Source organism: Equus przewalskii, chromosome 17 (assembly GCF_037783145.1).
Source record: "Equus przewalskii isolate Varuska chromosome 17, EquPr2, whole genome shotgun sequence".
NCBI classification, from domain to species: Eukaryota; Metazoa; Chordata; class Mammalia; order Perissodactyla; family Equidae; genus Equus; species Equus przewalskii.
In genome coordinates this window covers 3,618,968-3,904,969 of record NC_091847.1, presented here as the reverse complement: position 1 = coordinate 3,904,969, position 286,002 = coordinate 3,618,968, and the positions used below count along the sequence as shown (strand labels likewise).

At 49.9% G+C, this 286,002-nt stretch overlaps 4 protein-coding genes and 3 long non-coding RNA genes across 59 annotated transcripts in view; all 7 read right to left on the bottom strand.

Moving 5' to 3' along the window:
- The window catches only part of LOC103544270 (serine/threonine-protein kinase MARK2-like), a 1,793-nt gene extending 1,768 nt beyond the window's left edge, over positions 1-25 (bottom strand). Inside the window, exon 1 of the mRNA XM_070581625.1 lies at positions 1-25. This exon is cut by the window's left edge and continues 1,768 nt beyond it. The gene's annotated coding sequence lies outside the window, so the exon portion shown is untranslated.
- A 67,655-nt stretch (positions 26-67,680) lies between these two features.
- LOC139076734 (uncharacterized) lies at positions 67,681-70,401 on the bottom strand. Its single transcript, XR_011528632.1, has 2 exons — positions 69,905-70,401; positions 67,681-69,513 (listed from the first exon to the last, which is right to left on the bottom strand). It is a non-coding gene; the product is annotated as an uncharacterized lncRNA (long non-coding RNA).
- Positions 70,402-76,304: 5,903 nt separating this feature from the next.
- LOC139076732 (uncharacterized) lies at positions 76,305-78,833 on the bottom strand. Its single transcript, XR_011528629.1, has 2 exons — positions 78,484-78,833; positions 76,305-77,667 (listed from the first exon to the last, which is right to left on the bottom strand). It is a non-coding gene; the product is annotated as an uncharacterized lncRNA (long non-coding RNA).
- A 2,373-nt stretch (positions 78,834-81,206) lies between these two features.
- On the bottom strand, positions 81,207-189,233 carry BIN1 (bridging integrator 1). Of its 50 annotated transcripts, none has more exons than XM_070580965.1 (20): positions 188,915-189,214; positions 109,975-110,055; positions 103,391-103,445; positions 103,066-103,160; positions 102,500-102,595; positions 101,296-101,403; positions 100,411-100,503; positions 96,487-96,572; positions 96,209-96,284; positions 95,413-95,495; positions 93,989-94,033; positions 92,137-92,284; positions 90,576-90,704; positions 87,289-87,396; positions 86,785-86,808; positions 85,651-85,758; positions 84,648-84,737; positions 84,308-84,418; positions 83,928-84,029; positions 81,207-81,762 (listed from the first exon to the last, which is right to left on the bottom strand). In XM_070580965.1, the coding sequence occupies exons 1-20, from the start codon at positions 189,197-189,199 to the stop codon at positions 81,655-81,657; spliced, it is 2,031 nt and encodes a 676-aa protein (XP_070437066.1). In that variant the 5' UTR covers positions 189,200-189,214; the 3' UTR covers positions 81,207-81,654. The 50 variants fall into 50 exon arrangements, with proteins under 50 accessions (XP_070437066.1, XP_070437094.1, XP_070437072.1 ...); XM_070580993.1 differs by lacking the exon at positions 188,915-189,214 and adding an exon at positions 138,351-138,739 and having other exon boundaries at positions 93,980-94,033; XM_070580971.1 differs by lacking the exon at positions 188,915-189,214 and adding an exon at positions 138,351-138,668.
- Positions 189,234-189,913: 680 nt separating this feature from the next.
- On the bottom strand, positions 189,914-196,255 carry LOC139076733 (uncharacterized). The gene is made up of 3 exons (XR_011528630.1): positions 195,567-196,255; positions 192,808-193,527; positions 189,914-191,729 (listed from the first exon to the last, which is right to left on the bottom strand). It is a non-coding gene; the product is annotated as an uncharacterized lncRNA (long non-coding RNA).
- A 12,745-nt stretch (positions 196,256-209,000) lies between these two features.
- On the bottom strand, positions 209,001-230,687 carry CYP27C1 (cytochrome P450 family 27 subfamily C member 1). 3 transcript variants are annotated; one of them, XM_070579599.1, is made up of 9 exons: positions 230,415-230,687; positions 223,996-224,186; positions 222,609-222,808; positions 221,329-221,538; positions 220,157-220,320; positions 217,116-217,282; positions 215,859-215,937; positions 215,218-215,421; positions 209,001-211,023 (listed from the first exon to the last, which is right to left on the bottom strand). In XM_070579599.1, exons 1-9 carry the CDS (start codon positions 230,670-230,672, stop codon positions 210,907-210,909), a joined length of 1,590 nt encoding a protein of 529 aa, XP_070435700.1. In that variant the 5' UTR covers positions 230,673-230,687; the 3' UTR covers positions 209,001-210,906. The 3 variants fall into 3 exon arrangements, with proteins under 3 accessions (XP_070435700.1, XP_070435701.1, XP_070435699.1); XM_070579600.1 differs by having other exon boundaries at positions 223,996-224,132; XM_070579598.1 differs by having other exon boundaries at positions 223,996-224,113; positions 230,415-230,627.
- Positions 230,688-252,356: 21,669 nt separating this feature from the next.
- On the bottom strand, positions 252,357-285,682 carry ERCC3 (ERCC excision repair 3, TFIIH core complex helicase subunit). Of its 2 annotated transcripts, XR_011528332.1 has the most exons (16): positions 285,551-285,680; positions 284,995-285,200; positions 284,090-284,326; positions 282,353-282,402; positions 281,787-281,922; positions 281,442-281,606; positions 280,768-280,972; positions 278,695-279,009; positions 273,868-274,052; positions 269,814-270,016; positions 264,737-264,833; positions 263,486-263,603; positions 262,142-262,344; positions 258,227-258,345; positions 256,156-256,308; positions 252,357-254,583 (listed from the first exon to the last, which is right to left on the bottom strand). XR_011528332.1 is itself a non-coding variant. In XM_070579595.1 (15 exons), the coding sequence occupies exons 1-15, from the start codon at positions 285,576-285,578 to the stop codon at positions 254,452-254,454; spliced, it is 2,349 nt and encodes a 782-aa protein (XP_070435696.1). In that variant the 5' UTR covers positions 285,579-285,682; the 3' UTR covers positions 252,357-254,451. The 2 variants fall into 2 exon arrangements, 1 of the variants encoding a protein (XP_070435696.1); XM_070579595.1 differs by lacking the exon at positions 262,142-262,344 and having other exon boundaries at positions 285,551-285,682.
- Between the last annotated feature and the right edge of the window lie 320 nt (positions 285,683-286,002).

Below are 286,002 nucleotides of genomic sequence, written 5' to 3'. Positions count from 1 at the left end.
ATATAATGTAAAAATATAATATAAAAATAAATCAATAATAAAAAAATTAAAAATTTAAAAGGGGGAAAAATAAAAGGAGAACAAAACCCAAAAAAATAAAAAAAGGAAAACAAAGAAAAGTAACAAAACAAAAAGAAAAGAACAAAAAAGCAGCAAACTGAAAAAAAATGAACAAAATCAGGGGGCAAAAAAAAAAAAACGGAGAAAACAAACTAACTGTGGCAGATTCCTCAGGTCACCAGAGCAGCTTCCTGGGTAAGTACCAAAGCCCTAGGCCGGGCAGAGGCTTATACAGGCTTTTGGGAAATTCCATCACAGGGGCTCCTTATGAGGTCAGAGCAGGAAAGGGACCAGGCATGGCTGGGGCTAAACTACAGCGGTTGGCTCACTTTTTGCTCTCAAGACCCCTTTACTCTGAAAAACAGGGACCCCAAAGAGAGTTTCATTAATGTGGGAGATTAGAGAGTGATATTTACTTTATTCGAAATTAAAATCTGTAGGATTTTTCAGTGGCCTTTGCATCTATAATTCAAAAATCTCTAATAACTCTTGGCTGTTAAGACCTCAAAATAGCTACACTTAAAACGCACAACTCCTGGGGCTGGCCCCGTGGCCGAGTGGTTCAGTGCGCGCGCTCCGCTGCAGGCGGCCCAGTGTTTCGTTGGTTCCAATCCTGGGCGCGGACATGGCACTGCTCATCAAACCACGCTGAGGCAGCGTCCCACATGCCACAACTAGAAGGACCCACAACGAAGAATATACAACTACGTACCGGGGGGCTTTGGGGAGAAAAAGGAAAAAATAAAATCTTTAAAAAAAAAAATTAAAATCTTTTGTACGTCAAAGGACACTACCAACAGAGAGAAATGCAACCCACAGAATTGGAGAAAATATTTGCAAATCATATATCAGATAAGGGATTATGATCCAGAATCTATAAAGAACTCCTAGATCTCAACATCAAAAAAACAAACCCAATTCAAAAATGGGCAAAGGACTTGCATAGATATTTCTTCAGAGAATATATACAAATAGTCAACAAGCACGTGAAAAGATGCTCAACATTACTAGTTCTTATGGAAATGAAAATCAAAGCCATAATGGGTTCCACTTCACACCCACTAGGATGGCACTTATCAGAAAAGCGGAAAATAACAGGTGTTGGTGACGCTGGGAGAAGTTGGAACCCTTGCTCCCTGCTGGTGGGAATGTATAATAGTGTAGCTTCTGTGAACAGTTTCTTCCTCAAAAACTTAAAAGTATGATCTAACAATTTAACTTCTAGGAATGGACCCAAAAGAATTGAAAGCAGGCCCTCAAACCGATACTTGTAAACCAATGTTCATAGCAGATTATTCATCATAGGTAAAAAGTGGAAACAATCCAAGTGTTCATCAGATGATGAATGGGTTAACAAAAAAGTGGTATATACATACAATGGGATAGTATTGAGCCATACAAGGAATGAAGTTCTGATACGTGTTACAGCATGGATGAACCTTGAAAACATTTTGCTAAACTAACTAAACCAGACACAAAATGACAAATATTGTATGATTCCCCTTATATGAAGTACCTAGAATAGGGAAATTCATAGAAACAGAAGCAGCATTGAGGTCACCAGGGGACTGCGGGAGGGAGCAACACAGAGTGAGTATTTAATGGGTACAGAGCTTCTGTTTGGAATGATGGAGAAGTTCTGGAAATGGTTAGTGGTGATGGCTGTGCAATATTGTGAATGTACGTAATGCGACTGAGTTATACACTTAAACATGGCTAAAAAGGTAAATATTATATTATGTATATTTTACCACGATTTAAAAAAAAACCCATGTCCACAAATTTTTATATTTGTCCTTTCAAGTGATGGAGCCTAAAACCCTTTCCTTGAATGTACTCACGTCTAACATATAGAATAAAGCAGAAGTGATGATTTACAACTTAAGAGACTAGGTCCTAAAAGGCACTATAGGTTCTTTGCTCTCTCACTTGAACTGCTCCCTCTGGGGGCAGTTAGATGCCACGTCATAAGGGTGTTCCAGCAGCCTGTGGAGAGGACTATCTGAGGCAGAGGTCTCCTGCCAACTGCCATGGGAGCGAGCCATGTGGGAACAGGTCCTCCATCTCCAGTCAGGGCGTCAGATCACTGCAGCCCCTGCCAACATCCCATTGCCATTTAAGGAGGGATCCTGACCCATAAACACCCAGCTAAGCCTCTCCTGAATTCCTAATCTACTGAAACAGTGAAAAAAGTTGTTTGTTATTTTAAGCCTCTAAGTCTGGGGATAATTTGGTTTTTGGCAATAGATAATTTTACTCAATACGTAAGCTTATAGTTCATTTTCACTTAGTGTAATCGCTGATGGGTTTGCATTTAATTCTACCATCTTGCTTTTGGTTCCTATTTGTTCCCTCTGTTCTTTGGTACTTTGTTTCTGTGTTCCACTTTCCCTGCCCTTTTTTGGATTTATCAAGTAGTTTTATATATTCCATTTTATCTACTCTATTGGCTTTTAGCTGTAACTCTGAAATTTTAAGTGGTTCCTTTGAGGATTATAATAGGCATCCTCAAATTATAGCAGTCTAGCTTGAATTAATATTATAGCATTCATATAAAATATAAGAACTTTACAACAGCATAATTCCAGTTAGCCCCCATTCTGCCCCTGGTGCTTTTGTTGTAATATATTTTCCTTCTACATATAGTATTAATCCCATCATATATTTTTATTTTGTTTTAAATAGTCAATAGTCCTTTAAGAAAAAGACAAAACATCCTTTTATATTTACTCACATATTACAATTTCCAGTGCTCTTTCTCCATTCTTGTTAATCTGACCTTATATCTGGGATCCTTTATATTTACTCAGAAACACTTTCTTCAGCATTCTTTGTAGCTTAATTCCAATGGCTACAAATTGTCTCAGTTTATATTTGTCTTAAAAAGCCCTTTTTTCCCCTTTGTTTTTGGAGGATATTTTCACTGGATGTAGAATTCTTCACTTCCAGTTTCTTATTTTATTTCAACATTTTAAAGATGTCCTTCTTTGTCTTCTGTTTCCATTGCTCTTCATGAGAAGTCAGCCTTCATTATTCTTGTTTTCCCCTTAATGTCATATTACACACACACACTGCAACTGCTTTTAAGATTTTCTCTTTCTCTTTGGTTTTCAACAGTTTGACTATGATGCATGTAGGCATTTTTCCTGCTTGATATCTGCTGAGCTTCTGCCATCTGCAATTGATGTCTTTCATCAATTTTGGAAATTTTCAGCCTTTATCTCTTCAAATATTTTTTCTCTCTCCTCTACTTCTGAGACTTCAGTAGCTCACATGTTAGACTATTTGACATTGATCAGTCTTAGGGACTTTGGGGTAGGTTGTTTCGTTTTGTTTTTTACTTTCCTTTTCCCTCTTACTCATCACTTTGTTTAATTTCTACCGACTTGTCTTTTAATTCACGGATCTCTTCTTCAACCACATCCAGTATAGTGTTGTCAACCCAACAGGCTTTTAATTTCAAGGAGGACATTTTTGTAGAATTTCTACTTTTAAAATTTCTTTTAAGTTTCTATTCCTTTGATGAAACTTCCTGTCTGTTTACACATTTTGTTGACCTTTTCTATAAATTCTTTAAATAATTTATAATAGTTATTTAATATTCTTGTCTGCTAATTCCAACCTCTAGATCATTTCTGAGTTTACTTCTATTAACTTCATTCTCATCATTGTAGGTTGTATTTTTCTACTTCTTTGCATGTTTGGGGTTTTTTTTTAATTATATGCTGGACATTTTCAATAAAACTCTGTAGAGATTCTGGGTTATATAATCTACCTCTAAATAATGCTATGTTTTGTTCTGTTGGGCAGTAAATTCCTGGCAAGAAGAGTATATTTCAGATTTATTCTTAATCTTAGAGTATTTCCTCCAGAAATGTAGACTTTTCACCTTAGCTCTCACCATTCTGAGATTTACATTAAATGTCTAGTATGTTCAGCAAGGTCGCTCTGCCTGGGCCAGAACTCCAGTGTCTCCCCACCACTTTGCAACCTCAAAAAACTCTGCTTGGGTCTAATTCCATGTTCTGATTATGTTGCTATGTAACAAATTACCCCCAAACTTAACAATTTATTTTTTTTCCACTTTTTCTCCCCAAATCCCCCAGGACATAGTTGCATATTTTAGTTGTGGGCCCCTCTAGTTGTGGCCAAACTTAGCAATTTAAAAAAACATTTTCTTATGCTCTTCAATTCTGTTGGTTAGGAATTCATGCACAGAAGAGTAAAATTGATTTGTCTCTGTTCCACATTGTCACAGGCCTCAGCTGGGAAGGTTCAAAAGCTAAGTCTACCTTGACAACTTGGGCTGGAATCTCCTGACCTATCTGGTGCCTGGCTTTAGATGACCTGAAGTCCACAACTACTGACCAGAGTGTCTGTCTAGATGTAGCGTCTCCATACAGCTTGGGATAGCCAGAATGCTTACATAGCTGCTCATGGCTCCAAGCACAAGAATTCTAAAGAACAAGATGGAAGCTGAACAGTCTTTTGTTGCCCAGCCTCAAAAGTCACACATCATTTCCCTGTTCTTTACTGTCTGAAGCAATCACAGCCCATCCAGACTCAAGGGGAGAAAAACAGCCTCCATCTTTTGATAGGAGCATGCCAAAGTCACATTTTAGAAGAGCATGTGGGATAGGAGATACTGTTGTGACCATATTTACAAAATACAATCTGCCACAGTCCCCCAGCAGCTGTTATTGGCTTCTCAGAGTCTTTCATCACACATGAGAGAATTGGGATTTGGCAAAGTTCCTAGGGGATTTTAGCAGCTTCCTCTGTGTGGTTCGCTCCTCTCTGGTGCCCTACCCATCAAATTCCAGCCACTTAGCAGCCTCAAATTCCAGTCTCTGTTTCCTCTGCTCAGTAAGACTTCTACCTTCTACCTGAGCTCTATTTTCCTATCCTGTGGCTTGAAAATTGCCCCCAGAGTGAAAGCCAGGGTAAATGCAGAGCTTATCTCCCGTGCTTCTCTCTAGACTCACAGTCCAGCACTGTCCTCTGTTCAATGTCTGAAAATAGTCATTTCAAATATTTTACTCCATTTTATAGTTGCTTGCTATGAGATGGTGGGACAGACAAACTCGAAAATGGCTCCCAGTTACCTCTGACTCTTGGTGTTCACATCCTTGTGAACTCCCTTCCCTTGCGTATGGGGAGGATCTAGGCATGTAGAATATGTCAAAGATGATGGGATTTACACAGTCATGTGTAGATGATAAATGATCATGTTATACATGACTGTAGACCTTGTTTCACTGCAGTCTTTCTCTTTCACTTGCTGGCTTTGAGAAGTAAGCTGCCATGTTATAAGCTGGCTATGGAGAGAGCCATGTGGCAGGGAACTGGCCATGGTCTTTGGCCAACAGCCAATGTGAAACTGGGCCCTTAGTTCAACAGTCTGCAAATGAACTAATGAGACCCCATCCATGCCAAACACTTTGACTGTAGCCTTGTACATGACCTGACAGGAAAACAAAAAACGTGCATCCACTCCTGGATGTCATCTGTGGGCGGAGGTGTGAATGTTCTGATAGTTACAACCTCTGAGTGTGTACAGTTGGGGTACTGGGGCCAAGGCCATGCCTATGACATCTCAGAGAAAGGTGTCTGGCTGCCCTCCCTCCAGCCTGAGAAGGGCAGCTGGTCTGAAGAGGATGTGTGTCCTGAGGCCCATCCACTCCAGAATCAGGCCCGTCTACACCCTGGTCCCCCTGCCTTTTGCACTGGGTCTCTGATTTGCAGAGTCTTCTATCCTTCCTCTGGTTTCCCATAGCTGTTCCTTCTGTGCACCCCATCCAAGATCGACGCAATAATGCCACCACCTGTTTACAGGTAATCTGAGCTCCCCACGGGCTGGGGCTGCATCTTAATCATATATGCAGAACAGAGCCAGACACACAGTAGAAACTCAGGTGTTGAAAACAGTAATGAATTCATGAATGGATGGATTCATGGATTCATGGAAGGATGGACAGGTGCGTAAAAGGATAAATAACTTTTATCTCCCAGTTCCCAGGTCCTATCCCCACTGCCTAGAAGTTCCTTCAATTTGTTCCCAGCATCCTCTCTCTGACTCCTGGCTCCTGGCAAGACACCCATCTTCCTCCACTGCCCGGTAGGACTCAGAGTTGCTCATAGTTTCAGGTTCCCCCTTCTGACTGCAGGAGCTTCTTGCCAGCTGGAGCTGCCCCAGGCAGGACACACTGCCAGCTTGACTCCCTTCCTTCTTGAATCCTCCCAGAGAGCCAGCTTCCTGCTCACCTCCACGCCCTCCATAAGTGACGTCAGAGTCATCCTTGTCCTACTACTCCGAAGATTCCTGAGCTGCAAACCAAGCATGCCTTGGCTTCCCAGGGAGCACAGTGCAGTGGCAGAGGCACAAGCTTTCCAAAGGGGAACGGCCTTGGGTTCAGAGCCTACCTCTCTGCCTCTCTAGCAGGATGAATCCTGCAAGTCACTAACAGGATTTCAGTTTCCTCATCTACAACTTTACCCGTCTCACAGGGTTATTTTGAGGATTAGAGGAGGTGAACGTAGAGTATGTGAGCCGGTACATAGTAAGCTTTCAATTAACATGTTTCCTTCCCTGGCAAAAATAACCCTTCTCTAGCAGACCACTGGACCACTGAATAAGAGCCCCCTAGATTCCTCTACCCTACTTGCCTCAGCCACTCCATCAGCCTGCTCTCCGCCCCGAGACTCTCTATGGGGTTTTAAAGGTGTGTTAAGGTCTTGCGAAACAAGTGGTAGCTCTTACTATAATATATGGCTCCATTTGACAAGGGGAGACTGAGGCCCAGAGACATTGAGCACCAAAGTGGATCAAAGATGGCTGTGAAATCCTTGTCACTCTGTTTTCCCTCTCCTTGAATCTGGACTGGCCCTGGGACTCCTTAATCAGTAGAAGTTGGTGGCAATAATACTCTGCTTGCCTGGGAAATGGACGGGAAGTGAAAACTTCCATTTCTTCCCTCTTGGAACATTCCCTTTAAGGATGCTCCCTCTGGGAACACAGCCACCTTGGAGTGGCCACATATGGGCACTACCCACAGTTGCCAGCCCCAGTAGTGCTCCAAGTCGACAGCTGTCACCAACTACCAGCCATGCAGATGTGCCATCATGGATGTCCCAGCCAGTTGGGCCCTCAGACAGTAGTAGCCCCCACCAACACCATGTGAGGCAGAAGAACTCACAGAGTTGCAAGATGATAAAGTGGCCTTTTTAAGCCACTGGGTGTTGGGGTGGTTTGTTACAAATATGCAGCTGAATGAGTGCATTGATGACAAGGGTCACACACAGCTCATGTCTGGGCCTCCGGGGCCTGTCCCAGCTGCGTAGGGAGTAGTCAGGTCTTTGTTGGGGCAGACACACCTCTCTCCCCTACACTGTGCCAGAAGTGCTTTGATGCATTGCCCTCCATAGGCTGCAGAGCCGAACGTGGGGCTCTGTCTCCCCCTTGCTGAGCAGAGCAGGCACTGCAGAGGGCTCCCTGCCGGGTCTGCATCCCTGGCCACCATCGGCCCTCCCTGGCGCTGGGCGGGCAGCCAGCCCCAGAGGCCTCCCCCTGCCAGGAAGGCTTGGCTGTGAGGCAGGGCCTGCAGTGTACTAGCCCCAGCTGCCAGGGCCACTATCAGAGCAGCCAGCCCCTTGCGCTCCTTGGGGCTGCCAAGGGGATTTGAGTGAAGAGTAGGAGGCATTTTCCTAAGAATCAGGAGCTTCCAAGGGGGACATGGAGTGCAGGGCGGGCAGTGGAGGGCAACTCGCCGTCTAAAAGCCTGCCAGGCAGGGCCAGAGGACATCAAGAGGTCGTTCCCTCATCGGGATGAGACATCACAGGGCCGGATGGGGACAGTGGGGAAGAAGGAGTGGGGATCAGGAGGCTGAGGCGGGTCAGCCAGCCCCGTCCCCTCTACCCACAGGGCATGCCACCCCAAGTGTAAATTCTGGATTTTTTATTGGGGTAAAATACACAAAACATAAAATTTACCACTTTAACCATTTTTAAATAGTACATTTCAGGGGTATCAAGCACAGTCGTAAGGTTGTGTAACCATCACACCCACCATCTCCATAACTCTTCTCACCCTCCACGACTGGAGCTCTGCTCCCCTTTCCCCTCCCCCAGGCCCTGGTGACCACCCTTCTCCTTTCTGTCTCGACGAGTTTGATGACTCCAGGCACCTCATAGAGGTGGAATCATACAGTATTTGTCCTTTTGTGACTGGCTTATCTCACTTAACATAATGTCTTCAAAGTCTGTCCGTGTTGTGCATGTGTCAGAATTTCCCTCCTTTTCAAGGCTGCTGCATAGACCACATTCTGTTTTTCTAGTCATCCATCCGTGGACGCTTGGGCTGCTGCCAGCTTTTGGCCATTGCAGACAATGCTGGGATGAGCAGGGCGCACACAGACCCGAGGCTCTGCTCGCCTTTCTTCCTGGATGCTTTTAAAAGTACTCATTTTCCCTCCATTGACTGTAAAATTTGGAGATGTAATTATTCCCGCCTGCCTACCTGGCTGAGGCGAGATTAAGAGGCCTCTCCCAACCTCTGGCCCTGACCTGTCAGGTCTGCTCCAACACCCCCTCTGTCCTACTGAAAAAAGCTGGATGCTAGGGAGGGACAAGGACATGTCCATGGTCACACAACACTCCACAATGGAGGCTAGCCCGGCTCCCAGGCAGCCTGTCCTGCGGTGGGTTCCAGGGCCCCTCCACAGCCCTGTCTCATGGCCCAGAAGTGAGAGGGAGAGAGAGTTGAGGAGGAAATGCAGGAGACGGTGGAGAGGAGGACCCAGCAATTCCCGTGCCCAGCAGGGAACGCAGCAAGAGAGCAAGAAGTCCTCTTCCTGCTGGAAAGAGCACCATGACGAGTGAGAGGGCCAGCCTGGGGGCATGGTGGTTAAGTTCAGCACGCTCTGCTTCAGTGGCCTGCGTCCAGTTCCTGGGTGCGAACCTACACTGTGGCCAAGCTGTGGTGGCAGCTCACATAAAAAGAGAGGAAGATTGACAGCAGATGTTAGCTCAGGGTGAATCTTCCTCAGCAAAATTGAAAGAGAAAAACTGAAACTGGGGACAGCAACCCAGTCATCAAGAAAAGGGTCTATTATTCCTGAATGGGAGGGTGCTGCTCTGTCTCCACGGAGAGCAAAGGGCGAAGGAAGGAGTGTTGCCCGAAGAGAGTGGAGGCGGGCCAAGAGGCGTCTAGGAGAGAGTCCTGGTCTACCCCTGACTTGCGAGAGCAGCTGCATCGGCCCTGCTCTGGTTTGGCGCCTCCACCTGCACACGAGGACAGTGCCCCGGGTCACTCCTAAGTGAGCGCTTCTCTTCTTCTCTAAACCCCATGGTCCCAGTGAGTGTGTGAAGACACTCCTGCTGCTGGGGTTGGAAGAGGGCAGGGCCTGCTGGGTCATCAGCACATCTTTAGGGAGCGAACAGGTAAGGCGTGATTTTAAAAGCCTGCAAGTTTTAGAATCTGCTCCCCAGCCTCTCCAGCCATGGCAGCTGGCTCTTCTCAGCCCCAGCCCGCCTTCCAGAAGCCCGCCGATGGCTGGGCTAAGGGCCCATCCTGGGCCCCAGGCCCCTTTCACATGCATTTCTCCACCTCAACCCCTCCCTTCAGCCTCCACCTCGCACACGGCTCTGTCTGCTTTAAAGGAGCTTTTTGGGTGGTCTGCCCAGTACCCCACTTTCACCAGCTAGAACTCTGGGGAGAACAAGGAGAGAGGGCATCCCAGGACCTCCCTCTGGGGAGCAGGAGCCACTGCAAGCGGAGGTGATCAGAAACCAGACAGCTTCCCCACGCCTGCTCCTCTGTCTGCTTTCTCCCAGCTCCTCGCTTTATGCTGAATGGCCAGTGGGGGGAGCATCCGCACTTGGTCGAGGGTTCTGGCACCATGGCTGTGTTAATTTAATTCCGGTGAGGAGCCCCTGGGAGCCAGGGTCCTGTGTTTGCGTGGCTCTGCAGGACCTCTGGACGCCTGCTGGGCCCACCGAGTGAGGGCAGTGGCTCCAGACAGTCCTGAAGGAGGCTGAGGGTGGGAAGACTGGCACCGCTCAGGGGAGAGGCGACAGGGAGGCTCACACGGAGAGGAGGGGATGTGGCAGCAGTGTGCCGCATCTGACTGAAATGTAATTAGAGCGTAATGTGAGCTGGAATGAGCGAGGACTCCTAATTGATAAATGCGTTTCTGCTCCCTCACGGCTCCCAGCCCAATGCCATCACAGGGGCTGTTCACACTCTGGCACCGCCGAGCAGGCCAGGCTCCCCGACCCACGCTGCAGGGCAGCCGGGCAGCTTCCGTGGGGACGTCACTCTCCGGGGAAGGCCTTAGCCGAGACTCCCCGAGGTTCCTCTGCTCCTCATCGCTGGGGTCACATCGGGTACCAGAAGCAGGAGGAAGAGCCCACGTGGGGAGTCCTCCACATGTGGTCTCTCCATTGACCCTCCCAGATGGTTTCATGTTTTCATATCCATTTTATAGGTGAGAAAACAGGCTCAGAAGCTGAACAACTCTGCGCTGTCACCAGCCAGTCACTAGAGGAGCTGGGGTTGCACGCAGGAACATCTGCCTTCAAAGCAGGGCTTCTTTCCACGGCTCTAATGCCGCCCGCACTGCATCCTCCACAAGACACACTTCTCAGGAAAGAGCGAGGGCACCGTCTGCAATAAAACAGCTTCCCGACCATGGCAGATTCATCCAGAAGACACCCGACCTTGCAGAGCGATGCAAGGCTTTCTCCCTGGAATGAGAATTTTGAAAGGACAAACACGGGGCGGGGCATCGTTACTGGGCGCCTCTCCGGTTCTTCCACTGCCGTCTGCGCCCATCAGGCCTCTCTTCGCTTCTCCACTATCCCTCCAATATATCTGGGGATTTGGGAGGGGTTTTGTTGGTTGCTTCATTTAGATAGAGCAGGTTTCTGTGGCTCACAACCACAGAACTTTAACACACATCTAAAGAGTTCTGAGAGGTGTATAGACAGGGGCGTCGGGCATTCTACTCCATCCAATTGCTTACAGCTTATCGTTCCTCGTTCCCAGTGCTCACCCACTCCAGTTGGCCAGTCCGTCTCTGCTCAAACTGAGCTCACACAAGCCTGTGCCCAGGCCATTCTTCTGCATACAGGACTCCCCCCGCCCTCAAACTCCACTTTTCCTCCAACCAAAGAAATTCTACCCATTCTCCGAGATTCATCTCAACTACGTCAACATACTCTGAACAACTATATTCCAACAATCCAAAATAATAATCAAGCCCAATGTACCTTGCTTTGTATTGCCATTTACTTGGTTCATAAGGCCTTTGATCACTGAAACCTCGTACTGTCCTGGCCCGTACAACAGAGATGGTCAAGCACAGACTGAGGACAGAGCAGACGCACTGAACTGCTTGTGAGGGTGGCCTGGCAGAGACTGGTACCGCTTCATCAAAAACCCTGTTACCTTTTGCAGCTACACTGCTCGTCCCAGACCCCCTCGTGGTCAGGCATGGACACGTGACTGTGTGCTAGCCAATGGGATATGAGCAGAAATGATGTGCACACTTCCAGCCCAAGGCTTTAAGAAGTGGGTGTGCCCACCCACACCCCCCTTCCCCTTTCTTCGGCTACATGCAGACGACAATGAGGCCCTAAGTTCTGAAGCATCGTGCAGAGGAAGTCTCCTGCCAACGAAGAACACCTGCTTTGGACAACTCCATAAACGAGAAATAAACTTCTATTGTACTTGAGCCATCCTACGTTTTGTGGTCTGTTAGGGCAGCTAGTACTCCCTACCGGCCACAGATGATGATCACCATGATGCTGGAGAAGGTAATGGTGGCTGCAGTGGTGATGATTGTGAAGATGGCTGGCAACTGTGGGGATGGCAACAATGGTGGCAGTGATGGCGACAGTGACAGTTTCAATGATTATAATGATGTGGCTGGTACTGTTAACGACTGTGACAGAATTATAGCAATAGTAACTTAATAGGCTGCTGATGAAGACTTCCCCTGTTACCACAGAACTAGGACTCAAAGCTGAAGGAAAAGAGTCATGAACTTCTCCCTATTTAAACAGGTCACCAATATTTGGGCAGCAGGCACTCCCTCAGAGACCGGCAAGAGTAGGCAGACCCAGGCCTGCCTTGATCAACTACCCCCCACTTCCACCCCCACCCACCTACATCTGTGTAAATGACTGGGGAGGAGGGGAAAGGAGTCCCGTTGCTGAGGATGCAGTGTGTGTGGTGCTAGGCTCCTCCCTCCCTAGCCTTGCCCCACCACAAAGCCAAGATTCGGGTGTGCGGGAGGAGATCACCAAGATGCCTACAATGAGGAAGGACCTGCATGTCCTTATCCCATTGAACATCAGCCCCTGGATCAGGCCCGCGCATGACAAAGGTCTGTGGTTTCCACCTGGGCTGGGTGAACTGAGCTGGACCGCTCCACCAGTGCCCTCCCCACAGGGCAGACATCCAGAGGCGGGAGGCAGGGGATGTTCTGCTGGTGATGGGAGCTGTGGGGGCACGAGTCAGTCCTCACCCAGACCTGCCATGCTGGGGCCCTGAGAGATGCAAAGGGTCTGCGGGGCCCTGCAAAGAGCCCACATCCCTCAGCGTGCGACGCGCAAATCCGTGAGAGAGCCAGATGCGGGCATCCGCCAAACAGAGCGTACCCGTGCCTGTTCCTGGGCAGTGAAGGCCATCCCAGAGGGGCTGCAACAGCAGCAGTCTACATTAAAAAGGAAAAAAAAGAAGTGTGTGCCTCTTCACTCCTTCCTCCTCACTGTCGACATGGGAGTAGCAGGGACTTGAAGAGGAGAAGGCGGGGTCTCCTGATCAGACTCCAGCTCCCCCTCCACTTCAAGAAGGCAGGCCCCTGCCCGGGGGCAGTTGGGAGAGAGGAGGGCATGATACTTTACTTGCATGACAGTGGGATGCTAACTCTGGTGGGCTTGTGCCAACAGAAAGGACAAGATCCCGGGGTAAAGAAAAAAAGGAAACTTGCAAGATATGCTTACAGGCCGGGAAGGGGAGAGTCCACAGAGGACAGATAAGGCTTTTGTTGGGGGAAATATAGCCTTTTTATACTGCTACCCCACCAACTGGAGTCGCCAATGGACTGGTCACGTGAAGAATGGGAACAGAGGTGATTCATCACTTTTTTCATGAAAGGTTTACCAAATGGCCACTCACTTCCAGGCCACGTGCTGATGGCGATAATGTTGGCAGTGACCACCACGGTGAAAGTGATAATAGTTCGTGAGGGTCTCACTTAGACGCCTAGGGCAGTCTGAGTTCCCTCGGCCCCTGCTGGACCCTGGGCCTTCTCCCCATGTAGTCACGAATATTTGTCAGGATACTGGTGCACACACTCTAATAGAGACCCAATTTAATAAAGATTAAGCAGGATGGACGTTTATTGCTCAGTCATAGAAACATCCAGGTAGCTGACCTTGGCCAGGAAGGCAGCCCCAGCTCATCAGTCTCTGTCTACCCACTGCTCTGCCGTCTTCATCAGCTGGCTTCTATCTCCAGCGCAGCTCCCGCCCTCGGGTCCACGTCCAGCTAGTCAGAAGGAAGAAAAAGAAGGAGAGGCCACACACCTTCATTTAGAGGGCATGACCCAGAAGCTGCAGGTGTCATTTCCACTCACATTCCACTGTGTCACATGCTACACCCACTAGCAGGGATGCTGGACTGGCATCCATTACTATGTCAAAGGAAGAGAAGGTTATTGGGGAACAGCTAGCAGCCTCTGCCACACAAGGGTGGCTCCATTAGCCAAACAGACCTTTTAAAAAATATAAATTGGATCCTATCACCCCTCAAATTAAAATCTTTCTAGTCCCTTAAAATAAAATCCAGTTGCCCGCCACGGCCCACGAGGCCCTGTGAGATCTGGCGTGTGCCCTCGCTCACACCTCAGCTTGTGCCTCACCCCTTATTCATGATGCTCCGCCCGCATGGCCAGATTCTGGGAGACTCCTGGAACATCCAAGCGCCGTGCCATGTTGGAGCCCTTGGGTTTTCTGTTCTCTCTGCCGAGAACGCTCTCCTCTCTGCTCCGCTCAGGCCGCTCTTCCTCCTCATGCAGGCCCAGGTCAAAGGGAAGCTCTCGGATGGCCTTCCCCGGCCACCGTATGTAAGGCAGACCCCCGCCTGCCCACCAAGTACTCTCCAGTGTGTCTCTTTAACTGCTTCCTTCAGGGGTCTCATCACCCTCTGTAGTATCTCGCTTCTTTCTTTGTTTTCTTATTTACTGCACTTCTCCTCACTGGAATGTAAGCTCCCTGAGGACAGGAGCCCTGTCTGGTGTGTTCATGGCAGAGTCCCTGAACCCAGCATGTGTAGTGACACAATAAATATTTGTTAAATACCACTGAGGTTCCGATACCTCCTCCTTCCTCTCCAACAGTAACTTTGTCAATCCATATTCCCCATCATGCCTGAAAAGTAGGCAATTTGGCCCCAAGAAGACCCCTGAATCCATCTTCCCACCAGCCACTTGGTGGAGAATGTCTGGCTGACTCCTAATTCTTACCCCATGAAGGCACCACACAGAACAAGAGAGAGAAAAATGGCACGCGGTTCCTGATATTAAGGCCTGGAAATCACGTTGCTAATAAACACGGCCCTGTGAATGTGTTGGGCTCTTCCCCCGAGTGAAAAAGTGAGGGGGTAAAGCAGGGGGCTCCGTGTGAAGAGGAGCAGGAGCGTCACCCCCTGAGGCTAGTGGTTTGGGCAGATGAGTAAATGTGAAAATAAAGGCCTAAGGCGAGGAAGTGGGCGAGCCAGCCGCAGCTGCCGAAAGCACTCAGAGTGGCTGTCAGAAGAGTGAGCTGTTTTCTCAGCCCCAGCTTCACTCACTGCATGAACGAGGACAAATGGTGCCACCTCCCGCAGCAGAAATCTCTCCATCTGTTTTCTATGAGGGTTGGACTGTCATCTGTAAGGTCCCTTTCAGTTCCGATGGTCCGTAGGGAGGAAAGGCTTTCTCCCTCCCTCTTCAAGCCCAGCAAGCCACTGCGCTGAATGGCTTCTGCTCCAGGCCCCTCCTTTCCCCACGACTCTGTGGTTCTTTCCTAATCAAACTCCTGTTTGGTGCATCTCGGAGCATCGAACACGGCAAAGGAGGCTGGAGAAGGTCCCACTGCTGATCCAGCGAGCTGGTGTCTGTGAAGCAGCCAAGAGTGGCTTCTTCCCTTCTTTGGATCCTCTGCCACAGGAAGGCAAACATCTGGTGCTCTGTTCCCTGAGCTGCACACCAGCAAAGGAGACAGGAATCACTTGCTCAACAGGCAAGAAATTCCTAACACATGTGGAGACCTTTGATATCAAGATCCCTTATTCATGCCCAGGGAACACTGTGAGAGCATCCTTTCTGACTTGGGGGAAAGAAAACTCCAAACTACTTGTCGGGGTTCCCCATCAAGGTCTATCCACAGAATAAAAAGGGAAATCCCACCAAGAGTTGAGAACCAGAAGGACAATAGAAAAAACGATGAGCGGATATTAAGCGTCTATTTCAAATCCATCCCTGGATTAGACGCTGTGCGTGACGATGTCCAGGATGGAGTGACAGCTTTAAAATAATATCTTTACATCTCCCAACCTCTAGGAAATCACAGGATAATGCAGACTGAGAGGAGGTCTATGAGGGTGATGTGGAGGTAATTTTCTTTCAGAAATGGACTTTGAAAAATGAATAAATTTCTAGAAAAACAATACAGACATAAGGAGTAGAAAATCTGAAGAATCCTATAATGATTAAAAAACCTAAAACTTTAAATTAAACAAAAATATTTCCACAAAGCTCCAAGCCAAATGGCTACCCCAGAAAACTGTAACAAACCCTTAAAGAAGAAACAAAGCCATTGTTATACATAAACTTCCACAGATATAAAAATGGGAAACACTGCCCTAGTCATTTCACTGGACAAATTCATCCTTAAATAGAGTGCAAAAATACTTTTAAAAAGGAGCAAAATAAATCCAATGATATATAGAAATGGTAATATGTCATGAAATGCAAGGCTAGTTTAACACTCCAAAATCAATTGACGTAATTCATCATATTAACGGAATAAAGGAGAAAAACCATATGAGCATTTCAAGAGATACCAAAAAAGATGCGCGTGATAAATTTTAAGATCCGTTTCTAATAAAACTCTCAGTAAAGTGAAAATGAAGGGAAATGTCCTAAATCTGATGAAGAACAAAATTAACATCACACTTAACAGTGTCAGAACGAACACTTTACCCCTAGGGTCAGGAAGAACACAAGAACAGCGTTCTTACCGCCTCTACCCAACACTGAGCGGGAGGCCAAGCAAAGAAAAAGAGGTAAAAGGCATCAAGACTGGAAAGGAAAAAGTAAAACTCTCTTTGTTCACAAATGGCATGAGTATATGTGTTGACATACAAAAGTAAAAAATTAATAGTTAAATTTTGCAGGAAAGCAGGATACGAGGTCAATCAATATATGAAAATTGATTGTATTTCTATACACTAGTAATAGACACTTAGAAATTTAAGAGATAACGCCATTTATGTTAGCATCAAAAAATATCAAGTACTGAGGAGGTGATCCCACACCATGCTGGCCCTAGCCTGGGCCTGCTCGTGAAGGCCACTGAGCACATTTATCCTAGTTTCCTACTGCAGCACGACAAGTTACCCACACACAACACCAATTCATCACGTAGTTCTGGAGGTCAGAACTTTGCACCACGCAGCTGGATTCTCTGCTTAGGGTCCCACAAGGCTAAGGTCAAGCTGTTGGCCGGGCTAGGTTCTCATCTGGAGGCACTGGAAAAAGATCCACTTCTGACCCCATTTTGTTGTTGGCAGAATTCAGTTCCTTGCAATTGTAGGACTAAAGTCCCTGCTTCTTTGGCTGTCAGTCAGGAGCTCCTCGAGATATCCTGCAGTCCTTGTCACAGCGCCACAGTGACTAGCCAGAGAACATGTCTACTTTTAAAGGGCTGACGTGACTAGGTTAGACTCACCCAGATAATCTGCCAATCTAAGGTCAGATGTGCCATACAAAGTAACCTAGTCACAGGAGTAAACGTCATCATCTTCACAGTCCTCGGGGTTGTGCGCAGCTCGAGGGTGATCTCGGGGAACATTTTAGATCCTTCCCAACACACTCCGCCCTCTGGCCCCTAAATATTCACATCCCTCCCAAATGCAAAAACAAATTCACCTCCTCCCAAGGGTGACAGCATTCTCAGCCCATTACAGCATCCAATCAAAGGCTAAAAATCTATAAATCTCATTAGTTCAAAAGTCCAAATCTCATCATATAAAATATCTACTCAGGGGTAAATGAGACTCCCGGGTGTAACCCTTTAGCAGCGCTCTTGGGCACACTTCTGCTCATCTGGGAAATTAGAGAGTTATCTGCCCCAGCACTCCCGTCATACAAGCGTGGGACAGCTATAGGGTGAGAGTTAGAAGCATTCTGGTTCAACTAAGGGGGAAATGGAAGGTAAAATAGTCACCAGTTGAAAGCAGTTTTGAAATCCACCAGGCAAACACCAGCAGGAGGTCCTCCATTGGCCTCAGGGCCTGCGAGTCAGCCTCTGGGGCTCTGGGCCCCACCTCTGAGTCATCCTTCCTCTCCCACCTTTGAAAGGGAACACATGTTTCCAGCATGCATTGTGTCCATTAGACAAAAGCCACATTCACAGATCATTTCAAGATAATCCCTCCCCTTTCGTGGACTTCCTCTGAGATGGCTAAGGAGCAAACCTTCTGAGCATTCTAGAAGCCCTCTGGTTTGACTGAGAAGACCCATGAGGAGCTCCCTTGATCCTGGAGATTGCCTGTGGCTGAATGTTCTGACCTTCTTTATCTTGTCAAGATTTCAGCAACGGGCTGGCCAATCACATACGCGGCCCTTTCTCTAAGGCACACTTCCGGCAGTCACTTATGACTTTTAATGTCTTTTGCCACGTAGAGAAGGGGAGAATTTTCAAAATCATCCAGTCCCAGTTCCTCTTTGTCCAACAGTTCTTCCCTCAACTTACCTCTCTCCTCTCTCATTTCACTAAAAGCAGAAGGAAGATGCCAGGAAGTACCTCGAGCACTGTGCTTTGAAATCTCCTTAGCCATCTACGCACGTCCACCCCTTAGGGTTTTGCTCCCGCATAACCCCAGACACGATTTTGTTAAGATTTCCTAACGAGGATGCTCCTTCCTCCCATTTCCAGTAACGTTCCTTACTTAATTCTGAGCCCTCACCAAGAGTGTTCTCAAATTCCAGATTTCTATTAACCGGCTGTTCACCGCTAATTTAGGTTTTCTCTCAGGCAATTTAGGATTTCTCTATAATGCTCCCTACTTCCTTCTGAGGCCTCACCAGCCGCATCTTTAATGTCCATATTTCTACTACCAGTCTGTTCAAGGCAATTAAGGGGGTTTTCTTCCATATTATTCCCAAAAATTCTTTCAGCTTCTGTCAATTGCCCAATTCCAAAGAAACGCCAACATTTTTATTTAAATTTTTTGACATCAGTGAATGTTCACATGTAAGAAATAATACAAAGAGATCCCATGTGCCATTTACCCAGAGTCCCCCAATGGTTATATCTTACAAAGTATCACAACTGGATAGCGACATTGATACAGTCAAGATGCAAAACAGTCCAAAATGATCCTCATGCCACCATTTTATGCCCACACCCAGCTCCCTCTTCCCTGATCCCTGGCAACTACTAATCTGTTCTCAATTTCTGTCATGTCGTCATTTTGGGAATGTTATACAAATAGAATGACACAGTAGCTAACATGTTGAGATGGACTATTTTTCACTTGGCATCACTCCCTAGGGGTTCCTCCGAGTTGCTGCCGGCATCAGTGGTTCATTCCTCCAGTTGCAGAGTAGAATTCCACGGGGTGCAGGCACCACAGTTTGTTTAACCACTGCAGGACATGGGTTTTTGCCATTTGGGGGCTATTAAAGCTGCTATGTACAGTTTTTGTGTGAATATTTTTCATTTCTCTGAGATAAATACTTGAGTGTGATGCTAGGCGCTATGGTAGTTAAGTGTTTAGTTTTTTAAGACACTGCCAAATGATTTTTCAAAGAGGCCGTACCATTCTACATTCCCATACACAACATAAGAGCGATCCAGTCTCTCTGCTTCCTTGCCAGCGTTTAGTGTCATCATTATTTTTCACTTTAGCCATTCTGAAAGGTGTGTGATGATACCTCATTGCACTGTAATTGGCCCTGACTAATGCGTGGACATCTTTCCATATGCTTGTCTGCCATCTGTACATCTGATTGGTGAGGAGTCTGTTGTGATAGTTGTCCATTTTCTAATTAGATTGTCTGCTGCACAGTTTTGAAAGTCCATTATATATTCTAAATACTAGTCCTTTGTCAAATATGTCGTTTGCAAATATCTCCTCTTTGCACTTTCATCTTTTTTTCTTTTCTTTTTCTTTTTTTTTTTTTTTTTTGAGGAAGATTAGCCCTGAGCTAACTGCTGCCAATCCTCCTCTTTGCTGAGGAAGCCTGGCCCTGAGCTAACATCCGTGCCCATCTTCCTCTACTTTCTATGTGGGACGCCTACCACAGCATGGCGTGCCAAGTGGTGCCATGTCCGCACCCGGGATCCGAACCGGTGAACCCCGGGCCGCTGAAGCAGAACGTGTGAACTTAACCGCTGCACCACCAGGCCGGACCCTGCACTTTCATCTTAACAGGATCTTTCATAGAGCAAATCTTTTAATTTTGATAGAGTCCAATGTACCAATTTTTCATTTTTGGTGTTTTTGGTGTTAAGTCTAAGAACTCTTTGTCTAGCCTCAGATTTAAAAAATGTTTTCTCCTATGCTGTCATTGAAAAGTTTTCTAATTTTACATCTCCATTTAAATCTATGATCCATTCTGAGTTAATTTTTGTACAAACCGTCAGATTTAGGTTGAGGTTTTCTTTGTTTTGTTTTGTTTCTTGCCTGTCTATATCAAATTTCTCCAGCACCATTTGTTGAAAAGGCTGTTATCCCTCTATTGAATTGCTTTTGCACCTTTGTCAAAAATGAGTTGAAGATACTTTTGCATGTCTATGTTTGGGTCCTCTAACATGTTCCACTGACCAATGCGTCTGTCCCTCCGCCAGCACCACACAGTCTTGATTACCATAGCCGGATGGGAAGTTCAATATTGGGCGGCGTGATTCCTCCCACTCTGTACTTCCTTGTTAAGATTGTTTTAGATGGGGTCGGCCCCAGGGCGCAGCGGTTATATTCGCACGTTCTGCTTCGGCAGCCCGGGGTTCACCGATTCGGATCCTGGGTGCAGACATGGCACCGCTTGTCAAGCCATGCTGTGGCAGGCGTCCCACATAAAATAGAGGAAGATGGGCACGGATGTTAGCTCAGGGCCAGTCTTCCTCAGCAAAAAGAGGAGGATTGGCAGCAGTTAGTTCAGGGCTAATCTTCCTAAAAAAAAAAAAAAGGATTATTTTAGCTATTCTAGTTCTTTTACCTTTCCATATAAACTTTAAAATAAACTTGATCATGTCTACAAAAAAAACGTGTTGGAGTTTTGATAGAAATTGCACTAAACCTGTCTATCAAGTGGGGAGAGTTGATATCTTTACTACGTTGACTCTTCTAACCCATGAACAGGGTGAATCTGTCCATTTATTTAGATCTTTTTTGATTATTTTCATCAGGATTTTGTAACTTTCAGCGCACATGTCCTATACATATTTAAAGTTTACACCTAAAATTTTCACTTTCTTTGGATTGGCTGTAAGTGACATAGTGCTTTTAATCTCAGCTTCCATATTGTTGGGATATAGCAGTGCAATTGGTGTTTGTGTGCTGATGTTGGATCCTGCAACCTTATTCAGCTCACTTGTTAGTTCTAGGAGGTTTGATTTTTTTCTATATTCCTTGGGATTTTCTACATAAATAATCACGTCATCTGTAAATCTAGTCAGTTTTATTTCTTCCTTTGCAATCCGCATGTCTTTTATCTCTTTCCCTTGCCTGGTGGCTAGGACTTCCAGCGCTGGATTGAGTAAGAGTGGTGAGAGCTCACCTCCTTGCCTTGCTCCCGATCTTAGAGGGGAAGAATTCAGTCTAAGTCTGATGTCAGCCATAGAGTTTTTGCAGAAGCTCGTTATCAAGTCGAGCTAGCTCCCCTCTATTTCTGACTTGCTGAGACTTTTTACTACGAATGGGAGTCGGACTTTGTTAAATGCTTTTTCTGAATCTTAGTGTGTTAATACAGTAGATTACAGTGACTTTAGAATGTCTAACTAACCTTGCCCACCTGAAAGAAATCCCACTCGGTCATGGTGTATGGTAATTGTTATATGTTGTCAGATTTGGTTTGCTAACATTTTTGAGCATTTTTTGCATCTAATTCATGGAAGATATTGGTCTGTAGTTTTTTGAATCTTTTGTTGTTACCATTGAAGTGTTTTTGTCTGATTTGGTATTAGGATTGTTAAAAACAAGAAAACAGGCCCAAAATGGCTCACTTCAGCTAAGACCACGTCACTAAGCAGAGACTGAACTTCATTACACTTTCGGCCTCTCCTGGATGTGGACCCTTAAACCAGTCAGTCAGGAGCCACCGGCTCAGTGCTAGTGAGGGCATCTGCTCGACGGACCCCGTCAGCCCCTAAAGGAAAGTGACCTGGCTACAGCAATCCACTCTTCGCTGGTGTAACTTTGTGCCCCCTTCCTTGTGGCTGGACAAGTCTTCTGGGGCTCCTTTCTATCTGCTGGACGGGATGCTGCCCAACTCATGAATTGTAAATAAAGCCAATGAGTTCTTTAAGATGTACTCGGTTGAATGTGCTTTTTAACAGCATAATACCAGCCTCGTAAAATGAGTTAGGAACTGTTTCCTCTTTTCTAGTTTCTAGAAGAGACTGTAAAACCGGTGTTTATTTTTCTTTAAATGTTTGGTAGAATTTTCCAGTGAAACCATGGAGACCTAAGGATTTCTTTTGGGAATAGCTTTTTAATTACAAATTCAATTTCATTACATTGTTTCATCTTGATTGAGTTGTGGTAGTTTGCAGTTTTTGAGGAATTGGTCCTTTTGGTCTAAATTGTTGAATTTATGAGTGTAAAGATAGTCACAGTATTTTCCTTATTATCCCATTTTTAGCTACAGGCTCTGTACTTATATTCCATTTCACTCTTATATTGATGATTCGTGTCTTCACTTTTTTAATCTTTCTCAGTCTTGCTAGACATTTATCAATTTTATTAATATTTTTCAAAAAACCAGCTTTTTTGTTTCATTGATTTTGTTCTATTGGCTTCCTGGGTTTTTTCTGCTCTTATGTTTATTATTTCCCTCCTCTGTTTACTTGACATTTATTTTGCTCTTCATTTTCTAGTTTCTTCTTCTTTAATTTTTTTCTTTTTTTTTTTTTTTTTCAGCTGAGGGAGATTGGCCCTGAGCTAACATCTGTGCCTATCTTCCTCTATTTTATATGTGGGATGCCACCACAGCCTGGCTGACAAATGGAGTAAGTCTGTGCCCAGGATCCAAATCTGCTGACCCAAGCCACTGAAAGAGCATGCCGAACTTAACCACTACACCATAGGGCCAGCCCCTCTAGTTTCTTTAGGTAGACATTTAAATTATGATTTTAAACTGTTCCTCTTTTCTTATGTAAGCATTTAGTGTAGTAAACTGTAAATTTTCCTCTCAGATTTGCCTTAGCTCTGTCCCACATATTTCAATATCTTACATTTTCATTTAAATTTAGCTTTTTGTATTTTTTATATTTCTTTGAGACTTATTCTTTGACTCATATATTATTTATACGAGTGATTTTAATTTCAAAGTGTTTAGAGATTTTTCTGTTGTATTTCTATTTTGATTCCATTACAGTCAGAAAAACACACTCCATGTGATTCCAATTCTTCTAAACTTGAGGTTACTTTGTGGCCCAGAATATGGTCTATCCTGATATCTGCTCCCTGGATGCCGAAAAAGTGTTTATTCTGCTGCTTTCTGGAGCGTTCTGGAGATGTCTGTTAGGTCTAGCTGGTTTCTGGGTTAAGTCCCTAATTCCTCTGGGTCTGTACTCTGTCATCTCTGCTCTACTCCTGAGCCCATCCAGAGAGTTCTTTATTTTGGTTATTATATTTTTCCATCTTCCAATTTCCATTTGATTATTTTTTTATAACTTCTTTCTCTTTGCTGGTATTTTCTACTGTTTCATTTGTTTCCAGAGAATTCATGATTCTTTCTTGAAGCATTTTGATGATGACTGCTCTAAAATCCACGTCAGATAAACCAACACCTGATTCATCTCAGTGTTGCCCTCTGTTGATTGTTTATTCTCATTCCTGTTGGGGTGTCGTCGTTTCTTAGTATGATGAGTGATTTTCAATTGCAATCTGGACATTTTGGAAATTATATCATGAAACTCTGGCTCTTATTTCATCTTCCCTTTTTGAGCAGGCCGTCTTCCTGTTGAGATGTAAAGGGCCAGTGGCTGCGTATTTGCAGCTTCCCACTGGGCTCACTGACAGCACTCCTGCAGAAGCAGGGCAGTGATTGGCACCGTCTCCATGCAGGTGGGCGGGCTGGCAGCTTGGCTCCTCCCTCAACCTCCACTGACACCTTCCAGGTAAAAAGGAGGCAGCAAGTGGTACAGCCTCATTGCTTCTAAGTGGGGTTGTACGATCAGCTCCGGGCTGGGCCCTGCGGCGCCTGGAAGGGGCAGGAGAGGCTGACTCATACTGCCTGTCTGCTGCAGGGTGGAATCCCAAGATCAGGGGAGCTGGCTGGTGCCTGGAGGGGAGGGGGAGCTGAGTACCAACAAGCCCGCTTCCATCACCTCATTCCACTTCCTTGATGCCAGAAGAGAATGGAGGCTCGCCCTGCTCCCACTGCCTCGTTAAGTTTTGTAGGGAGGAAAATGTTCTTCCCCTACTGTCGTAGGCTCAGTGGCTGGGGTCCCTGAATCAAACTAATAAAGACAAATTAACAGGAGAAAAAATCGTTTATTTATGCATGTAATGTGCATACATGCAGGAGAACTCGGTGATGAATATCTCAAATGGGCGGTTAGCATTCGGGGCTTATATGCCATCTTAACAAAGGATAATAAATTTTGTAGAGAAGTGACAAGACAAACAAAAAGGGTTTGGGGTTCCCAGGAGCAGTAAATTGGAAAGGTGAAAATATGGGGGAAACTAATGGAAGATGAGGATTATCTTAGTAAGGGTTGTTTATGCAGACCCAACTCGGTGCCGACTTTCTGTTTCTAGTGATAATGGCTGTTTTCCTCGTCCGTCCCGGTGTAGGCGAGAGGAGGAGGAACACGTTCACAAAGGGAAATTTACGCCCTCTTTTAGGCAGAAAAGAGGAAGGTGGAGAGCTTTTCCTGTGTCTGCTGTTTCTCATTGCCTTCAGATCAAAGTAACCCTTATGTCAAAGTGCCCTATTGGGGGTGGCGTGTTCTGATCCCCCCCAGTTTCACTGCTGCTGGTGGGGGGGGAGGTTCACCCATGGCTGGGCCGTCTTGGCACGCCCCTGGCAGGGGGACTGAAGTGCCACCTGCTTCCACACTGCTCAGGAGGACCCCTGCCCAGCCACACTGAAAGTGTGCTGCCGTTTTCAGCACTGTGTGGCTGGAGTAGGAAGGATGTTGCCGGAAGGTTTCCTGTTGTTAGGCAGCCCTGTGCCTGGGCCTTTGGCTGGGAGGGAACAGGCTTTTCTTGGAGCCTTTCAGTCTGTGTCTGCTGGTGGGTCACGGTCAGAGGGTCTACAGTGCGCTGTGGGGGAGATGTGAGAAGCCACAGGACACCAGGGAGCTCACTGCCGTGTCCTTCCCCGCGTCCTGAGCCCCTCGGCAGTCTGCCTCCTTTGCGCCTGTCAGAGACTTCCCATGGCTGGTTGCTGTGTTACCTCCCAGGTCTTCTTGGTGTATGAAGAAGAACCAGGGAGGAACAGCATTGCTCCCGGTCACCAGAACTGGCCGTTACCACCCATACCCACATTCTAGGGGTTTGTCGCAACAGCACCACACTTTCATACCAAAATTTGTATTAGTTTTCTGTTGCTACATAACAATTACCACAAACTTAGTGGCTTAAAACAACACTGCCTCACGGTTTCTCTGGGTCAGAAGTGCAGGCACGACACGACTAGATTCTCTGCTCAGGGTCTCACCGGGCACGCAGGCCTCATCTGGGTTCAGGGTCCTCTGTCAAGCTCGCTGGTTCTTGGCACGATTCATTTCCTGGCTGCTGCAGGACCAAGGTCCCCGTTCTCTTGCTGGCTGGGGGCCAGGGACCACTCTCAGCTCCTAGAGGCTGCTCTCAGGTCCTCACCACACGTCGCCTTCCACGTCGTCAACAGACCGCCTCCCGCAGGTTGATACTTCTCATGCTTTACATCTCCTTAACTTATCCTTCTTCAGCCAGCCAGAGAAAACCTCCCGCTTTAAGGGCTCATGTGATGGGTCAGGCCCGCCTGGATAACGCGTCTGTCTTTAGGTCAGCTGTGCCACACGGCAGCCTAGTCACAAGAGTGAAATCCGTCGTCCTCTCACTGCAGGGATGACGTGGAGCCGCACACCAGGGGGCAGGAAATCCCGGGGAACGTCCCAGGGGATCCTGCCCCCACAGCATCTCTCCCCAGCTCCCTGTTCACTGACATCACACTGTCAGCTTGAAATCAACCATGGCGGGAGTATTTACACCACAGAAATTAGCAACTGGTGTCAATCAGGGCTCCCCTCCCTCACCCCTGAGAGCAGGTTTACCAGCACACTGATGAATAAATTGAACACACGATGTGCGAGACCTCTACCACTGAAAACTGTCAAGCATTCTGAGGAAAAATAAAGATGATCTAGGGCCGGCCCATGGCCAAGTGGTTAAGTTCACGCACTCCGCGTCAGCAAATTCGCAGGTTCAGATCCTGGGCACGGACATGGCACCACTCATTAGACCACGGTGAGGTGGCGTCCCTCGTGGCAGAGCCAGAAGGGCCCACAACTAGAATACACAACTATGTACTGGGGACTTCTGGGAGAAGAAGAAGAAGAAGAAAAGGAAGATTGGCAACGCACGTTGGGTCAGGTGCCAATCTTTAAAAATGAAATAAAACAAAGAGGATCTAAATAAACGGAGGAGCTGTGCCTTGTCCATGGGTTGAGAGACTTGGTGTTGTGACAATACCAGTTCCCCACAAATGATCCGTAGGTGAAATCCAATCTCAAGCAAAATCTCACTGTGTGTGTGTAAATTATTATGTGGTTCTAAAATTAACGTGAAGGGGCCGGCCTAGTGGTATAGTGGTTAAGTTCATGTGCTGTGCTCTGCTTTGGCTGCCCAAGGTTCACGGGTATGGATCCAGGGCACAGACATACTACCGTTCATGAAAACCACGCTGTGGCAGTGTCGCACATACAAAATAGAGGAAGACTGGAACAGATCTTAGCTCAGTGACAATCTTCCTCAAGCAAAAGGAGGAAGACCAGCAATAGATGTTAGCTCAGGGCCAATCTTCCTCACCAAAAAAAAAAAAAACAAACAAACAAAGGAAAAAATACAGTTAATATGGAAATGCAAAGATGTAGAGTAGCCACGACATTCTGAAGTGGAAGAACAAAGTGAACAGACCGCCAGATTTCAAGGCTCACTCTAAAACCACAGTAATAAGGGCAGTGTAGCCTGGCATAGGATAGAGACATAGACCAATGGAACAGAATTTTTTAAATCCCAGAAAAAGACCCCCACATATATTGTCATTTCATTTACGACAGATGCAGCACTGTGATTCAGGGGGGAAGGAGGATTTTTTCAATAAATGATACTGGATAATTAGATATCCATATGGGAAAAAATAAACCTTAACCTTCCCCCCTACAAAAATGAATCTGTGATGGATCACAGACCTAAATGTGAAAGGTGAAACACCAAATCTTCTAGAGAAAGATATAGGAGAATAGCTTTATAAAGTTAGAGTAGGCAAAGATTTCTTAAACGGAACACATTGAAAAATGAAAATAAAATTAGAATTTATTAAGACTAAGAGCTTCTGTTCACCCAAAGACATCATGAAAACAGTAAGAATATGACCATGGACCGGAAGACATTTGCGTTACATAATCCAGCACAGGACTTGGATCTACAGGATTAAAGAACTCCTACAAGTTGGTTATTTCTTAAGACAGTCAATCCCATAGAAAAATACGAAAAGCCTACAGTCTTTTCTTTATAAAAGAGAAAATCCAAATGGCCATGTATATGAAAAGGTGGTCAACATCATTACTCCCATTAACCAATTTAGGGAGGAAAAATATAAATTAAAACCATCACAGGATACCACTATATTCCTAGAAAAACTAACAGGGACTGACAGTACCAAATACCGGCAAGGGGATAAACTCTCATACTTTGCTGGTGGGAATGTAATTAAGACAACTTTTACTCTATGACCCAGCAATTCCACTCTTGGGTCTGTTCACCAATAGTAATATAAAAGAATCTTGATAGTGACTTTATTCATAAATGGGAGACAACTCAATTACCCATCAGCAGTAGCCTGGGTATACATTTTACGGCATATTCATACAAAGGAATACGACATAGCAAGGAACAAAAATGAGCTATAGCCACACACAAGTGAATCACTCCCATATAATAATGAGTGAAAGCAAGCACAAAAGATTATATACAATATGATTCCGTTTGTATGAAATTTAAGAAGAGGCAAACTAATCCTTCTACATATATCAAAGGCATTTTGGGGATAATTAGGGCAATGTGAATAAGTACTGATATCTGATGGTATTAGATGTTTGTTAGTCTTCTTAGGTGTGAAGATGGTATTATCTTTCATCTGAAATAATTAAGAGTAAAGTGTCATGGTATTTGCAACCTATTTTTAAATAGTTCTTGTGAGTGTGTGCAAAGCAAAAACTAAGATCATCTACTATTTTTATCAGAAAAAAATAAAGCTATTTCCATTTTGGAAAAAATAGGAAAGAACTACAGATTTCTCATAAAAAAACAATATAAACACTTCAGTTTGGAATAAATTTCTAATCAGGGCATAAAGGGAAAGATTGACATATTTGAGTATATTAAAATTAAGAACTTCTTTCATCAAAAGATATTGTTAAGAGAGAGAAAAAATAAGCCACAGAATAGGAGAAGATATTCATGGGAAGATATTCACTTTACAATAATTCATTAGGCTGCAATTTATATATTTTATGTGCTTCTCTATACGTTTTTGTATTCCACAAAAGCAAATAAAAAGGCTAAAAAAGATATTGGGCTGTAGAGGACCAGGCGGATTCGACTCAGCCAGCGGTGGCTCCCAGGAGGTTTTTATTATGCTTGTTAAATGGGTCATTTAGCTGCAAGGAGGAATCCCATTGTTGCCTACGGAAGTGTTAAAAACAAACAACAAACAATAAAACTGACAAGCAATCTTCTCCAAAGTGCTGGGGAAGAAGAGCCGGAGGCTGGGAAGAGGTGGGGCCCCACTTGGGGGGCACCCCCCCCATCCCGCCCGGAAAATGTGACACATGATGAAGCTAATTAATTTTCCCTGATTGGCATGAAAGTTAATTTGCCCAGAATTATTCATGCTGGAGAGTTCCAATTATTCATCTCCAGCAAAATGCAAATTGAATTTTGTGCAAAGAGAACAAGGAGGAGGCCAGAGGGAAATGGTGGGGTGTGGTGGGCAGGCTTGGGTTGAGGGAGAAGCGGGGAGCCAGGTGGCTGGGGCCAGCCTGCCTTCTCCCTGAAGTCTTCTCCCCTGGGAAGACACACTGAGATAGAGAAGCACATTGGAAGTGCCCACTATGAGGCAGCTCCATTCATCGTGTCCTGATGCTGACTCCAGAGAGAATACTGATGCCAGGGAGATCCCAGAGACGCTCGCCCAGCCAGTGCTAGTGCTGGCGACAGTTGCATAACAAAATAAAATGTGCTCTATAGGCATCCTTGCCTGTGATGGGTGTTCAATAAATGTTTGATGATTCACTGCTGCGTTATGCACCTTCTGGCAGACCGCTAAAAAAGTCCCTCTGTATGAACAATAAAATTCATTGAGGTATGCAAGAAATATTTGTTACACAGCTACTCTGGGCCCAGCCTGTGCTGGGTGCCAGGGATGCAGCGTTTACTCCCTCAGGGAGCCCACTCTCTGGTGCTGAGACCACAGTAGACCATTAGAGCGGCTGGAGACATTCTTAAGGAGGAAAGATGTGCAAGACCTCTACCACTGACAAACACAAAGCGTTGCTGAGTGAAAACAATGAAGACCTAAACAGGCGGACATGCGAAGGACCCGGATCAATCAGGGAGGTCTTTAAAAAAAAAAAAGATCAATCTCCTCTACTGGCTATCAAAACATTATAAAAATTATGATGTATTGTCAGAGTTCTCCACAGAGAATCAACAAGATGTGTACGTGCAGAGAGAGATTTATTTTAAGGAATTGGTTCATACAATAGTGGAGGCTTGGTAAGTCAAAATCTGCAGGGTAGGTGAGCAGGGTGGAAACCCAGGGGAGAGTTGCAGTTTGAATCCAAAGATAGTCTCCTGGCAGAACTCCTTCTTGCTTAGGAAAGGCCAGTCTTTGTTCTATTAAGGCCTTCAACTGATTGGATAAGACCCACCCACATTGTGGAGGGCAATCTGCTTTACTCAAAGTCCGCCAATTTAAATATTAATCTCATCCAAAAACACCTTCACAAAAACATCTAGAAGAATGTTTGAGCAAATGTCCAGGCACCATTCTCCAGTCAAGTTGACACATAAAATTAACAGTCACAGAGGGCAAGAAAGCAGAATCTTGACACAAGGATAGACAGATAGGCCAATGGGACATATTAGAAATTCCAGAAACAAACTCATAAATAAACAAACACTTGATTTATGATAAATGTGATACTGCAGAGCGCTGGAGAAAGGCCAGCTTTGCATCAGATGGTGCTAGGACAACTGGATTTACAGATGAAAAAGAATAAACTTGGATCCTTCCCTCCCCGCTCTCAAAAATCAATACCAGGAAGATTGTGAAAAGAAAAATGACAAATATTTGAGCAGACAATCTAGGAGAATATCTTCCGTGACTTCAAGGGAGAGAGAGATTTCTTAAACAGGACACAGGAGGCACTAAACATAGTAGAAACGATTAGTAAGCTTAACTACATTAAAATTAAGAAATTTGGTTTCTAAAAAGACTCTATGAGTAGTGTGAAAAGCAAGCCACTCAGTGAAAAAAGGTGAAGAGTGACAAAAAGCCTCCTCCCAGAATATGTAAAGAATTACCCGAAATCAATAAGAAAAAGGCAAAGAACCAAGTCGAAAAATGGGCAAAAGACTGGAACACACACCAGATGAAAAAAGAACATCCAAACGGCCAACAAACATACAAACTCAGTTCATCCTCACTGGTAATCAGGGAAATGCAAATTAAGACCACAGGGAATAATGCCACACACCTGCCTGACTGGCAAAAGTTTAAAAGTCTGACAATATCAATATCAGTGAGGACATGGAGCAACAGGCCTTTTGTACATTGCTGGTTGAGTGTGAAACGGTGCAGCCACACTGGGAACAGTGTTGGTAATACCCAGTAAATGTGACCCCGCAATTGTACTCCTAGACATAGACCCTACAGAAATACTTGCTTATGTGCACTAGAATACATTTTGGAAAATGCCAAAATAGCCAAAGTGGCCACAACACAAATGTCCATCAGTGGTAGAAATGATAAAGAAACTGAGGTATATTCATGCAAGAGAATACTATACAGCAATGAAAATAAATGAATCATAGATATACAGATACACAACATAGATTAATCTTCAAAACATAATATTCAGCAAAAAGAAATCAAACACAACAGAATACCACTGTGTAATTCCATTGTATAAAGTTGAAAAATAGCAAAATTAAATTATATGTTTAGGAATGCATAGCTAGGCAGTAAAACAAACACAAAAAATCGATAAAAGGAATGCCGTGGAAGCTGAGAGTGTGGGTACTGCTGAGGGGAGGAAGGGAGGATGACTGGGGAGGGTCAGGCAAGGGCTGCTGGGAGTGGCGGTACCCTATTTTTTTGCTTGGGGCAATTACACAAGTGTTTGCCACAGGTAGTTAAGCTATATGTTTGTGTTTTACATACTTTTTTGTATGTTTACTATAATTAACAGTAAAAAATGTTAAAACATTTCAACTTTTATATTGTGCCATAAAAAACAAAACATTCAATGGATGAGTTAAATAGCATATTATACACAACTAAAGAGAGAATTGGTAAACTGGAAGAGAGATTTGAAAAAATAACTCAGAACACAGCACTGAAAGACAAAGAAATGTGAAAATATGAAAGAGAGGGTAAGATCAAGATCAGAGTAAAAATAACTTATTTACATCTAATCAGGTTTCTAGAATAAGATAGTAGAGTTTCAAGAAAAGATATTCAAAAAGACAATGGCTTACAATTTTCTAGAATTGATGAAAGATACACATCTTCAGATTCCAAGGTCCAATAAATCCCAACAGAATAAATGAAAAGAAATCCAAATGCAGGCATTTTGTAGTGAGAGTGCAGGTAGCTAGAGACAGAGAGAAGATCTTAAAATCAGTCAAGAAGAGGAGAAAGATCGGTTACAAAGAAACAAGAGTGAGATCAGTTAGTTTCTCAGGAAGAACAAAGGAAATCAGAAAGACTGTGGAATAACATCCTCATGATGTTAAGAACAAAGTGATTGTCCACACAGAACTTTATACTCAGTGCGTTAGTTTCCTAGCGCTGCCATAACAAATTAGCACAAACTGGATGGCTGACAGGAACAGGAGTTTACTCCTTCACAGTTCTGGGGGGCCAAAGCCAAGGTGTCGACAAGACCGTGCTCCCTCTCAAGGCTCTAAGGTCGAGTCCTTGCTGCCTCTTCTTAGTTTCTGGTGGTTGCCAACAATCCTTGGCATTCCTTGGCTTGCAGCTGCGTCACTCCAGTCTCTGCCTCCAGCATCATATGGCCTTCCTCCCCGTGTCCCTGTGTCCCTGTGTCCGAATGTCCCTCTTCTTATAAGGATACCCTCGCTGGATTAGGAACCATCTTAACCCAATACCACCTCATCTTAGCTTGATCACATCTGCAAAGGCCCTATTTCCAATGAGGCCACATTCACAGGGACCAGGGATTAGATCTTCAGGGGCCACAAATCAACCCACATCACCCAAAAAAACTATCTTTCAAGACTGAGAGAGAAATTCAGAAATTTTCAGACCAAAAACTGAGAAAGTTTGCCCTCACAGAAATAAATCTGAAGCATATGCTTCATACAGGAGTAAAATGATTACAGATATAATATGGGAGATAAAGAATAGTGAGCAAATAAATTTTTAAAATGTGGATAAATTCAGAGGCTGGCCTGGTGGTGCAGCAGTTAAGTTCGCACATTCTGCTTCAACAGCCTGGGGTTCACCAGTTTGGATCCCTGGTGCGGACCTACACACTGCTTATCAAGCCATGCTGTGGCAGGCATGCCACACGTAAAGTAGAGGAAGATGGGCACGAATGTTAGCTCAGGGCCAGTCTTCCGCAGCAAAAAGAGGAAGATTGGCAGCAGATGTTAGCTCAGGGCTAAAGTTCCTCAAAAAAAAAATGTGGGCAAATTTAAACAATCAACTTATAAAGCAACAACAATAATGTCTTATTTACATCTATTCAGGAGAAAAGAAAATGTACATCTACAAAACAAAACAAAAACTTGAATAAAAATGTACATGGCAGTATTATTCATAATAACCAAAAAGTGGAAACAACTCAAAAGTGCATCAATGGATGAATGGATAAATGAAATGCAGCATATCCGTACAATGGAATATTATTCAGCAATAAAAAGGAATGAAGTACTGACACATGCTGTGACGTGGATGAACTTTGGAAACTTAAGTTAAGTGAAAGAAAGCAGTCACAAAAGATGGCACATTGTATGACCCCATCTGTAGGAAATGTCCAGAATAGGCAAATCCATAGAGGCAGGAAGTAGATTAGTGGTTGCCTGGGGCAGGGGGAGGGGAAGAATGAGGAGTGACCTCTGTGGGCATGGGGTTTCTTTGGGAGGTGATGAAATGTAAAATCAGATTATGGTAATGGTGTACAACTGTGTAAATATACTAAAAAACATGGAATTACACATTTTAAATGAGTGAACTTTACAGTATGTAAATTATATCTCGATAAAACTTCTTTTAAAAAGTGAGAGAGAGAAAAATATTGAAAAACAATAGCATATAGCTGCTAGACCTTCAGCCGTCGCATAATTGTCCCAACAGGAAGATGAAGGCAAGGAAAGAATGAGCTCGGCCGTACTTTAAAGAGGCTTCCCAAAAGGACTTGCTTTTGTACCTCATTACCCAGAACTTACCTGAGCTGTCACACAGTGAGCAAGGAAGGCCAAGAAACATGGTTTATAACTGTACACCTTACGCCCCAAATTTATGTGGAGCTCAGTTACAGCAGAGCAGGAGCAGAATGGATGGGGAAAGGCGAGCAGCACAGCTTCCACATCCTCTACCTTTGTCTGGTGAGATCTCATGCCCGAACCCTTGAAACAACGCGACAGACAGCCCCGAGGGGGACTACCTTTAATCTGCTTCAACCCGTGTGCTCGTCCTGTCAGAGAGAACTGAATCCGAGCTGCGTGAGGACTCTGGGGCCTACGTGCACTTTCTGCTAAGGCTGCCACTCAGAACCACTTCTGTTTGCACCTTTCACCCTTGCGGCCCTTGGGACCTGCAGGAACTCGGCCAGCGGACACTCAGCCCATGGCAGAGAGGCATTCTCTGTCCCCCACAGGCCCTGCACGTGTGCTGCAGACTGCCTGTCTCTAGCCTGAGTTTATCCTTTTTCTGGACATTACTACAGCAGGAGTAAAAGCATCACACGCCAACAAGCTAAATTGTTGCTGCTGTTTCACCAACACAGCACGTGGCTCACATCCTGAGGTTCTCAAGGACCTGGGGGCTCCCGTGTTCCCTGCTGCAGAGTGAGGGCTGTCGGCTCTCCACCCGCGGTAGCTCTCCACCCACAGTGTCTCTCTGCCTGCGGTGTCTGTGTGCTAAGCGTGGAAGCTAGACTCCTCCACTCTCAGGTTCTGCTCCTTACAGCACCTTGCCTCCAAATTCAGTGAAGAATAGATGTGGAAGGTCATTTCAAAAAATTCCACCATAAGATATAATAATCCTTACTTACCAACATAGCTTTAACTATATAAAGCAAAAATTGGTAGAATTACAAGGATCAATGAAGAGCCACAATCATGATGGGAGGTTGTAACAGGCATTACTCAAAAGCAAGCTGACGGGGGCAGGGGGAGCAAAGATGTAGAATAATTGAAAAATGCAATAAACAATTTTGATTTAATGGATACACTCATATAAATCCTTTACCCAAAAACTAGAGAATGCATATTCTTTTCAAAATCTTATCATTGAAGACACCAGTAAAATAGATAAAGCCTTGACAAGAAGGACTAACGGAAAAAAGGAGTATGTCCAGAATAAGTGACACTGATTGGGAAAGGGGGAGGCACATAACCACAAACACAGCAGAGATCATTTTAAATCATTAAAGATTACTAATAACTTTATGTGAAAATATTTGAAACTTAGGTAGAAAAAATATAGTTACCAGAAAAATATAAATTACCAAACCTGGTTCAAGAAGAAAATTAAAAACCTGAATGGGCTTTTAGCTATTACAGACATTGAATTGGTATTTAAAATTCTATCTACAAAATAGACTTAGTTTAGACAGTTTTCCTAGTGAGTTCTGCTATACTCATTTCATAAGACTAGTAAACCTTGAATACAAGACAGGGAAAGAACAGATAAAATAGGAAAATTATAGCCAATCTTACTTTTGAATGTGAATACAAAAATGCAAAAAATAAACAAATCCAGGAAGAAATATCATAAACATTCAAATTCAGACATATATAGACCATGTGTATATACGCTAAAAGAGAAAAACAGCAAAATAATATCAGTAAATGAAGAAAAATCATTTTATAAAATTCAATACTCATTTATGACTTAAGAAAAAAAATCTTAGAAAATTAGAAATGAACCCGCATTAACGTGGCAAAAAGCACATCTCAAAAGCCTGCAGCGGCAAGTGTTAATAGCACAACAGCAGGTGCAACCCCTGGGAGCCAGGGACAGGACAAAGATGCCTGCTGTCAGCTCCCTGTGCGCAAGGCTATCACCACTGCCATTTACCATCATCCTGGAGCAACTGGACATCAAAATTACATCAGGAAAATAAGTGTAAGGATGAGAAAGGAAGTTTCACAAAGTCACTATTTGCAGATGATGATTTAGAGATGTCTTAAAGAGATCTACAGGAAAAATAGTGGATCAACTGAGAGCACTCAGCAGGTTGTTGGAGTATTCCTATCCAACAGCAACAACCAATTAGAAAATTAAATTCTAAAAAAGACATCCTGAAGGAGTGACATCAGCGTCATGGTGGAGTGAGCTTGCCTGGGACACTCTCCCCTCCAACATACAACAAAAAGGAGCAACCATATTCCAATAGAAAATATCCTAATAGCACAGAAATCCTCAGAGAGTCACAGCACCCAAACGACGGAGGCTGGAGCACCCCTCGGACGAGCTGGGACGGGGTGAGAGAGAACTTCGCTCCCTCCCCTAAAGACTGGGATCGTTGCAGCAGGAGGCTCTGTGAGAGAAGGAGTCGGGGAGGGGCCGCATGGCCACAGGATCACCCAGGACTCCCTAGGGCCCTTGCAGCCTAGAGGAAAGCCCTCTAATGGGGCAAAAGATTTCACGTGGGGTGACCTCATCAAGCTGAGACCCCAGGAGACCAGATAGCAAGAGCTGATCAGGAAATCCAGGTCTGCACACAACAGAAAGCACACCCCCCAACTCATCGCCGCTGTGCCACGCCATCTCGGCTGAAGGCAGAGGGCTCAGAATACCGGGCTCTCAACCCCCATCTAGTGGCGATAGGCTGTAACTGCAACCAAATAATATCACAATGGGGAACACTCATACTTCCAGCATCAGGCAATTCATCAAAATGCCAGACCAGAGGGAAAACAATAAACACCCAGAATTATGCTCTGAGGGCTCAGAAGTAAGTAAACTAAACAACAATGAATTCAGAATAACTATTGTCAAAAAACTCAATGAAGTAAAACAATATAGAGAAACAATTCAATGAGTTCAGGAGCTACTTCACGAAAGAGATTGAAGAAGAATCAATCAGAAATACTAGAGGTGAAAGACACAATGGAAGAGATAAAACAAAATGCGGATTCCCTGAATGCTCATGTGGACACCATAGAGGAGCGAATCAGCATAATCACAGATAGACATGTTGAAATGCTCCAGACAGAGGAGGAGAGAGAGCTGAGACTAAGAAGAAATGAAGAAGGTCTCTGAGAAATATCTGACTCAGTGAGGAAATGCAGCATAAGAATTATAGATATCCAAGAAGGTGAAGAGAAGGAGAATGGAGCAGAAAGTGTGCTCAAAGAAATAATAGCAGAGAACTTCCCAAATCTAGGGAACGAAAGAGAAATGTGTGTGGAAGAAGCTTTTGGATCTCCTAGATTTGTCAATGTAAAAAGACCTACTGCAAGGCATATAGTAGTAAAACTGGAAAAAATGAATGACAAAGAAAGAATACTCAGGGCAGCAAGGCAGAAGAAAATAACCTACAAAGGAACCCCTATCAGACTTTCAGCAGATTTCTCTGCAGAAACCTTACAAGCTAGGAGAGAATGGAATGACATATTCACAACTTTAAAAGATAAAAATCTTCAGACAAGAATACTCTATCCAGCAAAAATATGCTTCAGATATGAGGAAGAAATTAAATCTCTCCCAGAGTAACAAAAGCTAAGGAACTTCGTAGCCATGAGACACCCCCCGACACACACACATAAGAAATCCTCGAGAAGTTCCTCATACCTGAAAAAAGGAAAAAAGGGAGAAAAAGGGTCACAAAACACAGAGTAAGGAGACAGATAGAATCAGAATAGGATAGCAAATATACAACTGTAGCGTTAGGATAAAGGGAAGGAAAACACCAACAACAAAGACGATCTTGTCACTTTAACCACAAACTCAGAACACAAGTTGGAATAAGATATGAGAATAAAAACTCAGGAGGGGAGGAGGAAAGGGACTGAGTTGGTTTAGACTAAGGAAATAAGAGGCCATCAGAAAATGGACTATGTTATGCAGGAGATTCTGAATACAAACTTCAGGGTAGCCACTAAACTTAAAAGCAAAACAGAGACACAAATAATAAATAAGGAAAAAACTAAGAAACCCAGCATAAGAAACTGCGGTAATCAATAGGTAGACACACAGGACGAGAAACAAAGGAAATGCAGGAAAACCAGAAAACGAGTAACAGAATGACAGCATTAAGCCCTCATACATCAATAAGCACCCTCAATGTAAACAGAGCTCTCCAATAAAAAGACACAGAGTGGCGAGATGGATCAAAGAACAAGATCCAGCAATGTTGCCTCCAGGAAACACACCTCAGCTCCAAGAACAAACACAGGCTCAGAGTGAAGGGGTGGAAGATGATACTCCAAGCTAATGGCAAACAAAAGAAAGCAGGTGTTGCAATACTTATATCAGACAAAGTAGACTTCAAGATAAGGCAGGTAAAGAGAGACATAGAGGGCCAATATATAATGATCAAAGGGACACTCCATCAAGGAGAAATAATTCTTATAAATATCTATGCACCCAACACAGGAGCACCAAAGTTCATAAAGCAACTATTAACAAACCTAAAAGAAGATATCAAAATAACACAATAATAATAGGGGACCTCAACACCCCACTCACATCAATGGACAGATCATTCAGACAGAAAATCAACAAGGAAACAGTGGAATTAAATGAAAAGCTAAAACAGTTGGACTTAATAGACATATATAGAACACTCCATCCACAAACAGCAGAATACACATTCTTCTCAAGCACGCATGGAACATTCTCAAGGATGGACCATATGTTGCGAAACAAGGCAAGCCTCTATAAATTTTAAAAAATTGAAATAATAACAAGCATCTTCTCCAATCATATTGCTATAAAGCTAGAAATTAATCACAAGAAAAAAGCTGAGAAAGGGACAAGGATGCAGAGATTAAACAATATGCTATTGAACAAGCCATGGATCATTGAAGAAATTAAAGAAGAAATCAAAAAATATCTGGAGACAAATGAAAACAATAACATGCCATACCAATTCATATGGGATACAGCAAAAGCCATATTAAGAGGTAAATTCATCACAATATAGGCACACCTTAACAAACAAGAAAAATCCCAAATAAGCAATCTCAAACTACACCTAACTGAATTAGAGAAAGAAGAACAAACAAAGCCCAAAGTCAGCAGAAGGAGAGAAATAATAAAAATCAGAGCAGAAATAAATGCTCTTGAAACAAAAAAGGCAGTAGAAAGGATCAATGAAACAAAGAGCTGGTTCTTTGAGAAGATAAAATTCACAAACCCCTAGCCAGACTTACAAAGAAAAAAAGAGAGAAAGTTCAGATAAACAAAATCAGAAATGAAAGAGGAGAAATAACAACAGACTCCACAGAAATGCAATGGATTATAAGAGAATACTGCGAAAAACTATATGCCAACAAAATGGATAAGCTACAGGAAATGGATAAATTCTTGGACTCCTACAATCTCCCTAAGCTGAATCAAGAAGAAGCAGACAATCTAAACAGACCAATCACAAGGAAAGAGAATGAAACAGCTATCAAAAGCATCCCAAAGAATAAAACCCCAGGACCTGACAGCTTTCCTGGAGAATTTTACCAAACTTTCAGAGAGGATTTAATACCTATCCTTTTCAAGCTATTCCAAAAAATTAGGGAGGACGGAACACTTCCTAACACATTCTACGAGGCCAACATCACTCTGATACCAAAGCCTGACAAGGACAGCATGGACAAGGAAAACTACAGGCCAATATCGCTGATGAACATAGATGCAACAATTCTCAACAAAATTTTGGCAACCTGAATTCAGTAATACATCAAAAGGATCATACATCATGATCAAGTGGGATTCATACCAGGGACAGGGGTATGGTTCAACATCCTCAAATCAATCAACGTGATACACCACATCAACAAATTGAGGAATAAAAACCACATGATCATCTCAATAGATGCAGAGAAAGTATTTGACAAGATCCAACAGCCATTTATGACAAAAACTCTTAACAAAATGGGGATAGAAGGAAATTACCTCAACATAATAAAGGCCATATATGACAACCCACAGTCAACATCACACTCAGTGGGCAAAAACTGAGTGCCATCCCACTGAGGACAGGAATGAGACAAGGATGCCCTCTATCACCATTCTTATTCAACAGAGTACTGGAGGATTTGGCCAGAGCAATTAGGCAAGAGAAAGGAATGAAAGGAATCCAAATAGGGAGGGAAGAAGTGAAACTCTCACTGTTTGCAGATGACATGATCTTATATACAGAAAGCCCCAAAGAATCCATTGGAAAACTATTAGAAGTAATCAACAACTACAGCAAAGTTGTAGGGTATAAAATCAACTTACATAAATCAATAGCATTTCTATACTCTAATAACGGGCTAACAGAAAAAGAACTCAAGAATACAATACCGTTGAGGGCTGGCCCCGTGGCTGAGTGGTTAAGTTAGCACACTCTGCTTCGGCAGCCCAGGGTTTCGCAGGTTCAGATCCTGGGCACGGACATGGCACCACTCATTAGGCCACGTTGAGGAGGCGTCCCACATGCCACAACTAGAAGGACCCACAACTAAGATATACAACTATGTACAGGGGGAATTTGGGGAGATAAAGCAGAAAAAGAAAAAGAATACAATACCATTCACAATTGCAACAAAAAGAATAAAATACCTTGGGGTGAATTTAACTAAGGAAGTGAAAGACGTATACAATGAAAACTATAGGACTTTCCTGAAAGAAATGGATGACGACATAAAGAGATGGAAAGACATTCCATGCACATGGATTCGAAGAATAAACATAGTTAAAATGTCCATACTACCTAAAGCAATCTACAGATTCAATGCAATCCCAATCAGAATCCCAATGACATTCTTTACAGAAATAGTACGAAGAATCCTAAAATTCATTTGGGGCAACAAAAAGACCCCAAATTGCTAAAGCAATCCTGAGAAAAAAGAACAAAGCTGGAGGCATCACAATCCCTGACCTCAAAACATACTACAAAGCTACAGTAATCAAAACAGCATGGTACTGGTACAAAAACAGGTGCACAGATCAATGGAACAGAATTGAAAGCCCAGAAATAAAACCACACATCTATCGACAGCTAATCTTCAACAAAGGAGCTGAGGGCATACAATAGAGAAAAGAAAGTCTTTTCAACAAATGGTGCTGGGAAAACTGGAAAGCCTCATGTAAAAGAATAAAAATTGACCATTCTTTTTCACCATTCACCAAAATAAACTCAAAATGGATCAAAGACCTAAAGGTAAGACCTGAAACCATAAAGCTTCTAGAAGAAAATATAGGCAGTACACCCTTTCACATCAGTATTACAAGGATCTTTTCAGACACCATTTCTTCTCAGACAAGGGAAACAATAGAAAGAATAAACAAGTGGGACTTTATCAGACGAAAGAGCCTCTTAAAAACAAGGGAAAGCAGGATTGAAACAAAAAAACAACCCACTAATTGGGAAAAAATATTTTCAAGTCATATATCCGACAAAGGGTTAATATCCATAATATATAAAGAACTCACACAACTCAACAACAAAAAAATTAAACAACCCTATCAAAAAATGGGCAGGGGACACGAACAGACATTTCTCCAAAGAAGATATATGGATGGCCAATAGGCACATGAAAAGATGTTCATCATCGCTGATCATCAGGGAAATGCAAATTATACCCACTAGAATGGCAAAAATAACCAAAACAAAAAGTGACAAATGTTGGAGAGGTTGTGGAGAAAAAGGAACCCTTGTACACTGCTGGTGAGAATGCAAACTGGTGCAGCCACTATGGAAAACAGTATGGAGATTTCTCAAAAAATTGAAAATAGAAATACCATATGACCCAGCCATCCCACTACTGAGTATCTATCCAAAGAACTTGAAATCAGCAATTCCAAAAGTTCTGTGCACCCCAATGTTCATTGCAGCATTATTTACAATAGCCAAGATGTGGAAGCAACCTAAGTGCCCATCAACTGATGATTGGATAAAGAAGATGTGGTATATATATATATATATATATATATATATATATATATATATATATACACAATGGAATACTACTCAGCCATAAAAAAGGATACAGTCGTCCCATTCACAACAACATGGATGGACCTTGAGGGAATTGTGTTAAGTGAAATAAGCCAGATAGAGAAAGACAAACTCTGTATGACTCCACTCATAGGTGGAAGTTAAACATGTAGACAAAGAGAACAGATTAGTGGCTACCAGGAGAAATGGGGGGGGGGGTGGGATTGGGCACAAAGGGTGAAGTGGTGCACCTACAACACGACTGACAAATAATAACGTACAACTGAAATTTCACGAGGTTGTAAACTATCATAACCTCAATAAAAAGTTTAAAAAAATAAAATTAAAAAATTAAAAAGACAGACTGACCTTAGCAACAAAACAGTCAGGTACCTGAGAGTGACTCTAACAAAATATGTGCAAGGCCTTTAGAGGTGAAAATTTCAAAAACTTTATTAAAAGAAAAAGAAGGCTTAAATAAATGGAGAGAGAGAGCACTTTCATGTAGGGGAAGGCTCAGTATCAAAATGATGGCATTCTCCTCTAAATTAATCTATCAGTTCACTGCAGTTTCAGCTAAAATCCCAAATGATTACAGATGCAAAATATTATGCCATTTATTTAACTACCCTGCTCTCCCCCGTTGCTTTTCCATTTGCAAGCTGTGGGCTCCTGGTCTGATTTCTTTCCCTCCTCTTGTGCTAACTAAAGGAGTTCTAGTCTTTAGTCTCGGAATGACAGGATCTTATAAAATGTTGGCAAAAGAAATCTCACCAAGAGGGAAATTTTGCCTTTCCCAACAGGTGCATAAAGTAACATTATGTATCCTTACTTTTTTATTTTTGATAAAGTCATCTTGAAAGATGCCTGGATTTCAGAAATTATCACTATGGCCAAAATAACTTTTAACTCCTAAAAATGTGATTCTTATCCCTTTTCTTCCTTAATAATTTATTTGTCCTGGTAAAAATGTTTAAATTGACATCCTTGATTCCAAAAGATAAGTATTTGGGCTTTTATTTTTAATTAAGACAGAAGATGAGTATTTCTACTTTCCTCTTCTCTTGCTTTCATAAAACTTTAAAAAAATAAAATCTCTAAGTCTGTGGAATTTCTCATCTGCACAAAAAGAGTGAACATTTCACCTCATTTAAATTAGTAGTGATGGAATTTGATAAACTAATTGTAAAATTCTTTTGGAAAAGTAAAGGAAAAGCATAGCAAACCAAGTTTAAATAAGGACAAGGGAGTGGTCTGTGCCTTTCATACATGAAGACTTCATAAGCCACACAAATTGTGACAACACGGTATTGTGCAGCGTGACAGGCTGGAAACACACAGGCTGTCTCTGCTCAGATGCTCCCTTCCCTGACTGCCCCTCTGAATGATGCCTCCCTTCCACACCTCTCCACCCCCCAGTCCTGCTTTAATTTCTTCATGACATCTCATCACCTTACTTATCAAATACTTACTTGTTCATACAGGTTTCTTGTATCTTTCCTATTGAATATAAGGAGTATTACCAGAGATAAAGGATTTTCCTAGTAATAAAAGAGCCAATTCATCAGGAAAACATAACAATGTTAAATGCGTCTGCCCTTAATTACAGGGAAAATTAAGAAATACATGAAATTAAGAAAATACATGAAGCAAAAACTGACAGAATAAATGGAGAAATAGACAAATCTACAATCATAGTTGTAGATTTTCATGACTTTCTCCATAATTGATGGAACTTTAGACAAAATATCAATAAGCATATAGAAATGTAAACAATAAATCAACCCCCTTAACACAGGGCTTCTCAACCTCAGCACCACTGACATTTTGAGCCAGATAATTCTTTGTTGTGAGGGGCTGCCCTGTACATGGTGGCACATTTAGAAACATCTAAACCCATCTCTACCCATTACCAGTAGCACCCTTCCTCCAGGTGTACACCAAAAACATCTCCAGATGTCACCAAACGTCCCCTGGTTGAGAATTGCTGGCTCATCTAACGGACATTTATAGAGCACAGGAACCAAGGCACTGCATTTTCAAGCATACATGGAGCTTCCACCAAAATGGACCACACATCTCAAGAGATATCGAAAGACTGAAATTATGCAAGAATGCTCTCTGGTCAAAATGGAATTAAGTTAGAAATCAGTAAAAATATCAGAAAAATACCTAAGTAAACAGAGTGATAAAAACAAAATATCAATATTTAAAGAACACAGCTTATGCGCTCATCTTAGAAAAGAAAAAAAGGTTTAAAATCAGTGACCTAAGATTCCACTTTAAAAACTAGGAAAAGAAGTGCAAATTAATCCCAAAATACATGTACAAAAGAAAATAATAAATGTAAAAGAGAAATCAGTAGAAACAGAAGGCAAACAACCAACAGAGAAAATAAAACTAAAAGCTGGTTCTTTGAAAAGATGAAGCCAATCAGTAAGCGCCTAACTAGACTATGAAGACAAGGAGGGGGGAAAACACACAGCACCCACAGCCACAACGGGAGAGAGGACACCACTACAGATGCTACAGACACGGGAAGGAGAACACAGAAATGCTATGGGAAACTCCCTGACAACAAACTGACAAGCTAGATTTGACGTCAAATTCCTGGAAAGATGCAAATCACCATAACTAACCAGGAAGAAATAGAAAATCTGAACAGACATTTCTGTTTTCAAAAATGTTTTGTAATTTAAAACCTTCCGCAAAAGAAAACTCCAGGTCTGGACAGCCTCCCTGGTGAATTCTATCAAATCTTACACAAACACTTTCAGGAAAGAGAGAAGGAAATACTTTCCAACTCATTCCATAAAGCCAGTATCACCCGCCAATGTATTTCAAGGACCATGAGCAGGAGGAGTTTATCTCAGGAATATAAATTTAGGGCTAACATTAAAAAATAACTCACCATGTTAACACAATAAAGGAGAAAAAAATCATATAATTATATCAATTGATACATAAAAAACATTTGGCAAAATACAACATCCATTCATGTTTCTTTTAAAAAAAATTAAGGATATCAACCTGATAAAAGGCATCTACAAAAAACCTACAATTAATATCATACTTGATGGTACAACACTGAATGCTTCCCTTCTAAGATCAAGAGCAAGGCAAGTATGTCCACTTCCCATTTCACTTCAGCATAATAATGGGGATCCCGCCCAGAGCAAGAGGGGGAAAAAATAAATAAAAAGCCATGAAGATTGGAAAGAAGTAAAACTGTCTTTTTTCACAGAAGACATAATTGTTTACATAGAAAATCTTAAAGAATCTACCAAAAACAGTAAGAACTAGTAACTAAACTTAAATTTGTAGGATACAAGATCAACAGGAAAAAACTCTTTTCTTCCTTGTCCCAGAGGATTCAATCTCTTTTTTAATTTTTATTACAGCTTTATTAAGGTATAATTGACATATAATAAACCGTACATGTTTAAGTCATACAACTTGGTAAGTTTTGATACATGTATACACCTGTGAAACCAAAACCAAATCAGGATAATAAACATGTCCATCAGCTCCAAAAGTTTCCTGGTTCCCCTTTGTAACCCTCTCCCTCGCACATCTCCGGACAACACTGGCCTGCATTCTGTCACTACAGATGTTTGCATCCTCAAATCTAACATCAATGGACTCACGTGTGTAGTATGTACCTGTTTGTCTGACTCCTTTCACATGGTGTAATTCTTTTGAGATTCACATGTTATAGCATGTATCAATAGTTTGCTCCTTTTTATTGCCAAGTAGTATTCCATTGTATGGATATACCACAGGTTATCCGTTCACCTGTTGTGGACTTTTGAGTGGTTTCCAGTTTGAGGCTTTTACAAATAAAGCTGCTAAGAACAAGTCTTTGAATCAACATATGCAATTTTATTTCTATACATGAGCAGCAAGTATAGTATAAAGAACTAAGCCTTCAAACTAACTGGAAGGCTCAGCCGTCTCTAGCTTTCTCGCCTGGAGGGTCCAGATGACTCTGCACGGCGTCATTTGGCGTGGGAACAGCTGTCAAGCAATGGTTATCATTGCCTCGTTGCATCCCCTATGTCTCTGTTTCCGAAACCAAACATCATTACACATTTACTGAGAATATTTTCTGACTCATGGGTGCATGATATGAAGTTCCAGGTTAATCATACTTTGTTTTACAATTTCAAGAAAAAAGGCGAGAGAGGAGGAGGGAGAGGGATACGGGGAATAAATGATGTAACGCTGGATATTGCCTCTTACCGAAAGCTGAGACTTGCAGACGTGTGGTTCCAGAGAGCCTAAGGCACAGCCTCAGATGCGTGAGTAGCAAGTCTCAGCTTATTCTTCTGATGGCCGTAAGCTTATTTGTTTTTCTTTTTTTTAACTGTGGTAAAATACACATAACACAAAATTTAGCAAACTATTTTTAAACGTACAATTCAGTAGCATTAAGTACATTCATATTGCTGTGCAACTGTCACCACCATCCACTCCAAGAACTCCTTACATCTTGCAAAACTGCAACTCTATGCCTCTTAAACAATAGCTCCTCCTTCCACCCGCCCCCGCCCCACCCCCTCCCGTCCCCCCCCCCCCCACCCCCCAGCCCCTGGCAGCTGCCATTCTACCTTCCGTCTCCATGATGCTGACTACTCTAGGGACCTTATACAAGTGGAATCGTACAGTACTCATCTTTTTGTCACTGGCTTATTTCCCTTAGCATAACGTCCTCAAGGTTCATCCATGTTGTGGCGTACATTAAAATTTCCTTCATTTTTAAGGCTTCGTAATACTCCATTGTATGCACGTAGCATGTTTCGTTTATCCGTTCATCTGTCAGTGGACACTTGGGTTGCTTCCATCTTTTGGCTATTGCAATAATGCTGCTACGAACATGGGAGTACAAAAGTCTCTTTGAGACTCTGCTTTCAGTTCTTTTAGTGGAACTGCTAAATCATATGGCAGTTCTGTTTTTGATTTTTTGAGGAACACTGCCACAGCAGCTGTGCCATTTTATGTTCCCACCAACAGTGCGCCAGGGTTCCAATTTCTCCGCATTCTTGCCAGCACTGGTCCTTTTCTGTTGCGTGTTTTCTCTTTTGCAGTAGTCATCCTAGTGGGTGTGGGATTGTATCTCATTGTGCCTTTGATTTGTACTTCTCTACTGATGCATGATGTTGAGCTGCTTTTCATGTGCTTATTGGCCATTTGTGTGTCTTCCTTGGCAAAACGTCTATTTAAGTCCTTTACTCATTTTTTAATTGGGTTGTTTGTTTTTTGTTGTTGAGTTGTAGGAGTTCTCTATATATTCTGAATATTAATCCCTTCTTAGATACATAATTTGCAAGTATTTTCGGCCATTCTGTGGTTGCCTTTTTACTCTGTTGATAGTGTCCTTTGATACACAAATGTTTTTAATTTTGATGAAGTCCAATTTGTCTATTTTTTTGTTTTGTTACCCGTGCCTTTGGCGTTATATCAAAGAAATCATTGCCAAATTTAATGACATGAAGATTTTGCCCTATGTTTTTCTCAGCTTTATAGTTTTAGCTCTTACATTTAGGTCTTTGATTCATCTTGAGGTCATTTTTATGAGTGGTATAAGGGACCAAGTTCATTCTTTTGCATGTAGATGTCCAGTTTTCCTAGCATCATTTATTGGAAAGACTGTCCTTTCACCGTTGAAGGGTCTTTGCATCCTTGTCAAAAATTATTTGATCATATGTGAGGGTTTATTTCTGGGCTTTCTATTCTGTTCCGTTGGGCTATATCCTTGTCTTTTCTGCCAGTACCTCACGGTTTTGATTATTGTAGCTTTGTGGTGAGTTCTGAAATCAGGAAGTATGAGTCCTCCAACTTTGTTCCTCTTTTTCAAGATTGTTCTGGCTGTTCATGTTCTCTTGAGCTTCCACATGGATTTTTTTTTTTTTTTAAGAGGGAATCTGAATTTTTTTTTTTTAAGATTTTTTTATTTTTTCCTTTTTCTCCCCAAAGCCCCCCGGTACATAGTTGTGTATTCTTCGTTGTGGGTTCTTCTAGTTGTGGCACGTGGGATGCTGCCTCAGCGTGGTCTGATGAGCAGTGCCATGTCCGCTCCCAGGATTCGAACTAACGAAACACTGGGCCGCCTGCTGCAGAGTGCGCAAACTTAACCACTCGGCCACGGGGCCAGCCCCCCACATGGATTTTAAGATGCATTTTTCTATTTCTGCAAAAAACATAATTGAGATTTTCGTAGGAATCACACTGAATCTGTAGATTGCTTTGGATAGTATAGCCATCTTAGCAATATTAGGTCTTCTAATTCATGAACATAGGATGTCTTTCCATTTATTTACGTCTCTTTAAATTTCTTTCAGCAATATTTTGCGGTTTCCATTGTACAAGTCTTTTACCTCCTTGGTTAAGTTAATTTCCAAATATTTTGTTCTTTCTAATGCTTTTGTAGATGGAATTGTTTTCTTAATTTCCTTTTAGAATTGTTCATTGTTAGTGTATAGAAATACAACTGATTTTTGCACATTGATTTTGTATCCTGCTACCTTGTTAAATTTATTTATTAGTTCTAATAGTTTTTTGTAGAATCTTTAGAGTTTTCCACCATAAGATCATAACATCTGGAAACAGAAATAATTTTACTTCTTCCTTTCCAATTCAGATGCCTTTTATTTCTTTTTCTTGCCTGATTGCTCTGGCTAGAACCTCCAGTAATATATTGAACAGAAGTGGTGAAAGTGGGTGGCCTTGCCTTGTTCCTGATCTTAGAAAAGTTTTCAGTCTTTCACCATTAATTATGATGTTAGCTGTGGGCTTTTCATATATGACTTTTATTATGTCGAGATAGTTTATTTCTATTCCTAGTTTGTTGAGTACTTTTATCAGGAAAGGCTCTTGGATTTTGTCAAGTGCTTTTTCTGCCTCAGTTGAGGTGATCACGTGCTTTTCTTTCCTTCGTTGTGTTAATGTGGTGTATTACATTGATCAAGTTAATATGTTGAAATTGCATTCCAGGCCTAAATCCCATTTGATCATGGTATACAATCCTTTTAATATGCTGCTGAATTCACTTTGCTAGTATTTCGTTGAGGATGTTTTTATCAATGTTCACAGGGATATTGGTCTGTAGTTTTCTTTTCTTGTAGCATCTTTGTCAGATTTGCTATCAGGGCAATGCTGGCCTCAGAATGAGTTAGGAAGTATTTCCTCCTTTTCAATTTGTTGGTAAAGTTTGAGAAGGACTGGCATTAGTTCTCTTTAAATTTGGTAGAATTCATCAGTAAAGCCATCAGGTCAAGGGCATTTCTTTGTTAGGAGGTTTTTGATTACGATCCTATATCTTTACTAGTTTTAGGTCTATTCAGATATTCTGCTTCTTCCTGATTCAGTCTTGGTAGGTACTATGTTTCTAGGAATTTGTCCAGTTTATCTAGGTTATCCAATATTGGGCATACAACTGTTCATAGTAGTCTCTTATAATACTTTTCATTTCTATAGAATCGGCAGTAATGATCCCACTTTCATTTCTGATTTTAGTAAGTTGAGTCCTCTCTCTTTCTTCTTAGTCTTATAAGCTTATTTTTAAAGTGTGGGTTTGCTTAAAACGAGCTCCCTCAGAGGGTGAGTGAGTAAGTGGGTAACTGAGTGAATGCATCATATAAATCCCCTCTGAATATCCCACTGCCCCCCACCCACCATGTACGGACACTGAAAACAGAAAAACAAGGCTCAGAGAAGAATAAAATCTTGAAAGTCAGTTTTCCGTAGAGACTCATTCAGAATATTGCACACCAACCTCCTGAACCCGGTCCATGCTCAGTCTTAGCCTTTTCTTTCCAGCTCTTTGAAAAGTCGTCCCCAGTCCTGAGCCAGTTTCTCCTGGCTGGAGGAAAAGCAAGCACCTCCCGTTTAGCACAGACTGGCCAGCTGCCTTGGGCCCACATCCCCGCCCTCCCTGCAGTGGGGCTCGTTCCTGCCTCGGCACAGCCAGGGTCCTCTTCTCCTGCCCTGGTGCAGCCTCACGCTGCAACCCCTCCTCTCCTCCAGGCGCAGGCCTCTGTGTCCCAGGCTGGGGCATTGCTTCAGGGAGTGACTGATCCAGTGAAGTTATCCAGGCTAAGACCTTAATGACCACAGCAGCTTAATGGTCTGCCGCTCATAAAACACGTGAATTTTAATTCAGTCTGAATGCATTAAGCCAAAGGAGGAAATAACCTAGTTTCATGTGCCGTGGCAGGTCGGTGGAAGGAGACGTTTGGGATGTGCGAAAGACCGTCTTAGTAATGGCCCTGGTATTGAGCAACAGCTGAGAAACTGGAAGCCCTGGAGAATCCTTGGAACATCAGCTGCCACAAGGCTCAGGGCTGGAAAGTGGGAGAGAAGAGGGATGGCAGAGGCAAGCTTTGGAGCAGCCGAGGACGTATCACAAAATATTTCCAAAATGCCTCGTCCGTCCTTTCGCCCTCCCTCCAAGGATTTCAAAAGAGAGTCTCAACACATAGCATGCTGGGTACGTTGGCCCCAACTGGGAGTCACTGAAATCAGTTTTGACTTGTCTGATGACCAACCTGCCCAGTTTGCCTGGGACCTTCTTAATTTTAGCACTGAAAGTCTCATTTCCCAGGAAACCTCTGAGTTCCAGGCACAGTGGGATGGGTGGTCACCCTGGATCTGAGAGAGACCTTTGGGATCCCACTGAACCCACCCTGCCTTCCCAGAGGTCCGCCTGTCTCCCCCCAGCTCCCATCCTCTGAGGTGGCACTCCAGTGCTGGCTTTTGCATGGCTGATAAGACCAATTATACCAAATATATGGCCTGACACAAGCTAGGCCAATCAGAGTTTGAGTCCCAGAAACTGAGGTTGGAATTCAGAGAGAGCAACAACACCAATGGCAAGAAGATTTGTTAAGGTGATTCGAGTACTTACCATGTGCCAGGTTCTGTTCTAAACGCTCTGCTCATGATACCTTATTTAATCCTCACACTAACCCCGTGAGGTAAGTGCTACTGTTATCATTTTGTTGCAGGAATTAGGTGGCACACCCAAGGTGGTGCAGCTAGTAAATGGTAGGCCTGGGGTTGAAATCCAGGCAGTGCATTTCCAGGATTTTCTCACTCAAATATTTAGTCTACCCAGCTTGCCCCCTCTCCTTGGTTTCTACTAGGAAATGAGTCAAGACCCAGCTGAGCAGCCATGTTTTTCCATGGTCTGGAGGAGCAGAGAAGGCCAGTGGCAGGGAGGGGGGTGGGGGAATGTGGGGGTGGTGAGAGACAGAGAGGAGGGGTCCCGTGACCCCAGGGCTGGGAGCCCCTCGCACCTGACCACATCCAGGTTTGGTTCCAGCACACCTCGGCTTGGGCGCCTCCCACCCCAGGGCTCTGTGAGACACCTCTGAACCCCTACGTTTGTGTAGAAGCTGGTGGGGCTAGGTTTCTGGTTCCACCAACCAAGCAGTCCAGTCTACGAAGACTAAGAGGTGATAAGGGATGGTGGTCAAGAGCAGCTGAGAATAACACTTGCTGAGCACAATCCTGGCTCCCCACTGCCTAAGAGAATGTCCCTGGACAAGTTCTGTGATGGCTCGGAGCTTCGGTTTGCCTCTCTGTAAAGCATGAGCACAATTCCTCCTTCATACTCGTCCCCGGGAAGACTAAATGAGATGAACTCTGCAGAAGAGAGATCTGTCTCTCTGTGAGCCACCTAGCAGGGTCTCCTTCTCCCCCGGGAATGGGGCGCGGTCCCTCTCTACCCGGCACAGGGGATGGCAGGGAGAGCCAAGGGCTTCTGGACAGCAGGCTCTGAACCTCTGAATGGGGGACTCAGCTGGGCTTGGTCCTCACCTCTGCCTGACATCCCTGAGGGAGAGCAGATGCCCCAGGGGCGGGGCGGGCCCAGAGTGATCTAATTTGAAGCCTGCAGGACTGGAAAAACTGAATCCTTTGACCCAAGTGGCAGTGAGTGCTGGCAGAGGACTGGAGGAAGGCTTATTAGCAGGAGGCAAAGCCAGGCAAAGACTAACTGTGCCTCCGCCCCTCCACGTATGCCACTGAGAGCACTTCCAGCCCCACCACAGGAACAGCTGTGATCACCAGGAAGTTCTCCCTCGGAGCCAGCAGTAGGGTTGAGGGGACACACACAGGCACACACACACCCCCACGCACGACCTGGAGGCCACGATGAAAGTTGAAGCCTTTAAAGTTAGATCCAGGGCAGTGGTTCTCAAAGTGTGTCCCTGGACCGGCAGCATCAGCAGCGCCTGGAAATGTATTAGGAAAGCAAATTCTCAGCTTCCCACCCCAGATCTGCTGGATCCAAAGCCTTGGAAGGGCCCAGTACTCTGCTGTAATAAGCCTTTCACATGATTCTGGTGCAGACTCAAGTTTGAAGAGCACAGATCTGAAAATAATGGAAAGAAAACAATGGCTTGTCACGAGGAGGCAGAAACTCCCAGACTCAAAGATTATAATCAGACAAGATCTCTGACCATGAGACCAGCCTGAAGCAAACACAAGAGGCCAAGCCTGGCTGACCACACTGTGATCGCCCCAGCCCTACGCAATACCCAGACCAGTAGGAAGTGGGCAGTGCTGCAGCCTGCAGACAGAGCTCCCCAGAGCCCGGATCAGGGGCCTCACAGGGGGTCCCGAGTCTCGCAGGGGGCCTGCGGGGGCTGCTCCGCGGGTTGGCCCTGGAACAGTCCCCAGTCCTGTGCGAGCTGTAGGCCCATGACAGCCATGAGCACATTCCCGTGCTCCCCTTCTCCAACACGCAGAGTTTCTTTCTTAACAGCTATCCTGTTCCCACTCCACCACTGCACATGGGGTGTGCCGGGCCGAGTGGCAAGTTTTTCAGCCATAGGAGGCTTCACTGGAAGGCATTCCACCTGGACTGAGTGGAGTAGTGTCCAGACACTGAGGTCCTGGAGCAGCATGCCGGGGTGATGACATTTCAGCATCGTCTCCCTTGGGGAGTTTCCTGTGGGTGTGAGCAGGTATGGGGGATGTTAGCAGCCAGGAGAATAGACCCCGGTGGACACTGACAGCTGCCTCCTCTGTATCCCTTTTACCCTTCTTGACTTTCATTCAACTATCCACCATTCCCGACCCCATGATTCAAGGGAAGCCAGCCTGCTCCCTGGTTCCAGGCGCTGGGCCCAACTTGTGCAAAGGTTGTCCAAACACCCTCTGCAGGAACCGGCTGGGAACGTGGTCCCAGCCAAACACAGCCTCCGGCCCACAGAACAGACGCACAGCCCAGCTCTAGGGCAGGGGCAGCTAGAGTCTTCTGGGCAAAAGATTTCTTACTGTTAAGAAAGGGCCACTGGAATTCTTTCTCTTTCTTACATCAAAATTTTCCCTCTCTTCTGGCTTAATCTCATCACAAAGAAACATACTCTCATTCTTCTCACCTTAAAAAAATACTCTCTTGTTCCTTTTCCCCTGCTAGTTACCCCCATTTCTCTGCTCCCTTTGCAACAAAACTCTTAGAATCGCCCATACTCACTGTCTCCAATCTCTCTCCTCCTGTCGTCTCTTAAACCCGCTGCCGGACTCCCGGCCCCACCACTGCACTCACGCTACCTCTGTCAGGCTCACGACACCTGATGTGGCTGAACCTGATCTCAGTCCTGCTCCCCGTCCACCGGACAGCCCTGGACACAGCAGTAACCAGCTCCTTCATGTCCCTCTTCACTAGCTCCCAGAACATCACGCCCTCCTGGCTGTCCTCCTACCCCACGGCTGCTCCATCTCCCTCTCTGCTGCTGAGCCCTCTTCCCTGACTTCTCCTGTTGGGGTTCTGGGGCTCAGTGCCCACTGCTCTCCTCTTCCTGCACTTCCTGTTAGTCTCATTCAGGCTCATGGCTCCAAGGACCACTCATTTGCCCACAACTCTGGAATTTAGACCTCCGCCCCAGACCTCTCCTCTGCGCTCCAGGACCCCTGCACGCCGGCCTGTCCGCATCTCCACAGGATGCCCCATGGGCACATCATCCCTAACAGGTCCAACGTGAGCGCTCCCCCAAGAACACTGCTCTGTGTGGTGGCGATGACAGCTCCATCCTCCTGGTTGCCAGACCAAAAACCTGGAGTCAGCCCTACTGCTGTCTTCCTCCCCCTCCAGAAAATTCTACTGGCATTGGCTTCAAAACCTGTCTAAAGCCTGACCACTCCCACCACCCCCACTGCTATCACCCTAGTCAAAGCCTAGATGACTGTGGTAGCCTCTAACTGGTCCCCCTGCTGTTCCAGCAGCCAGAGGGAGCTTTTCAAAATGCATGTCAGATCATGTCACTCCTCTGCTCAAAGCTCTGCAGCGACCCCACTTTACTCAGTAAAAGCTGAAGTCCTTACAGAGGCCACCACCTGGCCCCATCACCCCAACCAGCGTCTCCTCCTGTCTCCCCTCTCCAGCCTCCAGTGCAGCCACACTGGCACCCTTGCTGCTCCTGGGACCCCCAGGCACGTGTTCACCTTCGGGTCTCTGCACCAGCTGCTCTCCTGGTCTGAACACTTCCTCCAGGAAACGTCTCCATACGGCCGACCCTGATTAGCGTATTGAATCCCAGACCCTGTCATCCCCTTCACCCTCTTTGTTCCTGTGACTCCCTAACACTCCCATCGTAGACCGATTGCCCGTGGGTACCTGCGTCTACCTCCCCTGCCAGAAAATGAGCTTCATGAACAAGGCCCCTCCACCTGCTCGCCCACTGACTTTACTCCAGCGCCTACAACGGCACAGTGCATGCAGCAGGCACCCAGTAAATCTTTGTTGGATGAATGAATGAATGAGATGGTTTCCCTTCCTCTGGACAATAGATAGAGGCACAGACGCAAAGGCCAAAATGTGCCCCAGCCTGAGGGCTGCTCCCATGCGTAGGAGAAGGCAGGGAAGACTGGCCAGGATGGGTGCCAGCCGAGGCACTGAGACACCCCGCCGGTCAGTTCCCGGTGCTGGCTGAGCTGCTGGAGCCGGGATTTTGCTGCTGGCAGCTAACACGCCTTCCGTGGGGGGCATTTGACAGTCGTTTGCCAAGACTTCAAGCAATCGCTCCACATGGTATGGAATGAAAGTAGTGACTGACAGCCGGCGGGTCGGGGTCAGGGCTGCTGGGTTTCAGATTTGCCACCCCATCAGCCTGTGAAACCCCCAAAGACTTGCTTTTCCTTCTGCTGACTTCTGTTGGCCACACTGCGGGCTCCCACGCAGGATTTATTCTAATATCATCTGATGTCAACAACGGCCCTCATTAGCATGCACCTCAATTAACGATTCAACAGGCAGCTGGAAATAAACCCCACGCTTGCTGGCCACTCAGGAAGTGTCAGCCATCAGAGGACACAGAGTCAGATCCTCAGTTCCAGCTCCTCATGTCCTCGTGGATGACCTGGGCTGAGCCCCAGGCTTCTCTGAACCTCAGTTTCTCCACTGTGAAATGGGCAGAACTGAGATGATGATGTCTGCGCATTGTTAGCCCCTGGTCTCAGCATGGTGGTGCCCAGGGACCTCGGGACAGTTTTGCTGTCATTCTACTACTCTACAGACTCTGGGCCTTATACCACCTGTGCTACCAGTCTAACCTCCCCGCCAGCCTTTAGGCCACTGACGTGGCCCTTTCTGCCATCCACACTGGTCGTCTACGTGTCCCTCTGCTTGACCAGGGCCAGGCGCCTCCCAGAATGCTCACCCCCTACTTTCTTCCTACCCAAACACCAACCATCTTTCTCTTTCCAGGGTTCTCCTGGTTCCTCTGGGAAGCCCTCTCTGATCACCAGCTCAGCTTAGGCTCTCCTTTCTCTTGGTCTCTACAGGTTTTGGGTCTATCTCCCGTCTTTAGACCACTGTGCAAACGGTGTAGAGTAAAACTTCCACTAGGCTCCTCAGACTGCTGACCAGTCTCGTGCCTGCAGCTTGCAGAAGTCTGCCTGTGAGGCAAAGCAGTGATGTGATGAGAACATAGACTGCATAACTGTGTGACTTTGGGCAAGTTACTCAACATCTCTGAGCCTTAGCTTGGTTGTCAGGAAAAATGGGAATAATAGCATGTGTTTATGGGGACACTATGAGGATTAAAGGTGAGAACATATATAAAGTACTCAGCACAGTTTCTCGACCCCAATAGGCACTTAATAAATGGAAACCAACATTGTAGTCACCATTGGAAGGGGCTTCTTTCCTGTCTGTCACAGAACCTACACTCCAAGTGTTTTCACTAGACTGTGCTAACCGATGCTTTAAATTAATCATAAAATATTCCAGTATCTACAAAACTGCCTCTCTCTGTGATGGTTCTAACTGTGCAGAGACGTCAAAGAGGGGACGTGAGCACTGCCACCACCTCCTCCCACCATGACACTGTTCTCTACTGAGCCTGCGTCTAGCTTCGTTCTTGGCACAGTTCTCAGAGCAGACACTGCTACAAATCAGAGTTGGCAAATGGTGTGTAGTAAAGAATGTGGCTGGTCTTTGTCCTCGGTTCCCGGGAGGGAACCGCCAAGTCCTTGGGATTTCCTGAGTGGAGGAGTGTCTTGGTTATTCACAGTGGACGCAGATAGTCTGTGCCAACGAGGTGAGTCATGCTGGGCCCTGACACAGTTTCTGGAAGGAGCTGGCCACACCAGAAAGACCAACCATGTGATTGGAGGGTTGGGGCTTTGAGTCACATGATATCAGCCCAGCCTCTGACGTTTGGGAAGGGGAGAGGCTGGAGATCGAGTTCAACCACAAGGCCATGATCAATCAATCATGACTATTAATGAAAGTCCAATAAAAACTCTGGACATGGAGGCTGGGAGAGCTTCCTGGCTGGCGAACACACTGAGATGCCAGGAGGGTGAGCATCGGCACATTTGGGGCCCTCCCAGACCTTGCCCTGTGCATCTCTTCATTTGGTGATTTGTATCCTTTATAATAAAACCACAATGATAAGTATAGTAATTTCCTGAGTTCTGTGAGTCACTCTAGTGCATTCTTGATCCTCAGGTGGTTGTGGGAACCCCTGATTTGTAGCCACTTGGTCAGAAGTACAGGTGGGCTGGACCCCAGGAGCTTGGAGTTGGTGTCTAAAGCAAGGGGAGTCTTGTGGAGGATGGTGCCCTGCCTGGGAAGTCCGTGCTGACTCAGTGGTTCGTGTCAGGATGGCGCGGCAGCAGAAGAGAACAAAGGTGAGGCTTTTATCTCATCAGTCAAACGCAGATACTGCGGGCCGGGTATGGGCCCAGCTGTGGGCCAGACCAGGCACCTACAGTGGAGGCAACAAGAAGACGAGGGACAGTCCTGTGGTCCCACCCACAGGTGCTCAGGAACAAAATCAACCCAGGGTCAGCATGCAAAGCAGGAGCCGGGGCCTAGCCGGGCTGGGGATATCCAAGACCTGGAGAGAGAGCAGGAGCTGCTGCGTCTGTCCACCTTTGCCCAACTCCCTAATGCTCTTGTGGGCCACCCCCGACCTGCGGGGGCTGGAGCAGCAAGGATTCCAGCTCCTGATCTTCTGGTGGACAATCCTTGCAAGTGACCCCATTGTCCACAGTGGCAACCTCGAAACCCCACCTGATATTGGCCTGTCTCCTTCCCTGCCTCAGTCTGCCCTGTTCCCTCTCTCCTGCTTCCCTTTGGGCTCAGCTCCCAAACAAGCTCCCTGCACGCGAGTGCTCCTTAGAGTCTCTTTCTAGGAGAGCAGAACTGCGGCTGAGGCCGGGCTCCCCCGTGCTGTGCTCCATAGTGCAGCTGGGGTGGTCGCAGCCTCCCCCGCCTGCAGGGAGGGAAAATGGCGGTGTGGCCCTCCCCGGGACAAGAAGGTCCTGGGCGGGGCAGGGGAGTGGGGGCTCCAGGGCCAAAGGGGAGTTCTGATGACAGACACACAGGGCAGAGTGTTAGAGTGGGCCAGAAACACAGCGGGAGCCACTTCAGTCCCTCCCAACACAAAGGCAGAGCTGGACAAGAGGACCCCAAGGGCCCGGCCACAGGGAAGGGCACGGGGAGTTCAGGCCCCACTGGGACCCAGGGCAAGCTGCTGTGTCCCCAGGCTGGAGTCCTAATGACCTCACGATCTGGGGCCCTTGCCAGGCCCACCTGCAGAGCAGCTCCCAGCCTATGGCAGGGCCGCTTCCCTGCCTGTGCAGACCACAGCATCCAAGGGTGCTTTCAAGGGGCGAGGGTGGGCGCCCACCCTGCTCAGCGTCAGCCAGGGAGAAGCGGAGGTTTCCACAGCCGTCCACTTGGGGCGCCCCGTTCTAACTCACAGAACAACCCGCCTGCGCCAGCAGAGGCTCTGACTCCCGTCACCCCAGAGAGCTCGGAGGGAAAGACCCCCCAGGAGAAGAGACCCTGGAGAGCAAGGCTTGCGGGAGGAAGCACACCACCATCGGCTTCACTCTCGGGGCCCTCTCCAGAATCCACCGCCAGCCCCTCACCTGGGGAAAGGTCCAGCAGAGACTTTAGGGGGTGAGGGAGAGTATGTGGGAGGACCGCTCTCTATCCCCCCAAAAGGGGGCTGTGGAGCGGATGTCTCCCCAGACCCTGCTTCCCTGGCTGGCTTGTGGGCTCCTGATGGGCCAGCGTGTCTTGTGCTCTGTATGCTGGGCCCTCCAGGGGGCTGGGCACAGAGCAGGTGCTGCTGAATGGATGACAGCCCAATGCCTCAAGACCCTCGCTCTCCACTTCCACAGCGAAAGCCGCCTTCCTTCACAAACACTCTGCAGTGTGTCCTCTTACGTGGCCCGAGCCAGTGCTGGGCCCTCCCACGCCTGCATTGCACCTGTTCATGCCCCGCCCCCGGAGGATGCCCGCCTCCAGCCCCCTCCCACTATCCATCCTTAAAGGACAGGCCCTCTCACCCCACCCCGCCCAGCAGGAATTCTCCCCTGGCTTCCGTCTCCCTCTGCGTTTTGCGGCACGCAGTGAAAGGTCCGCTTTGTGGCATGCAGACTTTCAGCTCTAGATGCCCCTGTGGCAGAGTCAACGCAAAAACAAAAAAAAAGTCCATGATAAACAAAATACCAAATTTCCATTAAAGACGGGATCAATATTACTGATTTTTCTTTTTGCCTCAGGCTCCAATATGACTTGGCACTAATCCTGTCTTTATTTAAAATTTTGATATTTTATTTATCACGGAAATTTTGCCTTCTTTTTTTAAAAGATTGCATTAAAATAATATATATATGGATTACTGAGTTCTTTGGCGACCTTCTAAATTTTGCGCCAAAGGCGACTCCCTCACTCCCTAGTCTCCGGTCCCAGGTGTGCCCCAAGACGACCGTACTGGACCTTCTAAAGGAGGGTGGCTCCCAGCCAGCCTGCTCCCTGCTGAGCGTTACTTCACAGGAGGGATGAAAAGCAACCTGAGCCAACAGTCATGGAGACAGCCTTGGGCGAGGCGATGAGACCAGAGAGGAAGAGAGAGGAGAGAGAAAGAGACATGCAGAAAGAGAGAAGTGGAGACGACAAAACATTAATGAGAAGAGAAGGGCTCAGGGTCCCAGCCAGTGATTGCAGGAGTTTATGCAGATGACTCCCCGCCCGCGGATGCAGCCCTGGGCCCTGATTTGAAGGCTTTCCCTTCAAAGAGCTAATATTTGTAATGTACCAGTCACACACCAAAGAGGGTAATTCAGTAGCTTCTAAATACAAATCTACGGTTTACTTGAATTCTCTAATGAGTTGATATAATCTCCTCAGGGACCTAAAGTACAAATCAATTTACAAACGCATTTCTCACCCCCTGCGGTGCCCCACCACCTGCACTGCTGAGATTATCTGTGACAGAAGGCCGCCCCCGTAGAGGAAGACGGCCCTCCACACGCAGGGTGACCAGGCGTCGCAGTCTGCTCAGCATAGTCCCAGTTTGCACCCGTCGTCCCCCTGTAATTATGAATAGCACGCCCTGTCACTCTCAAAACTGGCCCAGTTGGGACCAGTAACGTGCGTGGTCACCTGGTCACTACATGATGGCTGCATGAGTTCTCTGAGCCTCACAGCACTCCTCTGGGGAGGCAGAACAGCTGGAATTATCTCTACAGATGAAGAAGCCCAGGGTCAGGAAGGTTTGGATCCTACCCAAGGCCACAGAACTACTAAACGGAGGAGACAGGATTGGAAGATTGATCTACGTGCCGTGTAACTACTACTGGCTTCGAGGAACAACTTACAGCCGACAGACTTCAGAACCAGGTCAGAACCCGCACAGATGCCAAGCCACAAATACACCCTAAGGCACCGATGATGCGTAGGGCTCCTGGGCTTTGCAAACCAGACAAAGGAGGCCACTGGCAGCTAAACGAGCCAGTTTAGTTTGTCAAAACCCAGTATTCCCATAATGGCAGCCCCTCCTATTTTCCAAGCGGTAGATTTGTGCTATTCAACCAGGACAAACTCTCCCCTCTCCCGAGTCTCTGTTCCACAAGGCTGGTGCTAAGTAACCCCCTCTGGGCCAAGCCCATTTTCCTCGGGGGAGCTAGAGTCAGAGCAGAGAAGGGGACAAGATGAGGCAGGAGTGATGGGCAAGGGTCAGACCACGTCAGGCCTTGAAGGCCCTGTTAAGGGCTGTGGTTTTCAGTTGCAAGAGCAATGGACAGCTACTGAAGAGCTGTAAGCAGGGGGCAATGGCAGGCGATCCAGGGAACCGAAACCCTACAAGAGTATACAGCCTGGCAATGGAGGCGAAACTGATCAGACTTGCTTCGGATTGGCTCTGGGAGGGAAGAGGAGGAGGAGGAAGTGGGTTAAAATGACTCCCAGCTTCTGGGCGGAAAGCTTTCATCAAAGAGGAGCAGGTTTGGGGGCCTCGAGCCGTGTATTCTATCCTGTGTGGTGGGCCAGAGCTGAGGGGCTTTCAGAAATCCGTGGTAGCAGCCAGGTAAGCAGCTGGGTATTTACGCAAAGCTCTGGGGAGAGGTCTGGCTAGAGATTAAAGAACGGCAAGTCACCTGCATATACACGGTAATTGCACCTCATAGCAGCTCCCAGGGCGTGGGTTCACTCAAGGCCATGGCCACCAGCAGGGTTCGGAGTGAGGCCAGAGTCTGGATCATTCCTTTGCCGAAAAGACAGCTGGCCAAAGGAACTATAAGATTGCTTGGAAGCTAGAGTATTTGCACACCAAAACAACGTCTTCCAACACTCCATCCCTTCTGTCTCCTCAGACCATTTAATCTTTCTGGGCTATAGTGACCGCGGCCACCTTGGCCGCCCCCGAGCCGTCCAGACCCCCAGGCCTAGATCCTCTCTTCTTGGAAACTCTTCAGTGGGCTTGTTTCCAAAGTGCTCCCCGTGAGCCCAGGAGGTGGAGGAAGCGCTGGAGGCTGGGCACCCCAGCCCCTCTCTGTGGGGAGCCGCCTTCCTCCAGGGGTTCTCAGGCCCAGCAGGCTGCTCGGAGGTCGGAGGTCGGCTGCATCAGCCCACTGAATCCCCACCACCTCCTGGGAGACCAGGGTCATCCCCAGTGGACAGACAGGAGGTCAAGGCACGCTGCCCAGTGACACAGCTGGCAGGAGAAGGCTCGCACTGGAACCGGCACCTCCGAGACAAGATGGCACGAGTCAGTCACGGGGGACGTGGCCCAGCGTGGCCAGTCGGCAGCGAGTCAGAAGTGCACACATTTAGACCTTCGGCTCTGGCTTCACTTTCAAAAGGAATTTTTCCGCTTTCGTTTTCAAAGGGAATGTTTGAGAATTCTTGTTTGTAAAGGTTTTCAACCTTTACTTCACCCGGGTTGTCACCCAAACATATCAGTGCCAAAAAAAAGTTCACGGACAGTGAATCTGCTGGAAGCAGAAACTAAAATTCATAGGAAATAGTATGGAGAAAAGCTTGTATTTAGGCTTTGTTTTGAAAAATAAAAATAAAGATTATAAAAATAATATGATTTCATCTTATCTTAAATAAAACCTGGCTTATTAGTATAATGACTCCTTACTTCTGTGGATTTTTTTTTACCTTTTATTATGAAAAATTTCCATCAGAACAGTAAAGAGAATGGTATAACGAAACTCCATTATCTATTACCTAGATTTAACAATTGCTGACAATCTTTATATTTACTTTTACAGATATTGTGACATTTCAATGTGAATCTTTTCAAAAATGACATTTACTTACACAGACACAAAATTATCATCACACTTAAGAAAATCGATAAAAATTTCCTAATATCATCTAATACGCAGGCCACATTTAAATTTCCCCCTAATTATCCCAAAAAAATTTCTTATGGTTGGTTTGTTCAAAGATCCAGTCTAGAACCACTCGTGGCATGCAGCTGCTGTGACGTCTGGGTATCTTTTAATTATATATTGCACTGTCCAAAACGGTAGACATGCGCCACATGCGGCTATCTGAACTAATCAAAAATAAATAAATGATAAAAAATGAAATAATACTAAATGCAGCTCCTCACTCTCACTAGCCACACTTCCAGCGTCTAACAGTCACACCTGTGATGGAACATTTCCATCATCACAGAAGACACTACTGCACTGGGCTGATCTAGAACATGCCCTTGTTCTAGGTACCCTGGCTGTCATCTTTTTATATATGACGCCGGCCTGTGGAAGAGATCTGGCCAGCTGTTCTGTGGAATGCCCTCGCTTCTGGATTCGTCTGCTTGTTTCTCAGAGCGTCGTTTAACTTGTTGCCCTACCCTCTGTTTGCCTATCAACTCCGCCCTAGAGCTAAAGCTTGAGTGAATGCGGTTCTCGGAAGGCGCAGCGAAAGCACCCTGTTGATTGGGGCGGAGGAGTGATTCTTCCTGCCGAGCGTGTGCTGACAGTACCGTGGTGGGACCAGGCGCCCACCTTACACTGCATCTGTCCAGTACAGTCACACAGCATCCCGGCCTCACGGCTTGGACACTCAAACTGTTCTGTTCTAACGCACACAGGATTTCGCCAAAGGCACATTCAACTGCTTCACAAAATTTTGCACCTTCTGCAAGACCCTAATCTGGCTCCACAGTGTATTTGTGCTGATCCAGCCACCACTGAAGGGCTGGGCAGCGGGAGACCTGACAGCCAGCAGGCAGCAGAGGGAGGGCCTGAGTCAGACTAGGGTCCCACGCACGAGCCCGCGGTGAGCGTTCTCACCTGACGGCCACATCAGCTGCCTCATACACGCTCACAGCTGTGGCCTCTCAGACTTTTTTAAATACCTCCTTTAAGGAACTCTGATAAACAAAACTCAAAACTTTTAAGATAAACCATGGGGGATTTTTTATTACTTATTTGAATTCTTCACTTTAAAAAATTGTGAAAATGCATTGAAAGGTAGAAATCATAAGAGAAAAGTCATCACAAAGGTCTAAACCAGTACAGGAGACTGATGAAATAAAGTATGTTTCAGCCACACAACAGAGTACCAAGCAGCTAAAATTAGGAATGAGGAATATCTCTACATACTGATACGGAGAAGAAATAAATAAGCAAAAGAAGCAAGCAGAATATTTATAATATGGTACATTTTATGTGAGAAAATGAGAGACAGAAAATAGATGAAGATGATGATAGAAAGAGAGATACCTTGATAATTTACTTATAGTATCATAAGAAACAATGGAAGGATAAACCAAAAACCTTCTTTTAAATAGTTATCTATTGGGAGAAAAAACAAGATTATGGAAGCAAGACTTCTACAGATGTAACTTGCTAATCAGTTTTTATTTTGGACTTTAAATATTTTACATAATTTTTTAAAATTTAGTCCCAAAAGAAAAACAAACAGTCCCTTAAAATTTGAAAGTAAACCGAAATGAATGAGCTAACTGCGTAGAAAGCGTGTGTCAAGACTCAAAGTGGCTTTAAACACAGCATCTTGACTCCACATCCCAAGCAGGAGATATTCCACGGGTAATAAAAAAGGAAAGAAACCGTAAACTGCATTCAGGAGTCATGTTATTAGTATTGATATTTTTATTAAATGATTATGATGCCAGCATTAGACACCACAATTTTCAGCATAAAAATGATATAGTATAAAATCAAGGAAGTTAAGTAAAAAACCTGTAACCTTAAAAATGAATTGGAAATAGCAGTATGAACTCCTACTATATTTTTCTCTTAAACAATAGTCTCCTAGTTCTGTCCACTGAAAGGGCCTGGGAGCAATGACACCCAGTAACAATGAGACACTTAGAGGACCACTTACCAGGGAAGTTGGCTAAGTCCAGGTCTAGGGTCAAAATGTACAAGAGACTGGGTCATCTTCCCGTACCAGAAAGCAAGGGAGCCATCGAGATTGATGAGGTCACGTCAACGTGACATACGACAGCACAGGGCCCCCCGCAGCGGCTGTTCAGTAATGGAAGGGTCAACGGATGGTTGCAAGTCTCATCTGGGAGAGCGGTGGGGACTACAGGGTGAGGGCAGAGAGGGAGGACCCCAGCGCCCACAGGGCCCGCCAAGGTGGGTACAGCGTGAGGGCGGGCTTCAAACCCAGCCTAGGGGGGAGAGCCTCGTGTGCAGAGAACAGAAGAGTGAGCACGCAAGAACCTGCGTGTCTCAGGGGCCCCACCATCCGCAGGCTCCGGAGCAGGAGTGAGTACCCAGCCGGCGTGGACGGTGCTTGGCCGCCAGACTCAGCCTGCACGAGGCACCAAGAGCAGGTGTGGTTCAGGAACTACCGGCCAAGCGCTCTGGAGAGGCGCTGCCAGGCCGGGAGCCGGGAGCCTGGGGCCGCGTCGGGCACACTGCCCGAGCCCCTGCCTCTGCAGACCCGTACCCCAATGATCCCCGGCTTCTGCAGCCCTCTCCACCACCCCCACCCGCGGGTCCAGCCCCTTGGGAATCTTCCCAGCAGCCGAACCCACCGCCTCCTGCCCGGGCCTGGGCTCAGCCCCTCCGCCAGGGACCTGCCAGACCCTGCGTCATTGCGTCACCTCGCAGGGGTCTTCCCACCCAAGACTGCCTAGGGGGCCCTCCCTCTCCCCGACGGCCTCTGGGTTCTAAGCGGAAGCTGGCTTTGCACAGAAGTACCCCCCGACCAGGCCGTTTCCGCCTTGCTGGGGGTCTCCCTGCGCCGCCCTGCAGTCCCTGCGAGCTGCTGCGCGGCGCCCGAAGCCGGCGTGGCCTCCCCCGCGGGTGGTCCTTCGCAGCGCCCAGCCCGCCATCGCCCGCTCGGCCCGTGGGGGGCGTTTGCTTGTTCTCGAATCACGTGGGTCCCCCGCGAGCGCCCTGGTTGGCGCCTGGGACCCGGTGGCCCTGCGCCCAGGGGTGTGCGCGGGCGGAGACGCAGGGGCTCGGCCGGAGCTTCCTGAAGAGCTCGGCGGCTTCCCCCCGCGTGGGCGCGGCTTTCGGTGGGCGCCCTGGGACAGCGTCCTCGCTGACGTTCGGGGCCGTGAGACTTTCTGCCTCTGAGCGGCTGCTGACTGTGGCATCCCTGTGGTCTTACTGTTCATCTCCCCGGAGACAGTGAAGTTGAATAGTTCTCACGTGTTGATAGGATATTAGACATCCTCTTGGGAACTGTCTGTTCACCTTGATACCGAACCTGAACTGAGTTCGCTCACCCCTTGTGCAGGAAGTCAATCTCTGACACCCGGGTGTGATGGAAGAAAGGAATTTTATTTTTGCACGGCGCTGAGCAAGGAAAGAGGGCAGCTAACGCTGAAATCCCAAACTCCCCGAAAAGCTAAAAGGAAGGGTTTTTATTTGGGGTTTTAAGTAGGGGAGGGGGAGCATATGGCTTTGCTGGTGCGAGCTTTCTCACCAGCCTGTCTGCGGCCTTGAGACACTTGCAGAGAGGAGGGAGCCCTTGACCTTGCTGGTCAGCAGCTTCCTCACCAGCCTGTATCTCTTTGCAGGGAGGAGATGATCCAGGTGCTTGTCCTTGACGGTGTCTGTCTCCATGGAGGATAGTGGATTCTGGAGCCAGGAAGCCAGAGAGTAAGCTGGAAATAAGTGTTTGGGTTTTAACCCCATATATGCTGGGTTTAATGTGGGGAAACTGATATCAGGGTCGATATCAACCTTTTTGCCCATTTTTCCTGATTTATTTGAATTGATTCTTATGTCGTCTTGGTAATCAATGTGTTGTAAATATTTTACTCATTTCTGTTGTTTTTTCATTAGTGGAATTTTTTATTTCTTGATTTTCGTGTTATCTATTTCAGTGCTTTCAAACTACCTGTGGTTATGGATCAGTTTTTTGTGGGTTTGCCTTTCTTTTCTGTCAGTGGCAAACCAATATGTTCTAAAATAAATTGGATTATTAATAAAAATTTTTAAGTGACATTCACAATCTAAGCCCCATTTTTTAGTTACTAGATTTAACAGATATAAAGTATACTGTCAGATTTACATAAACGTTTCTAAAAGCTGGCTTCCAGTGTGTCCACTCGCCCAGTCACCAACTGGAGCCGGAGTTTACAGATGCCTCACTCTGAGGTTTTCCTCCTACCACTTGAAAGCAGCTGAGTTTTTCTTGTTTTTCTCCTCTAGTCTCAAGGCTTTTTAAGAAATGTTTCAGTATCGCAAGGTCATGAAGATATTCTCTTTTATTTTCTACTATCTTTATAGTTTTACCTCCCATGTTTAGATCTTTACTACATCTAGAATAGATTGTGTATTGTGCAAGGTAGGGATTTCATTTCCATTTTTTTCTCATGGATTTCCACTTGTCATTTATTGAGAAGCTTGTGATTCACGTTGTCGTATCGAAAGTCCATTAATGTGTGGGTCTGTATCTACAGCCTACATTTTGGTCCGTGGTCTATCTGTCTATCATGCATCATGACATGCTGCCTTATTAACACGACTTTGGAACAGGTCTTGGAATGTGGTGGCTGAAGTCCTCCTCCCTTGTTCTTTTTAAGCATATTTGTTTGGTTTGCATCTCCATACAAATTTTTGAATGAATTTGATAAGTTCTACCGAGAAGCTTGTTGTAATTTTAATTAGAATTGCATTAAATCTATAAATGTATTTGGAGAAAATGACACATTTAACACTACTAGGTCTTCCAATCCATGAACACGGTTTATCTCTCCATTCATTTAGGTCTTTTGAATCTTTCCACATTAAAAAAAAAGAAAAAAAGACACAGGAGTCAATTTGAAGGGGCTTGCACTGGCTTAAGATGGGACCATTTGAGCACCAAACAGTGAAGTGAAACATGACAAATTATAAAAGTCCATGAGTTCATAGAAACACTCTTAAAAACTCTTTGGTCACCATTAGAATTTGTTAGGACGTCAACTCATTACTCTGAAAATTTACAAATTGATAAATAATGGGACAAATCAAGCATTCATTCTGTCTATCTCTTACAAACTATATTGCAGAGGAACCAAAGAATCCATGAGGTGAAATTCCGATGAACTTTCTAACAGGAGAATCCAGTTGACCCCACCTGAGCTTACTGACCTATCCTGTCACAACTCAAAGTAGAAGAGAGACAATGAGCCTCCCCACTGGGCCACGATGAAAAGCACAGCACCATCTACAAAGGGTTCTTGCCTTTAAAAGTAAACCTGAATCCAATCAAGTCTCTGAATCCAACCACTAGCTTTTAAGAAATACAGAAGACAAAGGAAGAAGTTAAAGAAGGCCTCTGGGCAGCAATCAGCCACATCTAGGATACAGGACATCCTAGAGATGCAGTGAACAAACTAGTTTCTCCAAGAAATCAATGGCATTTTTAATAAGAATAAAGAATAAAGCAAAAAGAACCAAGGATATTTACGATATACCCAAACGCAATGTGTGGGTCTTGTTTGGATCCTGATTCAGACAAATGAACTCTAAAAGACCTTGTTAAGAATTTGATCAGGCTAAGGGACTTTGGGATTTGATAACTCGTGTATTAAAGAATGACCCTGCAAATGTTACTCTATCATAAAAATGTAACCACTCTAATTGAATTTAGAAGCAATATTAAAATTATTCTTTTGGTGATGCTTCCTAGATGTATTAAATAAAATATTTAAAGTAGCAATTGATTAAACTGCAAAAAATAAAGAATTTGATCGTGAACTGTATATTAGATGATATTTATTAAGGAACAGTGGTTTAATTTTGATCGGTGTGATAATGCATGGTGTTAGTGTTTTTAAAATGCCCTTGTTAACTAGAGATGCATAATGTAGTATTTATAGGCAAAATTACATACTGTCTGATTTGTTTTAAAGGACTCCAGTTTTTAAAAAAATAATATGAGAGAAGGGATAGCTCAAATAGAGATGGCAAAACCTTGATAATTATTGGTTGGGGGATGGGTACATAAGAATTCTTCATTATATTATCCTCTTATGTGTATGCTTAAAATTTCCCAATTAAATGTCTCTTATTGTTTTGAAGTTAAAAACAAATAAATCCAAAAGTCAGATAAGGAGCTAGGACAAATATTTGCAATTTATATAATAGTCAAAAGGTTAATATATGGTCTAGATAAGCTGTTCTTACAAAATGTTAAAAGTGAGCACTCTAATAAAAAAAATGAGTTAAAGACTTGAAAAGGCAATTTACTATATTACAAATGGCTAATAAGCTTACAAAAATTAGAGAAAGTCACTAATTATTAAAGGAATCAAATTAAAAGAGTGATGAAATATTGTCTTGAAATATTTTTTACGTCATTGGAATGTGATGAGAAGTAGACACATCTGTACCACTGCTGGCCGGATTATAAATTGTAAAAACTTTCTGGCAGATAATTTGACAACATGTATCAAAGACCCTTAAAAACGTGTGCCTGGGCTCCTTGGAGAAGTTGCTGTTTCTAGGACTGGGGCAGGAGATACTCAAGACGAGACTGGAGTACTTGTAGCGCCAGACAGTGAAGGGGTGTCAGACAAAAATTCCTCACAATGATGGGGTTACGTCAAAGGGACCCAGGAGTCAAGTGAAAGAGCTCTCAGTGACCAAAGTTGCAACAATTTGAGCCAGCAAATAACGCAGCATTGGATGATAACCCAGCCTGTGAAATCAATAGCCATGAGTCCCTTCTGATAGAGACGAACAACTGAATGAATAAATAATAACATAAATGGGGGAGAACAGACAAATCTCGTGTACATTCCAAATAATTTGTGTAACGCTTCTCCCTCAAAGAGGAGGCGCCTAACTCCCCGTCCCTTAGGTATGGGTTGTGCAAAGTGACTTCATTCCGAAGACCATGAAAAGAAGGGGAAAAGAGTAACTTTACAGTGGAGAAACCTAACAAACCTCAGCCAGGTGACGCGGAGGTCAACATCAACTGTGACAAGTCATACTGAGAGTGTGCACCCCTGCTATGAGGTCATGAAAAGGGCATGTCACCTCTGTGGTCTTCAACCCAAAACACATAACCCCAGTCTAATCATGAGAAAAAACATCAGACAAATCCCAACTGAGGGGCATTCTACAAAATAGCTGACCCCTCAAAACTCAGAAACAGGGAGGTCTGAGAAACCATGCCCGCCAAGAGGAGCCTGGGGAGACACAATGACTAACGTCCCGTGGGATCCAGCGGAGATCTGAATAAAGCATGGGCTTCAGTTAAACATCCTGTTTCAGTGTGGGTTTGTTAATTGTAACAAACGTATCACACTAATGTAGGAGGTTAATAATAGAGGAAATTGGGTGCGGTGGATGCCAATGCTCTGTACTATCTTCACAACTTTTCTGTAAATCCCTGTGTTCTAAAATTAAAAGTTTATTTTTAAAAATGAATGCCCTTTGACCCAGAAATTCCATTTTGGGAAGTGTATTCTGAGGAAATCGATAAGGATGTAAACAGAGAAGAAGTCATAGACGTGAAGGTTGTAACAGTAGAACCTGGAAATAGGGTGAGAGCCCAACGACAGGAGAGGTCGGTGAGCGACAGTCGGTCCACACAGCGTACGGACAGTCACCAGCCGGCGGAAGGCTGCTCCAGATACGCATGGAGCTGAGGTCTCCATACTTAATTGTAATTACAAAATAATAGATAGTGCTATTATATTTGAAAGTATAGTAAAATATAGGTAAATAGAAAGACCTCAAAGTACATACACAAAGAATTAACTGAGGCTGTGTTGCTTTGGGGCGTTTTCTGATTTTTCTTTAATGAGCAGGCTGAAATGCCCAGGAAGCAGCTGGTCTGGCCAAACTAGTAGGTTCGCAGCTCACGTCCACTCTCACCAGTCAGTGCCGGAGCTTGTCACCATCTGTGCTGTTTTGGCTGTTAAAAACTTTTGAAATCACTTCTGTAATAGAATAATAATATATTCATTTGTTAAGCCTTATAGTATGCAATTCTGTGCAAACTCTTCTCACACATTCGAGATAAAATTTTATTTGTGAATGTTCTGTGCAAGTTTCCAAAAAAGCCAGGGGAATAGAGGGACCCCTGTGCAACCCTGGAGGAAGCCAGCCAGCCCAGTCCTGGGTGATGTTGCCCTCCCCTCTCACCCCCTCCTCGGCCCCACCCTCCCCGGCACTTTCAGTCTCTCTCCTGGAGGAAAGTAGTCAACTCAGAGGGGCAGGGCCTAAGCCAAGCGTGGACAACGCCCTGAGCCACAGCTCCTTCCCGCCTGAAAAACTCGTTAAGCACCTGGTGACCCCGAGTCACTGGGCTTGGCCAGCAGTTGCTGTTACCTGGCCTTCCCTCTGTGACAGGCGTGCTTCCTGCATCCTTCAGTCAGGAACACCTTCGGCTGTCCTTAGTCGGGCGACCTGGCAAGCAACCTGGTGGAGACAGGAATTAACTTGTGGAGGGCTAATGGTGATGAAGGTATTTCTGTCCGTAGCGATGGAAATGAGTTTTATCCAACGGAGAATAGAAATCTCTGTAATCAATTATTTGAACTGGCTCTCTTGTTAATTCGTAGTTAGATAAAATCTTTGACGTGTGTTCATTTTATATTTGTATGAGAGTCATGACTTTACTTCAGTGAAAATTATCCGTAAGCAGCTTCCGATGTCCCCCGGGACACCCGGGGCTTCGCTGGTCAGAGCCCGTACTGAGCGCTGGAGACGGGCACTTCCCGGCTGAGCTCGGCCGGCCGTTGCCTCCCGCTCCCTGAGTGAGCCCCAGCCAGCAATGGGACTCCAACTTCACTCGCTGTGTCTCTAGTTCTAGTTTTCTAATCGTTACTGAACTTGTGTTTGTGACTTTATTTCTGGCTCATGCGTGACTGATAAGTTATTCTCCATTCTTGGCAACAGGGGTTGGCAAGTTGGTTTTGTGGTCTGGCCATTTGGTGATCTCTATTACGGAAGGGATGATAGGGATCTAGTCCCTCTTGGGTGAGAGACAACAGAAAATCCAGCTTGTTAGTCTTTTTATGTTTGTCTGTTTTGAGCTCAAGAATTTAATGCCCCCCTGGGAAGAAAAACAGCTCTTTGGGATCTGGGATTAGTAAATTTTGTGTTTTCTTTTGGCCTGTGGCTGAAGTGTGGACCTGAAGCGAAAATCTCTCTGTGCGTCTGTGTGTCCATGTGTCTGTGAGTTTATGGCTGAGAAAGGCCTTGACATCTTGGTGAGTGAGTGTAAAATATGCTAGATTAATATGGCTCTTAAATTAAGGGAGCTCAGTTATGATTAGTTTAGAGAAAAAAATTAAGCATTTATATAAATCTAATATTCCTAACTCATAATACTTTCAATGTGTTAGGCTTTAGGGAAATATCCTTCATAAAGAAACTGCTAGCTTAGAAACTTTTTATAAATTCAAATTCATATAAATAAGGTAAATCAAATTAGCTTACTATTTTTGATTTTAAAAAAACAGGTAGGTTTTTTATCATCGTTAAGCATAATGCAAAGAAACATTTTTTGTTTGATTTCTCCTGAAGAGAATAGTTAATCTGAGCTTCCTAAATAGTTCACTGATCAAAAAGCTAACATTACTCTTAGAGGTTACAAACTGTAAATTGATGTTACTCTAAATTGAAGCATTATTCACACAAACTTATCATATGTTTCGTGGTGTATCAGATTAAGTAAATTTCCAAGATCTTCAGATAACTTAAAACCTTAAACTGGTATTGAACAGAGCTAACTAGTGATAATCATTGGCTGCTTACTTAGGTAATTTCTAAGTAAGATATAAAACTAAAACATGATTACTGAGCATGACTTTATATACTTTTGCTTCCTATTTTTCTATGTTACAGAAAGACTGTATATTTGGGTCACGTTAGGACACGTATTGGTGTTTCCACTCTAAGAAGGAGCAGAGGGATGCGTGTGGATGTCTGAGCCCCCACCCCCCATCCCCTCCAACCCCCCACCCCGCTTGAGTCTGCTGGGCGGCCGGCAGGCTTGCCTGGGATCATTCTCAACCTTCCACCCATCTGCCCAGTTTTTTCTGTGACATAGAAGTTGGTTACTTTGGGTAAAAGTTATCATTAATATGGGTGGTTAATGTTATGCACGAAGCAGCAACAAAGAAATACAAGTGTGTATGTGCTTCGGTTTTGTGAGGCCGTAAAGAGCAGTTTTGTTCCCGAAGGTGAAAGGTCACCCTGAAGGACAAAACTGAAAAGTGAATTTCGTTTGCCTTGGCTTGTAATACCTGAGTCTGAAAGGAAACCATGAAATACGTTAACGTTTTGGCCCAGTTCACTCCCCGTTGATGGACTTGCCGCCTCAGTTTACTGATTAGAGCCTTGGGCTCCAGCGTGAGAGGTGGTTCCTCACCCAGGGTTCAGTCTGCCTGGACAGCAGAGCCTGTGTCTTACCATAAAAATTGCTGTGCTTTATGTTGACTTTATGTCCTTGATTATTGAAAAACAAAACACACACAAAACCTCACTCGTGAAAGAGATGCGCTTCCTCAAAATCATATCACCTCGCTGTTCGCTTTACAACCTTTCGTTATTACTAGACGGGTGAGCAAGACTTGTTTCTCGGCGGCCGGGCCACACTCCTGATCAGGGCCCTGATCTGCTGCGGCCAATCTCCGGATTCCCCCCTGCCCCCACTCCCCCGAGGTCAGATCCTAAATATAGAAAGGGTGAAGTAAAACCTTCAGATGTCTTCACCTAGAACATTCTTTGAAACTTCCCAGAGGCCCTGGAAGCTCACAGTGGTTTGCTCTTCCACCTTATGAAACAAGGGGGACACTAGGAGTAACGACGTTTGTTTAAAGGGTCCCCAGAGCTGCCTGGGAAGAGGTGTCACACCAAAGAGACCCTCAGCTGCCCAGGGTTATTTTGTGTTGGTAAACGTCCTCGATATAAATACTCCAGAAGCTGCCGGCTTTATGGGAAGGCCTGAGGCCGGTCAGCGTCCTCACCGTCCACGGCATCTTTTACCCTCAGGGAGACACTGACCAAGCTGTGGTGTAGTTATTTCCCAACAGAGACGCCTGCCCGCTCCAGCTTTGTATCACTGTTGCTGCAATAAATGAACCACAGTGTTGTCGTCTGCAAGTCACTTAGATGACTCTTCTGTTTGTCTGGAAGCTCCGCTCTCAGCTACAGGCCAGACCCTGGGTCCTGCATAGAAGGGCAGCCTGAGGACACTGACACTCCAGTGACTCCCCTCCTGGGGACAGACTGCTGAGCTGAGCTCGCCTGGACTGCTGTCCGCCCACGCCCGCGGCTGGATCAGGATTTCTAGGACTCAGATCAGAGCAGGAGCTTCTTGAAAGCGGGCAGTGAATGAGAATGGATTGCTCAGGACTGAATGAGGCCATTTTATTGTTGTTATTTCTTGGAATATTGTTGATGTTGCTTTAGCCTTCTTTCGTTTATAGATCTGTGAGGAAACCATTTCTCTTCCTTCTTAGCCTACAGTTTAATTGGTTTTGCTTTTGTAAATTGAAAGGAAACAATTACATTTCAGAAATGACTAAAGTCCCTGGGTACCCCATCCCCATGTCCCTCCCTCCTCAGAGGTAGCTATTAATCTGAATTTTATATGTATTATTCCCATGCATTTCTAAACACTTTGTTATATGTAGACATCCATTAGTGATAGATGGCATAGTTTTGCAAGCTTTTAATCTTCATAAAATTGGAATCTATGGCGGCTCTCCTCTGAGCGCCCTTGTCCGGGGGGAGGGTGGTGGATGTCGTTTCTGAGGTTTGTCCGTATTGATGTGTGTAGCTCTTGCGCGTTCATTTTCCCCTCTGCGTGTTCACCCGGTGACCACACTACCCATTTCCTGTCGGTGGACGCTTGCACTGTTACCATTGCTCGTTTGTATGAGCAGAGCTGCACTAAACATTTTGTACAGGTCTCATGACCTACTTATCAAGTAGAAGAACCTCACATGGAAACGGCACTGTTTTTAGCTGCTAAACAGTTCACAGCTGGCATAAAAAGAAACATTTTTATCTGATTCTCATTGACCCCCCCCCCCCCGCCAGAATTCAGAAACTTGCTTAGTTCCCTCAACCTTTCACGGAAATGTAGTTATTGTTATAGGTTCAATGAGAAACTGCCCTCCTTTTCGCTGGGCTGTAATTGGACTGTGCATTTGGGATGCGATACTCGGGGATGATACTCAGTTAATCTGGTATGATGAGCCACTGTATCTGGAGAATCAATGCCACGAGGCCCTCCCGGGAAGGCGGGCCGGTCCCAGCCCCACAGGTGGGAGGAAAGGGAGCTTCCGCAGGCCAGGAGCATTCCCCAGCCTGCGGGACTCGGAGAAGAGAGGAAGCCAGCCAGTCATCTGATGGTGACAGCTCCTTGGGCTCTGCTTCCTAGCTAATAATAGAGGCTTTTAAAAATCCGGTCTGACGCTCATGAAAACATCCAGACAGAAGCTCATTCCAGGCCCTGGCAGTTGCTCAATGCTGCACAGCTCTCTAGATTTGAAAGCAAACTCAAGGAGGTCTGCAAATTAATGAGTATTCTTACTGCACCCATGTAAATAATCAGGCCAAACCTAATGAGACTTTTTGTTTTGTGATAAAGAATAATTTTTGGAGATTATTATGATCCTGGGAGAGCAAGAAGAATGTTTTAAAAAATTGTGAGAAACTTTAAATGGGGGAAAAAATTACTGTGTCCCTTCCGTGGCATTCCGGCCATCAGCTAGTGGAACCCGGGGACTGTGGGACTCGGTGGGGCGCCTGCCTTTGACTGTCGGGCTGGGCTGTCTCGCCGTTCTGTGCAGACCGAGGTAGCTGGCGCAGGGTGGCGGGACTGCGTGTGAGTCCTGCTCAAGGCAGGCCGTGAATCCTGTCCAGGAGCGACTAGAAACTCCAAACCTCCGGTTCTCGTTTAAACTGCCTGAATGAAGCATCTTACTGGTTCCTCATTAATTCGTTACATAAAATGTGTTGCTTTTCTATTTGTATGAGACATATGTATATACATATGTATGATTTTACCATTTTAAAAATATTCTGTAATTCTTCTTAATTCACCCAACAACCCTGTCACTTGTGTTGTCACCATTTGACAGGAAAACAAAGTGAGGCCCAAGCAGCCTGGCACCATAAAGGCTGGATGCGCATCGCCAGAGCCCAGCTCTTAACCACCCCAACGCCTGCTTCCAGGGCCTGAAGACACCCCAGACGTGTGCCTGAGCCATCGCCCTGTGCCCTCGAACCTTCTGAAGTCACCGTTTCCTCTGCTCCTGAGTGAAATGGCTCAGGGTCCCTTCCTGCGAAGTTTGAAAATCTCAGCTCGGCCCCACCATCTCCCAGGACCTTTGCCGGCAGAGGCTGGGGGAGAGGGCGTTTTCCGTGCGCTCTCTCTGTCCTCCTGTCCCAGGAAATCCCTCTGCCCTACAGCCACTCTCCGCTCCGCCCTGGGTCCGCTCCTACGGTGCCCCTTCTCCCTGATTTCCTCAAAGCCACACTGACACACTGAAGGGTCAGAATTAACGGTGGTGGGATTTTCAGCCCAGCACAGAATTAGAAACGAACCCGGAACTAGTCCTGGGCGTCCTCCAGACTCCTCGGGTGTTTGCTGCCTGGTGTCCTCGCCGGCGGTCCTCCACCAGGCCTGGCTCACTGCCTCCTCAGGCCCGTCTCCCTCCAGCCTCTTCTCCTTCTCTCCACCCTTCCCCTTTGGGGGTCCTCACAGCCACCACCCTCCTCCCCCACGCAGAGGCACAATTCCCTTATCATGCGGAACAACCCCTCTCTTTGGCTTCTCCCCTCCAGGCCACGTGAGGGAGGAGGAAGAGGCAGCCTTCAGAACCAAACATGATTTTGAGGTATTTTGTTCCCCACAAATGACCATTGGACTCGGAGGAATGCTTGCTTCCGTTCCGACTTCAAACTGTAGGCAACTTTTCAAATAGAAGTCGTTTTCTTCCTATTACACAAAAATCAAATTCCCCACAGAAGATGATAATCTGTCAGCGTGGAAGGCATCCAAACCACGCTGCCACCACCTGCAGATGCTGCCCAGAGGGGAAGTTCTGGAATGTGCTGAGCAACTCTAGCCTCTTGTTAGATTAAAGACACACACACGACACACGATTCTAAAAGATGAATCTTCACTCGGATGAACGCTGGCGGAAAAACTATGGACACACATCCTGCAAGGTAACCCCTGCCTCGGGATCTCAAAACCTTCGTGTGAACAAAAGAAAGATTGGCAGGTTGCCGGACAACAGGGGGCATCAAACTGGCACACCAACAGTCGGGCAGAGACCGTCTGCATGAGCCTGAGTCCACGGGGGCACCTCGGGGCTCTGCCCACGGTCAGCTCTGCGCAGCTCAGCAATTTGATTACAACCGATCGCATCATCGGCCTCCTCACTCAAATGTGCGGAGGCTGGGTTCCAGCCTCTAGGTGGCTGCTGGAGGTCCTGCAGAGGGCTCTGAGCAGGGTCAGGACGTATTCTGCTGTCCCTTCACCTGTCCACCACCCTGGGTACCATGTCAGAACACGGGCTGACACGGAATGAGACAGCCGTCGGCCGTGGCAGACTCGGAGCATACAGAGCTGACCAGGCTCAGCCGTTGGGTCAGATCTGACCAGGTGAAATGTGGCCAGGAGAAACGCCAGTCTGCCCTTGAGTTTTTAAAAACCACAGTCCAAAAGAGACAAAACCAGAAACAGGTTACTGGGGCGGGGTGATGGGATTATGACTCATTTATTCCAGTTTTTAGTAAGCAATGCCCTGTGGCTTCTGCAACAAGCAGCAGTGGCCACGTGGCAGGGACCGAGCAGAGTATGATCGAGCACGGCACTCTCTGAGCACCGGAGCCTAGGCCTCAACCAGGAGCCAGGGGACATGGAGGGCTCACTCAGGGGGATCAGAGGAGCGGGCCAGCTCCATTCCCTACGAGCCGTGCCACAAGTGCCATGACAGACTGATGGACGGATGAGGGTGAGCTCAGAGGAGGCGGCAGGAGAGTGAAAGGCGCATCTGTGAGGGGCACTCAGCCTCAGCCTGGCAGAGAAGGTGGGACGGCGGGCAGAGGCCACACCCTCAGCCGTGCTACTGGGACAGTAAATCCAAGGCAGGGAGTGGAGGAAGACGGGGCAGAGAGATGGTCGGCGTCTGGGTAAGGGACTTGGTCTTGTGTGGGAAATGGAGCCTACTGGAGGGTTTAAAGATGGGAAGGATGTGGTCAGAAATGAGTTTCTGAAAACTGGTCCTGGCAGCCATGGTGCCCTCCAGGGATGGACAGAGGGAGACGCCACAGAGGCAGTGAGACCCAGCAGGACACTAGCGCCATTCCTGCAGGAGGAGGTGGCAAGGCCTGAACATGGAGGGGGATGGGGAGAAACAATTTAGAACTCTTTAAGAGGCCAGAGGACTAGATGACAGACAGAGGAGCATGGAGCACTCAGGAACGCTTCAAGTAACAGAAACCCCCACAAATGTGATGGGGTGATTTCACACACAAAAAAAGATCAGGAGACAGCAGTCAGGTTGAAATGAACGTGGCTCTGTAATGCCATCCCTCCACCTTTCCCCTGCACCATCCTCAGTGAGTGGCTCTTTGTCCTTAAGCATGTGGCCTCGGGGTCACAAGATGGCTGCTGCACCTCCAGCCCTCATTCCAAGGCAGGGAAGAAGGCAAGGGCCTTTCTCTTAAGAAGGCTTTGACTTTTCATTTGGGAAGGGATGCAGCACCCATAGCTGCAAGGAAGGCTGAGCGACTTCAGTGGAGTTCATTTGTACCCAGAACAAAATCAGAATTCAGTTAGGGAGGAGGAGCAGATGAGTATTGGCTGGGCACTTAGCAGCATCTAGGGGGCGCACCCGGTTTGACAAGCCAGTTTGGAGGCACATAAAGTTTGAGGTGCCCATGGGCATCTGGGGAAGCTGGGCAGTTAGATGAAGTTAGCTTCAGGGGCACCTGAAGCGTGGGTGAGGACGGTCACCTGAAGCCATAGACTCAGGATCACCAGCTCATAATGAAAGATGACCTTCCGGAAGTTTCTGAGTCCATTCCACGAGTCTGCTCTAGAAACTGCACGTCCTCTAGACCTACCAAAACAAGAACGGGGCATGGTGTCAGGCTTCCAGAAGAGAGAAATCCCATTGCCTCAGCTCTGGGACGGTTTCTGTGGGTGAACCTTGGCCCCCGTGAGCTGATGCGCTCCTCGGGGGACAGCTGTGCCTCCCTCCTGGTCCCCTGGCAGTGCACACAGGGCAGGACTAAACACACGAGGTCGACAGACCGAGCGGCAGGACCTCTGCTCACGCTGGGTTCCAGGCCCTTCCTTTAGCAAGGCTCGCCGTCCATCTTTGCCACTGTGGTTGACATAGCTGCTGGCATGGAGATGCGCCCCTTGTGCCTTCTCCCACCAGCACTCAGGACCCTCATCTGTGATCAGGGCTGTCAGGAAGGTGGCCTCCTTGCTCATTGTTAATCATCCATTTAGTTAGACCGACAAGGGCCTTCCCTCAGTGACTGGCCCTTCTGCACAACCAGAGCCAGGCCGGGACTGTCCCTGGCAGCAGCCTGCCCACGTCCTCCCACGGGCCCAGAGTGGCCCCTCCTGGGGAGCCCAGGGACCCAAGAGCAGGCCAGGCAAGGCTGTCTAGACCATCCCTCCCCTTCTCTCTGCCTCCCTGACCGAAGGCAGCTTCTGAAGAAGGGGGATCTTCTCAAACGAAGGCGTTTTGCAGCTCCTCAGCCGTCATGCCTGCAAAACCCCTTCCTCCTCCTTTTGCTGTTGGTGGTCAGGCCACCCCACCCCCGCCTCCCTGGCCCCTCCTCCTTCCTCAGCCACAAGCTCTCCACAGGTGCCCTCATGTCCCCTGGCCCCAGTCTCCACCTCGATGCCCCTTGGCCCCTACCTCTCTCTCCCAAGCCCCAGGCTCCCCAGCGAGAGCTTGAATCCCACAGGCCTCTCCAACTCAGCCGGCCTCGCACCCAGACCTGCCCACTGCTCCCCTTGCATCTCTCTGCCTGAGACAGGCGTCCCCTGCACCAGCTCCTGGGGACCCGGTGAACTCCGAAGGCTCCACGGAGACTCCTCCTCCCACGGGGACCTGGGTGGAAGCTCCTGTTCGTCTCCAGAACCTTGAACACAACACCATGACAGCCCCTGCTGGGGTCCTGACAGTTCTTGTCTGCTTTCCCCCAAACTGTGAGCACATCAGGGGCAGGAACCACTTTTTTTTCCCTTCTTCCCCCCAAAGTCCCCCAGCACATAGTTGTATACTCTACTTATAGGTACTTCTGCTTGTGCTATGTGGGACGCCGCCTCAGCATGGCCTGATGAGCGGTGCCATGTCCGCGCCCAGGATCCAAACCGGCGAAACCCTGGGCCACAGAAGCAGAGTGTGCGTTCTTAACCACTCGACCACGGGGCAGCCCCAGGAACCACATTCTAAGCTTCTCTGTAATCTCAGTGCCTATGTGGGAAATGGTGAGTGAGGGAAGGAATGAATGAGCAAGTGAATGAATGTTCAGGACACTGGATCCACAGAGATGCAGGTGCATCCCCAGCCACACGAGCCTCCAGCTGGCTAAGGAAGCTCACACTGCTACACCGCCTCCAGCACTGGGGCGGGTTCTGGGCACGGAGGCGCGGGGCGGGTCAGAGCATCAGATGAATGCTCCTCCTGGAACACGGAGCAGCAATCCACACGGGTCTCCTTCCCCGGTCACGCACTGACCCACCTGAGGTGGACTCTCTGGATGGAGTGAGGAAAGTAAGGGTCTCCCAAGTGTCACACACTCACTCTCACGACACACTCACAACACACACACACCCCTACTTGTAGTCTCCATCCAGTCATGTTCCCTGGTCTCATGGCTCTTTCTGGAAGCCATGGTGGAGTGCACGTTCTGGAGTGCACTGGTCTGAGCTCCTAGAATCCATCCCCCCTTAACCTTGGAAGCCATACTCCAATTTTTGGTTAGGTGTCCACCCTCCCTCACCCAGGCTGGCCCCACCTCCAGCTCTAGGCCTTGTAAGTGCAGGGCCAATCCAGAGGTCAGCCCAGCTCAGGCTTCAGGCCAGCTGCTAACCCACCTGGGCAGGGGCTGCACCCGCCTCCCTACCCCAGAAGCTGTCTCTGCAGGGCCAGCTCCCTCCCACCAGCTACAAGGAGCTCCCTGCAGGCCCCACCACTATGAGACAGAGCAGGGCTTGTCCTGACAAATCACCCAGCCGCAAGAGGAAGGACCCCCTTGAGGATGAGGGGGTAAAGCTCAAAGCCACCATCTGATACACCTTTGAATCTCATATTGTGATGACCCTAAGGCAAATGCTTTCTCCTGCAGAATGTGTCTAAATTTTTCATTCTGAAATAAAAGTGAAGACACTGCTGTTGGCACCGTGGCTGCATCCCCCACATATCCAGCCCAGGGTTTCGCCAGTTCGGATCCTAGGCGCAGACATGGCACTGCTCATCAGGCCATGCTGAGGCGGCGTCCCACATAGCACAAGCAGAAGTACCTCTAAGTAGAGGATACAACTATGTACTGGGTTCAGAAGCAAAGTGGAGCTAGCCAGGTCTGGGCTTCAAGCCTGGCTCCACCAGCAATTAATTAGCTGACGTCCTTGGACAAGAGAATTAACCTGTCAGTGTGGAAGGAAGGAATGAAAAGCTAAAGCCTTCAAAGCAGGAGTAACCAGAAATGAGCTCCCATGCCCCACTTTGCTCATAGAAATTATGGTTGACACAGCCAATACTGTGGAGAGGGGAGGGCCACAGCAGTGACGATCTTGCCACCTGAAACAAAGTCCAAGGGTTTTACCCCAAAATAAAGCTAAGCTTCTGACATGCATCCCCTTCACCTGATTTATGTCGAGAAATCCCTTCCACGTGGAATTCCAGCTGGTCCCCAGGCCCATGAGCACAACTCCAGCGGCTTCTGGGAGAGCCCCAGGCCACTGCTACGTGTGCCACACGCTGCTCAGAGCAGCCCACGTCGCTGAGGAGCTGAAGAACCGGGGCTGTGCACCGTGGGGGCCTTGACCTTGGAAAGGACACAGGCAGCGAGAAGGAGGAGAAGCTGGGTGGGCGGAGCTTGCCCTTCATGGCCCAGCAGGCTCAGGGCTCCCCTAGGAGCCTGGGGCCAACCGCCCAGGTTCAGAAACCAGTCCCACACTCACCAGCAAGCCACCAAACCTCCTTGGGCCTCAGTGTCTTCCTCTGTGGAGTGGCGTCCTAGCACCTGAGCCCGGCGCCCTCCTATGTATTAAATCATGTCACTTTGGGTGGCACCCAGTGGACACAGAGCTGGCTCTTCAAGCCGGTCTTCCCTTTCCATCATCCGGCCCCATTACCTGCATCCTAACCAACCACCAGTAGAAACACCAGAGGACAGGGCCTGAAGCCAGTGGTCAGGTCTGGGCCCAGGCGAACCTAAGAGGTGGTGGTGGTCATGCAGCTGGCAGAGGGACTGCCAAGAATCGAGCCTCTTGCCCAGCAGCACCTGCCTGGGGCGAGGACCTGGGGGCGGACTGGCTCGGAAGAAAAGCCACAGATAATCACAGTTCCATCGCACCGGAGACAGAAACGGAGGGAGAAAAAATAAATGCACACGTTTTCTGAGCGTTGACAGCTTTTGTTTCATTTTGGTTTGAACACTAAGATTTATTTCAAACGGCACACAGACGGGCTGCGGAGCGGGGTGTCTGGGCCCCGAGGTCTCTGGAGAGACGGGACCCCACCCGCAGCAGCTGCCGGGGGGGGGGAAAAGAGGACCCTCGCCAGGCAGCACGCGGAGCCCCGGGCGGCGCGCATGCGCGGCGAGCCCGGCGGGCGGGGCGGGCGCCGGGAACTCAACTAGGGGACACAGCAGCTTCAGGAACACTGGTGACGCCACCGGACTTGCCGAAACCAGGCTCTTTGGAAAACAACCTAACCCTCGGGAGCACACCTCTTGGCTTAGGTCTCTCCTCTGGATTTCCCTTTGCTTTTCAAAAGTTTAAAAACAAAAACGGAAAAAAACACACATTTTTCGGGAAAAGTGTTCTTCACACGCCCAGAGGGCTGCAGCGGCCGCCGCCCTCACTGGACTCGCTCGGTGAAGTTCTCGGGGAAGACGCCCCGGCACTGCTCCAGCTCCTTGTGCTGGTTCCAGTCGCTCTCCTTCACGCCCATGAGCCAGCCTTCATCCTGCGGGGAAGGTCATCCAGGTCGCACAGGGATGGGGGAAGAGGCACGTGGACTCTACAGGTGTTCATCTCGCTTGGGACACCCTGGGAGAACGTCCTCTCCATCTGCCGGTTCATTCCCTCTAACCTGTCAGCCCGCCTTGAAGCATGCCTCGAAGCACGCCTCCTCCAGGCAGCCCTCCCTGCCACTCCCGCGGGACCCAAATGACCGACTCCAGGAACCATGCCGCCCCTCAGCGGGCAACTACGGCTGTCACTGGGGAAATCTCGCCCCTCTAGGAAGGTAGTCTGACTGCTGCACTGGGCTCATGTGTCTCAGCAGCTCCCTCAGTCCCAGGCCAAGGAGCCTCCCACCGTCCGGTGCCTACAGAGGACACGTGCCCGAGGAGCACATCAGCTGTCCTTCCAGTCTTCGACACACTATTCCAGGACATTCTGCTGAGCACTGACCAGTGAAAGGCTTCTAGAGTGGCCTGAAGCCGCCCCACCCTGCCCTCCAACCTGAACTTGGCCTTTGCTCCATACTGACCCCCCATAGGAGTCACCTACCCCAGCCATCACAACCTCTCCGGCCAGACCCTGACCCCCAGGCCTGCAGTGACCCTACACCCTGCCATGGCTGAGGCCATCGCTGCCCCTACAGCTGGGCCATGCCTGGGACCCCCTGGGTCTTTGTTATTTCACTCGTGTCATCACCTGCCTTATCACAGACCCTATGGATGTCCCATCTGAGCCACTGCCTCCCACCCCAGATGACCCCCACTGTGGGCCAGGGGCCAGGATTCTGCCTTTTTTATTTTTAAACATTGGCCCTGAACTAACATCTGTTGCCAATCTTTTTTTCTTCCTCTTCTCCCCAAAGCCTCCCAGTACATAATTGGATATTCTAGTTGTGGGTCCTTCTGGCTCTGGCATGTGGGACACTGCCTCAGCATGGCTTGATGAGTGGTGCTAGATCTGGGCCCAGGATCCAAACTGGGAAAACCCTGGGCTGCCAAAGCAGAGCACCCAAACTTAGCCACTCGGCCACGGGGCCAGCCCCTGCGATTCTGCTTCTGAAAATCCCACCCAGCCCGGGGCTGGCCCACCGAGAAGATCAGTGGGGACCTAGAGGTTTAGGCAAATTGGCCGATTCAGCAGCAGGGCCAGGAAAGCCTGTTACTCAAACCTCCCAGCCCACTGTGGCCTCAGGAAGTACCTGGGGTCCTCAAGTCCCAGCCTAAGACCCCCATCCCAGGTTGGCCCCCTCCCAGACCCAGACTCAGCCACGCCAACAGTCAAACCACAGGGGTGTGCTGATGGGTAAGTGGGCCCTCTGAAAGCAGAAAGAGCCCAGCCAGGACCCCAGGCACTGTGGGTGTCACCTGGGCATCAGCATGGGCACCCTGACCACACTGACACTCCACAAAGGCTCACTCGACACCCACAGTGAGGCTCCTGCTGAGGGGTGGCAGCTACCTGCATAAAGCAGCTGTGCAAACCCAGGAGGGCCCTTCTGCCTCGCTTGGCACCAGCCCCAGGCCCAGCAGGAGGCCCTCTGAGGACATTAACCAACGAGGAGAAGCTACAGCAGGAAGAAAAGGGTCTGGAAGGCATCTGGGGTGAGTAACAGCTGGAAACACAGCTAGGGGCGTTCAGGGTCCTGCCAGAGGCCACACGCTGTCCCTGTGGGTCCTCTGTGCACAGGGGCAGGGTCAGCCTGGAGGGCGAGGCTTGCAGGGCCAGTGTGAGCTCAACGTGAGCGGCGGAGCAGGCCCCTTGGCGGAGGGTTCATGAGGGGCAGCCAGGGATCCTGTCCTGGGAGGGAGGCTGGGGGCGGCAGGGAAAGGAGAAGGGGAGAAAGAAACGTTGATGAAAGAAAGCAGACAACGCTGGAGGAAAGGAGGGAGAGGGAAGCAGTGCAGACAGAGTTCTAGGAAGAAAGAAAATGAGAGACTGAGAGGGAGACAGGCAGGAGAGCCCAACAGAAGGCGAAATGTGGCAGGGGAGACAGGCCAAAGGGGCAGGAGAGATGGGAGGGGCCAGGCAAGAGAAAGAGGAGCACAGAGGGAGGGAGGGAGGGAGGCGGGAAGGGGCAGGCAGACCCTGGTCCCTGCCGTGGGGCTCTGCTGCCCCCTGCTGGCCACTCACCACCACAGCAGGCCCAGCCCCAAGCCAGGGCCTCACCTGCTCCTCGGGGTTCTGGAAGGGGATCACCAGCACCACATCACCAGCCTTGAGCTGCAGCTCGTCTGTGTCAGTGGCCGTGTAGTCATGCTGGGCCTGCACCTGCAGAGGTTGGGGAGAGTTTGACACCCTTCCCTCAAAGGCCCCGGGTCCCACCTGCGGGCCTTGTGGCTCTGGGGTGATGCACCGACATGGTGACCAGGAGCCTGTGACAGCAGCAGGACTAGGGCTCAGATGCCACCTGGCCAACTGGGTAGCAGGGGTAGTAGGGGCAGGCCAACTTGGGGCCAAGACCTGGCCTCTGGGGTTCAGGGTCCCCATCTGAGGCACCAGGGGACGGTGGCAGACAGCAGCTGTGGGGTCTGCTGGCCTGGGCTCACCTTGAACATGAACCCCGGGGGCAGGTCCACACGCCCAGCCGCACTGCCGCCCTCCACGGTACCGTTCACAGCTGCAGAGAAGGTTTCCACCACGACAGCAGGCAGAGAGCTCTGGGGAGGAAGCACAGGTCAGCGTGGGGCGGTGGGCCCAGGGGGTGGCAGGGCCCCGGGGGCAGGGAAAGGGGTGTCTGTGCTGGTTCCTCGACAGGAACCACGACCTGGACCAGCAAAGAGCAAGGAGTGCAGGCGAGAATCAGGGCTGGGAGCCGCGGGCGGGAGGACGGATGGACGGACAGACAGCAGGGAGGAAAAGACAGGGCCTCGGTCCCTGTCGTCTTACGGAGGCTGCTTCACTTGCTGCCGTCTCCCGGGGCTCCTGGGCTCCAGCTGCAGGTTGAGTCCCACCCGCCACCTCCGAGGCCTCCGATGGCTGCAACATAAATGCCAGCATGGGTCAGACAGAAGACGCGCGCCACGACCGGGACAGAGGAAGGGGCCACGGAGGGCGGCACCCTGAGTAGCAAGAGCTGGCCAGTGCCTCCACACAGGTCAGGGAGCCCCTGGAGGAAAGGCAGGTCCCGGGCTGGGGACGCAGCTGCAGAGGGTGCTGGCAGGCACGAGATTGCAGAGTGACCTGCCGCTGAGAAGCCCAACACAGGCCCCTGGGTGCCTCCCGGCCCTCGCTCACAGGCCATGCCCTCTACGCCCAAGACCTGGCCAAGCCTCAGCTTCCTCCCACCCGACCAGCCGGGCCCGCCCCTCACAGGTTGGCAGGGGTCTGCTGAGTCAGCACGTGCCCGTCCCAGCCAGAACACAACTCAGGACAGGCCAGAGCAGCCTTTGCCCAGCCCTGGACGCCTGCTCCCCAAGGAGGGAGCAGCACAGCGCCAGGCACGATGGTGGGGCACAGGCAAGGCAGAGTGGACGCTGCCGGCCTCAGTCAGGCTGACCTCAGCCAGCACCAAAACTCGGCCACCTCCGAGCTCCGAGAGCAGGCCCTCAGCCTTCCTAGCCCCCATTTCCTCATCTGTAAAAGGGGGAAATGTGTCTGTTAGGGTGAAGATTAAAGGAGAAAATTCTGGAAAGTAGGTGCTCTAAACGCTCTTCCCTCCCACAGCAGGGGCTGGGGTGGGGCTGGCAGGTGGGAAAGGGGCTGATCTGACCCCAGCCACCCCTAGCATGAGCGACAAGCCCCATCCTAGGCCCTCCTGGCTCACGGACCTGGCCTCACCCCCAGGCCCATAGTGCCCTTGTCCATCCTGTGCCCCCTCCTCTGGGCTCACCCTTCATGCTACACCCTCAGAAACCAGGGACAAACGAGGGGCAGGCAGGTGGGCACTTACTTGGGCAGGCCCCAGCTCGGCCGTCTGGCTGGGCCAGGCCACAGCAAAGGTGCCCTCGGCAGCACTGGGCTCCCTGGAAGGCAGGCCGCCCGCTGGACTCTCTGTGGGCTAGTGATGGGCCGGGGAGAGCAGGGCGGGGGCGGAGGCGGGGAGAAGGTGTTGACAGGGGCACGAGACAAGAGAAGACTGTCATGAGCCACCCAGCGTTGACAAAGGGGAGTGAGGGGTGCCTGTGGCACACAGCCTGGCCGAGCCCAGGAGGGGCAGACGCAGACCCCTGAAGAGACGCCCACTCCCATCTCCTCACTCCTACCACTGCCAAGGGGATGGACAGGCGCAAATGTGCCACCCGCAGCTCAGCACAGCGACGTCCATTCGGCAAATGGCTCTGCTTGCTCACCCCAGGCTTTCTCTGGCCTCCTCCAGAGAGAAACTCTATTGTGGAGCTTTCTCCTCCGAGCTCCCAGGATCTTGGGCTGCTGACACCTGCACACCAGTGCCCCCACTCCTGCAGGAGCTGTGTCACCAGTCATTGGGCAAGTCCCATGCCCTCCCTGAGCCACTCTGTCAAGCCACCAGGTGACGCCGACACGTGCCGGGCAGGCCCTGCTCACAGAAGGGCCCCTGACCTCACCCTGCCTCTCCTGCCCGTCACGTCATCCCTCCATCCCTCCTCTGTCCCACCAGCTCCAGATGCCACTGCCCTGCGGGGCCCCTGATGACAGAAGGCTCCTCCAGGGCAAGGCCCCTCCCCTCTGCGGCCCTCCTAACCCACAGGCCTCGGCCCAGCAGGAGGCACCTTCTCCAGCCTGGATGGCAGCTGGTCACTGTCTAGGGCCACTCACAGGCCCTGACAACTGGCCCAACCATGGAGGTCCCTCTTCTCAGGCTAAACCAAGGAGCCCCTTTCCATGGAGCCTGGCTGAGGGCTCTGTGTCTCCACGGGGGCACGAAGCAGCCGATCAGCTGGAGACGGGGCAGCTGCACCAGCTCCCTGTGCGTGTGAGCACGGGCCCGAGCATGTGTGTGCGTGCACCTGTGAACCGTCAAGGTGCAGGACGAGGCGTGGCGGGCCCAGCACACACAGGAGAGCAGCTCCCCCCCGGGGGTGGCCACAGAGCACACACGGCTTACCTCCCAGAGGTCCCAGGGAATTGGCTGAGCGCAGCAGAGGGGAGAAGGACAGAGTTAGCACAGAGGTTAGAGACGGCAGTGGGCAAGCATTCCCCAGGGCCACCACCCCACGCCCGCCCCAGGGCCCTGGAGCCCGGCAGACACGGAGCTGGGCTCTGAGGTCTGCGAGGGCCAAGTCCTGGACACGTCTCAGGGGGCTGAGACCCCAGGCAGAGGAGCACCCAAGCACGGGGTGCTGCCAGGAGAGGGGCAGGCGCTGAGACAGACCGCCAGCTGCCAGGCAAGTGTTCAGCTGGCCCCGCCTCAGGGTCCTCTCACTGGCCTGGGTCTGCTCTCTCGCCTTCCCATGGTCAGGCAGGACTGGAGGAGGTGACAAGAGCCATGGGCCAGGGTATGAGTGGGAGGACAGCCTGGTGACCCCAGGACTCCCAAAGGCCTAGACCTACAGAGGCCCACGTGGCCAGCGGGCAGACATGAGCCCAGGACTGGTGGGCTCAGACCAACCTGACCAGAGGGCGTGGGCGCCTTCACGGGACTCGCCACAGGCGGGAGGGGGTCAAAGTCCAGGTCCAGCAGACTGGCCTGCTCCGAGAAGGGGCCCGGGGCCTCAAACTTGGCGGCAGCAGCAGAGGAGGAAGGCAGTTAGTGACAGGTAGGGACCGTCGACACAGGCACACACAGCGGGCACTTGCACTCAGGGACACGTCCAGCCCTCACACGAAGGGGTGCTGCCCACGCCACACACCCTGGCACAAGCCTGCACCACACAGGACGAGGCCTGGAGCCCACCTCAGACATCGGCCACAACTGCCGCCCGACCAGAGCCAAGCCCCCAATCCCCCCGTCTCGTTCTGCAGGCAGACTCAGGCTGCCCTGTGCCTGCGCTTCCTCTCGGCTCCCTGGGCCCACAGCAGCCCCACCTCATCCCTCCCCCAGATGTAGCACAGCTACAGCCGGCTGGACAAGACAACCTGTGGTCCCCCCGACCTGGAGGGCCTCTAGGACAGGCACAGGCCTCCCCTCACTGCCCCATACGAACAGGTCACCCTATGGTGACAGCTACCCACCAGTCAGCTCCAGGGAGCGAGGCCAGGGCTGAGGCAGCACACGTTGCCTAGGGGCCCAATCTTAAACGTGGGGGTCCCCAGCACCTGGGGTACCCATGTTCAAACTGCAGATCCTGCCCCCACCAGCACAGAGTCCCACTCAGTGGGTCTGAGTGCAGGCCAGGAATGTGCACGCAGCAGGTATGGCCCCAGGAGGCTGGGAGGGGGCCCCGTTCACGTTGTGAGAAACCAGCCCCACCGTAAGCCATGCCAGACAATTGTGGGAAAAAAGGGTCTTTCCCAGAGCCGCTCACAAGGCTGTCAGGCTGGGTCCACAGGGGACATGCTGCCCTCACAGGAGGAGGGCCTTGCTCAACTGCTGCAGCCTTCATGTTGGACGCAGCTTTCCCTTTGGAGGCCATGGAGGACTTTGCCCAGGTCCTAGAGGACAGAGCTGGCTTGGCCCCGGGGCCTCCTCCCCACCCTCCTGCAGCACTGGCAGGCACAACCCCACAAGCCCAGGCGACCCCAGCTTCCGGGCACCCAGCGCTGACAGCAAGCACCCTCCAGCCTGCCTCCACCAGAGCCTCCATAAAGAAGGACCCGAGAGCTGAGAGCGTGGGGAGGAGCTCCCCAGAGAGGCCTTCATAGCTGAGCTGCAGCCTACGGGGAGAGACCAGACCTTCGCCCTGAGAAGGCTTGGTGCCAGCCATCCCGCAGCTCGAGGCAAGGCCTCCATGCCGGCCAAGTGCACTCACTTTCCAGACAGGGGACCCCAGGCCCTGAGCCCCTGCCCCAGGCTCACCCCCAGCTCTGACTTTCCTTTACTTTGAGCCCTGTCCCATGAGCCTGGGGGAGGGAGGTCACTGCTCAATCCCCACAGCCGTGCCGTCTCAAAATCACTGAGTGCTCAGGACACCATGAGTGCACGGCCTCCAGGTGCCCTCCCCCCAGGTGGTGGGCAGCACTTCTCTCCTCCAGGTAGCCCCACCATTCGCCCCTTCTCAGAAGTCACCCAAGTCCAGACAGCCGCCCGTCATGCTCCAAGTGGACAGGGTCACCAGGCCAAAAGACAGGCTGTATCATCCCTGCCCCTCCTCCCAGGCCAGCCTCCCCACCCTGCAGGACAGGGACTGTCCTTCGGCACAGGACACAGGCTACTCACCACGACCTAGCAGAGCAGTGGTGTTAGCACAGCATCATGGCAGGGGACCAGCCCACCCCGGCCCCAGGCAGCAGCACCCACAGGGCACACTCCCGCCCTCGCCAGGCAGAGACCCAGTTCCCTGAACAAGTGGAGGAGGCAGCAGGGGAAGCATGCAGTGAGCATGGAGGGGCACACCCAGTGCGCGCGGTCTGGCTGAGGTCAGGCCCGCAGGTTCCTCCCCCGTTAACTGGGGACAACCGCCTCTGAGAGGATGGCTGAAAACCCAACCAGGTCGTGTAGGTAAGTGGCTGACACCGTTCCCTGCTCAGCGTTCACTCGCTCTTGGTCACCCCATCTCCCTCGTGTGCAACCTCACCAGCCAGCAAGCATCCCAGTAGCAAGCTGCCCTGGAGGTCCCTCTCCCCGCTCCCCCCACCCCGGCTCCAGGAGCACCTCGGCCAGCCTCGGCCACCTTCTACAGAGAGGGGCTCCTGCACCTCCAGCCCTGGGCCAGGGCTTCCCCGCTCTGCCCACCTAGCGCCTGTATTCAAAGTTCCTAGTTCTAACCTGAAGTCCTCCCTGGGGGCTTGAAGCCCCTCGCCCCTAGGCCCCTTAGCAGAGACCACTGTCCTCAGTTCCCAGCTACCTCTCCATCCACACTCACCCCTCTCGCCCGGCCCCTCACCTCCAGGCCTCAGGGCTTGTGCAAAGGAGCCTGTGGGAGGCAGAGCCCAGAGACCAGGCAGTGCTCCAACACCGGCCCACGTGGGATTAGCCTGGGAGCAGCCAGTCACAAGAGGCGAGACCCCACATGGAAAGGGCCCTGGCTGTGAGGCCTGGACACCAGGCTCCGAATGTCTAGCACACTGTGGCCCCTGCAAGCTGAGCAGACAGTGTGCAGCCCACTCCAGTGCTCCCATGGTCACCTTCCCTGCTTGGCCCTCCTTCTGTCCATCTGTAACAGGCATTACATGCCTTCTTAGGGCATTTACAAGCAGCAGCTCTGCTCTGCAGCCCAGCCACCACCCCACATCCAAGGGCTGCCAGGAGCTCTGGGAACTAAAGTCTAGGTGCCTTGGCCAGACCTTCCAGGACCTTCCCAGCTGCCCCTGCTGCCTGCTCTCACTGCCTCCCACAGCGGCACCCTCCCAGCACACAGAACTCCCAGAAGTCCCTAAGCCCTTCTCTCACCCCTCCTGGGCTACGTACAAGCTGCTGTCTCTGGCTAAAGCACTGTGTCTGCTCGTAGCCGCCTGCTCCAGGAAGCCTTCCCTGACTGGCCCAGGTCCTCCGTGTTCACTGCCCCTTTCGACCAGAACATCAATGGAACCGCGAGGCCATTGCGGAGCTGTCTGTCTCCACTAGAACGGTTCACCTGTGTGCCTGCGTCGGGCCACAGTACATGCTCAGAGATGGATGAGGAATGATGGAGGAAGGGATGGATGGATGAGCGAGAGGGAGGCTCAGGGTCAATCTCTCCAGCCAGCTTCTTGGCTCTTGAGGCAGAGGCCCAGGGCGTGGGATGAAGAGGGAAGGCCATGCACGCCTGAGAGAGCAAGAGGAGGGAAGAGAGCTGGGCCGCGGCGGCCGCGGCTGACCTGGGAGGGGGTGGTCACGCTGATCTCAGGGACAAACGTGTCGTCAAACAGGCTGAGGATCTGTTCCTGCTTGACCTCCTTGGACGGGGTGTGTTTGGGAGGCGGAGGGACTGGTGGGCCTTTCCGGAGCTGTGGGTCGGCAGCGGGTGAGGGGGCCGTGTGGGGAGGCACAGCAGAGCGTCGGGGATGGGGACAGACAGACAGAGACAAAGCCACAGTTAGTCACACCCAGGCCACAGCCCCACCCAGGCAACCGAGAAAGACAGAGCAGGAAGAGTCACTGCTCCCCAAGATACAGACGCCAGGACCCCACGGCCACCCTGGGGGAGAGTGAGGCAGGGCATCCAGGAACGCTGTGCAGAGAGGAGAAAGGAGGGGGAGGGGAGAAAGGAGGGGGAGGAGAGATGATGGGAGGGGAAGAAGAGAGAAAAGAAAAAGAGAGCAGTAGAGAAGAGGGAGAAAGCAGGGAGCAGCCGCCCAGGCCACCCAGGGCCGCTGTCGGAGGGTCTGGGCTCCTGCCCACCCAGGTGAGAAGCTGGAGAGAGAAACGTGGTGGAGAAACAGCCCGGGTGCCCGGCCCACCCTCCAGCCCTACTTTCCTGAGCCCAGACCCCTCTCTTCACCTCCTGCAGGAGGCCCCCGTCAGCCTCTGCTGTCACATGTGGAGGCCGTCACATGTCAGGGCCGGCATGGAGCCAGCAGAGACCCAGGAAGAGGGTCACACGTCTGCCCGTGTGGGGGGACCTCAGGCATGTCACGCAACCCCCCGAGCGTGGGTTTCCTCACTTGTCAGCTGGAGCGATGGCAGCACCTGCCTCAGGGGGCTGTGAGGATTCAGTGAATGAAAACACGGACAGCGCGGGCACAGTGGCCAGCCCAGATAAGCGCTATTCAAGTGTGGGCTCTCATCACGGCTCTTAACATCATCATCCTAATCAGCGTGGGCCGGGTGATGGCCTAAAACCAACAGAGCCACTGCCAGCAGCAGACGCTGGGGAGAGACTAACAGGGCTGACAGGCCAACAGAGGCCACCCCCCTCCCTCCCTTTCCAGCTCCTGGGGATGCTGTGGAAACCTGGAGAAAGCTGGGGGCACAGGGCCTGGCTTCTCCAGGAGGGGCAGTCCAGAAGCACAGAGCCTGCGCCCCCTTGTTCACCTCACAGTCTCCTCACTGAGCCCTTTCCCTTGCTGCCCCTTTAAAGATCCTGCAGGGCCCCATGCAAGGGAGACGGCCAGGAGGAGAGAAAGGCAGTCACCTCCGCAGACTCTAGATGCTGGGAGCTCAGGGCCCAGAGCCTGTGTCTCAGGAGGGAAGGAACATGGAGACAGCAAAGTACCCCACAGGCCAGGGAGAGAGGGAAGGGAGGGCACTGCGCTGGGGGAGGAGGACGCACAGTCACAGATGCCCCGGAAGGAGGCCAAGGCCACCAAGATGAGCCTGGGCCGGGCAAGGCATGAGTGAGACCAGGGTCCAGACCCAGGCAGAGGACAGCGGACTGGGAAGCAAAGCAGGAGGAAGAGACGGAGGACGAGGAGACAGGCCCTGGGACGGGGTGCCTACCTGAGACGGGGACTTAGGGAGGGCGGCCCCGGGTGTGGCCACACTGGCTGGCTCGGGCTCGTGGTTGACTCTGATCTCGGGGGTGGCGGCAGGGGAGCCATCTGGCGGAGGTGAAGGGCTCTTGTTCCCTTTGGCAGGGGCATTGTCGCTGTGGAGGCAAGACAGGACAGGGAGCCTGATGGAGGAAGGCCACAGTGTAGGAGAGGGAATGTGTAAATACACAGGTGTGCGTGTGACGCACTGTGCACGTGCAGATGCCCCACGATCCATGTGTGAAAATGTGTGTGCACATGTGTATGAGCTTGTGTCCATGTAGATCAATGTGGGAGACTGCGGGTGGACGTGTGTCCACAGATTCACTGTGAGAATGGGATGTCCACGTATGCATGAGTGTGGGTCCTTGTGCATCCACGTGTGAACAGCACGTCGGTGTGCATGAGGATGGGTTGAAATGAAAGGAGGTAGGCAGGAGACCACAGGTGGTCGCAGCAGGGGCCTGCCCTGGAGAAAGGGCTGGTCTGCGGTGCCCAGGGGAGCGGCCCCCTGAGGCCAGCCCAGCGCCCACAGACCTCTTGGGGCCCCACCCTCCCCTCACTCAGAGGCCGAGCTCCAGAGCGGGAGAAAGCCAAACCTCCTAGAGGCAGAGAGTCTCCTCCCAGACATCACACAACAGCCCTGTGCCCAGGGCGGGCCCCAAGGCTCAGCCAGACCACAAAGGCCTCTGGGGGGGGCGTCCCCCACCTCACAGCCCTGCCCCGGGGCTGCCACCCCCATCCAGACCAGGCCTCACTGTCTCACCAGTGCTCTCACAGGCCCTGCAGGGAAGGGTGTGAGGGAGGGCGCCAGCCACCGTGGGGGTGGTCGCCAGACGAGAGTCTGGCGGCCTCCAGGCCAGACGGTTCAGGACCAAAAACAAGGGCGAATGTGTGCATAACCCGCCCCGTGGGTACAACGGGAGCAGAAAATAAAAACCTGTATTTGTACCTGCACCAAGAAACACTAGGTCAGGCACTGGCTGAGACTAGCTGCTAGCCACAGGCGGCTGCTCAAATTTATACCTAAATTAAATGAAATTAAAAATTCAGCTCCTCAGGCACACTGGCGAAATCTCAAGTCACCTTGACAGTCACCTGAGGTGAGCGGCTACTGTGGTGGACAGGGCAGGTCTGGAAGGAAAGGAAGGGAACCAGTGACCATGTCACCTGGGGTGAGGGGGGGGGGGTCACACGATGGAACAGACGTGTGAGCGATATCCATAGTACCTTCTTGTCTTTATTGAATTTATGTTTTCTGGGAATGTACTTGCCTTGCGTCACTTAACAACAGGAATATGTTCAGAGAAACGTGTCGGTGGGCGATCTCGTGCCACAGAGCACGCTTGCACACACCTAGACGGCACAGCCCACTGCACACCTAGACTGTGCGGCACTAATGCTACGGGGCCTCATCACACGTGCGGGCCATCACTGACTGCCACGTCGTTATGCAGCGTGTGACTGTACACACGAACCTAGTACACACACACGTAAGTTTACAAACCGCCCGTGCTGCAGCCTCTTTCCCTGAGCCTCCCCAGGCCCCTGCTGGCTACATTCTCCACCTGTTAATGCCCCTGGGGCGCAGCCCGGCAGACTCAGTGCTGCAGAGGACGTGCTGCCCTGCGCTCGGCTGTCCGGCCGCCCCCATGCCCCCAACAGGCCCTCTACCCCCAACACGCACACGGCACAGCAGCCCGGCCGTAGCTGGCCCTCGGGAAGGCGGGGTTAGTGCGCCCTTGGAGAGGGCTAGGCGCATGCAGGGGCCGGCGGGCCGGGCTGGCCGGGCCGCACAATGCCGCACTCACTGCTGGTACCTGTTCTTCTTTCTGCGCAGCCGGGAGAACAGTTTAGTTTTCTTTCTGTGGGACGGACGGGACGTGGAGGCCTTCATTTGGGGGAAATGCCAGATTCGGGGCTGGCCTGTCCCCTTCCCTCATCAGCAACCCCTCTGCTCAGAGGACAGCAAACGGCCACAACCTCTGCCACCACCCGAGGCCACGAGAGGGCCTGACCCCGGGCGCGGGCCGCCTCCTCCCCAGGGCCTGCTGGCCTCGCCACTGCCAGGTGCCCTGGAGCGCTGCCGGCCAACAGAGCACACGAGCCAGCGAGCTGGAGGAGGGCGCTCAGGGGCTCAGAGGACCAGGAAGGAGTGGGTGGCTGGCCAGTGGGGGCTCCCGGGAGAGGAGGTGACTGGGCCACAAAATGGGCCACTATGCTTTCAGGGGGTCACGAGGTTCCACATCCCCACCTCTGCCCTCAGACCAGCCACTGTCCAGCAGGAAGGAGCCTGGCCCACGTGCAGGCCCAGGATGGCCACCACTCACCGCCCTCCTCACCCATCCTGGACGCCCCTTCTGTCCCCTCCAGGCCAGGCAGCTGCAGCGCAGGGGGGCCGGTCCTCCTGGGACCTGGGACCCCGTCCTAGTCTCTAGGCCACCCTCTCCCCAAACCCTGCGCTGTCACCTGCAGGGCCCCTCTCTAGACCACGTTTTATTTTCAGGGGCGAAGAAGAGCAATAACATTCACTGAATACCTTCGCAGCCCTAGGTAGTGCCCCAGCTGCCCCAGCAAGCAGACAATCACCCCCTCTCATAGACAGGAAAGCGAGCTCCCCGGTGCTCCACGCTGAGCGACGCCCGGCCGGCCACAGAGGAAACGAAATCTGGACTCGCTCTTGTTTCCCCTGAGCCACAGCCAGGGGGCAAGGCACTTGCCCTCCTCGCTCACAGGCTCCCCTCAGGAAACAGGGATCTCCTGGCAGGGGGAGGGCCCCCACCCCACCCCGAGGCCAGAGCCAGAACAGGAACGAGGACAGCTTTGCGGTGTGCAGAATGCCGCCTTCCAGGGACTGGGACCTCCCGGGAGCAGGAGAGGGAAAAAGTGGCACTACCCCTCTGCTCTAAGAAGATGGCTCACTTCCCAGAAGGCTCCACGTCCGTCAATCATTTAGTCCCCACCCCCCCACCTCCAAGCTGAGCAGGCGCCCTGACTGCTCCTGCCCCACAGATGAGGAAGCCAGGACGGTGATCTGCAGACTGACCTCTTCATGGGACACCCCGGAGCTGTAGGGGGTGCCCTCCGCAAGTCCCCTGAGCACAGGGAGGCAAGCCAGAAAGGCGAATCCCAGAGGGACGCAAGAACAAGCCTCGTCTGACCTTGCATGAGTCAGCGAGCACCAGGCGCCAGCCCCCACCACACCTCCCCACGCCCATGCCGCAGGGCAGTGGGCGCCACATACCTGGGCTGGGCCTTGACGGTGAAAGTGTTGCTGCCGTGCTGTTTCTCCAGGCTGACCAGCACGTCGTTGAGGTTCTGGTTGAGCTGCAGAGGGGACAGCAAGCAGGTGGGGGTGGTCTGGAATCCGCCACCATCACTTCATCCCTCTGGACCCTAGAGACAGAGCCAGACCCACCCACTGCCCAGAGGGAGGGAGCTGCCAACACGGGGTTTCTCCAACTCGGCTTTACAGTATAACCGTTAAATTAAAATGAAAATAACACGACAGAGGAGTGTAGGCTAATCAGATCCTTGTTACACCAGATTCTGACAGATAAAGCAGACTTGTTTCAATATGTTAAGCAACATGGGAGAAAAATTAAAAATTGAGAAAATTCTAGGAATCTATTATTTGCCTACAAATTGGGAAACCACCGTCATTCTCTGACACGGAGCTCCCTTGGTCAGGGTAGCCTGAGAACACGTTTACTGTCACAGGGGGGCTGGCTCTGTCCAGGCAAGGAGAATAGGTCTGGGAGCAGGGCGCAGGCCGGGGCTGCACCCATGGGCCCCCCCTCCCGCCCCTGCTCACAGTCTCCCCAGCACACCCAGCCCCTCCCAGTGGCCCAGACTCTCTGCTTCTTGAGGGTGGGAGCTAGGCGGCTCCTCCCAGAACCCAGAGGGGGCGCTGTGTTCACTAGTATGTGCCAAAGCCCAGCAGGAAGAGGGAGCTCAGCCTGCCACTCCATGCCTCTGAGCCTGGCCCATCAGGGGGGAGCACGGCGGAGGCCCTGAGGCCCACGGTGACCAGGGCATACCTTACTCATCTCCTTGTGGAAGTTTTCCTCCAGGCCCGCAATGCTCTGAAACGTGTTGACATAGAAACCTACACGGCTGCAGGAGCGGGGGGAAAAGGGCAAAGTGAGCACACAGGTCAGGGTGGACAGCCCAGGAGAGCCACACACGCTGATACACCTCCACTACCACCAGAGACACAAACCCTGAGGGCACGGGGCACCCAGGACAGACACACGTGACACAGCCACGCAGCCTCGAGGGGAGGCCGAGGCTCAGCCCTGCCACCTCTGGCCCTCACCTGTTCCACAGGGATGGCAGCTCCTCCTGCAGATCCACATTCATCTCCTCAAACACCTTCTGGGCTTTGATGAGCTCCTCCTCGGCCTGAGGGGCAGGACAGGTCATCCCCCTCTGCTGAGCCTCTGTCCCAGCCAGCCCAGGCCCACCCCCAAGACCTGTGCCACCCAACCTCCCTCTCTGGGACCAGGACTCTTGGCAAGATGGAGGCTGAACTGGATGTGGACGCCCAGGGAAGAGCCCTCAAACAGCCCCTCAGGCCCTTGCAGCCAGGCCAGTGGGGGCTGTTCCAAGAAGGGGAGAGCAGAGCAGCCATGGCAAGAGGGAGACCCCCCCATCTGGCCCAAGTAGGCCACAGGGGAGGCAAGGGATGAACAGGGCACAACAAGAAGGCAAGAGACAAGGGGCCTGGGGGGCTGGGGCACAGTAGGGGCACAGAGGCAGACCCAGAGCCAGTCAGGTGGGGGCCCTGCCCGCTCCCCCGGGAACCCCTCTCCAGCTAAGAGTCAGCCTGCTGCCTAGCTCTCCGGGCCTTGCTGTCCCCTCCTGAGGATTCCTTTCCCCTTTCTCAAGGCGGCTCCTACTCAGCCTCAGCCACCAACCTGCATTTCACCTCCCTGGGAGAGGCTTTCCTTCCCCCCCTCACCTCCCCCCACCCCTCTCTCCTCTGTGACCTGTCCCCACCCAGGCAGAGGGCAGGGCCAGGGAGGAGGGAGCTGGGCTGCTGGGCAAGGTGCCTGTGCCCTCCCTGAAGGCCTTCCCCAGGGCAGGCCCTGTGCCCTCCAGGCCTGCTCGCACCCACCAGGTGGTGGCGCTAAGGCCCCATCACAGAGCAGAAGGACAGAGGGAGCAGCAGGCACCCCCCTCTCTGAAGGTGGAGGGAGGGCCAAGGGGAGGCTAGGGTGAGTCACAGGCCCCTCCAGAGAAGGGGCTAGCTCCTTCTGGACAGCGCTGCTGGAAACAGTGACTCAGGGGGGTGACTTGGATTCAGGGTCTGAGTCACAGCCCTGGAACGTGGCAGCTCCGCCCAGGAGAACACTTCCCCCCAGCAGCCTCACGTTCTCAGGCCTTCTGGCAAAGGCAGCCAACCGGCCTGACAGCCAGACTCTCACAAAGCCAGGATTTCTGCAAGCCCACCCAGCTGTCCCATCCCGCTTCAGGCACCAGATCAGCCCAAGTCAGCCCCTCCCCTGCTGGGCAACGACCCCCCCCACCTCCCCCGCCCCACCCCCGGGCTGAGCTGTGGTGACTTGGGGGTGCAACTAGAGGAGAGAGGGGCCACCATCGCTCCTGACTATACAATTACCTTCAGGTTGTTGGAACCTGCTAGAGTGGGCATGAGCTCCTTGCCTAACTTTTTAAAATCTAATTTAACAATTAAAGGTAGAATAGGAAAACAAAAATGTCTCTAAACATGCATGCCTTAGGCCACTCCTGGAATAGCCCAGATCTGGTGTGACCTCTGAGCCATGGCCAGGCCATCCCTGCCCTACTCCTCTGAGCACCCCAGTGCCTGAGCGGGGGCTGCTCACAATGGCTTGTAGAACCCACAAAATGAGCGACCCCACAGGACCAGCCTCAAGCGCCTCGCACTCTTATACACGCCTCCCACTCCACTGCAGAGTCTGGCTCAAATCCCGTGTCCCCCCACTCCACCTTGACCACCCCAGCTCCTATACCCGCAGAGACCACCTCTCCGTGAGCATTCAGCTGCCACCCCGCCACCCTGGTCCCAGCTCCCCAAATGAACAATCATGACAGTGAGAGTGTTGACGGCACAGCTGCTCACTGCTGTGCGCCAAGCCCTGTTCACACGTCCCAGCAACAGCAATGCTGCAAAAAACAGAGCAGCTCCGTGTTAGAGTTCCTGGAAGTCAGGGCTGGAGTCTTTTATTCCCTTTGGGTCACAGTCCTCCTCTTCCAGCTCTTTCAGAAGCACGTGGCCGGGGGGGAAGAGCTGTCCACTGCGGGGAGCATTTGCAGCCCCAGTGGCTCTGCTGCATGCTTCTGGCACAGAGCGCAGACCCAGAATGACCTGCTCCTCAGGCAGCAGGGCCCCAGGGGCCTGCAGGCAGGTTTTGGGAGACTGGAGCAAGTGTGGAAAGCAGCTCAGAACTAGCCCAGGGGACACCTGGAGCTGGTCAGCCCTAGAGAGCACAGCCTCACAAGGCTGCACTGTCTCCCCAAAGGTAAGTCAGCCAGCAGGGCCCCAAGTGGCCCAGCTCATAGCCAGCCAGCTGCCCACAGGAACTCTGAAGGCTCCCCAGCTTCCAGCAGGCATGTGGCAGGTGGGGGCAGAAGGAAGTCACGCTCAAATAAAAATTGGATCCAAGTGGGAAAGCCAACTCGGCTGAAAGGCCAAACATCTGCAGCCTGACGTCCGAAGACGAGGTTGTAAGCCTTGGCCTCCCTGCCCTCCCCGGGACGGGGGCCTCCAGCAGGATACCCCGGGCCCAAAAGCAACTGCAGAGACCACCCTAGGCCACACAGTCTCCCAGGGGCTTCTCCCACCCAACAAAAATGTTCACCTGGCCTCCTGCCAAACCCATTTCAGAAAAATTATGCAGAAACCCTGGCTGTGGGTCAGCAACCCCATTCGCCCTCCAGCCAGAAGTCCTGAGCTCTGCAGGCAGGACAGGCCCACTCCAGCCCTCGCTCCTCTTCCACCTCCTGCAGCAGAGGAGGATGTGCACCTATCGACGGCTAGGCCACCTTCCCCAGACCCTGAAGATCCAGGGCCACCTGACCTCAGGGTGAGGCTGTCAACAGTTCAGTGCCTCCAAAGTCAGCCCACAGCTTTGGCCTAAAAGAAATCAGGCAGCAGGTCAGGTAAGAAATTGGGCCATGAGCCCTGCTGAGCCCAGAGCTCTCCACATCACTGGCATTCAACATATGTGGGTTGAAGATGATGAAATCAGGAGGTGGTCCAGAGAAAACGCGGCAGCTGCCCAGAGGGAAACCCAACCTCCTGGGTCGGGCGTCTGTCACTCCCTCCCACCCTGGGATCATGAAGGGGCGCTAGAGTCATGTCAGTTTCACTGCCGAGAAATCCACAAGGCTGTCTCTCCCAGGCACTGTATCCAGCAGTCCCTGGTCACACCCTGCTCACCCAGGACCTGGCCCATGCTAAGGGCAGGGGCTGAGAAGAGTGAAGGATGGCCAGGGTAGCAGGATCATTCAGGAGTTTTGTACAAAGAGCCTCCTGTGGAAGCCTTCCAGGACCACTGTGGTTTGGACTCTTTGCCCTCCATGAAACTCACAAAGAGCCGACCCTCTAGGCCCCAGGTGTCAGCATCCCAGCCAGACTGAAAGGCCTCCCAGTGTCCACTCCAGGGGCCCACAAGTCCCAGGGATCCCCATGAGTCTGGCCAGCTGTGGCAGGAGCACCCACATGGAGCCCCAAGCCAGGGAGCTAGGATAATAACGAATGACCCAGGGCTTGAGTCAAGCAAGCCCAAGCTCAGCCACTAGGCGGCTCTGGGAGCCGGGGCAGGACATTGTGCTTCTGTGGGCAACTTTGTCTCCTCAGTAAATTCAGGATAGCCTCACAGTTCTTATGAGGGCTGAAGGACAAGCACGCCAGGACAGGAGCCTTAGTGACATCATGTCCCTCCTGGTAGGAGCCTCACAGAGGATAAGCGGCTCCGAGGCTTTCCTGAGTTCCTGGAGGCTAGGATTTCAGTGTCTCAGGACTACAGAGACCCAGGTCAACCAGTGCCCCAGCCTCTCTCTGCCTCATACATTTGACCTCAGGTCTCCCAGCAGACGCATCTGAAACAGCCCTGCCTCCCAACCCGGGAAAGGGGCTGAGCCCTCCCCCACCCAGGGGCAGTGCAGGGCAGCTGGGCAGACAGGCGCCCAGCGCCAAGGACAGGACAAGAGACCAGAAGGCGCCAGCACGTGCAAGGTTAGAAGCCAGTGTCACCTGATTTCGGAGCAGGTTAGTTTGAGCTACGAGATGAGCCTGCAGTTTGCCTTGGCACCACTGGGGGGCGGCTTTCTCAAGCAGCGAGACAGGCTGGGGGTGGGGAGGGGAGGTCAAGGCAAAGGAGAGTGGAGAAACAGGAGGGAGACGGGAGAGAGAAACAGAGACACAGATATTAAACACCAAGTCCAAACATCCCAAACGCAGAGACAGACAGGCTGGCCACCCCCCAGGGGCCGGCCCCCGACAGCAGGGAAAAGCCCTCTGAGGCTGACAGAATGAAGGGGAGCCCCAAGCGCGGGCGGAGACGGGGGTTGAACTCCAACTGCAAAGCAAAACGTGAGAATTGTTAGCAGGGGCAGAGGGCTGGGCAAGCGCGGTCGGCCGCTGGCATGTGGAGAGTGTGGCCAGCCCTAGCCCCAGCCCCAGCCCCAGCCCCTGGCTTGTTCCAGCTGAGACAGGGTCACATCAGATCCCGTGACGGAATTCCACTCGGAGTACGCCAGGCCGGGCGGGCCTGGTCCCAGTGTAACCCAAGCCAGGTCTGCTCTCATCCTGGAAAGTGGCCAAGTGGCCTCAGGGCGGCCAGAGGGGCCAGGGGCCAGGGGCCAGGGCAGGCACCACAGGATGGGCCAGAAGTGGGCCCTCACCAGGCGTCCTCCCACTTCCCCGCCCAGGGCCAGCACCCCCGCCTCCCCAGCTCTGCGGCCTGGGACTAGTCACGGCTGCACAGCCCTCACAAGGGGGCTGACTGCTGCGGCCAGGGGAGCGGTGAGAACCAAGGCTGCAGAGGGGTGCGGGGAGCGCAGCGCAGAGGGACGGCTCCTCCTGGGCTCCCCGCTGCGCCTCCCAGAAGACTCCCCCTGCCCGCCCACCAGCCCTCACCTTGGCGATTTTGGCTTCATCCTTCTTTTTGGCGGTTTGGAGGGACTCGAAGTGGTGCCGGGCACTGTCGTAGTCCACCAGCTTCCGCCCTCGCTTGGCGATGCGTGACTGGGGGACAGATGGAGGAGGAGGGGTTGAACAGGGCCTGGCACTCATGCTGAGGAGCTGACCCAGGCTGGGCCCAGAGAAACCGGGTCGTGGGCGCAGGGCCCTGGATGCAGCCGGAGGGCCCAGGGCAGGAGACCCCAGGCTCACCGAGTACATCTAAAGCATGCTTGAGACACGGGTGCTCAAACGCTTCTGGTGGCAACGAGCTCACCCCTTCAAGGCAGTCCATGTCCTCTGTGTCCTTTCTCATAGAGAGGTCACACCGATTCCTTGCAATATTAACCCATTTGTCAGCATCCACCAGCCGGTACTGTGTGGGCTGAGCCACTTTCCTGGCCTGGCCCTCAGCTCCTTAAAGACGCCTCCTGGGCCCCAGGCTTATCTTCTCCAGGGCCACCACTGCCAGCCTCCCTTCTGTACTTCCAACAAGGCACCTTCGGGAGCCTGAGGCACCTGCAGTGGGTAGCCAAGGGGGCCAGCATGGAGCACCACCCCCTCCCCAGGGGACAGGTCCAGCACAACGGTCAACACCTGGGCTCGACACCTCTGCTTCCAGGGCCAAAACACTCGGGGTCCCACTCGCCTCAGTGGAGACCCTGGCACAGTGACAGTTTTAGCACATACTAGGCCCAGCAGAGGCAGCTGGCTTTTTGAACATACGCAATCATACAAATACCCCAGAGAGGAGGTGACACACACAACTGCACACACCCCTTCCAAGCACACACAGCCTGACACAGGCACACTCAGGCACACACGCCCAGGCCTGGATCCCTGTAATACACCATATCCAATCCTACAGTCTCTCCTCAGTGGCACAGCCACACACACACACACCAGGGGTCTCACTGTAGCCCAGAGTCCCAAAGGTACAGGCTCCCAGCTCGGAAAGGCCCAGGTCTGGGGAGGCAGGGGGCTGGGGGGCTGCACAGAGAAGCAGCCCTTGAGGGACGGACTTCCAGGTGAGGTGATGCCTGCCTCAGGGCGGAGTCCCCCAGCGCTGCGCCAGCCCCACACCCGTTCCTCTCTCCCTCTCCAGTTCCTTAGCCTGGCCGCCGGCCCAGAGCCGGGCAGATCTACAGACAGCACCTCTCACCTTGATGTCAGGGAACTGGCCCAGGTACGTGTCCATGGTGAGCAGCGCCTGGTCCACCAGCTTCTGGTGGAAATCCATCCAGAGCAGGTCGTTGTTCTGAGGGAGGAAGAGCGCGTGAGTGCAGCACGGGGGCTCGGCCACCCGGCTCCCAGCTCTCCCTCCCAGGGCCGGGGGCAGCCAAGCCCCATCCCTTCACAGCTCAGTGTCTTCTCAGAACCTCAGTTTCCTCATCATTGAAATGGGGGGTAATGACTCCTGCCCTGTGGCCTTTCACGGCATGACTGTGAGGATCAGATAAGCCCAGGGCTGGTGGGGTCAGGGAAGGAGGCCGACTGAGTCATGAGACACAACACAGAGATAAGGAATGGCCACAATGCATTACCTCACGACAACCCACCTCAGTGTGAGGGCGTCAGAGGAAAAACATGACCCTCAGAGACGGCACATGTGAGTGCCCCAACAGGAAAGGCTTGTCCAAGAGGGTGAGACAGAGCGGGACAGGCCAGCAGCAGCTAAGGCCAGAAGGGCCCTGTGGGCAGGGCCAAGACCACCTGCCCGGCACTCACCTCGGCGATCTTATTCGCGTCGTCCCTGCCAGGCCAGTCGGGCTCATACACCTCCTGCAGACACTCGTTCAGCTTCTTAGAGGCCTCATGCATGGCTGTGGGCCAAAAGGGTCACTCTGCAGCCAGGGCCACTATGGGCCAGGGACGCAAGGGGACCTTTGTCCCAAGGCCAGGAGGTATGTGGGCCTCCACAGACAACCCTTGTCCCCTCACCACAGACCCTGCCACCCCTTCCCAGTTCTGCACCCATCAGCTCCACAGGGGGAAGTCCCCTCACTGTGTCCCATAACGCCCAGCCCACCCAGGAGCCCCACCTGCCCCTTACCTTTGACCGAGGCCAGGTAGGTCCGCAAATCCTTCTGCAGTCGAGTGCCCTCGGTCTACAAAGAGAAAGATGGGAACAAAGTGAGGCCCTCAGGGCCATGCGCCTGACCCTGTCTCCTGCACTCTCACGTGGACAAACGCAGGCTGCTCCTCACAACGCCACGGACCAGCTGTCCTCATCAGGGCATTGAGAGGACAGGAAAAGACAGATGTGCGAAAGTCCCCGGGCGGGGCCTGGCACAGCACGACTCGGAGCACAGCACTCTCCCCTCTGGTCAGAAACACGCACCAAGCACCCACTGCCTTCTTGGCACCACGCCTGCCTCTGGAGCCCGGGGCCCTAAGGGACATTAATACTGAGTTTGTCAGCACCTGCCCCTTCAGGGCACTATTCTCAGCCCTATAAGGAAGGCAGGAAGACAGAGACCCCTCCGCCCTAGACAAGACACAGGTACACGGCCGAGTGACACACGACAGCACACAGGAAAGACAAGACGGGCATGGACAGGCCTGCCTCAGATGACCACGGGCCAGGTGACCAACCAGCACAGGAACAGAGCCGGGAGGTGCAGCAACCACCGGACACCTCGTTCCAAACGCTTTAGGTGGCGCCTGAGACCAGCAGGCTCCACAGCATCGCGCCAGGCAAGCAGGGCCCGGGGTGAGCCTTCACGGGGTCAGCAGGGCTGTGATGGACAGAGGACGGCCCCACAGGGACTGGAGACCTCGGGAAGCGGGGCAGAGAAGAGTGGGAACCTCTCAGGACACGCCAGGCTGAGAGGAGGATGAGGATGGAGACGGAAAGGTTGAGAAGGGAGAGCAGGCCAGCTAGTGAGGCCCCCTGAGCCGGGAGGGCAGCCCCCCGGGCTTCCTGAGACAGCAGGAGGAGCAGAGACTGTGGAACCGTGGGCGACGCCTCAGTCCCCTCTGGGCCATCAACACCATAGAAGGAGCGGGAGAGCTGAGCTCCAGGTGGGAGGGGGGCGATCAGGCTGAGGCCAGCAGGTGAAGCTCAAGACCACCCCGTGAGACACCAAAGCTTCCAGAAGCCATGTGAAAATGGCAGAAAGCACACACAGGCTTTGGGGCCATGAAGACCCAGCTCTGTTCCTTACTAGACGTGTAGCTGTAAAAAGTGACTGAGCCTCTCTCAGCCTTGTCTCTTCATCTGTCAACTGGGGAGAATGATCCACACCTGGCAGACCATAAGCAAATGTGCTTGCAGTGCCCGCACGGCGCCTATCACACCTAGGTGCTGGGGGAACAGCTTCAGTGAGCCGGACCAGATCCCAAGCCTTGAAGGACAGCCTCAGAAGATGGGCTGGACCTGAGAATAATGATGCGGAGCAGAGGGGTGACACGAGGAGAGCAGGGCCTCTGGGGGCCATGGGCAGCAGTGGCCAAGGCTAGCCTCTGCCGGGGAAGGGCACCCTCCTGGCCTCTCCCTGACCTGAGGCCTTCCACACTTCCCCACCCCTTTGTTTTGGATTCCCTCACCCTGGTGGAGGGTTAGATAGACACACACCCAGTGGCTGGCCAGGGTTCCAGGGGACCAGCACCCCACAGAGCACCGGCCCAGAGCTCCTACGGAAGACGGAAGGTGGTCTCCACCCCACAGGTCAACACTCCTGCCGAGAGCAAGCAGGGCCGCGGCCCCCTCCCCAAGCTCCCCCAGGCACCCCTAAAGCCGAGCAGGCCCTCCCTCAGAGCCAGGCCTGCCCCTCCCCTGGCATCCTCAGAGCATCGAGCGACAGCTGCACCCTGATGCTGGCACTTTCCAGGCACCGTCCTCTCGACACCTCTGTCCCACCTGACAAACGAGGCAACTGAGAGGTGCAGTGACTCACCTGGGTTGCAGAGGGACTGGTGGAGTCGGGGACTCTCCGGGGCTGGGCCCTGGGCCCCGTCTGCTGCAGGGTCCCAAGGGGGCCCCAAGAACACCTGTTTCCTCCGATGCACACCTCTCGAGACGGCGAGAGTGCATGTGGGGGTTCAGGTGCCCAGAAGATGTCGCACAAGTTCAAAAGAAGGAGTGGAGAGGAGAACAGCAAACCCTCCCCCATACTCCTTCTACCCCAGAACAGAGTATACGCAATTCTTAGGAACACCAGAGTTGGAGGCCCGCTGACACAGCCTAAGAAAGAAGAGAAAGGCCAGTCCCCGAGCGCACCGCCCTGGACCCCCGTCAGGGCTCGGAGTGGACGCTGCGAGACGGGGAATAAGGAAGGCCCATCCCACTCACTCTCGCTGCCGCCTCTCTAGTCCCAACAGTTCTACGCTCTGGGGCAAGGGTGAGGACTAAAGTGTATTCATGATGTAATGCCACTGCATTCCTCTGCTGTCCCAGGATACTCCAGACCCAGCTTCTCTTCCTGCCAGGCCTCCACCATCTCGCCCCTCTCCCCACCATGCCCAGCACCTGTCTACACGGCACCCTGCAGAAGGGGTCACCCGTGGGGTGGGCTGCTGCGCTCGCCTGGGCCTCAGGCCGTACCAGGGCCCCTTGTGCTTCCCAAACAAGGCCGCGCTGTGAGCGGGCACGCTGGGCACAGATGTGAAGGGGCCGCCCAGAGCTCTGCCTCCCGTGGGCCAACTGCAGCTGGCCCCCAGGCCGTGTTCCCCAGCCAGTCCCCAGGGTGGGACACAGCTCTCCCCGGCCCAGGGTCCCCGGCCAGCTGCCTCCTGCAGGGCAGCACCCAGACCAGCCAGCACAGAGAGTGTGTGTTCGCTTCCAAACGGGCTCCCGCAGCCCCCAAACACAGTGTCTCAGAAACAACTCTCCGGAGGCTCCTGGCTTGAACACGCTCCTCACAGAGAAGCTGGGGGAAGGATAAGGGCCACTGCCCCTCGGCCTGCTCTCCTGGCTCTGCACTCAGGGGTCTGCAAGGGCATCACAGCCCAGACCAACACCTACTGCAGCTCCGTGGGGATGGCTCAGCCAGCACCCCACGTCCCTGCTGCACGGCCATCCAAAGGGTGTCCCTTGCCTCCCCTGCCATCAGCCCCCACCGGTGCCCGAGCCCCCATCTTCCCAGTGGGCCTAGGGGACAGGGACGTCCCCTCCTGCATGGACGCCCTCTGACCCCAGCTGACTCTTGTCCCTCTGCAGTCAATGCCAGAGGATCTCACTCAATAGCCAGGGATGCCCACGTTGAGCTGAGCCGTGGGTGGGCCCTGGGGGCAAGAAGGAACCAGACCTGCCCCACCTCAGTGACAGACATGCAAACAGCAGTGATGAGCCCTGGGGTGCAAGCTACAGGTGGCCCCCAGGAGGAAAGCATGGCCCACTTGGAGGACGCAGGCTGGCTTCCAGGAGGGCCTGAGCTGGGTGTGCAGGACTTGAGGGCACAGGGCAAGTGGGCCATCCAGGGTTTCTCAGTGCAGGGGCAGAGGGCAGGGGAGCTGTGGCTAGTGCTGCATGGGCCCAGGGTCCATGTGGCATGGGTCCCTGTAAAAGCAGGTAACAGCAAGGTAACCTATCCCTGTCCGAGGACCCACTCCCATAGGAAGGGGGTAGGAAATTCGCTTCCTTGATGACCAAACCCCCTGCCCTCCTTGGCCCTAAATGGTGCTGGGCTCACTCGCTTGGTGTTCACAGAACAAGAGCAGGAGGGCGCTCAGCTTCCAGCTTCTCCAGCTCAATCTTCACCCACCTCTCCCAGGATCCCCCAGGCCCTGCAGGTGGGCTGAGGCCAAGCCCATGGCAGCTTCCCAAATTAACCCCCTTAAGAGAAGTGAATCCTGACACCTACCCCCAGACGCCAGTCACCCCCTATATCAGTCAAATCCAGAGCTGCCTTAACCCCCAAGGGAGGGTCACCCCAAGCCTTGAATGTGACCTCAAATTCGCCCCCTCCTGCTACCACCCTTGGCCCCTGAAAAGCCAGCCTCTCCACCCAACCTGAGGGCACACAGAGCCCCAGCTCAAGTGACCACTCCATGTCCACAGCCAGGGAGCCACCACTGACTACCTTTAGCCCTGGTCTCACCACCCGCTGCCTCTACCCAAGGACCAGTGAGTGACTCCTTGCCTGGAGCCAGGGACCCGGAGGGGGTGACTCAGGGACGAAGGGAAGAGCATCACTCTGGCCAGCTCTGGGGCCAGGCCACAGGGACCCTCAGCTCCCAGACCTGTGCTTCCCTCACCTTCCACCCAACAGCTTAGCCTGCTCTGGGGAGCCCCTGCCACTCCCAGCCCGGCGCTGCAGCTCAGGGGCTGCCCTAAGATTTCTTCCCAGCCCAGCCAGTTGCCCTCAGGACAGGGACGCAGCTCCAGAGAAGGACCTGAGAGTGGACAGATCAGGATTTAAATTCCCAAGGCCCCCACCCCAGCTGTATGGCCTTGGAAGAGTTGCTGAACCTCTCCAAGCCTCAAGTGCCTCATCTGTAAAATGAGAATATGAGCATGCCCTGAAGGATCAAGGCTCGTGTCTATAAAACCCACAGCAGCACCTGGTCCACAGGAGGTACTCAAGTAGCAGTGTTCCCTAAAAGGCTTTCAGAGCACCCCACAACCTGAGGAAGCTGGCAGAAGAGGGCAGGTGCTCCAGCAGCCTCCAGGAGACAGAATCAAAAGCAAAGACTTCAGGCTTCTTATTCAAGCCCTCATTTTGCAGGTGAGAAAACAGAGCCCCAGGAGGCAGGGGCTCACTCAGGGCCACAGAGGAAGTAGACATCTCTGTCACGAGGTCCACTTGGGCCTTGAAATGCCTCCCACTACTGCCCTAGGGGACAAGCAGCCACAGGGACTCCCATCCCTGCCACGGGGAGCCTCGTGGCTGAGCTCCTCTGAAAGGTGAAGGTGCACTTGGCCCTGGGGCTTTTTCCAGAATGCTACCTGACTCTTTCCCAGCATGCTCCCTGCCTCTCTCCCACCATGCTGCCCAGTCCTCTCCCAAGATGATCCCAGGCCCTCTCCCAGTTGATCCCCAGCCCGCTCCTAGCACGCTCCCTAGGCCTCTCCCAGGATGCTCCCAGGCCCTCTCCCAGCATGCTCCCAGGCCTCCACCCAGGATGCAACCAGGCCCTCTCCCAGCATGCTCCCAGGCCTCCACCCAGGATGCAACCAGGCCCTCTCCCAGCATGCTCCCCAGCGCTTTCCCAGATTGCTCCCTGGCCCTCTCCCAAGATGCTCCCAGGCCCTCTCCCAGCATGCTCCCCAGCGCTCTCCCAGGATACTCCCTGTCCCTCTCGCTGGATGCTTCCAAGCTCTCTCCCAGGATGCTCCCAGGCCCTCTCCCAGCATGCTCCCCGGCCCTCTCCCAGCATGCTCCCCGGCCCTCTCCCAGCATGCTCCCCGGCCCTCTCCCAGCATGCTGCCCAGTCCTCTCCCAGCATGCTCCCCGGCCCTCTCCCAGCATGCTCCCAGCCCTGGCTGGTGGGCTGCCAGAGTTCACCAACGGAGGCCCCCTCCCCCAGGCTCCATTCCAGCTGCAGGGGCCTTGGAAGGCACCATCAGTGCTTTCTGAGGCCTCAGACATGGACAGGGAGCGGGGTGAGGCCTGGTTCCTCCCAGCCCCCAGCCCGGGCCCACCTGGCCTAGAGGAGCTTAGACGCTGACCTCACTCCCCACGCCCATGCTCATGCTCATTCCTCGTGGCCTCTTCCAGCCTCCATCCCCATCTGTCACTCACTGGGGCTGGCCGGCAGAAGCCACAGAGCCACGGCCCCACTCTCCCTCTCTTCCTGCTACCTTAGGCCTCCCTAGGGAGCAGAGAATCGCCAGGGTCATCTCACGTCCCCCTACCACTGTCCTCAGATACAGCCACAGAAGTGTCTTATTGTAGACTCAGCTGATCTCCATGGGGGAAGGTTTCAGGGATAATCCATCAGGGTATTCAGAGCCCTTCGGTCAGGAAGTCCTCCCTTGGATCTAACCACTGCCCCCAGGCTGCCAAGGTGATCAAGCCCCTTCTGTCACAGATCCCTGGCCTATAGAAGGACTTGGTAAGGATGCCTTTAAAGTCCCTTGCAGTCTTGGGAACCAGACAAGTATGAGTCTGAATCTACTTCCAAAGCTGGATGGCCTTGGGAAAATTACCCAATTTCTCTGAGCCCCAAGTGCTTCACCTACAAAAGAGGAACGATGACACTGGTCGCCTTATGGGGTTGTTGGGAGGCATCCACAAACAGTCTACAAACGGCCGGCCCGGGACCTGCCACACAGCCAGGCACAGTCACTGCACAGCAGGGGCCCAAATCAAATCTGTCTGGCCCAGCCTCCCCAATAAGCCCTGCCATGCCACTCTCACAGGAAGCTTCTACAGCTCCCAGTTGCCTTGATATTCAAGTTTTTCCAGAGCATGGCCACGATCTATTGCCTTCTCCCACCCAACCCCCATACCCCACTCTCCCTTTCTGTCTTACCAAGGACCTAAAGTACACCTGGCCCCTCTTCTTTCCCAGGGTCCACGCCCTGTGCCAGTGCTCTCTCCTCCAGGAAGTCTTTCGTGACCTCGCCAGCCCACACTGATTCCCCTTCTCCAAGCTCCCTTACTCCACAAATTCGGCTCCTGACATTTTCCACCTGGCAGCCATAGTTGCATTTTCGCAAGCTCCCTAAGGCCAAGGGCCACCCACACTCACCAGCTGCTTGTTGAAATTCTGGACACACTGTTCAAACTGCTCATCCTTTGTCTCATCTGCCTTCCCCAGTTTCTGGAGGACCTGCCAAGGCAGAGGGAGAAGAGAAGAGTGTTACTCAGAGAAAAAGAGTGGCCAAACCAAGAGGGCCCAGTCTCCGATACCACAGACCCCTCCCCACCCAGCCAGGGTCTCGGAGCCACGGCCAACAGCACTGGGGACGGTCAGGAGGTCTCGCAGCTGCTGTGACCCCCCAGGGCAGGACTGAGCGCATGGAGTCCTGAGACCTCTCCACCCTCTCTCCAGGGCTCGCCCCTCGGCCAAGAGGAGGACCTAGGACAAGCCTGCCGTCACCACCGGAACCAGGAGGAGGGGGATTCCAAGACAGCACGAGGGGCGGGCACCTCCTTGCTGATCTCACACTGCACCTGGGCTCTCCGCCCCTACCCCGGCTGCTGGAAAGTGAGCTGAGCATGAGACGGGCCAGGTGGGAGACACAGGACTCCACTTCCCGAGCCCAAGGCTCACGAACAGCATGGGGAGGAAAAGCCGCCCCTGAGCTGGGAGGCGACACCCCACGACAAGGAGGGCAGCGAGGGCGCTGGGGCCCGGCTCTCCTATCACTAGGAGTGAGCGCCCCATCTGACTAGATTTTCAGATGGGACCTGCTCCAGCCTCCTGCTCTCTCCTCCTCCACCCAGCAGGCCATGCTGGGCCACTCCTGGCACTCACACTCACACTGACACACACACGCATTCACACACACACAGCCTCACGGCCACATGTCCTACTCCCAACTGGAAATCTCCCTTCTGGTGACTCACAACTGTCCCTTTTCAGCTGTGTCAGGGGAGAGGAGGTGGAGAGTAGAGGCAGGGAGATGGTGGTAAATGCAAGGAAGGGGATCCATGGCCAAGAGAGGGGGAAAGACCTAGAAAAAGAGGAAGCTGGACCAGGAGCGTGAGAGGAAGCCCTCACCAGGAGGGCTGGCCCACCAGACTCTCCCAGATCCCCCTCTCTCAGATCCTGCCAGGTCCAGCCCCAGAGCTCTCTCTGTTAAGAGAAAGAGAGAGAAAGAGAGATAGAGGGAGGGAGGGAGAGAGGGGAGGTAAAATACACAAAGAGGGGTGAGGGCCATGGGAGAGAGAGCAGGGAAAAAGAAAGACGAGAGATGGGGGCACAGAAAGGGGATGCTGAGGCAGAGATGGGGGTGGTTTTGCAGGGAGAGAGGGAGGCAGTTCCCCTCCACAGCCCCGGGCAGGCACCTCCACGGGAAGCAGAAAGGACAACATTGAAATGATCAGCAGAGGCAGCAGCCAAAACCCAACGAGAATGAGAAGGAAAACAGGTGGCAGTGGGTGGGGCTGGCAGGTGGAGGGAAAAGGAGGGCCCAGGGCAAGGACGAGCAGCAGGTGGGGCTGGGCCCAACAGGACCAGGGGAGCCTGTGAGCAAGCGGGCCAGGCCGGCAGCAGTCCGAGGCCAGCAGGTCATCACCAGCACTCCCTTCATCTATGTCCTCCTTTCAAAGTCCCTGAAGTGGGCCACATTGCCTGGAACACAGCTTTGCCTGCCCAGGACCCAGGCCAGGGTCCTGGACTGAGGGCTGCCCAGTCCCAGAGCAGAGCCTGGACCCTTGCCACCCGTGACTGGCCCTGGGCTGGCCTGTGCTGCCCTGTGGCACTTTCTCCCGCAGTCCCAGGAGCCACGGTGAGGCCAGTCAGCTCTCAGGCCCTCTCTCTCATTGTGTAGTACATTTGGCCCTTTCTCACCAAGCGCCTGCTCTGTGCCCAGCCCTGGGTGTCTCTCTTGGGGGCAGCAGAGATCAAGCAGACCTGGGTCCAGGCCTGAGAGAGAGGGAAGTACATGGGACTGTGGGAGCCCAGGGTGGAGATCCTATCCAGCCTGAGCAGTCAGGGAAGGCTTCCTGGGGGAAGTGGCAGCTCGGACGGAGGCGAGGGCTTACAGCAAAGGTAAGGAGACCAGACAGATGAAGTACATTACCAGGGAATTTTGAATTGCTCAAAGTGACTGGAGGTCACAGAAGATGGTGACAGAGGGTGTGAGTGGTGGGGGGGGGAGGCGCTGGGGGTGCTGGGGAGTGGCCCACCAACACCTTTGTGCTACAACAGTCAGGACAGTCTACCAGGCAAGTGCAGCTGGATGCCAAGGGCTGACACCGGGGGGAGAGGAGAAAAGCAAAACAAAACTGCCATGAGCAAGAAAGCCGGTCCTCCCACAATCCGCAGGCCCCCATTCTCCAGGCAGCCATACCCAGTGGGTCCTGCGGGAACAGGACAAAGCCTCACAGGGCCTGGCCCGCTCAGCGCAGAGCTGGGGTGGGTACCTCACCCCCAGCAGATGCCCGTCCCATGGCCCACCACTTGCAAAGAGAGAAATGGGCCACCAGGTGAGAAAGAGCCTCCAGAAGCCATCAAGGGCCACCAGAATGAGCCAGAGGCTCCAGGGAGCAGGGGCAGGGCCGGCTAGCCCGCAAGGCAGGAGGCCTGGGGAGGCGGCCCTGGCCAGCCCCCCAACTCCTTCTCCCTGAGGAGATGCGCTCAGTCAGCAATGTGCTCAGCCCCGGCCTGCCATCAGGCTCCCGAGGGCTCCAAGGCCCCAGGTGTGCAGACAGACACACAGCCGCCCACTCCCCGGACACAGCTGCGAGCCCCACCCACACAGCTGAAGCCTGCAGGGAGATGTGAAGGCCCTGAGAAAGGCCACCACCGTGAGACTGGGCCAGGCCACGAGAAGGCCCCTGGGAGAAGGCACAGTCTCTCTCAGAGCCTCAAGTGCCTGTCTGAAGACAGAGACACGAGCACTGCCCTCAGGCTCAGCCTCTGAAACAGGCCTCTGCCCCTGGCTGTGGCACATACACAAGCAACAGCCATCCCGAAAAGGCCTCAGAGCAGCCTTCCCACAACCAGGCGCAGGGCCTGACACCAACCCACCCTCAGGCCAGGCCCAGACTGACCGCATCCCGAGATGCCAGACAGATGTCACGTGCACACACACTGTACACATGTACACGTGGGCAGGCACGCACTCACAGCAAACTCCTATTCACCTGTCAAAACCTTGCTCAGGCAGCACCTCTTCCGTGAAGCTGCCCCTGCCCTCTCTCTCCCCTACACCACTCCGTACCACTTAGGGCCTGGGACCTACTCTCCTCATTGCTAGACAATGTGCCGGAGTGTTCGCCTCTGGCCCTGCCCCAGTCACATGAACAGCCTGAGGTTGGGGAAGTGTCCAGCCCTCTCTGTGTCCCCAGCTCCTGCAAGGGCTGGGCACAGGGGGGACACACAACAAATTCTTGGCAGCGGCTGGCTAATCTGAGCTGTGGATCTGGAGGGCAGAGTTGTGACCTTGAACAAAACACCCCATCTCGCAGCCTCAGTCTCCTCCTATGTAACATGGGAGGGTCACGTATGGAAAGTACTCCCCTGACACACGGACAGTCCCCAAGAGGCGGCCGTCAGAATTAGGACCAGATCTGGCCTTCGTGTTCATCTGAGGTCTGCTTCTGGGTAATCTGGGCGGGCTCCAGCGGGTCCCGGCCCTGCAGAGGCTGTGTGGAGGGGATGACCAGCACGGAGGCTGGGCAAGGCTCCCGGCTCCGTGTGACCTCAGGCTGATGCCTCCCCTCCTCTCCACACTTCAGTCCCCACCTCTGACATGGCAGTAATCACCGTGACACCACGTGGCCAGGGCTCAGGAAAACGCCAGGTCAGTGCATGCCGGCCCGGGCCAGGTTTCACCTGGCTGCACGCACTGCCCCAGTCTATAGAGGGGAGGGGGACGCGCAGCCTGAGGCCTTGACCTCAGGGAGCCCCCAGTGTGGCTACTGGAGGGAAAAACAAGTGGGCACCACCAGCCCCAGAAAAGGGCCAGGACAAAATTCAGTCCACCAAAATCCCACAGCCTGGATGGCCACCCACTTCCTACTTCCCACCCTCCATAGCTGGGCCTCCTGCCACGCCCCGGCGCTGGGGAGAGGCCTTTCTGACTGGCCACTGGGGCCAGACTACAACCACCCTCCCTGCCACTGAGAAGCTGCTCAGCCATGCCAGGACCTGTCCCCGTCCCGCGGGGAGGCCCCGAGGCTGATCTCTCCAGCCCCCACCAGCGCCTCCATCCAGCCTGCACGCCCACACTCAGAGCCCCCTGCTTGCTGAGCCGGAAGCTGTGGCCATGGCCGCGGGCACGCAGGGGCTCCCCCACCCAGCACACGGTTAGTGGAGCGTCCCCGTGCCAAGCTCACAGACAGGCCTCGGGGGCAGCAGGGGCCTCCGGGGGTCCAGGTGGGCCCGGCCCCCAGGGCTCAGGGGACTGGGGATGACTGAGCTGGGTTTTGAAGGATGAGCAGGAGTTAGGTGAGCAGGAGGGCCCAGAGCAGCGTCAGGACTCCCACTCTCTTGGTCTCTCTCATGCGGCAGGGGGTCCCCCCCCCCCCCGACCCTCCTGGGTCACCCTTATCACAAAGCTTTCTGGATGCTGCGATGGAGGACAGGTGCACCTCGGGGTTAGCCCAGGGGGAGGGAGTGGGGATGAGTGCAGCAGCCCTTGTGCCAGCAGTCCAGGAAGGCCTCTCAGCACCACCCCGTCTCCTGTCACCACATCCTCGGTTCAGCCAGATAAGAGTGGAGCTAAAGTGTCTCAAGAGGGACAATCCAGGGCAGGGCAGAGAGGAGCTGGTGGCACCATGAACCTCCTTCTGACAACATTCACAGTTCAGCCTCACTGAGCCAGGCAGCGAAGGCTGGCAGCCCCTCCCTGGGGCCCCCTGGGGCTCAGCAGGAGCTTCCTGTGGCAGGGGAGGGGCGTGCCCCTTCCCCAGTGCTCAGCTGTGGCCTTTCTCACAGCCCAGGGCATCCTCAGAGGCCAGGAATGGCCTACTCCCCACTGAACAGGCGGGTGTCCTGCCAAGCCCTCTCCTGGCCTCTGACTAGCCAGCAAACAGCCCCGGGGACAGCAAGCCCACGATGCCAAGTGCCACGCTGCACGGCCACCAAGCCCAGAGGGACAGGAAGACCCTCCAGGGCCAGTCTTGTTTGAACAAGGAGCAGTGTATCACTCACTGCCCATGGAGCACAGCACTTTACAGACACCAAGCACTCCCTCACAGGTAAGTGTCTTCACCTCCCTGTGACAATGGCTGGTGACCACAGATAACTCAGGAAAGAGCCTGAGGTCTCACAGTCAGGAGTGAGCACAGAGCTGCTCTGCTGCTCCTGGGCTCCAACACTGGAAAAGGGGCTCCCACAGACCCCGCCCTGCCCAAGCCACTCGAGCCCAGCCGACAGTGCAGATGAGCATGTCTGCAGGCGCTCGCCGGCTGGGCTGACCCTGGGCACCCTGCTCGGACCGCTGGGCCCTGAGCTCCAGGTGATCTCTCCTGGAGGCTCTGACCCCACCCTCCTCCCAGAGAGGGGTCGGGCCCTCTGCATTGGTGGGACACATCCCCACATATGAATGGCATGGCAAAGCACAGAAATAAGTACTTTCTAGAACCCAAGGCTGAGGAGAGGAGCCAAGTCCAGGGTCCCTGGAGGGAAGCCCAACAGAGGCAAGGCCCGCAAGCCCTGGTCGCCAGGCTCTGGGCCAGGCAGGAAAGCTGGGGGCTCCTCCAGCGGCCGGGGCACCCCTAGTCACGGCTGCTGCAGGAGGCATCTCACACGGCCAGCAGAGATGAGGACCCACCCACCCCTCACCCAGAGCATCTCCAGAACCCCAACCCACACACACACACTCACACTCACACACACTGGCAAGGGCCTCATCCAACTCCCCCCAAGGAACCCACCATCCAGCTGCTGAGACGCCCTCGGACCTGAACCTTTCTCATCACCTCCTCCCGGCAGCCGCCTGGCCGCGCCTCAGTCAGGGCTGGTCACAGAGTGAGCCGCGCCAGGGCAGCTGGGCGTCACCACCCCACTTCTTCCTCCCGGCAGAGCTTGTGGTCAGGGGACCACAGCGACAGGATGCACATTCTCACACCCTCACAGAGGCCCCAGGCAGGCAGGGGCAGGCAGACAGACAGACAGATGGACAAGCAGCTGGAAGGCCAGGTTTTCCCACTGATCACTCAGCACACAGCTGGGCCCTGTTCTGAGGGAGACACCCCAAGAGGGAAAAGTGACGAGGGGACACCGGAATCAGGCCAAAGGCCCCCTGGTGACCGGAGCTGCCCCTCCACCAGGCAGACATGCCGGGAGGGGATATTCTGCCCAGCCTGCCCAGGAGCCATGCAAGAGAGAAAGCAGGGAGGGGACAGGCGAGCCCCCCAAGCCCACCACTCACCACCCCCCACCGGCACAGGCCCCCTCCCAGCTTCTTGTATTGAAATATAAACCTCAAAGCATGTTGAAAACGAGTACAACAAACTGCCACACGCCCTCCCCAGAGCTCACCACTCATTCCCCCTCGGCCACACTTGTCTTATCTCTCTCTTCACGAACAGTCTGGTTCGTTCGCCTGTGGCTTTGCTGAACCACCGGAAAGTAAGCAGCAGACATCATGACCCTTTACCCCAAAACACTTCGCCCCAAGGCGCTTCGGCACATTTCCTAAGAGTCAGGGTGGTCTCCTAGGTCCCCGCCGGACCGCCCGCCTGGGCTGTGCTCAGTACTTAATACTGTTATTTACTACACAGTCCATGTCCACATATCCCCACCTGTCCCCCAAAATGTCCCTCACGTCTGGGTTATTTGTTTGTTTTTCTATCTGGGATCCAAACACGGTTCACACATGGCTTGTGGTTGTCACGTCTCTTGTCTCCTCTAATCCAGAATATTTCCCCCAACAGCTACTGATTGCTAGTTTACATATTTTTTTCTCTTTCAAGTCACTGACATTTTTAAGAGTACAAACCAGTCACTTGAAATGCTCCCCACTCTAGATTCGTCTGATTATTTCCTTGCGGTTAAGTTTAGGCTTGACAAATAGAAACGGCAATAGGATATACTGGAGTCTATGAGGGAGCCATTTGGTGTAAACCTGACTCGGCCTGACTCCGTTTTTCCAATAGGGCCTGAGGTGGCCGTTGAGCGTGCATTGTATATCTGCTTTACGCATGTGCTGTGTCCCACAGACAAGAACAAAGGCCCTTAAGATAAAGGTGCAACTTCCTCCCCACTGGCATTCCCTTAAGGGTAAGCATCTCTCCCTACGCAAGGAACTGATTGCTACGCTCGTCTGTGACCACCCAGCTCGAGACAAGAGACCTGCCACCTGCTGTGTCCACTGAGATGGCAGACCTACTACCTGTTGTGTCCATCAATCGCTGTGCCGACAGAGCAGTCTCGTGAGTATTGTAAAGCGGACATTTCAATCCTATGTGAAACGTCCTCTCTGGAGGTATATAACCACTCTGTGCACCCACTTCTTTGGTGCCTTTTGTTCCTTCGGGAAAAAAGGCCCCGGGCCATGGTCCTCACATTTGGCCCAGAATAAACTCACCCGAATTTTCATTTATAGATTGGTTATGGATTATTTTTGTCGACAGGTTAAACATTGTTCGGGCAAGAATCTTACAGAAGTAATGCTGTGTCCTTCCAACCGCATTGCAGTGGATGTCCCCTGCTCCGTATGCTGAGCTGGGCCACTCGGTCAAGCGGTGTTTGCCAGATCTCTGCTGTAAAGGTAACTTTTGGTAATTAATTAGTCATCTGAGGGGCGATTCACTGTCACCGTGTGAATGTCCCAGGCCAACAACTTTCCGCCCAGTGCCTTTACCGTCAATTAACACTTTGCTCCTCAAAGCGGGGTCCACGGAGCGGCAGCTTCCCAGTCATCAGGGAGCCTGGTAGAAACAGAATTTCAGGCTCCCCCCAAGACCTGCTGAAGTAGACGCCACATGTTTAACCAGTCCCCGGTGCTCCGGGCGCACATCAGTCTGTGCAGCACCGCACCCCCACCTTTGCCTGAGCCCAGGCCACCCAGGGCTTCACTCTGCAAAGAGCTCCCCTGGTCGAGCCCCTGGGGAGTGGGGAGCGGGGACATCACTGACTCCTGCCTCCATTTTGCATTCAGTGTGTTATAATCTTCTACCTTCATTATTCTTTTTGACGCTCCAACTGTCCCAATTTGGCCAGTGGGCACCTCTGAATGCATCCCAACTAGTCTCTGAGCAGCTCCTTGCTTTCTGACATAAGAGGCTCCAGGTTCAGCGTGCGCTTGAATCAGCCATTGCTCCAAGGAGCCCGGGCTCCCTTGAGGGGAGGTGTGCTCATTGCTACTGGGCGTCCTTGCGCCTAGGCAGCTCATTTCAGTTTTAGGCCACGCCTTGAGCTACACATTCTTCCCCCACTTTAGAGATAAGAAAAGTAAGGCTGAGACATTAAGGAATTTGGCCACACAGCTGAGAAGGAGCAGAGCCAGGACTCTGTGCCTTTGTGGTGGCCGTGAACAAGTGTGGCTCAGATCCCGTCTGCTGTGGGAGCTAGATTGACAACCCCAGCAGCCGCCCTCTGGCCCCATCACTGTATCCCAGCTGAGTCCACACCACCTGGTGTGTGCTGAGCATGGTGGGGCTGCAGAGAGACAATGGGCTCCTCCAACAGGCCTCCAGGCCCAGGGACACCCCTCGGCCTGGCTGAACCCTTCTTGGCCCTGGGCTGCAGTCCGAGCCCCTCGGCCTCTTCTAACGTGGGCATATGGCACTCCTACTTTACGAGCGAGGAGAGGAGGTACAGAGCACTGAGGCGAGCTGCACACTGGCCAGGAGTGGACCAGGTCTCCTGACTCCTGGGTCCTTTCGCTGGGTGTGGGTCCTTTCGCTGGGTGTCGCTCCTTGGGTGTGGCTCTTGTCCCAGGGCTGGCAGTGTCTACAAAAGGGGGTAGCTTCCTCTTCTCACCCAGCCAGGCGCACCCTGCTTCTCCCCCGAGAGCCCAGTGAGCCCACTCCCAGGGAGGTGTCGGCAGCTCCGCCTCAGGGCGGCAATGCCCGGCCCATGGCTGGCAGCCTGCAGACAAGGCTGGCACAGTTAGCAGCCCCAGAGCTGCTGCTGCGCCCTTAGGGTAGGAGGGGACCACGGAGAGAGGGGCTGGAATGAGGGGCCTGGCTTCCCCAGGAAGCAGGCAGTCCCCCGAACCCTGGGCCCGGCTCTGGCCCCACGGTGGCCAGTAGCGGGGAGAAGCAGCTCAGGGTCCTGCGTGGGAGCCGCGCCCAGGGCCCAGAGAACAAGTCCCAACACACGGCGGAGAGGCCCTGGCCAGTGGCACCCGCAGCCCTCCTGCTGCACCAGGCTGGCCATGCATCAGCCTTTGCCTGATCACTTTCCAAAGACTCGATGAATTTTAAGAAAGATAAATGTTGAAACACTGGCCTTGGGCAAGAGCCAGGAACAGCATTCCACCCCCAGGAGGCAGGAGGAATGCTCCCAGCTCTCAGGCCCCCATGCAGTGCCTCCTGCACACCCACAGGCTCCCATGCACACACGCGTGGACATGCACACACGCTCCCTGACAGGGCTCCTGCCCATAGCCCTTCAGTGGCCTCTGGGCACAGTAAGAAGGTGGCAGGAACCACAGGGAGGCCAGGGAGCCAGGCAAGGAGCAGAGCCGATGCCAGGAGGTGCTGTGAAAGAAGAACCCAGAATGAGGAAGGGGCGCAGAGAGAGAACCAGAGAAAGGGAAACCGACAGCAGCTCAGGGCTTGAGCAGGCAGGTCTGCTGGAGGGAGCAGGAGGGCCTCCCTGCGCCAGCTCCCTCCCCCAACACCCCTGCAGCAGGCTGAGGGCCTCATCCGGTCTCCTGGGCCCTCTCTCTCCCCAGCCTCCTCCGGATCTCAGTTTCCCGAGACTGGCAGCGAGGTGGTGGCAGGAGGCATTGGCTCTGGGGACAGCCATCGGCCATCCTGCCTTCCTGCCAGGGGAAATGCCGCAAGCTCAGCTCACACTCCAGAGGGGACCCCGCCCCAGCAGATCCCATCTCTCAGGCGCACCCCGCACCCAGCGCCGCCCAGCCGAGCTCCCCAGGGATTCCAGCTGAGGGCATGGCATCTGCCCCTCCCTCTAAGCTCCAGGAGGGTGGCACTGCAAGGCATGTCCCCAGGGAGCCTGATCCAAGGGCCCACCTTGAGGGGAGCCCACCACCCTTGACAGCCCCTTACAGTTGGCCTCATAGCACCAGGGCATCGTGAAGTGGCAACTGTGGGTCCCATTTTACAGATCAGAAAACAGGCTCAGAGAGGTCACTCGGCTAACGAGTGGCAGAGCCAGGAGCTCAGACCTGATGGATTCCAAAGCCCAGACTCAACTTGTGAGTCTCAACTGGGGGTACACAGACCCTGGGAGTGACGGGCGGCGTGTCCAGGGTTTACTGCAAAAGACAGACACTCCATCTTGCTGCTTCCCAAAAATCTGACTGGTAGAGAGAAGACCTTTGTGACACAACCAAAAAGATGGGTTATGCCCGAGAATGTGAAGTTTGCAAAGACTTCGGCAATGAAATAAAAACTAGAAAAGCAATTCCAGGTTCCTACTGGCCAACTGAGCGGGCTGCCCCCCAGGAAGCTCCAGACCTTACCCCGACCTGGAGATCTGTTTTTTTTTAACATGTCCTCACTCATGTTCTGGAAGTTGCTGTCCCCTGACACCCGTCCACAAAGACGCCTCCTTTTCTGAGGGCCCCTGGTAAGAACAGCTGACTGACCGAGGAAGCCAATGGGCCTGTCCTGGGCAACTGTCACCAAAATGGTCTCCTTCCTCCGCCAGGGACTGTCCTTCTCCTTTACGAAATACTGGCGAGAGTAAAGGGGTGTTTGGTTTTCCTTTTTTATGTCCTTAAACTGGCTCCATAAAAACTTGGCCACCACCCACCTCAGCCCCACAGCAATGCCCTGAAATGACATGGTGGGTCAATAGCCAAGCACAGGAGGACCCCTGCCCTCCAGGGCAGGCCCTTTCCACAGGCCCCCCCGAGGGCTGGCAGCCCACCTGCCCCTGAGAAAGGGGGCAGGGTCTCCTCCTCCACAGCCATCTCTCCAGGTGGAAGGGAGGGCTCCCCCCAGGTGAGAAGTTTCTAGTTGACTCAGGCCAGAACCCCCCCTCCCCCTCTCCTTTCTCCCTCCCTCCCAGGGAGCCTGAAATTCCAGCCAGCTCAGCAGATAAGCCTGTGGCCAGCAGCCAGGGTGGGGCCACCCAAACCCCGGAGGAAGCTAGGGTGGGCTGGGGTGGGATGGGGAGGCCCAAACAGCCCAGAGCCAAGCACGGGGAGCAGAGGCAGCAGGCCAAGTCTGGGGAGGACGGGCTGGGGCGCCAGGAGGGGCCGGGCTGGGCCAGCGGAGGGCAGACGGGGACCACAGAACAGCACAGCCACCCATCCGAAAGCGTCCAAAAGCCTTCAAGTGTTCCCCACATCCTGTGAGGAGAGGGAGGTGCTCCACAGAGGGAGAAACTGAGGCTCAAAGCCCCTGGTCTCAAGGTTAAGTAAGCAGGGGCCCATCAGGTCCCAAACCCAATCCTGGAGTCAAGAGAGCGAGCCGGCACAGAGGAGCCCAGCTCCCTCCCCTCAGGGACCTCCCAGCAAGCAGAGCCCATTCCCAGTCATCAGCAGAACCAGACAGGCGTCCACATGGGTAGGAGGGCTTCTGGAAGGGCCAGGACCACCCAGACGGAGGCTGACCACCCCCTTCCACAATCAAGCACCACCCAACTACCCAGGCCTCCCCCCAGCCCCACTCCTGGGGAGACAGGAACTTATCACCAGCTTCTCCAAGCAGCCCAAGCGGCCCCACTTGACTTCGCCCCTCACAGACCAGATCCAGCGCCCCTCCACAGTGAGGAGTCCCCACCCCTGGACTCTGAGACTCATCCCAGGTGTGAGGGCTGGGCTGGGGCTTGGCTCCTCCTGGACGCCCTCCCCAGCCTGGATGGCTCTGCTGCAGGGAGCAAAGCAAGGCCCTGCCCTGGAGGGCCAGTGCACCAGGCATGGGGAAGCATGCCCATGGTGACAGACATAACTGACATGTTTGACATGTTTTTACAGCTGGTCACGGGCTGGGGCCTAGGGAAGTGACCTCTGAGCAGAGACCTGGTAAAGGAGAGAGACACTAGGCTATCTGGAGGAAGAGCAAGAGCGGGCCAAGCAGAGGCACAGCAGGTGCAAAGGCCCTGGGGTGGGAAAAGCAAGGCCTGTATGTCTGAAGAGAGGGGGAGAGCGCAGAGGAGGAGGAGGATGCCCTGAAACAGCAGGTGCCAGGCTCCATGCTGAGCACATTGCATGATCCATCAATCAATGCACTCTACAGCCTTATGAAGAAATACTATTCTCATCCCCACTTTGCAGATGAGGAAACTGAGGCACTGCTTTTCAAACTCCCCAGGGTCACACAGCAACCAGCCAGCAGGATGGCCAGGAGCCACACTCCGAGCCGGGCTCCAGAGGCGACACATTCCAATCCCTGCACAAAGGGCCCTGGCTGGAGCCCGGAAGCCTCGGAAGCCTCGGCTGTGAGACTCTGGCTCCGATTAGGAAGGCCTGGAGAGCGCTGATCTGAATGACAAAAAGTCCCGGGACAGCCTGCAGGGCAGGGGCTTGGGCAGGGACAGGAAGTGGTGAGGAGCGGTCAGATATGGTGACAGAGAGAGAGGCGAAGGGCACCCCAGGGTTGAGCAGCTGTCACCATGTGAGACGGGGACACCTGAGGGTCATGGTGAGTTTGAGGTACCCAGAGAAGTCACAGGGGGGGTCAGAGGGGCCAGGATGACTGGGGCGGCCAGGACAGACTCCCCCGTCAGGCTCCCACCTGCCCCCTCATGGCCCAGCTCAGGGCAGCTGACTAGCTCACAGTGTCTGGTCCAGACAGCTGGCTAAGAGAAGGGGTGGGAGGGCGGGAGGGAGCGGCAGCTCCTGCTCTGGACCCCTTCTGGTGGGAGAGGCCCTGGGTGGAGGTGCAGGGAGCAGGCTGTGCCACCTGGGCAGGGAACTTCACCTTTCTGAGCCCTGAGCCCCATCAGTCAAATGAAGCCAAGCCCTCTCCCTCAAGGGGGGACTGAGGATGAAGTGTGGCTGTGTGGCTAAGAGGGCCCAGCACAGAGTGGTGGCTGGCTTCCCTCCTGCCCCCTTATCCCCATCTTGACCTGGGATTCCTCCCACCCAAGCCAGAAAGCTCTGGCAGCTTCTCCCACCTACTCACCACCCTACCCCCATCCTGCCCCCGCCCCCACCCCACCCCCACCCCCAGCCCACACATGCCTTGCCTGGTGCCTGGTGCCTGCCGCACCTGTTCCCCATGACTCACTAGGGCTTACACACGGCATTCCTCGTGGACAGCTACCACCCGCCGCCCCACCTCCCTCTCCCGCCCCAGCCTGCTCTCAGCAGCCTCCTCACCCCAGGGCTCTGCAGGCCCCCAGCCCGCTGACAAAACGGGAAGCTGGTAAAGGCCCCATGGAAAGCAAACAGCAGCTGAAAGCACCAGCCTCTTAGGACCAGCAGCAGCCTCCACAAGCAGCTCTGAACAGAGCAGCTCTGAAGGGCCCAACCGTCCACCTCCCAGCGCCACGCCCGGGGGCAGGCCTCCTGCAGACAGGTTCAGAGACTCCCGGCCAGGGCGAGGCCCGGGGAGTTGGTGATGCAGGGCCACTCCGGGCCTCTTTTGTCGTGCTGGGTGGTGCCTGCTGAGGACAGGCAGGCCTCACCCTTGGCCCAGCCCTCCACACCACCTGTTCAGAGAAGTGAGCACAGTGGCCCAGAGCCACCACCCCACCTGGCCCCTCCAGGCAAGTGTGGGCACTATTCTCAGCCCAGCTCCAGGACGCTGGCCATCAACAGAGGGGTGGGATCTGCCCCTCCAGTCACCCACCTCCCACCAGCCCCTCATCAGCTGCTTCCTGAGCTCAGCAGGGAACAGCCTGTGCAGAGAAGTGAAGCACCGGCCAGCCCTCAGCTCAGTGGAGCACAGGGCCAGAGGCAGGGTAGGGCAGGTGAAGGCGCCGCCTGCATCCTTCCTCCCGGGCCAAGAAGGCCTGACCTGGGCAGGACCACGGGCAACCCCACAATCCTGCTCAGGAAACCTGGCTTCCCTACTGATGCCAGGCTGTGTGGGCCCTTCCTATCACCTCCTCCAGGTAGCCTTCCCTGATCCCACCCAGGCACAGGGACTCACATGTCCCTCTGGATCCCTAGGCCTTTGTGTACATCTGCTCCTGTCTGAGAAGCTTAACCAAGTTATTCGTTTATTTTGCCAACTGGAATCCTCCACGTCCACATCTGTCACATTAGAACTATTAAACAGCAAAAGGACGAAAGATCTGTGGCCTTTTTTCCAAACACAATGCTACTATTTTGGTTATTGTTGTCATTTTGTTTTTCAAAGGAGTCAAAGCCCAGAGTCAGTTTTAAACAGCTCCCACCCACTCCTGCCCACGGAAGCACAGACATGCATACCACGCGCACGACACACACACACACACACACACACACACACACACGTGCACACATGGCAGTGCTGAGGGCCACCCCCACCCCTCCCCAGCCCCATGGCCACTCCCATGCCCTCATCGGCCTGGGAGCTGCGCTAAGGGACTCCCTGCCTCAGCCCGGACTGTCCACAGTCCCAGTAGCCGTGAGGGCACCCCACTTTGCAGACAGAGGATCATGGGTGGGGACTCGCTGGTTCAGGGCCCCACAGCTCAACATGGTGGCCCTGCCCCCAGCCCAGGGTTAATTCTACTGCATTTCACCAGAGCGGAGGCTGCAGGAGAGTTGGGAAGGGACTGGATGGGGAGGGGGTGCTTGATCAACCAGTAATAGGCTCAAGGGACGCTGAAGGAGGGGGGGCGGCAGGGGGAAGCAAGAGGGGACGAAGAACAGGCTAGGGGTTCCCGTGGCTGCCCTGACCCTGTCAGATGCAGGGGATGTCCAAGGGAACGGGGGGCTCTGCCAGGCTTCCTCCTGCGAACCTTGCACCCCTCTATTCTTGCGCTGGCAAGCCGGCTGGTTTTAGAGAAATAGGGGGGCAGGGGGAACTGTCCTCCCACTCCCAGCAGACGCAGGAGGTCAGTGCACAGCCAGCAGGAGCAGGGGCCTCCCAGGCCCAGCCTGGAGGCTGCAGGGGACGATGCAAGGGCTGCCAGACGCCTGGGCCAGCTACCATCCTCCAGGTCCCAGGGGCCCACCTCCATAATCGGAGGAGGGAGGCGACACCAGGTAAGCACAAAAGGCCCCTCCATCTCTGACTGCCCAGGGTTCTGGGAGCCTTAGCCCTGGAGCCCCGTCTCAAGGCTAAGGAGGCCCTCAGGGATCTGGCCCACAGGCCTCCACTAGCCTGGATGTGCTGGCTCCCTCCAGAGGCTCCAGGAGAGGCAGTGAGGACCAGGAGGGGTGGCAGAGACCACGCGCTCGCGCGCGCACACACACATGCACCCACAAGACGGAAGAGGCCCCGAGAAATCACAGCAAACACCAGCACGCCCTCTACGCCTGGGGGGAGGGGCTGCCTCTCCTGGGCTCAGCCCACCTGTCCCCTTCCTTCCCAGGGCCCTCTATACCAGGAGAAACAGTTCAACAGTAACGAAAGCTGAGCGGCCAGAGTTACCAATTCCTTTAAAAAAAAGACAAAAATCACAGTCCTATGCCAAAGGAGCAAAGTAGAAAAGAGCAGATGGGGCAAGGCCTGGGGGATGCCGAACCCCAGATCCCAGGACGTCGGCCCCTGGCCACCTCATGCTACACCTCTGGACACTTTGATCATCTCAGAGCTGGAAGGGATTCCTACTGCCACAGGCAGAGGGCCGGGGGTGGGGTGGGCTGAAGGGGGTGGGAAGTGGGGGACCCCTCTCCAGCCAATACCCTCCCCTTCCTTCCCCCCTGAGGCCTCAAGCCCCACTATCTGGAACCCAAGCTGGGGCTGGCCTCCTCCACTGCTGTGAGGGCCAAGGCCAGCCTGGACCTGAGCAGGATGGCCCAACAGGACACATGCAGAGGGCACAGGCACAGCTGAGCACCCCACACCCACCTAAGGCACCTCGGCCACCCCACCCCAGGGGAGGGCTGGGCCCACGAGCCAGCACCCCAGCCTTCAGAGGCCTCAGGTGTGAAATGGAGACACCCCTCTCCCATTAATCCTCACAAATAGGAAAACCGAAGCTCAGAAGGGACTAGTAACTTGCCCAAAGTCAAGGTCCTGGGAGGAGCAGAGCTGGGATCTGAACCCGGTGGGCCTTCCACTTTGGCACGCTGTATGAGGTGCTTTGCAAAACCCTTCCCTTCCCTGACACACTGGAACCTCACACTCCAGTTCACTTTAAGGGCCTGCTCTGTGTGGGTGTCAGGGTCACCAGCCTCCCGACTCGAAAACTCGGGGTCTAGCAGGGAGGCCAGTGACACCATGTTATGGAAGAGCAAGCCAAAGCAAGAAGGGGTCAGTAACTGCCCCCAGTCCCAGAGGGAGGGAGGGGAGAGCAGGAGCCAGAAGCCCAGGTCTCAGCGTGCACATCTGCTGCCCAGAGGCCTCTCCCTCCACCAAGTTGCCCAGGAGTGGCACTGAACCGGCTGCAGAAGGTGACGTGGTCTCCCTGGTTTCTTGCGGCTCACAGCGGGCAGGGTGACCCATGAGTGCAGTGGCACAGTCGAGCTGCAGGCATTGGGTTCTGTCCTGCTGCTGACCACGGGTTTCCCATCGTGCTGACTCAGCTCTCCCAGCCAGGCCCTGCAACCCTGCACCCACGTCTCAGGGCGGCCTCCACAGTGCCCAGGCCAGCAGCGCCAGGACCAGGCACCAGGGGGGCCCCACCCGTCCACCAGATCCAGGGCAGTGCTGCCCCCAACATCCTCGGGAAGGGCCCAGGGTCCCCCTGGGCTGTGGCCTCCTCCAGGCCCACAGTCCAGCCAACCAGGAGGGCTGGGCTGGTCAATTTGGGGACGGTAGTGACATTCCAGCTCAGCCAGGCCAGATTCCAGAACAGACTGCTCCACTGAGTCCTTGGGGGGAAACGGAGGGACACAAATAAATAAACTCCCAGCTTAGTTAATATTTCAGAGAAACAACAATATTTGGGTCTTGTCCCAGGTTCACCAAATGCATCCAATTAATCGTGGATTCTGTTTCTCAGTTTAGATCAAGACTCAACCATCAACTCGTCCTTCAGTCTCCCCCACCCACAGGTGGCCCTGTTCCCACTCTGTCTTCGTGGGAGGTGGGAGCTCGGGTATCTGTGCCCAGCTCTCCCTCTACTTGAGGCTCCCTGGGGAGTGCAGAGTCCAGCTAGCTTCGTCCAAATCTGACCCTGACCCTCTGGGGTCCCTCGACTCCTGCGGGAACCCAGGTGGGGGGTCCCAGCACCATGTGGAAATCCCGACCCAGTGAAGGGCCAGCTCTGCAGGGTCACCTTCTCCTTTGATGTGCTGGCCTCCTGGGGCAACCAAGGGTCCCACCCTCCTCCCATATACACACACACACACACACACGTGCAGGCAAGTGCTCACATACACATGCACACACCTAGATTTGCCCCACGGGGCAGCCCTCACACGCTGATTTTCATTTGAAATCAGCCACACTTGCACTGTAATGGTCTCTTCGAAGCATCCTCTCACTCCCTGGATGCAGGGATGGGGGTGGCAGCACCTGGGAAAGGCCAACCTGAGGCCACGCCTGATGGCTGTGAGGGACCCTGAGCCTCAGTGTTCTCATCTGCCAAACGGAACCACAATCAGTGCTGCCTACCTCACTGGTCACCAAGAGAAACAGGAGGAAAATGGCAGGCATGCAGGATCTTAGTAAATCACCAAGTGCCACGGAGACACTAAGATCGTTCCCTCCTCCTGAACCACCTGGAGCCAGCTGGACCCGGCAGAACTCAGCTCTGCCGTCACCCCTTTCAGGAGCTGGGGATTCACCTTACTTCACTGACGGGACCCCGTGCTCCCCAGTTCTCGGACAGACACACTGAGGCACGGTGGCCAGGCCAGCGCCCACCCAGGGCTCTCAAGCCCCGGTGCTTCTGCCACACATCCGGCTTCTCGAATGAAGGAACGAATGACGGGAGACCCTCACCTCTGTCCCCAGTTCTGGGCCCCTCATCCGGCCCCTCACACCCCAGCCCCACCCCATCCCTTCACTCAGGCCCTGGCTCAGGGGCTCTGACCTCACTCCTCAGGAAGGTGATCCCACCATCTCCCAAATTAGCTTTCTCAGGGAAAGGGAAAAAATGCATTACAGTTCAATTTCAAGAATCCCGTCCTAAGCAAAGACATACAGCTCAAATCGCAAAAGCCAGAATGGTCCGCGTCTGTGGGTTCTCAGGTGTGGTTCCCAAGATGCTCCCTGGGAAAGAACAGCCCCTCCAGGGACCAGGCACTGGCCACATTCACTTCCGCTGGACCCTCCCCACAAGCCCGTGGGGCAGGAAGTCCTGTTCCCATTGCAGAGGAGGAAACGAGCGCTCAGAGAGGGCATGACTTCCCCAGAGCCCCAGACCAGGCAGGTGGTCACTGAGGCCACACTCCCTCTCTCTGAGGATTAGAGCCCCTCTTTAGGTCCGTCTTCCCCACACACACCTCTTAGCTTTCTCCTTCTCTTTCCCCTGTGCAACCCCTCCTCTCTCCGACTACAGCTGCCAGTGGCCTGGGGCTGGGTGAGCGCCCTCATCCACCCAGCACCGCTATCTGGCCCCTGAGATAGTTATCAATGGGCTAGAGGACATGTCCTGACAGAGTTGATGCCATCTCAGAACAGGGAAATAAGGGAGCCACGGCAGGGGGCGGGGGGTCCCCTTGAGGGGTCTCTCTCAGCCCAGGTCTCCCTGCACCAGGTCTGTCCCCAGTGCCCAGTGGCAGGCCCAGGCATGTTGGCCATGGTCCTGGGGAGAGGCCAGGCTGAGCAAAGGGTCCAAAGAAAGTAGCAGCAGCTGTTGGAAAAAGGGGCCGGGCTGGAAAAGGCTTTCCCATTACCCCATCCCCCTTCAGGCCCCACAGCCACAGGCCTGAGTGGAAACCCCAACCCCCCTCACCAGCCAGCTGCTGCCCCCTCAGCCTCCGTCCACTCCCCACCCAGCTGTCTGCACTGGGAGCCAGGGTCCCCACAGGAGAGCATGACCACTCGTGCTCTGAGGACCCTCCCCAGCTCTGACTCAGGAGCTAGGGGACCCCCACATGGCCATCTGGTCAATGACCTGGCCTCGAAGGGCAGGCACACAGGGATACCTTGAAGAGGGGTGAACTGATCCACTGACAGCCCTCCCACCTGTCAGGTTCTACAGGCCTCGCGGTGTCACTCTCCCCTCAGTGTCTCTTAGGGCCACCCAAAGACAGAGAAACAGGTATGCACGGAATGTGGGGATGTACAGGTTGCTGTACACCAGCCTTTCCAGCAAGGCTGGGGGACAGATGTCACCCAGCCCCTGCGATCCCAGCCCTGACGAGTGGACTCCAGGATGGCAGCCCTGCCCCAGACCCCCTGCACCTTCCTGGGCACAGCTGGATTCTAGCCAGGCTGAGGTCACTCCCTCAGGGGCCTCAGACTCACCCCTGCACCCTGGCCTCCTCCTCTTCCTCAGAAAGCCAGGGATTCCTGCAGCCCAGGAGAGTGAGACACTGGGTCCTGAGCTGTGCCCAGACTGGGAAGCGGACGGACGAACGGCTCAGGCAAGATCTGAGGAAGAGAGGCGAGGACGCTGGGCACAGGGGTCTGGGGGCAGAGCCTGCCGTCCCTCTCGGCCCCCCAGGGCCTGCTCTCCCTCATCTGTCTTTGCAGACTCAGGCCTCGTCCCACCCACCCCCCCACACACAGTCCAGCCACCCTGAACAGCTTCCAGAAACAGCCCTTCCCACCCCACAATCTGCCTCCTTTGTCCTTCAAAGCCAGCTCAGGTGCCGCCTCCGAGGAGCCTTCCCTGACGGCCCAGGCTGGCCAGGATGCTCCTCAGGGCCCAGGGCCCTCGCCCCTTCTCCCCTCAGATGTGATAGGCACTGTGTGCGGGGCTGGGAGCTCCTTGAGGGCAGGGGGCGTCCTCTCCCCTCGGACCCTTGGCACCCCAGCACCCTGGCCCACAGTGGGCAGGCCATAACCAAGAGAACAACAGGGATAAACCAGGTCATCAGGACCGGGAGCCGATTCAGTGTAAGAGGCTGAGGCTTCCAAAACAAGGAGCCAGCGGAATGTCCCGCAAAGGGGCCCTGGGGGCTCGGCGGGTGGGGGGGCCTGCAGGGGCAGGAGACCTGAGATCCCAGCCTAGCCTGGCAGCGCCCCGGGCCAGTGGTGGCTGCCACGGCCCCACCCACACCCCCCCACACCCCCCCCCCGGCTCAGCCCCCCATGCGGCGGCCCTCGCACTGCAGAGGCGCAGAGTCTGCAGCTCATCGCCCTTCTGGGGCGAGGCAGCAGTGGGGACCTGGCCCGCCATGCCAGGCTCAGGCACAGCGTGGGGCACAAAGGCCCACTCCTGGGCACCACGGACAGTTCTCAGCACCCAAGGCTGCTGCCCACCCCCAGGCTCCAGCCCCCGCCCTGCACCCGTGGTACAGCCCCATCCCACCATCTGCTGTGATACTGGGACCTGGGCCAGGGACCGGGGCAAAGGTTGGCTCCAGGAGGCAGAGGGAAGAGGCCCAGCAAAGAGAGCCGAAATGGGTCTGAGGGCAGCAGCTCACGGGCCCTAATAGTGAAGTCTTGGGTCCAGCAAACCTCACGGAGCCCCAGATCAGTGACCCCCAGAACTCTGTCAACTAAAGCCTTCTCAGGTTGGAAGAAGACTCCTGCACAGGGCCCGGGCCAAGCCCTCTTTGGCATCTGACCTAAAGCCAGGCCAGGCTCCCCAGCAGGGCCCCAGGCCCCCAGTTTCTGGGCCCAAGCACTGCAGCCCACGGCTCAGGTAAGCCCCACCACCACCCTGAGCCATGTTACTGCGAGAAAAGGCACTGTGCAGTGATGCCCAGGTCCCTCGGAACAGCCTGTGGCGGGTGGGATGTGCCCCACCAGTCTGAAGACAAGACCTGAGCTCCAACCACTGCCTTGCCTGCTCTCTGACAGCCTGAAATCCTGCAGCCTCAGCTCCACTACCCGTCCCTACAGCCTGAGCCCAGAGCCTCCCGGGTCTCTGCCGGCCGGAGGCCAATCTCCCCCGCGCCTGAGAATCCGTGCCTCCAGCAACAAGTATGCAGGAGGTGCATGCCGAGCTGGGGAGGCCACAGCGACTGCAGGAGGCAGGATCCACCCCACGGAGCAGACAGTCTTGGGGGCCTGCCTCAAGCCTGGACCCAGGAGAATTGCTTCCCTACTCCACACGGCCCGCCCACGGGGTAGACGCCCTGGTGCAGCGGTCCCAGACTTTAGATTCCACACCAGGAAAAGTCTTCCCAGTGTGCGCGTGCCTGTGGTCGGCGGCACAACTATTTCCTCCTGAAGAACATTAAGAAACAATTAGAATTACCATCATTTCATAAAAGAAACATTGTTGCAACAACATAAACAGAAGTAGACAGATATAATCTCAGAATAAACAGTGTTCCTTTACAGTGAATAAACTGGATGCAGCCTTTATGTTTGTGAAAACGCTTTCACACACTCACCCCACTGCCTCATTTTTGCTCATTTGCACTAGAAACCCCGTGTCTAGACTTGCATCAGGAAACCCGAGGCAGCCCCTCGCCCCGGAGCCCACTACACATCCCAAAAGGGGAACGGCCACATCCCAAAATGTAAACCTAGACCCCAGGTGGGGACCCAGGGGGAGACACGGGGCCCCAAATCTCATTCACTGGGGGAGGGGGCTGATCTTGGGGACCAAACCTGTCAAATGACCCCCTAATAGACCTTCAGGGTCAGGAGAGCCTCGAAGGAGACCTGCTTCTCATTTGCATGTCTCCAGGCCTCCCCGCGGCCCAACCACCTCCTCACCACCAGAGGGGTCAACCCAGACAGCTGGCCAGGACAGCCCGTAGGCAAGTCTCGCCCCTGCTCTGAGCCTCACCTTCTTCACCTGCTGAGTGGGAATCACACGGACCTTACCCGGTCGCAGTGAAAGTTTTACCCGCAGCTGGCCGCCAGCAGGCACACAGGAAACCATGGCTACTGCTATTAAGTTAATATTTGACAAAGGCTTCCCTTGGGGCAGGAAGAACCTGTCTTTCTCTTCTCAATTCCCCAGCCCTGACCCCCGTCACTGCCCAGTCCAGAACCGTGTGGCCTCTTTGGGAGGTGGCAGCCTCTTTGAGAGGCCCCAGGAGCCCAGGTGCCAGCCAGGTCCCAAAGGCATGCCCTTCCATGGCACAGGAACCACTCCCTTAGGGAACGGTGAGCTCTGCCCTTTCCAGGAGTCCCTCCAGCATGTATCCGTTTAATCTGCACAACACCCCCCATGGCACATACTCACTATTTCAGGTGAGGAAACTGAGGCTCAGAGAGGTCAATGTGACTTGCCCAAGGGTAGTAATGCGTGGGGAGGGATTCAAACCCAGCTCGCTAGAGCCTGAGTGGTTTCCCCTGCACAGAGTTGCTGCTTAATATGAAAATCTTACAACCGGCCCTCCCAGTCTGGGCCCTCTTTGGTGCCTTCCCACTCCTCCTTTAGCGGCCCCTCCCACCTCCCCAGTCCTACCTCCTGGGCGAGAGCACCTGCTCCCAAGCTGCCCAGGCCTGTCCTCTGTCGATGCCCTGTGGAGTGATTTTAGCATTGCTGTCCTTTGTTTGCACTTTTAATCCCAAGAGGAGACTTGCCAAAGAGGCATCCTTAGAAAAACACAACATACCAGGGTGACAGCCTCCCTCCCCCAGGTGCCCTCTCACATGGAGACCAGAAGCTTCTGCTCAGCCTCTCCCCACCCGCCCAATGCCCTGCACTGCGCGAGCGCCTCCTTCACATCCACACCCGAGTCCTGAGCCCCGGCACTGGCGATGCCCAGGAGCCGAGCCCGTCAATCAAATGCCACTGAGGAAAAAGCTCTGGGCCACCTCCTGCTTCACTGCTCCGAGAACCACCTGCCCCACAGGTGTCTGCCCCATGGCTGTCTCCCCAGCCAGAACGCCAGTCCCCTGGGGGATTCGGTTTTGTTTAGCCCATACCCTCCATCCCCAGAAGAGTGCCCAGCACATTGTGGGCGCTCAATATTTGTTTCCTGAATAAAAGAGTGAATGAGAAACTTCACCAGGACTTTACTGACAGCCAAGTAAAGCCCAGAGAGCAGCAGACTCCCCAGGGCCACGGTCTGCATGTAGGCAGTCAGGATTCGCCCCAGACATGCCGATCCCCCCACTGCAGGCTGCCCCTACACGCAGACCCAGGTGCACGCATGCGCACGCACATATGCAGACACCACTCCAGGACTGGACGACACCACAAACCCTGATCAGCCCCGGGCTCAGCAGGGATTAGCTGTCTATAGAGGCCTGTAATGGACACTCTCAGGGAGAGGGTGGGAGAGCCCGCGCAGAGAGGCAAGGGGTCCAGCATGGGTTCACCACACTGCCCTGCTGCACAGAGCTGGCGTTCAACGGGCACTTGCCATGTGCTGGGCACCTGTCCAAGGCTTCTCTCTCCACAAGAAGCCTGTGAAGAGGAACCCTTCATCCCCATTTGTACATGAAGAAACTGGGCTCAGGAGGCTCCTGCAACTTGTCCAAAGTCCCAGCTAGTGAGGAGAACCCAGGAGCACCGGCCTGTCATTCTCACACACTCTCTGCCACGTCCTTGTCCCCTCTCCTGCGGCAAGACAGAAGTCTAGCACTGAGCGTGGGCCCCAGGGATTCTAGAACTCCATGGAAAAGCACCACGCAAGGCCTAGATTGGGACAGAAGCAGTCTCCTAATGTTGTCCAAGTCATACACACAGCTTGTAAAGAACGAGCTGGGCCAAGACCGCCGAGGCCGGAGGCCAGGGCCTGGTCAGGCTCCCAAGAGCGAAGGGGAGCACGGAGCCCGGGACCGGCGATCTGCAAAGACGGGAGAAGGGTTCGAACCACAGCTTCACCGAGAATACGTGGGATACATAGATTTCCCCGGCATTCAAGACTTGACCACAGCTAGCCCAAATCTACCCCACAGCCACCCCCACCACACCCAACACACCCCACCCCTTCTCCCCAGGAGGAACGACAGCCTCGCTGTCCACCCTGCGCCTTGGCCCACAGCTGTCTGTCCTGAATACCTCCTCCTGCCCCGTTCAGGCCCCTGGGCAAAACAGCCTGCCCCGCTTTGAGCCTTCCAGGGGCCAGCGGGCTCTCCTGAGTCAGGTCTCAGCTCTTCCCTGGACCCCATTGGGTGCACTGGGGCTCAGAGAAGTCTGCAGCCATGCTTCCAACCTCTCCCTTAGCCAAATGTCCCCTGAGCCCCCACCAACACCCCCCCCAGAGAGGACGCCCGCTCAGCAGCCTTCCCTCCAACAGGCACGATGAACCATCTACAGAAATAATTCAGGTTCGGGGAGGGGTTGATCCGAGCCTGGAGAGGTGCAGAGAGCCTTGGGCAAGCTCAGAGGAAACAGACACAGAGCAGAGAGACACAGAGACAAGGAAAAGACGACGGGTGGGTCCGGGGGCGGGGGAGGCGGATGAGAGACAGGAGCAGGAAGAGGCCTCAGACACTCAGGGACAGAAAGATGGACGCTGAGAGGAGGAAAGAGAAATGGAGAATGTGGGTGGAGGGGAGCAAGGTCAGACTAGGGCCTGGGCAGTGGAGGGCAGGGAGGGGAGCCTAGCACCTCCAGCCTCCAGGAGACCTAGGTGGGCTCCCGGCCCAGAACACCTGCTCCGTGGGGTAGCGTGTTATTCTTAAGGCTGCCTTGAGGATGAGGATTGGTTGTAAAGGCCTCTCTCCTACTGAGGCCAACATGGCTACAGCACGAGGAGACCCTGACCACCCAGATGAGCATGGGGCCATCACGGCCCTGTGTCAGGGTTCTATTAATAACTGTCATGGCACCTTTCCTCTCCTGAGCATCTGCTCCAACATGCCAGGGCTGTGCAGTCCACTGACAGCCCCGGGCCCACCCCCTCCCAGCTGGGCCTCCCACTCCCAGCAGGCTGAGGGCGGCCATGGAGACAGACAGAGTGCACACCTCCAGGCCTGCGAGAGCCTTCTGCCTCGTGCTCATTACCAGCCAGCTCTGTCAGGACAACGCCAGCCTCCCCACTGCACACTCCATGAGGCCTTCTGGGCGGTGGACCTCAGGGGCAAGCAGGCCAGACTCCACCCCCGCCCCAGCTGTCTCTTCTCCCCAACATGCCCTCCCCCAAGGGGCCCAGCCCGCCAACCTCTAATCCTCTGTCATCTGACCCAGGCTCCACCCTAAGTTGGTTCTGCCCAGCCACCTTATTGAGGCCCAAAAATGGACAGAGTCATTTATAGAGGGTCCGACAAGCCAAACGCAACGGGAAGATGACCTCATGGCACCCCTCAGCCCAAGCTCCCGGCAGACACTCTGCACCCCGGGCACTCTGGGAACGCTGGGGCTGGGAGGCCAGCAGTGACAGTGCTGTGCTGGCAGACCCTGACGACCCTTCCAATATATTCTCACGCCCTCCTCACGCCAGGGCCAGAGGCCGCGGGAGCTTACAACAAGCTCCACGCCGGCTAGAGCCACGTGCACCCTGCTCCCACTGCCCCCTGGGCTCAGCCCAGGCCCAGGCACACGGCACACATCCCAGGCAGGATCTGATGAATGAGGGAAGGCAGAGGAGCCAGGGCACAAACCAGCCCACTCACAGACCTGCACCAGAGCTCCCGATCCAAGGCCCTAAACATCCTTGTCGGTTCATACACAGACACTCCACACCTGCCGGGGCCAGGTGGACACCTGCTCTGCTCTCAGGGAGCACCCAGACTAGCAGTGGAGGCGGGCGGGCTGCTGGGTAATGCTAAGCCAGGACCCATGGAGAGACGCACTTAGCTGGGGGCACAGGAGAGCTAGCCCCACAGGCACCAGAGGGCCAGCTTTCCTTGCCCACTCTGCCACCCTCTGAGTCCTGGTGGATGTCCGCGCTAAGAGGGGATGTGTGGAACTTGGGAGAGAAGAAAAGAAGAGGAGATATGGGACCCTTCTCCCTAAGCGGATACCATCTAGGCCCCCCAGCAAAGCCACTGCCTGCCCCTGGTCAGGAAACGCCCTCCTATGGCAACAGGACAACTGGAATTGCCCTGCTTCTGGCTGATCTGACCTAGGTGAGGTGGGGGCGAGGTGAGGTGGGGGGGGCAGGGGTGCCTGTGAGACCACCAACAATTAAAGTTAGACGTCGAAGTCAGCTGTGGTCCTGAACGCCCCACAGATGCTGAGGAGGCAGCAGGGTGGGCGGCACCTAGGCTGTGACGGACTCTGAGCCACAGGAGGGCAAAGGGGAGAGGCTGGCATGGCTGGAGGCCTCAGGCTTCCCAGGACGGGTACTGCAGCTGGGCCCACAAGCGACAGCCGAAGGAAGGCTACTTTCTAGACTCAGCCAGGATGGCTGTGGTGCTGCTCTGGCTTCTGATGGGGGAGGGTCTCCGACCACTGCCCAGGGACAGAGAGCAGCAGCAGCACTAAGCAACTCCAGTCCCACACAGCCCAGGCTCAGGCAGGGCCAGCCCCTGAGCAAGGCCAGCATCCACAGCTGACCAGCTGTCAGCCCACTGCCCCTGGCCACGGAACAGGCTGGAGAGGGAGGGGTGGCAGCTCAGTGGGGTCAGCGATGATATATTGCCACTTACAGGGAGGGGACGCAGCCCATGCCTACTGCCCCTGAAATTACTGAAGGATGTGCTGCAGAGACAAGGCATCTGAGCGAAGGGCACACAGCAGGAGCAGAGGGGAGCCAGGGAAGGTGACAACAGTGCGGTGAGGGCAGGGCTCTTGTCTCAGCTAACCCTCTGCCTCCCACTCCTCCTCCTCAGCCCCTTAGGAGCCGGAAGCAGGCTTAGGCCCAGAGCTGCCTGCTCCAGGCACCTAGATGGATTACTCAGTCACGGGAGGGGGGAGGAAGCAAGGGCAGCAGCTTCTGCACCCCACCCCCCCCCACCACCACCTGAGCATGGAAGGCTTCCCAGCCCCCAACCAGCTATCTGTGGGGCTCTAATCCCTCCTCCGGCCCTGGGAGGGAGGGGGGGACAGCTGGGGCAGGCCAGATCTGGAGCTTGGCTGAGGGCCCTTCCCTCCCGGCACAGGCACCCACCTCCCCGCCTGGGACCACAAGGATGAGCAGAACTCTGAGGGAGGCACAGGGGAGGCTCCAGCCGCCGCCCCCCCACCCCATCACGTGGCCGCATCCCTAGGGAGCCCGCGGGTCTCAGCTGCAAAAGTCATTGTTTATAAACAGCCACAGGCCCGGCAGAGCAAGGCGGCTCGGTCCCCGGGCGGGGGTTCCCACTCGGCCGCGCGTCGGGCGGGAGAGGCGGCAGACCCCACTGGGGGTAGGCCACCCTGGCCGGAGCACAGATTCTGCAATCTCAGATTTCAGAGTCGGAGTCGGCAGGGGAAGTGGCGTCAGCTGCTGGCGTGATCCAATTCAATAAAGCAGAGGTGGCTTGGGATGAAAAGCGGAGCAGGCGCGGACCCCCGCCCCCCAATCCTGCATTTCCTGCACAGTCCGGGTGCCGCGGGAAGCTCTGGCTCCAGCCCCCCGCCTGCGGCCAGCTGCTCCCGGCGCTGAGGGGTCGGGTTTCCTGCGGCGCCCTCCACGCCCCAGCGGCCCACTGCCCGTCGCCCGGGCCAGTTCCCCACCCCGGCGTGGGCCCCCAAATCCAGAGCCGCCGCCCCCTCCTGGGCCGCCGGAAACGCGAAGCCCCTGCTCGGGCGAGGGCACCTCCCCGAGGGTGCGCAGCCTCTGCTCCCTGGGGCCCCGGCCAGAGCGTCCAGGCCGCAGGCACCTCTCGGGAAAGGAAACTCGATCCCTCCTTCAGCCGGCGGGGAAAGAAGGTGGCGAGGCGGGTGGGGAGCAGGAAGCGCTCGGAGGCCTGGAGCGAGCGCGCCGGCACCCGCGGGCCGAGCGACAGCCTCGGGATTCCCGGAGCACAGCGGCCCTGGGGGGCAAGAGGCAGGCTCCCTCCGCCGGCGCCGGCCCCGCCTGCACGGCCCGCGTGGCCCAGGAGGGCTTGGAGCGCCACCCCGTCTCCCAGCCTCCCGGCCCTGGGTCCCCAGAGCGGGGTGAGCCCGGACCTCGAGCCCCGAGAAGAGCGTGGGCCGCCACTTCTCTGCAGACGTGCGGCGAAGACACAAAGCGCCCGGGGTGGGGGGGTGGGGGGGGACTGCGCCCTTTCCTGCCCCCGCCGGGGGTGGGGAGACCGAGGACGGGGACAGGAGAGGGCGCCCAGAGCGCCGGGGACCGCAGCCTGAGGAACCCGCCGAAGGCCCTCAGCAGCGGTCGTCCGGAGGTGACAGCGCCCCACACCGGGTGAGGACCAGCCCCCGGAGGCGTGGGTCGGGGGACAGGTGGCCCGGACAGAACGGCGGCCGGGCTCGGGCTCGCTCACCTTCTCCTGCGCGCGAGTGAGCTTCTTCTGTACGTTGCTGGCGATCTTCCCCGCCGTCACCCCCTTGCTGCCCATCTCTGCCATCGCGGCCCAGGCCTCGCCCGCGGCGGGCGCCGATCTCGCAGCCCCGGCCCCGGCCGCGCGTCCTGCCCCGGCTCGCGCTCCACGCCGCGCACTGGCCAGCCGCGCCGACTGACGGAGGCGGAGCGTGCGCCCGGCGAGCGAGCGGGCGACGCCGGGACCGCGGGGCGGGGGGGACGGACGGACCGACTGCGGGGAGGAGGGAGGGGCTGGGCCTCCGGCCGCGGTCAGCGCCCCCCGCCCGCCCCCTCCGGACCAGACACTGCCTTTTAAAGGGCCACTCCGGGCGCCGGAACCGCTCGGCCGGCCGGGAGGGAGGGCGCGCGGGTGCGGGGCTGCGGCGAGCGGGACTCCCGGGACGCTCCCATGACACCGCCCCGGGGCGGGGACTCAAACGACGGTCCCGGGTCCGGCGCCGCCCCGCGCTGGGTCCTCCTCCTAAGTAGTCACCTCCAGCAGCCCAGGAAAGGAGGTCAGATAGAGAAGAGGGGTGCTTTCGAAAACCGGAGATAAAGTGCGGCGATTGTGCGCGCCCCTGGAATCCGGAGCCGGGGCTGGGAGGGGGCGGCCGGAGCCTCCTCTTCTCCCCAGGGCTTACCTCTGGCCCCACGCTGGACGCTCGGCCCCCTCCCGGCCTGCAGACTCACGGTCTCCACCTGTGTTCTCTGGGCGCCTCCGGAAGATATTCACATCTCTGTCCCCGGCGCCTGGTCCCAGGCCAGCCAAGGCGCCGGGTCTGCCAGTGTGCTGATAATTATTGTTACAATAACAAAACCTAACATTACTGAGCGCTTACTGTGTGCCCGGCACTCTGCTAAGTGCCTCGTCGACAGGCAATATCGCGTTCAGCCTCCACGACCGCCCTAGGAGGTAGGGGCTGGTCTCATTCCCATTTTACACGCGAGCCCCCGAGAGGCCTGCAGCCAGATCTCTGGCTGCACCCCAGGCTCTCGACCACTCTACCCTGGGTTGTCTTCTCTTCTGTGCTGGAAGGAAAGTGATTACTGATCGTTATTCAAAGAGAAGAGAAGTTCGTTGATAACCGTCTTTGCCGACAGACCAATGACACATTTGAAATGAATAAATATGTACTGAGACTACTGAGCCCACTCACACTCCTCCCCCAAATCATGCCAAGGGCTGTGAAGGAGGCCACTGCGCTGTGTGGCCCTGGGCCTTTCCAGGGGCCTGTGGGCTGAGTCGCTGGAGAGAGGAGACCTGGAGGCCCTGCTGAGGCGGAGCGGACAGGAGCCAGGCCAGGGGTCCCTGGGACCCTCCGGAGGAGCAGGACTGGCTCTTGCAGACCATACACCAAGCCCTCATGCAGGTGGAGAATTGGGGTCCAGAAATAAAAGGTTCAGCCTGGGTCCCGTGGCGGGGTCTCTGCTCAGGAAGGCCCCTGACCCCCTCTGCCTGCTCCTCCTGGTTCTCCCCACTACTGCTGCACCCCCGAGGCGAACGTCTTCATCAGCCCTTCCTCCTGGCCTACTCTTCTTCTTCTTTTGCAGAAAGACAGACAGGCTCTGGAGCTGCCGAAGGCCCTCCTGAGCTGATGCCCTCAGCTGACACCCCGAAGTGCTGCCCAGAAGCCCCAAGCGCTGCACGAATGGAGAACATTTGCTCAGAATTGTTCTTATAAACTCACGCCCGATTCGTGAGTTGCCAAAACAAAACCTAAAGCAGCTTTCTCCTAAAAGCACCTTTCACTTCACGATCTCTCTCCTCCTGATGTTATGTTTGTCGTTTTTCCAACCATTTCCAAGAGTACTTTCTTTCAATGCTCTCTGAGGAAAGGAGGAAATGAGCAGAAGCCACATCGTGTTACGGTCAGCCCCCAGGGATCAGTGGGAGAGTCTGGTTCACTCAACTCTGGCGCTTCAAAATATTGATTGACAAAAAAATTGGAAGCAACTTAAATAGTTATCAGCAAGATGGGGTCAGCTAGCCGGCACAGCAACCAGAGGGGCCATCAGGGGACAGTGTGAAAGAGCCATTACAGAGACCATCCCCGTTATGGTAAACAACCACCACCATTATGTAGCAACATGAAAATCATGCTTGTGGGATAATTACGAGTGAAAAGAAGACAGGAAACTGTGCATGCACTATCCTTGCAACTGCATAAAAATAAATAGAAAGTCTCCAGATCAAAGACCCCAAAGAACCATGCACGAAGGAAATAGATGTATTAGGGTCAAGGCATCGTGGCTGATTTCTTCTCCTTAATTTCCTAAATATTCTGTAATATGCTATATTGCCTTCATAACTAAAACACACACACAGCTCTATCTTTCAAGAAGGTAATTCTTATCTGATCTCTAGATCGGAAAGATTTTTCTACACACAAAGCATTGGAGGATATATTGAAATAAAAAATGTTAGTTTGGGGATGCATAAAAATTAAAATATTTTAAGTTCAAAAAATACCATTAACACGTAGGATCAAAGTTTGGAAGGAAATGTTCCACAAATGTTACTATTAAGTCCAAAGGGTAGGAATGTAGATTTTTACTTTCTTCGTTATGATTTTCTATAGAGTCTGATTTTTTTTACCGTGACACCCCATTGTTTTACATCAGAAAAATAAATAAACAAAGCTATTTCCCTTTTGAAAAGAAATTTGACATAAAAAATTAAATTGTAAGAAACTAGGGAAATGATTTTCAAAATAAAATAGAACCCTTACAACTCATGAGAAAAACGTTAAGATCCCAACCTATAAATGGCAAATGGCACAAATGGACGAGTCACAAAATTGGAGATTCTGATGATGACTAAATGGGTTTTAAAAGTTCAGTCTTACTAGAAAAAAAAAGGTCATTAGATCAGCGAGCTACTGTTCCCGGCCCCACTTTCATCCAGTCAGCAAATCGGTTTTCTTAATTACATTACTTAAAACCAGAGAGATGGATGCTCTCACATACTGCTTCTGAGAGTGGAACAGACAGAAAATTTCTGGAAAGCAATCTTGCAATATGTATTAAGAATCATCAAAATATCCATATTCTTCAACCCTAGAATCCCAAATCTAGGAAATACTCAAAATTTCAGCAAAGTCTTAATCCCACAGGTGTTCATCACATTATGATAATCCCAAACTGCAAGCATGCCTAGTTGCTATCGATCGTTGTCCAGGTGTGCTCCCTGCTCAGTCTCCCAGCATTTCTGAGCACTGCTCAGTCCCAGTCCTGGGCTCAGCCCTGCAGGATCGGCAGTGGGGGCAGGGAAGCCCCTTCCCGGAGTGAGCCTGTGTGCGTGTGCAGGGCAGGATGGGGTCTGGGAGGGGTTGGGCGAGGCCCTTTGAGGGAGGGATGTTGAAGACCTGATGTCAGGGGCCTTGACCAGAGAACAAGGGGAGCCTGCTGCCTGGAGGAGCCCTCAGATATCAGGGTGTGAATAAATGAGCAGACAAGCAAATACCCAATGTGATGTTGCCCTACTGCTCCTGCCCATTGGCGCTCAGGCCTCCCAGTGCCTGCATCCCTCCAGCTCTCCACAGGGAGACCCCGGGGGCGCAGCTGTCCGGCCCACCCCACACCACTGCTCAAAGGCCTATTACCGCCTGTGATTAACTAAACTATAGTATAGCAGTGCACGAAATGTTTACCAGAGCAATAATGCTCATGAAGGTTTTGTGATGGGAAATGCCTACAATGTGTCGCTAACAGAATAATGCAGGATATGAAAGTGTATAACAGTACAGTGCCAACTGCTATCCACATGTGACTGGCGTCTCTGGGTAGAGCAATACGGCAGGAGATTTTTTTTCTCTCTTCTTCCTTTTTCATTTTCCAAATTTTGTACATGTACTATTTTTGTAGTCAGAAAAGAAATGCTGTTAGAAATACAGGTTGAAATGACGAAGCTGTCCCCTAGGATGCTAGTTGGGAAACCACAATGTGGGGGAGCATGTGTGCCGGGCCTGCCGACGTGCACGTCTGAGCCTTGAGGTCTGGGGAAGTGATTGTTTAAACCATGAAGAGCTCAGATGAGCACAAGACAGTCCTAATTTACCTTAGAGAGAAGAGAGCAGCACCCCACGGCTCCTTCTATATTCTGAGAACTGAGGAAGAGGCTCTGAGCTGGCACTGGGACCACCACCACAACCATCATCATCATTCTGTCTTAGAAAGCAAGATTTTTTGTTTATACTGTTTGACTGTCAGAATAACCCTGTGTTCCATAGCAGTAGGACTTTTTGCCACCCTTTTATGGATGGAGACTCAGAGAAGACGGGTTCACCTGAAGGCGCAGGGCTGGTAGGGCCTGTGCTAGATGCTTTCGCGCCTGGCATCTCCAGCGTCTGGAAGAGACCAGCTCCATCCCTCCCTCCTGTGACAGCGGCTTCGCCTCTGACAGACAGGAGGATTCAGAAGAAACTAGAGGCAGAACCAGAAAGCAATTTGTCTTTCTAGAAGCATATTTTAGGGCAGCATACTTGTGATACGGCGTCCAGGAAGGGCTGCCTGACCCACATTATCCTTGCTCCCTCTCGTGTATCTAATGTCACCGTGATATTATGGGAGCGGCAGACAGACCTGGAATCAGAAGTCAGCTCCTCTATTTATCACTTTTTCCTCTTTGGGTATGTTATTTAAACTGTTTAAGCCTCATCTGTAATATGGGGGTAACTTACTTCTTTAGATTATTGTGGAAATAATGAATAATGTATATAAAGCCCCTGGAATATTAGAAGTCACTCTGTAAACGGTGGCTATATATAGTGGGTGGCAGATGCTATAAATCTGGTCTGCCCAGCTAATCGTCCTGCTTTCTTTGTGCGCTCCTTCCTCCTTTGCTGTGGTTTGATGGAGCCTTGTTCCTGGCACCATGATGTGCACATATGCCTGGTGAGCCATTTGTCAAGCCATAACATTTGGGTCAGGGATGAGCACATGACCCAAGCATAGCCAGTGAGAGTCTTCCCTAGGCTTGTAGGGATATGTGCTGTGGGACACAGAAGTTCTTCTTTCCGCTAGAGCTGCTAAGATGGGAGGACGTGAGTCTAGAGGCACCAGAGGCCAGCTTGCCCACCACGTGAAAGATCCTGCCTTGAAGACGAAGTCAACAAAAGTTGAAAGTTGGAGGGATGGGGATAGAGAGAGAAACAGACGTAACAATATTGTCTGAGAACTTGGTTCCAGGCATGCCCGAATCCTGCCCACTCCCCACCTCCAACTATCCAGCCACACAAACCAATACATTTTTTTCTTGCTAAAGCCGATTTGAGGCCACTTGCAGTCAAAAGAGTTATCACAATAACGTCCTTCTGAGAGACAACCTCACGAATCCCTAATGGTACAGGTGGCTTCAGGGTAGAGTTTCTCTTGAGTGCCTCTACCCAGTCCATCTGAATTAATAGAGAATGTCCAAACTTGGACAGTTGTGAGTGAAAAAGGAAAGAAGTAATTACACCCAGATAGCAGGTGTAAACCAGGACCATCCTGGGCAAATTGGGACGAGTGAGTACCTGGGTTAAGGGGTAGGAGTTCAGAATAAAAGTGGACAAGGAGGCTAAGGACACGCAGCTCAGTCTGCGCTCAGGCTGGTGCTGGACACTGGTGTCTGTCCATTCTCCCCGGCCTGTCCAGCCGTCCTTCAGGGGATCTTTGTGGAGATGGGAGTCAACCCTCTGGAGGACCTTCTGAAAGTGGGGTTTCCTCGGGCTTCACCTCCTGCCTTCCAAACCTACTGACCCAGATGTTTAGCTCCAGTCTTGATCCAGTTTAACCAGGCCCGGCAGGAGGGGCCCGGGGAGGAGACCAGTCACTGGGCCACCGACTAGCTCCAGGGTATTCCTAAGGCTTCTGGGAAACAAGGCCTCCAGCGAAAACCAGTTACTACCTTTTGCCACTAGCAAATAAAGTCTCCAAGAGCAAACTTTTTTTACAGTCATTGACATGCTTGTGTTTCTTCTCCATGTCTTTAAACCTTTGTCGACCTGTGTGTGGTCCATGGTGTGGCTAAGACGCAGTAGACAGAGAAGATGACAACAACAACAGAAGGCCTCCGCTCTGTGGTTAGTTGTGTGACCGTGGGCCAGTCCCGCTCCTTTAAATGGAGCAGAGATGCTCACCAGGCAAGGCTGCTGCTGAGGGTCAGAGGTAACCCCGGCAGCTCCTGGCCTGGAGCGTAGCGGCCTCGGTAAGTGGTCCTTACTTTTCTGACGTCACACTCTGAGAGCCAGGAGCAGGTGTCTCAGTTAGTCTGCTCTGCGGCCCTCTCTGCTGGTGAGACACAGTAGGTTGACCTTTGCCAGCTATACAGACGGGTAAATAGAGGTGCAGAAAAGCAAACAGCCCTTTGCCCAGCGTGCCTTCCGTAAATCCCTGCGGAGTTCCTTTAGACGCTGAGACTCCAGCCTTCAGAAATGCTCCCTGGAAATTTACCATAATCATCTTTGTATTATCTGCGGAAAAAACGGTTTCCTAAGCCAAGCGTGGTGACAAGATTGCCACTGTGTGTTTGAGCGTTTGTAAAGCCTCATTTATCTATAAACAAGCTAACAAGCTGTGGGAATACTAAGAGGGCCGCTGGTTCCTTGAAACTGGGCTTCGTTTTCAAGTTAGGAAAGCAGCTTCGGGTGTGTCACAGAGCCTTACAAATGTGAGCACCCGAGATGCGTCGGAAGCATCCTTAGAACACGGGTACGAGCACAGTGATCTTCTTCACAACATGAAAGAGTGAAAAGTTGCAGACAGCCTAAATGTCCAAGCAGGGGTTGGTTAAATGAGTTTTTAAATTTTGGTTTATTTATATTTCGAATATTAAGCTGCCATTAAAAATTGAGAAGTGGAACTTCTTCAAAATTTAAAACTTCTGCTCCTAAAGACACTGTTCTGAAGAGGAAGAGGTGATACACTCGGATAAAAACTACTCTTGACACATATACCTAGCGAAGGACTTGTATCTAGAATATATAAACACTTGTTATAACTCAATACCAAGAAGGCAAACAGCCCATTTACAAAAACAAAAAAAACCAGGCAAATGATTTGAAGAGACCCTTCACCAAAGAAGATGGCAATAAGCACATGAGAAGATGCTAAACTTCATTGGTCTTTCGGGAAACCCAAATAAAACCACATCGAGCAAACACTGCACACTCCTCCAAACGGCTAAAGTTAAAGAGGCTGACGACACGGAACGTGCGGGAGGACACGGAGCGACTGGAACCGTGCCCGGAGCCACTTCCCCTTAGACCAGATTCTCCTCTTTCCTCAGCATGAATTTTCCCTTTTTGTTGTTTTCCTCCTGCCTCTTCTACTGGGGGGGGGGGGGGTGGGGATCATCCTACACACACACCTGAAACCTAGCTGTGGGCCGGCTGGGTGTTTTACGTCCTGAGCGTCCTTGTAGTTGCAAATAAGCTCCCGCTGGAGGGGAGCCGCCCACCTCACCCCCCAGCCCCCGCACAGACAGGCCCCCGGTACCTTGGGACTTCGGAGGTGTCCTTCCTACAGACAAGCACACAGGTACCCAGCCCTCCCCCTTCGCTGCTTCGCCTGCCTCCCTGTCCCACCCCTCAGGCCCAGCTCACCTGTTGCCTCCTCCAGAAAGCCTTCTTCAGCCGTCTGACTCAGGCGGGGCTAGTGACCCTTCTCTGTACTCCCCGAATCCTGTTCGCCTTTCTCACACACCTACCACCTCCCCCTCCCCCAAAAAGTCTTTCTGCAGTCATGGGGGAGGCACCCGGGACCCGGTTCTTAACTCAGTTCCTGGCGGAGCATCCGCTCGCTGTGTTCCTCCTGGCAGGTGATGGCCAGATTGGGGGAGGAGGTTGTGCTTTTCCGGGAAGTTTCATTTCTTGCTCCCACTCCAAGTTGAGAAATGACAGTCCCCTCACAGAATTGTGGTTGCCTTTGAGAGACGTGACGCTCAGTTTGAGCCCCACAGTCTCCATCTGCAGCTCCGGGGGCAGAGCCTGCCTCTGGTTAGCTCCGACCCCCAGTGACCTCCATGAGGCCAGGCAGAGACCAGGCACTCAACAAATGCGCTGCTCTGCGTGGGCCCCCCAAGGTCAGGGAAGGGCACAGCCCCCAGCGGTGGAGACCTGCCTCAAGCTAGTGTCTCATAAGTGGGCAAGATGCATTCGTTCAAAGTCACCTGCCTTTTTGCCTTTTCACATGTGTCCCACCTTGTCACCTGCTCTCTCTCTTTTGCTGCATTAAGCATGGATGTGATCTTATGGTTTTATAAGTCACTAGCCATGCTTCATTCACTTCTTTCCTGCTGACCTGTGTTACTTCTAATACCAGTTTCTACCACGCCAGCCCATTTCTCGGCCCCCGGGGAATGGTGGCAGCACCGAGGACGCCGCTGAGCTCTGACTGGTGGACTTTCTTGTGTCGGGGTGCAGCCGGGCAGACAGAGATGCACATTCACAGAGTGCAGGTGGCCACATCACTACTGCAATGAAATCATGTTTCTCGCATTTTATATTTTACAGAGCAGAACACAGAACATAATAATAGTTTTTGTTCATTCTGAGTAAACATCTGACAATGTCCAATTCAATGGGTTCTGCTCCCCAAACACAACAATGCTTCTTTAAATAAAAAGTGGCTGAAAATCTGTGCATTCCTAGGTAGTGGGGACAGACCTCAATCCACAGTCGTAGCTATGCAAGAAGTAATTGACTTCTTTTACTCCTCTCTTTCAAACCTTTATTCCACTGGCAGGGCCCTACTGGCCCCAGCTGCCATTTCTCCAGCCTTGGAAAGCCCTGGTCCTCACCTCTGTCTTCTGGCCGCTTCTAGACCCCATGGTGTGCTCCTCCTCTCTCTCACACCTGGGGTCCATTGTGTCACCCACACAGCTGCATCACAGGTCTGCTCCAGGACATGGGATAAAGACTCTGCATCCCTCATGACTGAGGTTTTAGGTACCTGCTTTTGGTGGCCTCTGGGGCAGGTGTTTCTCCCTCCATGTTGGGGCCATGGGTGACCGTCTGAGGCATCCATAGGCCCGCCCCCAGATGGGACGACACAGTTTCTCCTGCCTTCTGCGTGACTCTGTGTGCTCTGCCCTCAGATCCTGCCAAAGCTGGCTAGGATTTCCATCACTCTCCCTGTCCCCCGGGGATTGGTCCTGGTGGCACGGCCAGGGGCTCTCTCAGAACCTGGGAGCATCTAAGTTCTCTTCATGTCTTGGATCCTCCACCATCCCACCCTAAGAACAGCTCTGATCTGAAGGAAGAGGGCTAACTCATCAGACACTGCCCTCAGTCAGCCAGCTCCTAAACAGGTCCAGGCTTTCAAAAGTCTAAAGCCAAGAATTTGACCCATTTCTTGAGGCAATGAAAGCAAAGAGCTCATCCGTTTGAACCAGGGAGAGGCGAGGGTAACAGCAAATGCTGAGGGGAGAATCAACGGTTAGCATTCCAGATACTGTCCTCTGTATATCACACACACGCACACACACACAATGGGGTTTGCTTAAACTATGTGTATGTGTATATGTAGTTACATGTAGAACTATGGCTACATGTGTCCAGTTGATGCAAATCCCACTGTAAAGATGACACAGGGGCTGTTTTTTACAGTCTAACGAGGCCCCAGCACAGCCTGCCTCTCAGCACAGGAACAGAGGCTGTTGAGAGTGGACTCCGCCCCCCAGGCTGTGACATCTCCCAGACGGCGCTCACTGAGCACAGAGCCAGCTGGCCCTGGACACAGGGGACACACACAGAGGAGAATAAAGCAGGTCCCTGCCCGCAGGAAGGCCTCAGTCTGGAAGGGGACGGACAATACCCTCTAAGCACCCACAGCAGACGATAATCCGTAACGTAACGAAGGGCTGCCAGAAATTCCAGGAGTGGGAGAGCAACCCCAGTGAGGGTGGGCACTTTGAACGGGGTTTTGCGGACACCAAGGCACGCACCTTTGGAGGGAAGTGAGGTCCCATGGCGCCTGACCCAAGGTGCTCCCTCACTGCCTGGGGTGGGGGTCCCTGCAGGGAGCGCCGGGACAACAGGCCCATTCTGAAAGCCCGACCCTGGGCACGTGGCCTGCAGAGACTAAGACATTCCCCGGCCGTGAGCAGGCTCTTGGCCCAGCAGCTCTGAGGATGCTATGAGGTGGCCCAGGCCTGGGCCCACCCTGCCCCAGGGTCCAGGCGGGGACAGTTTGGCAGCCAGGAGGAAGCTGTGTTCCAGGGATTCTTGGAAGGGGCCTGGCCTGGGCTCTGGAATCATGATAGCTGCATCGTGTCTACACAGCCCTGGTTAACTGTGTCCCCCAAGACTGCCTCCCTCCAAACCCTCCTCCAGGCCTCCCACCTCCCACCTACATTGCCCTCTGGGTTGGACCCTGGCTTTCTGCCTCCAACCTGCCCTCCCCACGACCTGGGGAGATTTTTCTAAAATGCTGATCTGACCATGCCAGTCTTCTGAGTTTCGTGGCCTCCTCGGAGATTTTAGAATAAGTTCTAAATACTCAGGTTAACACCCAGCCTCCTGTGGCCTAACTCCCACCTGCCTCTGCGCCTGCCTCTCCTGTGCTCTATCCCTTTCTGCAAACCCTCACCTCCAGGCCTCGGCACCATGTCTTCCTTCTTTTTTTTTTTTTTTTGAGGAAGATTAGCCCTGAGCTAACTGCTACCAATCCTTGTCTTTTTTTTGCTGAGGAAGGCTGGCCCTGAGCTAATATCCGTGCCCATCTTCCTCTACTTTATATGTGGGACGCCTACCATAGCATAGCTTGACAAACAGTGCCATGTCCACACCCGGGATCCGAACCAGCGAACCCCAGGCTGCTAAAGAGGAAGGTGCGCACTTAACTGCTGCGCCACCGGGCCGGCCCCTGGCTTGCTTATTTTTTCACTGTCGAGTTTTGAGAGCTCTTTATATATTCTAGATACTAGTCCTTTGTGGGATACGTGGCTTGCAAATACTGTCTCACCGTCTGTAAGTTATCTTTTCTTCCATTTAACAGCGTCTTTTGCAGGGCGAAGGCTTTGATTCTGAAGTCTGGGTGTCCATGTCTTTCTTTTAGGGATGCTCCTCTGGCGTCGTGTTTAAGAACTCTTTACCAAGCCCTAGGTCCTGAAGATGTTCCCCTACATAATCTCCTAAAAGGTATAGTTTTAAATTTTACATTTAAATCTAGAATTCATTTTGAGTTAATTTTGGTAAAAGATGTGCAGTGGAGGGGCCGGCCCCGTGGCCGAGTGGTTAAGTTCTCTTGCTCCGCTTCGGTGGCCCGGGGTTTCTCTGGTTCGGATCCTGGGCACAGACATGGCACCGCTCATCAGGCCACGTTGAGGCAACGTCCCACATGCCACAACTAGAAGGACCCACAACTAAAAAATATACAACTGTGTAGTGGGGGGATTCGGGGAGAAAAAGCAGAAAAAAAAATTGGCAACGGTTATTGGCTCAGGTGCCAATCTTTAAAAACAAAAATGTGCAGTAGAGAGTAAGGTTGATTTTTTTTTGCCTGTTGATATCGAATTGCTCCAGCACCATTCATCGAAAAGACTCCTTGCTTCATTGGATTGCGTTTGTACCTTTGTCAACAATTAGTTGGCCGCGCTTGTCTGGGTCTATTTCTGGGTTCTCTGTTTTGTCGCATTGATCTGCACGTCTATTCTTTTGCCAATACCACAGAGGCTTAATTACACTCGCTATATAATGTCTTAAAAACAGGTAGAGCACTTCCTCCCACTTTATTCTGCTTTTTCAAAACTGGTTTAGCTATTTTCATATAATAAAGAATTTGACTGACGTCTGTCGCTGGACTAAATACTTGGATTTTCTGAGTAATAGGGGTGTCTGTTATTCATGAGCCCCTTGGACCCCACCTGAGTTTATGCCAAGAGACGAAATCACTCAGCCTGGGGTCTGGTCACCAGAAAGACCAGCCGTGTGGTTAGAGGGTTGGGGCTTTGGGCCACATGATACCCATCCAACCCATGACCTCTGGGGAAGAAGCGGGAACTGTGGACTGAGTTCGGTCATGTGGCTAATGATTCAATACATAATGAAACCCAGTAAAAACTCTGGACACTGCAGCTCAGTGGAGCTTCCTGGTTGGTGAACACATCAATGTGCCAGGAGAGTGATGTTCCCTGATTCCGCGGGGAGAGGACATGGCAGCTCTGCCTTCCCTCCCAGACCTTGTCCTGTGTGTCTCTTCATTTGGCTGTTCCTGACTTGTATCCTTTATAATGAAACTGTAATCATAATCATAGCATTTTCCTGAGTTCTATGAGTCATTCTAGTGAATCATCAGGCCTGCGGAGGTTGTGAGAGGCCCCCAATTTGTAGCCAGTTGGTCAGAAGTGTGAGTATCCTGGGACCCCCCTTGTGGCAGGGATCTGAAGTGGGAGCAATCTTGTTGGGGACTATAACTTTTAACTTGTGGGGTCTGCACTAACCCTGAGTGGTCAGTATTAGAATTGTATTGTAACACAACCCTTGGTGTCAGGATGGTTGGGATTGAAATGGAATAGCTATTCTGGTTCCTTTGCCTTTCCATATAAATCTCAGGATAATCTTGTTTATGCCTACAAAATTTCCTCCTGGGATTTTGATAGGAATTGCTTTATATATCAATTTTTGTGAGAATTGACATCTTTCCAATGTTGAGTCTTCCAACCCATGAGCACTCTATGTCTCTCCATTTATTTAGATCTTATTTGACTTCTTTCACCAGGATTTTCTATGCAGACAATGATGTCACTTGCAAATAGGGATAGTTTTGTTTCTACCTTCCTCATCTATATGCCTTTAACTTCCTTTTCTTGACGTATTGCCCTGGCTAGATCTTCCTGTACTGTGATGAATAGCAGTGGTAAGAGCTGACGTCTTTGCCTTGTCCCAATGTCAGGGGGAAAGCATTCAGTCTTTCACCATTAAGTATGCTGTTAGCCGTCAGATTCTTTTAGATGTTCTTTATCAAATTGAAGAAGAAGTTCCCTCTATTATTAGTTCTGAGAGTTTTCATCACGAGTAGGTATTGAATTTGGTCAAATGCTTTTTCTGCATGAATTGATATGATCATATAATTTTTCTTCTTTAGACTGTTGATATGATGGATTACATTGATTGATTTTGAGCCAGCTGTGCATCCCTGGATTAAATCCCACTTGGTCACAGTGTATAATTCTTTTTATATATTGCTGAATTCTATTTGCTAATATTTTGTTAAGAATGTTTGCATCTATGTTCATGCCACATATGATCATCTAAACACCTAACATTAGTATATCCTGAACGAATCATTCAGGGGTATATTTATTTGCAAATTAAGTCACTGAACACTGGCTCAAACACTTGAGTTTATTTTTCCTATGTAATAAGAAGTCTGGAGAAAGGCGGTATAGGGCAGATGCAACTTCAAGGATGGCATCAAGGATAGAGGCTCCTTCCACCTTCTAACTCAGTTACTATAGTTGGTAATAGTTTGTAGGACTTTTATCCTCAAAGATGCAAGATGGCTGCTCACCTCTGGTTTTAGTTAGGGAGAAAGGGAGGGGCAAAGAGCAAAGGATTGAAGCTACATGCCCTCATGTGTGTCCCTTGTGCAAAGGTTATCCAGAGGCCCCACCCAGTGAAGACTTTGGCTTTCGTCCATTGGCCAGAGCTGGGTCACATGCCATGCTTCACAACAAGGGAACTTGGGAAAGCGAGTATTCAAGCTGGCACAGTGCTGTACGCCGTGGGCTACAGAGAGGAGGCAGAGTAGGCAGCCGCCAGTGCTGGCACCTGGATCATCTGCAGGGCCACCTTATAACTGAGTACCGTCAGCCACATCAGGCTGGAACTCATGTTTCCATTTAGGACCACATTGGCACCAAGTCAGTTACTGTGTCTCACAGTAAAGATAAAAGAATGGGCAGATTTTATACGTCAATGTTGGCATGAAGTCAAGAGAAGGCCAAACAACTTCACCATGCCCATAGGAAGGCCTGACCGCAGTGTGGGGAGAGAAAGTGCTTGGAGAGCCGAGTCTTCTCATGACACCCAGCTCCACAGGCGTGCTGCTCCTGGAAACTAACACAGCAGCAAGGGCTGGCATCTGACTGGTCACCATGCAAAGTGTGATTCGTTTCTAGAAAAACAATATCCTTCATCACATTAAATTTGTGTTGTTATTTTGATTTTATCGGTTTTACAGTTTTTTCCAAAATTTTCCTAATGAAAAATCTCCAACATAAAGAAAAATGGAAAGAATAACACAACAAACACTCATACACCCATCACCTCAGTGCAACAGTGTGAACAGTTTGCCACATCTTATATATGCAGTAAAAATTATATATATGTTATAGGTATATATTTTATAAACCATGTGTATAATATATTACATAATGCATATATAATTGATAAGTATTATATATAACTTAAATATATACATAATATATATATGAACCATTTGGAATTAAGCTGCAGATCTCATGACACTTCACCCCTAGAGACTTCAGTGCACATCTCCCAAGAATAAGGAATTCTCCTAAATTACACTACCATTATCACGCCTAAGAAATTTAACAATAATATGTCTGATATCATCTAATGTCCAATCAATATTAGACTAGATTTGAGTTTACCAGTTGTCACAAAGATATTTATAGAGTCTTTTTTAAGCAAGATTCAGCTCAGGTTCACACACTGCATTTGTTGCTGGGACATTTTAATCCATTTGGAACAGCCCCCCACCTTTTGAGGGGATATGATACCGCCAGTTTGAAGAAACCAGGTCAGCTGTCTTACAGGATGTCGGAATTATGTTTCCTCAGGGTTTGGTTTGGCTTGCTTCCCTGGCGTTCTGAGAAACTGGAAGCTAAGTCCCGACACCCTCTGGTGGGCTCACTTGACCTGGGATGCTGTGTGCTTCACAGCACATCACAACAGGAGGTGCCTAGTGTCAGCTGATCCCTTTATTGGTGACCCTCGGTTGATCGCTTGGCTGTGGTGTTGACAGCCTGCTCTTCCCTTCGTGAAGGTATGTTTTCATCTTGCGGTTAGCAGACGAGCTGTGGACGGCCGTTTGCCATCACACAAGTACCCTGATTCCTAGCAGGCTTTCAGCTAACAGTTTTAGCGTCCAATGGTGACCCGTTCCCAAATCAGTTATTTCACTGGGGAGTGTAAAGCGGCTTTTTCCTAATTCTAACATTTCTTCTACATTTCCTACTAAAAGATAGTATAAATGCTTAATTCTTTTTCTTTATTTCCAGAGTAAGGAATTGGTATAACAGTCATCAATGGTGGAAGTGAGGTGGGTGTTTCCTCTTTCTCTTTCTCTCGCTTTCATTTTGAACATTGCTATGCACTCACAGGTTTTTATTTATTCAATGCTTTCAATCAGTTCAGCCCTTATTCTTTTTGACGCTCAAATTGTCCTGAATTTGGCCAGTGGGAGCCCCTTCCAGCTGGCTCCTTGTCCTCTTGAAATGTCCCTATTAACCTTTTTATTTGAAGGAATTGATTCACACAATTATGGGGACAAATAAATTTGAAATCTGCAGGGCAGCCCAGAAGGCTGGAAACGCAGGCAGGATTTTTACGTTACGGTCAGGCAGATGCCTTCCACTCCAGGAAACTCAATTTTTACTCTCAAGGCCTTCAATGGCGAGGGTGAGGCTCACCCTTATTATCAACGGTTAACTCCTTCACTTCAAGTCAACTGACTGTGGATGTCAATCACAGCTACAGAACAGCTTCGCAACGACACCTAGACTGGTGTTTGACCGAACAACTGGGCGTCATCACCTAGCCAAGCTGACACGCAAAATCCGCCACCACAAAAGGCCTCCTTGCTCACTGGCATAAGATATTCCGAGCTCACCTTGTATTTTCTCTCCATCCCTGGAATCAGCCGTTTCTCCAAGAGTTCTAATATCTTTCAGCGGAAAATGCTATTAGAAACCAAAACCCGGGGGCTGGCCCCGTGGCCGAGTGGTTAAGTCTGTGCGCTCCGCTGCAGGCGGCCCAGTGTTTCGTTGGTTCGAATCCTGGGCACGGACATGGCACTGCTCATCAAACCACGCTGAGGCAGCGTCCCACATGCCACAACTAGAAGGACCCACAACAAAGAATATACAACTATGTACTGGGGGGCTTTGGGGAGAAAAAGGAAAAAATAAAATCTTTAAAAAAAAAAAAAAAAAAAGGAAACCAAAACCCGGGTGCTGGCTGCGCTCATTGCTGCTGAGATGTGGCCACCCCTTTCAAGGGACAGAGCTGGAAAATTCACGTTTTAAAAAACTGGACATTCTTATTGATATTTCCAGTTCAAATTTAATACTACAGGGGGCTTTTTCCTCCTTATCTTCTTTGAGTTTATATTTGTAGTTCTTTCCCTTAAACTGAAAATCTGGGTTTCAACTAGTACATTTACTTATTTACTTTCTCCTACCACATGCGTCAAGTAATTTCAAAATTACATTTCTAATATGACTTGGAGGACTAAAGCTACTAAATAAAGTTTAAGATTTCTTTTCAGTTCTCTTGTCCTTGGAAGCAAAGGCAGGCATGCGAAACAAAGATAAAAATCCAACGAAAAGCAAAAGTAAACCTTAAGCCTCCAGGTTGTCCTGTAACTGGTACTCACTCTCAGGAACGCAGTGTCACCCCTCGTGTTAAATGAATGTGATTTGAGTTTCGCTGGTTTTGTAGTTTGGTTTAAATATGATTCCTAAATTTGTTTGGGTTTTATAGTAGTATAAGAGCTACCAGCATAAGAAGTGTATGCTTAATTTCATATTTGTATATCTTTAAGAAGCATTACAGTCAAGAAGATCCAGGCACTAGCTTCAGGTGAGGATCGCACAGTGAGGGCAGCTGTGCGCTCTTCCTACTTGAATAGCGAGAAGATGTACAGAGTGAGGGAAAAACAGCAAAACTTCACAAATTCAGTTTTGCATTTTTCTATAATGTGAACTCCTTTATAATAAGCCTGTATATTCTCACAAGCTGAAAAATAATAATTAAAGAAATAAAGCTATTTTTAAAACATAATTTAAGCCCACACTTCACGTAGCAGGAATTTCTTCCTTTAAGAGATGGCAAACGCTGCTGTAGGCCCGGACCTGGCTTTTACAAAAATGGAAAACAAACAAGCTCAGTAAAGAGTAGATATTCTCCCTGGTATCAGAGCTCACAATAAACAGGGGCCTCCCCAGAAGGAGAGGCAGGAGGGGGTCCAAGACGCCTGACTCATTCTTTCATGACAGAAAATGAAGGGCTTGCCTGCTGCCCTCTCCTCTCCACACTCTGGTCCAGCCAGCATAGCTGGAACCAACTCTGAGGCCCAGTTCTGCCCACTGGGTAGGTACTGCCCATCAGGTGGGTACAGCCCACCCCATGGGTACAGCCCGTCTGGTGGGTACTGCCATCCAGTGGGTACGGCCCATCAGGTGGGTACTGGCCGTCTGGTGGGTACTGCCTGCCTGGTGGGTACTACCCTTCTGGTGGGTGCTGCCCGTCCGGTGGGTACTCCCCATCTGGTGGTTACTGCCTGTCCATTGGGTACTGCCACAGACAGTACCCACAGCTTTCTAACTTCTGCCTGGGTGCCTGGTGCAGGAGAGGCTTTGGTCCAACATCTTAGTTCCTGGTGCCTGTAAACAAGCTCGGTCCACGCATGCGTGTGCATCCATATTCTTTTTAACCCTTTGCCTTCCGCCCGTCTCCCTTCCTCTCTGGCCTTCACACAATGGCTTCATGAAGCTCGACCCTGAGGGCTAGAAGGGCCCTCTGGCACCATCTTGTCCAGCCACCTCAATAAGGAGCCTGGAAGCCAGAGTCCAGAGAGGGGACAGCCTAGCAGATGGCCACACGTCTAGTAACACAAACTCCCTGCCCCAGTGCTGAGTCCTGTAGTTCACTTCTCTTGTCCTCTGGCCACAATCCTGATCAGCTCATAAAATGCCTCCATCCCATGATTCCACAAGAGAGAGGAGGGCAGACTGTAGTCAGCTAACCAACAGGATTTTTCTCCCCTGTTCCTTGCTGCCTCCATTAAAGAGCTTGGGAAAGGTAAATCCTTACTTTGCCAGCCTCGTCTGAAACTGAGTGAATATTTGACACAGCTGGAAAATGGGACTTGTGTGAAAATTTTCTGGGATTGGGGAAGGTTTCTGCTTCTCATTATTAAAGGGAAATGTGCAGCTTTTCCTCCTTCATGCTGCCTTGAACACAAATAAAATGTCTGGAGCTGCAGCAGCTATTTTGCAATCACGAAGCAACAAGCAAGAGACTTGCAGGTAAACTTGCTCTGACATCATGGGTTGCTGAACCAAGGTGAATAGTTATCTGATTTGGAGAATTTTGTTACATGCCTAGGCTTCTATAAAGAGCGTTTTCTGTTTCTTGTAGCAAAAAACATTCTTAATAGATACATATGTATACAACTTACAAACACCTTAATTCAACAGATATTTACCAGTTCTTGCCATCGACCTGAATCTAAGGATGCAGACATGCATACGGCATTGTCCCTGACCCCAAGGAATTCACAGTGGCAGGACCATATTTTTGTTTTTCCCGCAATTCTGTAAGATAAATATTATTGTCCCCATTTGACAGATGGGATAAATGAAGGCTCAGAGAGGTTGAAGGCATTTGCTCAAGGTCACACAGCACTTAGAAGTGACACGTGACCCATATGGGGCAATCAGTCCATGAGCAGGCCAGCAACCAGAGAGATGATTTACGGCGATGGGGAGCCTAACCAGCCAGGACTTCCTCAGACCCCCTCCCGCAGGTTTCTTTTTCCTTTCAATTGGGAAACCCAGAGATCAGGCGGTCAGCCAGGGATGCTGAAGTGAAGAGTCATGAGGTGGAAGCACCCCAGCAGTGTGAGAGACTGAGGGGGCAAGGGGGAGAGGGGAAGAGGAGCGGGGAGGGGAGCGGCACCCGAGAGTGAGAAGGAGAACAGGCATGCCCAGGCTCCCCTCCCCCCACCCACCCCCACACACCCCCTCGCCCGCCCGAGCCCCAGCAGAGGCTGAGGGGAGCTGGACCTGCCGCGCACAGGACAGCAGAAGCTGTAGGGACAGCACAGGAAGCAGGAAGAGACCCAGGTGCCCAGACCCAGAGCAGAGCCACAGGGACCCCTCCTGGGTCTAGACGATGTGGGCCAGCCGCTGCCTGAAGCCCAAACAGCTCCACCTGGGCTCACAGAACAGCATGACTGAGCCCCTCACGGCCGCCCCTCCTGCCCAGACAGTCCCTGAGCAGAGGCGCGGGAGGATGGGCTTCTGAGCATGGGGGTCCCCAGCGCCCGGGCTCCGCCCCCACAAAGACAACTTCTTTTTCTCCCTGTATTTACCCCGTGCCCTGCTGACTTCTCTGGAAACTGAGCCTTTAAATGGGCTTAAAAAGCAAACGACAAAAAAAGAAAACCAAAACCTCTGTTCTGCTTTTTAAAATTCCCTTTTCCCCGTTTCACTTTCAGCAGACGTAGCAGGAGAAGACAAGGGACGGCATGGGGGGTGGGGAGGCTCCTGGGGACTGCGAGGCTGCACCTGTCCTGTCCTGTCCTGTGCTGCCCTGTCCTGTGCTGTGCTGTCCTGTCCTGTCCTGTCCTCGTCCTGTCCTGTGCTGTTCTGTCTTGTGCTGTCCTGTCCTGTGCTGTGCTGTGCTTCCCTGTCCTGTCCTGCCCTGTCCTGTCCTGTCCTGCCCTGTGCTGTGCTTCCCTGTCCTGTCCTGTCCTGTCCTGTCCTGTGCTGTCCTGTCCTGTCCTCGTCCTGTCCTGTGCTGTCCTGTCCTGTCCTCGTCCTGCCCTGTGCTGTCCTGTCCTGTCCTGTCCTGTGCTTCCCTGTCCTGTCCTGCCCTGTCCTGTCCTGTCCTGTCCTGCCCTGTCCTGTCCTGCCCTGTCCTGTCCTGTCCTGTTCTGTCCTGTCCTCGTCCTGCCCTGTCCTGTCCTGTCCTGTCCTGTGCTTCCCTGTCCTGTCCTGCCCTGTCCTGTCCTGTCCTGTCCTGCCCTGTCCTGTCCTGTCCTGTCCTGCCCTGTCCTGTCCTGTCCTGTCCTGCCCTGTGCTGTCCTGTCCTGTCCTGTGCTGTCCTGTCCTGTCCTGTCCTGTCCTGTGCTTCCCTGTCCTGTCCTGCCCTGTCCTGTCCTGTCCTGTCCTGCCCTGTCCTGTCCTGCCCTGTCCTGTCCTGTCCTGTCCTGCCCTGTCCTGTCCTGCCCTGCCCTGTCCTGTCCTGTTCTGTCCTGTCCTCGTCCTGCCCTGTCCTGTCCTGTCCTGCCCTGTCCTGTCCTGCCCTGTCCTGCCCTGTCCTGTCCTGTCCTGCCCTGTCCTGTCCTGTCCTGTCCTGTTCTGTCCTGTCCTCGTCCTGCCCTGTCCTGTCCTGTCCTGTCCTGTCCTGTGCTTCCCTGTCCTGTCCTGCCCTGTGCTTCCCTGCCCTGTGCTGTCCTGCCCTGTCCTGTCCTGTCCTGCCCTGTGCTGTCCTGCCCTGTGCTGTCCTGTCCTGTCCTCGTCCTGTCCTGTGCTGTTCTGTCCTGTCCTCGTCCTGTCCTGTGCTGTCCTGTCCTGTCCTGCCCTGTGCTGGCCTGGCCTGTCCTGTCCTGTCCTATGCTGTCCTGTCCTGTCCTCGTCCTGTCCTGTGCTGCCCTGGCCTCGTCTTGTCCTGTCCTGTCCTCGAGGCCTGCTGGGGCCGCCCTCACTGGAGCTGGACCACCAAGCCCACAGGGGTGACCCCAGGAGGGCCCTCGCTGCCCACGCCTGCCCCATCCCAGGCCCGGGGCAGACACTCTCTCCTGTTGACAAGAACAGAGACAGCAGCCACCACTTGGAGCCTGTGCTCCAAGCCGGCACCGTGCACAGACCTGCACATTGCCTATTCTAACTCCCATATCAACCCTGGGAGGTCAGGAGGGGGAAACTGAGGTTCCGCGTGGTTGAGGGACTTGCCCGAATCTCTCAGATGGCCAGTGGGACAGTGGGCTGTGGCTCTGACTCCAAAGCCTGTGCTCTGGATCCCACGCCAGAGGCCGCAAACTGGTGGCCCCAGGGCTGATTTCAGCCTGTACACAGTTTTGCTTGACGCACACAACTGAGGCCAGAACAGTGTTTTAAATTTCTTTAGTTGTCAACATTTAGCTATCAGGAGAGTTTATATAAGAGCTCACATTTCTGGATTCTGTAGAAAAATCAGGCTATCAGGCCCCACTGAGCCCACATGTCCTCTTGGCTGAGCTGACCCTTTTATATGAGACCCTGCTCCCTAGTTTCCCCCAGTCCTCACCACTCCCTATTGCACCTCCAGCACAAAGGCAAGGGTCAAAGGCCACTGATCATCCTCCTCCTGGTCCACTCCACTTACTCAGGGTGCCAGCATGGTCCTGCGGACAAGTGAGTTTGGAAACCTGCACCAAGCTACACTGCTTTGTGGCTGGCTGGCTGGCTGGCTGGCTGGCTGAACAGATAGAAGGGAAGAGTTCAGTGGATCTCAGCTGCCTGCCCAGGAAGCATCTACGGACAATGGCCCAGCATCCTGTCAGCCAACTCACCAAGTCCAGGATGTCTATCTTAACAAGACAGCCTGGCTGCTCATCCCCTAACCCCTGAAACCCAGGCACTAAGAGTCCCCAGTAACACAGAATGATTCCCCTCGTTCAGCCGTGCCTGCTGGAGCATCACTGTGTGAAAGCCTGGGGCAGACAGGCCCTGGAGAAACCCTCATCTGTAAGGAGGGCAGATGTCCACAGGTTCAGCCCAGGCTGGGCAGGCACACGGACAGCGTGCAGGCCAACTCACAGCACTGCTGTGAGGACAAAGTGAGGTGAGGCGGGCAAGCGCCTGCCCCTGCCCGGGGCCCCGTGCCAGCTGGCCATAGATGGCGGGAACTGGGGGAACGGCGAGGTGGCAGTAAGACGGCCACGTGAGCAGATGCCCCACTGGCCCGGACGCTGGCACGAGTTGAAATGGGGGGGGGGGGGGCCAAGGCACCAGTGGACAGAGAAGAGCTTGGGGTTGGGGTGGGGGAGGGTGGACAGGACGGGATCTTGGGGCAGCTGAGCGGGGAAGGAGGCGAGGCGTAGGGAATAAATGAGGAAGGGAGGGCAAATGTCTGAGAGGGCAGCATGGGAGAGCCTCAGGCCTGCATCCCCAGATGCCCCGGGCCCCACAAGGTCCCCACAGGCCTCATCCGGAGTGGAAGTTGGTCATGAGGCTCATGGGAATTTTCCCTCCAGGCTCTGAAGTCACTGACAGCCCAATAATCTCTTCCTGCAGAGTCAGGCTGACACTGCTCTCCTTCCAGAAAGACGGGAGGCAGTTTGAGGAAGTATTTGCCCCCTCCCCTTCAAGGGCCAAAGCGCCCTCCTCCTGCAGAGTCCCTGTGGAACTGAGGCCCGAGCCCACGGCCATGCTGCCAGGAGAACTGGAGCAGATGGAGTGGGCTCTGGGAGCTGGAGGGCACACTGGGGAGAGGTGGGCTCAGCCAGGAAGGCTCAGAGGCCACCCATGTCACCCAGTCCCAGGGGTCAGGTCCAGAGATCATAGACACACGCATCCACCAGACACCAACACATGAACTGACAGTGAATCATCCAGCTGCCCAGGGCCCGGGCTCCCTCCGTGGCTGGCACGGCCGTCCCCTCTGGGGCATTGCGTGGGAAGCCCAAAGACCTCTAGGAAGCTCTCAGTGAGACTGGCTCCATGCAAAGGGAAACGGTTGGCCAACAGTGGCCCCTGTCCTCGAGCCGTATCACTCTGCTGCCCCCTCTTAGTGTGGCCCTGCCATGAGGACCAGGAAGGCAGGCTCGTGGGCTGAGGCCCCACCCGAGGCCAGAGCTCCAGGCTCACTGGCTGACCCCCTTTTCCAACTGCCCTTCTGGCGACACACGCTGTCGTCAGCCAGGCGCCGCTGTGCTGGTGCCTCTGGGCGGCGCCTGAAAGTGACCACGTCTGAGGCACAGGCACATCTAGGGGGACCCCAGGCCAGTCTTCCAGGTAGCCATCATCTACGGGCCCCTCTCCCAGAAGCCCCTGCTCGGCCCAGATGGGTGTGGGGTGTGGGCGACCTCACCCCGTCCAGGCTTCGCCAGTCTGACTCAACGTCGTGGGCGGGGATGTCCACCACTGCTCACTGCTGGGTCACTGGCCCGCTGACCAAGCCCAGTCAGGCAGCGGCACCCACAAATGGTAGGAATCTTCTAAAACATTTGATCTTGAACCCTGACCCGAGCAGCCTTAAACCACGAGGGGCTGGAGGCAGGACAGCCGCCCCAGCTCAGCCCTGTCTCCCATGACCAGTTTGCCTCGTTTTCCTGCTCCACCTTCCCCTGTCGGTTTCTTCCTGAGGCTGCTCGGCTCACCCAACACAAAGCTGCTGTTTCTCCCTGCATCTCTCCTAGAGATCAGAGACAGTGCTCTGTGTGCGGAAGATGCACAGAAAAGTCAGCAGCAGCGGTGTGTGGTACCTTCACAATGCTGTACGGCATCACCATGTTCTAGCTCCAGAGCACTTTCCCCACCCCAGAGGGGACCTCGTAACCGTTAAGCAGTCACCCCCCATCCCCCCACCCCCAGCCTTAGGTAGCTACTCACCCGCCTCCTGTTTCTACAGATCTGCCAGTTCTGGATATTGCGTGTGAATGGAATCGTATCGTATGTGGGCTTTTCAAACTTAGCATCACGTTTTTGAGAAGCATCCATGTTGTCGCATATATCAGCATTTCATTCCTTTTTATAACTGAATGATCTTCCAAGAGTGATAGCTGTTCAGAAGCCTCACCCCCAAGACTCCTTACGTCTAGTTGGGCAGAATCCGGTCGCCTGCTCGTCCCTGACCGGATGCCTGGCCGGGCCAATGGGGTGACCCTTGGGTAAGGGCTGTCTCAGCCGCACGTCGGATCCCCTGGAAAACCCCGAGGCCGGGGCCACCCTAGAGATTTTGATTTCACTGGCCCGGGGTACCGGCACGGGCATTGGGATTTTTAAAAAATTGGTTGTTGCCATCATTAATGGTGGAGATGATGATAAGACGATGACAAAACCAATTAGTCAGGAGACGGGTGGAGGGAGCAGACAATGGCCCAGGAGTGAGGTGCTGTCAAAGACAACAAACCACACATTTCCAGGCTGCCACTCAAACGGCAGGCTCCGCCCGTGGTCAGGGAGCTGCCAGCCCTTCCTCAGGGCCCGTGTGGCAGGAGAGGCCCAGACCATGTTGCGCATGAGTTCAGGGCAGGGTTTCCCTGCTCAGCTGCTCGCTGGGCCCCACAGGAGGGAGCTCCCCGAGGCAAGCTCCTGAGATGCAGGGCCCTGGCATCTGCATTTTGGTGGCCCTCCCCTCCCGGGGGCTCTGCCTCTCCCGGGGACCAAAGGTTGGGAGCACCAGCTTCGGCATTCGCCCTTCTGTGGAACACAGGCTCCGTTCCTCAGACTTTGCCCTGCGCTGCCCCTGGCTCCTGGAGCGCTCCAGCCAGGGAGCTCAGAGGAGGAGAGCCGCTTCCCTCTGCCTCCGCCAGGCTAGGGAGGGCGGCACCCCGTCGGTCATTATTTAGCCTCCTCTCTTTCCCTCTGAGCCTCCAGCCGTAAGTAACACTGCTGGCCAAGGGCTCCTCTGCGCCGCCAGCTTTTGTCCTGCCCGAAACAGCACCTCTTCCAGCGTGAAGGAGAATCCGGAGAGGCTGGGAGTTGGCCCTCTGCTCCTGCCCCTCTCTGCAGCCTGCTTCCCCGTCCATCCCTCACTGCATCTGCCCTGGCCGAGCCCTCCCCACCTGCTCCCTTCGCTCTGGAGAAAAGACACCCAAACTGAGACGCGAGGGGGTTGAAGATGGCTTTTCTGGAGAGTTTAATTTTAAAACAACAGTCTAGTGAAGAAAATAAATCACTCGTGGTGGATTGCTGTGGTGGTGGCATTTTCAACTTGACTGTCGCTGGGACCTAGGAAAGGCCCACGTTGTCTTGATGCTATTGTAACCTGGCCAGCATGCTAAATTCTCTTACTAATTTCACTCATTTGCCAAATCACTCCCTTGGGCTATCTAGGTGGAAATGGGTACTCTGCCAACAAGGACAGTTCTGTCTCTTCCTTTCCAGGACTTATGCCTTTTACTTCCCATTTGATCACAGGAATGTGTATTTTAAGCAGAAGCAAAATGGAAGGACAGTCTCCCTCCTTCTCAGCCCCTCGTCAGCCAGTTCCCCTCCCTGGAGCAGCCACTGCGACCAGGCTCTTAGGAGCCCTTCTAGAGATGGTCCACGCGTGTGCAGACACCTGCACGTGTCCTCCCCCGCCCCCACTCCCCACCAAAGGAGTCTTCCAGGTACCCCGTTGGGCACACAAGCTCTCCGCACTTAGCCATGTAAAACAGCAACCATCGCACGAATGAAGCCACCCCCGGCCGGGGAGGGAGTGTCAGGCTCCCGGGAATGGTGTCCTCTGCTCCAGCCGTGTCTGGCAGCTCGCCTGGAAAGGCTCAGATGCCTGGGGTTGGGGCCTCCCAGAGGCTTTCCTCTCGCGTGTCTGGCCCTGTGCTCAGCCGGGACTGTCGCCTGGACGTCCTCTCGGTGGTCTCTCCAGGAGGCCTGAGCTTCCACACAGCGAGGAGGCCTCAGGTCCCCAAGCGCAAATGTCAGAGGGGAAGGGGAAGCTGCACAGCCTCTGACGACCTAGCTTCAGGAGACACGTAGCATCACTGCGGGCAGCATGGCCACAGAGCTCTGCCCAGTTTCAGGGGTCGGGCAGAGACCTCCTCTCTCAACGGGAGGACTGTCAAAGGGTTTGTGGCCGTGTGTTCAAACCACCAAAGGTATAGTAACATCACATTATTATGCACATCATTTTGGGTTTTTTTACTTAATATACCTTGGCAAGCTTTATATATGCATTTATATAAAGTTCATATAAGGCTTCCATATTCTTTTCTACAGCTACACAGTAGCCCACTATAAGAACGTACCAAACTGGGGCCGGCCTCGTGGCATAGGGATTAAGCTCACTCGCTCCACTTTGGCAGCTCAGGTTCGAGGGTTTGGATCCCGGGCGTGGACCTGCACATCGCTCATCAAGCCATGCTGTGGGGGCGTCCCACATACAAAATAGAGGAAGACTGGCACAGATGTTAGCTCAGGGCCAATCTTCCTCAAGCAAAAAGAGGAAGATTGAAAATAGACATTAGCTCAGGGACAATCTCCCTCATCAAAAAAAAAGAGAAAAATGTCCTGTACTTCATTGACACAGTCCCTGGTGGTTGATGGATTTGGTGCTTGCATTGCTTCCAGTCTTTCCTACGATGATGCGTATCCTTGACCACACGCCCTTTCCATGCCTGCAAGTGTATTTGGAGGATAATTAAGTTTGACACACGTTGCCAAACTGCTGTCGGCTGAGGCTGCGCCAGTGTATATTCCCACCAGCAACATGAGGGTTTGTTTACCCACGTTCTGTCCCATCCGGGGGTTTGAACTTTTTGATTCTTACCAATATGGTAGGCAAAGAAGTTGTTCATTCTAGTTCAATTTTTTGCTTTCGTTGTGATAAAACACACACGACATAAAATTTACCATGTAAAATGGTTACATTCTTAAGCTCACAGCTCAGTGAAGGTAAATACATTCACCCAGGTACCATGCTGCAGCACGTACCAGAGTTTCCTTCCTTTTTTACGGCTGAATAATCTTCCATCGTAGGCGCAGGCCGCATTTGCTTGTCTGTTCACCTGTGGATGGACGCTTGGGTTGCTTCCAATTTTTGGCTGTTGTGAATAGTGCTGCCATGAACAGGGGTGTACAAATCTCTCTGAGATTTTGCTTTCAATTCTTTTGGGTATATACCCCAGAAATGGAATTTCTGGATAAAATGGTAATTCTATTTTTTAAGTTTTTTTGGGAAACCACCATACCATTTTCCATAGCAGCTGCACCGTCTTACATTCCAACCAACAGCGCACAAGGGTTCCAGTTTCTCCACGTCCTCAGCAAGACTTGTTTTCTGTTTTGTTTTGTCTTGTGTTATCGTACCTCTAACAGGTGTGAGATGGTATCTCGCTGTGGTTTTGATTTGCCTTTCTCTAAGGATTAGCGACATTGAGCATCTCTTCATGTGTTCATTGGTCATTTGTATATCTTCTTTGGAGACACGTCTATTTAAGTCCTTTGCCCATTTATTAATGGGACTGTTTGTTTTGTTGTTGTTGAGCCATAGGCGTTGTTATGTGTTCTGGATACTAATCTCTTACCAGATATGTGATTCGCAAAGATTTTCCCCTCTTCTGGAGCTTGCCTTTTCACTGTGGTTGTTATGCCCTTTGCCTCACAAAAGTTTTTAAGTTTGATGTAATCCAACTTGTCTGTTTTTACTTTGGTTGCTGTGCTTTTAGTGTCATATCCAAGAAATCATTGCCAAATCCAATGTTAAGAGGATTTTTCTGTGTTTTCTTCTAAAAGTTTTATAATTTTGGCTCTTACATTTAAGTTTTTTAATACATTTTGAGTTCATTTTTGTGTATGGTGTGAGGTAAGGGTCCAACTTCATTCTTTTGCATGTGGATATGCTTTTTCCCCAATGCCATTCATTAAAAAGATTACCTTTTCCCCCAGTGGAAAGTCCCGGCACCCTTGTTGAAAACCAATTGGCCGTGCATGTGAGGGTTTATTTCCTGGCTCTCTATTCTAATCCATTGGTCTGTATGTCTGTCTTTCTGCCAGTACCGCACTGTTTTGGTTACTGTAGCTTTGTAGTAAGTTTTCCAATCAGGAAGTGTGAGTCTTCAAACTTCGTTCTTCTTCTTCAAGACTGTTTTAGTTGTTCAGAGTCCCTTGAGATGACATATGAATTTTAGGATGGATTTTTCTATTTCTGCAAAATCATTGTTAGAATTTTGATAGGATTGCATTAAATCTGTAGATTGCTTTGGGTAACATTGCCATCTGAACAATAGTAAGTCTTCCAATCCATGACCACAGGATGTCTTTCTATTTCCTTGTGTCTTCTTTAATTTCTTTCAGCAATGTTTCATAGTTTTCAGTGTACAAGTCTTTCGCCTCTTTGGTTAAGTTTATTCCTTAGTATTTTATTCTTTTTGATGCTATTGTAAGTGGAACTGTTTTCTTAATTTTCTCTTGGATTGCTCGTTGTTAGTGTATAGAAATGCAACTGATTTTTGTGTTTTGATTTTGTATCCTGCAACTTTGCTGAATTTATTAGTTCTAACAGGGTTTTTTAATAGAATCTTTTAGGATTTTCTACTCTAAAGAAAAACTCACCTCTTTCATGTGTCTCCTCTACTCTCAATACTCTACTACAACGTATTATCTCACTTCTGACACCAGATGTATGGCTTTTCCAGACACCAAGCAATTCTGCAACGCCAGCTGTATACCCTACAATTTAACTCAACTCTGACACTATCACCTTAGCATTTCATCTCTTATATTGCTATTGTAAGTAAAGTCATTTCTTCCATTATGTCTTCTGATTGTTGTTTATATATACGCACTTGGTTGATTTCTGTGTATTAATTTTGTACATACTCAAACTTACTGAAGTCTCATTTGCTATAGTTTTCCAATAAATTACCTTGAGTATTCCAAGCAATCAACCATCGTATATACAAATAATGATAATATTACTTTTTTATGATTTTTAGAGCTCTGTTTCATTCTCCAGTTCAATTATGTTGCCTGATAAATCCAGAGCAATGTTAAATAGTATTGGCAACAAGGGGCAGCCTCTCTTCCTCCTGACCTTAACAGGAACATTTCTAGTGCTCCCTCATTTTGGTTGCATTAGGTATGTATTTTATTATGCTAAGTAAGAGTCCATCCACTCCTAGTTCATTAAATTATTTCATTAATAAAGGACATTGAATTTTATCAAGTACATTTTCAGCATCTACAGAAAATATCTCATAATTTTCTAGACTTTTGATCTATTAACACATATTACATTTATTAGATAAACCCGTTAGTTATGGCTTCAGTGTATTTAATGTATGCTTTCCTTCTATATTTTAATGTCAGGTTGTAACATAAATAAAAGTTTATTATTGTTATATCATTATGAGTTTTTTATTTTTCCCCTTTAATGTTTGTTTTGCCTTGAATTCCATTTTTCTGACATTAATATCATAGACTTTCTTCCTTTTTTATTAGCGTATATTCAACATATCTTTTTCCACACCTTCATTTTCAACTTTTCTGTCATTTTTTAAAGATATATTTCTTAGAAACAGCACATAGCTAGGTTTTGGAGATTTCTTTTCCTCCTGATTTGCTGTTTTTTCAGAAGACAGTTTAACCTACTCACCTTTATTGTGATTAATGACATGTGAAGGCTTTTTACTACCATTTCATTTTGTATTTCATATTTACCATGCTTTCTATTTTTACCCACTTTTTTCCTTTTTGTCAGTTGATTGGGTCTTCTTGATTTAATTTCTGATGTTCAAGTGTCTACTTTCAAATTTTAACTTTAATATCTGTTTATTGTTTTCTCCTCTCATAGCCTGTATAAGGATTTGCCTCTCAGGCTTCCCTTTATGAGTAATGTGTTCTCCTCTGCTCTCTCCCGCATGGTCTAAGTTTCACCTGGCGTATCTATTCGTCGTCTTATTTTCTGTCTTGCTCGTCATGTGGTATGAGGACTTTCATCTTTCGTCAACTTGAGAAACTTTCTTCTGTATTTATTTCAGTATTCCTCACCTCCATTTTCTTTATTCTTTCTTTCTGGAACTTCTATTTGATGGATACTAAAATTTCTGAATCTGTTCTTTGCATAGCCTAGCTTTTATTCTATGCTTTCTATCTTTTCTTTCTCTTTCTTTCTTTCTTTTTTTTTTTGAGGAAGATTAGCCCTGAGCTAACATTCATGCCTATCTTCCCCTACTTGATATGTGGGACGTCTGCCACAGCATGGCTTGATAAGCGGTGCATGGGTCTGTGCCAGGGTCTGAACCAGCAAACCCCAGGCCACCAAAGCAGAACGAGTGAACTTAACTGCTACACCACCAGACCAGCCCCTTTCTTGTTCTTTTTTTGCAATGCATTCTGGAAGAAATCCTCAATCTGATTTTGCAGCTCACTTATATGCTATTATTCATTTGTGTACAACTTGTTCATAGCCCGTGGATTGAGGATACTTTCGAGAATCGTGTTTTCTATTTCTAAGATCTCAGACTGTTTCCTCTAATCACTCCCTGGGGACGTTGACTCTCTTGTCTAGCGTCTGCTCTGGCTGTTCTGCCAGCTGTTTTTGGGTGTCAGTGCCTCTGTTTGTTGTGCTCCCTGCCTCCTTCACAGTGGTTTTCCTCAGTGTTCGGTCTCTTGGTTGTGTGCTCATCTTGGAGTTGAGATTCTTTGTCACCCAACCTATGGAAGATGTCTCCAGTTATCGTGTGGGAGGGATGATAGCAGGCAAGAAACAAGCTGATGGGAAGGTGTGCCAGTTTCCAGTGTCCGTCCCTCCTGGGTGGTGCCGGGCATCTGTCGCCTGAGCGCCACGTTGCTGATGGAGGCTGTTATCTCTGTCGCAGTTTGGCAAGGCAGGGAAGGTGGGGTGGGGGGAGTAGGTAGCTGGTTGTCTTGCTCAATCCTACTGCAACTGCCCAACCCATTACCCTGTCAGTTACCGCCATCCCATCCGTTGCCTTGAAGCTCGAAGCCCCTTCAAAGCCACTGCCTCCTGTCACAGGAGGTCTCTCCTGCACACGTTCTAGGCAGTGATGTCTTTCTTCCAACTCCAACATCTTTCTTTGTTCAGGAATTCCCCACAATTTCAAATCAACTGAGGTTACCCCTTCTTGTTTGCCAGAACATTTAAGGATTATGTATCTTTATCTTTTCTGATGTTTCTAACAATTTGGGATAGGAAAAAGTGGCTGGAATTCATTCTACCATTTTGAACTAATTTCTAAACAGGTTGTTCAAATGTTAACTCAGAGCAGCCCTATGAGTTAAGTATTAATCATTGCTCTCATTTTACAGACAAGAAAACAAGCTTAGGAAAAAAATATATAATTTTCTCAAGATTTCACAGCTGGCAAAGAGCAGCACTGGGACTGGGACCCAAGTCTGTTCAACATTAAGCCCAGAGCTCTGACCCAGCTTCCCTTGCTGGCGGACTAAATGCAGCAAGTCTGCTAATTGTTTCGTGGGGTCCACAAGAAGTCCCACAGCCTCCAGGTCTTCTGCCCTGGACCACATCTGAGGACCACTGCTGCATGCCACGTCTCTGACACTCTCCCACCATTACAGCCCCTGATTCTTGAACCCTGAATCGTTCATCCATTCATGTACTCATTAATTCACTATTCACTTAGTGTAGCCTATGTTACAGACACTTCTAGAACAAAATAGACATGGTCCCTGCCCTCACGGGCCCTCCTGTGTACTAGGCAATTGCTCGTGTTGCCAATGAAGATGCCAAAACCCAGAAGGAGAAGAGCTTGCCCAGGATCACAAGTCAGAGGCAGAACTGGCATTAGAACACAGAATTTCCTTATTCCCACATCAGTATCCCGTTTTCCCTGTCTTTTTAAAATCAGCGATACATGAGTGTTGCTGGAAAATTAGAAAACACAAGTGAACAGTGAAGAGGGGTGCAAAAATCACCCATAATCCCACCTTGCAAAGGTTCAAGATTAACATTTCGGCATTTATCCCTCTACATATTTTTCTATGCATATGTGAGTTTTTTCTTAACAATATTTGTAAGGTTTTACAACATTTGTTTTATATTACAACAATGGAATCACACTATATATACTGTTTCTCATTAAGAATATCCTGTGCAAATATTCCCATGTCAATAAATACTCACCATCATCCTTAATTGTTGTATGATACTCCACTGTATGGATGTATTACACATTATTTAATCAATGCCCTATAATTGGAAATTAACCCTGATTTCCAATTTCTCATGATTATACATCAACCTTTCAATTAATATTCTCATATCTCATAACACTGATCTTCAAGGCAGACAGACTGGTCAATATCACCTTAGCCACCTGTGCGTCCTTGGACAAATGTTAACCTTTTTGAGTCTGTTTTCTCATCTGCGAAGTGAGACGAATGGCGTCTGTTGCACACAATATTTGTGGTTATTAAACGAGGTGAGGTACTTGAAAGTACGGTGTGGTTCTTGGTTCACTGTAGGTGCTAAGTTAACAGCTGCTGTGTGATGGTGACGACACGATTTGCCGCTTTACCTCCTGGGAGTCCTGCCTAGTGTAAGTGGAAACCCCGCCCACTTCAAGCATTCCCTCAAGGAGTTAACTTATTTGAGCTTAGTGCCCGGGGATGTTCTAGAATAGAGCCAGCTCCAAGCTAAGAGGACTCCTCAGTCGCTAGCTTACCTGGGCCGCCGTCTCAGCATCTGCAGCAGCCCTCCCATCGCCGAGGAGCCCCCGGGCCGTGGCATTTCCAGGAGCAAGGAGTCTGGGGTGCTGCACATTAAGGGTCAGACCCCTCGACCCCAGAAGGACTAAGGCTGGCCAGGACCGGGGTCTTACAAGAGCCACTTCTCCTCTTGGGCCTTCTATCCAGAGAATTCTACCCAGAATCCCTAAGAAGGCCTGCAGGCTGCCTTCAAAAAGCCCCAATAATCCAATACCGTGGCAGACGGAGCCCAGTGCCTCAGGAGACGTCCCGGATTCACAGGAAAAGGTCCTTTTCTTTTTCTACTTTTATTGCTTTCACTTCCTGTTCCTCTTTGGTGTGGAAAGCAGGAGGCGCGGGAGAGAAAGCAGAGGGAGACAGGGACACGAAGGGGGAGCAGAAGGGGAACAGAACAAGGCTGCCCACCGCGGGCTGACGCGGGAGCAGAAGCAGCAGCACGCCCGGCGACCACGAGGGGCCTGAACGCGCCCACAAGTGTCTCCCTAATTCTTGCTGTGAGCTGGATGTCGATCCATTTTAGAGATGAGAAAGTGGTTCTAGGAGACTAACCACTGATGGTAATGGCTAATACTGATGGAGTGCTAATCGTATGCCAGGATGCTGTTGAACTCACTTAATTCTCACTAGGAGAATAGATGTCAATATTATCCCTGTTGGCAGAGGAATCAACTGAGTTAGCGAGGGAGAATCTGAAATTGGGTCTTTGGTCCCCTGAACGATCAAGTCACACTCTCTTCCCAGCTAGGCAAAGCAAACGGTCACTTGTTTCCTGGGCCTGCCCTCCTCTCTCCCCCCAGGGTCATATGGCACATTCTGGGGGTGTCCGGGGGTCCCCTCCGACCCCTCCGCCGGGCCTCTGACACAGACACACATTTCTGAGGCGTGGGCTTTGGGGATAGATGCCCTTTTCTCCAAAGACTTTCAGGAAAATCTGGAAACTGGCAAGCCCTCAGAATTCATTCATTCATCCTTTCATTTGTTCTCATTCACTTACTCAGCACAGGCTCATTGAGCGTCTGTTCTGAGCCAAACCCCGATGAGTTGCTGGAGACACAGGGACGAAGCGGACAGGGCACAATACTTCAGGGTGCAAATCATTTTCCCTCAGAATTTTGAAGACTTTGCTCCATTGCCTTCCAGCTGCCAATGTTGCTGTCTAAAGTTATTGAAGCATAAAATAAAAAGAATTTTTTTCAAACTATGTGTATCACTTTTTCAAATGACTAGTAAGTTATTAGGACAAAAATACTCAAGTTGCTTGGACTTAACCACTGAATAAACGGAACTATTAGGTGTTTCTGTCAGCCCAGGAGGAGCAGTGAAAGAATTTCTGAGACGTGGACGGCACCATGACCGGGGGAGGTCTGGGGGACTCCGCTCTGGGGGAAGTTCCTGCAAGGGCCCATGCCGCCACATTGAGGGTAGGCAGCTGTTTTATACGTGAGTCCAAATTGCCTTCCAGGAGGTTTTCATTTGTAATCTAATCAACAAACTCTGAGAGGGAAACAGTCTCCAAGCAGCTGTGGTGTCAAGACTCCAAATATCTAATTTTCTCCCGCCAGGACTGTCTCACACGACGAGTCCAAGGCCTTTCTTGGACCTGCCTTTTATTTCCACATGTGCAAATTACACATTTTTCTTAAATCTGTGGGATTTAGGGATTTGTTAAAAAGCGTTAGGAGGAAAGGCACCAACACGCCAACAAGTGTTTCTCTCTGGACAAGTAGTTTTCACTAATTATTCCTTCCTGCTTTAGAACTTCCTGTATTATCAGAATTTTTCCCAATGGTTTAAAAGGATCTTTTAACAAAGCTCTGAATGTTTTGGATTGACTCTGTACCTAAGTTCCATTAACAAGAACTAAGGACACAGTACGAAAATATCCACTGCCTGTCATCCTCCTTTTGAGAAACGAAACCCCTGGTAATAAAAATAGCCTTTGCTTGCAGTTAGAAGAGAGACAATTTAAAAAGAAAAAGAAAAGGAAAAGCAGAAGGAAAACTGTCTGTTAGCAAGTCTAAATTCAGACAAATGTCTGAGGGGCTGAACGAAGGAGACGGTCCAGGCCCTGCACCCCACGTCCCCACATCCTCTGCGGGGCAAGGAGGGGGCTGGTGACTTTATGCAAGGCGCTGATTTTAGATGTGGCCGCAGATTAATTTTAGAAGGCCTTGACATTCTAACTGAGTCATCCCTGGGCGGCCTGTTTGGAACTAACGGGGCGAGCCCGATTCAAGCTGGCCGTCTTCTCAAGTGTCCCAGATCTCGGGGCTCTGCCAGCTCCTGGAGTCGGGAGGCCTTGCTCCCATCGGCAAGCGCCATCTCACGCAGGGAGGGCCTGGACCATCAGTTGAAAGGGGCAGGACCACCTCAAAACACACAGAGGGTCCTGGAGCTCTGTTTCCCTGGGCAACTTGAAGACAGCTAGTGTGATCCCACCCAGAAAACCAACTCCGCCCTTTCCATTACACCAGCAGCTAGAAAGCACCTACTGTCCACACAGATGGTGGGCAATGATTCCCAAACCTGATCATCCATATCTGCTCGAGAGCTTACTAAAAATAGAGATACCTAGGACCAGCCCCAGACTTGCAGATTCAGTACATCTGGGGAGGACCCTGAGGTGTTCAGGGGTCATCCATGTCTGGGAGCCAATGCTGTGGGGGACCCAGAACCAAGAACACACAGCCTCTGCCCTCAGGCTCTCACAGAAACCTCAAGATGGCCACAGGGAATGGACTATGCTGACTGAGCAGTCTGGGCCACGTGTCCCACTCCTGGCTAGGGTGGGGTCTCCTCCTAACACAGGGCCTGAGAGCAGGAGTCGAGTGGTTCCCCAAAGGAAATTGGAGTGGTTGTTATGGAACAGGGGAATGGGTGTTGGGCAGGCGAAAAATAGCAAATGTCTTCCTCAGTCTGCTATCCCAGCAGTTTATCACCCCGAGGTGCTGCAGCATCCAAGACTCCAGTAAGCATCCTGTAAGCGACATCATTTGTTTTCCTGCCCAGTACCGTTCCCACTCCTCTAAACACATATCCTTCCTTGGAGGATTGCCCCTCCCCTCATCCCTGTAGCCGGACCCACCTCCTGGTCTCAGTAATTGGTCCAGAGGTGGGCACCTGACTCAGGCTAGGCCAATCAGAGCCCTTCCCAGGGATTTTCTGAACTGGGAGCCAGGAGGAAGGCCCATTCTTCTTAGGTGGCAAATGTGTGAGGCGGTAATTTTGGAAGTTTCAAGGCCATGCCCTTCACTGCGTGGAGAAAGCCAGTGGAAGAAAATGAAGGCAACATTCAAAGAGAAGCAGAAGCCGCAAAGGAGAGGATGTCCTGGTCGCCCTGAGCTCCTAGTTCTGTCAACCCAGCTTCTACCCAAGTCTGAGTTGGGTTTCTGTCACAACTAAAGAATCATAACTAATATTCATGTTATATATATATATATGCAGTTTGTCCCAAAAGAGGATAAATAGGCTGAAAAGGAAATGCTGGGTCCAGAACCCTTTCTCACAGCCCAACAGACATACTTCTCAGACTGATTATTCACCCACCAAATTCAGGTTTAGTCATTCAAGAAATTCAATCAGAGAGGTTTGGTTCAATAAAGGCATGCTTCCTGGAGGGGGGGAAATTTCAGGCTGGATTTTGAAGGGCACGCTCAAAGCAGTACAGCGGGCTGAAGATTTCTTTATTCCAGGAAGGGCTGTGTGCACTAAGGACTCCACGCAAAGATCTGCAGAGGCACACGTACTGTACTTGCTGTTTCAGCAGCATGCCAGGTCAGGAAGGGCTCGGGACCCCTGCAGGGAACGTCCTGGGGGAGATGAGCTGGCCCCTCAGCTGTGCATTCACCTCAGATCAGGCGGAAGCAGAGTCTCCCCTGAAAGGTCTAGGGAATATCGATCAATAAGGCTCTCCACAAGCGCACAGAACTTTGTTCCCATAAAGCTGCATTCCCTCCCCTCTGCTTTGTGGTGTTGTTTTCATACAAATCACATCTTTACACGTTCTGTGACCTTAACACAGATTTCTAATTATTGCTTTATGCAGTTGTCTTTTAGATCAGATGGAAAAAGAGAGTTACTAACAATGTACATTTATGCTGTCTTTTGTATTTACCTGTGTAGTTACTTTACTTTAACTACAAAAGTAACTCTTTTGTAGTTACTTTACTGGTGCTTTTTATTTCTTCATTTAGATTCAAGTTACTCTAGTGTTTCTTTTATTTTAGCCTGAAGGAGCTCCATCAATATTTCTTTATGTTTCTAGGAGACAGGTCTCCTAGTGATGAATGTTCTCAATATTTGTTTATATGGGAATATCTTAATTTCTTCTTCATTTTGAAGGACAGTTTTGCTGGATATAGAATTCTTGTCTGACGGTTTTTTCCTTTCACCACGTTAACTATGCCATCCCACTGCTTCCTGGCCAACGTTGTTTCTGATGGATAATCAGCTTTTAATCTTGCTGAGGGTCCCTTGGACAGGATGAGTCACTTTTCTCTGACTGCTTTCAAGATTCTTCCTTTGTCTTTCTCTTTTGATAGTTTGATTATGATGTGGCTAGGCGGGGATCTCTTTGAATTGACCCTACCTCAAGTTTGTTGAGCATTCATAAATATATATATGTCTTTGATGAAAAGTATGAAATTATATTTTTCATCAAATTTTGGAAGTTTTCATCCAGTATATCTTCAAATATTTTTCTGCCCCTTTCTCTCTCTCCTCTCCTCTGAGTCTCCCATTATGCATATGTTGGTATATTTGACAGTGCCCACAGGTCTCTGAGGCTCCATTAATTTTTCTTCATTCTTTTTTCTTTCTGTTTCTCAGACTGGATAATCCCAATTGAGCTATCTTTAAAGTCGTTGACTTTTTCCTTCTGTCTGCCCAAATATATTGTTGAGCCCTGCTGGTGAAGTTTCCTTTTAGTGATAGTACCTTTCACATCTAGCATTTCTATTTCTATATATGTATACATATATATGGCCATGTCATATTAAAATAACGTGTGAGAATGATGTCACAACAAACAGAGAGCACCAATAAAGAGACACTACATATGATTGATAGGTATGTTTTCTTTCAGTATGATGTGGTTTCCTTTAATTCTTTGGACACATTTAAAGTAGCTACATTTATTTATTTATTTATTTATTTATTTATTTATTTATTTATTCTTTTGAGGAAGATTAGTCCTGAGCTAACATCTGCTGCCAGTCCTCCTCTTTTTGCTGAGGAAGACTGGCCCTGAGCTCACATCCGTGTCCATCTTTCTCTACTTTCTATGTGGGACACCTACCACAGCATGGTGTGCCAAGTGGTGCCATGTCTGCACCTGGGATCCGAACCAGCGAACCCCAGGCAGCTGAAGTGGAGCATGTGCACTTAACTGTGCTATATCACCGGGCCAGCCCCTAAAGTAGCTACTTTAAAGTCTCTGTCCAGCAAGTGCAACAACTGGGTTTCCTCAAGGACAGATTTTTCTTCCTGTGAATGAGCCATACCTTCTTGGTTCTTTCCATGTCTCACAATTTTTTGTTGAAAACTGGACATTTCAGATAACACACTATGGCAATTCTGAAAGTCAGATTCTCCCTCTCCCCAGGGTTTGCTGTTCTTGCTACTGGTAGTGGGTTTTTTGTTTTGTTTGTTTAGTGCCTTTTTTGAACTAATTCTGTATAGAAGGTGTTCTCTTTCATATGTGGCCTCTGAAGTTTCTGCTCAGGTAGCCTTGAGGTCAGTTAATGATCAGACAGAGATTTCCTTAAACATCTGGAACCAATGAGACCCCCAGTCTTTGCTGAGGGCTGGGTGAGCGTGTGTGTGAGTGTGTGACTGTGTGTGTGAGTGTGAGGCCATGCCTTCCACACTCGGCAAGTGGTTTGCAAGCCTGGGAGCCTTCCCCTCCTGCTTGCACAGTCTCAAGGTCAGCCAGGGGCAGAGTTTAGGGCCTTCTCAGGTCTTTCTGGAGTCTGCATAGAGCCCTGAGCCTGCCCACAGCCCTGCACATGGCCTTCTAGGTTCCTGTGAACATTTCAGGGCTTTTCAATACTCCTGTGGACAGCTCGTTCCCCAGCTTTCTTCTTAAGCCTTTTGACTAGTCTGTTATTTGGCCCAACTGTTATCAACTGCCTGTAATTGTTTTCAACAAATGCTCCCTAGGAAAGGGGTTTTCACACTGTGTGTGCTCAGAATCTGGTCAAATACAGACAGCCTTGCTAGTGGGGATCTTCCAGGGAACCAGCAGGGGGTCAAACAATGGCAGCTGACTGGTAATAGGGCTTTGAAAGAGCTGCGGGCCAGTTCAGCTCCAGAGGTGGCTGCCAGGCTGCTGATTTTCTCTGCAAATGTGGGCTGTTATTTTTCAAGGCTACCATGGGGGATTGGACTAGCACAAAATAAAATGCCACAAAGCTCACCATTCTTACCAAGATTCACCCATTTTTCTTGAATAAGCATTCCTCAGATTTCTGCAAGCCTGTGGTTAATTTCCAGAGTTCTAAAAAAGTTGATTCTGACAGTTTTTGCCAATTTTCTCAATGTGTTCATAGAGAAAAATTTCAGAGGTCCTCACTCCGCAATTTTCACCAATCCACTTCATATTCTGCATTCTACTCCACAACATACCCAAGTGTTTTAATATAACCTTATGTGATTTTAAATTATTTACCGTGGGATGAAATCGACTCTCTCGAAAGATACATTGAGTCTATTCTGGGACCTGACGCCCACCAGCACACCCCCTAAGAAGAACAGCTCGTTGTAACCTTCTAATGGTGTGTTCTCTCCTCCAGCAGACAGTAACTTCCCCGGGTGCAGAACCAATCAGCCTTCATTTCTGTCAACCACGCCTGGCACAGAACTTGAAAGAGGATGACTGCAAATGTGGAGCCAAAATGAGTGGTGCATGCTCTTATGAATCTGAATGTACCAACACGGGGAGGGCTAGCCAGGAACCCTTGGGGAGAACGCCCGTATGGCCCCACTGCTCTGAGTTCAGTGCTTAGACCCAGCTCTCACACAAACCATGGTCGTTCCCAAACTGTGCGTTCTCTGCCGTGAGCTCTGAGAGGTTTCCTGCTGGGAATCACCATCTTGAAATTCCAGGTTAGAAGCCTCTGAGGCCACCAACGGATACGTTTCTTTCAAAGTGAATCAAATCAAGTAGATTAGAGACGACTGTTGCCCAGGGCATTTCTATCACAGCTTCTGCCTCTGAACTCAAATAGCAATTGCTCAAAAGAACGATATAAACAGTGAACTCCAATGGCTGCAATCCAGCCAGTGCACATACACCTGTTTTTATAAAATTATAAAACCAGCAAGAATGATCTTTATGTTCGCCTCTGATGCTGCTGTTGAACATTATATATATATATACATATATATACACTAAATACTTTACATATAGTATATGTATATTATACATTATGTTATATGGTTATAACATATATAGCATCTATAAATATTCAACAACATATATACATAGACACACAGAGTTCTGTTACCAGTCCTTTCAAATGCATGGTTAAAATACCACGATTTCTTGGCCACCGTAGAGGACACCATGTTCGGGGTCACCCAGCCAGGGGAGCTCTCTTCCTTTCTGCCTCGTGGGAGGCAGGCTTTGCCTCCCTATGCGGCTCGAGGAAGCCAGGCCCTCTTCGTCCTCAGTCCCCAGTAGCCCGGGGAGCTTACACGACTCAGGCTCAGCTGACTGGGTGCTTCTGCCAGAGTCAGCGAGCCGACGAGATCATCTATCCTGGCGGAGGCGCCGAGGACCCAGGGAGGGTGGCAGTGGGTGTCCACTGGCAACGGTACCCACTCCAGACGGCCTCTGAGACAGGCCCTGGGCAGTGATCAGGCCACCCTTGGTCTCTGTCCTCTCTGCTCACAGCCTCCTGGGTGCCCCCCGCAGCCGCAGTGCTCTCCTAATGCATCCGTGCCTGCCTCAGCAGCCAGGGCCATCTGCACCATGCCCCCCTCAGACCTCTGGCCATTGCTCACTCGTATTATAAATAGTCTTGTACGTTTTCTTCACGATTGGGAACCAGGAACCCGCTGCGGTAGGCTTTGTGCTGACAACTAGAAATGGCAAGCAATAGGATATATTGGAGTATATGAAGAAGCCATTTGGTTTAAACTTAATTTGGCCTGACTTTGTTTTTTCCAAAAGGGCCTGACTGTAGCCATTGAGCAGGCATTGCATATCTGCTTTAAACATTTCCTATGGCAAGAATAAATGGCCTTAAGATAAAGGTGCAATTTCCCCCCACATTGGCATTTCCTTAGGGATAAGCATCTTTCCTTAGGCTAAGAACTGATTGCTGTGCTCACCTGTGACCACCCAGCTCACCTGTGACCACGCAGCTGGAGACAACACACCTGCCACCCTGCTGTGTCCACGAGACAGCAGACCCACCTGCTGTTTCCATCAATCGCTGTGCCGACAGAGCAGTCTCGTGACTATTGTAAAAGGGACATTTCAATCATATGTGAAACAACCTGTCTGGGGGTATATAACCACTCTGTGCACCCCACTTCTTTGGTGCCCTTTCTTCCTTCAGGAAGAAAGGCCCCGGGCCATGGTCCTCACGTTTTATCTCAGAATAAACTCTCCCAAATTTTCATTTATAGATTGGTTATGGATTATTTTCGTCAACATTTCTTGGCGTAGTCACGGCAGGATTTCAGAGAAACCCACCGGAGACCACCTGGAATCTACACTGAACTGGCATTTGGTACCAATAAGGGCCCATTGAGCGCCCCCCCGCCCCCCCCCAGATCACTGCATTCTTCAGGTGACCCTGGTGAGTTCTCCTGAAACCCGGAACTCCTTATTTTAAGTTGACGGTCCAAGAGTTTATATGAGCTGGTTAAGGTCTTAAGACTAGGTGTCTTAAGGGGTACCGGTACATACCCTAGGTAAGAGGAAGCTGGGAGGAATTTGCTAGGCCAGAGGAGCCTAGAGGGAATTTCTCAGGCCAGAGGAGCCTAGAGGAACTTGGGAGTGAATGGGGAATGCTGACCTTTTTAATTTGGCTTTAAATCAGAAAGAATTATGTTTATAAAGTCTGAACAAACTTCTTGATAGAGAAATGAGAGACTGAACGTGTTCAGCTCCGAAGAAAAGGGACAGTAGGTCCTCCTGGCCTTTACCAAAAGGCACCCTTAGGTGACTAAGGACCTCAGCGGGAGTGTCAGAGGATCAATCCTCGCGACGTGCAGCAGTCCCATAGGGAACTCCACTCTCATTCACGGTAATTAATTACAGGCTCGTCCAGGGACACGCACATAAGGGCTGGTCACCCGGCGCTCTGAGCACCCACGGCAGTGTTAGACTGCCAGAGGGAGAAACCGAGGCACGTAAGAGAGTGTTTACAACCTTTCTATCGGGAGTAATACTCACAAGCAGCACACTTTCTGACCCATTACACTGTCCTTAGAAGTTGTTCGGACTTTATAACAAAACAAAATTAAAACAGAAGTGGGAAATTGAGCTTCTAAAACAGCCCGATCAGTTCCCGAATGGGCAGCCTTTCCTCCAGACTCCGGTTGGCTTCATGCTGTGACTGCAATTGCTTAACAAAGGGGGATCCCAAGCCAGATTGCTAAGGCCAAAAGAAAGAGAGAAAGAGGGTAAAAAAACCTGGGAATAGGGGCTGGCCCCGTGGCCGAGTGGTTAAGTTCACGAGCTCCGCTGCAGGCGGCCCAGTGTTTCATTGGTTCAAATCCTGGGCGCGGACATGGCACTGCTCATCAAACCACACTGAGGCAGCGTCCCACATGCCACAACTACAAGGACCCACAACGAAGAATATACAACTGTGTACTGGGGGGCTTTGGGGAGAAAAAATAAAATAAAATCTTAAAAAAAAAAAATTTTTAAAAAAAAACCTGGGAATACAAGTTTTTCCACTGCGGTCTGCTGTGAGAACACCTAAGTCAGAAATCTAAGGAAAATCTTTGTCCTATATGTCTGTCTGTCTGTGTGTGTCTATATATGTTACAAATGTGTGGTATTTTACCTCCGGATGGTACAATTTCTAAAGAGCTCTATTCAATTGACTTAAAGTAAGTGCTTACAAAATGTTTTTCTAAATACAACTAACCCAAATGTCTTTCAAGTTAACATGCTATAGATTAATCTTTGGTTAATGAAAGTTTAAGTTGTTGGTTTGATTGAAAAGGCATGTCCTCAAGAGTTGTTGGTATTTGAATATGATGCAGACATGCAGCCTGGGTTTACTAGTCAAATAAGCTCACGTTGTCTGTTAAATTCGTCAGCAAAATAATAGCTTTAAATGATAACTAATTTTGTCTAATGTCTCATGAAGTTTTGCAGGTAATCTAAACATCATTATTGGGAACAAATGGTTTAGATATAAATGAAATAAGAGTTTATAGATAAACTTTTAGCAATAATTATAGTTTATGGCGTGTGTATTTAAAATAACTTCCAAAATCTTTTGGGTAACTTGAAATTTTGAAGTTTTGCTAGGTTAACGTAAATGAATGATAACATTCATTGAGTACCTAGATCATTTCCAAATAAGATATTAGACATTAATTACTAAATGTAAGTTTATCTACTTTTGGCTTTTTATTGCAGAGAGGCTAAAAGTGTTTGGGTGTTTTACTGTAAAGTGACGTGTTCCTAGAAATTATGAAAAGTATTTAGAATGCTGATATAAAACACAATTCATAATCGCTTACCTTTTTAGTGTTTACTATGGTCTGTTAAAGGTTAGTTAAGGAGTTCTAATATATGTGGCTAAAGCTACTAGAAGTTAATAAGGAAAATGTATTTATATTCAAGGAAAGTAAAGTGTAAGTTTTCAGTAAAGAAGGTATAAAAAGAATGGAAAAATTTTGTTTGATTGGTTAAGAAAGATAAATTTGTCCGAAAGTACTAGGAGGAAAAAAAAAAAGAAAGACTTTGGACTTTGGACAAATTCTGAATGTAAAATAAAGTTATAGAAGGTTTGTGTAAGAGAAATTCAGAAAGGAGTTTTATGCCTGGTCAAGTTGGCTAAGATTAAAGTAAATCTAATTAAGCAAATGAGTTTTAATGTTAAAAATAAGCTGGTGCAGAAATTAAAATTTGGTTTTTCTCAAAGATAATTTTCTTAAACTCTTAGTCTGCTCTTGATAAAGAAGTTATAAAAGGTTTTTCCTTCTGAGTAAGTTTACAGAATATCTATGTTTTGTTAAGGTAATTTCCTAGGTGCAAAAAGACAGAGGTCTCTCTATTCAGGTTTTTTTGCTGTTGTCACTTTGGTTAAATATCATGAGCCTTGTTTCATTGACCCTTGTTTTACAATGACAAGATCAGCAACCTCTTGATCGTGTTTAAGTGTTTTAAAATCTTTTGATATTTTTGACAAGCTTCTCCCTCAAAGAAAATAGTCAAGTCCTAAATAAAGGTTTTCCTTTGACCAGGATGAAGGAAGAGAATTTCTCTGAGGATTTTCAGAGGGCCCCTGGGACTTCTCAGAGAAATTTGTTCTCTCTTCCTATGAAAGAGGGATGCTAATTAGGCTTGTTCGGTATGCTAAATTGCATGGGAAGCATTCTGAAGTAAATGATGATAAAACTTCTTAGGTTATATTGTGTAAGTAAATATTATTCACTATTTTAACCCTGCTACCTTGCTTCCAACATCACAAGGGGAGAAGACCAGGACTGCATTCTATTGTTTAATTTAGTTTACAAATGGGTCTTACTTAAATGATAACTGAGGATGTTATCAAGCTGGATATGCTGTCCAGCCTCAAGAATGCCTGCTACTTTCTGTTAACTCTGTTAACCCAGTAAAAAGATTTCCTTCTACAGACTTAAGAAATCGCCACAGAAGAAAAAATATATATATATATACATAAAGGTTACAACAAAAGGGAAAAACAATACTTTTGGAAACTTTTTCCCAGTGACTCATATAGCCTCTACTTGTTGTGCTGTGTGCCCAAAGTATAACCCAGAGAAGCCACTTCATGAGTCACAAGGCCACTTTCCCTTCCTAAGGGACCCTTTGAGGTATGACAATTGGACTTTGTCTAAATGCCTCCATCTCAAGGAAGAATATATCTTGTATATGTTCTCACATTGTTTGAGGCTTTTCCTAGCAGAAGAGCGATGGCTTTAGGTAAATTATTATTGAAAAGCATAATTCCTGTTTGAGGAATTCCTCCCGAGTTACACAGTGACTGGGGGACTCAAATCTATTTGTAACGTTTGGCAAATATTGCAGCATTTCCACTGCGCTTACCATCCTCGATCCTCAGGATTGGTAAAAAGAACTAACGGCACAACCAAAACTTAATTGGCAAGCTTTCCGAAGCATTTACTCTCTCACGGCCAAAAGCTCTTGTGCTCGTGTTCCTTCATCTTAGATCTGTACTTTTTGTAAACATCGGCTGACTCCTTTTGAAATAATAGTAAAACAACCTATGCAATTAGATGAAGAAATATATGAACCAACTTTGCTTAAGGGATATATTACATTGTTGTCATGGTCTTATTGAGGTGCTTAAAAGAAATGAAAGATTGGTAGCTGATTCTTTCACAGAGAGCTCCCAGAACTCAAGGATCTTGGACTATAACCTGGAGAATTTATTCACTGAAAGAGACATCAAATAAAAGACTCTATACAGCCCAGCTGGAAAGGGCCATACCAGGAGGAGAAGACGACGACATCTGTTGTAGACAGCTGTCCCAACACTACGGACCAAGTCTGTATTCCTGACCTTATATCTCCTCATTTAAACCTTTGTTATGCTTAAACTGTATACCTACTTTATAATTTGTTTGGAACGCTATCATACTTAAAGTGATTAATTTGGAACAGACTGGTCTTGAAGGCCAGGCGTTTATCAGGTGTCTCCTAATGGACTCAATGGTTATGTTAAACAAATCTTTGGCCTTGGCTACTGCCTGGATGGCTAAGACACTGCACCCTGAGTTTCCTTTAAAAGCAGGGAAGGAGTCAGGGTGCGTTAAAACCTGTTGCCAATCTCCCTCTCTTTAAGGCCAGATGGGCTCGTTCAGTGTTACACTGGTATGGCTATATTTGCAGCTATATTTGCTTCTTCTTTGGGGCTAAAAGAAGTCATTATTACATATGAAAGCTCTGACTAAATTTACTCAAGAAGCCCTTAATGATAGTCAAGCAGGAATACCCTTATTTAAATACTGAAATGTCTTTAATGAGAAGGGCTGTCCTTCAAAACAGAATGGCTTTAGATATTCTTACTACATCCCAAGGTGGTACATATACAATCATTTGGACTGGATGCTGTGCTTTTATACGTGATGAATCTTCCAATGTGTCATCTCTGCTAAAACACATGAAGAAGTAGGTGGATGCCTTATGCGATCCTGCACCCAGTTTGATTTGTTTGGTTGGCTCCCTTTCAGTATTGGTTCCCTTTTTCGATCCAGATTGCAATTCCTATTTCTATTACCTATTGGAGTTCTTGTACTAGTCATAATATTCAAACTAATTGTTGTTTTCTTTAATCAGTGCTGTAAAAATAGCATACAAACTAGAGTAATGGTTGCTTGGTGACTCCAGATGGTTGATCTATCGTATAATCCTGGACAAATTTCCTTTTCTGATAAGGACTATTCCTAAGAACTCATTTTAAACTAATGTTTTCAAATATGTTGAGCTATTGTCATCATTACTGTACTTGTTCTATAATCATATACAATGTAAATGTGAAGTGTCATAGAAAAGCACATATATAATGTTTGTGCAACAATCTAAAATTAATTGAAAAGTACATAACATATGAAATGCTTCCTCTGTTAATATATATACTTCCATACTTGTCCACTATTTCCCCCCAACGTGGACAACTGGGCAGATAAATGAGATGAAAGCCTAGCACTGAGGGACATGATGGACCCAGGGCAGGCAGCAACCACCCTGGCACCGAGGGACAATATTTTGATCATCAATGCTTTCTGTCGAAAGATTATAGATCAGAAGGGGTAAATGACAAATAGAAATGGCAAGCAATAGGATACATTGGAGTATATCAAGAAGCCATTTGGTGTAAACCTAATTTGGCCTGACTTTGTTTTTTCCAAAAGGGCCTGACTGTGGCCATTGAGTAGGCATTGCATATCTGCTTTAAATATTTCCTATGGCAAGAACAAATGGCCTTAAGATAAAGGTGCAACTTCCCCCCTCATTGGCATTTCCTTAGGGATAAGCATCTTTCTTTAGGCTAGGAACTGATTGCTGTGCTCTCCTGTGACCATCCAGCTCACCTGTGACCACCCCGCTTGAGACAACAGACTGCCACCCTGCTGTGTCCACTGAGACAGCAGACCCACCTGCTGTGTCCATCAATTGCTGTGCCGACAGAGCAGTCTCGTGACTATTGTAAAAGGGACATTTCAATCATATGTGAAACAACCTGTCTGGGGGTATATAACCACTCTGTGCACCCCACTTCTTCGGTGCCCTTTCTTCCTTCGGGAAGAAAGGCCCCGGGCCATGGTCCTCACATTTTAGCTCAGAATAAACTCTCCCAAATTTTCACTTATAGATTGGTTATGGATTATTTTCATCAACAGTGCTCTGGAGTTGAAGCAGCAGCATTCCGAGCCTTCGGAGAAGGTGGGCTCACGACAAGTTTCTATTTACGCACCCCGTGGCACATGCATCCTCTGGACTCCAAAGTTTCTCAGGAGCCCCAAATGCTGGCAGAACCAGCCTCTGCTTGCACTTACCTCCTCAACCCTCCACAGCTCCAATCTAGAAGTCCTGGCTCGAAGGAGGCCTCGCAAACAACCACATCTGTCCATAGTTGAGGGTCATTGTGCTGCTGAGGGGGTGAGACCCTGCGAGGCTTCAGTGGGGGGCCTGGAACAAGGCTGCTTTCCTGAATGCAAAAGCAGGCATCCTCCTGAGGGTTGGTCATGGGACTCCCGAAAGCGAGCTCATTCATGGCCCTGCCCCGCCCTGCCCACCCGGGTCTAGTCCAGGGTAGGTCGGCCAAGCCAGGTCTGCGTGGGGAGGCCGAGGGCTGTGAGTCCCTGGAGGCCTTGCTGGGAACATAGAGGCGCTCCCCAGCGGCTTCTCCTGTGGGTGGAGGTCAGAAGGCCTAGGTCCCTGGAAAAAGGCGAGCGGCAGAGACCTGGAGAGCCCAGAAGTCACCAAGATGCCAGGTAAAGAGCATGTCCCTGCATAGTTCATTTCTGTGCTTCCAAATAAGGAGTTTCTATTTGTTCCAAATGTGCGATGAACGCTGCCAGGAGGACCCAGCGCCATGACACGACCCTCCAGTGCTGCTGGACTCCGTGTTACACAAGTACACTCGGGCTGCGGGATGAGAGGCAAGAGGCCTTGAGAAGGCTGGGACAGCACAGTCAAGATGAAAAGCTCCAGAAATCTTATACGAAACCCCCAAATAGAAAAACAGGAAAGAACAACAAGACGTTCAAATATATTTCATGAATTCAGTAGAACTTACAAGTTCACCTTCTAATATTAACTTATCATACTGCTAGGGTGGTGGAACCCTGGGGCCCTGGAACCCAGCCTGGCCATGCGCGACCCTCACCACAGACGCTGTGAGATAATGAAGGGGTGTTGCTTTAAGCTGCTATGTTTTGGCTTAATTTGCAACGCAGCAATAGATAATCTCTGTTATGACTTTCATGCAAAAGGTATTTTCTTCTTAATTTTTCCACTGTCAAATTAATATACACTCTTTAAGAAAATTTTAGGAGGAAAAACAAAGTAAAACCACCAAGTTTCTCACCATGCAACTGGCATCACGTTAATCATTTGATCTATTTCTTTTTTGCTTTTTCTTCTACTTAGAGGGCGTTTCGCCTAGTTACAGTCAGTCATTACATATGTATAACCTTTTTCCTGTTTTCTTTTAGTTAATACTTTTGGGTTTTGCTGTTCGTCTCTATTCATTTTATCCTGAATGTGTCTACGAGGTGTTCCGGATGGGGACAGATTTCACATTAACCACCTTACAGTAAACAACAAGCCTGTGGCCCCCCTTGCTCCCGTCCTTCCGCGGTGACACAGTGAGAGCCAGAAGGACAATGTCCAGCGAGCGGCGGACACAAGGGCCGAGGAGGGAGCGTTTGCAGTGCAAACGTGTCCCTGGGGGCAGAGGCCTTAGAGCAGCGTGTGCCGTTCCCAGGCCTCGCCCCGCGGAAACGTGAGCTCGTTCCTCCAGCTCTGCAGCTCCCTCACTACCTTTGAGTTGTGAATGGACTTCTCAGGCTTGGGTTCAGCCCAGGATTATGGACTGAATGTTGGTGTCCCCGCCAAATTCGTATGCTGAAGCCCTAACGCCCAATGTGAGGCTGTTTGGTGGGGGCCCTGGGGCGGTGACTGGGGCTGGATGAGAGGGAGGCCCCGCATTGGTGACCTTACAAGAAGAGACACCAGCGAGCCGGCTTCCTCTGGTGCTCTCCCTCTCTCTCTCCCTCTCTCTCTCTCTCTCTCTCTCTCTCTCTCTCTCTCTCTCTCTCTCGCTCTCGCTCTCCCTCTCGCTCTCGCTCTCGCTCTCGCTCTCTCCGCCCAGCAAGAAGCCGGCCGTCTGCGGGCCAGATAGACAGACCTCGCCAGGACCTGCAGCAGCCAGCACCTTGATCTCGGACGTCCAGGCTCCAGAACTGCGAGAGGCAAATTTCTGTCGTTCACAGCAGACAGCCTGTGGTACTTTGTTATGGCAGCCTGAGCTGGCTAAGACACCCAGGATTCCAAGTGTCAGCAAATTCGTTCAGAAAGCCTGCAGAAATGCACAAGCATTTTCTCTACACCCCCCCATTATAAAATAATGGTACTTTTTTTTTTTTATCAGCCCACGTTGCTGCTGAGAAACTTGGTCGTCAAGATTTCAAATACGTGTACCTCTAGAGCTGATCACGGAGAGATAAACGTAGTCAATGAAAGTGTTAAGCAAATTTCATCTATAGTCATGGCTTAATCTAAATCTGTAAGCTACATAGGATCAGACTGCTTTTTTTTAAATTGCATAACCACACGTGGGGTATACACCTCTGCTTTCCACCTGGATCTCAGAACGTCTTTCCTGGTTTCCTACCAAATAATCAATATTAAGGAATAAACACTCAAAACCAGGTTCTGCCCCGCCACACATCAGGGCCACCCGGGAGCTTCTTAGAGCAGCCGCGCGATCACTCTCTGGAGGGCAGGGGACCCTGCAAGGAAAGAAGTCCCAAGTACCGCCAGGAGCCGGACGCCACGGCCTCATGGGCACTTTCTCCTCTCAAAGCCACAGAAACATCTGGGAGGGGCTCACGGATGGACGGCGGTGCCTGTGGGGCTCCAGGCCTGAGCACCATGCCTGGACAGAGAGTGCCTGGGCTGGGGCCCAAGGGCCTGGGAGACCCTCTGAGTGAGGAGAGCAGAGAGACCCCCGAAGGAGAGCCACGCCCAGTGCACCTTGGCCTCCTAAGCTGGCCCAGTGAGGCTCCAAAACTCAGTAGCAGAACCAAAGCCTCTGCCCTGTGGCCGAATCTCTTCCTGATTCAGGAGCCAAGTCCCCTGTGATTCTGACGGCTCCCAGAGGCACCAGCGCCCCCAGTCCCTCCTGGGCATCTGAGAGCACATTCTTCAGGAGGGCCCTGGAAGCCACCCAGAAACATAGCCCAGGGCCTGTGGTCCAAGGTCAAGGTGCCCCATGTTGATTGCTCTCAGCAGAAGCCAAGGAAGGCGAGAGCTGCCTGTGTGCTCCGCCCCTGGTAGTTGGGCTGCCTTTCTGCTCTCGGCCTGACAGCCCTGCAGTTAGTTTCCATGCAGCAGGACTTAAAAATACTTTAAATAATGAAAAAATACCAATGCCTGGGCACTGCCCCAAACCAGTGAGTCTCGAGGGAGCAGCCCCCAGGTTCTTGGCATTGACTTCCTCGAGATGAGTCCCCTTATCCAGCCTCTCTTCCCCAAACTTGCATTGCAAAGATGACGACCACTCGGCCACCGTTTATGGACTCCTGCTGGGTGCCCGGCCCAGGGGCACTTGGAGCCATACCAAGAAGAGATAGAGGACACGCCAGCTTTGAGGTGCTTCCTCTTACAGGTTTCCAAAGTATAGTCCAGGCAAGCTGGAAATCCATGAGACCCTGTGGGTTTTTCGACCTCAAAATTGCTCTCATAATACTACTGAAATGTTACTCACCTCATGTCCTTGCACTGACGGTGCACACAGTGCGGGTAGAGCTGCCCGGCTTGTGCACAGCTCAGGCAGCGCTCCAGACACTGCAGTAGTCGTTTGATTACTCACGACATAAGACGTGCCAATTCCTCTTAAGATTCTCCTTAATGAAGCAGTGAAAAATGTTAACTGTATTAAATTCAAGGTGGCATAGAGGTCTTCTATCGCACAGCCGAGTGTGATGGTCGTCTCGAGGAAGGCACCTGTGCGACTGTTGGTGTGCAAACCAATCTGGACACTTTTTTTCATGGAATACCATTTTTACTCACAAGAATAAAATCCCATTTTACTTGAAAGAATGACTGACAAACAATGGTTATTCAAACTTGGGTATCTGACAGACATGTCTTTGAAAATGAACAAAGTGAGCCTGTCATTTCAAGGGAAACAATGACAGTATTTGCTGCCAACAATAAACTTCAGGCATTCAAGCAAAAATTAGAAATTGACAAAACTTGCATCTGCCTTCCTGAGCTCGACAGCCTCTGAACATTTGAAGACTTTTCTGATGAAATTGGTGGCAACATTATCAAATTTGATTTTTTTTATATTATGTGATGAGAAGCGTCAACATTGGGGAAAACTGCCCCACTCAGTGACTCCTCCCTATGAGCCACGCGTGAGTTTACATGTGGGGGTAAAAGATCCATTTGAAGCGCGTTAGACCAGTGGTTTAAGGATAAACTGAGGAAAAATGGTTGCAGATTCCACATGGAAATTAACCTTTAAGAAGCCACTGCTCGTGACGTTTTGGTGCAGTACCCGAGAAGCAGATCCACCACTACCTGGAAAGGCTGTGCAAGAAAATATACCTCTTATTCCAGCCACGTGCTTCTTCGGGCACTTCCATCAAAACGACCTGTGGCCACATACTGACCGCAGGGGTGGACGGGAGAATCCAGCTGGCCCCCATTAAGCCAGCTCTTAGATTTGCAGAAATGTGAAAACAATGCCACTCTTCTCACTAAATTTATTTTTTGAAGCATGTAGTTATTTTTCATAAAAATACGTTATTTATGTTTACATGAAATGGCTTTATTTTTTTTTTACAGAATTGATAAACATTTAAAACTTTCTCAGTTTCAAACAGGAAAAATATTGATAGCTATACAGTTGCGTGACATATAACAACGTTTCAATCAACGATGAACTGTGTATAGGAGAGTGGTCCCATAAGATTATCATGCCGCCGAGAAATTCCTATCGCCTAGTGACGTCATAGCTGTCATTACGTCATAGCACGACGCATTCCTCAAGTATGTGGTGATGCTGGTGTAAACAAACCTACTGTGCTGCCACTTGTATAAAAGCATAGCACATACAATTGTGTACAGTACATAATGCCTGATAATAAACGACTATGTTACTGGTTTATGTTTTGACTATACTTTTTGTTGTTATTTTAGAGTGCATTCTCTACTTATAAAAAACAGTTTACTGTAAAATAGTATGCCGTGGTACACCGGCAGCAGTCTCATCCATCCCATGTTTGCCTTGCATCATTTGCTCTTCTGCTCCATTTAATCCAGTGCTCATCGTGGCCCCTAAGGGAACAAACTCCACTGCTAATGCTGCCAGTAAGAGGCCCCATGGAATGACTGGCCTGGAAACGAAATTAAAAGTGACTAAGGACTACGAAAGTGAAAAACCAGTGCTGGTTACTGCTCGCCAGTCAGGCATGTCTCATTCCACCATAGCTACCATCTTGAAGAACAAGAACAAAGCGACACAAGCTGTTAAAGGATCTGCTTCATTGAAGGCAAGGAGACTAACAAAAACTCGGGAAGGGCCTATACGAGACATGGAGAAACTTCTAGTGACCTGGATTGAAGACCAGACGCAGAAGTGTATCCCTCTTGGCACATGATGATCTCGGCCAAAGCAAAAAGTTTGTTTGCGATGTTGAAAGAAAAGGCTAGACTCGTACAATGTTGAATTTACTGCTGGCCCTGAATAGTTTATGTGATTCAAGAAGCGCCTATTCATTACATAACATGAAAGTGAGCGCTGAGTCGGTCAGTGCTGATGTGAAGGCAGCCGAAGAATTTTTGCAAACTCTAGATAAGCTAACTGTAGAGGCAAATTACTTGCCAGAGCAAATATTCAGTACGGATGAAACCTCCCTACTCTGGAAACAGGCGCTTGAAAGGACTTTCATCCATAAGGAGGCCAAGGCAGTGCCAGGTTTCAAGGCTTTTAAGGACAAGATAACAGTCTTGCTTGGGGGCAATGGACCCTTTGTGATCTGGCACAGTGAGAACCCCAGCGCCTCCAAGCCTATCAGTGAGCACACACTGCCAGTGAACTACAGGAACAGCAAGAAGTCACGGATGACCCAGCTGCTCTTCCAAGATGCCCTCCTGAATTGCTGTGCCAGCAAAACGGAGAAGTGCTGTTTGGAGAATAACATGCCTTTCAAGATTTGACTTACTGTTGATAAAGCTCCCAGACATCTTCCTTTTACTGGTGATCTTCATCCCAGCATCAGAGTGGTGTCTCTGATATCTCCCTCCAAACACCACCTCCTGGATCCAACCAAGGGATCAAGGAGTAACAGCAGCTTTTAAGGCCTGCTACGTGAGGAGGACCTTCGACCAGGCCATTGCTGCAACTGAGGAAGACAATGATGCAATTCTGGAAGGATTACAGCATCCGTGACCGCACAAAGAACCTTGCTTGGACTTGGGGTGATGTCACCAAGAAGCGTATGAATGGCATCCGGAAGAAGAACTCAAGAGGTTCGTCCATGACTTCAAAGGATTTGCCAAGGATGAGGAGGCTGCAAAAATCAACAAGGCTGCGGTTGAGATGGAAACCCCCTTGACCAGGGTGTGGATGAGGACGACGCTGAGGGGCTCCTACAGGTGCTTCCCGAGGAACCGACTAGTGAGGAGTTGTTGGAACTAAAGGGGAACACAAAGCTGAAGAAGAGGCCAAGAGAAAAGGAAACCGCAGGAGAAGGAAAAGAAGAACCCCCAAGGAAACTCACAGTGATGGGTTTAGCAGAAACTTTTGCAACCTCAACAAGCTCCTTAAAAAGCTTGAAAACATGGACCCCAACACTGAAAGGTTTTCATTAATAGAGAGGAATGTTCATGGTGCATTATCTGCTTACAAGCAAAACTATGATAAAACAAGAAATAAACCAAGCAAACCACCATGGACATATTTTTGAAAAGAGTGGCACCTCCTCAAGAAGGGCCTCAGGCAGTTCCTTCAGGAGGCATTCCAGAAGAGGCACTGTTAGCATAGGAGATGACAGCCCCATGTGTGTTAGCGCCCCTGAGGACCTTCCACTGGGACAAGATGCGGAGGTGGAAATCAGTGATGTTGGTGATCCTGACCCCGTGCAGGCCTAGGCTAACGTGTGTGTGTGTGTGTGTCTTAGTTTTTAACAAAAAAGTTTTTAAAAGTAAAAATAAATTTTAAAAATTTTAAATAGAAAGATGCTTGTGGAATAAAGACACAAAGAAAGAAAATATTTTTGTACAGTTGTACAAAGCTGTAAAATGGTTCCCATTTTAAGCCGTTATTACAAAAGAGTTAAAAACAAAAAGGCTATAAAGCAAAAAGGTTACGGTAAGCTAAGGTTAATTTATTATTGGAGAAAGAAAAATGCTTTTGTAAATTTAGTGCAGCCTAAGAGCACAGTGTTTACGAAGTCTACATTAGTGACAGCAGTGACGGTGCTGTCCTGGCCTCTCACCACTCGCTGACGGCCCCCCAGAGCAACCCGCAGTCCTGCAGCCTCCATTTACGGTCAGTGCCCTAGCAGGTGCACCGTCGTTTATCTCTGATAGCGCATCTTTGCTGTGCCTTTTCTACATTTAGACATGTTTAGATACACAAATACTTACCATTGTGTCAGAACCGCTTACGACCTTCAGTGCAGTAATGTACTGTGTAGGCTTATGGCTGGGGAGCAAGAGGTTATTCCAGACAGCCTGGGTGCACAGTGGGCTGTGCCATCCAGGTTTATGTAAGTACGCTCTGACGTTCGCACAATGACTATGTTGCGTGACGACACATTTCTCAGAAAGTATCCCCATCATTCAAGTGACACATGACTGTAATCCACATAAACAGAAGTTCCTTGGGGTCCTCAATAATTTGGAAGAGGGATTCTGACACCAAAAAATTTGAGGCCTGCAGCTTTAATGCAAACCTAAATCCACTAGCCGTTCTGACACGCGGGGGGTGCTTCGGTCATTGGCTCCCGGGTTGAACATTGGGTGCCAACGTTGTGCCCAGCATGGTGCCAATTGCTGGACATCCATTCATGACTAGACACATCTGGGGCTCGAGGTCCAGGTGGGGGCACAGACCCACAGAGAGGAAGCAGTAGTGCTAAACGCTGAGATTCTGGGTCAGGCAGTCCACAAGCCCCACCTTCTCGGGGCCTCCTGCGCTGTTGGAGACCCCACCGAGGCTGGCGAGTTGGGGGAGTCATTTTAAGGATGTAGAAGTGGAGAGTAGACACAGCTCTGAGGGGCAGCAAGAGGCTGGCAAATCGGGTCTCAGGACCCCACGTGAACCCCCACGGAGGAGAGCAGAAGGTTCATCCTGTGGTCACGGTGCTAAAAAAGCCAAAGAGGGAGAGAATTATTTGCATTATTAATGTGCCTCCTCTTCTCATCGGGTTTGTTCTGGAAGGCGTGGGGCTGGCAGTCATTCACCCTTTAGTGAGACATACTGAGGTAAGCTCTAGCTTTCCTCGCTGATACCAGCTGCCCTGGAGGAGAGGGCCTTTGGCTGCCTGCATACCTGCGGAGCTGGGAGCCGGGCTGAGAGCCTGCGCTGCAGAGGGGAGAGGGAAGGGTTGCCCGGCAGAGGACACGCTTCCACGCAGCCGAGGATGCTGGGGGCCAGAGATCAAAAGTGCACAAAGAAGGAACTGAGATTCTAAGTTTTCTCTTTTAATTTCTAATATACTGACTATTTATAGATACAATCCATATAAGCCAAAGCTGGTTTGGGCCTTTTATAATTTTTAAGAGTTTAATGAGCTCCTGAGGTCAAAACATGAGAGCTCCCTCCTCCATGGCAGCGGCCGGCACCAAAATTCTTCCCCGCTTCACCTCGAGCCCCCGAGGCGGAAGGCTGTGTTCGCAGGCTGGGCCGGCCGCCCAGGCGCGGGTGCAGCCACGCTTGTTGCTGATTCCCTGCCAGGCTGGCTGCACGCATCGCGGGTAAAAGCAAATGGTGCTGTGCTTCCAAAGAAGTGAGTGCTGGGCTGCCAAGGAAGGGAAGACAACCGCTGTTCTGCACCCTGGGCTGTTCCTGAGATAAAGGACCCCAGAAATAACCCTGCCTCCAGAGCACAGGTGACTTTGCCGGAAAAGAACACTCCTGAGACACAGGCCTGCGTCCTCGCAGAGCGTCTCCCAGGAGAATGCGAGGGGTCCCCTTCCCACCCCTCCCTGGGGAGGAGACCACCATCTGAAAGGCTGTGGGTAAAGTTCCAGGCCAGGCGCCCCAGGCACAGCGAGCCCCATGCACCCCCGGGGCCAGGCCACCAGGGCCCTCCTGCCCCTGCTCACTGGCTTGGACCAGAGGCACCCAGGCCCCTTCCAGTGGGTGCCAGATCAGCACCCAGTTAGTCTGAATTAATTCCTGGAAGTTTTGTAATACCTGGGAGCATGACTGAATGTATCTATGTATTCTTTTCTTTTTCCTGGAACAGTTTGCGTGTCTGTATCTTCCTTGCCCATGTGGCAAGCCCAGACTCAGCCCGGTCTGCATTCAAATGTCAAGAGATCTGAAAACCAGGCTTGGCTTCATGGCGTGCGATCGAGAGGGACTAACCAGGACAAGCTGAAGGGAGTGGACAGAAACCCAGGGCCTCTTTTCAGAGGTCCCTGCACATGTAAGCAGCAACAGAGAGGGCTCCTGAACTCCCGAGGGCCTGCCGTCCTTTGCCAAGGCCCGGCTGTTATAAGGCCAGGTCCCTGGGACTCATCCTGCTCAGGGCAGTGGCCTCTAGAAGCTTCCACTCAAGCTGGGGTCCACATGTACTAAATGGAAGTTTTCCTTCCCAGCAAACAGCAGCTGCTCACTGCCCCTCATGTGCAGCCCAGCTCAAGCCTGGGGTCTGGAACAGTGGATCCACAGCCCGGCTCTGGGCCATGCCCTCTGCTCTTCTTTCCCACAGGGAAATCTGGCTTCAAACCCTCTCCAGGGCTCCTGCTCCCCACTTCAGTAAGGAAGGGCAGTGCTTAGCACCCCATCTTGACCACTAGCCCCTGCCCCAGTTCTCTGATATGGAAGAGGACATTTTCTCAGGGCTCTGCCCGCAGCCACCGTCTGCTCTGAGAATTACCCTCCCAGGTCGCTTCTCTGGAATCCTGGGCCAGACAAGCCTCTTCCCACTCCTGGCCCCCGCCATGGGCCATGCCTGGGTTTGGAATCTGGCCGGCCCCGTGCTGGACTTCCTGTGCCTGTGCTGTCTGCCCTGCACGGAGCTCCCGCCCAGCCAAGGCCCCAGGGACTGTGTCTTCCGTATATTCACCTTTTGCGGGTGGGTGGACACAGAGCTGTGCTCGGGAGCAACCTGCTTGGGCCACAGCCGAGCCTGACACGTCTCTCAAAGCCGGCAAAGGACGGATGATTCTCTTACCTGGCTTCCTCATGTTCTCACTCTTGGCAACCAGATCTCACTGGGGACTTTTTAAGCTCTTAAGCCAAGTACATTTTCCCTTCCATTCTTTTCTCAAAAAGTAATGCCACCAAGAACAGCCTCGTGGTTATGGCAGACAATGTCCTTGTTGTTAGGAGAGGCATGCTGAAGTGTCATGTCTGCAGCTGGCTTTCACATGGTATGCACACGCACACACAGTGTGAGAGAGAGTAGGCAGGTGTGGCAAGGCAAGAAGGAGTGGATCTAGGTGAGGTAGAAATGGGTGTTCCTTTGTACTATTCTTTCAACGTTTCTGTAAGCTTAGATTTTCAAAATTAAATTTGCAGGGGAAAAAAAAATCTAAAGATTAATCCCACAGTTCCAGGATTCTCTCTGTCGACTTCCTGCCAGAAGTTGGGCTTAAGGTCTATCCTCCAGCGTTTTCTTGGGCCCACCCACCTTCTGGAACCTTCCACAGCTGCGACTTCTGAGAAATCGAAATGCAGGTCATGAGACAGGGAGTCTCGAAGTCCCCTCAGACTCCAGCTTTCCACAAACGGGAACTCCTCTTGGCGGCTTCCCGGCCCCTTTATAGTGCTCTCCTAGCACGGCAGGAGCTGTCTTGCTTACAGGCGCAGCTGGGCCTGGAGAGAGGGGCTGACTGGGTGTGGACGACGGTCTGCCCCAGCACTGGCGGGGACCAGCCGGGCCACCAGCCCCATCTAGTGGCGGGACAGGGGCAGCGAGCACCTCCCCTGTGGGCCTGGCACCCACCCCCCCTCGCCAAGCCCTCCCCCAACCCACGCACCTCAGCTCTGACCCACTCCTGGAGAGGCAGCAGGCAGCATAGAAAGAGCACGGGCTTTGGAGGCAGACAGCATACAGCAGGTGCTCAATAAATACCTGCATGTATGGCTCGGATTCAAACCTAGTCCTGTGACTTACCCTCGTTCTGGTTTTCCAGCAAGCTGTGTGATGTCTCCGAGCCTCTGTTTTCTTATCTGAAAAGTGGGGAAAATAAAAGCACCCCAGGGGGCCGTGGTGCAGATGAAGAGAGAAAAAGAAGGGGAAAGTTCTGGAATACAGTAAGCGGTGGTAAAAGGCAGCCATTCCTCCATTGCGGTGTCTCAAACCAAATGCCTGGAGAGAAGCCCGCAGCCTTGGAGGAGAAAGCTCTGTGCAGGGTCACTGGGGCCTGAGGCGGGAGGAGCGATGGAGGAAGCATGGTGTCTGTGCCCCGTTGGCAAAGACTCAGGGTGAGGGGAGCAGACGGGCTCAGAGTGGGGAGAGGGGCCTTCTCCCCACTTCTACACCGAACCTGGCGGGGCTTCCCGCGAAGGGGCAACGGGAAGGCAGCAGCATCTTGTGGCGGGGCCTCGACACCCAGGCAGCCAGAAGCAGCGGAGACGGGACTCGCTGTGCAGAGCATTGCTAGCCCTGGCCGCTGTGAGCAGCCCGCAGGCCGGGGGCCTGAACAAGGCTTCCAGAGAGTAACAGCCTCAGAGAACTGCTACTGGCACGTGTGAGGCCCCTCGGAGGAGAGCGGCAAACGCCCACAGTCACCGGCACTCTGAGCAGCGACGTGTGGGGATCAGGGCCACAGGAGCCACCAGCCCCCAGAGGCCAGGGAGGTCTGCAGCAATCGCCCCCGTGTATTTCTGCCAGTGACGCGCCTGGACATAGGCAATGTGGCTGCCAACATTGGGACCCGCATAATGCTGGCGGAGTCATTCAACATTTGAGTTAACAAAACCAGGATGTAAAAACGATCCAACAGCAGAACAGCAGGCTAAAACCAACAAAGATAAAATTTGGCAGGGACAAATGCAGGGTGGAGGACCGCTGGTGAAGGCTGGTTCGTGTGGGAGGGAAGACGGGGCTACATTTTTCTCAGGCTCTCAGAGAGCCAACGGGGATTGGGTGCTGAGAGGTTAACCACATCCTGGCTGGGTGGATGGATGGATAACACCCCTGACAAGGAGGCATTGGCCAACCTGACCTCGGAGCTGGCCATGTCACTGGCTTGCCCTGTGCCCCAGCCCAGCTCTGAGGACCACACTTCAAGATGAACACAGACACATCGGATGGAACAAAACCAAAGGAAGAAGGCAGGGGCCACGGTGGCAAGGGGTCTGAATGCCACAGCACGAGTCAAGGCCAGGAAAACAAGGACGTTTCCCTGGGAGAAGAGGAGGCTTCATGGAGACACAAGAGGCAGCATCTTCAAGTGTTTAGTGAGAGGCTGCCATGGGGAAAGGGGGGAAATCCATTCCAACACACCTGGCCTGGATAAGGAAGGACTTTCTATCCTGGGCTGGTCCACAGAGAAGGAGCTGGCCTCCCTGGACAGCCACGGGTCATGAGAAGGAGGCAGTCAAGCCACGTGCTTAGAGCTCAGGGGGCCGGACGGGGTGGAGGTGGGACCAGGCATCTGCTCCGGGTCTTCCAGCTCAAACGTCGCATCCTCCATGAATCTTGGATGCCTAATCTAACCTGTCTTAAAAGCACGCACTCTGAGACCATCTTTCCACTCCAGCATGAATTGCTCGTAACTTATGCAATCAAAGCAATACAGAAGTGAAGTCAAGCTGTGCTCCACGTGACTCTTAAAGAACTAGTATAAACAGTTCTTTATAGTGGAAGGGTGTCGCCCATCTCTCCTTGAGACATTCTGTAGAAAAGCTTACGTGGTCAAATAAATCTGGACATATCCCACTTTTAGAGAATCACAAAGCATACTAATGCGCTAACATACTGAGGCTCTGAGAAGGCCTGGAGTGAGGAAACCTGCTTGTTCCCCAGGTGTATTTGGCCGTGGATGACTCTGATGCATTAACAGGGCTATGTCGGCAGCCCACAGAACTAGAGTTCCACCCGCTGCACACTGGGAGGCCCTGGATGCACGGCAAAAGCCGGTGTTTGTTGGCTGCACATGCATAACGGGGATTTCCTCACTAGAATTCCTGCGAGGCGGGTGAGAAGTCAACCTAACAACCTGCCTGTGTCGCTGCTTGAAGTCCCTGAGAATAGGGCATAAGCCATTTATTAATCACTTGCTGTGTACTATGTCCCATACAGTGTCTCCTTTAACCGTCCCAACGATTCCGTGTCGGTGTCCTTGCCCCTGTCCGGAGGAGCAAAGAGAGGCTCTGGCAGGGCAGCCACTTCCCAGCTCGGGCCTCCTGAAGATGCTTTTCTCCAGTGGCTTTTCTCTAGAGGAGGAAACATATTTTATATACACACACAGATTCAATATAAAAATATAATATGTATAATTCTAAAGTGTATAAAATATACATATGATAAATACGTGGCTATGCCGTCCAGCAGGGCAGCCACGGGCCACAGGAGGCCACTGAGCACTTGAATTGGGGCTGGTCCACACTGACCTGTGCTGTGAGCATAAACATTCACCAGATTTTCAACATTTTGAAAAAAATGTAAAATATCTCATTGATAATTTTCATATTGACTACATGTTGAAATGATAATATTTTGGACATATTGGGTTAAATAAAATATACTATTAAAATTAATTTGGCCTGTTTCTTTTGGCTTTTTTAGTCTGGCAGTTAGAAAATTTAAAATTGCGTCCATGCTCCCCATCCTTTCTGTCGGACAGGACTGCCCCGAAGCTTTATACGCCTCTCCCTACCATGGCCTCGCGAGCGGTAGGTGCTTCATGACACGTGTCATTTTTGAGACAAACCCTGATTTCTGAGACACCCTCAATCCAGGCTCCTGGGCCTCAGCCTCAGCACAGGGAGGCCGAGCGGGGAGGAGCCCCAGGCCAGGCTGTGAGCAGCTGCTGCGCAGCCCAGAAGGCCAGTGAAGAAATTTAGAAAAGAAAGCGAGATGAGATGGGCCGCCGCTGGGAGAAGAGTGCGTCGTCAAGGGGCTTAAAGGGGCAAAGTGAAAACCGCCCACCTGATCCCTTATCTGACACACCCTCCCTGACACGCCTTCACTGACTGCAGATGCAGCGCCCGGGGTGCCCACTGCTCCTGGAACCCCAGGGAAGGCCTGGACATAGCTGGGGCTAAAGATCACGATTCGGCCGTCATGCTCTACACTCTAAGACTCCATTCCCCACCCCACCTCACCCCCCTGATTGGGCCAGTGACACCCGACCAGAGGCTTGCTGCCAACCCGTGACATTGCCTGGCGGGAAAGGAGGAGTCCGGTCTGTCCAGTGCTGGCTCTCAGAAACAGGAGTGGGGAGCCGTGGAAAGTGTGCAGGGAGCAGTGCGGGGGAGAGCGGGCCCTCACTTGAGGTTACACAGTAGGGAATCTAGGCCTTTGTCCCCCGTTCCTGGGAGGCAGCCCCTGAACACTCGGAATTTCCGGAGCTCAATTCATGGTGGATCCCTTGAACCACACCTGGTGGTTTATGCTAACAGGGTGACCCAAGGAGGCTCGTCCCACCGGAAAGGCCAGGCACGCAGTTAGAGGGCTGGGGCGTTGAGAGATGTGATAGCAGCCCAACCCTGGGGTGGGGAGCAGGGCTGAAGACGGAGTCACGTGGACAACAATTCAATCCATCACATCTTCATGATGAAGCCCCAATAAATTCTGACACCAGAGCTCAGGTGAGCTTCCCTGATTGGCAACAATCCGCAGACGGCCATGCATCTGTGTGCTGGGGAGGTAATGTGTCCCTGGGGAAAGCACCCTGATGCGTCTCTCCCTTTGGCTGGCTCTGATTTGTATCCCTGTGTCATAATAAACCATAATCAAAAGCAGAGCACTTCCTGAGTTCCGTGAGCTGTTCTAGCAAATTACCAAACCTGAGTGGTCGGGAGAACCCCCAGATTTGTAGCCAGCTGGTCAGAAGGGAGGGAGGCCTGGGGACCCCCAAACTTGCAGCTGGTGTCTGAAGTGCGGGCTGGCTGGAGGAGGACGGTGCCCTTCACCTGTGAAGTTTGGCCCGACTCTGGGTAGTTGGCATCAGAAGCCCCTGCAGCTGGGTGCTAATTCCTGCCGTGGCTGATTTCCACGAGTGCTTGAAAGGCAACCGTCAGCTCCTGAGACTGGTGTTGTCCGAGCCGGCTCCAGCACGTGACCTGGAGGGCCCAGAGCTGAGCCAGCTCCAGCAGAAGCAGGACAGAAGCCCTGAAGAGCATCAGGCACCAGGGGAGAGGCGTGGGAAGCCAAGGCAATGTGCAAGCAGGAGCTGCCATCACGGAGGCTCTGAGGAAGAGAAAGGATGCGCACGCAGCGGGACGGCGAGTGAAGCAGACTCAGAGAGCGCTGTGACACACAGACACTTACCACCTCTGTCCCGGGGCCAGGCGGAGCCGAGGGGGCTCCGAGGGGCCAGCACTGCCACCAGACGGGGAGGCTGGGGCTGGGTGGATCCAGTCACCTCACGGGGTCCTGCAGCTAGTCAGCGGGGAAGCCAGGACCCCAGCCCAGGCAGCCCAACTCCCCGGGCGGCCCACCACGCTGTGCGCCCCTCCTCTGGGAGTGGCTTCCCACGCGCCAAGACTTCGTGGCAGTTACTTTGCCCTTTTCCTTCATGGACCATGACTTTGTAATGGCTCAGTCCCCCAGGACCAACCTTAATCGTGCATGTGGCTCCCATCCTCCATCCCGTATGTCACACACTAAACTGGGACTCAGAGCTCAGGTCATTTCGTGGCCCCGTATTTAATCAGCTGCAAACAGTACTGAGCAGTTCTTTTGTGTGGCTTCTGCATCCAGCAACGTGGGGAAAGACACAGAGTCACCCTTTCCTGAGTGCCAGCTCTGTGCCAGACACTCATGTACACCAGCTTATTTAATCCTCAGCAAGCAGAAGAGCATTCCTACCCCTGTGTTTCTGTAAAGACCTCAAGGTCCTAGAGCGCTGGCCACGGTGGCACTGAACGGCGTGAGGGCAGAACAGGCCAAGCCCCGCCTGTCCGTGCCAGAGCTTGGTCTCCTGAGTCTTGCTGCTCATCTCAGGAGCCTCGGGGCAGCTGCAGGCGGGGGAAGAGTTGAGGAGGCCCCCGCGGCGGTGGTCAAGACGACGGTGAGGGGACACTCAGGCTCCGGGGGAAGCAGGAGGGCCTCTGCAGGCCACGCTGCACCCTGGGCTCTCGCTGAGGCTATAAATTAAACCCCACATGTAGTAGTATCACCACCACCACCTCCCACGGGGCTGACGTGTGGAAGTCCATGCTGGGCCTGGGGAGTGCTCAGGCTTCCACCACTTGCAAACACAGACCCGCCCGGAAGGCCAGCCTTTACTCACACAACGGTGGGTGCAGGAGTCTACAGAGACCTCTGCTCCCGCTGTCCCCGCCCACCCGAGGGCCAACGCAGGACCAGCTCCTCAGCTGATCCAGGCAGGGCGGGCCTTCCCCTGGGCGTGCCTGGGGCTACTCAGGCAAGAAAAGGAGCCGTGACCCCGAAAACGTACAGCCAGAGCTTCCGTGGCGTCCTCTCTGTATGTAGAAGGCCACCCCCGCCTGGCCGTCTGTAGCCCCCTGGCGCCTGCCTTGTTCTTTCCTCCTTGGAATCATGGGGCGGAAGTTAGAGAGCTGCGGGCCTGAAGAACTGGGAGCTGCGTATGTGTGTCGTTGTCGGGGTCTGCAGGGCCCAAGAGCTCAACTCTTTTCATCACAGGGGGCGTTCTGCAGAGAGGGAGTGGGAAGATGTCAAACGAGCGGTCCTCAAACACTGTGGAGCCTGGAGTCATCAGGGAACTCCTTAGAATGCAGGTTCCCATCCAAGGACAGAGAACACAGCAGAGCGCTAGAGAAGCTGTTTATGACCCGAGAGCTGAACCAGAGCCTTCTATAATACAACGCAGCGGCCGGGACTAAAATCTTCTCCTCTTTCCACATGTCTCCCTGAGGGATACATAGCATGGGTTTTTGGCCAGGGCCATTGTGTGTGACACGGACCTGGAGACCCAGCACCATCATTCTCATTCAAAGCTTCACGCCTGCCATCTGTGTCTGTCCCAAAAGCCGTGCGTGCGGGCACCTGGCGTCGTTCTTCTCCTTGTTCTGTGTGCTCCCATGAGATGACATCCTGGTGGACTGAAGGAGGGCAATGGAGGGACCCAAACAAAAAGGGCCTGGGGATAAAAGACACAACGAATCTTTCCAGACTGGAAGGCAGGGCTCTGTCTGCAGCGGCACGGCACCTGCGGCGGAAGAGCCCCCACCAGACCCCACCGAGAAGTGCTGATGAAAGACAGTGAGTGTTGTTTAAACGCCTGGATGAATCCACAGAAAAGTTAGCAGACTTGGGGCCAAACATTTTGCAGAGTGTGTTAGTTTTCTATTATTGCCGTAGCAAACAAACACAAACTTAGTGGCTTAAGACAACACAAAATTTATTACCTTACAATTCGGAGGGTCAGAAGCCCAACGCTGGTCTCACAGGCTGCACTCCCCAGGGGAGAATCCATTTCCGTGGCTTTTCCAGCTTCCAGCGGCCACCTGCATTCCTTGGCTCGAGGCGCCTTCCTCCACCTTCGCAGCCAGCAACGCTGTCTCTCTCTGACCCTCCTCTGCAGTCACGTCTCCCTCTGACTGTCTCCCACCTCCCTCTGCCACTTTTAAGGACCTGTGTGACTCCATTGGGCCCACCCAGATAACCCAGAATACACATCCAATCTAAAGTCAGCTGACTAGCGACCCTAATGCCCCTCTGCCGTGGAATCGAGCGTATTCGCAGGCTCTGGAGATCAGGATGCAGCCGTCTCTGAGGTCAGGGGTGTTACACCATCTACCACAGAGAGAAAACTAAAACCAAAAAAGTGAGTGGGGCTCACACCTTGGCTGCCTTGGGTAGGGAGGTAAGCAGTTTGCAAAGGGCTTGCATTTTGACACCATGACAGCAACAGAGGTGGCCTGAGCACAGGGGTAGGTTAGCGCTGGGGCCCCCACAAATCCAGGAGCCCCACAAATCCAGGAGCCTTAAAGGGCTACACTTTCAGAGAATAAACTAAAACCTGTTCCGTGGCAGAGGTTGTTTCAAAATGCTCCCAGGAGAATACATAGCCACAGGCCTGCCCTCACGCACTGAGCAGGAACCCCAGGGCTGAGAAAAAATAAAATGGCAGTCCCCAGCCGCTATCACCCCCGAGGTGTCTGGCAACAGCAAACGCAAAGCTCCTGTGGAGCAGCCTCGATCTGGGCTGCACACAACTGCAACAGAGACAGGGAGGCAGAGGGGGGACAGTCCAACACCACAGATGAGTGAGGAGACAGCCACTGTGGGCAAGAGCCAAAGGGTCAGTGACTGCTGAGCGGGACTCCGAAGAACTCCAGGTAACAGAACAAGCCGACACAGGTGATAAAATAATTATGCTTCAGATTATTAAAGAATAAAGGAAGGAATCAAAGCATAATAAAGGAGCAAGATATTATTAAAATATGTTACCAGCCATGCTTAAAAATGAACCAAATAGTGTTTATAGAATGGTAAACAATTGTTATTGAAATGGAAAATTCAATGGACGTGTGTAGTAGCAGATAAAAAACACAGCTGAAGAAAGAAATAGTGAACTGGAAAATAAGTCTGAGGAAATTCCCAAGAATGCCTCTCAGAAGTGATAGAGATGGAAATTCTGAAAGAAAAAGACGAGACACGGAAGGCAGAATGAGAAGATCTGACTTATGTTTAATAGAAGTTCCAGCAGGGTACGGAGAGAATAGGGGAGAGAAAATTTTCAAAAAGATAATGGCTGAGAATTTTCCACAATTGATGAAGAACATGAATCTTCCAATTTAGGGCTTATAATGATCTGTAAGACAAATAAAAATAATGAAATTGAAGAACTCCAAGGCAAGGACAAAGACAGCCAGAGAGAAAAGATAAAACTGCCTGCTGAGTAAGAATAGGCTGACCTCAGACTTCTCAACAGCAATGACCAAAGCCTGAAGACAACAGAATAATATCTTCAAAGTGCTGAGAGAAAACAACCACAACACAGTTTCTTACTCAACTAAATTGTTCAGGAAAGAGGGCGCCCTCTAGATCCAGCCACAAATACACAGGAAAATGGGACAGAAGAACCTGCTAAATGATGCCGTCAGGATGAGATCAGCAACACTCAGATCCCGTAAGGGGAATTCCATTAGACAAACACTTGGTTTCTTCAACAAATAAATTGCAAGGAATTTTAAAAAGAAAGAGACAAGGAAGAAAGGAGAACCTTAAAAGATACTTGAGACGAATCAGGCGATCTCAATGAATGGACCTTATTTGAATTGATTCAAATTATCTTAAAAATTACATTCATGAGACAACTGGAAGTTCGCACACTGGATATTTAACGATAATAATTAATCATTGTTAAATTTTTAGGTGTTATGGTGGGAGCATGGTTATCTTTTTTATATAATCCTTATGTTTTAGAGATAGACATTGAACTATTAACACGTGTAGTGACATGATGTGTAGTGTTTGCTTCCAAATAACCCAGGAGTGGAGATATACATAAAACCAGGTCAGTTCTGAGCCCACAGGCACTGAGGCTGGATGCATGAGGACTCATTATTCCATTTTTGGGGTGGTTCAAAGTTTTCCACAATAAAAGTGTAATAATAATAGTTGCAGTAAAATAAATTGTTAGTTGAAAAGGACTCCTCCAAGAGAATGGATAAATAAATTGTGCCGTATTAATATAATGAAACACCACGGAGAGTCAAAAGGAAAGAAACAGAGCTACCTGTAACAACACAAATAAATCACCTAAGACAATGTGGAGAGAAAAAAGTGGGCTGCAGAGTAAGACAGTGTGACGCTATTTAAATAAAACCTGAAAACACGAAAAAAAGATTATGCAATAAAGACACTTCCAGGCAAAAAGTGAGTTTACCACCAACAGATTTCTATCGCTAGAACTTCTAAATGATGTACTGCAGGAAGAAAGAAATTAAAACCAGAACGAACATCTGAGATGCAAGAAATAAATGGATAGCAAAGAGATAAGTAAATATGTGAGAAAACCTAAATGAATATTTATCATATATAACCACAGTTACAATAATGAGTAACATGGAGATAGAAAAAGTCACACTAAAGTACTAGACAACAAAAACATGCAAGTCAGAGGTTAGACGCCGCCTGAGTCCTTGCGTTTCAAGCAGGCGGTGGAGACGCAGGCTCGCTGCAGACTCTGTTGAGTACGCGTGTTAACATTTTAGGGGGGATCACTAACAGTGGGAACAGAAGGCCTACCTTCCCAGCCGGCAGGGACGGGAAAGGAAAGAAAACTCTGTCAAGTCAAAGAGAAGTCAGAAAAGGAGAATCAAGAAGAAGGGGGTAGAGAGAACAAGAAAACAAAGAGAAAGCACAAACCCAACGGCAAAATAAATCCAGCTGTCTCAGGGATGACAACCAATGTTGAGTTAAATGGCAGAAATCACCAAACGGGACTTTCTTCTTAAATGCGGCCACATTCTGTTTACAAGAGACACATCTAAAACATGAGAACACAGTAAGACTGGAAGTAAAAGAATAGAAATGGCAAGCAACCAAAATAAAGCTGGAGTAGCTAAATTAGTGTCAGATCAGAAGGGACCTTGTCGGCGAAAATAATCCATAACCAATCTATAAATGAAAATTTGGGTGAGTTTATTCTGAGCTGAAATCTGAGGATCTTGGCCCGGGGCCTTTCTTCCCAAAGGAAGAAAGGGCACCAAAGAAGTGGGGTGCACAGAGTGGTTACAACCCCCAAACAGGGTGTTTCACATATGATTGAAATGTCCCTCCCACAATAGTCACAAGATTGCCCTGTCGGCACAGCGCTTGATGGACACAGCAGGTAGTGGGTCTGCTCTCTCGGAGGGCATAACAGGAGGCAAGTCTATTGTCTTGAGCTGGGTGGTCACAGGTGAGCCCAGCAATCAGTTTCTAGCCTAAGGAAAGATGCTTAATCCTTAAGGAGACGCCAACGTTGGGAGGGGGAGGGAAGTTGCACCTTTATCTCAAGGGCCTTTGCTCTTGCCATAGGGAATGTCTAAAGCAGATATACAATGCATGCTCAATGGCTTCGGTCAGGCCCTTTTGGAAAGACAAGGTCAGGCCAAATTAGGTTTACACAAAATGGCTTCCTCATATACTCCAATATATCCTATTACTTGCCATTTTTATTTGTCAACTTTAAGGCAAAAGTCCCTGGAGGGATCAAGAGTCAGCAGATGGAGAGGAATGGACCAGTGCTCCGGGAAGACAGAGCTGCGCAGCCCTCGGAGGCTCCTGATAATGTAGGAAATAAACACTGATAAGCCCGCATCTACGGCGGCGGGGGTCTCTAACACTCCGTTCTCAGCAACTGACAGGCAAACATCAATAAGCAAATGGATGTTTTCAACAACCCAGCACCAAGCCTGGCGAATCAGACACACGCGGAGCCCTGCGGCCAACGCACAGACACGCAACACTTTCTAAAATTAACACTGTATGAGGCCACAAAGCAGGCCTCAACAATGTCATACAGATCACAATACAACTCAATTAGCAACTTAAATAAAAAGGTCCTAGATTAGGAGATGTGACAACAGGTCCTGTAAGTGGCTGTGAGAAACTGCCACCTCCAGGCAGGGTTCAGGAAGCTCACTCCAGGCAACAGCTCGGACCCTTGTCTGAAGGAGCAAGAAACGGGTGCAGCCCTCCATGTCCGCTGCCGGTGTCCAGTGTGGCCTGTCCAGCCCCGCGGGAGGAGCTGTGGCCGAGGCACCAGGACGCTCACAGGGACTCTGTCTCTTTCCAGCAGAGGCTGCAAACACAGCTGTGGGTGGTAAGTACCACTCGGCCAGCGAAGCCTGAGGGCTACCTCCTCACCCACCCCAAGGGAGTGAAAGGGGTTTCAGAGCCACTCAGACGGAGCCTGCCCTCCGTTGCCTGGAGTCTGTGGGGTACAGAGACTGGTGCCCAACTCACACATGAAAGAGTCCCACCCAAGACTGGAGGCACAGGGAGGAAACCACATCCACCACGGGAGGGGACGGGAGTCAGGCGCAGGTTAGGTTCTGCCCAAGAGGAGAGCTGGGAGGTGCCACGCGACCCGGAAAGGAGAAGTGGACCCTGGATGCCCCACGGCTGAGGTGGCCGTCCTGAGATGCCACCCGCAGGAGAGGCACTGCCCGTCTCGGGAAGTACAGTTGGAGGTTCCTCATTTAAGGGAATCTCAAAGGAGGAGAGCCAGCTTTGCATACACGCCCGGGCCAGAGAGCCTGAAGCCAGAGCTCGTGCATCAGTCGGAGCACCCTTCCCACACCCGCTTCCTTCCAGTCAACTCCACACCCCAAAGGGCCGGACAGCCTAGTGGTGGGAGTGGGGTGGGGAGGGGAGAGGGGGACAAGGCAGGAGACACAGAAGTGGCCAACTTGCCCCTCCCCTCCAGAGGACTCCAGAACTGGGCGGGGGTGGGGGGCTGACTTCAAGTTTAATTCAGAGACATTCTGTTTACACTGGACTGGATATTTTCATTATTAAAGGAGAACGTTATGGTGGCTAACAGTAACTGGAGATTTTTTCTTTTATAAGAGTGACCTAAAATGTATTGGAAACTGCCCAACATTTCATCTAAAGTAGGGGAAAAGAGGGGCAGGGCAACGTAGGCTGGAAATGACCACAGAACAATTCAAGGGGACAGCTGGGACAGAGCGCATGTCGCTCTCAGTCTTACCCTATGCACTCTGCCCAGCCAGTGACTGGTGATGCTGCCCAGGTGGCAGCTCTGCTGTGCCAGCTCAGCAGCCCTCCCTCTCCTTTGGTCAGAGCACCTGTCAATCACAGGCCACACCGATTGAATGGCAGTGAACCCTGAGCTGGGGAAGGCGGTTGCAAGAGACCCTGCAGCCGAGGCCCTCAGACAGTCCTTCCTGGTACTCGGCTGTTCAGCTTTTCCTTCATTTTGGCAAATGGCCCCGTCTCCTCCAGTGTGTCCACCCCCAAGGGCACCCCTGCCTAGGCTGAGACGGGGAATATGGAGCAGCATGGTGCTGGGCACTTGCCCACGCTGGGCCCAGATTCTCACAGGTGTACCCCGTGCCTTGGCCATCTCTCAGACCCGGCCAGTTGCTGACACTTTCTATTTAACTAGCATGTGTTTCGGAAATGGAGTTTGAAAACCTTCAGGCAGGGAGCATCCTCTGCAGGCCCCACCACTCTCTGTTGTCTTCCGCCTAGCGGTTTCCCCATTTAAGTCCCCTCCTTGGTTGTGGTGCCTGGCCCTGCACCTCCCATCCTCACCCACATCTCTGGATCTGTGCTCCGCTGTGAAGGCTAGCCGGCCCCTGTCTGACAGGTCACCCCAATCCTAGCACGACAGTGCTACTTCAGTTAGTTAAACCAATAATTTCTAACAACAATTATTGAACGAGAAGGTGCAGCTCCCTGAAGAACCTAATTTATAGTCAGTTTTGCTGGTTTGTGAACAGTAATGAAAAAGAAATGAACTATGAGGTTATTAATCCATCAAGTCCATGGTTTCTGAAGACACTTCATTATGGAAATGTTCACACACAGTAGAGAGAACAGCGTCATGAATCCTCCGCGTAGCCATCACTCGGCTTCAACAGTTATCAGTGTTGGTCACTCCTGGTTCACCGTTCCCCCCTCATCACCCCAGCCCTCCACCCACTTTACCACCCTCCACAGCCGGGTTATTTCAAAGTAAATCCAAGACGTCATAACATTTCGCCCAATAACATTACACATTCATGTCTTTAAGAGAGATCTCCAAGAGGCAAGATCTCTCTCTTTTCAACACAACTACCTTTATCATACACAAAACATTAACAGTTCCTTAATATCGTCAAATACAGAGTCAGTGTTCAAATTTCCCTAATTAGCTCTTATGTGTCTCTTTACAAGAGGTTTATTTGAATCGAGGTTCAAACCAAGTCCAGCAGTGCATGTGGCAGGTACGTCTTTTAAATCTCTCAACCTGGAACAGCTTCCCTTTCCTCTTTTTCTTTTTTTGTCACTTATTTCTTGAAAAAGAACCGTGTCCTGCAGACTTCACTGTATTCTGGATTTTGCTGATTGCATCCACACGGAGTTCTAACACGTCCCTCTACACCTGCGTTTCCTATAAACTGGCAGTGGAGCTAGAGCCTTCCAATTCAGCTTCAAGTCCTTTGGTAAGAATACTGCAGGTGGCGCCATGTACTTCCCGTCGACCCCGCCAGGCAGCTCCTTGTGTCTGAACGGTGGGTGCAGGGGGCCCCCTGACCTGCACTTCAGCGCTCTGCCCCGCACCCCACTGGGCAGGCTGTACCTCACTAGAGGGTCATGCTGTAGAAGAAGAGGTCATTTCAAGTTGCTTAATTAGTATCAATGTATTTTCATTTCAGTCTCAGACAGAAGAAAATGGTACCGAGTTAGAAAAGTTAATGTACAGACTGCCACCTCAAAGCGATCCAACATTTTGTCTGTTAACGACAGAACTTCATATTTAACTGCACATATTTTCACAGCACTCACACTAGAGTCAGTCTGTCATTACATACAGATTTCAACATTGTCATATACTTTAACACAAACGGTATGTGAAATGGATATTATTTCATTTTATTTAAGGTTTACTTTGCAGAATGACTACAGAGGAGAAAACAGATTTATGGTATATATTAGTAGGAAAGTGGTTTTTGGGTAAGGATTGTGTAAAAAGAATTATGGGATTTGGAACAATAGGTTTCAAGCCTGATGGTGCTGAGGGAACGTCATAAAATCGTGTTTTTTCTTATTAGTGACCAGCAAGTGGCCTGAAAGGCAAAAACTAATATTAAACTTCTTTAGAAGTTATGACTAGAAAAGAAAGTACAAGTCTGGAGAGAAAAACAAGAATCTGCCCCTTGAACCGTGAGCCCGGCTGCAGGAGCTCCACCTGGGGCTCAGGACAGTGCCGTCGGCGGTGACACTTCCGTGGTTACAGCATTACAGAGGCTTCCTTGATGTCCCGTCTGCAGTGAGGACCAGGAAGTTGAAACCGCCTCCGAGCCTGGCGTCCCGGGGCAGCGTTAGAGAACACAGAGTCGCCACTGAATTTACCAGGAAAGCCACGCTGCCTCGCACAGGCGCACAGACCACTGGCCACGGAACGTGGAGCATGGGGCAAGGGGAAGACAACATATGACGCACGAGAATTCAGCGCCACTGGTTCTTAACAGCTCTTGCCCCAAAGGAAAGGCAACTCTGGTATGCAGAAATAAAACAACCATCTTTTCACACTACTTTGCGTGAAGATTTGCAAGTCTCCCAGAACCCGGGAGGCCAGTTCAGAACCGAGACAGCCTCTAAGCCCGATCACCTTCCTCCGCCGTCGCGCTCAGTGACACACGAGCACCCAGGGCGTGTCAGTCCACCGGCTGGGTTTAAAACTCCAGGCTCACTTTCTGTTAACGAAGCACACGTGGATGGGCTCCCCTGGCGTCAGAAGCCCGTGGGTTCTTGCAGGAACAGCTTTAGTCCAAGAAGATGTTTTGATCTCAAAATGTTGAAGCAACTGAGAAGAGAAAGAGAGAGGGGGATTTAAATTGGGAAAGCAAAGGATTCGCAGGGCCCTGCAGTCCTCCTGTCACGGCCGCGCGCTGCAGGCGGCCAAGGAGAGGAGAGCACCCCTGTGGAGGACAGATCCCTCACTCAGGGGGATGCCGGCTGTCTGAAAGCAGGGCGTTAGGTCCTGGACAAGAGCCCGGCGTGTCCACCAAGCAGCTGTGAAGCCGGCGGGACAAAGATCCGCAGGCAGAACGTCCAAACGACCACGTTTTATCAGCCATTTCAAACTTCTAACTCTATTGCTTCCCCTTTAGGTGCAGACAAAGAAGGAGTCAAAGGCCAAGGAGAGAAGAGGAACGAAGCGAAGTTCCAGGTCCCCGGCGGGTCCAGAACCTGGGCCCCTGCAGAAGTGATGCGGACACAGCGGGTACAGCTGTGGGGAGCAGGAACCGTCCTGACGGACTTTGTCTGCTGATGGCCTTAATTTAAACAGTCCTCATTTGTAGTTTTGTTCCATTTCTGACTTCTGCAGTTCAAAAGAAGAACCAGGCCTGCCTGTCAGGGTAAAACTGGAAAGTGCCTCAACAGCGGGTAAAGAACGCCAGAGGATCATCAGCCTAAAGCGACCTCTCCCCACCAGCTGGCCACCGCCCGAGGTTCAAAGTCACCCTCGGCTCAGGGAACAGACGCAGCCTGCTGGGAAGACCTCTGTCAACCCTCCAAGGGTTCCTGGAGGGGAGGGGGCGCCCTGTCCCTAGCCTGTTAGGACAGTGGGGGTGGCAGCCTGGCTGTTGATCCCTCCCCTGCCCAACCACCTAACGGAGTCAGGTGTGGGAACACCTATCGTCACGTGACCCAGGCCGCCGCCCCCCCCCCTGCCCTGCCTCTCTCTCCAGCCTCATGGTCCAGGCAATGAAGCAGGACCCACTGAGGGTCCTTGGGCGAGTGGGGGCTCTAGGGGCGTCGGCAGGGGGCAGGGCTGCAATGGGGACATATGCCGAGCTTGTCACTTTGTCCCTGTTAAAGAGCCAAGCCAAATGACCTGTATTTGGGCAGCTCCATCATGTTCTGGCATCGAGATGGCTTCATCTAAACCTCCAACTTCTGACCTTTTGTTCTGACCCCCTAGAATGCTGGCACATTCCCACTTGGCAGAAGGAGAACTCAGGAAGGTCTCTCCACTTCAAGGCCAACATGCCACACGGTCTTTCTTCCTCTGAGTGGGCGGCACGTGCTCATTGAAAAGCCAAAATTACACAGGAGACACAAATGCAAAAAACAAAGCCCCCTCTTCCACCTCAAGCCCACAATTCCCAAGGAGCTGGGGCCGTCTTCCAAACATCCTCGGTGCCATACGAGCAGCTCGGTGCCATACGAGCAGCTCGTTTGTATTTCCACAAACGCGGTTAACAGTGACCACGAAAGCCCCGCCTGCCGTCCCCACGGGGGCAGGCAGGCTCGCTGTTCTGCAGAAGGAGACCACTGTCACTGACGTGCCAAGTGTCACCAGCGGGTGTTGAATTTATCAGTTTGGGAGGATGGCCACATCATTTTTCTCCTTCAATTTGTTCTTGTGGTGAATTCTATGGATAGACTCTCTTGAGGTGGGCGCCCTCGCACCCTGAAAACACCGGGTCTGGTGAGGGCGCAGTGCTGTTTCACACACTGCTGGATTGGGTTTGCCAAGCTCTCATTTAGGATATTTTTCATCTTTGATCGGGTTAGCTGGTGGTTTTCCTTTCTCGTATTATGCTTTCTAAGTTGTATATATCAAGGTTATGCAAGTCTCATAAAAGCGAGACTTCCTGTCTCCACTCTCTACCTGCACAAGATGACCGCCGCCTGCCCACCGAGGGCTGGATGACACTGTCCAGCTCAGCAACACTCGGGGCTGGATCTTTTTACCACCGACTCAATGTATTTAATATCTGAGGTCTCTTCTCTTTCAGTCAAAAGGGGTAATTTACATTTTTCTAGTAAACTGTACATTTTATCTAAGTCTTCAACTTTACTAGCAAAAAAGCTATTTGTAGTATTTTCTTGATTAACACTAATCCTCTACGGCATTTGTAGTTATGTCTCCTTTCTCATCCTTGGTGCTGTTCATTTCTGCCTTCTCTCATTCTTTTCTTGGCGGTTATAAACAATGATGCTCCCTTTCCGTGCTCACACAGTAGAAAGGACTCTAGGTGAGAACTTCAGCAGCACATTCATGTGTTAATAGCAGCAAACAACCGTGTCACCACCATCGAACACCCGATTCCTGAGGCTCCTCGCACTCCGTCCTCGTCCTCGTGCAGGAGCGCCGGCTGGGCCCTGTGGCTCCGGGTGTCGTCTCCAGTTCTTCGGGCAGCCGGAGCCACGAAGCAGAAGCCTCCACAGCTGATGGAGGGCTGTCGGGCAGCCACGGCCTCACCTGGCCGAGAGGGGCCGTGGAACACACGGCGGCCTTTCAAGGAGCCTCAGACCTTCCGGAAAACATGCCCGTGCGCAGACACTGGGCGCAGGCGTGCGGGCAGCAGCTCTCCCTTCTTGGGCACAGACTCCGCACATAGATGATTGTTATTCCTCACACACCCACGAGACAGGTATTTGGCCATTTCGTGGATGAGGAAACAGGCTCAGAGTGGCCGAGAGACCAGCCCGAGGTGTTGGAGCCAGAAAGCGGCAGAGCTGAGACTGGAGGTGGCCCTGGAGCTCCATCCCTGCCACAGCCAGCTGCCTCTCCCCTGGGACACACAGCTCTGCTGGTAGCACACCTTTCAGCCCTGCCACACGGCGGCCACCCGCATGCCGACACAGATGGGGATGGCCAATCTACACAGTCCGCTGGGTCCCGAGCCTCCCCCTACCAGAGGCAGCCCGGACCCCAGCAAGCTGCTCCCCATGCATCCCTCTGCGCCTCCTCCCCTGGGCAATAGCCCCTCACCTTCCCAGCCCTCAGGGCCCCACCCGGGGCTGACCATCCAGAATCTCTCTCAGCCCCCTGCCAGGCCGGCCAGGCTTCCCCAGTCCCTGACACTTCTCATGCCATCTACCATAAAGGTCCCAACCCCTCAGCGCTCTGCTCCAAGCTCTGTGAGCCTGCAGGAAAGCACCTCCATGACAAGCGGGAGAACGCAGGAAGGAGTCGAGACACCCTGCATTGTGTCCTGCACCCGCCACGCTGTGACTGTGGCAAGCGGCTCCAACTTTCTGAGCCTCAGTTTCCTCATCAGTAAAATGGGGAGACTGGGTCACCAGGAAATCCCCATGTTCTCCCAATGCCTGAGTCAATAACAGTAGCTCCCAAACCTCAGGCCAAGGCTTTCCACGGCTAACGTGTTAGTGGTATAGTCTGCCCATATTTGCAGAAAGACTAATGGGTAGAATTTTCTCTACGATAGGGTTTTCTTTTATAAAGTGTTTTAGTTCCAGACATTATTTAGTTCCTGCTATAGCCTGAACTCAGATGCCGCATGAGCACAAATTATCTATTCTAATATTTAGAGATTAGCATATAAGGTGTTCTCTAGCAAAAACCAAGCCTTCCTGATGTTTTGCAACCTAAACAAGCTCAAGAACCAGCTTACCAGGTCAGCAGCCGAGTCACAGAAATGAAGGCAGCGGGGGCAGCCAGCACCGGGCAGGTGTGACTGCCGCCTGCGGGCCGGCTCTGACGGGAGGCTGCCTGTGAGGCCAGCACTCACAGGGCAGACACAGCTGGACACTCTCTCAGACTCCAGGTTTCTCAGAGTACAGCCCCCCGGACCACTGAAGCCAGCCTCGCCCAGCAGCCCCACCCCAGACCCACCAGATCACATCTCTGTGCCTGAGGCCCGGGAACCTGCATTCTAAGGAGTTCCCTGATGACTCCAGGCTCCACAGTGTTTGAGGACCGCTCGTTTGACATCTTCCCACTCCCTCTCTGCAGAATGCCCCCTGTGATGAAAAGAGTTGAGCTCTTGGGCCCTGCAGACCCCGACAACGACACACATATGCAGCTCCCAGTTCTTCAGGCCCGCAGCTCTCTAACTTCCGCCCCATGATTCCAAGGAGGAAAGAACAAGGCAGGCGCCAGGGGGCTACAGACGGCCAGGCGGGGGTGGCCTTCTACATACAGAGAGGACGCCACGGAAGCTCCGGCTGTACGTTTTCGGGGTCATGGTTCCTTTTCTTGCCTGAGTAGCCCCAGGCACGCCCAGGGGAAGGCCTGCCCTACCTGGATCAGGGCGAGGTGGATCTCCAGCTCCGCAATCCTGCGCCCGATGCAGCTCCGAACCCCGTGCCCGAAGGGGATGGACCCGAAGTTGTCAACTCTGTCCAGGTCTCCCTTCCGCAGCCAGCGCTCGGGCCGGAACTCCTTGGCCCGAGGGAAGTTCTCGTCCTCGTAGGAGGTGGCGTAGTGGCAAAGGGCCAGCTGGGTCTGAGGAGACCATTTTCAGCAGAAAACAATAAAAAACAGGACTGCGCGAAAGCAGAGCAGAAGCAAGAGCCCTCGCTGGACACCCCTCCAGAGCTGCTCCTGGCCAGGAGGAGCCCCTGGGGGCCAAGGGGCTGCCAGACCCAGCGCTCCCGGGGCGGGGGAGGGGAGGGATTGGGGGGGACAGGCTACTTCCGGGGGCCCCAGGAGAGGGGGGGGGACAGCCTGTGAGCTACAGGAATATCGGGCTTTTTTCTGCCAGAGCTGGATCACACACCTCACCTCCTTGCCCCGAACCCCATCTTCATCATAAAATACATGCAGAAGGGAAGGAATCCCGCTGATAGCTGCTCAGGTACAAGGACTTCCTAAACCCACGAGCAGGTTTCCACTTCCACCACCCTGCACAGCCCAACGCCCACCCAGGGCAAGAAACTCACGCCTTTGGGGATCAGATACCCGCCGACAACCAGGTCTTCCTGGGTGACCCGGCCATTCCCGGGCAGCACTGGAAACAGCCTGGAAAGGAGCCAACGGGAATGAAGCAGTGACTTAAATGTTTTACTAAACATTTAAAAGTCTGGATATAATGCCATTTTCATTTCCTAAAAAGTTACACATGGTACAGTTTCAACTACAAAATCTTGCAAGGACCTCCGTGGCTCCTTAGCTTTGCCCACGAGGCCCAGGGCAAGGTGACAAAGTCCCACCATCAGAGTGGTTCAGGGGGCCGCGGCGCGGAGCCCTCCCCCCGCCACTGCGGCCGGGGATGAATTCGCGTTGGATCCGTGTGAGCACAGCTGCCAGCCGGCAGAGTCCACGGGGCTCAGGGGCCAGGAAACACACTCTGAGGAACGCTGCTTCAGCATGCCGATCACCTCAGGGCGACCCCAAGAAGACCTGAATAAAGCTGGAATTGACAGGTAACAGTAAACACACAGCCAGCTTTTTTGGGTTTGGTTTTGGAGATTAAACAGCATGCTGCAGCTTGAGGGTGCAATACAACTTGAAGCAGCACCATCGAGTCAGGTTTAAAAGTCATTCGGTGCATAGTATGTAAATGCCCTTTGCTCCTTGTCACTGGTCCCTTCCACAGAGGAGCGCTGTGTCCTGGACCCCTGATCTTGGAGGAATTTCACCAGCACCTGCTCCCACTCCCACCCCAACCGCCCAAGGCTGCCACCTCCGTCAGGCTCCAGCTTTTCCAAGCGTCAGGAGAGCCCTGACCCGGAGTAAATGAGCGTCACTATTTGGTTTCTCCAGCCCAACTAGGATATTCACACAAGAGCCACGGCATTTTGCAAGCAAGCCTGGTAATTCACCAAACAGCTCAAAATACGTTCCTGACAAATCAGCCTTGTTCCGCTTTATCTTCAGAGGAGTGTTTCGGGAAACAGTTGACGAGCCAACTGACTAAAGCAGGCACAGTGCTAAAGGATGTTGGAGGACGGCTCCAAAGACCTTTAGGAAGAAATTAGCATCTGAAACCACAAAACAGAAGAGTCTTTCTGCTATTCTGACCAAGGCAGAGGGAAATAAAGAGAGTTACGAATCTCTCCTTCCTAAATGTTTCAGCCACTGAGGGTAGTGGCGCATTTGTTTAGGACGCAGTTTTTAAGTCAAAAGCGCAGTCATGATGAAAAAGACTCAGACGTAAAGGACACAGTTTTTGCCGTGAATTTTGGTGAGCCTCTTACCTCAAGGTTTCCTTAAGCAGAGCTCTGACCAACGGGACTTTGGGGACATCTGTGGCCGTTGGGACGTGCCTTTCCCCCAAATTTTTAAGTATCTGCCGGTACACGGTCTGCTGCACTTGCGGGTGCCTGGCAAGGAGGTACACCGCCCAGGACAAAGTGAAGGCCGTCTAAGGAAGAAGCAGGCACAGCAGTGACAGAAGGGTCTGAGCCGCCGACAGCATCAGACGGGAAGTCACGGGGGAAGCAGTGCGGCGTGGGCCACAGTCACACAATTCTATCAGAGCATTTTATGTTTTACCAAAACACAAGATTATTTTCCTTAATTCACGACAGAGAAAGACAAATATTTTTGGAAAGTAACATCAGCTATGTGATTCAAGCGCTGCCTCCGTGAGGAGTCACAGGGAAAATTATTTGGGAACTTTTTTTAACCACTTGAGCAATCTCAGTGGAGCCTGAGAGGATACAGGGATGCTGGTCAAGTCTGGAGGTCGTGCCTGGAACTTTCCGTGACCTTCTTTGCAAGGGTCACCTGATTTTTGCTGGAAAGGGCCTGAGGCTGCCCATCAGCCTGAGAACCGTTTCGATCTTCTGGCATCCTGCAGGCCACGAGGGCTGGGCTGGGCCTGCTCTGCTCTCCCCAGTCCAGAGGGGATGGGGCGTCGTGAGAGGGTTACTCGTTATCCGTTGTTCCATACACTTATCAAGTGAAGCAACATGTGAGGATCGAATCGCTCATTTGTGCAAAGCAGTATCATTGTTTATACCACTTCTCAGACTGAAGATTACATTTCTGGTTATTGAGAATAATTTTATTTTATTCTTCTAGGTTCCAAGATTTTCACTTAAATCAATACCACTATCTAAGTAACTATTTTCTCTCTCTTATAAACAAGGGAATTCCAAAGAACAAATGCCCTTTCATCTAAGAAAAAAAATCTAACATAAGTAGGCCATATGGATATCATTTCCCTTAATAGGTATTTTATGTTTTTAGATAGCAAGCTTTCCTATAATACGCAACAGAAAGTGTAATCTCTTCCTTGTAAATGATAAGGAAACAATTTAGATGCTGCTTATTGAGAACAGAAAATTTCTATTAAAATCACATTTTTGCAAAAAAACTAAACAGGGTATATCCATACAATGGGATACTACTCAGTAATGAAAAAGCATAAACTACGTTTATATGAAACAAATGGATGAATCTCAAAATCATTTTGCTGAGAGAAGGAAGCCAGATGCGATACATACTGTTTCCATTTATATAAATTTCTAGAAAAATGCAAACGATATACAGCATCAGAAAGCAGATCAGTGGTTGCCTGAGGTGGGGGCATCGGGAGGCATGGACTGAAACGCGGGGGAGGAAACTGCAGGTCTCGTAGAAACGTTCTGGGTCGTGACTGTGGTGGTTTCATAAATGATTGCATCTGTCAACAATCTGTATTGAATTGTAGGGTTTAAATGGATGCAGTTTACTGTGCACAAATTATACTGCATAATGTTGATTTTTAAAAATTACACTTAAAAAGTGACTATGAAGTTGTAAGACCGTCTCCTGATGTGACTTTCCTGGCTTCCAGAACGGGTCCTTTCCGCACGCCACCCCGTGGTGATGCTCTCACTTACCACCAGGGGGCAGGGGGGAAGTACGTCCAAATCCGCCCAGAGACAAGGCGGTTCCTGGAATCGAGCTTTCACTAGCGAACACACCCGCACCACCCGTCACAGCCACACAGCTAATTAGACTCCACTGACTGCACTGACTCCCTCCATTAGCCTGCACTTAACTTACATGCTTTTTGTTTTATTGTCGTGGAAGATTGGTAAGAATAAATAGTATATACTAAGTTTTTTTCCCTTTCCATGTTTAAGTGACATTGTAATAAAAATGCCAACCCTAGGGTTTCCCCCTTTAGAAGGAGCTCTTGCCTTGTTCAAGCTCAGGAAACGCCCCCCACAAAGGAGAAGCTGTGGGTCCCAGGCCTCCTGCGCTCTGAAGTGCTAGAGGCCGTAAGACACCAGGCAAGCGTCCCCACTTCATTTGGCTGGCCTCTCCACCAGCATCGCCAGACCCGGGCCCTGCTCGTGCTGCTTCACCACCTCCTTTTAGTACACTTACAATTTCTCTGTACATACACCCACATGTATGTCACTTTTCATCCATGAATAAACGTACCATATTACACACGTTTTTGGAGGGAACTTGGCTCCTGTGCCCCCGCACCTCCCAGCCCCCAGCCATGTTAACAGCCTGGTGTGCGCCCCCCATCCTCCCCTCCATGGTCACCCAGTCCCTCACAGACACGCACACGCACAGGGACGGGTGGGGCGGGGCCCCGTCTGTTTTCCTAAGGGGACACAGTAGACACACTTTTCTGCATCTCCACTTCTCACTTAACAACCGAGTATGGAGTTCCCTCCAAGTCAGTCAGCAGCGCTGCGTTTCATTCTGAAGCTGCGCCCTCCTTGGCCACAGCATATATGCATCTGCTGCGACAACTGAATCTGTTCACAGGGATTTTATTCCAAGCTGATACACATATTCATAGATCAAACTGCTGATTAAACTTTTCTGTCTTCAATGCTCTCTTTAGCAGGTTTGGTTTTAAAGTTATGCTGCCTTTATAAAACGAATTGGGGAGCTCTCCATGGCCAGGAATATTTCAAATGATAAGAAGGTTTTTAATGTCTGTGCCCTCTTCATTTCTGATGTTAGGAAACAATGGACAAATGTTTGCAAATCAGGAATGATTTCTAAACTTTAAAACATACTGTTACTTCGTGTGTTTGATAATGGAACAGTAGTTACATTTTTTACAGAATTCCTGTGCACCTTGGTTTCACGTTTTATACATGTGAAGAATAAACAACAAGGTAGGGCTCTCTCCCGCCTCTCCTCTCGGCAGTGAAGCAGCTGCTCAGCTGGTGCAAGCAGGAGCGTGTTCTTAAAGTACTGCCTTCCAGCTGACACCTCGGAAAGGCCACCCGACTTAACAGCTTTGCCTATGAGAAAAGAGCACAGCCGGCCCACTCACCGTGTCCACGCCGGCCAGCAGCATCTCCGTCATGTTGGCGTAGATCTCCTCCCGCGAGAGCTCCTGGCCGAGGACGAGGCCCGTGAGCAGGCCCCCTCTCACCCTCTCCCCTCGGTCCATTCGGCACTGGATGTCCCTCAGCTTGTTGTCAACGTGAATTTGGCCTGTTTGAAAACAGCATTTCTTTTGAAAGAAGCTTTGTTAAGAATAATCTCCTGCATCTCGATTCCCTCTTCTGTGGCAGGTCCAGAAGCTACACAAAGCCCAGACCGACTTATTGTCAACCTCAGAACCGCATGCACACTCTTGTTTGTACAAACAAACGAAAAAGTTAAAGGCAAGTTAAACATCTCTTCCTTTTTTAAAATAATCTATAAGATATTTGCAAATGTTTGCTTTCCTAATCAAACAGCCAAAAAAGGTCTGGAGTAACAAGAAAACAGATTCCTTTTTCTTTCACTTTGTTTCCAGAAGGGAGAACGAATTGAGAGGAAAGGGCCACGCATATTATCTGAGATGTTATCATAAAAAGATCCAAGCGTGTTATATGCAGCAAAAGCTACATATCACATGAACGCTGACCTCCGGAAGACCCCGTGGGACGCTTCTTTCAAGGTTAGCATTGCTCTAAATATTTTGGAAATCTTTTTTTTCCTTTTTGGAAACCGTTTTATAGTACAAGGTTTAGCCACACGAGAAATCTTGCTTTCTGGTTTCACCTTGGGTTTGAGCAAAATGGTTTTTCCTAGCTTCTTACCAGGTAAGAAACAAATGCATTTGTCTCTTTCCAAAGAGCTGCAATTGAGAACGTTCAAATGAATGTGCACAGGCCTGAAATTCCCTCCGTCTTCTAAGCAACGGCCGAGTTACCAGACCAACGAGATCATCTCCCACAAACAACATGTACTTGATATATCACTGCTGGCACGTTTGTTAAAATAAAAATAATGTAAAGATGAGAAATCGGTCACATTACTTATAGTCAGAACTCACATGCTTTTTGCTCATTCGAGAAGCCAGTCTAAAAGTTCATGCGTCCAAACAACCACACGTGACTACATCGGGTGGTCTTCTCCCTAACACCGTCGTCTGCGTGGGCGTTAGATACGCCACAAGCGGTCAAGTCAGCTCAAGCTGCTTCTACAGAAGGTGCCCCTCAAGTCTCCTCTTACTGAATTTGAAGAGTCCATCCCAGGACCTGCAGAATTCCCGCCAGGGTCTCGGGACGAGTGGGCGGAGCCACCTGGGGATGGCGCCCGCGTACATGGATGTCTTGAACATGCTGAACATGAGCCCCAGGGCCTCAATGTAGTCCAGCGTCGGCTGCGGGACGCTGCTCTCCAGGCAGCCCAAACGGCTCTCGTAAAGGATGGTGGCCACTCCTGCGTGGGAAAGAGACTTTAAGAACCGTCTTCTAGATTATGACAGTATCAACACTCACCATCTGGCCATAAAAGCAATTTTCTAAAGCGATCTAGGTGCCTTTCGCGAGGGGGCCCTGTGCCCTGCCCGCCGAGGTTTTCTCCACGGGATGCTGGATTCGAGGGCAGGCCTCTCCAGCCCCGCCCGGCCCTGCCCATCACACCTCCGTTCCCCGGGTTTGTTCAAGACCCACGAGGCAAAACCGCCACATGACAGCCGCCTGCCCAAGCTCGGGGAACTGAAACACGGCTCCCCCGGCCACAGAGCGGGGGCCCAGGCCGGAGGGCTGCAGACGCAGAGGGAACAGCCTGAAGGGGTCAGGCAAGGGCGGGATCCTCCAGCATGCTTACAACTCACTTCTCTGTTGACTCTCTTAATACTTTTAGAGAACATCAATATTAGAACTTTAAAAAAGTTAACTTAAAAAACTAAACTTGAAGTAAGGTAAACATAAAAAAAATGAGAAAGCCGACAGAAGGTCCTCCAAAAAAAGCAAGGTACAGAACAAAACGATTGGTATGCTACCTTTTACTTTTTTAAAGTAAAAAGAGTATTCCGTGTACTTCCTTGTATGCACATAAAATATTTCTTGACGATACATACGAATCTGGAGACCTCGCCGGGTCAGGAAAGAGGAAGATTTTTCCATGAATACCTGTTTGGGTTGATTTTTGAACCCTGGGAATGGACGACCCATGCAACGTGAATTTAAAAAGCTAGACTGACTTCGGAGTAGATGCCCTCCAAATTTCTGTTGCTTTTTAAAAACTGTGCTAAAAGAAAATGTGTAGTAATTAGGAGCATGGGTCTTAAGTTAAAAAGACCTGGATTTAAAACTAAGCTTCTGCCACTAAAAATAGGGGCAGGTTTTTGGTTTCCCACTCGTGACACATGGGCGCCCCGGGCTCAGCTGGCACTGAGAGGAGCATTAGCAGCACACCTGGCTCCCGGGAAACGCTCAGTGAACGCAAACTACTGTTTCTGACCAATATCCATTCTTCCATCCTCCCGACTCCTGACTTCACCTCACCTTCCATTGAATATTTGAAGAAAAGGTCATTGACATTGGTCACAGTTTCTCCATCTTCTGCCTGGCTCTTGAGGATGTAGATTCTTTTAATTAAATCAGCAATTACTTGGTTGATGTCTCCTGAAAAAATGGCCACATCTTTCGGCTTCAGAATTCTTTGTCTCAACACACTTCTCATCTTGAGCCAGTGTTCACCCTCCCTAGAAGAACAAAGTGAGTTTCAAATAACCTTACTTATACTGGCATTCTGGAAAGGAAATCAGGGAATGTCTGAAAAATTTCCCAGCAATAAAGAATCAACCAGATCTGCTAATCCAAACGGAATGAAGACAGGGAGACACCTTGCAGGGAGAGGGCGCGACTCGGCCTTGGCGCCCGTTAGAGCGCCAGCTCTTGCCCTTGAAGCAAGCTTGAAGGGAAAAAATTGCCAGTGGGAATCCTGTTTATAAAAGTGAAATGATTTCCTTTGAAAACCTTGCAATGATATTATAATAGAAAAACACGGGACTGCTCTGATTAGCAAATAAGACAAGAGTTTACATGTACAAACTCCTGAGCCCTGAGCTCGTCTGAACTCCTGAGCTCCGAGGCTGCGGCTGATGCCAGGATGCCCCGGAGAGGGCGCAGGAGCTGTGCGTCATCATTCGGCCGCTGCCCTCTGGGGCTGGACAAAGGAGAGGAGTTGTTTGAATATTTCCCTCAAGACAGAAATTGAGGGACCTTGGTGACATCCAGTTACAACTTTTATTTACCATATTTGAGAAACTGATGGTTGTATTTCTCTCCAATTCATGTATAAGGACAGATATATCACAAGAGCCACAAATAGAATTTCTAAACCTTAGGGATTTGGACCGGGGATCTGTAGCTGCTCCGTGTCCCCTCCAGGCCTGGGAGTGTGCTGGCGAGCTCTTGGAAGACACAAAGGTGTCAGTGAACCTTGTTTAGAAATAACAATCCTAATCTGTTACGAGACGCTCGATGCTGGAGGTGCTCAGCCCCTCCCGGAGGTCTCCTAAAACAGCTGAGCGCCCTCATCCCTGTCCACGACAGATTGCGTGGGCTTCAGCTCTCTTGGCTGTCACTGAATGGACACCTAAAGCCACAAAGCCTCGCTTGAGAAACAGCTCCTCCCCATGACGTGGCCACCACCACCCCCATCTCATCCCTGCCATCCAACGTCTTCCCAGAGAAGGAGCGCGAGAGCCCCAGACCGGCCCTCAGGCACCGGCCTTTAGGAGGTCACGCAATGAGGCTACTTTGACCCTACTCCACGGGGAGCTCTGTGCGGCATTAAAAGCCGGCTTTTAGGAGCCCGGCACTCAGGGAGGAGGTCTCCTGGAGCTCCTCGGCCCCCTCGTGACGCAGCCTGGCCCCACATACTCACGCCGAGATGAGCCCGGTGGATCTCCCTCGTAAGTCTCGGTACTCCTGCCAGGACCCCATGTTGGCTCTCTGGGGCGCAGCGCCCTCCGCCCGGAGCACCTGAGCCACCATGTCTCGGTCTGCAATAGATACTACAAACTGAGGACCAAAGTGAGACTTGAAGATTTTTCCATATTCCCGTGTGTGCTTCTGCTGCAATACCGTGGAGAAATCAAAAAGGAAAAAATACACAGATGTGATATACCTTTGACATAAACATTCCTGTGTGTTAGGGGAGCAGAAAATTGGGGCAGAGAGAAGCTCTACATTATACAGAGCGGAATCGGAGTAGTAACTTTGAGGACTCCTGAGATAAATGTATTTTCAGCCAGCCCCGGCGGTCTAGTGGTTAAGATGCGGTGCTCTCATGGCCCCGGACCCGGTTAGTTTCCCGTCAAGGAACCACACCACCCATGTGTCGGTTGTCAGACTGTGGTGGCTGCGTGCTGCTGTGACGCTGAAAGCTCTCCCACCGGTATTTCAAATACCAGCAGGTCACCCATGGTGGACAGGTTTCAGCGGAGCTTCCGACTAAGATAGGCTAGGAAGAAGGAGCCGGCCACTCACTTCCGGAAAAATTGGCCATGAAAACCTCACGAATGATATCACGCCAGAGAGGAAAGGGGGGAGCGGCGCAAAAGACCAGGCAGGGTTCCACTCTGCTGCCCACAGGCCACTACAGTTGGAACTGACCCCACAGCACGAACAACGACAAAACATTTTCACATCATTAATCATAGTCATAGAAGTTCTCCTCTTCTTTAAATATTTTTTTAAAAAATACCTTAGCTATGTGAAGCGACAAGAGAGGAATGTGGACGTGGACAAACCGCAGAGCCTTAACCGTCCCGAGCCACAGGCTCTGCCAGCTCCTCGTGCAGGCCCTCGGCGGCGCCCCCAGCCTGCTCTGTGCACAGCCCTCGGTGAGCACTCTGCAGGAACCTGTGAAAACGGCCCCCCGCAAACCAATGGAAGCAATGGCATCCAGACTGGGAAGGGAGGAGTAAAGCTCTCCCTCTGCAGATGACGGGATCTCGCACACAGAAAAGTCTAAGGAATCCACTAAAAAACTATCAGAACTAATAAACAAGTTCAGCAAGCGTGCAGGATATAAGATCAATATACAAAGTCAATTGTATTTCCATACACTAGCAATGAACAATCCAAAAATAAAATTAAGAAAACAACTCCATTTACGTCAAAAAGAATAAAATACTTAGGAATAAATTTAACAATAGAAGTGCAAAACTTATACTCTGGAAACTACAAGAGATCGTGGAAAGAAATTAAAGAAGACCTAACTAAATGGAAAGATAGCCCACGTGCAAGGATCAGAAGACTTAGAACCATTAAGACAGAAATACTCCCCAAAGCGATCCGTAGAGTCAACATAATCCCCATCAGAATTCCAACCAGCTTCTTTGCAGAAACTAACAAGCTGCTTCCAAAATTCATATGGAAATGCAAGGGACCCAGAATAGCAAAAACAATCTTGAAAATGAAGAACAACGTTGAAGGACTCACCTTTCCCAATTTCAAAACTTACTATAAAAGTGATGAAAATAATGTGGTACTGGCATAAGGACAGACATCTAAATCACTGGAATAGAACTGACAGTCCAGAAATAAACCCATACATCCATGGTCAAGTGATTTTCAACAAGAGCGCCAAGACAACTAAATGGGGAAAGAATACTCTCTTCAACAAATGGTGCTGGGACAACTGGATAGCCACAGACAAAGGACGAATTTGTACCCTTATCTCACACCATCAACAAAAATTACTTTAAAATGGATCAAAGAGGACTTTAAAACTATGGACCAAGAACAGTTTAGTGGATACCAGGGGAAAGGTGGGGTGGGGGGTGGGCACAAAGGGTGAAGTGGTGCTCCTACAACATGACTGACAAACATTAATGTACAATTGAAATTTCACACGATTGTAACCTATCACTAACTCAATAAAAAAAAAAAAAACTGAAAAAAAAAAATGGATCAAAGACCTAAATGTAACAGCTAAAACCAGAAAACTCCTAGAAGAAAACATAGGGGTAAATCTTCATGACCTTGAATTTGGCAATGGTGTCTTAAGATATGACACCAAAAGCACAAGCAACAAAAGAAAAAATAGATAATTGGACTTAAAATTGTAAATTTCTGTGTTTCAAAGGACACTATCAAGAAAGTGACAGACAATCCCCAGAATGGAGAAAATATTGGCAAAGCACATATCTGACAAAGGACTTCTATCTAGAATATATAAAGAACTATTATGACTCAATAGTAAAAAACCAAATAACCCAGTTAAAAACTGGGGAATTATTTGAATGGATATTTCTCCGGAGAAGCTACATAAACGGCTAATAAGCACATGAAAAGAAGCTCAACATCATTAGTCATTAGGGAAATGCAAACCAAAATCACACCCACTAGGGTGGTTATAATCAAAAGGACAGGTAGTAACAAGTTTTGACAAGGATGTGGAGAAATCAGAACCCTGGGAATGTACAATAGTGCAACCACTTTGAAAAACAGTCTGCCAGTTCCTCAAAAGGTTAAATACAGAGTCTCTATTTGACCCAGTAATTCCTCTCCTAGATACACATCCAAAAGAAATGAAAACATATGTCTACACCAAAATTTACAGCAAATGTTCACAGCAGCATCACTCATAATCCAAAAGGTGGAAATAATCCAAATGTCCACCAACTGATGAATAGATAAGCAAAAAAATGTGCTATATCCATACACTGGAACAATTTTTGTCCATAAAAAGAAATGGGGTACTGACACATGCCACAACATGGAGGAACTTTGATAACATGATGCTCAGTGAGAGAAGCCAAACACAAAAGACCACATATTATGTGACTCCATTTACATGAAATGTCCACGGTAGGCTGATGTACACAGACAGAAAGTAAATTAGTGGTTGCTTAAGGCTGGGGGAACAAGAGAGTTGGGGAGTCACAGGCAAAGGATGCAATAGGGGGTTTCTTTTTGAGATTAAGAAAATGTTCTAAGATTGATTGTGGTGATGGTTGTACATTTTAAATGGGTTAATTGTATGGTATGTAAATTATATCTCAATAAAGCTATCACCAAAAAAAGAAATCTCAATAAATGTAAATGGGTTAAACTATGCAGTTAAATAATACAGGAAGGGAGGAAGGAGAGAAGGAAAGAAGGAGGGAAGGAAGGAAAGAAAGAAAGCAAGAAAGAAAAACACCCTTCAGCATGGTTCAGCATGACACAGCCAAGGCTGAGCATGGGGAAATGACGAGGGCCCTCTTTGGCATCTGCCAACACTTCTTATTACTCAGCCCCAGAAATGAGTGAAGTCTCCCTGCCTGGAGATGAAGGCACTCAGACTCAGCTGGAATGCGTCAGGTGCCAAGGGGTCACTTCTGCCTAACAAACAAGTTGCCCCAAAAGAGTGTTCCTCCAGGTCTCTGAAGGGGACCACTGATGAGAGGACTGTTAACAGGAACTACTGGAACATGGGCCACTTCTCAGGCAAATCCAGCTACTGGACGGGCATGACCAGCACAAGGGAGCCACTGCGCAGGCGGTCAGGAGAACAAGAGAGATGATCCAGAGCGCTTACGGCACTTTTTGGCGGTGGACCTTGGAATGATACAGTCAGTCATAGTACTCAGTGTTTGTGAAGACATTAAGAGCACAGACTCTGGAGTGAATCTTGGCTCACAGTTGGGTGACCTTGGAAAATTGGTCCCACTGTGGTCCCGCTTGGTCCCACTGTGCCACAGTTTCCTCACTTACAAAATGGAGAAATAATAGAATGTACTTCACATATAGGACTTAGAATTGTGCCTGGCACATGAAAGGAATTTTAGAAATGTTCATTATTATTATTATTAGTAGTAGTAGTAGTAGTATTAGAGATTGGCCCTGAGCTAACATCTGTTGCCAATCTTTTTTCTTCTTCTTCTTCTTCTCCCCAAAGCCCCCCACTACATAGTTGTATATGCTAGTCATAGGTCCTTCTAGTTGTGGCATGTGGGACGCTGTCTCAGCATGGCCTGATGAGCTGTGCCATGTCTGTGCCCAGGATCCGAAGCGGTGAAATCCTAGGCCGCAGAAGCGGAGCGCTTGAACTTAACCACTCGGCTACGGGGCTGGACCCTCATTACTAGTTTTTTTGAGATTAATACAGCTTACAAAGCCCTTCCACACCCTAATCTCATCTGACCTCACAATAACCTATGAGACGGAGGAGAAGTGTTGGTCTCCTGCATAGAGGAGGAAACCGAGTTCCAAAGAGACTAAGAGATTAGCCAAGAGCTTGCAGAAGGCGAGCATTTGAACACAGGATTCCTGGTACCAGCAATTCTCCTCCGCTGTCACACCTAAGACAGCCTCCGGTGACCCAGATTATGGTGTCTACTCTGTCACTAACTAGGTGTGAGCTCACTTTGGGCGTTTTCCACCTGTAAAATGAAAGCTTGAACCATATAGATGAATGCTAAGATCCCCTGTGAGCTAACATTCTGAATTACAAGTCAAGTGAAAGTAAACTGGGTGTGATGGTAACAGAATAATCCTCTTCCTCTTATCTTAGAAGGGCCTGATGAGCAACCTGGAGAGCCGGGCAAGAGGGTCTTACTAGAACCTTATCCAGTCTAGAGCAACCTGCATTCGCTTGCAGCCCAGGCTTCAGAGTGGGCAACCCATCAAGCAGTCGCCAGGGGTCCTCAGAGGGGAGGCAGAAGGATGAGCACTCTTGCAAATGCATCAGGGTGCCTGGAGAGTGAAGGAAAAGGGGAGCCTCAGGGGGGATAAAGAGGGAGCCCTGGGGCCCTGCCGAGTGCAGAGTGCACTGAGACAGCACCAGCTGAGTCAGGCGGATGTCCTCTGGCAGGGCCATCTTGGACAGTCCTGGTGAAGGACGTCGTCTGAGCCTTGGGCAGCAGCGCTGGGTCTGGGAGCAGGGAAAACAGCCACGTGAACTGAGACACTTCCTGCTGGTGGAGAGGTGGATCCAGCCAGAGATACAGGTTTTAATGGCTTCTCAAAGAAAGCCGTGTGTGGAACAAACTTTGAACTAATTGTGTGAGGATAAAAGTAGGTGGAAGCAGAGGTGGATAAACGTAAAAAACCAAAACAAAAGCTGAGGCTGTACTGAACTTGTCAACAAAATATTGTTTTTACCATATTTGAAAACTAACACCCTGATACCTTATATTCAGATTCCACACGGAAAAGAGAGAAAATCATTTTTGACCCCTAGAAGCATGTCTGGGCAAAAGACTGTGCGCGGTTGATGTGGGGGATGGAGAGGGCAGCCAGTTGGACTTGCAGTGGAATTAAAATCCCTCCTCATGCTCCACTGTTCTTTCTATTAATGACCTTTCTCCTTCACCTGCAGTCGGGGCCTCTGCACCATCATGGATGCTTAATGGTTGAGCAACAAAGCAATGAGGAAACCCCAGGTGGGTGCTGACAGCAGGCTTCCTCTGAGGAGGCTTTGACGGATGGAGGGGAAGTTTTGAACAAAAGGAAGTAGGTGGTGGGGAGGAAGGAGGGTGTCCTCGGAAGAGGTCCCAAAGCCCAGTCCCAGAAACAGCAGGGTGTGCTGAGGCGGGAGCCCTGAGAGGGGAGACGGCAAGTGGAGGAAGCAGATGCCACCGCAAGCGCGACGGAGGGGCATCTGAGGACTCGTAAAGGCAGAGGGTCACCCTGTAAGGAAGGACGCAGTCTGAGGCGGGCACGGGAAGCGCAGCAGCCAGGGTCACGACAAGAGCTGCGGAAGGAGCGGGTCCCAACTCTCTCTCCAAGGGCTGTCGGAGCGGTGCGCTCGTCCCGGGTCCCTGCCTCGGGCCTGGCTGGACGCCGAGCTTCACTTATTCCCTTGTCGACCCCGTCTCCTAGAGGTTACTTAACGCAGAGCCTCCGAACCTCCGCTCTTTTTTGAGTTCTTTTCATTTATAAAACAAATAAAAAGCACCAGAAACGAACGCAACGCGACCTCGGCCACACAGGCACAGCACCCTGCAGAGCCCGGCGCGGCTCGCCCGCGGCGGGGAGGGCGCTGCCTCGGGCGCTCCTCCAGCCACACGCCGGCCTCCCTCGGGCAGGGATCCGCGGGCAACGCGCGCCCCGCTCGGAGCCCCTGCCCGCCGCCCCCTCCTCGGACACCCCTGCCCTGTGCTCCTCCCTGGGCCCCCACCCCGGGGCGTCCCCTCCCCAGCCGGACCTGGCTCCTCCTCCCTGGCGTCCCTCCCCTACGCCCCTCCTGGGATCCCCTCCCCGGCGCCCCCTCCCGGGATTCCCTCCCCTGGGCACCCCCTCCCCCCAGCCCGCTGCCCTGGGAAGAGCAGCCCCCCGCCGCTCGCCCTCCTGGCCCGCGCGCGCTGCTACCTGGATCTCGTGGATGCGGCTGAAGCCGTCCTTGCAGAAGAACTCCACCAGGTTGTTGAGAGTCCGGGGCCCCGGCATGGCGGCGAGGCTCCGGGGCCCCTCTGCGCGGCCCCCGTTCGGCGGCGCCCCCGGCCGCCCCGCTCCTTTGTCCTCGGCCCGCGCCCCCGCCGGCAGCCGCGGGGCCCCGCCGCCCGGGAGCCCTGCGCGCTGTGCCGGCGCGCTGGGCCGGGCTCTGAGCAGCCGCGCCAGCAGGGCCATGGCAATCGCTGGCGGGGCGGGCTGCTTTCAGCGGTTTGTTTGTTTCGGGGGCTGCCCTTTGGGGTGGCTCTTGGCTCTGTTTTAACTTGCAGGAGCAGCGCTTGTTCGAACTCATACCGCCTGGCATCAGTTTACACAGACCGGTGCTAAAGGCTCCCTCCCCTAAGGCTGGGAGAAAGGGGTGGTCTGTGATTAGACTGCAACAGAATGAGGCGGTTATTGTTTTTCTTCACATCGGATTAATTCACCACAAAGTTTTAAGATCAACCCGATTTCCAAAGTGGCTAAAAAAAAGAAAAGTGTACTCAGATTTTAAAAATTATTTCCTTCCTTAAAAATTACTGTAGAGAAAACACCAAAGAAACCTAATCTGCCTTTTTTGTACTTTAGAAATAGTTCTTCATGATTTCAATTATACAATTATAATTATACAATTATAATTATAATACAATTACAATTATACAATTATAATCAACATGCAAACTGAGAACAAAAATGCTAGATGACTTGGCAGGTGGTTCACAATATTGTAAAATGACCACATTATTATTTTAGCACAAGTTTCTGTAATGATAATGACGATGTTTCTGTTGATGGCTTTTATGGGTTTCCTTCCTTCTACCCCAGCGCAGCTCTGAGAGCAGTGAGGAAGTGGGGCTGGCTGAGCGACTGCTCAGAGCGTTTGGCTGCCCGCTCTCTCCCAAGGACTGGCCCTGTTGTGTGATGCTGAGGGAAGAGCATGCCTCATGTCAAGGTGAGAAGGGAGAACGGTTTGTGCACACAGTTCAGATCTCTGTGCCTAGCTTTGGAGAGGAGGTGGGCCAAGACGGGAGGGCCTTGATGTGGGCGGGGGGATGTCATCTGGTTTTGGGAAGGGAGCCCAGATTCTGAGTTAGGAGCTCAGCAACTTACTCTGAAAACTGAGAGCATTATTTAAAGACTTCATCCAGTTTGTGCTCGAGAATCGAAAGTTAAAAAGAAAAACGTCTACAAACACAAGGTGTTGTTGTTAAGCAAAAGTATTTTGTTTTTGATTAGTTTACACCTTTACAACTCTGTTAAATATACACTTCATTTAAATAATTATAAGTATGTAAGTGAAGCAAAGAAGACCATAGTTGTTCAGTTTCTAGAATTTGGCTAATAAGTACTCAGCAATTCTTATTTCTAAGGCTCTATAGCTGCAAGGGATGCAGAGTAAGGCATTAAGCCTGCCTTTAAGGAGCTACAACCCCTCAGAAGAATACAAGAGGTGCACAAGCACAAGCCAGATTCACACAAGTGTCATGAAACTGGTCCAGAGCATGACGGGGATTTGGGGGAGGAAGAGACCACATCTAGCCAGAGGGCAGGAAGGGGCAGTGCAGAGGAAAGACGCCCTGAGAGAAGCAGCCTTATTAGGCAGGGTTTGGAGAAAGGGCCCAAGTTCAATAGGCAGAAGTGGGGTAGTAAGTCGCCTACAAGGCAGAGAATGAGGAATAGCACAGTAACTTTGTTCCTAGAGACTTTTTAAAGGATTTCTGAGGGTTACTGGTCTGCAGGAACAAAGAAGTCATTAAAGAACCATATACTGTAAAAGGCAATTCAGTCCATTCTAGACAAGGGTACTGCTACAGATAGATTTATATACACAATGACTTAGGGCTAATTAAGACAAAGACTGTGGTAAAGAGGGGAAGGGAGAGGAGAGTAAAAGAAGACAGGGATGTAAGACGAGGAGGAAGGAAGATCTCATCAGACCTAGGAACAGGTTTTCACAGAGTGCCCGTGCTCCCTTGTGTCTTAGGATATCATCTCTGGAGACTTATGAAGCTAGTTTCATAGTTGTGCATACAATAAAGTTATCAGTTCTTGAGATTTGCCTCAAGCCCTCGTGAAATTCAGCTGAAGGGTATTTTAGAGGCTCAGTACATTGGTCTAAATTATCAATCTGAAATTCTGCAATAGAACAGTAAACTGTTTTCTTCCTACTGTTTTGTAGCTAATTATTTTTTGTGAAAAACATGCATGAACCCAGAAATAGAATAAATCATTCTGAGTGGGAGAATTTCTTTTACTCTAACCAAAAACAAGTTATAAAAGTAACACTTCGGTCTCTGCTTAGGTTTTTTCTAATGAATATTGCTTTTAGAATAATAAAAAAACCAAAAGGTTATTCAGAATAAATGATTCTCATAGTTGTGGGGAAGTTCAATGGAAAGGAAATAAAGAATGGAATGTTATAAGAATCTTAAACATAAGTAAAAAATAACTGAACAAATTTTTTTCCAAATGAGAAAATGCCATCCATGTGTTTGTTCTTTTCTCCTCGAGTGAACAAAAGAAAGAAAAATGAGGCTGTGATCTCAGGTGGACGGGCCAGCACCATCTGTCCCCGGCTGACCTGAAACCAGAAGATTTTGTACAGATGTTTTCCCTCAAGAAAACCAGTTTGTTGGCAGTACCTAGGGAAACAGTAAGCTGCCCTTACCCCCAAAAAGGGGAGGAAGAAAGGTGCCCTCTAAAAGTTACAGGAAGAAACTCGACACACAGTAATGAGCCGTGTGTGGGAGTGAAACCAGGAGAGTCTTCACATGTCCCAGAACTCCAGGACAGCCCCTCAGCTGAGACAGAGAGGAGACCCACCTCTCCCCACAGAGGTGTGGGCTTCTCCAGGGGCCTAGCCCCCAGCAAAGCCTTATATGTGGTTGTTTAGTTGCCAAAATAGTTTTAACTTCCCCATGCCCCTGAATGGCGTTATAAAATATTGGTTTGCATTTCAGTAAACGTGTATTCAGCATCAGGCACTCTCCAGGCACGTCTGCCCCTTAATCCGTTGAAGTCTTACAACGCTCGATGCCAGGGGCACATTATCCTCATTTTATGGGAGGAAACAGGCTTAAGTGACCTGCTCCAAAGAGCGAGTTCCTAGGGGCAAAGTCAGCATTTGAATCCAAATCGGCTTCTAAGTCTACACTTACTCCACCTGCTCTGCATATAAGTGAAAAGACTTCAGAGCAGGCCAGTGCTGCTTGCATTAGTAGGGGACACGCTTCCTAGCATCCATCATTTTTAGGTACTAAGGATGTGACAGATAACAAAGAATGAGGCTTTGTAGTGAATTCCAAGAGAAAGGCCACACGGGGCAGAGGCCCCTGGTGGGCTCCAGAACGCCTCAGTGGGAGGGGAGTCTGTTCGCTCACTCTCCTTTTCTTGGAGAGCCCCCACACTCCCCGTTTCAAAGCTGCCCACCTTGTTCCAAGTGGTTTGGATGGGGCTGGCTGCCCAGGGCTCCCACCTCAGGGTGGCCAGAGTTGCCAAGGGACTTTGCTGGAGCAATTGGTGCAGAGGCTCTCTTGTTCGGGGAGTGCAGTTTGCAGGTCCCTTAGAGCCAACTGTCGCATCGCATCGCACAGAGAGCACTCTATGGGGGCTCCACAAGCAAGGGAGGGAGGGCCCTGAACCCTCACTGCAAAGGAGGGAGGGAGGGCCTGGCACTCTCATTTCAAAGGAGGGAGGGAGGGAGGGCCTGGCACCCTCACTTCAAAGGAGGAAGGGAGGGAGGGAGGGAGAGAGGGAGGGAGGGCCTGGCACTCTCATTTCAGAGGGAGGGAGGGAGGGCCTGGCACCCTCATTTCAAAGGAGGGAGGGAGGGAGGCCCTGGCACCCTCACTTCAAAGGAGGAAGGGAGGGAGGGAGGGAGGGCCTGGCACCCTCATTTCAAAGGAGGGAGGGAGGGAGGGCGCCTGGCACCCTCACTTCAAAGGAGGGAGGGAGGGAGGGAGGGCCTGGCACTCTCATTTCAAAGGAGGGAGGGAGGGAGGGAGGGAGGGCCTGGCACTCTCATTTCAAAGGAGGGAGGGAGGGAGGGCCTGGCACCCTCATTTCAAAGGAGGGAGGGAGGGAGGGCCTGGCACCTTCATTTCAAAGGAGGAAGGGAGGGAGGCCCTGGCACCCTCACTTCAAAGGAGGAAGGGAGGGAGGGAGGGAGGGAGGGCCTGACATCTCATTTCAAAGGAGGAGGGGATGGAGGGCCCTGGCACCCTCATTTGAGACACTGGGTCCAAGGGTTCCTAGAAGTGTCCACCCCCCCAGCCCCCTCTCGCATTCTCAGGTGAGTCAGCACCTTCCTTTCCTTCCTCTACAAAGTGGCACTTACCTGGTGAGTTAATCTCGGCTCAGGGGGAGGTCCTCAATCTCGAAGATTCAGATTCACTTCGGTCAGAGCCTCCCTAACAACAATACCTGGCTGATAGGAATCAGAACTTTCCTTATGATTCAACTCTTAATAACTTAAATGCTTAATTTACTGTAAGAGAGAAAACTCTCAAAGCATCAAAGATTTAAATAGACCTCACCAGCCTGTTTTCTCCCTGTAGACCCTGGGAATGAGATTATCAGCAGGCTGCCTGGTGAGCATGCCCAGTACTCTGGTCTGCCACATCTGTAGTCTTTAACCCTTGACTGGGCTCACCTGTCTCCCCAACAGTTCCCTAGCCTGAGTCCAGAACGGTAAACGTCTTGAGGGCTGGGATGGTGTCTGACTCAGGGTCGCACTCCCCCAAGCCTAACACAGAGCGGGCACACAGTGACACTCTGAATGTCTAAACAGATTTCTGCTGCAGTCACTCACCACTTCTAAGAGGGATAAACCGCAAACCACCTACTTGCCAAATGGAAATTTCCCCGCAGTGGTAAACACGACTTTAACGTTAGCCAAATTACTTCCCAGCAGCTAAACAAACTCGTGACCCCGCTGTCCACTGAAGAGACTGGTACAGACTGCCAAGCCCTAGGTGCTTCCCTCTATCATCCTCTAGGACGACGGTGCCATTGCCTCCTTCCTGAGGAGCTCTGCTTCCCAGATCCTGTCTGCTCCCTACGGGTCCTGATGCCTCGCGTAAGCCATGGCACACGGGCCACAGGCACTTCATACATTAACATGCTGCTGTTGAACAGATGAATTCCCTGGAACCAATAGGTGACAGAGGCTTCTACGGGTTCAGTACTTGCAAGGTTCATGTTATGATGGCTTCTAAATTGCCTAGCATGGCTGCTTCAAGGCTTGCTTTCCATTTTGTTTTAAGAGCATCAACTTCTCTTTTAACTTGAGAAGGGTAGAGGATGGGGTTTCACTTTCGGATTCTTTTCTTGGACATGTCACTTAAATCCTGATACTTACCTTCCCTATTTGAAAATATAGCAACAATAACAATACTAATACTTGATTCATGCACAATACTTTACAGTTTACAACATACATTATTTTCATTTGACCCTCTCAGATCAGTGACTGATTATTGGTGATCATGAGAGTAACTCACCCAAAGTCACACAGCAGGCATGTGGCCAGGATAATTCTAGTTTTCCCAACTTCTAGTCCAGCCCGCTTCCTACCCGCTTGCCCTGCCTCTTCCCGTACGCCCTGATAGCAATCACTGCTGGGTTTGGAAATACCGTGTTGATGTATTTCATCAAGCCCAGCACTGGATGAGGCTACAGTTAATCTGTTGTGATCTATGACTGTTGAGTTCCTGCTGTGTGGAAATCACTAGGCCAGGAGCTCTGGGAGACACAAAGAGAAGCTGGCTGAGGTGGGGACTTGCATTCCTGGACGCCGCTCTCATGCCCTTTGTCCGCTGAGGTGTAATTTCAAATTGACTCTCTTTGGTGTACAGTTTGATGAGTCTTGATAAACACGTGCTGTTGTGTAACTGCCATCACAGAGGAGATGTCAAATAGTTTCATCACCTCAAAAAATTCCCTATGCTCCTTTATAGTCAGCCCCAGCTGGGCCTCTATCGTTTTGCCTTTTCCAAAATATCACGCAAGTGGAGTCACAGAGCAGACGGCCGCCTGAGCCAGGCTTCTTTCACTCAGCATGTCACGGCATTACCAGTAGTCTGTCCCTTTTTATTACTGGGCAGGAGTCCATTATGGGGATGTACTCTAGTCTGTTAATCATTCTGATCAATTAAGGATGTTTAGATTGTTTCCAGCTTTTGGCGACTATGAATAAAGTCACCCTAAACATTCACGAACAGGGTTTTGTGTGAATAAATACATAGGAATGAGAATGCTGGATCCACAGTGCATTCCTATGTCCTCAACACTTTCCTGCCCTTTTTAGGACTGATGTGATCATGTGTTAGTCTCATCTCAGTCAATGGGTTGTAAGCAGAGAGCCCTCAGTGGGCAACATGGTTTCCAGCAACATGAAGTACACCTGGGAAGTCCCAAAACAGGGTGTGCTCTCTGCCAGGACTGCTCTGGCTTCCACCCCCTCCTGCCTCGTTCCTCATCCCACAGGTAACGTCTGGCTTCTCTGCCTATTCGATCGCTCCTCATTACAAGGATCGGCTCAAGTTCCACTTCCTCCGTGGAGTTCCTTCTGGCCCCCTCACACCACAGAGCTTTCCCTCTCTTTCCATACCACTTTGCATTGTCTCCTACCACAACATCCAGCCTGGGACATCTGTAGATTGGCCTCTGACTTTTTCTGTGTTACACCCAGTGGGGACTGTAGGTAGAGGACAATGACCCCCGTTTTGCAGATGTGGAAATGGGGCCCAGAGAAGCTAAGTGACTAAGAATGAGGTAACATTTTCTGATCACGCACCACCGTCTGCCATAAGGTCTCCATCAGCATTTTATTGTCCCCTCCTCTTCAGATGAGAAAGTTGAGGCTCAGAGAGGAGAAATTACTTGTCCAAGTCATACAGCTAGGAACTGGGACCTGGTTTCATCTGTCTTCAAACTCCCATCTGTGTGTGGTACAAGTCTGGGCTCGGAGCACCACACGGCCCAGTGTCACAGCACAGTGGTCCTGGAACTGGAGGGCCTGGCCCCCACGCCCTGCAGGCAGCTCAGCCAGGATCTGGGCTAGCTCCTGACCTGAGCTCTCCCCGCCTTCCAGGTCAGAGAGCGTACAAAGGCTGACCGATGTTCTGGGCAAGGGCCCGGGGGTGCCCACCCAGCTGTGGTGTGGCAGGCACGACCTTCCCTCTCCCACGTGCCCAGGGGCGGGGCTGCCAGGGGAGCAGAGCAGCAACCCGGAAGCCTCAGCGTTTCATCGTGCGGGAGCTCCCAGGACAGGGGTGCCTGCTGGAAACAGGAAGACAAGCGGATGCTCTGGCTGACTCTCAACTGTCATTTTCGGAGGTGCAGGCCTTCGGTTTCCACCGTCGCATTGCTGTTGTTTCACCTGCAATTCTTTTCGAAGATCCGCAGCTCTCCAGCTAGAGTGAGAATTGCTATTTCCCCACAAAATCGCCCTGACTCCACGGAGGCCTGAGGCCCTTGTTAGGCCAATAGGAAGAGCTGTATAGGTTTCCACTATCCGTGAAAGTCTTCTCAGCAGGTAGAGTGGGCCCTAAAGTCAGGAGAATGTAGGCACTGAATACACGCTGGTGAAAGTAAGCCGCCAGCAAGGTATTCAGTGTGAGACAGAAGTACTACAAGTCAAACTGCTCTTTGAACTGTGGGAGGAAAAGTGTCAAAATAATAATAATTACTATTTATTGAGGATTTACTATATGTCAGGCACTATACAGAGCTCTTTACACAGTTTCTCAATTAATTCTCATAAAAGTATTTGTTTTATGGATGAAGAAACTGACACTCACAGAGCTTCAGTAACACACAGGCAGTAAGCGGTGCAATCGACATTCAAACCAGGCCTCGGGCGCCAAGCCCATAGAGTTAGCCGAGCGCTGCGTGCCCAGCTGAGCTTCCACACCACAGCACCAGAGGGCGAGGCAGGGGGAGTGAACAGTCTCTCAAAAGTGCCCCCGCACTTTGTGAAGCAACGCGGTCTGGCTGGAAAGGACAGTACTGACTGTGGCATGTGCTGATGGTCCAGATCTCAGTTTTGACCAGGCCTGCACCTTCCCTTTTGACCTTGGGGAATTCACCCAAACCTCTTTTACCTCCACTACATATTTGTCCGTTTCATTTATCAGGTGAGAACATAGGATGGCCTGAAGAACATATCTAAATTATAAAATGAGATCCTCATAGATCTCTGAGAAAACCTTTAAGGTGAGAAATTTGTGAAGGAGCAGTAATAATTATTAGTGGAGATCTGCTGTGGAAGTCTTTTTTTTAATTTAATTTAATTTTTTTTTGAGGAAGATTAGCCCTGAGCTAACATCCACTGCCAATCCTCCTCTTTTTGCTGAGGAAGACTGGCCCTGACGTAACACCCGTGCCCATCTTCCTCTGCTTTATATGTGGGACGCCTGCCACAGCATAGCTTGCCAAGCAGCAAGTAGGTCCACACCCAGGATCTGAACCAGTGAACCCTGGGCTGCTGAAGTAGAACGTGCGAACTTAACCAGCGCCACGGGGCCAGCCCCTGTGGACATCTTTTAAGAAAAAAAAAGAATTCAGATAAGAAACTGGAAGGAGAAGGAAAAAGCAAAATGCAAAAGATCATCTGTTTGTACCCAACATATTACTTTTCTAGCAAATGCTTTTACCCTGGGACTTCCCAGCCCTCTGGAGAAGAAGTAGAGACAGTGGACAGGACCCGCCTCAAATGACAACGACTGTTGTCTGTGTACAGCAAAAGAGCAGCAGACAGGCCACACAGTGAATGTGCTGCTGTCTCAGGGTAGGAGGGCCCAGTGGGAGGTGGGCAGAATTATTGGAACGGATGATTTCCAAAGTCACTCGCAGTATGGAGAAAATCCTCTCCTTTACCCACTGAGCCCTCACTATGTCCCTTCTCTTCCTGGGCTTTCCCCTTGCTGGCCACCCCCAGGCAGAGGTGGAAGGCACCAGGAGCCTTTGGAGACCACCAAACAGGTTCAAATCCTGAGTTTTCCAGTTACTAACTATGTGATCCAGCAACTTAGCCAACGTCTCTGAGCCCCAGTTTCCTCATGTGAAAAATGGAGATGATAATAACTGGGTGCCTGGTAAAAGGCATACATAAAAAACCCTGCATAATTTCATATTTAAGGAAAAAAGATGAAAGCTTTCTCCCTAATATCAAAAACAAGACAAGGATATCTGCTCTTGCCATATCTACTCAACATTGTGCTGGAGGTTCCAGCCAGGGCAATAAGACAAAAAAAAGAAAGAAAAGGAATTCATATTGGAAAGAAAGAAGTAAACTATCCCTGCTTCAAATGACACAATCGCATATATAGAAAATTGTAAGGGATGCACACACAACACAGACCAACTGTCTGAGCTAATAAACTAGTCCAGAAAAGTTGCAGGATACGAGGTCAATATACAGAATTGGTTGTATTTCTATACACTAGCAATGAACAATCCAAAAATGAAATTAAGAAAATTCCACTTACAATAGCATCAAAAAGAATAAAATGCTTATTAATAAGTTTAGCAAAAGAAGTACAAGACTTGGACACTGAAAACTATAAAACATTGCTGAAAGACATTTTAAAAGACTTAAATAATGGAAAGACATACATACACATGAATTAGAAGACAATATGATTAAGATAGCAATACTTCCCAAATTAATGTCCCTATCAAAATCTCAGCTGTCTTTTTTGCAGAAATTGACAACTTAATCCTAAAATTTGTATGGAAATGCAAGAACAGCCAAATCAATCTTGAAAAAGAAGAACCAAGTTGGAGGACTCGTACTTCCTCATTTCAAAACATACTATATAATCAAGATTACTGCATAATCAAGATGAGGTGGTACTGGCATAATGACAGACATCTACATCAGTGGAATAGAACTGAGAGTCCAGAAAGAAACCCATACGTCTATAGTCAATTCATTTTCAACCAAAGTGACCATACAGTTAAATGGGGAGCGAATAGTCTTTTTAACAAATGTGCTGGGACAACTGGATATCCACATGCAAAAGAATGAAGTTGCATTCCTACTTCATGCCACATACAAAAATTAAGTCAAAATAGACCAAAGATTTAAATGTAAGAGCCAAAACTATAAAACTCTTAGAAGAAAACATAGGGCTGAATGCTCATGACCTTGGATTAGGCAATGGTTTCTTTTTTTTTTTTAAAGATTGGCACCTGAGCTAACAACTGTTGCCAATCTTCTTCTTTATTTTTTTTCCTTACTTTTTCTTCCCCAACCCCCAAGTACATAGTTGTATATTTTTAGTTGTGGGTCCTTCTAGTTGTGGCATGTGTGATGCTGCCTCAACGTGGCCTGATGAGCGGTGCCATGTCTGCGCCCAGGATCCGACTTGGCGAAACTCTGGGCCACAGAAGATGGAGCACATGAACTTAACCACTTGGCCACGGGGTTGGCCCCTGGCAATGGTTTCTTAGATAAGACACTTAAAGCACAAACAACAAAAGAAAAAGTAAGGAAGTTGTAGTTCATCAAAATTAAACACTTTTGTGCTTCAAAGGACATTATCAAGAAAGTGAAATGACAACCTAGACTTCCAGTTTCCAGTTTGGCATGTAAGGACCTTGGAAGTCATCATTCTCATACTAACAACAAGAAAAAGGCTTAACAAACTAAAAAACAACAATTTTCTTAGATCCAGCAGAGAACTGAGGTCACAGGGCACAGCGCTGCCCCGTAAATGGTGAGAACGACAGGGGGAGACAGAAAATCACAGCTTAGCAGAGAGGAAGCCGAGAGCAGAACCTCTGTGGAGCCGGTCCCGGGGGGGGGAGACGCGAACCGCGAGCGATGAGCTGCTGGAGGCTCAGCGTGCAGGCCTGAGAGTCAGAAACACCAGGGCTCCAGCCTTGAGGAAGCCCTCACACGCGGCTGAGTTACCCCCAGGAGCTCTACCAGGTTCTCACGACGCAGATCGGAGAACAATGGGCCCATGCTTCCGGGAGGGACCACGCTGTTCTTCTTCACAAGGACTTCACAAGGACCGCTTTCAGGAAAAACTGTTTCACCAAAGCCTGACTGACTGAGGTTTCACTAGGGCCTAACTGACCTGGGGAAAGGTAAATACCCAGCTACAGCCCGCTCTAGCCTTCCTGTCCTACCTAAGGGGGGGCAATCTGAGAAGCACTTGAGAAGGTCACAGCGCAGGGCATAGGCTCACCAAGAGACTGAGACCTAATCACAAGATTAGAGAATGTTTCCCCTTCTCCGATATCTTACCAGCACCTCAGTAGGGCTCCTGTGGATAAGGGGAAACAAAAAAAACCCAAGAAAATGAGAGGACATTTAGCCTCTGACACTTACAGCTACAACAAATAGTAAACACAGCCTAACTCCTAGCCAGATAAACAGGAAGCCTTGCACTAGCAGCCTGTTTACCCCAGTGCCTTTTACCCAGTGCATCACGTCAGGCTGCCAACAAAAAATTACAAGGCATCCTAAAAGACAAAAAACGCTTTGATGAGAGAGCAAGCATGAGAACCAGACTCAGATACAGCAGAGATGTGGGTGTTATCAGACTACAAATTTAAGATAACTATGTCTAATATGTTAAGGGCTGTCACAGAAAAAGTAGACAACATGAAAGAACAGACGGGAAGTGAAATCAGAGAGATGGAGATTCTAAGAAAGAACTGGAAGGAAATGCTAGAAATAAAAAGCACTGTAAAGAAGTGAAGAACGCCTTTGATCATCTTATCAATAGACTGGACACGCCCAAGAAAGAATCAGTGAGCTTGAATAAACGTCAATAGAAGCTTCTAAAATTGAAACACAAAGAGAAATAAGAATGAAGAAGACAGAACAGAATATCCAAGAACTATAAGACAATTTTTAAAGGTATAACATATGCATAATGGAATACAGGAAAAAGAAGAAATGAACAAAGAAATTTTCCAAGCAATGACTGAGAATTTTCCAAAATTAGTGACAGACACCAAACTACTCATTCAGAAGCTAAGATGATGCCAAGCAGGATAAATACCAAAGACATCTATGCCTAGACATATCATATCCAAACTGCAGAAAATTGAAGACAGAGAGGAAATCTTGAAAGAAACCTGAGGAAAAACACACTTTACCTATCAAGGATAAGAACTACATCGGACTTCTCTTCAGAAACCATGCAAGCAAGAAGAGAGTGGTGTGAAATATTTAAGGCGTTGAGGTGGGTGGGAACCACTAACCTAGAATTCTGTATCCAGAATATTATTCTTGAAAAGTGAAAGAGAAACACACTTTCTCAGACAAATAAAAATGAGGGAATTTGGGCCTGCCCTGTGACATAGTGGTTACGTTTGGTGTGCTCCTCTTCAGTGGCCCAGGGTTCACGGGTCTGGATCCTAGCTGCAGACCTAGCACCACTGAGCAGCCATGCTGTGGCAGAGACCAACATACAAAATAGAGGAAGATTAGTACAGATGTTAGTTCAGGGCTAATCTTCCTCAAGCAAGAAAGGAGGAAGATTGGCAACAGTTTTCTAGGCTCTCTATTCCATTCCATTGGTGTATTTTTCTGTTCCTGTGCCTACAGCACTCTTCTTGTAAATCATCTTTAATCTTTTTGTTTCTTTACTCTTTGATATTTATTTTACAATTAGTTTGTAAATTTCCATGAAAAGCCTGGATAAGAGTTTGATTTAAAATAGATTTAATATTTTACTTAAAATATTAATATTTAATATTAATATAGGCAGAATTAATATCTCTTGGCAGATAATCCTTAAGCATTTCATTTTTTATGCTATTGTAAATAGTATTTTTGTTTCAATTTCCAATCGTTTGCTGCTAGTTTATAAAAATGTAACTGATTTATGTATGTTGATATTATATCCTGCAACCATGCTAAACTCACTCACTAGTCCTAGGAGCTTTTTCTGCAGATTCAATGAGATTTTTTACATAGATAATCATGTCTTCTGCAAATAAAGATGGTTTTATTCCTTCCTTTCCAATCTGTATGACTTTTACTATTTTTTTTATTACCTTATTACACTGGCTAGAGCCCCCAGTACAATGTCAAATAAAAGAGACATGGACATATTTGCAGTCCCTGATCTTAGCAAGAAAGCATTCAATCTTTTGACATTAAGTATGATGTTAGTAAGTTTTTTGTAGATGCCCTACATCAGTTTGAGAAAGTTTTCATCTACTCCTGGTCTCCTGAGAATTTTTATCATGAAAGAATGTTGGATTTTGTCAAATGCTTTCTTTCTATCTATTGAGATGATCATATGGTTTTTCAATATGGTGAATGACACTGATTGATTTTCAAATGTTAAACCAACTTTGCAATCTTGGGATAAAATCCACTTAGTCATGATGTAACATCCTTATTATAGATTTTTAGGTTTGATTCGCTAAATTTTGTTAAGAACTTCTGCATCTACATTTGTGAGAAATATCGGTCTGTAATTTTCTTTTCTTAGACTGTCTTTGCTTTTATCATCAAAGTAACATTCTCTTCATAGATTGATTTTCTGGGGGGAAGAGTGCATACAGTTGTTCATAATATTCACTTAGTCACCTTTAAATATCTGTAGAATTTATAGTAATGTCACTGCTCTTGTTCCTGATATTGGTAATTTGTGTCTTTTCTCTTTTTTTCCTGATCAGTCTGGCTAAAAGTTTATCAATTTTATTGATTTTTTCCAAAGAATCAGTTTTCAGTTTTGTCAGTTTCTGTATCATGTTTTGTTTCCTCTCTCATTGATTTTTATCTCTTTCCTTTTGCTTGCTTTGTGTTTTATTTGCTCTTCTTTTTCTTGTTTCTTAAATTGAAAGTTGAGGTCATTGGTTTGAGATCTTCATTTCTAATATAGTTTAATGCTACACATTTCCCTCTAGGTACGGCATTGGCTGCATACCCCACATTTTGATATGTTGGTTTTTGTTCTGTGTTCTTTATGTGATGGTCAGTCAGGTGCGACCACAAAAGGAGACACAAGAGAGGCTCAGGGGAACAAAGTTTAGTATGTTTACAGGTCCTAGAAACAGGAGGCACAGCACACCATGCCATGCAAGGTCACAGGGGGAAGCCTCAGGGTGGTAGGCAGGCAGAAAGCAGGAGAAGGGGAAAGCTGAGACTAGAACCTCTATTGGAGTTTCTGTGCTACAGGCAAGACAGGGCAGGAGGAACAGTTTAGGATTGGCTGGTTTGAATAATTTCCGCAGGCTCTAAACTATAACAGTGGTCCCTAGTTGCCTGGTACCTGGCCCTGGGATGATTAAGGCAGAAGAATATTGCCACCTGGGGTGTATGGGACAACCAGATAGAGGAGGCAGGGTTCTGGACTGGTTAGTTTTCAGATCAAAGACATGCTCCTCACTGAGCCCTTTGTTATCTCAAGAATTGGCTAAAGACACGGAAACAATCCAAGTGCCTATCGACTGATGATTGGATACAGAAGATGTGATATATATACACAATGGAATACTAATCAGCCATAAAAAAAGACAAATTCATCCCATTTGCAACAACATCTGGAGGGTATTATGCTAAGCAAAATAAGCCAGACTGAGAAAGACAAACACCATGATTTCACTCATATGTGGAATACAAACAAATACATGGACAAAGAAAACAGTTCAGTGGTTACCAGGGGGTGGGGAGTGGGGGTGGGCACAGGGGGTGAAGGGGAGCACTTGTGTGGTGACAGACAAGAAATATGCACAACTGAAATTTCACAGTGATGTAAACTATTATGAACTCAATTAAAAAAAAAAAATTGGTTAGCCAAGCAAGGAAAAGTCTCTCCCCAGCCAGAAAGGTTTTTAAGATGTCAAAACATCATAATGTACAGAAAATAAAATAAAAAAAACAGTTTTCAATTTCACTCAATTTAAAATACTAATTTCCCTTTGATTTTGTTCTTTTTTATTTAGAATTGTGTTACTTAGGTTTCAAATATTTGGGGGTTTTCCAGAGATTTTCCGTTTATTGCTTTTTAAATTTAATTCCACTGTAGTCACAGAACGTAGCTTGTATGACTTGAATCCTTTTAAATTTATTAGAACTTGTTGTATGGGCTAGAATTGCATCTCTCTGAGCAAATGATCTGTGTGAACCTGAAAAGTGGATTATGCTCTTACTAGGTGGTTTTCTCCAAATGTCCATTAGGACAAGTTGGTTGATAGCGCTGTTCAAGTCTTCTGTATCTTTACTGGTTTTTGGTTTACTTACTCTATCAGTGATTGAGAGAAACGTATTAAGATCTCGCAATATAGTTGTGAATTGGTCTATTTCTTCTCGCTGGTCTATCAGTTTTTGCTTCATGCATTTTTTAAACTATTAGGGATATAAATGTTTAGAATTATTATTTCCTATTTATGAATTGACCACTTTTTAGCATTATAAAATGACCCTGGTAATAGTCTTTGCTCTGAAATCTACTGTGCCCACTATTAATATAGCCACTCCAGCCTCTGCTTAGTGTTAGTGTAGTACACACTTTTCCATTTTAATATTACTTTTAACCTATTTGCATCCTAATATTTAATCTTATAGGCAGCATACTTTGGCTCTTCTTTTCAAAATCTGACAATCTCTGCCTTTTAGTTGAGAGTGTTTAGACCATTTCTGGTTATTCTCTAGCCCATCTGCTCTGTGTCCTCCTTCCTCTCTTTCTGCGTTCTTGAGGGTTTTCACAATTCCATGTTGTTCATGAGTCCATGAGTTCATTCCATGAACTCCTATGTTGGCCTATTAGCCATAATTCTTTGATGTGTTATTTCAGTGGCTGCTTTTGTGGTTGTTTTAACTTATCATAGGCCACATTCAAGTAATATTACACCACATCATGTATAACACAAGAGCCTTACAATAGTATACTTCCATTTCTACCCTCTTGGCTTTTGTGCTCTTGTTGTTATACATTTTACTTTTACGTGTTATAAACTCCACAATACATTATCTATGCTTTAAACAGTTATCTTCTTTTATTGTGGTAAAATATACACAACATAAAGTTTACCATTTTAACCACTTTTAAGTGCACAATTCAGTGGCATTAAGTACATTCACATTGTTGTGCAGCCATGACCACTATCCCTCTCCAGAACTTAGCAATTAAATTTCCTTTTTACGAAAGATGTAAATACTAAGAAAATCTTCTATATTTACCACTGCACTTTGCAGTGGTCTTCCTTCCTTTGTGCAGATAGAGATTTCTAACTAGCATTACTTCCTCTCCTTGAAGGACTTCCTTTAACATGACTTGTAGTGCAGGTCTGCTGTGATGAATTCTTTCAGCACTCCCATATCTGAAAAAATTTCACTTTTGGTTTTGAAAGATCTTCTCGCTAGAATGGAATTCTAGGTCATTGTTTTTTTCTTTCAGTACCTCAAGATGCTGCTCCACTGTCTTCCAGCTTGCATGGTTTTTGATAAGAAATCTGATGTTCTCGATCTGTTTTCCCCTGCACAGTGTCCTCAAGGCTCCTTTTTATGATTTTCTTTTTATCACTGATTTTAAGCAATTTGATTATGATGTACATTGGTGTAGTTTCTTTTGTATTTCTTGTGCTTGGGGTTCACTGAGTTTCTTGGAACTGGAAATTTATAGTTTTAATCAAGTTTGGAAAGATTTCAGCCATTATTTCCTCAACTTTTTTTTCAATCTTTGCTTCTCCCTCTTCTGCTTCAAGGACTCAGAACACACACAGATTAGGCCGCCTGAAGCTGCCCCATGGCTCACTGATGCTCTGCTCATTTTGTCTCAGTCTTTTTTCTGTGTTTCACTTTGGACATTTGTGTTGATATATTTTCAAGTTCACTAATCTTTCCTTTTACGATATCTAATCTCCAATAATCCCACTGTTTTAGTTATCAGTTACTGTTAGACAGTCTGAGAATTTTTGAAACCATTGAGAACTGGCTCCTTTTTAGAAATAGTTCTGCCCTTTTTCTTTCTCCTTTCACAGTTTACTATTTAAGCAGCATGAAAAAATCAGGAGGCACCTTGAACATTTTGCTTGCAAATCTTTGCAAATCTAGATCACAAAGTCCATTGGACACATTCTGCTTTCCACATAACTGCAGATGACAGCACCACTCAGTTTCCTGCCACTGTGGAACAGAGATCCCCCTGCCACCAGTTTCCATTAACAGGTTCCTCACCTCCTTTTCACTCATGTGCACTCACTGGTAGCATCCTCAAGGTCAGGATTTTTACCATCTGTTCACGGCAGTTTAGGCATTCCCTAACACGTTCCCCAAAATCCTTCCTGCCTCTGCCCACTTCCTAGTTCCAAAGCCACTCCCACATTTAGTGGTATTTGTTAAACAGCATCTCACTCTGGTACCAAAATCTGCATTCATTACCTATTGCTGTGTAACCATGACCACTATCCATCTCCAGAACTTAGCAATCAATTCTCTTTCTTTAAAAAAGAGATGTAAATAATAAGAAAATCTAAAATTTTTTGAAAATTAAAAATCCAGTGGTTTTGGGACCAGCCTGGTGGTGCAGCAGTTAAGTTCACACATTTCACTTCTTGGCGGCCCAGGGTTTGCCATTTTGGATCCCGAGTGTGGACATGGCACCGCTTGGCACACCATGCTGTGGTAGGCATCCCACATAAAAAGTAGAGGAGGATGGGCATGGATGTTAGCTCAGGGCCAGCCTTCCTCAGCAAAAAAGAGGAGAACAGGCAGTAGCTAGCTCAGGGCTAATCTTCCTCAAAAAAAAAAAAAAAATCCAGTGGTTTAAAATGATGACATTTATTGGCTTACAGTTTCTGTGCATCAGGAATCCAGGAAGCTGGGTCCTCTGGTTCAGGGTCTCTCACAGGCTGCAATTAAGGGGCAGGTCAGGGGTGCAGTCATCTTAGGGCTCAACCAGGAAAGGATCTGTTTCCAATCTCCCTCATGTGGTTGTTGGCAGGATTTAGTCCATCATGGGCCATTGGGCCAAGGCCCCCTTCAGATGCTTGTTATGGGGGCCTCTCCACTGGGCAGCTTGCTTTGTCAGAACAAGCAAATGAGAAGAGTTAGAGAGAGTATGGAAACAAGACAGAAGTCAAAGCCTTTGGATATCCCATCACTGTTGATGGATTTTGTCCATTAGAGCCAAGTCTGTACTTCTGGCTCACACTCAAGAGAGAGGAATACACACGGGCTTGAATACCAGGAGGCAGGATAATTGGGAGCCATTTCAGAAGCTGTCCAAGACACCCACAAAATGTATTTTTCATTTGAGATATTGTAGTTTTCATCTCTAGAAATTCAATGTGGGTCTTTGTTATACCTTCTGGGTCAACCTAACACGTTAAGTCTTTCCTCTAGCTTTGTGAATATATGGAATAGTTACAACTTTTTCTTTTTGAGGAAGATTAGCCCTGAGCTATCCATCCACTGCCAATCCTCTTTTTGCTGAGGAAGATTGGTCCCGAGCTGTATCTGTATCAATCTTCCTCTATTTTATTTGTGGGATGCCTGCCACAGAATGGCTTAATAAGCGGTGGATAGGTCCATGCCTGTGATTGAAATCGGCAAACCCTGGGCCACCAAAGCAGAGCATGTGAACTAAACCACTATGCCACTGGGACAGCCCCACAGAGTTACAACTTTTAATGCCCTGTGTACTAATTTTATCATCAGGGTCATTTCTGGGTCCTTTTAACTTTCTTTTTCATTATGGGTTGTATTTTCCCAACTCTTTGCTTGCCTGGTAATTACTGATTGGATGTCAGACATTGTTCTACTTTACCAATTTTTGGATATTTTTGTATTGCAACAATTAGCTTTATTCTGGGATGTGGTAAGTTACTTGGAAACACTTTGATCCTCTGGGGTCTTGCTTTTACTTTGCTAGAAACAGGGCCGATGTAACGTTAATTTACACTGAGGTGTGTCACTCTGGCTGGTGGGAATTGGAAAAGTCCTGGCCCTGGGTAAGACCCCATAATCCTTTCGTGTGGTTCCTTTCTCAGCCTCGGGTAGCTTCCTCAAAGGCATATGCTGACCAGTGTGCAATGGAAGACTCAAAGGACCCTGAGCAAACCTCGGTAGCTCATTGTGCAGCTCTCCTATTTGGTATTTCGTCCTGCAAATTCCACCTGCCATGGGGTGTAAGGGCTGGTTCAGGGAAAATGCAGGAGGAAGGGGTAACAGAACAGATGTCTACCAGTGAGCAGTTCACTCACAACTCCTACAATCTCCTACAATCTCCCAAAGCTCACTCAAGAAGAGGCAGACAATTTGAAGAGACCAATCACAAGGAAAGAGATTGAAACAGCAATCAAAAGCATCCCAAAGAATAAAACCCCAGGACCAGATGGCTTTCCTGGGGAATTCTACCAAACTTTCAGACAGGATTTAATATCTATCCTTTTCAAGCTACTCCAAAAAATTAGGAAGGATGGAACACTTCCTAACACATTCTACGAGGCCAACATCACGCTGATACCAAAGCCTGACAAGAACAGCATGAAAAAGGAGAACTACAGGCCAATATCGCTGATGAACATAGATGCAAAAATTCTCAACAAAATTTTGGCAACCCGAATTCAGCAATTCATCAAAAGGATCATACATTATGATCAAGTGGTATTCATACCAGGGCCACAGGGATGGTTCAACATCTGCAAATCAACGTGATATACCACCTCAACAAACTGAGGAATAAAAACCACGTGATCATCTCAATAGATGCAGAGAAAGCATTTGGCAAGATCCAACAGCCATTTATGATAAAAACTCTGAACAAAATGGGGATAGAAGGGAACTATCTCAACATAATAAAGGCCATATATGACAAAGCCACAGCCAACATCATACTCAATGGGCAAAAACCGAGCGCCATCCCCCTGAAAACAGGAAAGAGACAAGGATGCCCTCTATCATCACTCTTATTTAACATAGTACTGGAGGTCCTGGCCAGAGCAATCAGGCAAGAAAAAGTAATAAAAGGAATCCAAATAGGGAGGGAAGAAGTGAAACTCTCGCCGTTTGCAGATGACATGATCTTATATATAGAAAACCCCAAAGAATCCATTGGAAAACTTTTAGAAGTAATCAACAACTACAGCAAAGTTGAAGGGTATAAGATCAATTTACATAAATCAGTAGCATTCCTATACTCTAATAACAAACTAACAGAAAAAGAACTCAAGAACACAATACCATTCACAATCGCTACAAAAAGAATAAAATACCTTGGGGTGAATTTAACTAAGGAAGTGAAAGACTTATACAATGAAAATTACAAAGCTTTTCTGAAAGAAATGGATGATGACATAAAGAGATGGAGGGACATTCCATGCATATGGATTGGAAGAATAAACATAGTTAAAATGTCCATTCTACCTAAAGCAATCTACAGATTCAACGCCATCCCAATCAGAATCCCAATGACATTCTTTACAGAATTAGAACAAAGAATCCTAAAATTCATATGGGGCAACCAAAGACCCTGAATGGCTAAAGCAATCCTGAGAAAAAAGAACACAGCTGGAGGCATCACAATCCCTGACTTCAAAACATACTACAAAGCTACAGTAATCAAAACAGCATGGTACTGGTACAAAAACAGGTGCACAGATCAATGGAACAGAACTGAAAGCCCAGAAATAAAACCACACATCTATGGACAGCTAATCTTCAACAAAGGAGTTGAGGGCATATAATGGAGGAAAAAATGTCTTTTCAACAAATGGTGCTGGGAAAACTGGAAAGTCACATGCAAAAGAATGAAAAATTGACCATTCATTTTCACCATTCACCAAAATAAACTCAAAATGGATCAAAGACCTAAAGCTGAGACCTGAAACAATAAGGCTTCTAGAAGAAAATGTAGGCAATACACTCTTTGACATCAGTATTAAAAGGATCTTTCCAGACACCATGTCTTCTCAGAGAAGGGAAACAATAGAAAGAATAAACAAATGGGACTTCATCAGACTAAAGAGCTTCTTCAAGGCAAAGGAAAACAGGATTGAAACAAAAAAACAAACCACTAACTGGGAAAAAATATTTGCAAGTCATACATCTGACAAAGGCTTAATATTCATAACATATAAAGAACTCACACAACTCAACAACAAAAAATCAAACAACCCGATCAAAAAATGGGCAGGAGACATGAACAGACATTTCTCCAAAGAAGATATATGGATGGTCAATAGGCACATGAAAAGATGTTCATCACCGCTGATCATCATGGAAATGCAAATCAAAACTACACTAAGATATCACCTTACACCCATTAGAATGACAAAAATATCTAAAACTAATAGTAACAAATGTTGGAGAGGTTGTGGAGAAAAAGGAACCTTCATACACTGCTGGTGGAAATGCAAACTGGTGCAGCCACTATGGAAAACAGTATGGAGATTGCTCAAAAAATTAAAAATAGAACTCCATACGACCCAGCTATCCCACTACTGGGTATCTATCCAAAGAGCTTGAAGTCAGCAATTCCAAAAGTCCTATGCACATCTATGTTCATTGCAGCATTATTTACAATAGCCAAGACGTGGAAGCAACCTAAGTGCCCATCAACAGATGATTGGATAAAGAAGATGTGGTATATATATACAATGGAACACTACTCAGCGGTAGTGCAAATGGGACGATTTTTGCAACATGGATGGACTTTGAGGGAACTATGTTAAGTGAAATAAGCCAGATAGAGAAGGACAATCTCTGTATGACTGCACTCATATGAGGAATTTAAAAATGTAGACAAAGAGAACAGATTAGTGGCTACCAGGGGAAAGGTGAGGTGGGGGGCGGGCACAAAGAGTGAAGGGGTGCACCTACAACATGACTGACAAACAATAATGTACAACTGAAATTTCACAAGATTGTAACTTATCATTAACTCAATAAAAAAAAAAATCAAATCCAGACTTGTACGGAGACTTTATTTGAAAGGTTTATTGCAAAGCGGGGGGTGGGGGCAGCTATCGCAATAGGGAGAACGTGCTGACTGTAAGGTCTGTGAGTGTCTCAAGGTTGAGGCAAAAATATTTTTCTCTCATAGGGAGGAAACAAGTAGAAAGAGAGCGGCAGAAAATGGCATGAGTGGGAATGGCATGGCCAGAGAGTAGATGAGACAACATTTTCCCTGAGTCCAGCCTGTTCTCAGGAGGGGCTGTAGGCTGAGGGTGCGCCAAAGTTCAGGGGCCTGGGGGAGGGAAAAAAATCTTAAGTGAGGTTTGGTTAACAAGCAATTTGTTCCAACTGATCACTAGGAACAAGCAATTCAGCTAATCGCTTGAGGTAAAGAATGGGAATTTGGAGGGTATGTGTCTGGCCCTGTCACGAGTAAACGAGGGGGCACCCGTAAGTCTTATCTAAGCCACAGGCGGAAGGCTGGTTCTTTGCAGTAAGCTGGTTTCCAGAACACAGATGATGGGGGATTTCACTGCCTGTTTTCCAGCATCACGGGGCTCAGGTGAAATTCAACACTGCCAGTAGACAGGTTAGAGAACAAGAAAACAACAAGCACCAAAGACAAGTGTGAAAATAGAAGACGCGTTTGGTATTATTTGAGTAGCTCAAGCATAAAGGTGTGCTAGGAGATGAGAATCTGGAAATAAGAATGGTTAGAATCAAGTTTGAGACATTTGGGTGCCAGCCCACCGGGGTGAGTGATGGGCAGCTCTGCAGGCCTTACTGCGTGCGTGCCTGAGCACAGGCCTCCGGGTGCTCAGGCCATGTCTGGGGTTTGCACAGCCAGAGTGGCTAGCTGCCTGTCGGCACCAACCACTGGCCAGACTATGAGAACGTGTCTGTCCCCAAAAAGTGAGCTCAGAGAAGTGGAATTTGGGAAGGCGGCTCTTGCTTCCAAGCACTCATGACAAAATGGACACTGTCCTCTCCCCAGGGCTGGTCTGCGGCTGCTTTGGGCAGCACTGGTGCAGGCGTGTGGGCAGTGACAACACGGGACATGGCGTGCTGCTGCTGAGCGGCAGAGGTGGGCAGGGACTCCAAATGTAGAGGCCTTATTTAGCACGGGCCTTCGACACTCCCCAGGTGTGAGCACTGTTGCCTATTAGAATGACAATAAGTCCTGAAAATAACAATTTTCTTCATGACCTATGCCTTGTGTGTCTTTTATAGAGCAATCCTGCCTTGTGTGTCTTTTCCTTAACATATTTTCTTTCATACCAAAAACAAGAGAAAAAAAGCCCAAAGGCTTTTTTCAGAACAGAGGAACCAGCCACTAAAGACCCAAGGGTACTAAACTGCTATGAGAAGAGGAATCCAGCCCCCCAGCAATATCAAAAATGCTGTTTTGGGGGAGAAATAAGACATCATTTTCTCACAGATCAACCATCAGAGCTGTGTGCACCTGATGGCCTTCAGGGGACCCAGAGGCCCTACACGCGATGGAATCCACCTGAGCTAAGCAGTGAACAGACAGGACTGCCAACGCCTCACACTCTTCCCTCTGGCTGGACCATCCTCCCCAAGCTCCCCAGGGCCCTTCCCCATCAGCACTTCCACACCAAGGGGCAAGTCTTTTCTTCCTGTCTCCCCAGTAGCTCCCTGGGGATGGGCTCCATCTTACTCCTCTGTGCCTGCTACAAAGTGGGGCCCTGATGAGGGTTTGTCATCTAGACAGAACCCAGGCCTACAACGAAGACTGGTTCAATGTTCCACTCCTGTTTATGCAGGAGAACATTAAGATAAATACACCTTAAATATTACAAATTTTTATATACAGGAATGACCATTCCTCAACAAGTTTGAAAAGCGATCTGAAAAGACCAAAAAATATATCCCCGCCTCGCTTGTTTTAAGACCCTGGATGATCCACGAAGACAGAAGCAAGCTCCTGATGCATTTTCTTCAACACAGTCGGCAGCTATTGATTCTAGATCAGCTTGGCCAATGCTGAAGGACACGGATGTGGAAAGAAAAGGTCACTTTGAAAACCCCTTTCCAACGTCAACACTGAGCACCAGCCTTCACCAGCACGACCCGTGGACGTCACTTCCTGAAGCGCTTGAAAAGTGGGTGCACGTGCTTCGTGGCAGCCCTGCTCCGTGAGGAGTGGTACTCCATGTACACGGTGTCGTCGGCCCCAGACATGGAGCTCATTGTGCCGAAGCGCCGAGAGACCTGCCAGGGGACCCAGCCCACCATTAGTTTCCAAGGGGAAGGGCACTCCTTTTATAACATTCATAATTGTAACTTTTATAAAATTTGTAAGTTTAATAAATTTCATTAATTTTAAAATAACATTTACTGGCTACTTACCACGTCTCAGGCACTGTTCTAAGCAGTTTACACATATTTACATGTACGAACTCATCAAATCCTCACAATCATTATAATCCTCATCTTACAGGAGAGGAAACTGAGGCACAAGACATTATGTACCTTGTCTAAGATCACACAACTCTTAAAGAGATGGGACTTGAACCCAGCAGTCTGACTTCAGCTTCCCTGTACTTCACCGTAATGCTACCCTGCCTCTCTTAATGACCATTTCCAAGCAAAATTTTTTAAAAGTGAGGGCAGAAGTCCCTCAGGGTCTCCTGAGACTCCACCATAGGCTTTGAATCAAGTGGAAAGCCACAAAGCCCTGGGCTTGAATCTAGGCTTTATACCTCATTGGATGACGCTGGGCAAATACTGAACGTCTGCACCCCAGTGAACTCATCTGTAAAATGGAGACAACATCATCTGCCTTGACATACGTGGTGTGAACAGAAATTGCACAGGTCAAGGGTCGAACCCACAGCCTGGCACACCACCCACACCAGAGTACAAGTGAAACATGCAGACGGGCACTGAAGCAAGGCCTTCGACAGCCTGATTTGAGTGAGCCACTGTGAGGAGGGCCTGACTAGACGTCACCTCAGGATGCAGGCAGAGGCAGGACGTTTCCCTGGGGCTTTCACGGAGAGTGCCCAGAGGAAGACCTAGCCCCTAACTCTCAGGTGTGGGGGAAGGTCCCAGGCTGAGGGACAGCAGCACCTCCCCAGGTGACACTGCTTCTTTCTTTCCTTGTCCCAGCCACTGCTCACCTTGTGGCTCTGATACCAACTTAGTTTCAAAAGCACCTGACTAAACCGTCCCCCCCACCTGGGAAGGGCCTGGTAAGAATTCCCATGAGGGTACTCTCATTAACTATACCATATTATATCTGCCTGGCACATGGCAGGCATTCCATAAGTATTTGCAGAATAAATGCAAAGTTGAGTATTTTCAGAGAACTCTAAATTTTTCAAAATAAGTATACAATATGAATTGATCCTCAGACCTGTCTTACAGCCTGGAAGGCTCAGCTCTATTAGCGAGGAGGAAGCTAGAGATGAAGTGACTTGCTCAAGGCCAGGAGTGGCAGCCCCACGCCCGCCACATCCCTTCCTGCGGCCACCCCAGCGAGAGCCTGGGGTCATGTTTGCCATCCTGGGCTCCAACATCAAAATGCTAACAAATACTCATGCCAGACTGCCATGCGAGCAGAGCAGGAGACTAATTACAGCCACTGTGGGCTCGGCCCTGTAAAACAAGATGCATGGAGGAAAGGATACACGCCAAAAAGTGAACAGGGGATGTTTCTATTATTCTCTTCTCTGTAGTTTCCGGTGTGCCCCAAAAAATCAACTATGTGCAGGTGTGTGCGTGTCTAAGGATTCTGTCCTTCGGGAGAACTGCCATGGGGAGGCTCACCCACTCACTCACCTGGCTGGATTTGGAGCCAAATTCTCCTGCCACCACCTCTTCCTCAGCATCCAGATCAGTGGCCGCCAGGACTTTCTGTAACAGCTGCTGCTGCTCTTCCTTCGTTGAAAATGCCAACTCCTCTTCCTCCATGCCAGCAAGCTTCGTGATCACCTACAAAGCCAAAACCCCAGGCAGCGTGTCCCCTTTTGTTTTCTCTCCCTTGGCCCTATCCCACCTTCTCCTGGGTTCACTTGGTCACTTTGCCCCCACAGGCCCAGCTGAGCAGGTGGCTAACAGTGAGGAGCTCCTCTGGAACAGCCCAGAGACCAGCTTCAGCAGCCGCCTTTAACAAGGAGCTTAACTAGTGACTGCACGGCAGGAGAGGTACTGGGAATTTCAGAGAAATCAGCTCCCGTCTCCTGGCAGCAACATGAGCACCTCCAGAAGATCACTGGGGACCGTGGTGAACTTAAAACACCTATGCTGGCAGTTTTCCCATCTTGCACCAAGTCAGTAAAGGAAGGGACCAACAACGGAAAAGCACAGCCTGCTGCCCTTCGAGAAGGGCCTTCAACCTCCCGGGCTTGGCACCCAGGGCTTCCAGCAAGAGGGAGCACTTACAAACGACAGGAGGTGGAGAACGGATTGACAAGATTTTTTTAAAAGAGCAGATCCCAGCACAGTGGAGATTTGGTCATTTCTTTGGGGATAACTTCCTACAAGGTCCACCCATCCCTGCAGAAAGCTGGCATTGCCGATTACGTAAGGGGAAGGTTCCCCCTCTCTAACTCATCTCGTAATTTTAATTAAAAGAGCATGCCTAGAAGGGAGGATTGGCTGGGCCCTTCAGGTGGCCACAGATCGGGGCACAGATATGGGACACTTCTACCCTGGCCTGCTCACTCTCCCTGAACTCCACGGTCATGATCCTGGGCACTCTAACCCGCTGCTCTCGGCGGGTGGTGTGGGAGGCGAGGAAGGCGAGGGCAGCTCTGACCAGCACACACACGCCCAGCGCCCTCCCTCCCTCGCTCACCTTCTGAGGCGCCCAGAGCACCTCCTGCTTCAGGGTTCCTCCTGCCCTGATGAATCCCCCAGGAACTGGGAGGTATGAATGCTGTTATTATCAGCATGTACTTTTTATAGACGGATAAAAAGGTCACAATGCAAATCCTTCGAAAAACTGTCCCAAGTGTCCCGTCCTCTAGGCCAGCACGAGAAGTCTGCAAAGAGCCCTGCCTCTGGCTAACAGAGGAGGGGTCAGACAAGCGTGTCGTCATTTCTGAGGCTGAGAACATGAACTTACCATCTGCAAACAGACTCAAGCTCGAGCGTCTGAAAAGAGAGCCTGTGAGCCTGTGCCTCTTACAGATCGAAATCCTGGGAACCGGTACATTCTAGCGAAGTCCTTTTAGTCCCTTCTTCCAGCACTCTCTACCCACCACCACAAATAAAAACCTCTGGGACACTAAATCCTGCCATAAACTTCCATTTGGAAAGAAGTCCACAGGAAAGAAAGCAAACGCCTCAGCAAGTGAACGTCAGGCAAAGAGTGAGCACTCCCCAAGCCCTTCTAACGCCTATTGCAGCACACGATGGCGCTGACGTCTGTGAGGCCCACTGAGGCATAGGTTCACCCAGTGAGTAAAGGAAGAGCTCTCCCAGACACCTGGAGGGGCCCTCACTAAGGAAGCAACCCCAAGGGGCTTGGACTAACACAGTCACGGATACAATCCCTTGGCATCTCAAGTCCTGCTAGACATTTTCCCACCAACATATAATAAGACAACCGTAAAAAGTTAACACGCAGAGATTCCAAGCCTCTTGCTTCAGAGGCCCCATTCTTCAACCATTCACTGTAGGAAGTTGGGGGCAAGAGGGGATCCTGCACAATATTTTTCCTCAAAGCCCCCCACGATTCATGCAAAGACAAAGGGAGTCTGACACAGGGCCTCCAGTCCCCTTATGTTCTGTGCCTGCCTGAGCTTTGTCCCACGCTGGTGCTGACAGCGGCTCCCACTTCTCTTGGAGGCCTGAGTACAAAAAAGCCCTCGGTCCTATACTGACTAGGGACCAGAGAGATACATACCTTAAAGCTATAACCCTGATCTACCAAAAACCTCTGCCGCTTGGTTGAATAAGCCATTTCCTGTGTGTCCTGGGACACCAACGAGTAGAAGAAGGCATTGTACTCCTCTGCAACCATCCCTGGGGGAGAGGGCAGGAAAAAGGACATTACCTGTTAGAATGCTAGGAACTAAGTCCAGGGCCCAAAAGCAAGTAACACAGTGAGAGCTTTGCAGTCAGGGAGGTGATCCCCCTGACTTTGCACAGACTTTATCAAAATCGAAAACTTTTGTGCTTCAAAGGACACCATCAAGAAAGTGAAAAGAAAATCCACAGAATGGGAGAAAATATTCACAAACATTTATCTGATAAGGGATTTGTATCTAGGTCATAAAATTAAAACTCAATAATGAAAAAATAACCCAATTATAAAAAGGACAAAAGACCTGAACAGACATTTCTCCAAAGAAGATACAAAAATGACCAATGAGTACATGAAAAGAGCTCAACATCATTAGTCATCACGGAAATGAAAGTCAAAACCATAACAAGATACTACTTGGCATACGCTAGGCTGGCCAGAATACAAAGACGGATAATGACAGTTGTCGTCGAGGACGTGGAGAAACTGGAAGCCTCGTACGCTGCTGGTGAGCATGGAAAATAGGGGAGCTACTCTGCAAACAGCCTGGCAGTTTACTAAACGTTAAACGCAGGTAATACATGACCCAACAATTCTACTCCTAGATATACACCCAAGAGAACTGAAAACATATGTCTACACAAAATCTGCACATGAATTTCACAGCAGCATTATTCTAAGTGCCAAAAAGTGGAAACGACCCAAATGTTCATCATTAGATGAATGGATAAATAAAATGTGGTATGTCTATACAGTGGAATATTATTCAGCAAAGAAAAAAAAGAATCAAGTATTAATACATGCTGCAACATGGATAAGCCTTTTGAAAGCAGTAAGTGAAAGAAGCCAGTCACAAAAGGCCCCAATTATGATTCCACATATATGAAATGTCTAGAATAGACACATTTAGAGAGATGAAAATAGATCAGTGGTTGCCTGGGGTTAGGGGCTGGAAGGCAAGAGGAAATGAGGAGTTACTGCTAAAGGGTAAGGATTTCTTTTTTGGGGTGGTAAGAATATTCTAAACATAGACTGTGGTGATGGTTACACAACTTTGTGAATATACTAAAAACCAATGAATTGTACGCTTTAAGTGGATCAATTGTATGGCACGTGAATTACATCTCAACAAAGCTGCTAAAAAAACCAAACAGCTCAGAGAGAAAACCTAGAACAGAATTATCACAGAAACTAGGACAGAAAATATTTTAGCCTATGAAACCTGATCCTTCAGGAAAATATGACAATTTTTGCTTCACAGTTCAAATGTCAGTAGGCTAACTGTCTGTGTACTACCTCTGAATTCAACTGTTTCCTAGTCTTATAAGAGCTCAGAGATGCAAAGATAAGGGCCAAATATCTTATATCAAACTGTTTTTTTCCTTTCAGTTTTATCAAGATAAAACTAACACACAGCACTATGTAAGTTTAAGGTGCACAGCATAATGATTTGACTTATATGTACTGTGAAATGATGACCATCATTTAGCTAACATCCATCATTTCATATTGATGCAAAAAAAAGGAAAGAAAAACACTTTTTCTTGCAATAAGAACTTCTAGGATTTACTCTTAGCAACTTTCCTATATACCATACAGCAGTGTTAACTATAGTCATCATATTGTACATTGCATTCCCAGTACTTACTTACCTTAAAACTGAAAGTTTGTGTACTTTTTGACCACGTTCATCCAATGCCCCCACCTCCTACCTTTGATAACCAGACATTCGATCCTTTGCTGGATCCTATGATAGCTCTGTTTTTCGTTTTTTGAGGAACTTCCCTACCGTCTTCCATAGTGGCTGCACTGACTTACATTCTCCCCAGCAGTGTGTGAGGGTTCCCTTCTCTCCACATCCTCTCCAACACTTGTCATCTCTAGTCTTTTTGATGACAGTCATTTTAACAGGTGCAAGGGGATATCTCATTATAGTTTTGATTTGCACTTCCCTGATGATCAGTGATGTTGAGCACCTTTTTATGTACCTGTTGGCAACTGCATATCTTCTTAGGAAAAATGTCTGCTCAGGTCCTTTGTTCATTTTTCAGTTGGATTGTTTTTTGCCATTGAGCTATATGAGTCTCACATTTTGGATATTCACCCCTTATGAGATATATGATTTGAAAATATTTTCTCCAATTCCACAGGTTGCCTTTTCATTTTGTCGATCATGTCTTTTGCTGTGCAGAAGCTTTTTAGTTTGATACAGTCTCACTTATTTATTTTTTATTTTGTTGATTCTGCTTTAGGTGTCAAATCCAAAAAAATCATCAGCACGACTGACGTCAAGGAGCTTTTTTCCTGTTTTCCTCTAGAAGCTTTATGGTTTCTGGGCTTACATTTAAGTCTTTAATCCACTTCAAGTTAATTTTTGTGAGTGGTGTAGCACATAAAGGACCAGTTTCATTCTTGTACATGTGAATATCCAATTTTCCCAGCATCATTTACAGAAAAGACTGTCTTTTGTCCATTGAGCATTCTTGGCTCCCTTGTCAAATTCTAGCTGACTTTACATGCATGGATTTATTTCTGGGCTTTCTGTTCCATTGGTCTATATGTTTTTATGCCAGTACCATACTGTTTTGATTACTACAGCCTTGTAATATAGCTTGAAATCTTGAAGTATGATGCGTCTCATTTTGTTCTTCTTTCTCAGGATTGCTTTGGCTCTCTGGGGTCTTTTGAGGTTCCACCTAAATTTTAGGATTGTTTTTTCTACTACTGTAAAAAATATCATTGGGGGGCCGGGCTGGTGGCACAGCAGTTAATTGCGCACATTCCACTTCAGCAGCCCGGGGTTCGCCGGTTTGGATCCTGGGTGTGGACGTGGCACTGCTTGTCAAGCCATGCGTGGCAGGTGTCCCACATATAAAGTAGAGGAAGATGGGCACAAATGTTAGCTCAGGGCCAGTCTTCCTCAGCAAAAAGAGGAGGATTGGCAGCAGATGTTAGCTCAGGGCTAATCTTCCTCAAAAAAAGAAAAGTCATTGGAGTTTTGATAGGGATCACACTGAATCTATAGATGGCTTTAGGAGTATGGAGATTTTAACAATATTAATAATTATTCCAATCCATGAACATGGGATACCTTTCCATTTATTTGTGTTTTCTCTGATTTCTTTCATCAACATCTTGTAGTTTTCAGTGTAGCCATCTTTTTTTTTTTTAGGAAGATTAGCCCTGAGCTAACTACTGCCAGTCCTCCTCTTTTTTTGCCAAGGAAGCCTGGCCCTGGGCTAATATCTGTGCCCAGCTTCCTCTACTTTATATGTGGGATGCCTACTACACCATGGCATGCCAAGCGGTGCCATGTCCGCACCTGGGAACCGAACCAGTGAACCCCAGGCTGCTGAGAAGTGGAGCGTGCGAACTTAACCACTGCGCCACCAGGCCAGCCCCTCAGTGTAGCCATTTTAATCTTCTTGGTTAAATTTATTCCTAAGTATTTTATTGTTTTTGATGTTACTGTAAATGGGATCATTCTACTTCTTTTTCAGATGACTTGTTGTTAGTGTATAAAAGTGCTACTATTTTTGTATGTTAATTTTGTATCCTGCTACTTTACTCAATTTCTTGATTAGATTTAGCAGTTTTTTGGTGGAGTCTTTAGGGTTTTCTATGACAAAATCATGTCGTCTGCAAATAGAGACAATTTGACTTCTTTCTTCCCCATTCTGTTGCCTTTATTTTTCTTGCCTGACTGCTGTGGGTAAGACTTCCAGTACTATGTTGAATAGGATTTTTCACATGATTTTTCTCTTTAATTTTATTAATGTCATGTATCACACTTACTGATTTGCATATGTTAAAACCATCCTTGCACCCCAGGGGTAAATCCCACTTGATCATGGTGAATAATCCTTTTATGTGCTGTTGAATTTGGTTTGCTAGTATTTTATTGAGAATTTTTGCATCTACATTCATCAGGGATATTGGGCTGTAATTTTCTTTTCTGTAGTGTCCTTTTCTGGCTTGACTATCAGGGTAATGCCGGCCTTGTAAAAAGAGTTAAATAGTATTTTAAAAAAACAAAGTGCTAATCAAATGCAAAGGGGTTTTTAAATTAGATTTTTTTTTTTAATGCAGTGACGAGTAAGGAATCAGTAATGAATTACTCTCAAATATGCTAGTCAGATTATATTCTTGACAGTTTATAAAAGCCACAATTTATCCAGCAGCCTACTATATTCTCTTATCTAAGTCTCTTTCCTCACAGTAGTCCTGGAGAATAGGATGGTCACTCCCACTCTGGATGGGAAACTAAGGCTCAGAGGGGCAAATTACTTGCCCAAGTTCACACAGTTGGTCTGTGGGATCCAAGTCCATGCTTGCTATTTCTACTAACTCGCCCTGTCTCCATTTTAAACACAATCAATTAGTTGCTTCTTAAACATATTTGAATACAGTATAATTCCAACATGGACTCACTAATCTTGTTATTTTCAAACATCCTAGCAGTCCAGATGCCTCCTAAGATGAGTGAATTCCTTGAGGACAGGACCTAGGCCCTTGTCTTAGGACCTGCCTGGTCCCAGGAGGATGCCATCTCTTAGCAGCAACATCAGGCCCTGCCCGCAGTTGAGTCTGGGCCCTTCCACCACAGTTAACCAGCAGAGACTGCATACTTCTCGTTTCCTCATTCACTGAGCTCGTGACACCCCTGCCACGAGCTGCCACTCAGGGCACCACCCTTCACAGGTTATGAGTGGCATCCATCTTGTGGCTGCCAAAGCTGTTCCTGCCAAGCCCTCTCCTTACTCCTGACTCAAGGTCCAGGGCACAGCTGCCAGCACCTATGCTTCCACCGGTGGCTCAGCTCAGCTTTCTCCCTTCTATGTCTGTACCATTAAATACTGCTGTCCTGGCTCCTCTTCCAAGTGCTCCACTTAGAGGACATCTGTGTGAATTCTGGGCCATGGAAAACACCCACATGTTCACCTCCAAAGCATGAGAAATAACAAGGGCCAAGGAGACCTTGGTCCTTGCTTTGGGACCCCCTCCCTTCAGAGTCTACCTAGCCCAGGAGCACAAACTCACCTTCACGAACACACAGGCAGCTTAACCCAACCCTCTTCCTAACCGAAGCAGTTCAACAAGAGAGACCTCCCGGAGCAGAAGGGAGAAGGCCACCTTTACCTTTTTTGGCTCGGAGCACTCGCCCCAGCCTCTGGGCTTCCTGCCGCCGGGAACCACCGTGAGATGAAATCTGAATGAGAACATTGGCCTCTGGTAGATCAAACGATGTGTCACCCACCTACAGAAATGAAGCAGCTGTGAGTTTGGGAAGGTTTTTATATAAGACAAAAAAGAAAAAAATCAACTGGCCTCAAATCTAAATAAACTCTGTAGATAATGTAGAAAAACAATCACTAGCCTGTTCGCTCTGTACCAGGGTCCTTTGGATCGGGCAGGCCTTGAGCACCTAGTGTGAATTCTCCTGAGAGCTGCCCTAAAGAAGCCATCAGGACCATAGCAGGACCAGCTCCCTCAGCAACATTCCCAGAGCAGGCTGCTGGGGCCCAAAGACAAGAGGGCCCTATCAAGAGAGACGCTCTGTGAGTGATTTTTTGCTACAGAAACAGGTCTGCACAAAATTATCCACACTCTTAACTGGAGGCCATTGAGACCAGCAGCACGTACGGGACACGTGACCTGGTAGGAGCCACTGCCTGCACTGGGCTGGATTCTGACTCAGGGTAGCTGCCTCAGCTTGCAGGCTCCAATTGTCAAGGTTCCCAGCCACAGACATCACAGTTAGGTACTTACTGACCTAGCCACGACCACTTTATAGGTAAATCCCATTTCCTTTGGGCTTTGGGTCTGTTCTAAACCGTTGGGTCACAGCAATCAAGTGCAAATTAAAACCATCACCGAGATGGGCCCATGTGAGTGTGCATTGTGCTTACAATCAGGACCAACCACCAAGGCACACCAGGAACCAGAACAAAAGCTGCCCATGACCTGCAGGAATCTGCAACTCCACAAAGAGAACTGCATCCAAACGCCTACTTTGCCAAAGTAGGTAATGAACTTGTATAAAGAAAATACAACTTAAAATTCCCGTATCCCAAAAATAGGTGGGAAAAACTTTAGAAAGCAAAAGGACTTTATAGGTTACATTAAATACATTAAATGTACATTAAATATATTAAAACACTACATTAAATGTTTAATACATTAAAACATTAAATACATTAAGACCCTAAATCTGCTTCTCCCACTACCCAACAGGCAGCATTCCCCTGCCCCCAGATATTGGACACATGGGAATGACAACTACACATGACGTTCCTTCATCAAACACCAATTCACTGCCCTGAAAACATACAGTGTCCCCAGGCCCTGGAGTTACTGGGGCCTCACCACCACCCTGCATGCCACACAGACCTTGGAGATGAAGATGGTGTTGATTTTGGGGTTGTGCTTGAAATTCTGGAGAATCTGCATCCTTTCTCCCTGGGATGTAGGACCATAGATATAGGGTCTAGAGAAGAACAGAGCTGTGTCAGAAAGACCACAGAATCACTCCTCAATTATCCTGAAAGCACGTCAGAAAGGGAGCTCCAGCAAGGTTTCTCTCTCCCCCAGGAAGCTCTGTGTGATGCAAGAATATCAGGAGGAGACCTTAAAAGTGAGTGGTGACAGACCCTCCCCACCTTCCTTCTACAACTCACACACAGCCCACCCCTTCCCCGCCAAGCCGAAGTTCAGGTCAGCACTCTCTTCAGGATTCCCTCCTTTACTGTTTTCTTTGCTTTTGGACTGGGTTCTTGCCTGCTTCAAAATTTCTCACTCTAAGCTTAGTGTCTACACAAGGAGGACCCCTGCATTTCGTGAAACCCAATGGGAGTGGGGAAGAAAACACTGTTATTTGCAAACAAAAGTTTGGAAGCAACTGTTTCCTAACGACACAGGTACCCTCCAAGAAAGGAGCAAAAGAGCCCATTCCAGACTGCTCTTCACTGACCTCCTGTAACTCTAAGTTCAAACACTTCTCTTTAATTTCCAGCTCTCTGCCGAAGGGCACAACCCTGTCTGATGACCTCAATGCTTATCACCTCTTGGCATCTGGCAATGCCACTCCTCTACCTTTCTTAGAATTTCCTGATTTTTCTAGCTTCCCAAAGGTCAGTAATAACAGTGATGATGACAATGACAACAACGACAATGAAGACAGCTACCAAGTATGCAGGGGTTACCCATGTCAAACCCTGAGCTGGGTATCACATTGAAAAAACTCCATATGTCCCTGCCTGTACTCCTCACAAGTGTAAAAGGTAGGTCTCACGTTCCCAATCTCCACCTGAGGAGCTGAGGCTCAGGAGCGTGTGGAGGCTGCACCAAGTGCGGGTGGGCCAGCGCACAGGCTGCCCCAGGGCAGCACCCGCGGGAGGCCCGGGAAGCACTGCTTTTGATACTGCACACAGCACTTCCCAGCACTGTGCCACAACTGGTCACACTGTACCTGAGAGAGCAAACCCCTGCCTGTGGGGAAGCCGGAGCCCCCAACCACTCAAGCCTGTTCTACGAGTGTTCAGGGCACCACACCAATCATTATTTTCGAAGTGTGTCATTCTGTGAAGAAGGTCATGAAACTCACTCTTCAGAACAGCCTGTCTCTCAATACCCAGGTTGTCAGGTGGTTCTTTTCCTCCTCCCCCAGCATCAGGACAAACTCTTCACACAATGATGAGCCCTCAGTTTCTGAAGCTTCCCCCATGCAGGAAACGAGACAGAAGGCAACCATCCTCCAGAGAGAGAACCTGACATCTGGTGAACACTTACTAGATGCCAGGCATGAGAATCCTGTGAGGGAGGTGGTGGTAACTCCATGTGACAGAAGAGCAAAAGGAGGTTCAGAGAGGTAAACAACTTTCCCTCGGTCACACAGCTAACAAAAGGAGGAGCTAGGAGTCAAATCCAGTGTGTCTGCCGCCAAAGGTGATGTTCTGCCCACTACCCCACACTACCAAATAACCCAAAGAATCTCTCCTGCATAGTCCTTCAGTGACACCTATTCCTAGAAAGGAAGGCCGGGACGAAGCAGGAGCTTGGAGGCTCCCCGCCACACACCAGTCCAAAGCTACAGAAGACAGCAATATCCAGGATCCAGAGGATCATTGTAAAGCCAGAAAACAAGACAAACAAAAACACTTCACACAGTTAAAGGCCAGAAGTATAAAACCAGTCATAAGTAAAAGTTGCAGTTATCATTCTAGCATCAATAAGAGAGCCACAACCCGCTGCCCTTCACTGTGCCAAACTGGCTCAGATTCAATAGTCCCAGGCAAGGGAATGCCCCACCCAGGCAGATGCTCAGGCTACAACCAGGAGACGCGCCTCAGGGGGTTTGAATGTGGGTGTGGGGAAGGCCACTTGCGGGAGGCCCCAGGAAGACTCTGGAGGGAGTCCTGGAACGGGAGGGGGAAGAGGAATGGAAGACGGTTCTTAATACGAAACAATAAATATATGCATTATCTTGTTGCCCCTCTTGAATCAACAGCAATGTGACAGTAAAAGATTAAAAAGACACAAACCCACAAGGGCAAAGAGAAAAGGAGAACAAGTAACAGCAGAATAGAAAAGTGACTAACATTGCGGAAGTCGAAAAGCAGATGGATGCGGCCATGGTAACTGAGCTAGTAACTGAGAAAAAGCAGAAGCCCAAGCCAGCAGGAGGGAAAGCCAATACAGAACAAGCCAATTTTCTATGCAGAACACAGAAGGGTTCAGGAACTAGTCACTAGTTTCCCAGAAGGTGGGTGGTGGCGCAGGATCACAGACAGATGGGCTGGCAGAGTATTTGTATGAGGGGCAGGGTCAGAACATGTCTCTCTAGCATGCTCTGGCACGCCTCCTAGCAGCCAGGCATGCCTCCTCCCACCTGCCAGAAAGCTGGAGGCTTATCTTCCAGACTCTAAACAGGAGGGTGGTACTTAACGGACCTCAGGCAGAGCTGAGGGCAAAAACGAGACTACAAATGAAGATGGAGGAGACCCTCTGCCCCGTCCCCAGCCACACATGCCGGGAGCCAGGGGCCAGCAGATACCTCTCTGGAGAAACTGTCCAGCCCAAGAGAAAGGACCTAGAGATACTGGCATCTGGCAACCTCTTGACAAAATAGCCAGATCCCTGTCTGACCACACTGTGGTGAGGTCCACAGGCCGGCAAACCCGCTAAGCAATACAGAAAGGCCCATCATATTTTCAGTGACCAACTCACAAGAAAATATAGCAAGGATTACCAAAAATCAGAAGACGGGCTCTAAAGACAGAGGTGGAACAATCAAAACAAAAAAAACGGAAGAAAAGAGACAGTGTGGGGCACAGAAGAAAGCTTCAAGGCTTCAAGTGCCTCAGAGAAGACACCGTGCTCACGAAACAAGAAGAGTTAGCAATTAAGAACTCTTGGAAATTAACAAAAGCTTCACTAAAAGGACTGGAAGACAAAGGGATAAAAATATAGGAGAAAAAAGATGAGAAAATTAGAAAGCTGTTCAGAACATCTAACATCCGACAAGCAGAGATTCAAAAGAGAGAGCAGAGAAAACAGAGACGATGAGGAACAAAGGAAAAACAAAGAAATTCTCAGAATTGAAGAGCACGAGTTTCCAGATTGAAAGGGTCCACTGAGTGCCCATTACAATGAAACAAAAAAGACACCATTTTGACAGTGAAAAAAAGATACACTGTTTTGAAATTTCCAAAAACAAAAAAAGATCCTCAAAACTTCCTGAGAGAAGGAAAACACACGACCAGCATGACCACAGACCACGTCCAGAGAGGAATCAGAAAGGCATCAGACTTCCAAGCAGCTGCACTGGAAGCCCCGAGAAAACTGAGCCCTGCCTTTAACATGCCAAGGTCCAGCCTGATCAAGCATGAGGTTGAACAAACACATCTGCAAGCAAAGTCTTCAAAAATTTTCCTCCCACAGACCTTCTACCAGGAGTCTAGTGGAGGACGTGCTCCATCAAAATGAGTGACCGAGAAAGAGACCTGAGACACGGAAACAGGGCCCCCGACACAGGGAAGAAACACAGGGATTCACAGGGTGATGTCCGAGGGAAAGCAAAGGCAACAGCTGGGCAGGATCCTAAGTCCTAGAGAGCAAGCAGGCCAGAGCAGAGCAGGAGGCGGAAGCACTAGTGGAGATACGTGCTGGGGGGGATCCCACCAGGGAAAGAAAGAGAAAAGGAATTGAGAGGTTACCTGACGGGTCTGACCGTACTGAGACTTTATGGTGCAGGAAGAGTCTGAAGAGGAGTAATCATGAGTGCATAGAAAACCCAGCAAAAGCACTGACAAGGCAATTATTAACTCCAGGAAAAACAAACGTTTACAGAGAAGAAAATGTAATCATACTACCCTACAGGCCTTGGCTTGAAGAATATACAGTCAAAATAATGTAACACTGAATACTAACTTAACCCCAAACAGCCTGGGAGGATGGGGGGAGAGGGGTGGGAAGCGGTGTATGTAAGAGAGCTAAATCCTCAACTACTGGGGTAGAAAGTTAACAGGCAATTTCTACAATTAGTCAAGAAGTTGCTATATAAGTTATTACTTAGAAATACGAAGGTAACAGAGAAAAAGTTGGAAGTGGCTACATTTGGGGAAGAGGAATTTGTGGGTTCCTGTTCAAGGAATTGCTGTTTCTCATAGTAATCTGCTACTTTGATAAAAAATAAAATATTTCCTAAATTAAAAAACATACAATTTTAGAAACCTGAGAAACACTGAGTCTCAGTTTTCTCATCTATAAATGGGAATAACACAAGGAGCTCGTGAGGCTGAGGTGAGGATTAAATCAAAGCGTGCTAAAGAGAAGCTGGCCTGTACCCATGCCTCCCCTGCATCCCTACCCCACAGGAAGAATTAAGGCCCGTCTCCGCAGAGGAGCTTGCCTTCTGCTACATTCAGAGCGCCTGACGCCTCGCCTCGCTGTAGCAGGGAGCCAAGTCTCTTCTTCCTTACTTGGCAGGGGATTTACAAGAGCCAGGTTTAAACGCAGGTATCTGGGGGGCGGTGCAGGCTGGTGAGGACTCTGGTGTTTCCTGAGAAGCTCTTTCTAGATGCAGGACCATACCTGGGATGCTAGCCCAGCCTGCCTTGCCTTCCTGGCCTCTGGCCCATACAGTCTGACCTCGTCTCCACCCAGTGTTCACTAGCGATGAAATCCAGATGCCAACTCGTGCCTAGCTTTGGAGCCCAGCTCCAAAGCAGCACAACTCTAACCTGCTCCCTGGGCTCAGGGAGACCAGGCTTCCTTTCTATGTGCTCTAACCTCTGACTCAGACCACCCACTCCTCTCTCTCACCTGGTTCCTGCAACTGGGGCCACAGAACCACACCTCTAGATCCTAAGAAGTTCCCAAGGCCTTCGAGAAAAAAGCAGGCACCTTCTGCATCCTCACATGGAGAAGATAAATGGCTTTGGAGGTACTCCAATTTCTCGATTCTTACTTGTTCAGCCGAATGGCATATTCCTTCAGGGCGAACACGTTGTCAGCAAATACAATAATCTTGTCATTTCTCCTTTCATGAAACTTGATCAGAAACTGGCAAGCTCTGAATTTGTTGGGGTTCATGGTGTACAGCAAGATTCGTTTTTTGGTTTTGATTGCCACATACTCCCGGTAAAACTCAGGAGACATCGGGCACCAGACCTGTGATGTAGTGAGAACCAGCACTCAGTTTGCAAGCTTAAACATCACACAATTGGCAACTTTCGAAGACCATTCATTTAGCAGTATTAGCTTTAAAACAAATCAAAAAACCAACGGCATGTGAATTGTCTCAATAAAACTGTAAAAACACAAACAAAAAAACACAAGACCTAAGAGCTAATGCTGAACTAGGACACTCAAATGTTAATCAGTTAACTAAGATTTTTCAACGATATCAATATCTAGAGAATTATTTTCACACCAGCTCCAAGTGAGGGAAACCAGATTCTCCACCAGTGGAGCAGCACCTCCTCCCGTTCAGATCACACCTCCACACACGAGTCAACACACAGCACTGCTACCGAGGCTGCACACAGCGCCGAGCTCTGTCTGCTGAGTGAGCCTCCTCGTAATGACACCCTAGAGTAACAAACACACTAAGCACCCAGATGTTGGTTTTTAAATTACATTCTCTACTAAAAATGCTCCATGCAGAAACAGTTGATTCCAGGGCCAAGGGAGGGAAAGTACCAGAGGAGCCAGAAATATTTTGCTGTGTCAGAAAGCAAGGAAGTACTCAAAAAATGATGGCAACCCATCAAATGGACATAGAAGCCAGCTTGAAGGTAGTCCCACTGGTCACATCTGAGATAATTACAGCATCCAAAGAAGAATGACAGCAACACTCCTGAGGGCCTCCTCTGTGCTAGGCCTGTGCTTGGGCTACTGACAAGCTAAAAGAAGCTCGGGCAAATGTACTTAGGTGCCCTGACTTCTAAAGGTCTCAAGGCTGTGTAGAGACAAGAAGGACCCTCTGGGAACTCTGCGCTGGAACAGGCCACAAGCCTGCACTGACGGGCTCTGAGAGTTTGGTTGTGACCGGTGCCACTTCTGTGTGATCATCACAGACCATTTCTGCACACTGCCACCACTGTAGAGTTAGCTGCCTTCTCTATATGCCAAATTCTGTGCTGAGCTCAAATTCATAGGTTTTTGTTATGTTTTCTAGTTCCCTCTGGGCCATATCCTATTATGACTTTTAGAGTTCCTAGTTCTTTATAGCCAAACCAACTCTTTTTTCCCAGTAATATTTTTAAAATCTTGCATTTCACAGAATATGAAACACAAATGGCCAAAAACATGCAAAAAGATTCTCAATGTCATTAGTAACCAGGACAACACAAAACAAGACCAAAGGAATACAATTTCACACTTATTAGGTTAGCAAAAATCAAAAGAAAGAAGTTCAATATTAGATGTTAGAAGAAATGCGAAGCAACCTCACTCACTCTTGATGAGTGTTAACTGGTACAATCACTTTAGAAGGCAGTCTTCTGCGCCATGACTAGGAAGTGAACATCCACAGAGCCCCTGACCCACAAACGCTCCTTCTAGGTGTACCTGCCAGAGCACTGGCCTTCAAACTGGGATCGCTTTACATCAGGAGTTAAATATTCACACTCATAAACACAGTTTTAGCAAACAATATATACCCTTAATACATACTACACATTCTGGCAGATTCTATCCTATCATGGTCACGACCCACTGAAGTGACATCACCACCTACTATGGGGGTCACAGTCCACAATGTGAACAACACTGCTTTAGACAAACTGACACAGGGCCCCAGGAAACAGGTGCAAAAGGATTGGCAGCAATATTTTCATAATAGTGAAAAAACAAAGCCCCAAATTTATAGAGACAGAAAATAAACCAGTGGCTGCCTAGGGCTGGGAGGAGAAGGGATTCATTACAAATGGGCATTAGGGAACTTTTCAGGGTGGTGGAAACAAACGTTTGAAAACTAGATTGTGGGGAAAGCTGCACAACCCTTTATGTTTAGTAATATCAGAGAAGTCATAAATCACAGTATTTAGTTAAAACAGGCGAATGTTATAGAATGTAAACTATACCCTGATAAAGCTATTAAAAAAAATAACAGCCCATGGGGCTGGCCCCGTGGCCGAGTGGTTAAGTTCGCGCACTCCGCTGCAGGCGACCCAGTGTTTCGTTGGTTCGAATCCTGGGCGCGGACATGGCACTGCTCATCAAAACCACGCTGAGGCAGCATCCCACATACCACAACTAGAAGGACCCACAACAAAGAATATACAACTATGTACTGGGGGCTTTGGGGAGAAAAAATAAAATAAAATCAAATCTTTAAAAATAAATAAAATAAATAAAATAAAATAAAATAACTTAGCCCAAATGTCTGTCAACATTAGAAAAGATTTTATTTCTCCTGCTGTATAATACTCCATTATACATCAAACTGCGGTATTTTCGTACAATGGAATTCTACAGAGCAATTCAAAGGAATGAACTACAGCTATGCACATAATCAGAAAAACACGGGGGCAGCCCGGTGGCATAGTGGTTAAGTTCACATGCTGCACAGTCCACTTAGGCAGCCTGGGGTTCATGGGTTTGGATCCCAGGCGTGGACCTACACACCGCTCATCAAGCCACACTGTGGCAGTGTCCAACATACAAAAAATAGAAGAGGCCAGCCCAATGGCACAGCAGTTAAGTGCACACATTCCACTTTGGCAACCTGGGGTTTGCCAGTTCAGATCGCGGGTGTGGACATGGCACCACTTGGCAAAGCCATGCTGTGGTAGGCGTCCCACATATAAAGTAGAGGAAGATGGGCACGGATGTTAGCTCACGGCCAGTCTTCCTCAGCAAAATGAGGAGGACTGGCAGCAGTTAGCTTAGGGCTACTCTTCCAAACAAAAAAAAAAAAATAGAGGAAGAAGCACAATTGTGAGCTCAGTGACAATCTTCATCAAGCAAAAAGAGGAAGACTGGCAGCAAACGTTAGCTCAGGGCTAATCTCCCTCATCAAAAAAAAAATAAAATACATTAGGCAAGGAATAGAAATACTGACCAAAAGACAGAAGTCATACGAGAACATATATAACCTGATTCTATTTACATATATATAAAGAAAAAAAGGCAAAGCTAAACGACATATGTTTAGGGAACTATAAATAGGAAGTAAAATAACAGAGAAAAGAAGAGAATGACAAACCTAAGTCCAAGATGGTGGTTAGCCTGGCAGGGGCTGGGGGTGGAGCCCGAGGGCCTGAGGCCGCACAGGCTCTGCAGTGCCCTTTCGAAAGATGGGGGTGATGATGAAGATGCAACTAAGGGGTAAGGAAGCTTTTTAACAGAGCAAGTCTACCTGCACAGGTTCCCCACACTCACCTTTACCCAAGTGAACCCTTTCTGCCCTTTCAGGACAAAGGCCACCCTAATCTAGCCACTGAGTGACAGTCATTTTATGGCGCCAAAAAGGATTTTTGTTGTTTCTTCTGAGAAGACTTACCTTGAACATGTATCTTTAATACATACCTGTGCAGGTATCCGTTACAGAACAGCAGTGGGAAAATGCATTCTTAGAAATAAAATCATCAAGCCCACAGGTGCCTTCTTGGGGCATCAAAACCAACAGGCTTCGGCACTGGGGGTGGCCTGGGTGACTGCCCACACAGATATACTCAAGAATCCCTCAGGGGTGAGGGTGGGCAGGAGCACCCTGAGGTGCTCACTCCCAGAAAGGAGGAAGAGCATGGGCTTTGAAGCCCAGCCAGCCTGAATTAGGATCATGACTTTACCACTCGCCAACTGCGTGCCCTGAACAAAAGATTCTGTCTCACCGTCCAGGAAGTGGTAGAACACTGCCCACCTCAGCGGGGGACTGAGGGTACTGCATGAGGGGGCAGCACGTGTGCTCAGGTCTTGACCTGTCCATCTGCCCATGAGGAATTCACCTGACCCGTTTCCCCTTAACCAGGAAAGAGTCTCTCCCTTGGAGACTGTGCCAGGAAGGGGACAGCTACCTCGGCGCACTGGACTTTGGCGATGTAGCCGTTGTTCTGCAGCTCCATCCAGTTGGCTTCATAGAGCTTAGGCCCAATCAGAAAATTTAAGTCAACAATTTTGTCATCTTCCCGCACGAGGGTTGCGGTCAAACCCAGCTTGCAGTGGGCCTGCACGATGGTGAGCACCCGTCGGAACATCTTGGCTGGGGAAACAATCAGTGCATTCACATTGTCACTTTTTTAAATGCTCAAGTACCACACACAGCCTGTGATCTAACACCGGCCCATGACACTACATGGGCTACCCCATGGGGTCTCCAAATCACGGGAACCTGGCTCCAGAGAAGAATGACTAGGCGAGAACACTTCATCATCACTTTTAGACCTGTTCAAAAGAAGGACGAAAAGGAGGACAAGAGGGGGAGATGGCTTTAAGGAAGCTCCAAGTTAGCGAACCCCAGCATTCTCCTCATAACAGCTAAGCTATCAGCTGGAGCACAAATGGTAATTTGAAATATGATCTACAACACTTAAAATGCCACTGAGCTCTAAATTACACAAGGAATTTGCTCCCCCTGAGACTCGTACCCAGGTTACCAGCAAGATGGTTGGGTATCTGGGGGATCAGAGGAACAAAGGAGCCAGATCTGCTCAGCTTCCCACCATCTTCCCAGAAACCAAGGAGAAAAGGGGGAGAGGAACCCCCAGACACCCCTGCCCACCTCAGCAAACTGCCTCCCAAACTCTCCCAACTGGATTCATTCTCATCAACCAGCCACTTTGTCTTCCCTTCTTTTGAATGTTATAATTCCTTCTGATTTACTGAACTAAACAAACTTATAAAAGGGTATGAGCTATTCATTTTAAAAGACTCAATGTGAGTTTCCATGGCTTACTTTTTAAAAATTCTAATACTCTGAAGGAAGGTTAAAATGTCTGAATCATGCTTATCTTATAACCCAATTAAAGGTAAGGTTAATGATACTTCAGAGAGAGACATAATCTGAGGAAAGAGATCAGACTGAACCAAAACACAAATGAAAAACATAAGAACAGTAAAATAACAGAGGGTTGTCGAACCCCAAGTAAATGTCCGGACCTTACGGAGTTTCACATACTGAAGCCTAACATGGTTTGCACATACACTTGGAAAACAAACAAACAAAAAACTGGTATCAGGGTTGTCTCCAGACTGCGCCAGCTCCAAAAAAGGGTGGCCAAGGACCTAGACCAGGATCCCCATGTCGGAAGGACATGGCAGCCAAAGCAATGGAGCTATCAACCCAATGTGGGCCCCAGGGAGCCAGCACTGCGGACGGCCCAGGGATTCCATCAACACAAGGGAAGCATGAGTCAGGACCCCACCTGGACACTGCAGCCAGAAACAAGTCTTCCCTGTGGCTTCTGCCCTGCAAACCAGTCACATCCAGCTATGACATTCTCTCACTGCCATCCATAATGGCTGTCACAGGGGAAGAACTCACATGCAATGAAGCGCACGGCTCCATAAACTTTTACACAGGTACGTACCTGTGAAACCCCTCAGGTCAGGATACAAGTGTTCTCAGCACCCAGAAGTCTCTCCTCTGACCCCTCCAGTCAATACCAGCACTGTCCCTCAAGGGAGCCACGACTCTGACTTCGGTCATCAGAGAGGAGGTCTGTCTCCTTTTTGAACTTCATATAAATGGAATCAAGGTACAGACTTTTTGCGTCTGGCTTGCATCACTGGATGTGATGTCACAGTTGTCACTTGACATTGATCTCTGTGATTCTTTGACTCTCTGTCCCTCCCACTTTGTCTCCAGTGCCAAGCACAGTGCATAGTACTTAATGGGTTCTCAACAAATACTCGTTAAAATAATGAAACTGGCACCGTGCCTTGTATGCAGTAAGCACTTAATATACACAAGTACTGTAATAAGAATATCTTATAATATAATGACCTAGTAAGGCTCCTTTTGGAAGATCTATAAAAGAACACAGCAATCTTCAGCATATGGGATAAAGCTCAAAGATTTACCATTCTATCTAATGCAACATGGTAAATGTTTAACAGTCAAAAAACTTACTCTGATTTGCTAGAATTCCCTTATTTAACATTTGTTCTCTGGCCCAGTGAGCATGGCCAGGCCATGAGGCTTACAAGGACTGAACTCAAAATCCCTTAGAGCTGTTTGATTTCACTCTTGTACCCAGCCACAGACAAAGTGATCCTGTGAACAGAGGAGACAGACAAATGGACACACACGGTGGGTGTGAACTGTGTGGGGTACGCTTCTACATCCCCATCACCAGACAACCAATCCTAAGCCTGGCTGCCATGCTCTGGGACCTGGGAACAGAAACAGACACTAGACACAGACTCAGGCAGAAAGCCTCAAGCCTTCCCAAGCTTCAAACACAGCCTCCGACTAAACTGCTGTAAAGCAATTCCAAACTCATTTGTAGGAAATGATTCTCTGTATCAGCAATTTCTAATCCAAGCAGACCCAGTAAAACTGACTCTCTTCGGGGGGAAGGGGGGATTGGTTCTATAAATTTTAACACATTTATAAATTTGTGTAACCACCACCATAATCAGGACATAGACCAATCCATCACCCCAAAAAACTCCTCTGTGCTCTCCCTTTATAGTCACCCTCACCCCTGGCACCTACTGATCTGTTCTCCATCACTGTGGTTTTGTCTTTCCAAGAAGGCCTGGCAAAGGCAACATTCACTACGTAATCTTTTGAGAGGGCTGCTTTCACTCAGCACACTGCCTCTGAGACTCATCCCAGTTGCTGCAGCAACAGTGTGTTCCCGCTCACTGAGTAGTGCTCCAATGGATGATGGACCAGTCCATCCAGCACCCACTGACAGGCAGTGCAGATGTGTCCAGGTCTTGGAGATTATGACTAGAGCTGCTACAAATATTCATGTACAGGTTTCCATGTGAACCTAAGTCTGCCTTTCTCTAGGATAGATGCCCAAGGGTGGGACTGCTGGATCATATGGTAATTTTCGAATAAACTGCCCCACTTTTTCAGAGACACTTATATCTCGCAATTCCTCTGGCAACACATGACAGTTCCAGCTGCTCTGCACTCTGGTCAGTACTTGGTATTGTCAATATTTTTTATTTTAGCCACTCTAACAGGTGTGTAGTGGAATCTCATCGTGGTTTTAATTTGCATTTCCTGAGGGCTAATGATGCTAAACACCATTTCAAATGCTTCTTGGCATCTGTATATTCTCTTTGGTGAAATGTCCATTCACATCTTTTGCCCATTTTCTAACATTTTTGCCATTGCCTGAATGTCTAACAAGCAATCAAATTAACACGTCAAAAGCCTAATTCCTGATCATCACTCCACAAACCTGCTCCTTCTATAGTTTCCCATCTCAATTAACGTCCACCCCATCCTTCCAATCGTTCAAGCCAAAAACCTGATAGTTGGCCTTGATTTCTCTCTCTCTGATCCCCACATCCAGCCTGTCAGCCTAACCTCACAACACACCAGAACTAGGTTACCTTCATTCCTACCAGTTCAAGCCTCTTATTGGGATCCGCAAACAAAACCATCTGGCTGCTTCTACCCTTGCTTCCTTCAGTCTATTCCCAGCACAGCAGCCAGGGTGATCTTTTTATAGTGTTAAATCAGATCATGTCACATCTGCTCATCCCTCCAATGGCTTCCCACTGAGTGCCCTCAGAGTCCTACAGGAGGTGCCCCACCACTCTACCTGCCTGCCCCTCTCCGACCTCAGCACTGACTGCTCTCCTCCACAGCCCCCTCTGGCCATGAGGCCACCTTGCTGTTGTCGGACTCTGCCAAATACCCTCCCGCCTCAGGACTAGCACCCAAGACCCCAGATCCCTACCTGGCTTGCTGTGAACATTTCTAGGTATCTTCAGGCATCCAGAGGTGTGGAGGAGCTCTCATTACACGGAAAAAAACAGATGCTAGGGCCATTTTGACTACGCTATGTGAAAATGCCTCTGATTTCATTTCATTCAGAGTAATCTCTAATTTACACTTCTTAATTTATCAGGGAGCTCCCTTAATTTGTTTTATCAAGAAAGGTTTGCCTGGAATACTACTTAGCAATAAAAGGAACACACTATCAATACATGTTACAACATGGATGAACAAATATGCAAAGTGAAAGACGCCAGGTACAAGAAAATACGTATTATATCATTCTGTTAATATATTTCCACAAAAGGCAAGTCTATAGAGACAGAAAGCAATTCAGTGGTTGTCTGTGGCTAGCGATGAAAATACTGACTGTAAATGAGTATAAGGGAGATGTTTTAAAACTGGATCATGCTGATGGTTGTAAAACTCCATAAATTTACTAAAAATCTTGAATTGTATACCTAAAATGGGTGGATTTTATAGTATATAAATTATACCTATATAGCCGTTTAAACAAAGGATTGCCTGCAACATATGGAGAAGTACAGCTTTGATAACATATTAGGGATCGATACTTTAGCCTAAAACAAACACTACCACTGCAAGGACTTTTGGGAGTATTCCTAGCTCTAGTTTTCACAGAACTATAAAAAAACGAGTGAAGGGTAAGTTGAGCTGCAACAAGATGCAGGTAGAAATACCATTTTCTAAATGCCTACTCCAGGCCAGTGATTAAGGAAGCTGTGAATGCCTGCACCCATCCACCACCTGCCCTCACCAACTCCACCCCTCCATATGCTTAGCACTTATTTAAAAGCTTGACCCAGGAAGTCTTTCTACCAAGATGGGTGTGCTACACAGCAGTCTCTCCCTCAACCCAACAACTGGAAATCATTTTCTGTCCACAGTGAGTGGGCAGCTCAGCTCTCAGCCTGCATACCTGGTATGGTGTGCACTTCGTCCAAGATCATGAGGCCCCACTCCTGAGTTTTGAGCCACTCCATGACTCGCTCAGCCTCCCAGGACCTTTTGGTGGTGTGGCCCAGCATGGAATAGGTGCTAATGGCAATGGAGCAGCCTATAGGCTTGTCCTTGGCGTCAGAGGTGAAGCGGCAGATCTGGCTGTCATCGATGGTAGACCACATCTTGAACTGGGCTTTCCACTGCTCCACAGACACAGCCGAGTTGCCCAGCACCAGGCAGCGTTTTCTGACAGTGCATGCAGCTGTCACACCAACAAGAGACTTCCCCGCACCTACAAGAAATCAAAGAGCGTCCTACCCTAGGCCAGGTTGAAATGAAGGATAGGGACAGACAGAATGACTCATCAGCACGCAAATCTAGGCAAATTATCTGTAACAATCCTCAGCTGACAGTGTGAGGCACTTAATGCTCCAGAGCTTCTGTTTTCTTCTTTACAAAATGGAGATGCCCAATTCACACATAAATGTGAGAAATTAAGAGACAAGTGCCAAGCCCTACTGTAACATGTTACATGCATCTTGTTTAAATGCTGAAGACTCAAAACAAACCAGAGATAAGAGACATTCTATCGCTGTTTTAAACAGGAGAAAACTAAAGCCGAGGTGTAACTTGCCCAAGGCCATGGGAAAGCAGCACTGCTGGGCACTGCCGGGTACGGTGTGCACATCCGGCATGAAGGAAGGACTCAGCAACAGACGGCTGATTACACAACAAACTGCGCTGAGAACTCCGGAACGTACACTACCAGCAGACAGAAAAGGAGAAATTCCAGGAGCTCCCAAGTTTACTACCATCCACCATTTGAAGATCAAGATAAAAATCAAGCTGCTCCTGAGGCCGGCCTGGTGGCGCAGTAGTTAAGTTCGCACGTTCCACTTCGGCGGCCCAGGGTTTGCCAGTCGGATCCCGGGTGCGGACATGGCACCGCTTAGCACGCCATGCTGTGGCAGGCGTCTCACATATAAAGTAGAGGAAGACAGGCATGGATGTTAGCTCAGGGCTAATCTTCCTCAAAAAAAAAAAAAAAAAGATCAAGCTACTCCTCTTTAAACAGCAAGTCTTCCTTTACCGGGAATGTGCACCAAAACCACCCAAGGAGCTTTAAAAAAAAAAACCCTGAAGGCACAGGCCTCTCCCCCAGACATTCTGCCCCTTAAGTTTGGGGTAGGGCCCTCAGGTGAATGTGTTGTGACCACTGGCCAAGGACCTAGGCCAGGACCTGACATGACTTAGGACAAATGATATCAGACAGGTGCCAAGGGGGCTGCTAGTGCCCCTTCTTGGATGTGCACACTGTAGGCTGTCAGGAACAAGCAAAGTTTCTGTGCTAGGTGGCCTCCAAATACACATAACTCATGAAACAGACTGCACCCCAGTATGTAAAATAGCACCCTCCCCCCACATCGTCTAATCCTTTACCTCGCTTTCTTTTTCTTTTCTTTCTTTTTCTTTTCTTAAACTTTCTTTTTTTTACGATTGGCACCTGAGCTAACATCTGTTGCCAATTTTCTTTTTTTTCCCTTCTTCTCCCCAAAGCCCCCCAGTACATGGCTGTATATTCTAGTTGTGGGTCCCTTTGGTTCTGCCATGTGGGATACCACCCGAGCATGGCTTGATAAGTGGTACTAGGTCCCAGCCCAGGATCCAAACCGGCGAAACCCTGGGCCACCGAAGCAGAGTGAGTGAACTTAACCACTCAGCCACAGCCCCCTGCTTTATTTTTCTTCACTGCCCAAGGTTTTATACATTGCTTAGCTGATCTATTTACTATCTCTCTACATCCCACCAGAATGAGCACCATGAAGGCAGGAATGTCATTCTATCCACCATTATATCCCAGTGCTGAGGCCAGAGCTGTGCACACAGCAAGCACTCACGTACAAGTCAAGTCATGGATCAGGGAGTCATCTGACCCTGGCTGATCCCTGGCCAGGTGTGAGGTAGAGAAAGGCACAGAGGGAAAGCGGAAGGCAGCTGGTAGATCCAGACAAAAGAACCTGGCCATCTTCTTCATTCAGGTGTCACATACCACAAGGAAGAACAATGACCCCTGAGCGTGCACGCCCATTCCCAAACATCTTCCGCAAGCTCTTCTCCTGATAAGGTCTAAGGACAGCTGTGGGTTTCAGGTCAATGTTGATATCAGGGTTAACAGAATCATTCCGGAAGTCGTATTCTGCCAACAGAGGGTACTCCAGGTGGATGCAACGTTTCTGGAGTTCCTCAATCATTTCCTGGGGAGTGAGCATGAAGGTGATTTTACAATCTTATTAAGGCCGAAGCATGCTCATAAATAGCACATATTCTAAGGGGCCTAAATGGTCAAAAAAACAAGTTTATCTAGACTTTTGCAATTTCAGATCTTGCCTGATAACAACTGGGTTAAAGCTGGAAAAGCAACTCAAACTAAGGACACACACAAAATTAAATCCCATCAGCCACCAAAAATGCCCCTCAGGCAGCATTTCTCACACCTCCCCAGGAACTTGGGAAGACTCACCCACCAGGCTGAGGAAACAGGACACTCAAATCTAACTCCATCAGGCAGAAAGATGCTATGGCTCAGAGAAGCCGTAAGGGAGACAGCAATTTGGGAAGAGATGGGGATTCCCTTCTCGCACACAGACTACAGAGTCCATGGAAGACTGGACCAGCTTCTTTGCCAGCTCAGAGAAGGAACCAGAAGGAGGTACGTTCACTAACCTGCTTGACTTCAAAAGATACTGTCTGTGTCTCTTCTTCTTCTTCCTCATCTTTGTCCATTTGCTCATAAAAGTCAAACAGGTCTGTGGGGATGTCAGATTTACCCTGTGGATCTGTCACCCGGGAAGTGGAGGGCCCACCGCTGCCTTCAGCAGTCTTAGCAATCTGTAAGAGAAGGGCAGGATCTGGGCTTGTACGCGACATTTAACCCTACTGTTACCAAGCGAGAGCCGAAGCTGCAAAACCTCAGGGCAACTAGGTTGCAAATGCTGGACTAAAGCACGTGAGAGCGCTGAAATGCCAAATGCTCCCACCCCACCAAGGGTGACCCAGGAGCCCACATACGGCAGATTTGCTTGTGAACGTCTCTGTGATGAGCTCAGTAGCCTCCCCCTCGGAGTTCCTCAGCCGGCATTCCCGGATCACTGGATCCTGCAGAAGATGCTGGATGACATCGGGGTGGGAGCTTTCAACAAAGTACCTACAAGAGAGGAGGAAGGAGGTGCCTGCTAACCAGTACACCATTTCCAGAAGGTTCCATTGCTCTTCAATTAGATGATGCAAAAATAGTGGCCTCATGACTCTTTCCATTCTCTTGCTCTCCCACAACTGTTTGCCAAGTCTAAGCTACAAGCTCCTGACCATGATATAACATACGAAAGTTATGAGCGGAACCCCACTTGGAAGTCAAACATGCAGGGGTCTGAGGCCCAGCTCCACTGCTAAGGGAAACACAGTGTCCAGTTAACAAATTTCCAGTTTGGCCACATCACTTCACTTATTCCTTTTATCCTCTTATTCAGGGGAGTAGGTGTTGGTGCAGAACAGACAGGCCACAAATGTTAGCTACTCACCACTTGGTGTGCAGGGGGTAAAAGTGCCTTGGACGGGCCTGCCACAGAATCCCTTACCTGTTGTGCTTGAGGACCAGCTTGACTTTTCCATAGCTGACGGTACACAACTGCAAGTGACAACAGCAAAGAGGCAAAATTAGCAATATGTAGCTCACTCAGCACATGTTCACTCCTGGGCCCATCTTACTACCTACCCACCAAGTGAAGCGTTCATTGTACTTTAGGAAAACCCAACGTGCGAACCTAAAGGGATTAAAGCTTCCTGAATTGAGCTTTTCTATTACCCTCTTCTTTACAAGAGCAAAACCTTCCTCTTGCCTGGCTAATTCTGATGTACATACCACTGCTTACAGTCTTTCTTTTATTTTCCCTTTCCCTTTCTTTTCCATTCCCACAGGCCCCATCCTAACCCAGAGGTTCAGCCTGCCACAGCAGCATGACCACAGCTCCCAGCACAGAGCTGGCACAGAGCACGCGTTCCGGAACTGTTTGCTGCATAAATTAAATGCAAAGCCTCCTAGCCTCCTCACCAATGCTCCTATTTCCCCAACCAGAATGTAAGCTTCTTGATGGTAGAGAATACAACTTAAATCTGCCCGGGGCCCCAACAATCTTTAGGAAGGGATGCAGCAGAGGCTGTGTGGCGGCATGAACACTCACCACTCAGACCTCGGGCTGCTGCCTGCCTCCACTGCTGCCCTTCGGGATCCACCATGGCACCGCACCAACACCTACATTCCTACAGCAGCCGCCAGCCACGACTGAGCACAACAGGGTGCTGATGCGGGCTCATTTCAGCAAGGTGCAGGCCCTTCTCTGAGGCACCCTTCCCCACCACAAGAAGACAGAACTGTCTCCAGGGCTCCTGCCAGCTTCTCTGAGATTGGCTACATTACTGTGCTGGATGCCTATGGCACTCGTCTTCTGCCACTGCAGCCTTGGGAGTCTGAATCCAGCTCCCTTTAGATCAGCAGAGAGCACCGAAAGCCACTGTCCATCTCTTCTGAATGGCATCCACCTGTCCCTCATGGAACCCATGCACTTCAATACCTGAAGTTCTTTTAGACTTTCCCTAACAGAAACTGGTGACTATTTGGTGCAGGTATTCAGCCTTAGATGGAGTTTACTACCCGTATTAGTCTGCTGGGGCTACCACACAGAACAGCATAGACTGGGTGGTTTAATAACAGAAACTTATTTCTAGAAGTCCACAATCAAGATGCCAGGGATTCAGTTTCCTGTGAAGGCTCTCTTCCTGGCTTGCAGAGGGCTACCTTCTTGGTGTGTGCTTACATGACCTCTACCTTGTGCGCGTGTGCAGAAAGCAAGAGAACGCATGTGCCTTCTGGTGTCTCTTCTTATAAGGACACTAATCCTATTGGATCAGGGCCCCACTCTTATGACCTCATTTAACCTGAATTACTTCCCTACTCCAAATACAATCACATTAGGGGTTAGGGCTTCAACATGAATTTTGGAGGGGACCCAAATCAGTCCATAACACCATTCACTTTGTGCTGTATTCCCAAACAACCCTGGCCAGAATGGGCCTAAATTGGTACCCCCGCGTGTTAGTAGCCACTGGCTAAGAGCAGCCTAGCAGAAGTACGGCCTCAGCAAGAACACAAGGCCGGATCCAAAGGAGCAGCAGTTGGGGTAATCTGTTACTGTGCTCCCCACACTAGCTCTGAATGGTATTTTCACGACTGCCACAGATTAACAATGGGTAACACCTGTCTCAGCTACTACCCCATTGACAAGGAGCGCCAAGAGCCAGCCTCAGCCTCCACTTGCCTTAATAAACTGAATAATCCCATCAGGGACTCCCGTCTTGCTGAGCTTCCTGAGGTACTCAGTGATGTCACTGGTTTGCAGTCCCACGCTGACAGCTGCATACAGGGAGTAGGCAGTTAGTTTGTACTCATGCACGTGGGTTGGCCGGCACACTGGCTCTGCAATAGCCACCAGGAAGTCTTGAGCATATTTGTAAACCGGAGAGAAGGCTTCTAAGAAGATGTGGCCATCAGGAGCCTGAGAAACACCAAACAGACACAACAGACAAGGAATCTAATGAGATGCAGAGACTACTGGAGTCTTTCGCATATCATCATCAAGAAGGGATACACTGCCCCAAAAGCGATCTCTAAGGGATCCATCACCAGCGATACTTTTGTAAGCACTTTCAGTCAACTGTGGGGCCTCTTACTCAATCAGATACGAGGAGCAGAGAGAACAGAAGCAAAGGTTTCCAAAGTCGGGGGCTGCTTCCCACTACTCTTCACAGGGAAAGGCCGCCTTACTGGCTCTCCTCAAGTTCCCTTTGGGCTAGATTTCAAATGAATGCGGAACATTAATTACTCCAAATGAGCAAAAAGCTGCCTACCAAATATATAGATGTCTCCGTTAATTTCTAAAAATGGAGCATTAAGATGTTACGTAACAAATGTCATTTATTGGGTAGATAAAATTCCCCAAACTGCGGCAGAACTGGCGAGGGAAGGGGAGTAAAGGGAGGGGTTGGAGACGAAGGCAGCGCGGGTCTAGCCGTGCACGTGCGCCACACCCCTGCTCATTCCCGCCCGCACGGAGGCTCCCGCCCCGGCACGGAGGCGCCCTCCCAGGCAGCTCTGACCGGCGCCACCCCGCATCTCTACATGGGCCCAAACCCTCGCGCCCGGCCTGGCTGAGGGCCTGCTCACCACCCAGAGAGGCCGCGAGCTGTGGTCGTCCTTCAGCGGCATCTGCAGCCTGTAGTCCTTGGCCCCATATTCATCCACTTTGGTGCCGGATTCATCCACCTGCTTCCCGGCCGCCGAGGGCACCGCCTCCTGAGAGTCGTTCCCGGCGGCATCGTCCTCCTCCTCCTCCTCGTCCTCGTAGTGCCGCTTCTTGGACTTCTTCTTATCTGCAGGTGCGGACACAGAGGTGAGCCCGGCAGGAGCCCAGGGTCCCCTCCGCACCGCCCGGCGGCATTCCGGTGGAACCTGGCCGAAGCCGGCTGTCACCAGCGCCGCGCACTCCTCGCCAGGAGCCAGCCGCAGCCGCGGGCGACTCTCCCTCACACCTTCCACCCGGTAGGGCGCGGGGCTGCCCAAGGGTCAGGGATCGCCCCCGCCCCGCGGCCCCGCGGGACACAGGCGTGCAGGCCGCGAGAGCCCGCGGGGTCGCACGCCGCCGAGCAGCGCGGAGCAGCTGCCACAGGACGGCGGGGACGGCGAGCGAGGCAGGCCCGGGCGCGCCCCCGCCGCGGCTCACCGCGCTCCGCCCGGTCTCTCTTGCCCATGGCGGCTCCAGCGTCAGACCCCCGGCGCAGCCCGCCCGTCGCCGCCGCAGCTCTCAGGGAGGCTTCCGCTTCACACCGGAAGCTCTTTCGGCACCTACACAGGAAGTCCCGCCTCTGCGTGCCGTGGGGCGGGGCGGGCGACCGAGCGTGGCGACTGAGCAGGCGGCGTGGTGTGAGCCTGCTGCGGCACCTTTCTCCCACTTCTTTGCTATAATCAGTCAATGAGAGACCGGCTGAGCACCTGTTATCGTCGTCCCAGCAGTGTTTTAGCGGCTGGGATAGGACAGTGAACAAAGTCAAGTGCTTGGCCTCCTGGCTGTTAAATTCTAGTAGAGATGTGAACAGTAAGCAAATGCGGTGTTAAGTGCTCTTAAGGAGAAATCAAACAGTCCGCAGTGACAGGCAGTGCCATTCTAAATGGAGT

Bases quoted from the DNA above. Each gene is read 5' to 3' on its own strand.
- BIN1 (XM_070580965.1), bottom strand. From the start codon at position 189,199: ATGAAAAAAAGTGTCCAGATTGGTTTGCACACCAACAGTCGCACAGGT. The intron at 102,596-103,065 runs GTGAGTGCCGGG...TTCCTCCCTCAG, and splicing joins ACGCGAATAAGATCGCCGAG to AACAACGACCTGCTCTGGAT. The intron at 90,705-92,136 runs GTAGGCACCCCG...GCCGACCCACAG, and splicing joins TCCCTAAGTCCCCGTCTCAG to CTCCGGAAAGGCCCACCAGT.
- CYP27C1 (XM_070579599.1), bottom strand. From the start codon at position 230,672: ATGGCCCTGCTGGCGCGGCTGCTCAGAGCCCGGCCCAGCGCGCCGGCA. The intron at 224,187-230,414 runs GTAGCAGCGCGC...ACGGTATTGCAG, and splicing joins GCCGCATCCACGAGATCCAG to CAGAAGCACACACGGGAATA. The intron at 217,283-220,156 runs GTGAGTGGGCCG...CTTCTTCCTTAG, and splicing joins TGCTGGCCGGCGTGGACACG to ACGGCCTTCACTTTGTCCTG.
- ERCC3 (XM_070579595.1), bottom strand. From the start codon at position 285,578: ATGGGCAAGAGAGACCGGGCGGAGCGCG. The intron at 270,017-273,867 runs GTAGCTGTCCCC...ACTACATCACAG, and splicing joins CCAAAGTCCAGTGCGCCGAG to GTCTGGTGCCCGATGTCTCC. The intron at 258,346-263,485 runs GTAAAGGTGGCC...CCTCTCCCCCAG, and splicing joins AGTGCTCCGAGCCAAAAAAG to GGATGGTTGCAGAGGAGTAC.